Genomic DNA, 259,453 nt, shown 5'->3' with positions numbered 1-259,453 from the left:
AAGGCCTTTCCCTGCTGTCTGGTGCCTGCCCACGTTGTACCAGACACTGGACTCCTGCACCCCCTCTTCCTTACCTTTACTCCCTTTCTATCCTTTGGGTCGCTTAGCCCTGTACTGTATCCAGCACCATAGAACCTCAGTGTTTGTCCTCTGCTGGGTTTGGGGGCACAAGGAAGCCTTGGGAGTGTGCAGAAAGGCTTTTCTTACCTAGAGTTTACTCCCAGGCCAGGGGGCTGCCATCCCCTCCCTGATCCTCCCACAGACACCCCAGAGAGAGGAAGCCCCTTTGGGGTGGGGAGGTGAGGATTTCATCTCAACACAGGCTGAGGATGAGGGGAGGGGGCTTTTTTTTTCTTTCTTTCTTTCTTTTTTTTTTTTTTTGTAACATGTTAGGAGTTAATGTTGCAAAGAGTAGTTTACATCTTCACTTTCTGAAGACACTTGAATTTAGGACCGACTTATCTGTGACAGGCATGCCAGGAGCGGCCAGAGCCATCAAGGCTTGCCGCTTCCTACCCCCCACCCTCCTGTGGGGGTCCAAGATCTGAGACACAAAGCAGCAGCCTGCCCAAACCCTTCTGCTCATCCTGTACCCTTCCATGATTGGTCCACGCCAGTACGACCTTTGGGCATCGAACATCACAAGGTCTGTGTACCTTGGCCCTGCCAAGGGGCAGGTTTCTTTTGCCCTTTTCTGAACCTGGGAGCAAATGCACTACCAGTAGAGAGTGGCTGCCTGGCCCTGCCCCAGCCTGGACCCCCCAGGGCTCAGATCCAGGTGCGAAGCCCTCATGTCAAAGTTGTTACATTTTTGTTTTGTTCCACTGTAGCTCTTTTACCGCCCCCTCCCCCCTTCCCTGATGATTGATTTTACAAAAGTAAGCTGCTCAGATGGCCCAGGAAGTGGGGAGGAGGAGCAAGGAAGATGACTAGCTGGGGCAGGTGGGGGTGGGTTCGGTCTTGGGTTTTTTTTTTTGTTTGTTTGTTTTTTTGTTTTGCCAAAAAAGCCTGGGTACAGTGGTCTGGATCATCTGGTGCCCTCCTGAGTGGGACCCTGAAGTATGTCTTGTGTGGAAGGGTCCCTGGATTTGCCCCAGCCCCCACCCTCTCCTTCAGCCATGTTGATGGCAGAGGCAGAGAAGATCAGAACTTATAGCCCATTTCTCACTGGAGAGGAAAACTTGTCATCTGGCTTTGCGGAGAAGGTTCCACCTTATGCTCATAGTACATTATCTTTACCATGTGCTAGGATATCACATTTAAAAGGACAAAAAAAATGTAAAATACTTGAATGAGCTTGTATTATAACATTAATATTATTGAGAGTATCTGCTTTCCAGGCTGAAGTGATTCATTCATTATTCTAGTCCTGCTTTAGTCCTTTGTAATTTGTGGTAATTATGCTTTTCTTTTTAATACAAAAAAATGTATAAAAATAAAAACTTGAAAAGGCAAAATACTGGCTGGTCTCCCATCTGGGGTACAGCTCTTGAGGGATGGAGCCTGGTTAGGGTTCCTGCAGATTCAGGGGAACCCTGCACTCAGAATATGTACATGGAACCTTTGGAGGGCTCTGCCGTTGGGCTTTTGAGGAATCTGCCTAGGGAATGGACTCAAGGCTACTAATGAATGCATCCAGGTGAACTCAGTGGTTTTAAGAGTTTCTTCCAGGCTTGAATTCACATCCACCTTGTGTCTTAAATGAGACATGGCGGCTCTAGTCAGTGCTACAGAATGGAGAGCTGCTGGTCCAACAATTTCAGGGTTTTTGCCTACTTGCCCGGCTCCCAGGATTTCTATCCTCTGGCTGTGACCTGGCATCTTGTAAGGAGTTAGCCAGGAAGGTTGCTCTGATTCCAACAGGAAGGCCAGCACAGCCCCTCAGCAGACAGATTTCTTGCTGCTAGGGTATAAAGGAGTAACGGTTCACCACTCTGTGGCCTTAGAGGAATCCAGGTCAGCTAGCAAGCCCTGAAGATTGAAGCTAGGAAAGGATGGAAAGATGAATACACCCCACCCCACCCATGCCTGGCCCGCCCATGGGCTGTTGGTGGCTTTCCCTGACCCGGGTGAGGCCAGGTGCTGGCAGTAGTAACATTCTGAATGCCAGTCTGGCCTGGATGTAGAATTAGAAAACTAGAAGGGAGGCATGGCTTGCTTGCTCATTAATCTGACCACTGTCTCTCATGCCTGGCACTTGAGCATCCCATCAGAAATATTTTTCCAAGAGAATCCCACCATACTTGAGGTGGGCAGGACTATTGACAGGACCACCAATAGTCTCTAGGCTGAAAGAGTTTAGGAGGTTGTAGCCAGGGCTTGTGCTGAAAGATTTGGGGCCGGGAAGACAGACCCCACCTCTGCAACCTGGTAGGAATGCTCATGAGAGAGGCTACTGATGGCTTAATTGCACTACTGGGGCTCCCAGATGCCACATGATCAGGAACATCGGAACTGGTCACGTCGTGGAGAGAAAATACGGAAGAACCTACTGGAATTAAAGAGATCCGTTTATTTGCAATATCTCCTATCCCTTGGTCTTCTGGGAATTTGGAGACCTCAGCCTTTTCTTAAGCCTCACTTGTTCACCCACCTCAGGGCCACTCTGTTTGATGAAGAGATTAGGGCTGAGACCCCCTGCCAGAGCCCAACCACGTGGCTGCCAAAAGGGATGAGAGACTGACAGCCTCTTGGTCCTCTACAGTACTTCCAAGTCTAAAGACCTCACAGGAGAAGGAAGGCATCTGCTCTTCCTCTTTGTGCACACTACTCCTTCCGTACCCTTACAAGTAAACTGAAGATGGGCTGTTTTCCAAGTGTTTATTCCTAAGAGCAGGTTGTGAGTACGGGCCAGCAGCTGTGAAAACCTAAAGCGTTGGTGCACCAGAAGCTGTACTTCAAGCTCATGGCATGGGTGTCCTGGGGATAGGGCCAGGTAGGTCCATGAAGGCCAGAGGATGGTAGGTGGGGTTTGGAAGGCCAAGGAGGACACTGGTAAGTACCCAGCTCATCTATTCGCAGGTCTGGGGTCGAAGGGCCAATAGGAAGGAAGGAGTCTTAGATCTGCTTGGAGACTTGGCCCTATCCAATGTTAAGGTATTTTATAAAACTGGATGGTTTTCTTGATGTAAGTGAAGTAGCTGGTATTTGGTAGCCTTTCAAACCAAAGAGTGGTCCTCAAATTTTTCCCAGGAGCTGCAGGGTTCCTGACAATGTCTAGCTGCTGAGGGAAGGCCAGGCTGGGAACTGCTGCAACCCGAGCAGCTCTTTTGGTTTTTAGAGAATAAGGTTCCTGACAGAGTTTCATTTGAAATAAATGGTGTTGAGACAACTGGCTAATCATTTGGGGAAATGTGAGGGTTTTGCCTTTTGGTCAGCCATGTTTTTCTTGCCTTCTCATTGGAGGAAGAAGGTTCTAGCCTCCTCAGTTGGGTGTCCCCAAAGGTCAGGAAATCGGAACCTTCCCTCTGGATAAAAGGGCCTCCAGCTTAGCAGGTCAACAGGGCTTGACCTGTGGTTTCTGGGTTTCCATGTGTGGCTGAAGGTAGGTGTTGGGGTTTGGTCTGCACCTCTTTGATATCTCAGTTTTAATCCACAGAGGAACTCCCTGTGATTGGCATTTTTCTTTTCATAGAGGGATGGGGCTTGCAGTGGGGCAGAGTTGAAATGAGGTCTTTGTTAGCTGACGCGCGCGCGCGTGTGTGTGTGTGTGTGTGTGTGTGTGTTGGCAAAGAGAATGTCTTGGCTCTGGCCAGAGTAGGGTATGAGAAAAGTTTTGTGGGACAGGAAGGGGCAAAGCAATACTTTCTGGCTCCCTCACCCCTTAGCACCAGGAAGAGCTCTCCCTGGAGTTGGCAGTAACTTCCAGTCTCACTGCCACCTTCACATTCTCTGTGTCTTGCTAGGCCATAAAAAGTTCATCTGGAGTCCTCTCTCCCCTTCCACAGCAAAGGACCAGGGGGACTCTCCAGGAGCACTTTTAAAGGTGGTTTCTTCCTTCTCACTAGCTTCCATCTGGGGAGCTGCTTTTTCCCTTTCTTTAAGCCCACCCCTGGTCCTTCTGTGGAACAGCAGGGGAGCCCTGGCCCCATCCTTGGCCCTGCTTTTCTAGGAAGCTGAGCTAACCCCCTGCCTTAGTGATGCTGTCATTAGAAAGTGCATGGCTAAAGAGCAAATTCAGGGCATTAAGGATATCTTGGGCCACCTTAGTCCACTGAGGGGGACAGCCAGGGTGGCCATTGGGCCTTCTCTCACTCCATTTTCTTTGGGGGATCCGGGATGCTCTCAGACAGTGGGGTGAGGCCCAGCAGGAGGATGTGTCTCTCGTAGGCCTTAGTCTGCTTAAACAACGTGTCAGTCCCATGGAGGTGGTCTAGCACCCCCAGCACCCCATAGCACTGGTTGAACCTAGAGGAGAGAGAAAAGTACAGGAGGTTGGTGTGCTGATCTTTTCATTTGTGCCAGCCTCATTTCTAAGCCCTCCTACCCCAGACCCATCCCCAACCATGCTGACTACCTACACCAGAAGGTCTCAGGGAGTTGTACACAACTCCTAGGGGCACTCCGTACTGAAAACCTAGGGCCTTCCTTTGGAAAGCTATGTGAATCTTATGCACACAAGTCAACCTGTGGCAGAGCTTGGCTTTCTCAGGTAGGTTTAGGGATTACTTCCATCAGAATCCCCCAGAACATGTATTAAAATGCAGATTTTCAAGTCCTGCTGCCCCCCATACTTTGATTCAGCATATGTGGAGTGGGACCCAAGAACCTGCAATTTATCAAGGTATCTCAGGTGCTTATGGTGCTGGAGGTTCTTAGACCACACTTAGAAAAGCCTGGAGGTTTTCAGAGAATGCACAACTCCCCTTGAATTGCGTGCAGTATTTTTATGTGGATATGCATTGTTCTGACAGTGTCCACAGCTTATATTTGACACTTAGAGGGCTCATGACCTAAGTAAAGGTTAAAAACCCACAGTTGGAGGAAGACCTAGTGTTAAAGAAAAGAGCAAGGAAAAAGAAAAAAAAGAAAAGAAAGAAAAAGGAAAGGAAGGAAGGAAGGAAGGAAGGAAGGAAAAAAAAAAGAAAGAAAGAAAGAAAGAAAAAAAGAGAGAGAAAGAAGAAAGAAAGAAAAGAAAGAAGAAAGAAAAGAGCAAGGTGATCTGGGTCTAGCATCATTTTCCCAACCTCCAGGCCTCTCCCTCCACTAGCACCAGCACATTGAAACTGAGACCCCCAGGGTCATGTCTGCTCCTGGAAGCTCCAGGAGTGAAGGTGAAGGCTACTGCCCCAGGACTCACAGTGGGGAAGGAGGCCTTACTTGAGATGGTGGTAGTCATGGAATTCAGGTGAAGGCAGGAAAGGTAGGTGGTAGCCACAGTGGGAAATGGTGGTGATGATGACGGCCAAGGAGAACCACATGGTGATAGAGGACAAGTGGGAGCCCATTACTATGGGACCCACCATCACTGGCAGAGTGTTGGAGACCTGCAAAAGGAAGGCTGTTTGAAGATGGGCCCCAAGAGACCGGCTGGGTGTCCACTTTGCCCCAGGGTAGTATCAGGAAGACTTCCTTGACTCAGCTCTGGAGAAGCTGAAAGAGTTGCAGACCCTTGATTTGCTGGAGGCATTCAGCTTTATAACTTTGGGACAAGTTACTGTTTGCAACAACTTATATTGGGCATCTTGCACAGACTAGGTCAACAATAAATGGTAGTTGCTGAGTGGTAAGAAGAGAGAAGGGGCCGCTGTTGGCTACTTCTCTGTGGGAGGCCTTAGGGAAGGTGGTTGGGGCCCTTTGCCCATTGGCTCTGGAGAAAACAGAGCTCTACTGACCACATGCTCGATAGGGTGGGCGTAGAAAGAGATCACGCCAACGGGAGCTGTCCACTCGTGGTGTTTCTTGTGGATTTTCTTGTAGAATGTTGGGTGGTGAAGGAGCCTGGGGAAATAGTTAATAGGTTATAATCTGCCAATCTCCCCTTTCCCTTTCCCACCAGGCCATGAGAAACCCAAAGTAGGAGCTATGAGTTCCACCCATGGAGCAAAGTTGCAAACACACTCAACTGGAGATCAGACCTGCCTTCGAGTTCTAACCCCACCTCTTATGCTGCACAAATTGGGGGTGGGTTACTTTGCTTCTCTCTACCTCAGTTGTACTAGCTGTGGGGATGGTGTCCACAAAGGATTCAATAAGGAAACCAATGGGAAACTGCCCCTCTGCGCACAGGAATGCAGAAGGCTCTGGAAATTTTTCAGTTGCTTCAAGTTGTTGGTTGTGGAACAAATAGTTGTGTCAATGTTAACTAAGAGGATGCTTTTGAGGCCAAGTGATGTTGGTCTTACACCTACAAGTCTGAGGTCTCAGTTCCCTCCCTTAAAAGTGAGCCCTAGGAGAGCAAGGAGCCAGCTATGCTTGGGCAGGGACCCACTCACCGGTGTGAATAGTAGAACAGGACTTCCTCGATCAGAGTGAAGACGGTCAGCTCCAGGAGGAACCAGTGGAAGGTGGGTAGCTCTCGGCGGCAGGGGTCTCCCCACAGCTTGAGGATGGGATAGAGGAGAACCACCATGGGCAGAGAGATCATGTACTGGTTGAAGAGAACTGTGCGGATAGACTGGCGTAGTTTCTCAGCGTCCACCTGCCAAGGCAAGAAAGGAGGGAGATGAACAAGAGGGTGAGAAGGTCTTTCCCTTCTAGACATGGCTTCACTGTGACCCACTCACAGGAGGCCCTCAGTCTGGAGTGGATGCTAGGTCTGACATTTGGCCATAGCCAGCAGCCCCTGACTACTGCCCAAGCCCTGAGGTGTGACCATGTGGCAATACGGCTTTTGGAAACTCCCTTCTCAGCAGCGTTCCACCAGCCTGAGCCTGCCTTCTCCTTCCTGCAGCTGTTACCACTGTTCTCCCCGTGTCTCTGGCCAGGCCCAGACATATTCCTGACAGGTATCTCAGGGTGCCTCCAGGGTACTTAGAGAAGGCTGTCAACTCTCAGGCTGATACCCTTTTTTCAGTCTTTGAGTCCCTCCTCATCCGCAGAGGCTTGCCCATGATCAGGTGCAGAGATCAAGGTCTGCCTCCTCATGTGGCCCAGCCTCACTGGACTAGGCCGAGTGAAGAGAGGTGAGCCAGAGAGCTTCCTGTGCAGCCTCTTGACTAAACTTCCTGTGACCTGGTCTTCCTAGTTCTCATGGTGGGGCTGTCAGGATGGGGACCTGCCCGAGCATTCTCTCCAGGTTTTCTTTGGATAGCTGGCCCCAAATCGCATACCCCACTGAGCCTCAATATTATAGCCAGCATTTGCCCAAGAATTAATATCTGACCCTTCCCTCCCTCAGAGCACTGGAGCTCCCCAGGATAGCCCCTTGACCATGGGTCACTTCCTGGGCCCTGATGAACTGGTTTGGGATTGGTCAGAAGTGATTTCTCCCTGAGTTGCCTCCGGGAACTGGAGGGGTTCTAGCTGCAAGGTAAGGCTGAGTTCAGAGTGGTCCTCAGACTCCAGGCCTTGCTCTTCCTTCAGCTTTTGCAGGCGCTGCATGAACTAACGGACTTGAATCCAATCTCCAAGCTTTCAGTTCCAGCCCCATGGTGAAGCCAGGTCTGGCCAGCCTGGTTTGAGAGCACCTGTAGATGAAGCCATACCACTCTTCTAGAAACCCTGACCAAGGGGAGGGTGTCACACATGTTTAAATTTACATTTACTCACCTGATTTTTTTTGTTTTATTCATGGCAGACAGAGAGAGAGAGAGAGAGAGAGGGAGAAGCAGGCTCTGTGCAGGGAGCCCTATGCGGGACTCGATCCCGGGTCTCCAGGATCACATCCCAGGCTGAAGGTGGCACTAAACCGCTGGGTCACCAGGGCTGCCCTACTCGCCTGATATTTTGAGCACCCTCTATGTTGCAGGTGGTGTCCTATGTGCTGGGAATCGAGCAATGAGCCAAAGAAAGATTCTTTCCCTCACTGAATTTATGTTCCTGGCACCAATAATTTTAAATAGGATAATCAGGGTAAGCTTTGTGGAGATGGTGAGTTTTGAACAAAGAGATGAGGAAGGTGAGGGCAAAGATCTCTGGGCAGAGAGTCTTCAGCCCAAGGGCTGGTCATCTAGAAGAGTGGCCCTGCCGTGAACTCAGACTGGGGAGGTTGTGGGTGGCAGTCTTTGAGGGGATGATCAGAAATTCTCTTGGGGACATGTTGGATTGGAGATGTCAAAGAGGCACCTGGCAATCTGAGCCTGGAATTCAGAAAAGAGTGCTGGGCTAGAGACAAATTTGTGAGCTGTGGGCATATTGTATTTAACGTCATGGATTGTATTTAACGTTATGACCCTGGAGGAGATAAGTGAGGGAGTGAAGACAGAACTGAGGAGCAAGGCCTGAACCCCGGGACACTTAGGATGAAGAGGCAGGGGAGAGGAAGAGAGACCAGAAGGAAGACCATGAAAGAGTGGCCACTGAGATGAGAGGAAAAGCGGAGAGGCCAGGTAGAACAGGTAGCAAGAATGGTAAACAAGCAGCTGTGGAGGCACACAGGCCAGGAGTAAGGGAGATGAGCCTGAGGCCACATCCCGGGACCCTTGCCCAGGGCAGCAGAGGAGGAGCAGTGGGGGTGAAGGCCTGGCCAGAGGAGGCGCACAGGAGAGGTGAGATGATGGCTTTGTGGTTATTTAGGAGCTATTGGCTGAGAGACTTAGGGTGAGGTTTGTAATGTCTGGAACTTACTTTCAAATGGTTAAGCTAAAAATGAGAGATGCATACATATTTCTATTTTTACATATAGATAATCCTGTAAAATGTTTAAAACCAGTGAATCTAGGTGGTGTGTGAGCGATCACTATACTACGTTTCTCAACTTCTGTATCTACACTTACAAAATTTTTCATAATTACAAAATGTTGAGAGAACAGAGTGGACAGAAAGGAACTGGAAACTACAGACAACTTTCTCAAAGAGCCTGGTCGCAGGCACTGCTGGTAGGCTGATGTGGAGGAAGTCTGGGATTTCTCTCCTGCCTGCCCCTGCGGGGGGTGTGAGAAGGGAGGAGAGGGTACAGACCTGCTAACCAGGAGAGTGTGACAGCAAACAGAGCAGGCACCGGACCTAGAATTCAGAGGACAGAATTCGGAGGATGGGGCCCTGGCTCTGCTTCCCAGCAACACTCTGACCTTGAGCTAGTCTAGTCATTGCGCCTTTCTGAGCTCAGCTTCTGCAAAATGCAACCAGACCTTCCCTGTGTGGCTCTCCAACCACTGTAGACCATTACAAGGAGTGTTATGGTAGGTGATACTCTTGAGAGCTGATGTCTCAACCACCAGGATGGTGGTTGAGAGGATGAGCCCTGGGGTCAAAGAGCTTGAGTATGAATCATCTACCCATGTCACACCTGAGCCCGATTCCTCACCTGAACCATGAGGGTTATTACAGTACTTGACCTTGAAGACCAAGGCATTAGAGCCTGGTAAGGAGAATGCCGTGATCTGACAGATAAAGGGCTCTTAACAACCAAGGCCTGGCTTAGACACTTAGGCTCCAGTCCATGCCTGCCAAGCTGGACCTGGAGGAAGCCCCCCAGCTGGCTGGCAGTTAATCTCTCAAGTGTGCAGGGCCGTGAGCCTGGCTGGCAGCTCTGGTTCAAGAAGAGGATATCCTGGGATGCCTGGGTGGCTCAGTGGTTGAATGTCTGCCCTCAGCTTGGGGCATGATCCCAGAGTCCTGGGATCGAGTCCCGCATCAGGCTCCCCATAGAGAGCCTGCTTTTCCCTCTATGTGTCTGCCTCTCTGTGTGTCTGTCATGAATGAGTGTGAATGAAACCTTTAAAAAAGAAGTAGAAGAAGAAAGAAAGAAGAAAGGAAGAAAGAAGAAGGCTATTCCAAGAGCCTCGATCAAGGGCATTCTGCTTTCTGGAGGGCTGGGCTGGGGCAGAGTGCTCTGAATGCTGAGATGAGCCACCTAGGCACCTTGGCAGATAATTAAAAGATGATTGTCTTCTCTGGGAAAGGAGCCAGGATGTGGTTTGGGTGGAGCTGGGGAAAGATTCTGGGTTTAAGAATGAACTTCTTGTTGTGTAAGGAAAGGCTCTTGGAGGTTGTCAGAGCACTGAGCTGGTGGCTGGGCTCAGGGCACAGTGGGACTCACTTCCAGCGCTGTGTTAAGTTGAAGATGTGTGTACTGGCCTTCTCTCCCTTACTGGGCCAGGAGTTCCTTGTAAGCAGAGTCCAGGCCTTGTTTCTTGTGGATAAGCTATGCACCAGCAGTTGAACTGAATGATTGGGAAGGAGGACCTGTTTAAAAACCAGCCACAGCCTACACATTCAGACCCCCTTTATCTAAAGGGGACCAGCCATTATGTCAGCAGCCATGTCCCTCACGACCCCTGTCATCCGCACTTTTGGCATCCAGCCATTGCTATCCCTACCCCAGTGGCTGAGTGGGGAGCTGCCTGACATCTCCAAACTCAGCCCAGTAGCAGGCTGAGCCCATCAGCTTGGTTCCCAAAATGCTGACTGCAGTGCTGTGGGGTGGTGCAGGGAGGCACAGAGCCAGGGTGGGGAATCAGCAACATTCATCTGAGATCTGGGGCAGATTATTTCTTCTCTCTAATCTTCTCAGTTGGGGGAGCCTTGTACACAATAACTGGCTCACAGTGGCCATGCTTTCTCCTAGGCCTGGAGTGAGCATTTTGAGTGTGGCTTCGGCTCCTGCTTTCTCTGCTTTACCCAGGAGAAACCACAGCAACACTTACTGGTTCATTCTTGCCGACCTGAATTCGGTAGCGAGAGATGAAGTTAGGTTTTCCAGTTGTATCAACCACCAGTAGAAGCCCATTGAAGCTCCAGAAGAGCAGACCAGGTACTTGGATGGTACCTAAGATGGGGAAGCAGAAGGAAACAATCAGGGGACTTCAGGTTCTTGCAGCACATGTATAAACTGAACACAAGCTTGAATGTGACTAAGGCTGCTAAGGCTGTCACATAGAATTGTAGATAGTCCCTTGCCAGGGAGTCTTGGTGCTCTGGGCCAGAGGGCCTATCTTTTTGTCCTGGGGTGACCCAGCTAACTGGGGGAACTTGGCCAGGTCACTTAAGGAGGGTCTCTTTTCTTTTCTTTTTTAAAGATTGTATTTCTTTATCTGAGAGAAAGAGATAGCAAAAGAGAAAGCATGAGCAACGGGGAGAGGGAGAAGCAGGCTCCCCACTGAGCAGAGAGCCCATCCCTAGGCTGGATCTCAGGACCCTGGGATCATGACCTGAGCAGAAGGCAGATGCTTAACCAACTGAGCCACCTAGGTGCCCCTCTATTTTCTTAGTTGTAAAATGGAGGCCACAACCTTCTAGGTGGTTGAGGACCCCCCCCCAGAAAAAAGTTAAACATAAATAAAATTTATATTTATAATAAATATATAATCTACATAATACAATAGTGGATAAATAAACTACAAATAAATTTAGGTTGATATCTGGGAGTCTGTGCCCATTAAACATTTTATGAATTCCCAAGGAAGGGACAAGCAGAGGAAGTGCTTGGTAGGATACAGTCCCCAATGAGCACTGGACTAGGAGTCAGGAACCTAATCCCTATGGCCCTACTAACTGAGCAGCGGGACTTCAGGCATCTAGTGAGCAGCTCCCAAAGTGGAGCGCCTCTTTCAAGGCGCTTCTTGGTTAAACAATGTTCAGACACTGCTCTGTTGGAGAGGCATGATCCAGACTAGTGTGCTAACAGCTCTAATAATTCCTGCAGCAGAGAAACCTATTTAGCTTTGTTAAATTCACCCTTTGGGCAGCCCAGGTGGCTCAGCGGTTTAGCGCCGCCTTCAGCCCAGGGCGTGATCCTGGAGTTCCAGGATCGAGCCCCACTTTTTGGGCTCCCTGCATGGAGCCTGCTTCTCCCTCTGCCTGTGTCTCTGCTTTTCTCTCTGTGTGTGTCTCTCATGAATAAATAAATAAAATCTTTAAAAAATAAGATAAATGGCCTTTCCTGGTCTTTTTTTTTTTTTTTAACCCAGGAACTCTGTTTTCTCAGAAAACCGATCCGATGGCCACGCATCCTTGTTTGCCCCGGACAGTTTCAGTTTACATCAGGCAGTCTGGCATAATTATTAACAACAGCTCATTTACTCTCACAAAAGTCTCTTTGGATAATGAATTGTATGGTCACCCCACCCATTCACATCCCACAGCACTGATGTTCTGCAGGATACTTTAGAAAATGCTGATTGAGACTTAAAATTTAGATAAGTCTTTCTTTGCTCCGCATCCCACTTTCCTGTAAAGTCCTCCCAAGTAACTCTGATCTCTGACTGTGGACAAACAAGCACTTTGTCCACCCTGATTGGCAGTTATTCAAATGATAATACAATGTTACCTAACTCTTGCACTATTAACTTTGTCCATGTTTTGCCTCCTCCTTCTAAATATCTCAAAGGGCAAAGGCATTTGACTTAATTCTGTGTATCCTTCTGGCTCCCACCAGAAACCCTAGAGCTTGTGCCAGTTGGGACCTGAAAAATACTTGGCCAGCACTGTGGGGAAATATGACAAACACATATCTTAGCAATTTGGCAGTATCCAAGGGAAAAAAAGAGGGTGCTAGGAAGAAAAAAAAAGGAAAAAGGACACACATGTCCATACACATATACATTTATTACCTATTTTTTAAAAAATCACAATAGAACACTGATGGAGCCTGAAAGTCCATTAATAGGAAATGGAGTAAATAGATTAGAGTATCTCTATTCAATGGACTAGACAGGGCAGCTTAACATAGTCAGTTAATACTGACAATGGAAAGATGTCCACAATCTGTTCAATGAAAAAAGAATAGTTAAAAAAATAGTTGGTGTCTTAGAAGTTCAACCGTATATCCAATATAGAAGAGATTTATACTAATATATTCACTATGGTTATTTCTTAGATATATGAGAGTGGGTGGTTTTCACTTTTTTTTTTTTTAAGATTCTGTTTATTCATGAGAGACACACACAGAGAGAGAGAGAGGCAGAGACACAGGCAGAGGGAGAAGCAGACCCCATGCAGGGAGCCCGATATGGGACTCGATGCCGGGTCTCCAGGATCATGCCCTGGGCTGAAGGCGGCGCTAAACCACTGAGCCACCCGGGTTACCCAATTTTCACTTTCTTTATGCTTACTTGAATTGTCTGATGTTTATTTTTTGACAATGAACATGCATTTACTTTTATTCTCAGAAATTGCACGCTTTCTTATTTGGAAAAATAAAAATGTTAGGTTGGTGATTGCCTAGTGACCCATCCACCAAGGTGGCTGCCTACTTGTAGATCCAAAGGCTCCTTGAGGAATACAGAAAAAAGCCCCAACAAGAGAAGATCTGGAACTCCCCCCCCCCCCCCCCCCCGCTGTAACACTTAAAATTGCAAATATTGGGATCCCTGGGTGGCTCAGCGGTCCCAGGATCGAGTCCCATGTCGGGCTCCCTGCAGGGATCCTGCTTCTCCCTCTGCCTGTGTCTCTGCCTCTCCCTCTCTCTGTCTCTCATGAATAAATAAATAAAATCTTTAAAAAAATAAAATCTAAAATTGCAAATATTTTGCTTCTTCATATTTGCTTATCGTTGGGGGGAAAGTCGTTTTCCCATCATTGTAACAGAAACATATCAAATGTTTCCCCACCACTTCCCGCATATATGTTGGCAATCTGCATTGTTCTTTTCAATGATTTCAATGACAGCTTGCACTGAACCTGTCATATTTAACGTTTAGCCTGCTTTCAGAGTTCTTCCAGCTGAAAACATTTGTCAGGAACATTGTATTTGTACTTTTGCTTTGTGACAACTGGCACTGGCAATTTTTTTTTAATCTCCCCTTCTAGACTGTGACATAGTTTTTATTTTTATTTTTTTAAGATTTATTTATTTATTTTGAGAGAGAGTGCACATATGGGTTGGGGAAAGGTGAGAAGAGGGCGTGGCAGGGGGAGGAGCAGAGGGAGGAAAGGCAGAGAATCCCAACCAGACTCCCCACTGGCCACCCGAGTCTAAAGCAGGGCTCCATCCCAGGACCCTGAGATCATGACCTGAGCCAAAATCAAGAGTTGGACACTTAAACGACTAACCCACCCAGGTACCCCTGTGACATAGTTTTTTAAATGAGGTAAATATTTCATCTTAAATATCTCTATTTCCTCCATAAAAATTCGGCACAGAGTAACATTAATAATGAACCCGTGATTGAGGACGTTCACAACTGTAGATAATGCTGTTATAAATATCTGTGTTGAAATGCTTGTTTTCTTCCACATTTTCTTTGGCTTGTTGTGAGTCATTCACACTATCAGTAAATATTTATTAAGTGACCACTTGCTGTCAAGCCCAGAGAGCTAGATTACACCAGGTATGAAGACACAGTCTCACAGGAGACAGAGCAGCTCTCTGTGCTCGTGGGCCTGGCATCCAGAAGCAGGATTCTGACTCTAAACATGCATTCATTTTCACACATGCTGTTTCTTTTTTTCTTTTTCTATTTTTGGGGAGAGGGGAGTCTCCAGTTCTCTTCTTAGACATCTTTAAGGATCCATTTCAGATTGCCTATGATTAGCACTCTTTGGGATTACCACTGTCTTAAGCTTGAAGTCTTCATTCTTTGGGATGAGGAGCTGAGAATTCTCAAAAGTAGAGAAAACAATAGAAAAAGAGCCTATAATCATGTCCCCAAACCCTAAATGCTAGTGGTCTGGGACCTCACCTATAAAGTAGAGCATCCACTCCATCCCTTCGAATGTAGACAGCAGCTTCTCCCACTGGGCTTGCCAAAAGTAGCCAGAAGCACCCCAAAATCTCTGAAGATGCCTTGGAAGAAAAATCATTCAGGTTTCTGGGCGCAGACTGGTGGGTGGACAGCTCCTTACCTCATGCTCTGCCTCCAGACCAGCACACTTGCCCCCAGGTCCTGAATCAAAGCTGGTGGTGCAGACTCACCAGGTGACTGAGTTCCAGAAGGCCACCAGCAAGAGAAGGCCAGAGCCCAGGATAAAAGCTGTCCTCCTCATGGAGCCCCAGATGTGTCCCTCCTGGAGGAGGACAAGAAGGTATCAGGCCCCAAGGAAGCCTTCTGATGTCACAGGCAGCTCGTACTGAGTCCTGGCACAGATGGTGCGGGATCAGGATCTCAACCACATCAGCATCACACCTCTGCTGACCTTTTCCCAGCCTCTATGGGAGGCTCTTTCTTATCAAGAGTTCCCGGGCTGTATATGGGTGTGTTTATGAAAATAAGAGTTCAGGTTGGGGGAGGGAAGAGAACAAACCTGATTCCAGAAAAACTAGCAGTCAGTTCTGTCACCCCCAGAAGGACAGGTGAGCCTTCCACAGCAGTGGCGCTTCAGCACCAGCCCTCCCGTGGGAACAGAGACGTCCATTATCTATGCACTGGAATCACCTGGAAGCTTTTAAAACATCCCAATGCCCGAGTTCCTCCCCCACCTGATTACATAAGAGTCTCTAGGGTGGGACCTGAGCCTCTGTGTTTTTTAAAGCTCCCCTACTAATTCCAGTGGGCAGGCAAGGCTGAGTCAGCCATCGCAGAAAGATCTGCAGAATCTGTTCATGGGCCAGGACTCTTTCCCCATCCCCATCACCCACTTGCTGGCAAAGAAAACAATGAATGAATACGTGTTCTGACTTTTAATAATTCCTCTGCTTCTAGTGAGATGAGTGTGGGCTGCCAGCTGGACAGGATAATGAAAGGCAAAGAACAGACCTCTGGCAATCACCGAGAGGTCCCTTACCTAGTCTCTTCCAAAAGTCTAAAGTAGAGATCATAGCAGGCTCACTGATCAAACAAGGTACAATTAGGAGAAGGAGAATACTGGTTACCAGTTGTCACCAACTTGCATTGTACAATGTACAGAAATGACAGATGTCCCTTGCATCTTATATGTCTTTTTTTAAATAGAAATATACATCTTCTATTTCTTTTTTTATTTTTAAATATTTTATTTATTAATTCATGAGAGACACAGAAAGAGAGAGAGGCAGAGACACAGGCCGAGGGAGAAGCAGGCTCCATGCAGGAAGCCCGATGTGGGACTCGATCCAGGGACTCCAGGATCACTCCCTGAGCAGAAGGCAGGAGATAAACCACTGAGCCACCCAAGGATCCCCCTACATCTTCTATGTCTAAACCCAGATGGAGTTTGCTCACATTCTTCCACAGGAGAGAACTGGATGTGCTGGTCCCTCTAGGTGTGTGCCTGCTGTTCATCGGCTGTGAATTGGACCGTGTACACGGGGTCATGGGGGTTTGGGTGGAAGCTGATCTAATAGGATGTTGTATTGTAATCCAGACTTTGGAGCTCTCAAGGGGCAGACTGTTTTACTGACCCATTCAGAGCAACCTGAATCTGCCCTGAATTGTTTATTTTTAGCTTACTCCATCCCACTTCTGATCGAAAGAGCAAAAAGAACTAAGTAATTTTCCATGGTCAGTGACAAGTTTTTGAAGTGCGAGTGCTCCTCAGGGTCCTGAGCTCTGGAAATGAACTTTCCGCTCTCTCCTTGAGGGCTGAATGGGCAGGACCAATCAGAGGAACTTGTTCTTTTAAACAGGCCATTGAAAGGTCACCCTCAAGCTTGCCAGACATTTCCCTTGGGTTTTGCAATTATTCCTTTTTTAGTATTCAGAAGACTCTTTTCATGAGCTTTTCAGGACTTGCTAGGAATTTTTCATTTGTGTATAAGCAGATCAAGCTAAATCAAAAACCTCAATTTCACGTATAGAATCAGCTATTTTTTGGGGGGATTGTGGTGTTTTCTCTCTCTCTGGCAGCTGGAGTAAGAGGATTATAAACAGGCCACAGGTCTCTATGAAGTGCAAGAGAACAGTGCAGAAGTTAGCTGGGCTCAAGAGCTGGTGCCCAATCCCATTTCCAGCCCTGGTAGGCTGCTTCTGTCTCCGGAGCAGTTGAAAGGGTTGGTTTCACAGGCCAGAGGGTTAGAGCATTTGGGGCCAAGGGACAATGGGAGGATAGCCAGCATTCTCACTAGCTTGGTAGGTGCGGTGCTGGCACTTACCTGCTTAGGCTTCTCATTACGTTGCATACTTCCAGCTTCTCCCTTCATCTGGAATAAGAAAGCACCAGTGAGTCATGATGTCATGTTCACAGGCAGCCAAGGAAGTAGAATATGAAGAAAGTCAAGGTGAATGGCTCACTGTGATTTTTAATGCTGGCTACTCATTAAAATCATCTGGGGAGTTAGATAACCTCTGTCTGGGCTCCAGCTCTGGAGATCGAATTCATGGAGGCATAGGTAAACACGAATCAGAGAGCTGGCAATGGGGGACTCCATCTGCGTGAACTGGCTTTCTACTAGATGAACTGTGACAAATGCTTCTTTTGAATAGCTTCACTCCCTGCCTCACCACAACCCTGTCTCATTCAGAAGAAATCTTTCCTCTGCACCTCCACTGTACCCTAACTGCCGATGGCCTACAGTCCCAAGGAACCAGGACTGAAGTCAGAGTTCGGCCCTTGACTTGCATGACCAGCTTGTGTAACCTCTGTGAAGTTAGGTTACCACACACAGGAGCTGCATTTGTAATGTTAACTGAAATGGAAACATTTTGTAAACTGTTCAACACGATTCAAATGATGGGTGTGTTTATATGCAGGAATCATTGAGACAGTGAGTCTTGAAATCTGACAACTTTCTCAAGGTTATATCATAATTGTGTCTATCATTTACTAGTTTTAGGATCTTGGTCAAAATCTCCTTTCTGAGCCTCAGTTTCCTCAGCCATAAAATGAGAATAACAACAGGGTTTCCCACTTGTGTGATCTCTGCTGGGATCACGTAAGCGCCATGAGGACAGGCTCTCTGGTGTGTCTTTCCTTGGGCCTTCGCACAGTGGGGGCTTAGCATGTGTAGTGAGTGGATGCAACAAGCAGAGGGTTTGGTTTGTTGGGCTAGTGTTTCCCCAGAGAATCCCTACATCAGAGTCACTTGGGGGTTGGCCAAAACCAGGTTTCCAGGCTATACTCCAGAGTCTCTTAGGGTAGAGCCTAGGAAACTGCATTTTAGACTTTCCTGAGGTGGTCCAAAGGGACTTCATTGTCAACCCAAGCTAGGTAAGCTATGGGCTGTGGGTTGGTAAAGGTAATGGTAGCTGAGTGAGATGAAACCGGCAGTCATCTGAGCTGTATAAGAGCACAGATTGGTTCTGGGAAATGTCTTCTCATCCATTCCTGACTCCCATCCCCTCTTGGCAGAAAATAGAAGCTAGAAATCTGGATTGCTGCAGGACAGCACTTCCCTAAGTCTACCCACTGGGGGAGATATCACCAGCATGATGAAATTCAGCCCACCTTAATTCATTAACCAAGCACAATCCATTGGGACCTACTCTGTGCCAGGCCCTTTGGCCTTGGGTGGATACAGTAGGGCACACAGGGAATTCCATGGCCACTGCCTTCAAGTTGCTCATAGTCCAGTTGGAACCAAGCCTAGTAGTATAGGATGAAGTCCAGAAAGTGCAGAAAGAATGGTAGGAAAGGCTCAGGGTGAGGGCAAAGAGGAGCCAAGCTTAGAGCTGGTGCTAGGATTTTTTTTTTTTTTAAGATTTTATTTATTCATGTGAGACACACACAGAGAGAAGCAGAGATATAGGCAGAGGGAGAAGCAGGCTCCCTTAGAGGAGCCTGATGTGGGACTTAATCCTAGGACGCTGGTGCTTCTCCCTCCGGCCTATGTCTCTGCCTCTCTCTCTCTCTCTGTGTCTCTCATGAATAAAATCAAGAAAGAAAGAAAGAAAGAAAGAAAGAAAGAAAGAAAGAAAGAAAGAAAGAAAGAAAGAAAGAAAGAAAGAAAGAAAGAAAGAAAGAAAGAAAAGAGAGAAATGAAAAGGGCAGCCCGAGTGGCTCAGCAGTTTAGTGCCGCCTTCAGCTCAGGGCCTGATCTCGGAGTCCTGGTATCGAGTCCCACATCGGGCTCCCTGTGTGGAGCCTGCTTCTCCCTCTGCCTGTGTCTCTGCCTCTCTCTCTCTCTCTCTGTGTGTGTGTGTGTCTCATAAATAAAATCTTAAAAAAAAGAAAAAAAGAAAGAAATCCTAGGACCCCAGGATCATAACTTGAGCCCAAGGCAGATGCTCAACCACTGTGCCACCCAGGCATCCTTGGCGCTAGGATTTAAGAGAGCACAGACCTATTAAAGTCTTAAGAGAACTATGTTTCACCATCACCACTACTTTAACACCCAGGGGGCATTCCTCAACACAATTTGACAAGGGAAAATAAGCAAAGGTAAAGAATTGGGAAAGGAAAGGCAAAATCCTCACTATTTCTTTTTTTTTCCCCCTCACTATTTCTTTTTTTTTTTTAATTTATTTATTTATGATAGTCACAGAGAGAGAGAGAGGCAGAGACATAGGCAGAGGGAGAAGCAGGCTCCATGCACCGGGAGCCTGACATGGGATTCGATCCCTGGTCTCCAGGATCACGCCCTGGGCCAAAGGCAGGCGCCAAACTGCTGCGCCACCCAGGGATCCCCCCCTCACTATTTCTTGATGGAGTAGTCCCCTCCTAATTGTGGGTGGTACATCCTAAGACCCCCAGGGGATGCCTGAAATGGTGGGTAGCACTGAACCCTTTCTATACTTTGTTTTTTCATATATATATATATCTGTAGTAAAGTTTACTTTATAAGTTAGGCACAATAAGAGATTAATAACAACAATAATAAAATAGAACAGTTATAACACAATACTGTTAATAGAAGTTATGTGAATGTGAGTGATCTCTCTTAAAATATCTACAATATTTATCCTTCAGAGCAGAAATCATTTGTCCACATTCAACTCCTCAGTTTTGTCACCCATAGACCTGACTATACCTGCCACAGACTCACCTTTGCTCTTTGTCACTGCAGTTTGGTCTCAGGTTGCCACAGCATCAACCTTAGCCCTTATTCATGAGAAATTAATTGCTTGGCTTTTCTTTCTTTTTTTTTTAAGTTGCTTAGTTTTTCTGATAGCTTGGGTCTTTGGTATGTGTTCTTGCAACTCCTGGGTGCCCTTCTGAATGCCCTTTTTAATATTGGCCTTTTCCAGTAGCTTCTTGGCATTCCTATTAAGTGTTTTTGTGACAAATTTAAAGTGTTTCTCCATATTTGAAACAATGCTGTGGCTTCTCTGGGAAAGTGGCAGTCTGGGACAGTGGCTGGATTTGGTAGTTGGGTGGTTGGGGATGGCATGCGCCCTGAGCTGGCAGCCAGCTTGACTTTGTTGAGTACCTCACTGCTTGTTTTATTGTAAAGCTTTAATAATTACAAGTGTGGTGGTAGCACATGAATAGGCAGACATATATAACAGATTAGAAAGTCCAGAAACAGACGTATATATATAATATACTTGTCATATACTTATCATATACATACTTCATTTATCCATTCATCTGTTGATGGACATTTGGGCTGTTGCCTCTCTGTGGCTATCATGATAATGCTGCAATAAACATTTGGCACATAGATACATATAGTCTTATATGTATCATATCTCATATATATATGAATTTAGTATATGATAAAAAGAAATCAATATAAATGGACTTTGAGCTGAGCAGATAGATGCTGAACCTCCCCTATGATAAGAGAAATGTGCATGAAAACTACAATGAGAGATTATTTCTCACACATCAGCATGGCAACGATCCAAAAGTTTGATCCCATGCTCTGCTGGTAAGGCTGAAGGGACTTTAAAATTGCATTTGTTCTTGTTCTTTTTAAAATGTCTTTATTGATACATAAATCACATACCATACAATTTGCCCATTGAGAGTGTACATTCATTCAGCTTTTAGTATGTTCATACAGGAGTGCATCCATCACCTCAATTGATGTTAGGACATTTTCATTACCCCAAAGGGAAACCCTGCACTCTTTACTCATCAATTTCCAATCCCTGCCTCCATCTACCCCCACTCCAGACCTAGGCAACCAGTCATCCACTTCCTTTCTCTATGGATTTGCCTATTCTGGACATTTCAGATTCATGTGGCCCTTTGTGAGTGGCTTCTTTCACTGAGCATGTTTTCAAGGTTCATCCATGTTGTAGCCAAGTAACATTTGTTTTATTGCCAAGTAACATTCTGTTACATGGATATATATCATATTTTGTTTATCCATTCATCTGTTGATGGGTATTTCTCTGTGGCTATCATGATAACACTGTAGTAAACACTCATCCACAAGCTTTGGCACGGACATATTTTTATTGCTCCTGGATGTGTGCTAGGAGTGGAAGTGCTGGGTCCTACCGTAACAACACTGACCCTTTCTGGGAATGTGAAGTGGTTGCACCACTTTACACTTTCAATAGCAATGTATGAGAGTTCTAATCTTATACCCTCACCAACAGTGACTATTGACCCTACTGAAGAGTGTCAGAAGCTGGTTGAAGAGGAGCATTACAGATCATCTGATCCTGTCCTGTGACGAGGAGGAAGGGACTTAGATAAAGGAGGGCAAGCGACCTGACCTCCCAGGATTTGTAGATGGCATAGCCAGGATCAGGGCCTGGCTTTCAATATCTCTAAGGATATTTTATTCTTTTGTGTTTGATTGTACTTGGTTGTATTATTCTAATGCATGTTTACCAGCTATGACCTTAGGAAATACTGCTTCTCTTTGACCCACATTTCTTATAGATTCTTAGGCTGGAGAAAGGAAGAGGAAGCCACGCCCTTGAAGTTGCCTTCCAGGGTTTGAGAAGTTAGGACAGCAGAAGGAGGTGATATGCAAGCTGCTTACCGTCTCCACAGGGATGACATGATGCAGAAGGGATGCAGTCAGCTCAGAGGAAAAGCTGTCAGGGAGGAATGCTGGGACATTTGATACCCAGTCAGGGAGACAACATCTGATTTCAGGAAAGGCATCAGAGGGTTTAGGGTGGTGGTAGTGCAACCCCCATCCCCAGGCAGGAGAACAGATTTCAGCCACTCTAGAGTACCCCCCCCCCCCCCCGCAACCTCCCCACTCCAGGCCAGCTTCCTTGCCATCCCTGCTCCTTCTTTCGGTTCCCTCTGTTCTAACCAGCAGAAGGGGAACCTTTTAACAGGCCCGTAACTGTGAGTTCTCATGAAAAGCAATGGAAGAGAAGCAATGGATTGGAGCAAAGCTATGCCAATGGCTTTCACTCTGGTTCTGACCTGGGATGGCAGCCAGGATTTCTTTGCTTGCTTGAGTGCTAGTGGGTGCTCCGTAGTCATATTCCCCACCACCCAAGCCTTCCAGAAGCCAAGCTGAGCAGGTATTTCACAACAGCAAGTCTCAACCCCAACCTGTGGTGAACATCTCTGCACCTCATCTAGGACAAAATGTGTTACTTAATAATCTAGGTTTAAAGGGATTTCCAGGAGCACCTGCGTGGCTCAGTCAGTTAAGTGTCTGCCTTTGGCTCAGGTCATGATCCCAGGGTCCTGTAATCAAGCCCTGCATCAGGCTCCCTGCTCAGTGGGGAGTCTGCTTCTCCCTCTCCCTCTGCCCCTCCCCCTGGCTTGTGCTCTCTATCTATCAAATGAATAAAAGATTTTTTTTAAAAAAGGATTTCCAAAAACTCTCCCTTAAGTAACAATTTTCTCCACCTGCACTGTCTTAAGCAATTCCTGTTGACCCAATTCCAATTTTGCTCCACATCCTCAGTGTGGATAAGGGCCCATTCTGAGAAGCCACCATTCACACAGTGATAGGATTCTTGGACAAGCCAGGGTCATCTTCAGTCTGGCAGTTTGTTGCCTGGATTCTGAAAAGCACAGATCTTTCATCATCAGGAAGGTAGTGGTGTTAGTACCTTTGGGGCTAAGCCTGTCAAGTGTCTTAATAATAAGGAACCAAGTGTCAAAGGAAGCACCTTCACCTGAGAAACACTTGGGGATCTCAGTGTCTACGAACCATTGGCAGACAGGTGGAACCTTTCTATCACCTCAGACTTCCCTCCTCAATATTTGATGGGATGTGTGAAAGGCTCCGTTGACCCTGTTGAGATAACCATCCCTTTTGGAGAAGGAAACAGAAGGATTTGCGGTTCGTTTGTTAAGCTTCCAGGACTGCCATACCATGGGAACTTTACTTAGAAGGCAGAGTCTCATCCTAGCTTTTTCCCCACTTAGCATCACCATTGTCTTTACCAAGAGCTCTTGAAGCTAATGCCATATGATCTCTGATCTTTAGAAGCTTATCTGTTCCTTCTAGGAACATTTATGAAGAACTTACTTCATGCAAGGAACCCTGGAGATACAAGGATAAATGAGAAACTCTCAGTTTAAGATTTTATCTGTCTGATAGAGCACGCTCACGCAGTGAGGAGAGGTAGAGGGAGAGGGAGGAGCAGACTCCTCACTGAGCAAGGAGCCTGATGTGGGATTGGATCCCGGGATCCTAATATCATGACCTGAACTGAAGGCAAATACTTAACCAACTGAGCCAGCAATGGCACCTAGAAACTCCCAGTTTAGATACATAAATCCATCATTCCAAGGAATGATGGATTTTAGTTAGATCATACTTAAAAAAAATCAAGATAGATGTCACATAATTAAGACATATAGATCAATGGAACAGAATAGAAGACTTGGAAATGAACCCACAATTATATGGTCAGTTCATCTTCAACAAAGCAAGAAAGAATAGACAATGGGAGAAAGACTGTCTCATCAACAAACAGTGTTGGGAAAACTGGACAGCTATGTGCAAAAGAATGAAACTGGACCGCTGTCTTACACTATACACAAAAATAAACTCAAAATGGATTAAAGACCTAAGTTTGAGACCTGAAACCATAAAAGTCCTTGAAGAAAGCACAGGTAGTAATTTCTCAGAGATTGGCTGTAGCAACTTTTTTCTAGATGTCTCCTGGGGCCAGGGAAACAAGAGCAAAAAAAATACTATTGAGACTACATCAATATGAAAAGCTTCTGCACAGTGAAGGAAACAATCAACAAAACTAAAACTTACGGAATTGGAGATAATATTTGCAAATGACATATCTGATAAAGGGTTAGTATCCAAAGTGTATAAAGAACTTATGGGCAGCCAGGGTGGCTCAGCGGTTTAGCGCCGCCTTTGGCCTGGGGCATGGTCCTGGGGACCCGGGGTTGAGTCCCACGTCAGGCTCCCAGTGGGAAGCCTGCTTCTCCCTCTGCCTGTGTCTCTGCCTTTCTCCTCTCTCTCTGGGTCTCTCATGAATAAATAAAAAAAATATTTTTTAAAAAGAACTTCTAAAACGTAATGCTCCCCAAATAAATAATCCAATTAAAAATAGGCAGAAAGGGCAAGTGGATGGCTCAGTAGTTGAGCGTCTACCTTTGGCTCAGGTTGTGATCCTAGGGTCCTGGGATCGAGTCCTGCATCAGGCTCCTGTGGGGAGCCTGCTTCTCCCTCTGCCTATGTGTCTGCCCCTCTCTGTGTGTCTCTCATGGATAAATAAAATCTTTAAAAAATAAACATAAATAAAAATATGCAAAAGACCTGAAACCATAAAAGTCCTTGAAGAAAGCACAGGTAGTAATTTGCCTTCAGCTCAGGTCATGATATTAGGATCCTGGGATCCAATCCCACATCGGACTCCTTGCTCAGTGAGGAGTCTGCTCCTCCCTCTCCCTCTACCTCTCCCCACTGCATGAGCGTGCTCTATCAGACAGATAAAATCTTAAACTGAGAGTTTCTCATTTATCCTTGTATCTCCAGGGTTCCTTGCACGAAGGTATAGGCAGGAATGTGGTGAAAGGGGACCCTTCTTGCACTGTCAACGGGAACACAAACTGGTGCAGCCACTCTGGTAAACAGCATGGAGGAGGTTCCTTAAAAAGTTAAAAATAGAATTATCCTATGATCCAGCAAATGCACTACTAGGTATTTTCCCAAAGAATACAAAAGCATTAATTGAAGGGGATATATGCACCCTGATGTTTATAGCAGCATTATATATAATAGCCAAATTATGGAAGCAGTCCAAGTATCCTTTGACTGATGAATGGATAAAGAAGATGTGGGGTGTGTGTGTGTTCATGTGTGTATAAAATTATATATACATGGAATATATATACCACATTACCACATATATATAGATACATGACACACATATGTACTTATACACATATATGTATACATACATATATGTGTGTATATATACATATGTACACAATAGAATATTCAGCCAAAGAAAGGAATGAAATATTGCCATTTGCAATGACATGGATGGAGCTAGAGAGTATAATGCTAAGTGAAAGAAGTCAGAGAAAGACAACTACCATATGATTTCACTCATATGTGGAATTTAAGAAACAAAACAAACAAGTGAAGGGGAAAATAGAGAGGTGGCAAACCAAGAAATAGACCCTTAGCTATAAAGAACAAACTGATGGTTATCCAAGGGAAGGTGGGGGTGGGGAGACGGGTGAAACAGGTGATAGGGATGAAGGAGGGCACCTGTTGTGATGAGCACCGGTATACAGAAGTGCTGAATCAGTACATAGTACACCTGACCCTAATATTACGCTGTATGTTAACTAATTGGAATTTAAATAAAAACTTAAAAAAATCAATATAGATGTATGAATCTACCACATGAATATCAAAGCTGCCACTGAAGATATTCCCTACTCCATTATTTAATTCTCCAAAAGAAGCAATGTATTTTGTATTAGGGTACAGGTGCGAAATTCTTATAAAGATTAGTGTACAGTTTTCCTCTTTGGAAGAAGTGGTATGCTTTTTTTGTAAAATGCAAAAAAATTTAGGCAATCCATTTTGGTCTCTCCCCCCTGCCTTTTTGCTCAAAGCTAAGCTTAATGCTCAATAATTACACTTTGGAGGATTTTTTTCTATTATACAGCCCTATGTAAAAATATGATATATGTATAAAGATGTTCAGTGTGACACTTTTTTAATCTCTAAGGATTAGAAACAAATTAAATATCCATCAATAGCGACTGGTTAAATAAATTATGGTACATCCAGTAGTGAAACATTTTTCAGCCAGTAAAGGAATAAGGCAACTTTGTGTGTACTCTCCAGAAGTATTGCGTGAAAAAGACAATGTGTGGAACATATGTGTGCGTGTGTGCATGCTGTTTATGTATGCATAGGATAATATATAGAATATTAGACTATTGCAGGAAGAATATCTAAGAAACTGGTTACAGTGGCAGCTTCTGGTGAGGTGAACTGGGCCACTGCGGGACAAAGTAGAAGGAAAGCTATCTTTTTACTATAACGCCTTTTTCTGCCTTTTGAATTTTGTACCATGAGTAAATTTTACCTATTCAGAAAATTACAGAACTGTTCAAAATTTTTAAAATAAATTCAATGCCCATTCATAGGAAATAGTAAAGATTTGTAATTAGCTCTCTCTATAACTAGCTTTCTACTTCTCTAAATCAGATTAATTTCAACTCCTTTGAGAAGTCTTTGTTTCCCCTGAAACTGTAGGCCAATTTTTCCATGTTCATTCTTCAGGATAGAAAGATCCATAGCTTTCATTAGATTATTAAAGGTAACTCTGATTAAGAACTAGTGCCCTGTCTTTTTATTTATTTATTTATTTATTTATTTATTTATTTATTTATTTATTTTAATAACTTCCCATGTTCCCAAAGAAAAGCAATGGCGGTAAAATATCTGGTTCTTTTCTCTTTGGATTACAACTTAAAACAGAATGGAACACTGAGTGCCGGATGGTTTCTGATCAGTTTTTACTTATTTGCAGTTGTATATCTCCTTGATTGGAAGCTATTTCAAACTCTTTTGAGATAGAGACTGGCTATAGAGTATCAATAAACAGAACCAAATATTAAAATTTAAAGGAAGAAATAAGAGAGACTAAGATGCTGGCTTGAATGATTAGGGACTGATATCTAAGTTGGACCTGAGAACCCTCGGCTCCAGGTAAACCTGGCCAAAGGAAAGGTGACTGTTTACCTTCTGGTGGTACAAAGGCCCCTTTGGCTGCAGGAGCCAGGGCATTTGTCTGTTCAAACCTGATGTCAGTGGAGGCAATGAAGCATTTCCTAATATTTGTTCTTTGGCTAAGGTAATACACCCACATACTCTCTAAGAATATTTACCTAGGTGGCTGACTCCTCTAAGCTGCGCAACCCTATAGACTGCTGAATATTTTATGCCACAGCAGCTTGTTTTCTGTGCCTCTCTACCCGCTGGCAGACGTGTTTTCAGTTTTAAGTGGACAGAGTCCATCAAAAGGTTCTAGGAGAGACCCCAAACATTGCAGGCACATGTGTCTTCAACCACAGAGGTTGAAGGTGAACTACACTGATTGCTAATGGGAGTGCTTGCATTAGAAATTTTGGCAAACAAAATCAACAGCAATTAATATTTAATATGTTAAGGTGCTATAATCATTACATTTTTATTGTGTTTTCTCCTCTGACCTTTTCTTCTACCTTTGGCAGTGTCCTATCTAATGACTAGATATTATCTCAGAGCCCTTCAATTCAGATGCTACTGTTTTCCATCAGAAGACATGGAGGCATAGAAATGTTCAATGTTCAGGGGATCCCTGGGTGGCTCAGCGGTTTAGTGCCTGCCTTCGGCCCAGGGCATGATCTTGGAGTCCTGGGATCAAGTCCCACATCGGGCTCCCTGTGTGGGGCCTGCTTCTCCCTCTGCCTGTGTCTCTGCCTCTTTCTCTCTCTCTGTATTTCATGGATAAATAAATAAAATATTTTTTTTTAAAAAGAAAGAAATGTTCAATGTTCAGCTTCAAATTACCCAGCTATTTAGTGGCAGAACTTGATTTCAGTGCTTGGTATACTAACTGAGTCTGCAAAAAGTATAGAATGTGCTGGTGTTGATGAATGCAGGGTGGGCATTAGGATCGTGAAGGAACACACAAGAATGAGCTCAGCCTCTATTAGCCATGAATAATGGATTAGATAGTGTGTGTGTGCGTGCGCGCAAGTGTGCAGGTGTTTTAATACTGAAGGGAAACAGAACATGTTTTCTCTAAAATATGAATCATTTTTTTCAAGAAACGCTTATTGTATGCCAGACACAGTGGTAGCTACAAGGGATACAAAGATGAATAGGACATGCTTCTTGCCCTATTTAATAAAGTAATCCTATATAGCTTTGATTTTCCAAATGAGAAAGTATGAAGGAGGAGAATATGAAATTGCTTTTATGATGGGAATGCATTTAGGGAAGAGAAAGAAAGGCACTAGAGGTAAATAGTCTAATATTTTGTTACAATGAATTGATTCCCCTTTAAAGGGAATTTGATACATATTGTGAGATTATCCAAATTAGATACTTTTTAAGTATGGTTCTTTTGAGAGCAGGTGATTCTGACTATGTAAGCTTGTTACTGCACAATCCCCAGTCTGCGAAAATGATACATGATACGGTAAGGCTTACAGCGGATGTTCATGACCTTGGGAATCTGAATATGGAACAGAGGAATAGGGTGAAGGTGGGAGGAGTAGAGACAGTTTAATTTTAACTTTTGTCTGCAGCCTGAGTCTTTCAGATTTTCTTTCAGATTCTAGGTCCCTGAATATTCTGCATGGTTGAGGAGTGTCCCTTTTATAGGTATAAGAGACATCATCTTTATATGACTGTCTACTGTTTCTTTGTAAACATCTTATGAAATTAGTAGAATTATTTACTTTTGGAGGAGAAAAAAAGGCAAAAAAAAAAAAAAAAAAAAAAAGACCTCACTGATCATCTAGCCTACCTCTTCTATTTCAGAAGCAAAAAATATAGGCCTTAAATAACAGAAGTGACTTATTTCAAACTCTTCAGTTTCTGGAAAAATCCAGGCTTCCCGAGACTTCGCTGGGTGCTGCAGGTGTGTTTGGAAGAGCACAAATTCTCTTTCATTAGTGGGAAACAACACTGGGAGAGGGCTACTGACAGGAGGACTGGAACTCCCATTACTTCAGCCTCTGCTCTCAGGCTGTTCGTCTTCTTGGAAAAAATTGAGCAGTCTGCCTTTGGAGCTGAGGACACTGACCTGAAATGTAGTTACACAGCTTAAAGCCTCTGGTGAGGAAGATTCTGAGATGCTGCTGTGACCACGGTATGCATACAAGTAAGACTTTTATAGATGAAAAGGTTCTCATTGAAGAGGATGAAATGCCTGAAGAAAAGGTGAAACTCCAAGCCCAAAAGACCCTGGATTGTTCTAGCAATGTTCCCTTCACTGCTTTTGCTGCAGGATACGGGTACCCTTTGAGAAGTGACTGTCCTGCTTGGTTGTCTGCCTGTGAAACTGAGGCTGCCTGTTTGTTTACTGTGAGATCCACAGAACCAGGCACGAGCCTGCCATGTAGCAGATATTCAGGAAGTAGCTGTTGAATAAGTGAAGGAAGAGGAATTGAAGAAAAATCATTGTTTTTTGCCCTTAGGAGGTGTCCAACACTTGCTTTGAATGTATCAGCACCTTTCCCTGGTACTGAGGCCTCTCTGTTCTAAGCATTTAGAGCATTGGTTTTACCAAAGTGATTTCAGAATCTTGATATCTCAATCTGAAAAACGTAGTTGGAATTGCACATGGAGCTGAAGCAAACCACAGTCTGCATCCTGTCTCGCTGCCTAAAGCCCCAAAGGGCCTGTAGGTGCATCTGGAAACCGCCACCTTTGTCCCTCATGCCCATCTACCCAGTGCCTGCATCCCCTCACCCAGCAAGCTTTTTGAGGGTCCTTTCTAGGAACTACCAAACTGCTAGTAATCCTGAAAACAATGGTAGATCTTAGTATTTTGCAACAAGACAGCTTTGACATAGTTGTTCATTTCCGGCTCACACGTGGATCTCGGGACTTTACAGTTTTAAGACAGTTAAGCCGGGCTGGGTGCCTCCCAAGGTGATTCTGGAAGTTGCTTCCCGACAGACAGACCTCCCACCGCATTTTCCTCTTTCAGAACTGACTTGAGAGCGTCTCGCGTACTCACAGCGCCGTGAAGCCAAACCCCATCTGACGGGACTTACTGTCAATTGCTAGAAAAACAAGCCTGCAGAGGAGGGGGTGGCCCCAAGGCAGAGTCCGCAGCCTTCGCAGGCGGCGCGGACCAGAGGCACGAGGGGGCTCGGGGCCCAAGGGGCCGGCGCAGGACGTCGTTCAGGGCGCCCCTGCCCCGTCGTGCAAGCGGGGGGAGGAAGGCAGGGAGCAGGGCGGAGAAGCGCGGCCTGGCCTTGGCGGGGTCCCGCCCGCAGCGCCCACTCACCTCCGCAGCGCCCCGCGTCCCCGCTGCTGCGAGGTCCCCGCCGCGGCCCAGGTCCTCTCCTCCCGGGCGGCCGCCCCGACCACTGACCGGGCAGTCACTGGCCCGGGCAGGCACGTGACGGGAGAAGAGTTTGTGTTTGCGTGGACGGGAGAGGGGCGGCTCCCCAAGCCCAGAGGAAGTGCGCGCAGGAGCCACATTCCGGGCTTTTTCCTCCCCTTTTAAAAGCTTCCTTCAGGGGCGCCTGGGTGGCTCCATCCACAAGGGGTCCGGTCAGGTCACGATCTTAGGGTCCTGGAGGCTCAGGGCTCAGTGGGGAGGCGGCTTGTGCATTTGTGGATTCCCTCTTCCCCCTCTGCCTCTGCTCCCCAGCCCCCAGCCCCATTCTTGTGCTCTCTCTCCCCGCTCTCCAATAAATCAATAAATCAATAAATCTTGAAAATAAAAAATGAGGGGCAGCCCGGGTGGCACAGCGGTTTAGCGCTGCCTGCAGCCCAGGGTGTGATCCTGGAGACCCACGTCGGGCTCCCTGCATGGAGCCTGCCTCTCCCTCTGCCTGTGTCTCCGCCTCTCTCTGTGCATCTCTCTGTGTCTCTCATGAATAAATAAATAAAATATTTAAAACATAAATAAATAAAAATAAAAAATGAAAACCTCCTTCGTCTTCCCCAGCTTAAACTGTTGCTCTCCTGTATGAGGCAGGTGCATTCAAAGATGTGGCTTTCAAAAAAAAATAAATAAATTAAAAGCGGAGCCCCCGTCTGCCTCAGTGAATGGAGCCTGTGACTTTATATCAGGGTGATGAGTTCAAGCCCCACCTCGGGCAAAGATATTAATTTAAAATAAATAAATAAAAGATGTGGATATCAGATACTGTGTAAGGTGGAAGGTGGGCCATCCAAGCGGGTAGAAAGGTTGCAGGGACCAGAGGATCTCATTTTCTCATTTTTAAAATTGCTTCTGTTGCCACTGAGGACAGGCAACCGAGGAAAGATGCATCAACTATTACTGAGTCTAGGGCAGCCCGGGTGGCTCAGTTGTTTAGCAGGCTTTCAGCCCAGGGCCTGATCCTGGGGACCTGGGATCAAGTCCCACGTCAGGCTCCCTGCATGGAGCCTGCTTCTCCCTCTGACGTGTGTCTCTGCTGTGCTCTCTCTCTCTCTCTCTCTGTCTCTCATTTACTGAGTCTAGATACAAGAATCTAGATGGAGGTCAAGTGTACCTGTTGATCGAAGCAGGTAACAGGATACAGGATCCATAACATGAAATGGTGAGCATCTTTGAAAAAGAACTGAGCTTTATTTGTAAATTTCTAAAAATTACTATTAGTTTTTTAAAATTTTATTTGTTTGACAGAGAGAGAGAACACTGAGTGGGGCAGAGGGAGAAGCAGACTCCCCATTGTGCAGGAAGCCTGACATGAGGCTTGATCCCAGGACCCTGGGATCAGGACCTGAGTCAAAGGCAGACAGACACTTAACTGACTGAGCCACCCAGGCAGCCCTAAAAATTATTTTTGAAGTTAATATGTGCAACTGATATAAAATACAAAAAAATTTTAAAATGCATGGTAAAAGCCTTCTTTCGCTCTTCCCCAGTCAGCTAATTTTCCCAAGAGACACCCCTGTGACCAGTGTTTTATATGTCAATCCAGAGCTTGTCTATATAAATACAAACAAGCATGTCTCCCCCCTCTTTCTTAGAAATAGCACACTATATATGCTTATTCTGCTTCTTGTTTTTTTTCACTTAGCAGGTAAACAGGGAAATTGTTCTGTACAGTTCCTTTAAGAGATAACACATTCTTCTTAATGGCTGCACGCTGTCCCATTACCTTTATGTGTCATTATTTGGCAAAAAAAGGACCATGTATTAGTTATCCTTACCTGCCTAATTCCTGGCACAATGCAAGGAATTGTGCATTGTGCCAGGAAACATGCTTGCTCACAAACTAATTACATTTTGTAAACCTTGTTCATGTTTTCCCTCCTCTCTCCTTTTGGAAGTACCAGTACTTTTTTCTTTTTTTTTTTCAATATTCCAGATATTTATATAATATACATATTCCCCAGTAGACCAAGTCTGTCTTGTGCACTGATCAAATCTTGCTCCCTGATCCAATGTCCATCTTAATCTAGTTCCTCTCATATAATATTATTCCCCACTACTTCCTATTTTCTAATGCTCTGAGTATCACTCTCACATATAAACATGTGTCGATCACTTCTATGTGCAAAAACATTTTTTTAAAAATTTTCTGTTATCCCTACCTCTATGTCATTGCTCATAGACTTTCCCACCCAGATATTCCTTCCTAATCCTGCCCACTATTCTACTTCTGGTTCTTTTTTTTCTGAACATTTTTAGCTTATGTGGTCAGTGCTTCCCCAGAATAGCATGCAATCTTTTTCTGTAATCATTTCAAGTAGGAGCTTTATGCATTTCCATGGTGTAACTCTGGCACATAGCAGGTCCTCAGCACAGCCTGCATAAATGAGAATCTCTTTCTGGTCCTCCTGGGTTTTCTTTCCATCCTGTCTTTGAGGAATTGCTCAGCTTTCTTGTTATCTCAAGGTCATGTAAGACATCTCCCTCCTGGAGGCACCTGCGTGGCTCAGTGGTGGAGCATCTGTCTTAGGCTCAGGGCATGATCCTGTGATCCTGGGATCAAGTCACGCATCAGGCTTCCCATGGGGAACCTGCTTCTCCCTCTGCCTATGTCTCTGTCTTTCTGTGTCTCTAATGAATAAACAAATTTTAAAAAAATTTAAAAAAGAAAAAGACATCCCCCTCCTGGCTGTTCTCCTTTAAAGGAAGTGCTCTTGAAGAGAGGTCCAAACATCGTGGAAGAAGGTTCAAACTGAGGACTGCCATCCACGAACTTTATGACCTTGGCTTCTCTGAGTCTGTTTCCCTACCTGTAAAATGAGTGAATTGGCTTAGTGGATCTCTGAGGCCCCTCCCAGTTCTAATGTCTGATGATGTGGAGTTGAAACTTTGGAGTGCGTTTACCAATTTTTCTGGAATACATCCTCTATACCATCCCTCAAATAAGCACATTTAGTTAGAAACTTCAGAGATATTCAAAAGCTTTTGTGTGCCATTTCTCCTAGAACATTACAGAGTGTTACAGAAGTTCAAAAGAAGATTCTCAATTCTGGTCATATAAAAAAAGATCACTGAGATTTTTGAGATCTGGCTATAACACCAGGGATACTGGCTTTGTCGCATGAATGCACAGGGAAAGGGAGAGAGACTGAGAGAAAAGAACTTTAGAACTGACTGGAGGGTCCCATAGGATAAGTTCTACTCTTATCTGCATTAATGTGCTTAACTGCTGTCTTTCATTGGTCTGCATTTCTGTTTGCCTAGCTCTGTATAGGCAGAGATCAACCTCCTTCTTTATAAAGAACTGAATATTCAGTTAGCAGCCTTGAAGAGTTTCACAGTAACAATAATCAAAAGGATGTGGTAGCAAATAATTCTCAGAATCACCTAGCAAAATTATCTAAATTGTTAACTAATTCCACAGGTGATATATTCACCATGCCTGGAAGAAACTTTCTTTTCTTACCAAATTTAGTGTAATTCAAATAAAAAAATTAAAATGTCTCTGACTCCACCCCACTCTCCATCCACAGAAGTCAAAAGTGATCTTTATAGGGGCACCTGGATGGCTCAGTCGGATGAGAGGCTGCCTTGGGCTCAGGTCATGGTCCTAGGGTCCTGGGATTGGGTTCCCTGTTCCACGGGGAGTCTGCTTCTTCCTCTTCCTCTGCTTGCCGCTCCCCCTGCTTGTAGTCTCTGTCAAATAAATGAACAAAATCTTTTTTTAAAAAGGTGGTCTTTATATATATATATATATATATATATATATATATATATAAAACATATATATATAATATATTTAAAGATTTATTTATTTATTTGAGAGAGTGAAAGAGTGCTAGTGGGATGGGGGAGGGACAGAGAAAGAGGAGGGAAAGAAGCAGACTCCCCACTCAGTGGAGAGTCCAATCAGGGGCTCAATCCCAGAACCCTGAGATCTTGACTTGAGCTGAAATCTAGAGTCAGACACTTAACCCAGTGAGCCACCCAGGTGCCCCTCAAAGTCATCTTTAAAACCTAAATCCAGGGCAGCCTTGGTGGCTCAGTGATTTAAAATGCACCACCTTCAGCCCAGGGCGTGATCCTGGAGACCCGGGATCCAGTCCCATGTCCAGCTCCCTGCATGGAGCCTGCTTCTCCCTCTGCCTGTGTCTCTGCCTCTCTCTTTGTGTCTCTCATGAATAAATAAATAAAATCTTAAAAAAAAAAAAAAAAAAACCTAAATCCAATCGGGTTGTTCCTGTGAGTTAAAAATCCTCTGGGTTTCTAGGTGCACTTTGAATAAAGTACAATTTTAAAGTCTCTCAGGCCTGTTTCACCTGGCCTCTGCTCTCCTTTCCAGCCTCCTCTTGGGCCTCACTGCCTCTGGTCCCCCTCTTGGTGACTGCCCTGGCCTTCTTTTACTACTTCTAACATGCAAAACTCATTTCTTATCCTCTGCCTGAAATTTATTGTTCCCAACTTTTAAAGCCTGCCTCTGTTTCTCTTTCTCTGATTAGGTCCTTCTTGTCCTGGACCTACATGCTACCTTCTCAAAGAGGCATTTTTTGACCTCTTAATTTCCCTTATTTTCCCTCAATCCAATTATTCTCTGTCACTTTACCTCATTAGTTTCTTTCATGATGGCTCTCACCAGTTCTCATCATCCTTTTATTTCCTACTTGAATGCTTGTTTACTTGTTTTACCATCAGTCTCTGCCACCAAATGTTAAGCTCTGCGAGGGCAGCTTCCAGCATCAACAAAGGACACTGCACACAGCAAATAGACCATAAAGATAGCCCCCTGGATGAACACCTAATCTCATACTGGACTGGGAATCAAAAAGCTCAAGTCCTGGTCCTATCTCTGGGAACTGAGTGACCTTATTTAATTATTTTCTGTTAAATTAGGGAAATGGATTAGTTAGAACATCTTTATGGACCTCCACAGATTCGAAAACTTAAAGGTCTATGATTATTATTGGTAGATTTTACAGTTTTGTTACTTTAGTATACTTTGAGGGAGAAGGAAAATCCAGGAAAATCAAATGAAGTATGAATAAAACAGATTTGATATCTATTTCTAGATAAAAGAGACAACTCTGATCTCTGATGTCTAGTCTCATCAAAGAACAGTTGTTTTTTTTTTTTTTTAAGGTTGAAATTGAAATATCAAAGCAATATAAAATGCTTAGTCATGAAATATGACATTTGCTTTATATTTAGGGGAAGTCTGATGATCTTGATAATTTCCAAGAGTCAGGAGGGTTTTCTATTATGTAAACAAAGTAAGGACAACACACTTCAAAAGCAGGGAGTTAACCCCATCTGTACCAAGGAGAAAAGCCAGTTGGGGGCATTCTTCGTTAGAATTTAAAGGTAAATGTATAATCTCCTAAAAGACATTATACAAAGCATCAGAACTTGGCTAAGCTTGGTGCATGTTGGTGGCTTTTAACAATGGAATCAACTGACAGGCATCTAGGTATATCAGCACTCTATAACAGGTATAAAGGTTTTTGAGACTTGAGTTTAGAAGGTGCTTATAGTGGAACTAACCTGGAGACATTTACCTTCTTTTCCATTTTCAAAATATTTCAACCCAAAAACAGTTGACCTTGAAACAACATGAGTTTGAATTGTGTGGGTCCACTTATATGTGATTTTTTTTTCATATGGTACAGTACTACAAATGTATTTTCCTTATGATTTTCTTAACATTTTTTCTAGCTTACTTTATTGTAAGAATACAGTATATAAGACATATAATATATAAGATTATGTGTTAGTTGGTTGTTTATCTTATCATCAAGGCTCCTGGTTAACAGTGGACTATTAATTTTTTGTGGAATCAAAAGTTATACATGAATTTTCAACTGTGCAGGGAGTGGAGGCCCCTAACCCCTGCATTGTTCAAGGGTCAACTGTATATATTTAAAATGTTATCTTCCTACATACTTTAAGAAATGCATCCCATTAGATTTAGTATTTAGACTTAAGAACAACAAAGGCTTGGCTGGCCAAGGATTTCACTCTGTCTGCTTCTTAAGGAGACCCATTTTACAGCCAGTGTTTCAATTTATTCAACCTGTACTCTTCTAGCTGAGATTTGTTCAAGCCATACTTTCTATAGTTTGTAGTCCAAAAATAGGTTTTTTTTTTCCTCCAGATGGTAAATTATATTATTGAATATATTTTTATCCAACTACCCTCTCATTGGTTTGGGTTCTCCTCATTGAGAATTAGTGATTTAACATCATTGTTCTAATTTTGTAATAGCAAAATTACAAAAAAGTACAGCATAAACTCCATTATTTCCAGCAAACACTCCAATCAATGCCTCCCGAAGTACAAGCCATCTGCCTGTTTTTCATTTCTCTTCAATAACCTGAGAAATGAACACTCAGTTCTGGGTGAGGCCTGGGGGTTGGGGAGATGGAGTCGGTGTGTTTCCTGTTTGATTGTTTCAGGGCTCACCAAGCCCAGCGCTGCAGGAAAAAACAAAAGTCCAAGAAAGGATTGTGGAGGCTGCTCCTCATTGGGCTGTCCTCTCCCGATTGTAATTACAAATGGGCCAAAGGACACTAGAAACCCACGAGATGGTGGGGTGTGGGAATGTTGTGCCTGCTTTCTCCTTGCCAGTACTGCTCAATGGACGGATTGTTAAGCCTGCACGGGAGCTAACAAACAATGAATATCTCAGAGAGAACAACAGAGACAGGCCAGAAACAGTTGTTTATTGAATAGATCTGTTTCTTTTTCTCCCTCACTGCGGGGTGGTTTTTCCATTTATTGATACAGCAGCAGCCTTATGAGACAGTTACATCCCTGCGTGACAGACACGGACATAGACACTCATTTGGGGGGGGGGAGCGGAGTTCAGAAAGTGCATTTGATGCTCTCCCCTGGGGACTAGGGGTGGGAGTTCACCTCCCCGGGAGAAGGACTTTTGGGAATCCAGTTTGAAATTGCCGCTGAAGGCTGGTCGGCCTGGAGCCTCGGAAATGGAAGCAGATTTTGAAGAATCCTCTTAGGAGGAAACGGTTAAACGCAAGAAGGCCCAGAGACTTGGGAGTAAACCCGCCGCCTCCTTTGGCTAGAGCCCTGCTGCGGGCCGTCCGCACCTGCCTCAGGGACGACAGGTGGAGCCGCTGCGGGAGAGGCGAGCGGCTCGAGGTGACGGCGGTGCGCGGAGGCCGGCGCTTTGTCTCCCCCGAGGCGGGAGGCCGCGACGCAGCGCTGCCGAGCGGCCCCGGTGCTGCCGACGACAGGCGTCTGCGGACCGCCCTCCCCGAGCAGCATCCAGATCAGGAGGCAGGTGGAGGCTCGAGCAGCTCCCGCCGGGAGAACTGCGGGGCCGGCCTCGCGTCCGCCGTCGCCGGGCTCCTCGGGGGGCGGGGGACGCCGGGCGCTCCCCCTCCCGGAGCCCAGCCTCAGGGTAACTCGAGCGGGCCTGGCTGGCCGGTTGCTATAGCAACGCGGCTCGCCGACTCGGGGCGGGGAAGGGCGCGGCGGGCCCGGCCCGACGTCACCTGGCCTCGGTCTGGGTGCTGCCCGGGAGAGAAGCCTAGAGATGGGTCTGTGGGGGGTCCAGGCGGCAGCATCGGCCCCCGCCAGCCTCCCCTCAAAGCTCGCTCGGGCCAAGGATTTTAACCGTCTACCAAAGCAGAGCGGAGGCGGCGTCGCCGTTTGGGAGATTTGATCAGCCGAAGGCCTCCGCCCCTTCCGCGGCCTCCGGAGCCGAGGCCACGCCCCCGGGCGGGCGCCCGTCCTAGGCCACGCCCCTCCCCCGGGCGCGCGGAAGGAGAACCGAGACGCTGTGGTGCTCGCTAATCGAATTGAGCCAGCGCAACCCACGTTTCGAGGCCCGGCCCGGGTCGTGTTCCGCATGCGTCCTGCGAGGCCACCCCGCCCCGCTGTCTTCGGGGCGCCCTCTTCGTCTCGCGCCTGCGCATTGCCCCCGAGCTGGGCGGACACGCTCGGAGGCGCCGGGGCGCGCAGAAGGGGAGGGGCAGGCACGACCAGGCGCGCGCCCGCGCGCGTCTGCGGTGACGCTAAGGGAGCAGGCGAGTCGGGAGGATCCAGTGGGTAGAGCGGTCCGGCCTGGTGTTTTAGGTGGGCCGTGCGTAAGGCCGCTCTGGGCACGGAGGAGCCCCTCTCATTGGCCCGCTCGGTTCCCGGAGCAGATCCGGGGCAGGAGGAGAGCGCCGGGTCAGGGGCCGCCGCCGCCGCCGCCGCCGCTCCCGGGGGACTCTGCCCGCCAGCCCGCCAGCCCGCGCTTCGCGGGCCCAGCTGCTCAGGGTAAGCGGGCTCGCGCTTAGCAGAGAGGAGCGTGAGGTGAGGGAGGCCATCGAGGACCTGGGGGAGGAAGGGGACTGGGGGCGTGAGTGAGGGGCAGGGGGTGTGGAAAGGGAAAGGGCCCATCGGATAATGGTAACAGTACCAACCACTGCCACGCAATGATGATGCTCTAGCGATATGTGCCAGGACGTTGCAAAGCACCTCCTTTGCTTCATTCTGTTAACCTCTGCTACAGTCCTTCGAGGCGTATATTATTAAACCCATTTCACAAGATAGGAAAACTGAGGCACCAGAGAGGTTTAGTAACTTATGCAAAGCCACACAGCTAGCTGGTGGCCCGAGTTCGGACGTAGGTCTTTCTGGCCTGAAAGCCTGTAATTTTAATCCCTTTGCTTTGGGGCGGGGGTGGGGGTGGGGGGGAGGTGGGTACAAGGGAAGGGGCGGGATGAGTGTTGTTTGGGGATGGAGAGGGATCCAGACGGGGAGAGAATGCTGATGGGAGACTGTAAGGAAGAGGACCTGAGTTTGGAGCCTTGCGGGCCTCCCACTTCTTGGCTCCACAACTTTTCTTTGCCGTTCTGGGTATGAACCATAGCTCTTGCTCTGGAGGCCTGGACCGCATGGCTGGTTTTAGGAACTGGTTGAACTGCGGTTCAGTCCGGGGTAGTTGGGCTCGGACACTGTTTTGGGGGCAGGGGTGATGGAGGACGGTGAGGGCCCCCGCGGCCGTGTGGAGGAGAGAGGACCCTCTTCCAGGCAGCTGCCATTTCTTCTAACTTGCTCCCACTTCCTTTTCCATCTTATCCCTGCGCGGGCAAAGCCTTTGTTCAGTTCTCTAGAATGGGGAAGTGGTGTTTATTGTCTCCTTGCACACTTGGGCTTAAACAAAACAAAACCGGTAACACCAAACGTTCTTTTCCTCAGCAAGACCTAACCCTCTGGATTGGTGGCAGAGAAAAGTCTTCGGGTGGCTTTATTCGCCGTTGCTCTTTAGAGCTTTCCTGGGTAACTAGGAGCTTTGTTTTGGAGAAGTTTGCAGTGTAGGTCAGCAAGAATGATCTGTGCAGACTTTACTGCAGATGAGCCACAAGGCAAGGACCTCAGTAATTCCTGTGTGTGACGTTTCTTTCTGGGACAATCCAGTACTGGGAAACAACAGGTATCCGTGCTGGTATTTTGCTTTCACAGAGAGTGGAGTAGCTTAGGTGGTAGTCAGATTTCCATAGAGGGCAGTAGCTCAAGTGGGAGTCAAGTTTTAAAGTCAGCCTGTGAGGGAAACTTTGCATGTGATCATAGTTACCCCTAAAAATTTCTTAGGAAGGTGCAAAGCTGTACATGGCCATTCTGTGTCTCAGTAAATCTAGCACAGTTTTTCCTTCAGCTTTCAAACTTGTTGCTGTCTCTCTGATTGCAACCCAGACAAAGTAATTAGCTTACCTTTGGGGCCTGTGTTGCACAAATAAACATACTTGAATGGGATAGAGTCCATCCACACTGTGAGGTGTCCTGTGCCCTGCTGGCAATGAGAGGCTTAAAAGGAGGAAGACTAACCAAACAGAACAGTATGTTTGTGATTCCCATCTGGAGCATGTGCTCACTGAGTGGAAAGCTACAGGCAACACTGCTGGCATCATTTATTGTTATTTCTCTTCTCTTTGAGTAGCATATTCGGTAATTTATGCTAGGCTAACTGTGCATGATGCAGTTCTGTTTGAATTTTTGAGTGGCACTACATTTTGGGAGTTGGAAGCTATTTCCCCAGTGTTCCTAGATAAGGGTTTGGTGTGAGGACATCTTATATATTTTTGCAAGTGGTCTGCACTTGTGTTCTGCATTTATCAGATATGTGTAACAAGGGCTAGCTTTTTGAAAGTGGCTTAGCTTTTAAAAAATTTTTTTCTTTGAAATCAAATTCATGATAGTGTCTTTTACAACTAATGTCTGAGGCACCTGAGTGGCTTAGTGGTTGAGTGTGTCTGCCTTTGTATCAGGTTGTGATCCCAGGGTGCTGGGATTGATTCTCCCACTGCCTATGTCTCTGTTTCTCTCTCTGTGTCTTTTATGAATAAATAAAATCTTTAAAAAAAATAAAATTAACGTCTCTGAATTTCAGTGTTGTTATCTGTAAAATGTAGAGGAGGATACCTGTACAAAGTTGTTATTAGGTTTCTCCACTGTTAACTTTGAAGCAGAACCCCACATTTTTTTATCATGTTACCTATATCTATTTCAAATTATCTCTAAAAGATAAGGACTCTTTTTAAAAAAAACATGACAATATAACGCCTAAAAAAAGCAAAAAAAAAAAAACAAAAAAAAAAACAAAAAAAACAAAACACCAAAACAAAACAAAACAAAAAAAAAAACCCCAAACCAGCCATGTTTAGGCTTTGTCTAGTTTTAAAAAAATTTTTCTGACAGTTTGTTTAAAGATCTAATTAAGGTCTATAAATTTTGATTGGTTGATATGTCTCTTGAGAGTCTTTTACTTTTATTTATTGCAATTTATTGAAGAAGCTGGGTTGTTCTGTAGTTTCCCACAGTAGTTTGTGGATTTTGCGGATTGTTTTTCTGTGGTGTCATTTAACATGTTCCTCTGTCCTCTTTATTTCCTGTAAATTGGTGTAGAGGTTTGGCCAGATTCAAGTTAGATTTTTTTTTTTTTTAATACATTTATTTTAGAGAGAGCAAGCAGGCACTCACAGTGTGAAGGGGCGGGAGAGTGGACAGAGGGAGAGGCTGAGACTCCCAAGCCGACTCCCACTGAGCATGGATCCTGCTGCTGGGTTGGATCCCAGGATCCTGAGATCATGACCTAAACCGAAAGCAAGAGTGGGACGCTTAGCTGACTGAGCCATCCGCTTGTCCCTCAAGTTAATATATATATATATTTTTTGGCAAAGGTAATTATTCATAGTGGTAATGTATTCTGTCCGGAGGCACATAATACCTGATTGTCTCTTTTTGTGGTTATTACAGCCATTGTGATATTTTAACAACTTTATTGAAGTATAGTTTAGGTACTATAAAACATCCATTTTTAAAATAATTTATTTATTTATTTTAAAAAGGATTTTATTTATTCATGAGAGACACACAGAGAGAGGCAGGGACATAGGCAGAGGGAGAAGCAGGCTCCCTGCAGGGAGCCAGATTCTGGACTCCATCCTAGGATCCTGGGATCACGACCTGAGGCAAAGGCAGATGCTCAACCACTGAGCCACCCAGGTGCCCAAAAACTTATTTTAATATAATAAGTATTTTAATGTAAAAGCCATTTTATTTTATTTTATTTTATTTAAAAAAAAATTTTTTTTTTAAATTTTTTTATTTATTTATGATAGTCACAGAGAGATAGAGAGAGGCAGAGACACAGGCAGAGGGAGAAGCAGGCTCCATGCACTGGGAGCCCGACGTGGGATTCGATCCCGGGTCTCCAGGATCGCGCCCTGGGCCAAAGGCAGGCGCCAAACCGCTGCGCCACCCAGGGATCCCATAAAAGCCATTTTAATGTAGAGTTCAGCAGTTTTTAGTAAATTCACAGAGTTGTGTAGTCATCAGGTAGTTGAGTTTGGTAACCTTTCCATCACCTCAATAAGATACCTCTTGCTATTTATAGTTAATTCCCATGCCCATCCCACTGTTATATAGTCTGCTTTCTGCCTTTATAAATTTACCTTTTCTGGATATTCCATATAGATGCCATTATGATTATTTCCCAGATCTATGAATTCTTTAGGAGCTACAAAACAGTAATACTCTATCATTCCAGATTTGTTAGCTTTGTAACTTCTATTAAAAGTAACTTTCCCTCAACTCTTTAGTACATTTTATATAGGAAAGACAAGATACATATTTTAAAAAATAAATTAACTAGGATTCTCCATTGGTAACCAAGAAAGTTTATTTTCTTAGGTTTAAATCCATGAGTTCATAGTGAACTGTCTTAGGAAATTTGAAGACATTGTAGTGAATATTCATAATGGTGTTTATGTTATCTTTTCTTTGACCGGAGGAAGCCTCTTCAGATTGTTTCCTGAGTTCTTTTGACACGACCTTAAAAGCTTAGCTGGGGAGCCTGGTTCTAGGGTTTAGTGTAAATACCTAATTTGTCTTCTTTATAAGCCTGTTCTTTTCTGCATGGAGACCAAAGGCATGTTTTTTGCTTGGGTCCCTTTTGCTGCTGCTTTTATGGAAATGTCTTCACAGTCATAACCACTTCCCCTAAAGTAGTTTATGGTTGTGTTTGAAATGACACCAAAAAGGAAGTGCATTGTTTAAGTTAGGAAAATGAGGAAGTGAAGTGGTACTGATTTAACATTAATGGACATAGAAATGGCTTTGTGCTGTTTTTTCGGGGAAAACCTTAAACACAGTTTAGAATCTAATCAGAGTCCTAACATTTGCTTAATTATGGTCGTATTGTGGAATTCACTCCACTCATTTTGAACTTCTGCTCCTTTTGGATGTTCTTTATTTGTTCATTGAATTCATGCTCGTCATGTACAAGACTGAAACAAGAAGAAATGGTTTCTGCCTTGAAGAACTGTCCACCCATAATTTGTTAGGAAGTTACCACAGTCTACTTAAATTTTAGAGTAATTATAGTCAGTATATTATAATTTCAGAGAAATGTCTGTTGAAGTGTAGGGTACCTTGAATAAATGGAATCTTTTAGGTTTGCCGACAAACCAACAAATCAGTTTTCTGAGAAGTTTCTCAGAGAAATGACATTTGAGAGCGACAATTTTGTTTTGATCTAGATTCTTACTTTTGTATCTGCCTATCTTGAAAGTAGGAAGCGAAGATTCATTTTACTGTTTCTAGGAATTTTCCTCTAAATATATATCTATATAATGGAGCTATTCTTATACTGTGTTGATCCATGTGGTAGGGTCACCTTTTTAAATAAAGGCTATTATGATAAGCTCCTTTTGGTCTTTTTATAACTAAGCATCTCATTATTATAATAAAAACATTACTCTGCAGCTGAATCATGATGAGTTTTATCTTGAAGAATACTGTTCCCCTCCACAGTTCTTCCCAGAATATGTACTATATCTCATGCTGTCTGGTTGAATTATTTGTACTTGCCATTTTCTCTATTCCTGTTGTTGAATTGCTTAGTTTCTTTGTATTATTATGTGTTTAAAAGTAGACATTAATCCCAATTCCTATTTTCATTGTGGTGGTTAAAGGTCCAAATTAGCATCACTTCATGATGTATTTGTACAAATCTAACGAGGCACTATATTAAATTAGTTAGTTGCTTCTAGTTATATATGACTTTTGGACTATAGAGAAAAAGAATTTCCCCTTTTATAGGGGCAGAAGGAGGCGTCCCATGACTGTATTCACTCTATAGTTGTTAAAACTTAATGTGTGAAAGTTCAGATCTGCATTCTTTCAGGCTTTCAGAGATCCAGGTACATTTAAACTGGCTAAAGTGATTCCTTTAAAAATGTTTCCATGATTTAGTCTGTGGAAAGTGATGTGAGAGTCACAGATAAGGGAATATTTGTGGTTACTGGGGCATATTTTAGTCTTTAGGTAGTCTGAAAAGGGCTCAAATACTGGTTTAGGGTAGTACTTTCACTTTTGTGCTAATGGGCAGCTTGGGCATTCTTTTTCTTTCTTTTCTTTCTTTCAATATTATTTATTTGAGAGGGAGAGAGAACACAAATAGGAGGAGTGCAGAGGGAAAAGGAGACCCCTGCTGAGCAGGGAGCAATTGTGGGTTGTTCCTAGGACCCTGGGATCCTGACCTGAGCTGAAGGCAGACTTTTAACCGATTGAGCTGCACTCCATTAAAGATTTTGTTTTTAAGTACTCTCTACACCCAACATGGATCTCAAACTTACAACCCTGAGATCAAGAGTCACATGTGTACCAACTGAGCCAGCCAGGAACCCCAGTTTCTTCAGATTTCTGAAGTAAAATTTTAGTTTCTTAGGGTTAACGAATTGTGTGTGTGTGTGTATCTCTGTCTTGACAAAGGCAGGTTTCCCCACTGTATAAAATGGAGCATGAATGTAAGTGTAATAGTCTTAATGTTTTAGCTTAAACTGATGAAGTAATTTTTTTGATATCTTTGTTTTGTTGACATTATGCAAGTGTGTACATTTATGTGATTTCAAAATATGTTTCTGAATCTAGATCAGATCAAGCATTGACTTGCCCTCTAACAGAGTCAGCTGAAAGAGGCTGAAGTTTCTTCAAGATGCCTGCAGCACTTGTGGAGAATAGCCAAGTTATCTGTGAAGTCTGGGCCAGCAATCTAGAAGAAGAGATGAGGAAGATCCGAGAAATTGTGCTCAGTTACAGTTATATTGCCATGGTAAAGAGCTCAACTCTGTTTGACTCAACCTTCTGTTATGGACTTAGGGAATGTTCAATGTGAGATTTTGAAAGAAAGGATAACACTAAAGCCATGGTAAATTCAACTTGGTGGAAGGTTGTAATGCTTTTATGAAACATCAAGGTAGCCAGTGTGTCTGAGAAGGATGTAACCTCTAGTGTCTTAGATTTTTTTGTAATGTTATTTTGTGTTTAATAGTGTTTAAGGCAGGAGTTATATCAGCCCATCAGGTACATCTATTCCACAGATATGGTGAATTTGACAGTGTTTATAAATGGTTTTTAAAAATTATTTATCAGCGTGTAGAAATTAAGAGATATTTTTTTTAATTTTTAAATTTTTTAAAAATATTTTATTTATTCATGAGAGATACAGATAGAGAGAGAGAGAGGTAGAGACATAGGCAGAAGGAGAAGCAGGCTCCCCGCATGGAGCCCGATGTGGGATGTGGGACTGGATCCTGGGACTCCAGGATCATGCCCTGGGCCTGGTCCGAAGGCAGGTGCTCAACCGCTGAGCCACCCGGGTGTCCCAAGAGATCTCTTTTAAAGATCCAGATTTCTGGCATCTCTGGAAAAAAAGGGGAAGATCTGGCATTAAAGGATCCACATTCCTGCCTGACATTGAGTGGCCAGAGAGGCAGATATGTGTCATGGTGATATTAAGAGCCTCTTCTAGAGGAGGCATACACCATCTAGTTTGCTCTAGTCTCCATTATTCATAAGCATTAAGTCTTTAGCCTTGTATTTAAAACTGTCTGTGATCTCCTTCCAGGCTTTTTACCCAAGGTAAATGTAACTATTGTTTTTTTCTGAATGGCTGTTTAATTTCACTCTATTTGTATTTTAATTATGCATTGTTCTCAACCAAGACTTTTTAAATTCACTGTAGGTGCACCTAGAGCATTCTTTTTTTTTTTTTTTTTTTTTTTTTTTTAAAGATTTTCTTTATTCATGAGAGAGACACAGAGAGAGAGAGAGGCAGAGACACAGGCAGAGGGAGAAGCAGGCTCCACGCAGGGAGCCCGACTTGGGACTCGATCCTGGGTCTCCAGGATCACACCCTGGGCGAAGGCAGGCGCCAAACCACTGAGCCACTTGGGCTGCCCTAGAGCATTCTTAATTGATCTGTAGTTAGCTACTCTTACTCACATCCTGCCTGTGATCTCCAAGTTGCTATGCAAAACTTCATTATTCTAGTACTCCTTGTATAGACATCAATGAGATCAGTATTTGTTCTAAAAGATTTTATTTCTTTATCAGAGAGAAAGTGCACAAGTAGGCAGAATGGCAGGTGGAGGGAGGAGGAGAGGCAAACTCTTTGCTGAGTGGGGAGCCTGATGTGGGGTTAGGTGATCCTGGGACCCTGGGATCATGACCTGAGCTGAAGGCAGACACTTAACCAACTGAACCACCCAGGTGCCCTGAGATCAGTATTTTAATAAAGATTTTTGCGCCTAAGCTTGGGTCTTGTCACGTAACTTACATAAATTAAGAAAATTTTTATTAATGAATGATCATTTCAGCATCCCCTGTTTTGTGAAACCTTATGATGAGAGACCTTTTCCTTTTCTAGGACACAGAATTTCCAGGTGTTGTGGTACGACCAATTGGTGAATTTCGTAGTTCCATAGATTACCAGTATCAGCTTTTACGGTGCAATGTTGACCTTTTAAAAATTATCCAGCTGGGCCTTACATTCACAAACGAAAAGGGAGAATATCCTTCTGGAATCAATACTTGGCAGTTCAACTTCAAATTTAACCTTACGTAAGTATCTGAGACATTTCTCAGTATTATTCTTAGATCTGCTACCTTTGTGCAGACTGATTTCATTAATATAAAGTTTTGAAAACCAGGTAAGGGTTGGATACAGTAATAAACTAGAGAATGAAATAAGGATCTCAGAAAGTAAAGTCCCTCTTAAAGAACTCTTAGAGGTCAACAGTAAAAAAACAACCCAGTTGAAAATGGGCATCAGAGCTGAAGACATTTCTCGGAAGAAGATACAGATATGGCTAATAAACTTAGGGAAAGATGGTCACCATTATTAGTCATGAGGGAAATGCAAATCAAAAGTACAGTGAGATGCTACTTTATACCAACTAGGTGGCTATAATAAAAAAGATAGAAGAACAAATGTTGGCAAGGGTGGAGAAATTAGAACCCTCATACATTGCTATTGGAAAAGTAAAATGGTATAGCCTCTTTGGAAAACAGGCAGTTTCTCAAAAGGTTAAACGTAGAGTTACCATATGACCCAGCAATTCCACTTCTAGGCATATGCCCTAGAGAAATGAAAACATAATATCCATATAAAAACTTGTATGTGAATGTTTGTAACAGCATTATTTGTAAAGGCCCCAAAGTGGAAACAATCCAAATGTCTGTGAATTGGTGATTGGATAAAATAAATATGGTATATCCATGCAATATTATTGGAATGTTATTGGACAGTAAAAACGAAAGGAGTACTAATACATGTTGTACATTGATGTGCTTTGAAAACATGCTAAGGGAAAGAAGCCAGACACAAAAGACCATGTACTGTAGGATTCTGTTTATATGAAATGTTCAAAATAGGCAAGTTTATAGAGTCAGAATAGCTTAGTTGTTGTTCAGGGCGCTGTTGAGATTATGGGGTATAGTGGGGAGTGATTGCATTATGGATATAGGTTTTCTTTTTGAAGTGATAAAATGGTTTGTAATTGGCTGTGGTGGTGGTTGCACAACTCTGAAAATACTAAAAGTGATTGAATTGTATATTTTTAAGAATTCAAAAAATTATTTGAGAGAGTGTGTGTGTGGTGGTGGGGGGGGGAGGTAGAAGCTGGAGGGGCAGAGGAAGAGGGAGAGAGACGCAGATTCCATGTGGAGGGTAGACAGCCAGGTGCATCTCATGACCCTGAGATCATGACCTAAGTGGAAATCAAGAGTTGGTCACTTAACTGACAGCCACCAAGGTGCTCCTGAAGTGTATACTTTAAATGAGTAAATGTTTAGTGCGTGAATTATAGCTTAGAAAGGCTGTTTAAAATGAAAAAGTAAAGTTTTTGTCCACTTAGGAGATGAATTGCAGTTCTGCCCTTTTTCATCTAGGTGATTTGGAGTAGGTAATTTTACCTTCTGTAATTCAGTTTCCTTATCTAAAAAACAGTATTTCATCATAGAAGAAATAAGGAAATAAGGAGTAGATGTTAATTAAAAGTAGTTGAAACTGAAGCCTATTTGATATTGGGTGAATTTTGATGTTTAAAAAGGTGTAGAAAACATGTAAAATTTACCATCTCAACCATTTTTAAGTCTGCAGTTCAGTTGTGCATTTTTTTTTTTTTTTTTTAGAGATTTCATTTATTTATTCATGAGAGACACACAGAGAGAGGTAGAGACACAGGCAGAGGGAGAAGCAGGCTTCGTGCAGGGAGCCCGATGTGGGACTCAATCCTGGGTCTCCAGGATCACACCCTGGGCCCAAGGCAGGCGCTAAACCGCTGAGCCACCCAGGGATCCCCATGCAGTTCAGTTGTGTTAAATATGTTTTCATTATAGAGTGCCAGGGTGGCTCAGTTGGTTAAGCATCTGCCTTTGGCTGGGGTCGTGATCCTGGGGTCCTGGGATCGAGTGCCACGTCGGGCTCCCTGCTTCACGGGAAGCCTGTTCTCTCTGCCTCCCCTCCAACCCCCCGCCCCCCCCCCGTCTTTCATGAATAAATAAATAAAGTCTTAAAAAAAAAAATGTTTGCATTGTTGTAAAGCAGACCTCCAGAACTTTCTCATCTTGCAAATCTGACACTCTGTACCCATTAAACAACTCTTCTTTTGCTTCTTCCCCAGATCTTAGTGAACCACCATAATACTACTTTCTATTTCTGTGAATTTGACTGTTTTAGATACCTCTTATAAATGGAATCATACAGTATTTGTTGCTTTGTGGCTGGCGTATTTCACTTAGCATGATATCCTTAAAGTTCATCCATGTTGTAGCATGTTGCAGGATTTCCTTCCTTTTTAGGACTGAATAATATTTCATTGTATATTTAGACCACATTTTGTTTATCTCTTCATCCATTGATGGACATGTAAGTTGTTTCCATCTCTTGACTGTTGGGAGTAGTGTTGCTACTAACATGGATGTGCAAACATCTTCACAACCATGCTTTTAATTCTTCTGGATATATATCCAGAAGTGAGATTGCTGGATCATTTGGTAGTTCTGTTTTTAATTTTTTGAGGATGATGTAATTGTTTTTTTATTTAAGAGAGAGAGAGAGCATGCATGCACACATGCATGTGCACACAGGGGAGGGTTGGGGAGGGGCCCAGGGAGAGGGAAAGAGGGAATCTTAAGCAGTCTATTTGTCCAGTGCAGAGCCTGATGGGCTCAGATCATGACCTGAGCCAAAATGAAGAGTTGGATGCTTACCTGACAGCCTCCCAGGCATCCAAGAATGATGTAATTTTTTAAGGGGAAAATTTAGGGTAGACTATCATTTTGAATTTTGTATGAGGTAGTTTTAGTGTATTTCTTATTGGGCCACAATTCTCAAGTACTGCTTTAACAGCACCAGGAGCATTTGATAGCTCAGGAATAGTTTTTTGATTGTTCATGTACATTGGAAATTTCTTTGAGGTTCAAAAATAATTTGGGGAGATGATCTGGATCTTTCCTTTAACAGCATTTTTTTTTAAGTCTATTGCCAAAACCTGTTATTTATACCTTGATGGTAATTAATACACAAAAGAAAATAAAGATTGTTTTTATTGTAGAGTTATGTATGTGCTTAAAATAGTGCTTGTTTTAGGTGAAACAGAACAATGTGATTCAACACTGGTTTTAATTTAGTAAGAAAACACTTAAGATTGTGTTTGTTTTCTTTTTTTCCTACTTATCTTTCCTAAGTTTATGTGAAAAACAAATGAAGGGAAAAAAAAACAGTGAAATCTAGTGGAAAAGGAGTTACATAATTTATTTCCCTCCTTTTGTGATATATAGTATTATAAATATTTTTCTGTTTAAATTGATGGATGTATCTTTGCAGTAGAATATTATGCCAGAGTTGCAAAGGATGTGGTCTATCTATGAGCATTGGTCTGGAAAGATGGGCTGTGCTGTGCTGTGTAGATGTAGGGATGAAGGTGCGTATGTATAGGTAGAGAAAACAGTCTTCAAGGATCTAAGAACTGAGTTAAAAGTTATTTCTATGATGTAACTATATTATAAGAACATTTAAAAAATTTTTCTAGTATTTTACATATATTTTTTAAAGATTTTATATATTTATTTACTCATGAGAGACAAGCGGGGGGGGGTGGGGGGTGGGCAGACATAGGCAGAGGGAGAAGCAGGCTCCATGCAGGAAGCCTGATGTGGGACTTGATCCAGGATCACGCCCTGGGCCGAAGGCAGACAGATGCTCAACCACTGAAGACACCCAGGAGTCACTATTTTACATATTTTTGTATTGGTTGATTCTGTTTTTCTGTAAGCAGTGGGGAAATGTTCATCTTTTATGATTAAGAAACTTATTTTGTGAGGGCAAGTCTCACTTTTCCATCTGCCACAGAGATAAGATTATTTATTTTGAATGCTTGCTGAATACTGGAAAAAATGAATTGGTCTCTTCATTTCAGTAATACTTGTTCATTAATAAGGTGATGTTAATATTGCTACCCACTACTCTTAGATTATCCATCAGCTAAGAAGTGATACCTTCTTTTTTAGAGAGGACATGTACTCCCAGGATTCCATAGATCTCCTTGCTAACTCAGGACTGCAATTTCAGAAGCATGAAGAGGAAGGAATTGACACATTGCACTTTGCAGAGCTGCTTATGACGTCAGGGGTGGTTCTCTGTGACAACGTCAAATGGCTTTCATTTCATAGGTTAGTCCCAGAAAATGTGTATTTCTCTTGCTTTGGGAGCAGGGAATTACATTCTTGTTATTTCTGCAGTCCTTTTGGCTCTCTTCTTTTGGTCAATTACGAAACAGTTATGAAGTTCAGATGGTAACGTGCCCATGTTTGTTTTTCAAAAAATACTTTGGAGCTCATTCTTGTTTGTTTCACACAGTAGTAGGCTCTGTCATTTGGTTATCAGTGGGTACATTCCAAGTGGAAAGATGGAGGATGGGGTGGGGGATCAAAGCACTTGATCATCTTTTTCTTGTCCTTTAAATGTCTGGCCTGAAGTTTATGATGAATAAAACCCACATTTGTAACCCCGTGGGTACTCTTATATGCCTCTCTTTATTAGTCTGGTTTTGTTTAAGGGAAACTTCAGATTACAGTAGGATAAACTAGTTTGGAAGACTGAAAGTTACTCACATGGTGTGGCATCATTAAGTTTTGAGAAGTGAAGCAGTTGAACTCTGGGGCCTGGTAACTGCTGCTTTTTTTTTTACCATGTTGCCTCATTCTCTCCTGTAGTGGCTATGATTTTGGCTACATGGTAAAGTTACTTACGGATTCTCGTTTGCCAGAAGAAGAACATGAATTCTTTCATATTCTGAACCTTTTTTTCCCATCCATTTATGATGTGAAATACCTGATGAAGAGTTGCAAAAATCTTAAGGTACATAGTATTTTTCTTAATATTGATAACAACAACAAAAAGATCAACTTGTATTTTGCTTTATCACTATTTTTGGAAATAAAATTATTTTTTATTTGTTGCTACTTAGGCATTCTTCAATGCCTGCTAGGTGCCAACATTGTGCTGGAGAGGGTGTATATAGAACTGATTGGCACAGGGATTTGTGTGGTGAATGGCTTTAATCTGGGCCTTCTGCATTTCTTATCCTGAGGGAGGCGTTCTTCATTTTTAGGGCCCACAAAATGAGTGAAACAGTTGGCAACATGAGGCATGTATACAGTTTGTTAGGGATGGGGTCTGTAGTGTACCAACCTCGCAGAGGGGTTCTTTTTTTTTTTCTTAGAGGGGTTCTCAACCCAGATCGTTTGAGAACTTAGCACCTTAATAAGTTGTTGACATGAGATTTTCTGTGTAGAATTGCATTAGTAGTTTACTATTTCCTCAGTTTTGTTTTAAAACAGACTTTAAAACAGGGCAGAGGTCTGACACAATTAATGGTATATAAAAGAAAAGAGTGAAAAGTGATATATATCAGTGTATTGTTTGGAGGGCTAATAAGGGGATATTGCTAGGATAAGACCTTAGTAAATGACTGGTTCCCACGTGTCTTCACTGAAAGAATTAAACTAAAAAGTGGACTTAGTTTACTCTAGTAGAGGAGTGGTGGGTCTGAAATATTATCTTTGTTTTCTTTATATCTGCAGGGTGGTCTTCAGGAAGTTGCTGATCAATTGGATTTGCAGAGAATTGGAAGGCAGCACCAGGCAGGCTCAGACTCGCTGCTGACAGGAATGGCATTCTTCAGAATGAAAGAGGTAAGGAGGGAGGTGGGTTATCTATGTGGGCTGAGATATGTTGAAAATTTATAGTTCTGATGGAAGTTGGTGATCACTTTGAAAGCAGTTGTTTTGTTTGTTTTGATGTTCAGTACTTTAAATGTAGTTTGAGAGGCAAAGACACATCCTGAAATGAAGGCTCCTCAGCACACACAAGTCTAGACATGTACTTGGTGTTCTTAGCAGTTCTCATTCTTGCTTTCCTTCTGGTTTCTCTAATATGAACACATTTGTTTGAACACTCACTTATTTTATGCTTAAGATCTGTGAATTGTCAAATGTCTGGCAGCTAACATACTCAACGGTGATAAGCTGAAAAGTTTTCCTGTAAGATCAGGAACAACACAAGCATGCACACTCTTGCCACTTTTATTCAACATAGTGTTGGAAGTCCTAGCCAGAGTAATTAGGCAAGAAAAAGGAATACAAGGGATCCAAATTGGAATGGAGGAAGTAAAACTGTCACTATTTTCAGATGACATGGTAATATACATAGAAAGCTCTAAAAAGCCCACCAAAAAGCTCTTAGAACTAAGAAATGAATTCAGTAAAATTTCAGGATACAAAATCAATATATAAATACCTTGTGTTTTTGTATATTAATAATGAACTATCAGAAAGAAATTAAGAATCCCATTTACAACTGCATCAAAAAGAATAAACTGCCTAGGAATAAATTTAACCAAGGAGGTAAAAGACCTATATCCTGAAAACTATAAGGTATTGATGAAAGAATTTGAAGAAAGCACAAATAAATGGAAAGATATATGGTGCTCATGGATTAGAAGAATTCATATTCTTAAAACGCTCATGCTGTTCAAAGCAGTCTGCAGATTCATTGCAATCTCTGTCAAAACTTCAGTGGCATTTTTCAGAAATAGAACAAATAATCTTAAAATTTGTGTGGAACCACAAAAGACATCAAATAGCCAAAACAGTCTTGAGAAAGAACAAAGCTGGTGGCATCATGCTTCCCTGAGGTTACTTTGGCGATGTCTGGAGACGTTTTTTGGTTTTTTGGTTGTCACAATCTGGAGCAGCAGAGGGGAGGCCCACTACTGGCCAGGGACACCGTTAAACATTCTACAGTACTACATAGTACACTGGACAGCTCCCCTACATGCCCCCCAACAAGGAATTATCCTGCCCAGTAGGGCCAGGGTTGTGGTACTCTGCTGAAGTGTGTAATATCCAGTATCTCACTTGTAACAGCCTACTATTATAGCATCCGTATTATAGATAGGGAACTATGGCTGGAGGAGCAGTGAAGGTCACACGATGAGACCCAGGCTCTTAACCACTGCACTGCTTGTTAAAGAGAAGAGAGGAGGTGGAGGTGGCTGTTATAAACAGCTGCAGCACCACCCAGATCCTGACAGTAAAAGAACTCATGGAGAGTAGAAGTCTGTTCAGAAAGGAGAGCCTATGTATAGGAGAGATTTGGAGCCTTTATGAAGTTAACTTTCTAGTTGGGTAGATTTTCAGGGCTTGAAGACAGCTGGGAGGTGCTGATGGACTAGTGTTGAGCCTTGGCATGACTCTTGGCATAATTCTCACCATGGGTTCTCTGTCCTATCCTGCAGTTGTTTTTTGAGGACAGTATTGATGATGCCAAGTACTGTGGGCGGCTCTATGGCCTAGGCACAGGAGTGGCGCAGAAGCAGAATGAGGATGTGGACTCTGCCCAGGAGAAGATGAGCATCCTGGCTATCATCAACAACATGCAGCAGTGATGGCGGCGAGGCTCTGCCAGGCGGGCCTGATCCCAGAGTGGTGCTTATATGCTGTCTGTGTACTTATCTTCCTCCCCAGGAGAAAATGCTTCTTTTGAGCAGACTGTACCTACCATCTCCGTTACAGAAAGACTTTTGTTGTATTGAAGACAAAAGATGTCTTTATTTTAGATCCAGAAGAGGGGAGTTTACTCTGAATTTGTAAACAAAGTCTTCCCTATTCCTCATCCCCAAGCCTCTCTCCAGTTGCTTCCTGCCACCAGCATCCATGGCTCATTTGACACTTTTTTAAATATCCAGGACAAGTCAGAAACAAACTAGTAAAAAAAATATAACTCTTACCTGTTGTCATCTTCTTTTGAATCAGTTACTAATCTCTGAGGAGGAAGACTTTTTGATGTGATTCTCAGCTGAGCTGAGGGCTTCCAGGGAAAGTGGAACAAAATGGTGTTTTTGTGAAGTGAGTTATAGATGTCTTTAACTTCTTTTCTGTTTTTTTTTTTTTTTTTGGACCCTTTTCTAGAACATTTGTTTTTCTCATACTTTGTTACTTTTTCATTATGTGCTATCATGTGGAAATGAATTACTCTGCTGAAATTTTGAAGACCAGATAATGAAAACTTTTATTAAAGATAAAATTCGCCTGAATCTGTCTACCCTTTATTCGTGAGGAACTCCAGAATGGATATTAAGTTAACCACTTTACGCTTCTTTAAGTCTGTGTTCCATTGTGCCACTGAAATTTGGTAAATGTCTATCATTTGAAATCATTTTAAGTTTTAATATAATAAAATATCCTGGATTTGTTCCTGGATGAAAATAAGATCAGAATTTTGGACCATAAGTCTTATATTTTCAGTAATGTGATTTCAGATGGTCATCTGTGTTTTCCCACATCTCTTTGTTCTCCCTGCTTTTCCTTTCAGCAAACCTGAGGAGAAGTTAGGGAGACTGATTATATGAGTACCAGGAATGTGAGTCTTTAAAAAATTAATAGTGGTACATGTAAACAGGGCAGTAAGGAAATTGGTTAGTTCTCTTGGAGTAGTATCCCACATCTGGGGTAGGAAGCTCAGGACTGATTTTTTTTTTAAACTAGTCATTTAAAAAGTACATTGTATTGTTTTTGAATGACTACAATATGGACAATTTAGAAAAACCAAAAACTCCTTTGAAATGGTGGAAATGAAAACTGGTAACTCACTGAAGTGAATGATTACTCTTACATTTTAAAAGCTTATGGAAAACTCAATTTCAAATGATTCGAAAATGTCAAGTATTATAAGCTGGTATTTAAGATGCTTGTAAATATTATTTATGTTTTTAATTTTGTAAAATAAAGATTTCTTTTTAACCACTGGCATGAAGGTTTGGTCTTTCATACCTGTTAGTTGCTGGCTGTAGAAGATGGTCATTGTGGTCAGTGACTAAAAAATCTTGTCCGGTCCCAGACTCTTGTCTCTATTTCCCACAAGTTGGCTTGCATATAAAGTGTCTCACTTTGTAGGAAGTTTTTAATGACCAACTGTGTAAATGGAATTGTCTCTTCATAACCCTGATTATCCAGCCTTACTAGGAAAACTAGTTTTAATTCTGTCCTGGGGGGATGCCTGGGTGGCTCAGAGGTTGAGTGTCTGCCTTTGGCTCAGGGTGTGATCCTGGGGTTCCGGGATCGAGTCCCACATTCGGCTTCCTGCATGGAGCCTGCTTCTCCCTCTGCCTATGTCTCTGCCTCTCTGTATCTCTCATGAATAAATAAAATCTTAAGAAAAGCAATTCTGTCCTGGGACCACTCCATTACATTTGGTGGATTAGCTTTTTAATTAGTGAACTTTTAAGACAAGTTGATCTTCTGGTATTGTGGAATTGGCTCCAGACCATTTCCAACCCTTCTTGTTGGCACAAAACAAGGAGTTTTAAGAAGTCTGGTATAGGAGCAGATCTAGGCTTTTCACTGGGATGTTCACATATAGGAAGAGAGGTTATTTATCACTGATTTGTGGTAAAAGCAGCATAGGTCAAGGTCAGTGGTTCTCAACCAAGTTCTTTGGCATACCAGTGACTGTGGGGCCTGCACAGATGTTCTAAATTTATCTATTTAAGATTTTATTTATTTCACAGAGTACATGCACAGAGGTAAGCAGGAGAGGGCCCTGTTCATCCAGGACCCTGGGATCATGACCTGGCTGAAGGCACACACTTAACCAACTGAGCCACTCAGGCACCCCCAGATGTCCTAAATTTAGATTCAAATAGAGAATTTATCTGCCACAGTTGAGGATGGACTTCTGTGTCCAGGAGAAATGCTGAGATGAAGGGTTGAGGAACTCAAGTGTTGGGGGCAGGGGAGGGTCTGATCATTGCATGGAAGACAAAAAGTTTATTAAAGTGTTGCTAAAGAAAGGGCACAAGCCTAGTAGAGTTGGCAAGAACTTTGCCTTGAATATGTATATATGAGTGCATGTAGGGTGGTTTTGTTCAGTGGTTATGCTCAGAAAGGGAGGTCCCATAGAGAGTAACCAGAGAATGCTAATTATGGGTGAATTCAAGCCCCTCCACATAAACTTCCAATGTTCTTAAATTTGTGTTCTGCTAACCCGTAGGGTTGACTACCAACTACAAGCCTAATTATCAGCTAGTGCTGGTATGAGTGAACTCAGTTTAGTCTTTTAAGACTAAGCTGCTAATGAATGTTCTTTCAATTTCCTAATTTATTCAGCCCGTAAGTTTCCATTGTGCACCTACTGGATACTAGACACTGTAAATAGGTGCTAGGAATGAAATAGCACATGGAAGACATCATCTCTACCCTCATTGGAATTTACAATCTGTGTTACAAGAAAGCATAATTCACAAAAATACAATTTGTGAGCTGTAAAGTATGATACTGATGTCCTTTAGGTGGAGGTTCAGGGACAGTCTTTCAAGAAGGGACATTTCAGCTGAGATCTAAGAGATGGGTACAGATGGACCAGGCAAAAGAACAACCTGGGCAAAACCACTGAAGTGAAAAGAAAACTTGGTAGTTCCGACAGCCTAAGAGACCAGTGTGGGTGGAATCTAGAAGCACGGATGAGAGTAAAGACAGGAAGCCAAGGGGTAAAAGGTAGGATCAGGCAGGGCCTCCTGAGCCCTGCAAGATGATCTTTTTTCCACTAACAATGGGACAGTACTGAAATAATTTTTAACAGGAAATTGACAAGATTTGGTTTGTAATTTAGACTTGCATTGGTAAATGAAGAATGGAGAATCAGTAATAAGAGCAGATAGAGACAGTGGGAGGTGAGAGCAGTCATCTGGATAACAAGATGGTGGTCTGGATTGGGTAAAGGACCAACACTACTTCTTCAGTTGCTTAGTGAGAACTACTAAGCATGAGTCAACTCCTCAGTGCTTTGGCTCTCTGTGGTTCTGATAATGAGGGAGATAGAAATTATCTAGTATGGGAAAGAGAAGAGGTTGTTTGAAGTGGAATTGTGTCACCTGTTACCTTCTGGGTAGTATATTGATTAGCTGTCAAGTAGTAACGCTTGTTCTTACCAAAGCAGTAATCGAGGACTGCAGGATTCCTCCAAGCACAGATGATGGTTCTGGTAAATCACGAAGGAGTTTAGAATGTCTAGTTTAATAATACTGTTCTTTAATTAAATGATAGGGAATAAATATTTTTTTTTTGTCTCTGCAAGTGAAGTGTGTGTTCATTTCAGCAAAGACTGTAGAACTGGTATCTAGTCCTCCACATAGTCATGTCTATGTATAATTTTTTGCAACCAAGATTCTCCATCTCTGGTAACTGCATCTTCTTTCTCAAGCTCAAGTAACTAAAGAATTAGAAGGATCTAAATTCTACAGTATTTCCTTTTTTGGGTTTAGCATTTTTAAATCTTAAAGTTAGGTCTAATTAAAACAAAACTCCTGGTCAGTCAGATCTTTACATAACAGTCTCTTAAAACTTTCTCCTTCCTAGAGTTCCTGCTAGTGAATTTTATTCTTGATGTCCACAACCATCCCAACTTAGGAAATAATTGAAAAATAAACTGGACACTCAAGCAGAAAAGCTTTCACAATGAATCCCAAAAGAAAATAGTTACATTATTGGTAAAGAGTGCTCCCTCCCAACCCTACCCCAGACTATTTCTGATTTTTACATTCCAGCAACTGGGATATTACAGAAACATCTGTTCCTGACACTGTTCAACTATTTAACCAGAGAAAAGAAAAGACCTCAAGAGAATGCTCAATAATGGGAGGAGAGGGGGAACGAACAGGTTTTATAATTAAATAGTATGTAGGATCCCATTATGCTGAAGTTGGAGTCAAATGATCCAAAAGTTATATATGCAAAATTACCCATTTTTCTTCAAAGAACATCTGTGGTTTTAATTCTCAAAGGGTCCTGTGATCCAAAAAGGATTAAGAACCACTGAAACAGTAATTTCTTTCTGAGCTGTTCAATCACCATTACATTTTACAAAACTGAAGGGATAAGACACATCTGAATTTCAGTTATTTGTTCTTCTAACACTTTAGTAAATGATTTGTTCAAATAAGCAATTACATGAAACAATAAAACCAAGTTTTTGACCTAAAGTTCAGATGGATGGTAGAGTCAACATGATGGGTAAAGGTCTATTTCACATTCTAAGTGAAGTCTTTGAAAGAATAGAAGGGGGAGAACCCAAATTAACAAATATAAGAAAAATAATACCAAGTCATAAAATGGAGCAATTCTGTCTCCAACAAGAATGACATGTTTAAGTATTTTTAAAGGTAGTTTGTGTTTGAGAACATAATACTTTGGGTAATTAAAAAGTTTCTCCTCTTTGGGTGAAACCTGCATAAGGCTTTAGAGATGACCAACAATCACACTGCAGGTGTTCTGAATACCTACTGCTGGCTTTTCATGATCCTTCCTCCAGTAGGAAACCACAACTGAGTCCAAAGTCCAATTTCACTATGTCTAAGGGTAGAGTCAATTCAAACTTGACCCCCATTTGTGTTATTTGGATCACTGCAAAAACATCTAGGGATCAAAGTGAATGTCTGGCATGGTGTAGCTGCAGAGGTGAAAGGTGTCATATGTTCTGAATTTGGCACAGTTTTCTTAAAGTTCCTTGAAAATTCATGTGCAGAAGGTCTGGCAGTATCTTTTGTAAACTTTAGTGTTGCCATATTTCTGAAGGAGCTCTTGGGCCTGTTGCTGCATGTCCTGGGTCACGCTGCCAGGACACTGGGACCCAATGTGAAGCAGGATAAGACAGCACTCCAGCACATCTGGGAAGGGCCAGGTCTGAAAGATGACACAGGGATGAATAAGGAAGCATTTGCAAATGAGCCACATAGACCTGCATAGAGAGAGGCACCAGCACCTTCAAGTCTCATCTAGTGATACTTCTCAGACACAACTTAGCAATTTCTCCTTCAGGGCTCTTCATCAGTTACTCTAAGGACAGAGAATACTCAGAACGGATGGATACTGGGATATCCTCCTCAAATGAAAGAATCTTTTTCTAGAGCCCCACTCAATTCAAAACATGATTCTCCTTTTACTAGCAGTGCCACATTCAAATACACTCATCCATCTGTAACTATGAAATACATGGTACCAACTTTTTTTTTTATTGAAGTTCGATTTGCCAACATACAGTATGACACTCAGTGCTCATCCTGTCAAGTACCAATTTTAATTTTATTTTACCTCCCAATTCCAAAATTTGTTTCATTTCTCTGAAGAATGAGGTATAAAATTGTGTTATCAATAATCCAGTTCTCCCATTTTAGTTAACCAAAGACCATGGGATCCTAAATTTTTAAGCATATCCAAATGTGTAGAGATTTCAGAAACAGTACAGAGAATCAGATAACCTTAAAGAATTTGGTTTAGTAAATTGATAATATAAAAAACCATGTTTTACCAAATGAACTGCTATAAATCTTACCTTAATACTCTCAGGAAATTTAGCTATTCTCTCATTTGCCTCTGTAAGCCTTTTGGTTAATTCAGGCAGAGAAAGTGGCTGATTTTTTTCTTCTTTACTAGTAATAATAAAAAAAAAAACATAAGTCATATGCCTTGCCTCACATAACTTTTAACTGTTATCCGATAAATAAAATTCTTTTGTCATCTGGGTCTTACCTCTCATCTTTAATACCAAGGTCAAGAGGAGGGGATTTAATGTGATGTGGTAAAAAGTTTTCAAAATGAAATACCATTCCTCACTATTTTCCAAATCCCCACTTCTTAGACACATAGCTCTAATGAAAAAAAAAAATTCTCTAACCCAGCAGCTCTTAACCTTTGGATCACAGGACTTTAGGATCTTTAGGGGATTTAATTCTGCAGCCAAGTGCAAAAAGCCTGGATTTCTTTGGGGAATAGTTAGCACAGCTGTGGCTCCTAACCATAGGTTAGGATGCACATTTTTCTGTGTCTAAAGCTTTTCAAAGGAATCCTGTGATCCAAAAGTTAAGAGCTGCTGGGTTAGAGAATTTTTACTGTTTTTCTTGTTACTAGAACGAAACCTAAAGCTGCCTAGAGTGTGGCGGCTTACTGGAGAAGTGACTCAAAACTCATTCAAGATTGCAATGGGAGGGCAGCCCTGGTGGCTAAGCGGTTTAGCGCCGCCTTCACAGGGCATGATCCTGGAGACCCGGATCAAGTCCCATGTTGGGCTCCCTGCATGGAGCCTGCTTCTCCCTCTGCCTGTGTCTCTGCCTCTCTCTCTGTGTGTCTCTCATGAATAAATAAAATAAATCTTAAAAAAAAAAAGATTGCAATGGAAGTATTTTTATAGCAATAAATATATAAAGGCTTCAAAACTTAATTTTTTTTTCAGTTACTACTAATAATTAACTATTTTTAAAAAAATTTTTTAAATGTTTTTTTAAAAGACTTTATTTATTCATAGAGACACACACAGAGAGAGAGGGAGGGAGGGAGAGGCAGAGAGAGAAGCAGGTACCATGCAAAGAGCCTGACATGGGACTCGATCCCAGGTCTCCAGGATCACGCCCTGGGCTGCAGGTGGCGCTAAACCGCTGTGCCACCGGGGCTGCCCTAATTATCAGTTTATTGGCGGTACTAGGGTACCTAGGTATTGTTACTATGTTTTAGGCCCTATGCTGGGAGACAATCTAGGCAAAAAGCACTCAGCATAATAGCCAATCAGTAATTGTTAATCACTACAAGTGCCCAAAGCAGAGGGCCCTGTAATAGTGCAAATTAACTTTACAGTGATTGGTGATTGGCTCCTATCATCCACCTGGACCCTGTGGTGAACAGAAGTGATTAGCTATAGCATTCTGATCACTTGGGATTTTCTTAACTCAGCATGCAGTTTTGTACACTACCGTTTTTGTGTATTTTCTGGAAGAGCACAGAACAATTGAAAAACTGGTATTCATTAATGATGCAAAAATGCAACTACTCATTTTACAGGATTAATTTTTTTTGGGGGGGGGATCTACTTATTGCTCAAAGGTAGTATTTTACTGTTCTATTGTTATTAACATTATTTGTGATTTCATTTAATTCCCCAAACAAGGGAGGTAGGGGTAGATCCTCCCAATTATAGATAAGGTAACAAAAGCTCATAAACATTAAGAATCTTGCCTGAGGTCACTCAGCAAAGTCAGGATTAGAACCCCATGTTGGACTCCAAAGCCTGTGCATACAACATTATGGTGCTGGCAGGTGATCTGATCAAGCTTATCATGTGCTGATTTTTATCTGATGATGATGTGAGAACTCAGCAGGGTATTTCCAATTCCACTTTAAACAGACTCTTACCATTCCCTCTGAGGACTAGAAAGGGACTGTTCTGCTACTTGTTCAGATTCATTCTCATCAGGACCATTTGTTGTAGATTTACAGACTTGACTCTTCTGGTGTTGGCGGATCATTTCTGCCAAGGTCTCTTGGACTTCAGCAACGGTTCTCTGTGAGTTTTGGAGACTGGCGTGCTCTTCTGAAAAGAGCTCTTTACAAGTGATCAGGATTTGCTTGCTTGCTTCTGTGAGTCTCACATCTAATTCTGGAGGCCTGGTTGGCTCTGGTTCAGACACTTTAGGGTCAGTTTCTTCAGGGCTGGCACTGTTTATCTGCTCACTTTGCTCAATAGAGGTTGTCCTTCTCTGAGCAGCTCTTACCCAGACACTAGATTTAGGGCTAGGCCTGGATAGAGACCACCAGAATTCATACAGATGTCCATAAATAAAAAAGGCCTCCAAACTTTTGAAAGCTGGTATGGTGGGGGACTGATGTTCACCCAGTTTGTCTCTTAGGTGGCCACAGCCTAGAAGAAGAAGACAAGGATTTAGGGTTGTGTGTTCTTTATCTATTAGAAATCTAGCTCCTCCCCTGGTATTTCCTATCTCTCAAGGAGTGGATCTCAAGGATAGCAATAATCCATGGGACAACATGCCCTTCACCAAAAGCCAACCAGAACCAAACATTTCCTGACCTAGGATAGCATTCTTGTTGCTGTAGTCTATGTGTCAATCAAAGCATTACAGAAAAAAATATTCCATCTTCCTATGAAAACTCTCAGGTAAGATCCCACTATATCTCTGAAAAATCAAAGTGATTTAGTTTAGTGACTATGCAGCTCAAAGAATGTCTTTTTGCTGTGCTTCTCTATTCCTTTTTTTTTTTTTTTCTTAAAGTTCACTTATTTATTTTAAATGTTTCTCTACACCCAACATGGGGCTTGAACGCACAATCCTGAGATCAAGAGTTGCATGCTCTTCTAACTGAGCCAGCCAGGGGCCCCATGTGCTTCTCCATTCTTAACTAACTTGTGAGCACATTGCTATTTTTCTCAAACTATAAGAAAATTTATAGAAGGCAGTAAGGTAGATAAAGTTGGTAGGGCCAGGTAAAGGAAAACAGCTCAACCATTCTGGCTACCTCTTAGGAGCCTGGGTAAGAGGATTCAAACTTGGTGCTAAATGACACAACTGGCAACTATCTTTCGATATTGTATATACTCCTGCTACTACACCACTGGTGGTGGTTACATCATCCATTAGTCAGCATGCTCCAACAGAGCTGGGGGGCATTTACCCTCAGGAAGAAAGGTTGAGTGCACTTCCTGCATGATGGTGAAGTTTCCTGAGTCATAGCTCCGGATCACAGCCCGAAGTAGGGCTTCCACAGCCGTGTCCCAGGAGGCCACTTGCTGGCTCAGCACTGCCAAGGTCAGGTCATGGCAAATGTGAAGCAGAAGCTAGAGGGGGAAGCCACAGTTTCAGTTAAACATTCTCCCACAGCAAGCACTGGGATGATACAGAAATATTCCTAATTCCTACTGACTGCACTAGGAAGTAGAGACAGTATACGTTCAAGAAAGGTCCTTCTATTTCCACCACCCATTTCGGCTCCCTTATCTGAGAAACTTTCCTATCTAGCTGCACAGTAACATGCCTTGTCTGGTGTTAAAGTCTGTTCATGCAAAAAAAAAAAAAAAAAAAAAAAAAAGCCTTGACATTTGTATTTTATTAAAACAAAAAGGGAAGGCAGCCGGGGTGGGTCAGTAGCGCCACCTTTAGCCCAGGGTGTGATCCTGGAGACCTGGGATCGATTCCATGTCGGGCTCCCTGCATGGAGCCTGCTTCTCCCTCTGCCTGTGTCTCTGCCTCTCTCTCTCTCTGTGTCTCTCATGAATAAATAAATAAAATCTTAAAAAAAAAAAAGAAAGCCCAAAAAGGGAGTTTTAGAACTAAAAGCTGTAATTCAACCAACCAACCTGCAGTATAATTAAGAAAATTTATCAATTTTAAGTGAATAATTTGATGAGTTTTGATAAATATATATATCTGTATAGGTATATATGCTATGATCACCACCAAAATCAAGACATGGAACATTTTCATAATTGTAAAATATCTCCATGTGCTCCTTTGCATGCCCTCCCCTCTCTCCACCTGCTGACAACCATTGGCCTGGTTTTTGTAACTATAAATTTGGTCTTTTCTAGAATTTATATAAATAGAACCACAGAGTATACAGTCTTTTGTGTCTTCACTCTTTTATTTATCATAATGCTTTTAGGATTCACTAATATTATCTGGACATCACTAGTTTGTTCCTTTTTAATGTTGCATAGCATTCCACTGTATAGCTAAAACATAGTTTGCATATCCATTCACCGGCTGATGGACATTTGGGTTCTCATTTTTGGTTGTTGTGAACTAAAGCTGCAATGAACATTTGTGTACAGGTCTGTGTGGACATCTGATTTCATTTTTTAAATGAAATATCCAGGCAGTGGTACTGCTGGGTCACTGGGTGTATCTATGTTTAACTTTATAAGAAACTGCCAAATTGTTTCCGAAAGTGCTGTATATCATTTAAGGAAGTCTTGTTCCTCAAAAATTATGTGCCCTCATTTTCAAAAGTAGATAAATTGATATATATATATATAGGATGGGTGTAGTAGCTGTTACAATGAATCAACTTTTTCTCTTTGCATCAATATGGACAGATTTTACACAGTGGTCATAAGCAAGGTCCTTGAAATAAGCAAGGTCCAAAATAATATATATGGCCTGACCTAGGGGCTGCCTTTGATGAGCTAGGAAAGGGGAATGGAACCAAGGGAAAGGGGTACCAGGGACTTCAACCTTGTTGTATTTCTTTTACTAAAATCTAGAAGAATATACAAAACAAAACCAAAAAATTATATGAAACAAAAATGACAAAATGCGAACATTTATTATTTCTGGTTGATGGATACTCTATTTTTCTCTTTGCTTTTCTGTATTTTTAGGCTTCTCTTCTTTTAAGAGAAGACTGATCTAAGACTAATTTCAAAGCCAAAGGGCTTTAATTAGTCTGAAGGGATCTTTCCAGGTTGCCTGGGCCTGCCTATGTCTTTGCTGAAATGCAAACTGACATTCAGCTTGTTTCCTTATCATACCAGACATAGATTAAGGAAGTCTGACTACAGAGTGCAGACAGGGTACCTGTTTGGAGGGAGTGTTATTTGTAGCGGATGGATACTTGATACTTTGCAGCTGCTGTAGTGCTGCCTGATACTGCTCTGGAGTATCCAGGCTGAAGGCATTCTTCCATACAGCAGTCACCCTCTCCACAAAGGGGCCTTCGATGTCTGCAGCCCAAGCATTGTAGGAAGAGCTTTTGGCCTCTGAAAGCTGTCTTTCCTCCAGGTGCTTGGACAGTAGCTCAAGAAGGCAAAACACCAGTCTCTGCCCCTGGAACCCAACAACAAAGCATAGAAACTGTTATGCGGCGGAAGTCCCTGATTATTGAGAGCTCTCTTCAGTTTCTGAGTGTGTTCCCTAATGCATCTACAGCAACCAAACCCCTTAGTGGGCTGCCTCTGGCCAGTGTGAGTCATGAGTGAGGTGGGAAAAGACATGATCTAATAGACATTTTTCCAGATGCTTTTGCAGAGATCCTGGAGGTAGCCCGGAGCCCAAGCAGTTTCATAACAAGGAACCTCAACTGTAGTCCTGTCCACTACAGGACTACAGTTGTTGTGGCCCACTTTGAGAAAAGATGGGCGGGCTTATCCAGTTCCTTCCTCTGCCCAAATTTTAGATTAAAGGATACTAAAGTAGGGGATCCCTGGGTGGCTCAGCGGTTTGGCGCCTGCCTTTGGCCCAAGGCGTGATCCTGGAGTCCCAGGATCAATTCCCACATCGGGCTCCCTGCATGGAGCCTGCTTCTCCCTCTGCCTGTGTCTCTGCCTCTCTCTTTCTCTCTCTCTCTCTCTCTGTGTGTCTCTCATTAATGAATAAATAAAATCTTAAAAAAAGGGGGAGGGATACAAAAGTAAGTGTAATGGGCAAAAGGTAATAGAACAGATAAGCTGTGTAGATCTGAGAGCTGGGGCATGTGTCAGGCACCATGTCCCAGGAGGTGTAAGAGGGAGTCAGCTGGAAAAGAAGAGAACAGAAGCACAGAGAGAAGGCCCAGAAGAAAATCATTATTTTTGCTAGACTGAGTTGCCATGAGATTCATGTGTACCCTTAAAATAATATCAGTTAAGCTTGGGAAGGTCTCTGTTTTATGTAGCCAAAACAGCCTGAATATTATCCGAATAGCATTTAGCATAAGATTAAAAGTTTTCTTACTCTGATAAGGATGCTGTTGAAGAGAAAAAAAAAAAAAAAAAAGCTAAATAACCATTCTGAAAACTTTTTTCTTTTTTTTAATGTTTGAATTAAACTCTCTCTAGGTTTGGTCACTTTATAAATAGTATACCAAATGACACTATCTTTGAGGGTGTGCTACTTTTATCTCCGTTTTTATTTTGTAGTTCCCAGAAAGTTACAATTTTTCTTGGGCTATGAATATTTAGCTAGGAATGTTTTTAGGCCTAGTTACCCTATTAGGGAAAAAGGATTCACAAAATTCATGTTAGAAGTTAGTATCTGACTAGCAGAGTTGTCTAAAATGGACCAAATGTTTATGTGTTTTGGAAACTGAGTGTTCATGCTTTTAAAGTAATCTCAGTCTTGGTGTGTCAAATAAGGCAGTGGTAAATCACTCATTTTTAATCAGAAAGGGATAAATAGACATTTAACTAAATATTGATTTTCCCACACTTTTTTATGGCTTAAAGCTAAAGAGGGGTGCAGTGACAGAGGACCATGATTTCTGTCAGAGGCTAATCCCTCTTCCCCTCCCTCTTCAAAGAAGACCTGATGACACCAATAAAGAAACATCAAATTGTTAGCCCCGGGGGCTGAGCTGTCTATTCATATATGTTGTACACAAACTAATAAGGAAGGAGAATTATTGTGAATGACCACATTAGCTCTTACTCTGAATATGGCAATGGCAAGCCACAGTACTTCCACGGGATAGTGTGGCCAAGGCTTGCTGGACACTTCTAAGGATACCTGCTGAACACACCTTGTTCAACTGGGTTATTCATTTGGAATTCAACTAGAAAAGGACTTGGGGCCCTTCCCTCTTAAATACCAGGAGATAAAACAACAGACTGACCTTTAGACTTCCATGTAGCTTCAGGGCTTCCTGGGCTCCCACCCAGTTCCTGGCCAAAAGCAGTTCCTGGGCACACCGGAGAGCTAGGGAAGAGGACAACTCATCCTCTCCTACAATTGAAGCCAACTCTGCAGCTGTCTTAAGTGATGCTGCGTCTCCCTTCTTGGCCAAAACTTTGGCTGCATCATAAGCAGAAGCAGCCCCTAAATAGCTGTAATACAAAAGAAAACCCCAAAGTCTCATAAACAGATCTCCTATTTCCTCTTCCACTGTAGCACAGAGAATGAGTGACCACATCATACAGGGTAAGGACAGAAAGGAATCTCAACATTTGCTGAACTGAACCCAAACAGAGTTTTCATTCCCTTCCTGTTTCCTTTTCCTTATAGTGATGTTAAAGACATCACTAGAAAAAGGGGGACCTCCTGAATCTGCTAGAGGTTTCTTGAATAGTTATGGTGATTCATATAAATACCAAGGAAGTAGGTACCAATGAATCTTAGGAAGTTGGTTTAATACACATATGCCTTTTCATTTTCTAGTCACTTTACCTCCCCCTCTACACTTACAACTCTTATCCTGCTTTTCTATATTCAGATACCTACCTGTTCCCTCAGGCTTACCATTTGGCGGCTACAGCATAATGCCCATCTTTTTCCAGGATGGCTCCCCAGGTGAGGTACAAGTCCTTCAGGATTGGGTCCTCTGGGCGCAGTCGGGCCTTGGCAACTGCAATAGCTTCCCTAGACGCAAGAACAGATAATCAGCCAATTTGAAAAGGCTAGATGATAGGACAAATTGTCCCTCTTGTATTGTTTATACTGTTCCAATTTCCTATAAGAGATCATCTTCCTGCATTACGTAGGAAGTTAAAACCACACACTGAGCTCATTTCTTCATCTAGGTCGTCAGGTTTTAACGTGTGGTCTGTGGATTCCCAGGGATCCCCAAGTCCTGTCACTTCACAGAAAACAACCAGCAGTACTGTTGCCAATGATAAAATTTGAGCTTTCAAATGAAAACCAGAATTTTAAAAATCTGTGCCTGCTACTCTGTGCCTGACAGCTTCCCAAAAGTTAAAGATTCTTCTGAAAAGATTGACAGTGATATTTAAGAATGTGATCTTTTTTTGAATATTTTATAATAAAATGTGTTAACACTTGGGGGTATCTGTGTAATTCAGTGAACTAATATTTTTCAAGTAACATACAACTTCTGAGTTGTAGCCAACATAAAGTAGTAGCTGGAATAAAAGTATTTTAGATCAAGTTGATCTGTGTAGAGCAATGTTTAAGAAGATTTTGAGGGATCCCTGGGTGGCGCAGCGGTTTGGCGCCTGCCTTTGGCCCAGGGCGCGATCCTGGAGAGCCAGGATCGAATCCCACATCGGGCTCCCGGTGCATGGAGCCTGCTTCTCCCTCTGCCTATGTCTCTGCCTCTCTCTCTCTCTCTGTGACTATCATAAATAAATAAAATTAAAAAAAAAAAAAAAAAAAAAGAAGATTTTGAGACATCAGTTTCTAGCCATGACAGAGTAACAGGAACCACCTGTCACAAAACTAGATAAAACTTTTATTTTTTAAAGACATTGGACACCAGGCAGCTCAGGACTGTCATCCTGAAAAGAAGAGAACTAATGACGTGAGCCCTGTTAAGGGCCCTCCTGCAGGCATCTTCCTACAGGGAACCCTCAGCAGTCTCACTGAGTGGAGACAGAGCAATTGGAATTTGAGGGCCAGGATGATAGGAAGGAATAATCTGTCCAGAGAAGGGTCTATAGAACTCTGGGGAATCTCATGGAATCTTTGGCTAAACACAAAGGCCATATATGTGTAGGTAACTCCTCAAAGGCTGATCAAGCTGATACATAGCAACTTTAATATACACTAAAACAGAGCTTAACACTCTCTAAGGGAAGACAGACCAAAACAGAATCAAGAAGGTCTCCCCAAAGCTATCACATCAAATGGCTGAAAATCAGTGATGGAGTAAATCCTAAAAACAGAGAAAAATGACATAGTTCCTATAGACCAAAGATGAGATTAAATGCAACAGTCAAGTCAAAAACAACATAAGAGGAAACAATGTCATCTTTGATGCCCTGAAAGACAAAAACTGCCAGAGAAAGATCCTTTAAAATGAAGGCAAAATTAAAGGCTTTTATTAGACAAATAGAAGGTGATAGAATTGGTCACCAGAAGAATCACAGTACAAAAAAGTGAAGATCCTGTTCAGGTGAAGGAAGAGTTGATAGCAATTAGAACCTTGGACCTATATAAGAGAATGAAAAATGCTGGAAATACATATGTGGGCAAATATTAAAAAAAACATTTAAAAATTAATAACAAAAAAATTTAAAAAGATGACAGGTTAAAGCAAAAATTCTAATAATGTAATGTGGGGCTATAACATGTCAAATATATAACAGTAGCAGAAAGGACACACAGGAAGGAAAAAAAAATGTTCTATATAAGAAGTAATACAATAGGGCAGCCTGGGTGGCTCAGCGGTTTAGCGCCATCTTCAGCCCAGGGTGTGATCCTAGAGACCAGGGATCGAGTCCTACATCAGACTCCTTGCATGGAGCCTGCTTCTCCCTCTGCCTGTGTCTCTGCCTCTCTCCCTCTCTGTGTCTCTCATGAATAAATTAAAAAAAAAAGAAAAGAAAAAGAAGTAATACAATATTATTTAAAAATAAACTGTAATAAGTTAAAAATGCTAATCATCACAAGCCCTAAAGCAACTGTAAAATAAATGAACAGGAGTATAGCTAATAAGCCAGTTTTGGTAATAAGAAAATATTCAACTGATTCAAAAGAATGCAGAAAAAGATAAAATAAACAAATAACAGGACAAATAGCAAGATGGTAAATTTCATTCACACCAATCTTCTTAATTGTAAATGGCCTAAGCACTACAATTAAAAGAAACCATCAGACTGGATCAAAAAACAAGACCCAACTGTATGCTGTTTTACAAGAAATATTTTGTTCCTTTGTCTGTCATTACTTAGCAATGTATTAAGTGAAAGTGTATTACCTTGGCTAGGAAAGATTCATACCCATCACAGGAGAGTGGTTACTTCTAGAGAAGGGATGAGGATAGAACTGGAGAAAAGCAATTCAACTAAATCTGGAATGTTACACTTAAAAAAAAAAAAAAACAAACAAAACTAGGAGTACAGGGAGCTTTTGGCATGGTTGGCAAGATTCTGTCTCTTTTGTCTTATATATACTGTTTTCCCTATTTGTGTTACTTTGGATAAAGAAGTTCTGAAAAAGATCAGTGGCAAACACTGATAAAAATTAACATTTGTTAAGCACAAGTAGTGGGTACATTGATGTTTGTTAGGCTAGTGTCCATATATTTCTGTATGTTTGAGATATTTAATTACAACAAAGGTTTATGCTGGTTATCAGTAAGCAGAGCTGTTTAGCAGATTAATTTCATATTATGTCCAACTGTTGGTTCAATTGTAAGGTCATACAAACCTGTAAAAATGGTTTGACTTGAGCAGCTCTACAGCTTCATATACTTTGTGGATAGAAAGTAGATGAGAGGCAGCCTTGACATACTGATCTTGAAAACACAGCTGTTTGGCAAAAGCTTCCACAGCCCACAGCCACACTTGGTAGCCAGCTTTAAAAAAAAAAGGTGGTGGTTAAATAAGAAGCAAGTTTAAGAAAAAACAAAATAAGCAAATACATTCAGGTTGAAAATGCTTTGGTTTTAGTCAGTATATTAAGTACAACATTTAGATACTAATTCAGTTGCCATTACAGATCATTTGCTTCATCTACTCTCCTTATACCCACATTTTAAAACTTTAGTTTTTTCTTTGATTACACAACACATACAAAATAGTCTAAAATTAAAAATGTACAAACAGTATAGAAGTCAGGACAGTGATTACCCTTGTTGGGGTGTTGTGGAGACTTACGGAAAAGCAGCATGGGAAGCTGGTAGTGTTGGTAGTGTTATACTTCTGATATATGGGTGTGGGTTATAAGGGTGTATTGTGAAATTCACTGTCAGTCAGGACAATGATCTGTGTATACTTCTCTCTATATATAGTATTCTTAAGTACAGTTAAAAAACTGGGCATAGCATAAAAGCTTTCCTTGTTATCCTGGCATCCCTCTACCCAAAACATCCAAATTCCTTTCCCTGGAAAAAACCATTATTACTAGTTTCTTTTGAAACCTTTTTGAAATAGTCTACAAAGACACATTTAAATATAAATGAAAGAGTAGTAAACACTGTTGTACACCTACACCTTGATTCTTTTCACTTACTATACTTTGGAGCTCCATTCCATATTAGAATGCACAGAGCTGCCTCATTCTTTTATGGGAGCTTCTACTGTATAGAGGTACGAGATTTAACCAGTCTCTTATTGATGGACAGAGAGCTTCTTGTGATCCTTTGCTATTACAAATGCTGCTGTAATGACAGTCCATGTATACCTGTCATTTTGCTGAATACCGTTAAGTCCCAACACTTAGAATTGCTGAGTTAAAGTAATTAGACATGGCCAAACTGTCCTGCAAGAGTCCATCTTTTTAAATTATTTTTTATATTTTATTTATTTATTTGAAAGACAGTGCATGAGAGAGACCATGAGCCAGCGGGGGGTGGGGGTGGGGTGGGAGGAAGAGGGGGCAGAAGGGGCGGAGGGAGAGGGAAAAGCAGACAGCCCCACGCAGGGCTCCATCCCAGGCCCCCAGGATCATGACCTGAGCCAAAGGTAGATGCTTAATCAACTGAGCCACCCAGGGCCCTGAGAGTGTCCATCTGTAGTGGACTCATCCTCAAGGTGATAGCACTTCTGTTGAAAAGAACATACCAACTGGTGCCATAGCTACAAGAGTGTCTGTCAGCTCTCCTCTTTCTGCTGCAGTCTGAAGAACACCTTTGAGATCTCCTTTCCAAAGCATGAGCTGGTGAAATAACTCAGGGTGGCCATTTTCCAAGTGACCCTTTCCTGTTTGGAGGAGATAGAATGTTGGGAAGATGTTCAGAGACCTTTGCACGGACTTCTAGAGAAAGAAAGGCTGGAGGAAAGAGGAACAAACTCCCAGAATATGTTGTTGCCGGGTGATGGGAGAGTCATCTCCCAGTGTTCATAATGTGGTGCGAAGCCCACTCAGTCCCTTAGCCACCCATGCACTCTTACACTCAGAGTGAATACTGTATGTTCAGGGTCCTATGACAGATGCAAGGGGTGTATGCAAATGTACGGTTTGGGGAGCTCAAAACCCAGTTAACCAGCATGCAAAGTGAATCATTATTGATGCCACAGGATAGCAGCCATAAAAGAGGTATGTACAAAGTGTCAGGGAAGCATAAAGATAGACTGGGTTATGTTGACTGGACTTGCCTCACCTTCAACCTCAATCATTCTGTACAGGGCCGCCCGGTCTGTAAAAAGCCCCAGGTGAAATCTTTCGTCAAGTTGAGCAGACATATCCTCATTTAGTTCTGCTAATTAAAAAAGACAAAGTGAAGTTACTGTTCTCTAATCTTCCAAAAATATGTCCAGAACACCCATTTCAGACAGTGAAAAGAAGAGTCTTGTGTCCTTGTTTACCCTAACGGAGACCCCTGCTGGTTATAAGGGTAGCAAAATATGTGAGTTTGTTTAGCTCAGCCTTGGCAAAATCCAATGAGACAATTTATCTATCTATCTATCTATCTATCTATCTATCTATTTATTTAAGATTTATTTATTTATTCAGAGAGAGCGAGAGAGAGGCAGAGACACAGGCAGAGGGAGAAGCAGGCTCCATGCAGGAAGCCCGACGTGGGACTTGATCCCGGATCTCCAGGATCACACCCCGGGCTTCAGGCGACGCTAAACCGCCGGGCCACTGGGGCTGCCCCAATGAGACAATTTAGTTTGCAGTTTGCTCAAAGATTTTGGAGGGGGAAAAGGAATATATAAAGTCAACCCCAAATTCAACATGTATTTTAAATGCAGTAAAAACTAAAAAGACAAAATGAAACTAACAAGAAATGTCCTTGATGTTCACTAGAATCCTCTACAAAAGGATTCAATATTCATCTGCTTTTTAAAAAGTCAAATGAGGGCACCTGGGTGGCTCAGTTGGTTAAGCATCTGCCTTTGGCTCAGGTCATAACCCCAGGGTCCTGGGATCGAGCCCTGCATCTCCCTCTCCTGCTCCCCTTGCTTGTGTGTACATGCATGCTCTGTCAAATAAATAAAATCTTTAAAAAGTCAAATGAGTGATTTTCCAGTAAGGTTAATAAAATGTATAACTATCCAACTAGGTGTATAAGTTATAGGAAGTCATCAAAATGTCCCCCCAAAAGGGCTATGTATACAAAAGAATAAAATATTTCTGGAGGACAAGAAATTGGTAATAGTGTGGCACTGAGAGGAAATATAGGTATTAGGGTGAGAATGTAAAAAAGATTTATATTCTTTTGGACTCTTTGAATATCATTTTATCATACGTATCCGGTTTCAACATGTAAAATTCAAAAATAAAAAATATATAGTTGCTCAAATATCAAAATAATAGGCATTGAATGAGGGCCTTGCAAAAGTAAAATAAAAAAACCTTCTATAATAAAAACTTCTACCAAAATTTTGCCATATTAGGGGTATACTTCCAATAAGCGAATACTTTTTTTCTACATGAAGATACTTTTTTCTAGGGAAAAGAGAGTTGAAGGAGTTGATTCATGGTAAGATTCATTAAGCCATCATACCAATTCTGGCACATAGATGGTTGGTAACAGCTCAATTTATAACAGTAAATCAGAGCACTGCATCTCGAAGTCATTGGGGAGTGCTAACAGTGGATCAGAAAGGGGAGCTTGGCAATGGGGTCTGATGGAAGGGAAGGCTGGAAGATAATGTAGAAATACAAACAATTTTACACATTTGTTTGCTCGTTCAAATATACAAGCACCTCTTAGGTGCTAGTTCCCAGAAGACTATGTATGGACCAAGGAAGCCTATTTTTGTACCTTTGGAGTGTTTTGCAGTTGCTAATACCAAACAGTCCTGATGGAGCTCCTCTTTAGATCTGTGGTCCAGGCTGGTAGTCAATGGAAGCATGGAACGAGCTTTTCGCTTCTTGGTTAAGGATTCTGAAATGTAAAAAAAATACAGACTTTCTGAAGATCTGATCAGAATCATAAAAATGGATGGCCATTGTGTGACTGTAACCTACTGGAGAGATACTGCTGGGCAGAAGAAAAGTTCCTGTTCTTAGAGCTTTCAAGTTAAATGAGCTGGCAGCAGTGTTTACCACACAAAATGTTGCTGTGAACACTTTGAACAATTAGTGACAGCTGCAAAAATGATCCTTCATCATTAAAATATTTAAAAATGTTTAAAATTGTGTATTAAAACTGTTTAAAAACATGACCCCAAACCGAAACAATCAAAACACAAACATTTAAAACCTAGAAAACAAAGAAAAGCCCCCCCAAAAAAACCAACAATAAAAAACCAAACACTTCAGAGTTTTCGGTGGCACATAATATTTGAGGATCCTTTCACAAAATATATTACTCATTAGACACTAACCTGGCTTCTCTTTAGGTGGTTCTTTCTTCAGTAAAGTGACTTTGTTATTAATGGTGACTTTTGACTTGTCAAAGCCTGATGAAACTGGAGTGCAGGTAACTGGTTCTCTAGAAGCTGTATCATGGGGGGGTGAAGAAAAAAGTTTGGAGAAGAACAATGCAGAATCTAGTTCTTTTTTAAGTAATTAAGAACTCCATCAGGGTTAATAGTGTGATCTTATGTATTCCATAATATGAGATAAAATACTCTGGAAAGGAAATATAGGTAGTCTCTCTTTTCCCACCTCACAAACTGTCTGTATTCCAGGAATCTGTAAGTTTATTACTTAGACCTTTGATTAATTGGTCTATGGAGGCGCTGAAGTTTCTAGTCCTCATAGTGTCATATCATAGGCCCAGGAGTTCTGAAACTGCTCAGATGACCAAAGACTTCTTACATATTTAGATGACAGACTACTAATTCCATGTTTAACTGCAATACAGAATATTAAGAGTACGTGATGTGGAGTCACGATCCTGAGCATACACAACCATGAGCTTAAAAAAAAAATCCATTAAACTTTTAGCTCTTTATTTTCCTAAACTATGGCTCCAACAGCCATCTCTTGAGGTGGACAGGGCCTGGATGTGTCTGTACCATATATTTTGGCCATTTTAATTCGGTCACATCAAAATATTCCATTTTAGGACTAAACATGGGTCATTGCTTCTATTTATATTTTTTGCTCTTTAATCATTTTAACAGGTAATAGGCACCACAGCTTAAAGATAAACATTTAAAGGTAAAAAAGGATTAAAGTACTACAATTTTATCCAGTAACACTTTTTTCTCTTCAAAGTAAAAACAGCCTACCTCATTAGAAAGCAGTGACAAAACCTTGAAAAACCGTATTCTGAGAAATTGGAGAATGGCCACTATAGCTTACCAGACTAGAAGAACCAAATTCATACATTTTTATTCCAGAAACAACAACAGCACAAACACACTAGGTACAAACCCAGTTGTGAGGGTGAGAACTCACAAGTTCCCAGAGCAATGGTAGCTTCTAGGCCAGACATTTGTATGGGACAGTATTTTTTTTCAGTAACTGGCTGGATGTCACACTGTGAAAACTTTCCTGGTTAAGTTTCTATGGATCTACTTCCCTGGTTTCACTTTGCCCTGTAGTCTTGTCCTGCCCAAGTTCGTAAAAAGTGTTCTCTGAACACTTTCACTATTTCCAGCCCAGTCTTCTGTCAGATCCCCTTTCACACTTCAATGGAGTTTAGAGGCTTAAAACAACCTTTTAAGAAACTAGCAATATTTAAGGGCACCAAAGGTACCACCTAAGTTAAACAGATGGGACCATAAGTAGGTCAGAGGCAGAGAAGTTTCAAACTGAGTTAGGACCTGGCTTAGTTTACGGGTTATGCCTACAAAGTCCTAGCGTCTGGGAAACACAGGATTTGGTCACATACCCACTGAGGCAACACCACCAGGAAACTCTGGCTCCCGGGCTTCCTCCTCGCCCTCCTGGTCCGACACGCCATTCTCAACAGGTCCTGAGCTCTCCCTGATGCTCTCATCTTCATTCCCATCACATACTTCCTGCTTTATAGGAGCTCTTGAGATGGGCTTTTTCTTCTTTTTGGGCTTTGGCTTAGGTTGAGAGAGCCTTTTTTTCTCTAATTCAATGCTTTTCTTACCTAGAGGAATCATAGTTAGGAGGAGGACAGATTAAAATGTATATTCTCCCATCCAAGTACTAACCAGGCACAATGCTGCTTATTAGCTTTCCAGATCAGATGAGATGGGGTGCATTCAGGGTGGCATGGCCACAGACTAAAATATATACTTTTAGTTACAAGCACTCTAGGAGATTATCTCTAAAACTTCATCACTCTTCTTTTTGATAGCATTATCACCATTTCCCTTTCCTTCCCAATGAATTTTTAGAGTTGTATTTTCAACATGTTAACCAAACCCTTTTTAGGATTACATTAAAACATGAATATGACACACAATTATCACTGAATACTTATAGTATATATTCTATACACAGGACATTCTCCTACATTACTACAGCACAGCCATTAAAATCAGGAAGTTAACATCAATACATTAGTACTGTCTACATACTTTACTCAAGTTCTGCCAGTTGTACCCAGAATATCTTTTACAGCAAAAGGAAACAATCTAGGATTACATGATACACTTGTTATGTCTCTCTAGTTTCCTTCAGCCTGGAACAGGCTTGTTTTGTTCTTTTAACTTTCATGACTTGAAACTTTTAAAGATCACAGGACAATTATTTTGTTGATTTCCCCCACCACCTGATGTCTGTCATGATTAAATTTAGGTTTTGCATTTTGGGCAGGCATACAAAGGAGTGATGCGGTCAATACAACATTCAAAGTAGCACAACATTTCTATTTGTCCCATTATTTGGTTGTTTACTTGTCTTGTGAGTTTCTCCTTGAAAAATCATTTTTTTCTTTGTAATTACTAAGTATTTGCACCCACTAGTTTTATTATCCATTGATGTTTCTTGACCACAAACTGTTAATGTGATGATTGCTGAATGGTAATCTTCTGATTGCATCATTCATTCTACATTGGAATTCTCCTGTTCATTATTTTCAAGTTCAGGCTGTGCCAGATTTGGTTAGTGGGAGTCCCTGTGAGCTAGCTTCTTTGTTCTCTTGACAGATCTCAGCTCTTGAGCATTTCCTTCCTTTGTAGCACCAGATGATGTTCCAGGCCCGTTTTGTATTTTTCCTATACCAACCTGGAATTAGCCATTTCTCCAAGAAGCTCTGGTTGGTCTCTTTTAACAGAAAATGATATTTAGAAACCAAGATCTGAGTGCTAGGTATACTTGTTACTATTTGAATGTTGTCCTCAGGCCTCTCATGGTTGTCTTCGTTGATTAGGAAGGCAACCCATGCCAGTATATCACTGCCACTCTACATGAATGTCCCCTTTTCTTGACCTTGATCAATTCAGTTACTCTGAGAAATGGAGAAAGGGAATTAGGCTAGCATTTATAGGCTCCTGGTTCTGACTGACCTTGAGGAGGCCGGGAATGTTCTTGCATGGAAGTGAGCCATTTGTACACGCAGAAGTCATCTGCCCCTGAGTAGATGCAGTCTGGATCCAGTGGGGACCATGCCACACAAAGCAGTCGACCTCGATGTCCTCGGAAATTGCACAGAGGCTCTTCTCGGAGAGTATCCCACACCTAAAACCACAAGGCACAGGATAGCACAGATAATTTCTGGTTATTCTATTGCTTTGGGGGGAGATAAGTTAAAAAAGACTTAAAAAGAAACTGTGTACTTTTATTTCCCCTTATGACTTATTATTTCCTCTTACAAGTTCAAATTTTAGAAATGTTATTTCCTACAAGAGGCTTATGTACTCTGGGATGTAGAGACATTCTTATGGGGATGATTCTGAGTGAGCTTCTAATGGTGCTCTAAGTATTTCACTATAATGAACCAGTTATTCTATGTTTTTTGGGCTGGGGGTTTGACATCACGAAGAGAATTTTAATTTACAGCCTATATCTGCATGTGTACGGTTCTTATTTCTCACAGGTAATTCTTTTGTCCCCATCTCTGGGAAATGATCAATTTCCTTACTTTCTTGAATTACTCCTGTCTCCATTTCAGAGGGCAGCCCTTCCTGGCTCCTAGCTTAGTTACAACTCTACACTGAGATGGACATCCATCAGAAGTTAGCTCTCCAGTTCTTAATGTCTGTTCTGGTTCTGGTATCTCAAAGTCCTACCTCACAGCTCTGGCTTGGCATCTCCTCATTATTCTTTCTAACTTGAAGATTTTTGACTTACTAATTTATTATTAAAAACTGTTCATGTTTATAGCCACCGTTTCTGTATTTAAAATAGGAGCTAGTAGTTCTCACATCAGTTTAGTCCATCATATGACAGTAAGAATGAAATGTTAAAAAAATTAGAATTTAGCTAGTTTCTATCAATACTTTCCCTTTCATCTAAGTAAAACAAACAAGAAAACAAAAACAAAACCCAAAAACCCAATCTTAGCCTGCCAAGGGCCCAGATATGTGGAATGAACTAAAATGCCTTCTAGAGCTCAGAATATTCCTTTCTGTAGAAGATAACAGTGAGGGAAAGAATGTACATAACTGGGGAAAGGAGAGAAGAGTTCAAGTTAGAATACATACTGAAGAACCTACAGAATTAAGGACACAATAGTACCTGAGCTGTACCATCATAGGAAGCAGATACCAGCCTTCCATCATGATGCGGGCTCCATGCCACACTGGTAATCTTGGCTGTGTGCCCTGACAGGGTCCGGTAGGGCTCTGTAATGGTCACTGGAGATTCAGGATTGCTCTCTAAGAGACAAAGGGAAGATGTCATTTTTACTAATAGCAACAACAAAAAGACACAGCAGAGTTACATCTTGACATGGACAGTCAAGATTTTGCCATATGCTTTCTAGATGACTTTCAGCAGGCAATATTATTTATTGGTTAAGACTATGGGCACGTATGCAGTGAGGTATGCAGATAGGTTTACTGCAATAAGTTTTAGTTGTCATTCTGTCTTTCTAAAAGCCACCAAAATGAAAATAGTATCTTTTGCATGTGATATTAAGAAGGCTGTGTCATCAGTTTTATGGTAGCTGAAGACATATAATTCTGAATTTAATCAGGAGAAAATACCAGATCAACCCAGACTGAGGGGGCATCTACAAAATAATAGAGCAGTAGCCTTCAAAGATTAAAAAAAAAAAAAAAAGAAAAAAAAAGGCTTAGAGACTATTCCAGATATAAAGGACATTACTGGATCAACTGACAAAATGAATATGAATGATCGATTAAACCACTGTATTTATATTATTAAATTAACTGAAGTTCATAATGGAATTGTAGATTGACTGTAAGGGAATATCCTCATTCTTACAAAATACACGAATATTAAGGGTTTGGGTGGGCATGATGTATGCAACACAAACGGTTTGGAAAAAAATATGTATGCACAGGCACCCACACACCTACAACCAAATGAATATAACAAAAGGTTAACAGTTGTTGAATATGTGAAAGGGTGTATGAGAGTTCTCTGTATTACTCTTGCATCTTTCCTCTAAGTCTGAAATAAAGTAATATTGATTCTGGCCATTTTTTAAAAAATCTTTTTCTGTTATTTGGTAGATATGAAATAAAAACCAAACTGAGATGTTAGTATTAAAGTAACACAGATCTGCACTGCTCTGAAGAATTGTTAATGCCTTCTATTAAACTGGATGCTTAATTCGGAATCCCAAAGATAATAAGACCAGGATAAGCCTTCTAACATATCATGCTCATAAGTTACACACTGTCTGCTATTTATTGTTAGAAAAAACCTGTCTATACTTTGTTTTTCCACATTGCTTTCAACTTGAGGGAGCCACTCCTAGAATAAATTTTTTTTTGTTCTTATAGATAAGGATTCTCAAAAAACTATGGGAAATTCTAGAGAAAATAAAACCGTCAACTATTTTCACTATGGCTGATAGCACATACTTGCAATACTCTGGAAACAGCATTGTGACAGATTATAATTTCTTCGTATCAGAAAAAAAGAAATCTCACTGCTTCCATATTTTTAAAAAGTGCTCTTTTAACAACCACTTACATGGGGCTCCATCTCATGACCTTGAGATCATGACCTGAGCTGAAACCAAGAGTCGGATATATAACCGACTGAGCCACCCAGGTGCCCATGTTATTTTAAATAAGAAAAATATATTACTTTTGAAAGCAGAAAAAACAAGAACAATATCAAAAAGTAAATAAAGGTATAAAACTTGGAATGCAAAGCAGCTGAACAATTATCACCCTAGTATGTAAGAAACCAAAGTTACCTATCACACTCTTTAGGTTATGCACATAAATGACCGCATTGTTGGACCCAGAGGCCATCAGATAGCTCAGCTCCGGCTGACTGCCATGCTCATGATGCCAGCTAATGGTATTCACAAGTTTGTGATGCTGCTGGATGGTACATATCAGTTTCAGGTTGGGAACCTGAAATATTTCTATTGATCTGGAATAACAAACACATGCGACAAGAAAGATGGATGATCAAATTACAATCTAATATGCAAACACGTATCTTCCTTATCCCATTACTCAAATAAAGGTGAAATGGAATAGGATAATCCTATCTATCACTGTAAAGGTTATTCTTACAAAGAGCCAGATACAAAAGGCTGTTCTTTCAACAAATATATTCAGCTTTAAAAAAAAAAAATCCCACATAATCTCTGGAAAGTTGTGTTTATCAGGCTCTTGTGATAAATGGTGCTATGGAAAAGCTAAAAGAAATAATGAACCAATGACTAAATTAGGATTATGTTGCTATGATCAACATCAGAAAGAACACAGTGAGGTCTAAAAAGCACTGGTGCCCAGGCTTATTTTAAAAAAATGAAGGAAGATTTAGGTAGTATAGTACAATAGATGAACATTTTGTGAAATATAAAACAGCCTAAACACTGAATAGGCGAACATTCCTTTGGACTTAAAATATCCAGCTTATTTTACATTCTTGAAGATGCAGAAAGCTCCTGGGTCTCTGCAGAGAATATCAAGGGCAGATCAGAATATCATCCCAACTAACACTATAGATGGCATGAATCAGCTTTTAATCAAATGTATGTGCAATTACAAAATGTTTTTTTTTTTTTTAAAGAAACAAACACATACCCATCTTCATTGCCAAGAGCCATGATTTTACCATCTGCTTTCCAGCTGATCTCTGTGTGTACAGGCAATTTGTACTAGAAAGCAAAACAAACCAATTGACTAAAAGCACTATTCTCTCTGCATGATGACAGCATGAGAAAAAAAATCCCTAGAGCTTAAAATGTTCTAATTACATAGAGTTACTACAAGAGTTACTAAAAGCAAGCATTCTGACTGTAATTTCCTTAATTGGGACAAAAAAGAGACCAGTAAACTAAATGTTTATAATATCTAACTCTGTGAAATGAACTTCGTTAAAATGATTTTTATCCCACATCAGAGTGTGTAACACTGGCTTGATAATATGGGGGTCATGTCTCCTTAACAAAAGCTATATACACGCTTCCCCGGTTTTCTTCCTATTTTTTTCTTTCTCCCAACTGCTGGTGTTTCCCCAAGGCTGCCTGGACCCTCCTGTCTTCTTAATTGTGTCTTTAGATCACCTCATATATTCCCACAGCTTCTACAGCTACCATTCACCTGAAGGAATTCTAAATTTCTTGAGAGAGAAGAAAGTAATTTGAGTGAGCACTCAAGTGGGTAGTGTGGGGAGCAGAGGGAGAGGGAGAGAGAATCTTAAGCAGGCTCCACACCCAGCAGAGCCTGATGCAGGATCCTGAGATCATGACCTGAGCCAAAATCAAGAGTCCAATCCTTAACCGATTGAGCCACCCATGCACCCTAGGAATTCTAAATTTCTAATTCCAGCCCAAACACCTTGTATGAAGTTTTTTGTTGTTGCTTTTTAAATTTTAATTTTTTATTTTTTTATGCCATAGGGAATATTTTTTTTAAAGATTTTATTTATTTATTCATGAGAGACACACACACACACAGAGGCAGAGACACAGGCAAAGGGAGAAGCAGGCTCCATGCAGGGAGCCTGACGTGGGACTTGATCTTGGGACTCCAGGATCATGCCCTGGGCTAAAGGTGGTGCTAAACCGCTGAGCCACCGGAGCGGGGCTTGAGACCACAACTCCAAGATCAAGAGTCACATGCCTTACTGCCTTAGCCAGCCAGGTGCTCCTCCTTGTATGAAGTTCTAATCCATATATTCAACTACCACAAAACTGAAAGCTCTTTAGGAATAGGAATTCTTTTTCATTCACTGCTGAATGTTAATGTGGAGATAACATTTAATGAAAGAATATAGTTTATAAAAATAATTCCATTAATGATTATTTTTATGCTAGTCATTCAAAAATAATGAGCAGTAAAAATGTCCATTTGAAAGAATAAGAACTCTCAACATTTATGGTTTCACTTCAAAAGACAGTTCTGGCATAGACTGATAAAATGGTAAGACAAAAGTGATTAAATGTGGGCATCTAGGTCAAGAATATAAGGGAATTATATGCATTATTTTTGTGCAAATCTGTAGTTATTTCACTAAAAAATTAAAAATAAGATGGTTATTTTGTCTTCAGCAAAATACTTTGCAACCAACCTTGGCTACCACATTATAGTAATTTTTACCAAGGTTTCACTCTGGAGAAAGTGGCTGGCCTGAAAGGGATGCTTTATATTCCAAGATCTGAAAGTTTATCATAAATCACCATGGCAACTGAGACAAAACTGTGTGTGTGTGTGTGTGTGTGTGTGTGTGTGTGTGTGGTTAAGTTCCTTGCTTTATTCAGGGATAAAGACTTCTAGTTATCTGTAATAAATCACAAATTCACTGAGGCTTTTAGGAACATCTAAGAAATCTGATGAGCATAATGGATATCTCTAATAATGGCATTTATCATGTAAGATGGGAAATCAAGATGACTTTAGACCACAAGGACTCACTTTGATTGAGTTGGCGTCCCTGATGAGTTTGTTGATATCATAGGCTTCTCCACCAAGCTTCCAGGGGTTATGCTGTAAGACAATCCCTTCCCCTCCACAGCTATATAAAGTGAGGGAAGGTCTGTCTCCTTCTCCTATATGAGATAAGAAAAGAAAGCTTATCAGTTTTGCATTTCACCAGCTTAACTATTTGTTGCTATAGTACAACTATAGCATACCATGAGTTGTTTTAAAAATATTTTATTAGTACATTGGAATAAAGTCACTGTTCTTTGCATATGAACACAGCTGTTGGGAGAAGTAAAAAGATACACTAACTTTACAGTAATATTTATAAGGCAGAGTATTTGCTTTAAACATTCTCCTGCCATCCAAACAGCATGGGTGCCAAAGCTGGGATCAAAAAACATCTTCTTGGGGATCCCTAGATGGCTCAGCAGTTTAGCGCCTGCCTTCGGCCCAGGGCGTGATCCTGGAGTCCTGGGATCGAGTTCTGCATCGGGCTCCCTGTGTGGAGCCTGCTTCTCCCTCTGCCTGTGTCTCTGCCTCTCTCATCTGCCTCTCAGATGCACAGTGAAAAAATTCAGCTCAAAGAGACCAAATGATGCTTTAGAGTTTGGGGACTCTTATTATGGGTGAATGGTTTCTAACTTATTATTTGCTATGACTGCCCTCATGATCTTTGGGGGGACATAGCAGTCTGCAGAAGCAGTCATTATACTAGAGTATGTATGACTTTCCAGCTTGAATATCTTACAATTAAACTGAAAGAAAGAGAATGCTCTCATGTTTGCTAGAGAATGGCTCAGGTACTTACCGAGTGCAATGGGGGGTAGTGGCGGCCCCCAGGCTAAAGTGTACACAGTCTTCTTATGATATGTGCTAGAAATCTGTGGAGGTCTGGGGGAAAGGGATATTAAACAAAGATTTAAACAGAAGGCACAGTGGAAATCAGATCCATCTTTTTCTAAAAGGTTCCTACCTATTAGTTGCTAATATTAGAGAAAAGCAATTTAACGGTATCCTCTAAATAGCTGATTGTGGAGAAGCCAACATTTAAATAACATACCATGTAATGATATCTGCCAGCAAAATGATTAAGTCCCAAATGTACTTTATCCAGGAAAAAATGTTATCTGCTATCCCCGCCCCCGCCCTGACCCCCAACTGCCACCAATCTGGCCAGTGTGGGATTTTACCTCTCTCCCCCTGCCAGTTGCCCACTTCACGTAAATGTCATATATTCTAATGTCACTGTAGTTACAAACAGTGTAAATGCTATCATAACTAGAGAAAAATAGAACAGGATAGAAAACGTAAACCGTTCAGCCCAGAACTAAGGTTACTGCTAAGCATCTATTATCATCATACAGATGGATCCACCTCACTTTCAAAAGACAAAGAGTAAAAAAACCCCAAAAAAACCAAAAAACCAAAAAACAAAAGACAAAGAGTCATTTTAGGCTTACTCGGTTATTAACATCACATTCTTAAACTAAGACCAGATTTTAGAGAAGTTTGATTTTAAAATTTTTGACTGTGAAGAAAACTTGCTCTTGAGGGTAATTTGGTGGTTAGTGACATGTGAGGGGTCAGTAAAGGCAGGATGGCTGTTACCTTCACTGTAAACCATATTCTTTGTAGGATTTGAGAATTCCTGGAGTCCAGAACCTACGACTAAACTAGCTGTTGACTTACTTACTTTCATGTTTCTGGCACAGGCATCATTATCCTGGACAATAAACTCTAGTTTCTTTGGACTAAAAGAAATACAAGTAGTTCTAGCTGAATACTGCCTAACAGTATCTACAGCAGCACTCTTCCTCCTCCTACATACCATTCTTAGTGTTAGTTTGGATAGTCAGCTTAGAATATCCAGAAGATAGTAATGTAATAGAATTAGTCAACAATTTTGTGATGACATAGAGCTATTTAAATTGCAATACGGTTTTATTTTCTTCAGTGATTCTTTGAAATAGTGTATTATGTTTTGAGAATTAAAAGTGGAGTTAACTAAGTGCAGAACAAAATATGTAGGTAACTAATTGCAGAACAAAATATGTAGGTAACTAACTGCGTGTAGGTTTTACATATATATAAAAAATTGCATATAAAAAGATTAACTGTGGGCAGCCCCAGTGGCTCAGCAGTTTAGCACTGCCTTCAGCCCAGGGCGTGATCCTGGAGACCTGGGATCAAGTCCCGTGTCGGGCTCCCTGCGTGGAGCCTGCTTCTCCCTCTGCCTGTGTCTGTGCCTCTCTCTCTCTCTCTCTGTGTGTCTCTCATGAATAAATAAATAAAATCTTAAAAAAAAAAAAAAAAAAGCGTTAACTCTGGGATGCCTGGGTGGTTCAGGGGTTGGGCGCCTGACTTTGGCGCAGGGTGTGATCCCATGATCCTGGATTCCAGGGATGGAGGCCCAAGTCCTGGATTGGGCTCCCTGCATGGGGCCTGCTTTTCCCTCTGCCTAGGTCTCTGCCTCTCTCTCTGTGTCTCTCATGAATAAATAAAATCTTAAAAAAAAAAAAAAAGGTTAACTCTGCAGTGTAGCAAATAGTTCTTACTTAAAAATGAATGATTTAGAATAGGGGTAGGTAACCATCCTATAAAGGGCCAGACAGTAAATATTTCAGGCTTCTGAGCCATGAGTGCTCTGTCACAACTCCTCTCACTGTGTTCTGGTAGTATGAAAACAGCCTCTAATAAGGTGTAAATAAATGAGTGTGACTGGGTTCCTAATAAAGCTTTATCTATCAATGTTGAAATCTGAACTTTAATTTTCATGTCATGAAATAGTCTGATTTTTTTCCCAATAATTTCAAAAGGTGGAACCGTTAAGTCATGAGCCATGGCTCTCCAATCTTTGGTCTATAATAGTGCTATTCTAAATTCTGGGCCTTGTGCACTTGAATGTGGCTCATGAGAAACAAGGAACTAAACTTCTAACTTTATTTTAACAATAAATACCTATATGTGGCTACCAAACTGAACAGCACAGTCTGGGATCCAATCAAGCATCTGGGATAGCTGTGTTCAATAGATTCATAATGTGAACGAGCCACGAGCCATATATATGAGCCACACATGCAACTTAAAGCTTTCTTGTAGCCACATTAAAAGAAGCAAAAGAAATAAGTAAAATTCAATTTTAATAGTATATTTTATTAAACTCCATATACAAAAGTATTATCTTTTAAAATACTTTTAAAATAAAATAATTTTTGAGATATTTTACATTTTCTTTGGGGGGGCGCAGACTCTGAACTCTGGAGTGTATTTACACTTACAGCACATCCCAGTAGTCACCTGTGGCTAAAAACTACTGGAATGGACAATGAAGCTCTAGATATAACTTCCAGCTTGTTGAGAATATAGGGAATACAGAAATGAGTTAGAAATCACCACAAAGAAATAACTAGGTAAGTCCAAAATGTAGAATATTCTCACCAAAAAACTTACCTGGGTTCTTCAAACTGAAAAGGCAATGTTATAGAAAGAAATGGGGGTACTGTTCTAGAATAAGAAAGACTAAAAAAACATGATAAGATGCCATGTGTTGAACCCTCATTGAAAGGAATTTGAAAAGAAATAGCTAGGAAAAACATTGGTTTACAAATCAAAATTAATTCCATCACAGACATTTTGGTCAGTGGGCTAAACAATCTTGCTTCTTACTTGTTGGAGTAGGTGTCATACAATCCCACTTTCCCGTCATCAGTTCCAAAAGCTAAGCAGCCTTCCTTGGTTGGGTGCCAGCAGAGCTACAAAACAGAGAAGACAAGGGGCATACTGTTAAGGGAAGTGAGGTTATCTGTCAAGCATTCAAATGAACAATTTTCTTGCTCTTGGTATCTTCTAATTTAAAAAGTAATAAATTCTCATTATTTAAAAGAAACAAAGTATTAAAGTAAAAGTCACTGGTATGTTCACCATCCAAAAAACCCCATTGCCAATTTTCTATCTTTCCCGATATTTTTGTGACTAAAGTTAAATATATACAGTTGAAAAAAACAAAAATAGGTTCAAACATTTAAATAATGTGCATTGAGACACTGTTGAGTGGGGATAAAAGATTCCATAACAGTTTAGAAAGTAGAATTCTATTAATAAAACTTGGAAAGATATATTACAAATTGTCATTAGTGGTTCTCTGGATTATGGAAGTGGGAGAATAGAGTGGAGGGTAGGAAAACTTTTTGCTTTCTATACTTCCATTCAGTTTGGTTTTCTTTTTTTCTCTTTTTATTATTATTTTTTAATTTTTAAGATTTATTTATTTGAGAGAGAGAGAAACAGCACATGTGCACATGAGCATAAGGAGGGAAGAGGGAGAGGAATCTCAAACAGACTGCTGAGGGTGGATGGAGCTCCATGTGGGCATGGTTGATCTCACAACTCTGAGATCACAACTTGAGCTGAAACCAAGAGTGGGACACTTAACTGACTGTGTCAGCCGGGTGTCCCTGTTATTATTATTATTTTTCTTATTGAAATATAGTTGACATACAGTGTTATATTATTTTCAGGTATATCACATAGTGATTTGACAATCCTGTATGGTATTCCTTTTAACCACAAGCATTTATTGCTTTTAGACTAAATAGAGAAAAGAAAATATAAACCTACTGTTGTCTAATCTGCAGTCCCATGTTTTGTAATTTTCATTTTTCATCAATTGGTGAACATCTTTCCACATCAAAGAAAAAGCCATATTATAATTTTTAATAGTCTGATACCCTTCGATACATGTTTATCTTATAACTTATATGAATGCACATCCAGGTCATTCCTAATTTCTTACTATAAGAATTATTTGAAAAAAAGTTCAGAGCAAGCTCAAAGAAATCATCCTTACCGCTGTAACCTTGGACTTGACACCCTGCCAAAAATTTTTCACATCATAGTTGTTCTTGATGGAGAGTGTATTCCATATGCGGATCATGCCATCCCCAACACCTATGGCCAAACAGCCCATGTCCACAGGAGAGAAAGCCAGGCTGTAGGCAAACCCACCTAGGGAAGGGAGGGTCCAGCAGCACTCGAGGGTGGCCATGTTCCAACATTTTACCTGAAAAGATCAAGGGTGAGGGTCTAAATATTAAAAAAAAAGAGAAACTGGAAAAAGAATGAACATTTCAAATAGGATGAACTCAATGAGTAAGAATAATATAATTTAATTATTCCAGTAGGTATTGGAAGAAGTGTCTTTTAGAAAAAAAATTAATAAATTGTAGAGCTCAAAGGGAACTGAAAATACATTTATTCTCAGAGATGTCAAGTGAATTCAGGGTCACACAAGGAATAAAGCAGACCAGGGCTTCCCATTTCCTAGAGTCCAGGGGCATTTCCACTCTACTGTATTACAGCACTGGTGATCTCTTCATTTGGTAAGTCCTAAGAATGAAGATGGCCTCAGGACACTAGAAAATGAAAGGAGCTATCTCCAAAAGCGAAATATCTTATACCAGGGAAAGAGGAGTGCTACATATTTAATCTTCACTTGTTTAACAGAGGGGCTTCGGAGAAAACAGTCTATCAAGTAAACCTTAGTTTAATTGCAAAACAATAGCCACAGACTCTTAAAGCCAATACTCTCCTGGAGACTTCACCAAGAGCAGAGAGAAGGTAGAGAAACTCTCTACCTAAACTATAGACAAGGCTATTTTAAAGCCAAAGCATGATGATTTCACACATCCTTCCCTGGACATATCTATAATTCTTTTTTCTTAAATTTAATTTTATTTATTTGTCAAAGAGAGAGCACAAGCAAGGGGAGCAGCAGGCAGCGGGAGAAGTAGGCATTTTGCTGAGTAAGGAGGCCGATGCAAGGCTGGATCCCAGGATCTGGGATCATGACCTGAGCTGAAGGTAGATGTTTATTTATTTATTTTTATTATTATTATTGTTTTTTTCTTAAGGCAGATGTTTAACTGACTGAGCCACCTAGGTACCCTTACAATTCTTTATCATTTATCTCTCTTTAACAAAAAAGGTAGTTCCTCACCTTTCTCCTAACTCTCTGCTGTTGGTGTACTTACTGCTGATGAATAATTGTAACTCTGAGATTGGTCTGGGCACAAGGGAATAAGGTGAGGCATGGAAACTGGTGGATGGTTTGAAAAGCCCTCTAATTCCATTTAAGTCATAAATCATCAATCTACAATGCTGACTGCAAAATAAGCAGTTCTTACATCTCTATCCATCGACGTGGAAAGCAGCAGCTGTTTGTCATCCTCAGTTTGTAAAGGGCATAAGTTAAACACAATTCTTGAATGATTCTGCCCTTCTGATGAAGCACTAAAGAGGGTAAATTTCCGTCTCCAAGACTGAGTGAGATCCCACAGCAACAGCTCACCTCTGTGAAGGAAAACAAGTACTAGTTCTCTTTCAGAAGCAATCTGAAAACAAGTGATTTGGGGACACAGAGTATGGGCCCTCAGCTGCAAAATGATTTGCTAATTGTTCTTTTAAGGAGAGAAAACTGCATATTCTGAAATATGCATAAAATAGTTCAGAAAGAACACACACAAAAACAAGGAGTCACTGCCGGTGGGGAAGGGAACCTAGTCGCTTGAGAAGACAGGTAGGAAGAGTGCTTCTCTATGTTCTTATGTTCTTTTTGAATGACATGAATATACTGCACTACCTTTGGAACAGTTTCCTAACCGCTTTAACTGTAAAATGCCACCATAATTTGCATAGCCCCAAATCTTGAAGACCTACTGTCTTTTATTGGGATAGTGTAGGGGAGTAGGGCCATGATCAACATTTTTTTTGGGGGGGGGGGAGGATTTTTATATGCTTTAACTGTATCAATTCATTTAAAAGCAGGGCCCTTGTCTGCTAAATTCACTAATTATCTCAAGCAACTAGAAGCCTAGTGGCTTCTACACAATAAACTTTGTTCGGTGAATGGCTATAATCATCCTAAGAGAAAATTCTATAAAATCTCTCTTGACATATGAACTAACGGAAGCTCAACGTAAAGGGTCATGCTCATGAACACATAGAAGTAAGAGACTGATTCTGAAATTCAGTTCTGCCTGACTTCAGAGTCCATGCTCTTAACCACCAGGCTATACTTGTTTGATCTTTTCTCAGCACTGTTATTAGACAGCTTAAGAACACATCCCACGATTTTTCTATTACAAATGGCCCAGCATAATATAAGCCTGAAATGCTGCTTTTTCCATCTTCTGTGTCTGGAAAGAGAAGCCTCGGAATTCCTCAAGCTAGAGTGGAAAACAAAACATGTCAGAGAGAGCATGACCAAAAAAAGACCTACCCAAAACAGCTGGATACCAGCTGTGTTGGTTGATCCTTGGGCCAATGGAGTGTCAACCAAAGGCGTTCTTTAATAGTTGGGTCTATACCCCCTCCTCTTCTCTTCAGAAAGGGCAATTTCAAAATCATCACCCCTGCAGATTAAAAGAAGGTCAGTGGGTACTCAAGACAGTGAAACTACACATGTGAAGTCCCTAGCAGTTCATAACACAGTTTGCGGTTTAAGTTTGTTAGTTTGGTTACTTAGAAGTCAGAACTCATTTGCTCATGGAAATGTTATTATACATAGTTTTAATACCACTCTAACTAAAGAATAGGCTGTTCTGGCAACCTAAGCATATTAAGCATACTGTCTGAGAAAATGAGGTTTCAACTGAACTGTGAACCCATGTGGTAACACAACTTCAGATTCTCCAAAGCTGGAAGGATAGAGAGTGGGATTCCTTCTTCTAGTTGGCAAGAAATCCAACAAAAGGGACAAATTTGGCAGTCAACATATTGTGGCAGACAAGTCCCTCCACCTCTGACATGCTACTCACCAATGGTTCTTAATTCCTATTATGTACCAGAATGACTATAATGAGGGATTGGGGGAGCCTCTAAAAATAAATATATGCCAGGGCCCAACTCCTAGAGATACTGATTCAGTAGATTTAAGGTGGGGTCCAGGTACCACATTTTCCAAAAACTCTCCAGGTGATTTTGTTGCATGACTAGAATTGAAAATCATTGTACTAGACATCCATAAGCTTAGAGGTTACCCTTCTGGAGGGATTCTTGGCCTAATGTTGTTCCCACTTGGGAGGACTGGCCATGGTATGTCCAAAAGCAGTCTACAATTCTTTTAAAAAATTTGTTTTCCAGAGTTATACTGTTAGTTACCATTGACTAAGCTATAACTATGATTTGCTTTATATGCACTAATGCATTTAGATAAAGATGACCAAACTTTCACGGTTTTAAATAAAGTGGAGAAAGAAGACTGATATAAAGAAAAAGGCTAGATTTTTACTATAAAGTAAAATCCACGCCCACTCTGCCTGGAGTGCCTCTCAATTTATAAATTGAAGGTAAAAGTTCTATTCACAGAGAGAGGCTTGGGAAAGCTGAATGACTGAGGATATAGTTTGGATAAACTGAGATATAACATTTAAACATGTACTTCTACAGTGAATATATATTATTTATCTAGCATTTGTGCATTAAAACCCCTAGGTCTTTTCTAATCCTCTGATCCACACTTTCCTAAGTTCTAATATTCCTATCCTTATAACAAACATCTTGCCTTCCATGACAGTGCCCCTTTTATGAAGGCACCAGAAACTCATCTCCAAAACCAAAGTCAGACTGGGGGGAGCAACTTTCTGGATAGAAAAGTAAAGAACTGCCTTCTGGCAGATACCATAATCTTAGGATAAGAAGACACAATTAAAAAAAGTTTCTATTTCTACCAATCACTATAGGTTACATCACAAAAGAAACATCACATATCAAATCTTACCTCGGCCTCTAGAGCAGCTCCAGATTCGAATGGTCTGATCTTTGCTTCCAGTGGCTAAGTAGCAGCCGTTTGTTGCTGGAGTTTGTGCTATAACTTTACCATTGGGGATTTCAGGTTCTTCTAGGGTAGAGAAGGTCATTTTGTTTTTAATTTATTTTAAACATGAACTTGTCAAAGAAAAACTAGTCTGCAAGGTTCCTGAAATTTAGCCATTATGTTTATAGACATGATCTGTAAAACTTAATGTTTTAAATGTAATTCAAATGATATAGTTTTATCCACATTGTTCTTTAGGTCTGAGAAGTACTCAACCCTCTTAAATCATCTCTACCTGAATTTTCTTCTTGATTAATGGATAAACAGTCTTCACCAGGCAGGGGACACCAGGCTATGGAGTGGATCTCATCATCATGGCCTCGAAGCCTGTGAATAACTTCTCCTTTCTTACTGATGTCAATTATAACCACTATGCCATCCTTGTAGCTAAAGAACAAGAGTTAGGAATATTGAAAAATGAAGACTGAACAGTAAACATTTTGGATTAGGAATTATCATCGTGCACATGTAAAAGGTAAGTGTACTAGGGATGAAGGAGAAGGAAGAAAGCAAGAAATAATCTTGTTTTGTCCTTTTTTCACCACCACTGCTGTTCCAATCAAAGTCTTGGCACTAAGTAATAATGTATTATGTTGCCTGGCATAAAGTTCATAAGGTGAAGCATACTTGTGTTTGAAGGGGAAACTTATAGAAGAACAGTAATTTTTGGGCTCCAGCAATCCTTCTGACTAGAGACGGAATATGTCCTAACACACTTACACCTCTCCCACTTTTTACAAGTAATCCTTGTAAAATCCTTGTAATTTTTCTAACTGTGAACTCAACAAAAAACTGAGTACTGCAGCTTCTAGACCTGGATATTCCAAGCCTATCATTTTTTTTTAAATTCAGAGGACACCAAGAAATTCTAATAGTTTTTTTTTTTTAAAAAATAGATGAAGTATTTCATACACATAAAGAAGTATCTATCAACCAGCTTAAAGGAAAAAAAAACAAACTCAATTATCAAGATGGTTAAAGTCCTTTTATACATCCCACCCCAATTAAACTTCTCTCTCTCTCTTCCCCAGAGGTAAACTGCTATTCGTGATCATTCCTAGACTTTCTTTGTCTATGTTCCTAAAGACAACTGAAAATGATTCTGTGTATTTTAAAACTTCATATAAATGGTATCATGCAGTCTGTTTTTCTGTAACTTGTTTTTTTCCCACTTATTGTTAGCGAGTCATTGATGTGGATGCATGTAACTCTGGTTCCTAGTCAGTCACTTACACTATTGGATGGCACTCCACTGTGTGACTATAACACAAGTTTACTCATTTTTCCTTTTAGAGGGCTTCCGTTTATTACTATTACAAATAAAACAAAACAAAAATGCCATTAATAATCTTATGCACACTTAAGACAATTTCAGATTTAATGCATAGTAGTGGAACTGCCAGGATGTAAGATGTATACATCTTTGCTTTGCTAGAAGTACAAACTGCGCTCCAAAGTTGGGTGTACCTCCTTACATTTCCTACACACTAGATAGTCCTATAGGGAAAAACACCATTACACTCCTTTAATAAAAGGAGAAACTTTTATTAAAAACATTTTCCCATTACAGCCTTACTTCAAAAAAAATGAAATCATACATCAATCTTTGCAGACATGGACTTCGAAAACCCATCAAGTTTTGCAACCTAACAGTCAAGTGATCAAGCTGTTCTTCAATTTTAATCAGCCTTTTAGGAAATGATCGCCATTTGGAAGAGCCTCTAAAAACAAATCATTCTGATTCCATCCTCTGTCTGTGTGCAGTTCCCTCTACCTGAAAGATTTCTTGTGGATTCTTGCTCATCTTTCAAGGTCAGTTTGATCCTACCTTCTCTGATCCCTGCCTACCACCCATTCTGCTCTTCCTCTAGCGCTCCCACTGTAACACTGCTCACTTCACCCAGCAGACCACCGATCTACAGACTCCTCCCATTTTCACTATTACACACACATACCTGTTTTCCTATCCTTCCCCTCATGCTTCATTATCACTCCTTTAAAAACACCCTTAGCAGCTTTGTCCTGTCTCTTTCAGAAGTATTTACTCCACAAAACTTCAAATCTTGTCAAATCCAACCATACCCTTTCTCAGTTTGAATAGTTTACTTTGAATTCATGACTCTGATTCAGAGCTTGGCCTCAATACGGACCACTGGACCTACAATTTCTCTCAGTAAGCTCATTTTTTTATTCTCTGAGATGACTATTTTTACATCTTCCTGCGTGCTCCCAGCCCCACTTTGAATTTGACTCTACCTTTCCGACTTATGACTCACAGAGAAAATCAGAAGACATCAGAATGAAATACCTTCCTCGGGACACCTGGGTGGCTCAGGGCCTGATCCCAGATTCCCAAGATGGAGTCCCACATCAGGCCCCTTGCATGGAGCCTGCTTCTCTTCTCTCTGCCTGTATCTCTGCCTCTCTTTCTGTGTCTCCCACGAATAATAAATAAAATCTTTAAAGGGATCCCTGGGTGGTGCAGCGGTTTGGCGCCTGCCTTTGGCCCAGGGCGCGATCCTGGAGACCCGGGATCGAATCCCACGTCGGGCTCCCGGTGCATGGAGCCTGCTTCTCCCTCTGCCTGTGTCTCTGCCTCTCTCTCTCTCTCTTTCTCTCTGTGACTATCATAAATAAATAAAAAAAAAAATTAAAAAAAAAAAATCTTAAAAAAAAAAAAAAACCAAAAACACCTTAAAAAAAAAAAAAAACCGACAACAAACACCTTCCTTTTCCAGCCAGATCTACAAACCCACCTGCACCTATTTCCATATTCTCACTTGTCCTTTCTACTTGTGATCTGGATACAATCCCTCTTGACTTCTCATATCACTCCTGTATTTATTACCATTTCTCCATGCAACCAGCTTTTCCTCTTCCATCAGCATAAAAATATGCCCTATTATCTTCCATTTAATACTCCCTTTACTACCATGTACCTCCTCTGGCTTCATGTCTATGCACATTTGTACAAAAAACAAAAGTCTCCATGTGTATCTTGACTACTGTACCCCAGTCTCTTGAATTCACTCCAACCAGACTTCTCCTCTAGCATTCTAGTGCTTATGTCAAATATCCAAACTGGAGTGAAAAGACATCTTTGGGAGAGTAGTAGATGAAGCGGTGAGGAAAAGGGTGGTGCCCATTCAGGCAGTTTATGTGAAATAATCCTGGTGATTGAAGCGGAGGCAGCACCCAATGCCAGACTACTGTCCCAATCCAGAGGGAGAGCTGCAAACAGGGACAGAGTTAAGTCCTCTGACATTCTGAGAGTAAATGTTATCTCCAAGAGCAAATATTGAGGGAGGAAAGGGGAGAAAGAGGGTATTTCCTACATTTGGAGGCTAACTGAAGAAATCAGATGTGAAGAATGAGGAAAGTACACTATTGTAGAAATTAAAGAAATAAAAACAGAGTGAGAAGGACAGTAAGGACCTGGAAGTCACAGGAATAAATGATACCATGGGCTCAGGGAATGGTTAATACCTATACATGGCTTCCTCTGAGGAATAAGGAAGTGAAGATAAAGCAAATGCAAAATATGCTCATTAACAAAAACAAATTACCAGTACAGATGACACAGTACTTACCCAATGGCTACTAAATCTTCATGATGAGGTGAGCAAGTAAGACAGAAAATTGTCCTGGGTTCTATAAAGAGGTGCTGGCTGTCATTTCGGTTAAGCCAGTAACAGAAAACTACTCCTTTTTCATCTCCAGATACTATTAAATCCTTTACTTGAGGAGACCAATGCAGTGCTGATATTGTATGCTTTAAAACAAAACAAAAATACATTGCTTTTCATTTGTCAGTGCTGAATTTTTACTTCATTTTTAACTTGTGTAATACTAGGCACATTGATACATACTTAATAAATACCGTTAGTACCACTTGTATGCCAAGAGTACATTAACCAAATGGTAGAAGAATTTAAGCTCCTAAGGATTAAAGAACTATTTAAAAACATTTCTTCCTTTAGCTTAATTGAAAGTTCTTACTAAGATTGAGTCTTTTTCTTTTCTACATTCTCTCAAAAGGTAGGCTTAGTAAGTAATCATCTGGTTTAGAAACAAATTTTGTTCATTCATTTACAGTTTATGTCAGGAGTCTTTTCCATGTTAAAAAACCAGATAGTAGACATTTTAGACTTTGTGTGCCATACTGTCTCTGGTACAACTACTCTGCTGTTGTAGTATGCAAACAGCCAATACTTAAATGAATGACTGAGGGTGTGTTCCAATAAAACAATTTGCAAAAACAGGCAGCACAGTAGTTTGCTAACCTCTGGTTTATATGTATCTCCTTCCAAAAAAAGTTTTGAGGCATCTTACAATTTATATATAGAATATAGAGCTTCTCATCCAAATAATGGACATTATTATAAAAGTTAACTTGCACAGATGAGTTAGCGTACTTGAAACAAAAGAACCCTCAGCAAATATATAATAACGGTCTGAGAAACCGGTAAGCCACGGTACCTGATGGAGTGCATGTTCTGTCACAACTGTTTTTGTTTCCGCATCCCAGATTTTCACAGTTCCATCATCAGAGCTGGTGGCGCAGAGGTTGTATTGACCCGGATGATGAGAAAACGTGAAGCCAGAGACCCTTTCGGTGTGTCCCACCAACTCCCCTACGACTTCAAGCAAAACCGGACTTCAGGTTAGAGTGCTACCTAAGATTCCTGGGAGAATCATAATACTGATGTTAGACGAGTGGGACTTCACTTATCCCATGGCATAACAAAAATATCCAGGCACTCACAATCAGAAATCCCAAGTGCTGGTTCTGGCTCTGCCACGGGACTTCAGCCCAGTCATTTTATCTCCTTGAGCCTCACTCTTTTCAACCGTAAAATGCTGCTGATATCCCTTGATGTTCACAGTTCACAGGCTGAGGAGCGGCTCAAATGAAGAATGTAAAAGTGATTCTTATTTAAACGTGGCCCAGAGGTCATTTGGGAAAGAATAAATAACTGGCTTGCCATATCCCAAGGCAAAATCTAAACCTAGTTTGGAGCCTGAAAGCATCTGGCTCAACTCATTCATCTTCAGGAAACAGGTATCATCTATTTCCAGGACGTTGTTTAGGGCCTGGAGCTGTAGACAGCCCCGGAACGCAGGGAGGCTCCCAGGGGACAGTGTGCGCTGCGTGGGGGAGGGAGGCCACAGGTTATCAACGCCTGGCTCTATAAAGGGGTAACTCGAGGGAGCGAGCGGTTCTACGCGAGAGCGCCAGGAGGCGGGGCCGCGCAGCCACAACGTGGTGTAACTCAATCCTGGAGACGCGGACGCAACTCAGCCTGGTATCCTTCTGCCAACCTGGGCCTCAGTTTCCCCACCTGTAGGAAAGGGTGCCTAGAAACCCTCCCTCGGCGCCTACGACGAACCCAACAAGGCATGAGGGCGGGGGCTCAAAGCGGGGAGTTACCTCGAAATGGGGGCGTCCCAGGGATCGCGCCAGCGCTTGGGCCCACGCGCACAAGGAAGACGGAGGTCCGCGCTGCGAAGCCGAAGAGGCCCCCGGGCACGGCATCGCTGCAGCGGGCGCAGTACCAGTTAGGAGAGGGCGGCAGCGTGCGCGGCTCCTGTCCCATGATCACGGGCCAGCAGGGACGAACGAAGGAACCCCAGGAGCAGACCGTTCACAGCCCCACGCCGCAGCCAGGAAGGGGGCGGGGCTGGCCCGGAGCCCCGCCTCGCCGGGCCCGCCGCTACGGCGCGCGCCGAGGCCCAGGCCGCACCGCGAGCGCCGCTCCTGCTGCTGCCGCCGCCGCCGCCGCCGCCGCCGCCGGGCTGGGAGGGGCGGCCGCGCGCGCGGGGCTCTGCCTCCCGCCGCCCCGGGCCAGGAGTCCCGGCGCTGCCGAGCCCAGCCTGGGGGTCAGGCTTTCTCACCTCCCACAGCAAAGTACTAATTATAGCGTTAGACTGACTAGTGGAGTCACCTCGACCAGCCGTTTTAATTTTTTAATTTTTGAATAGTTCAGCCACTATTCCATCAAGTAGTTGTGAACGCTCTGTGCCAGGGTACTTCGCTAGCTCCGGAGATTCTGTAAAGAGACCTGCAACAAGCCAGTTAACCAAAAGATAAACGTTCGAATCAAATAAAAAAAGACGAGGAGAGTTAGTTTCTGCAACCGCGAGGAAATTCTGGCTCTAGAGTCTTAGCACTCAAAGAGGAGCAGAATCGAGTGACTTGATGGAGTGCCGGCTCTGTGAAGGGCAACGTATGTGGAGTTGCGGGCTCCGCGCCCCGGCTCTCGGCTCTCCTGCGGCGCGGCGCGGCGCTTGTTTGCACAGGGTATGTGGCGGCCCTGGATGGGACGAACGAAGCCGGAAATCTATCCTAACGGGGAGAGGCCAAGCATGTTTTTGAATGTGGGTAGGGGCACCGCTTGGGGAGGCACCCAGGCCTAGGCTGAATTAGTGGTTTTGCCGGTTGTTGTTGGAGATACCTTAACCTGCCCCAATCTGCTTTCTCGTTTGCAGGAAGGTGATAACCCATGCCTTGTCGATTGCTGTGAGGAATTCAGATTCAGCGAAACGCCTGCCCGGCATATGTGGTAGCACGTGGCCGATGATTTTGATTTATCTCTTGTAGATCAACCTGGAGATTAACACAGGGATTAGGGCGTCATACTTTATATTTGAGCCGTTTGTTCTTTAAAAGCGCTTTCCACACGACCTCTAGTGATCTTCACAACAAGCCTGTGCCGCTTTTCTGTTTTGCTGAGGAAACAGGCCCACCCACGTTAGGTGGCTTGTTCACCGTCTCTTTTCCTACTCTTCCTGGCCACTCGTGAGGGGAGGTTTCTCAATTTTTCTGGATCTCCACGAATGTCCGTACACTCACAGTCTTCGGCCTGTGTTAAAGTCACTCACTCCCAGGCAAAGTTGTCCGGCTCACACCTCAGGCGCGGGCGGCGCGTTAGCTGTCCCCGGGACAGCACCCGGGGCGGGAGTACTGCCGGGTCTTGCGCGGGGGCAGGCAACCTGAGAACTGCGCATGCGCGTGGTCCCGGCAGTGCGTGAACTCGGAGGCTTCCGTAGAGGGAGGGAGAAAGATGGCGGTGGCAACGCTGGAGCGTTTGGGTAGGGATTTCTTAGTGGTTTAGGCGCCGTAGGAGGGAATGGAGGTGGAAATCTGAACTGACTGCTTGTGTTGATGTTTCAGGTGCATCATGGATGCCGAACCTGCGGGGGAAGCTGGCCTTAGGGTAAGTCTTTTCACCCCGGAGTTGCAGAGGACTCAAGGACTCCTTACCGGTTTGTCAGTTAATTCCTGGTGGGCGCCTGTGTGCCACCCTCGGCCCTTAGGTTCTGTGGCTGTGGGAACGAACGAGACAGCCAGTCTCCGCTTGGTCACTCCATCTTTCCATCGCCGTGCTGCATGGCTCTGAGGGAATCAGGATAACCGGTTATTCAAGGGACATTGTGAATCTCTTTTCTGGACAGTCTCTGAGCATGGTTAACGCTTTTCCCAACGGTGTTGGGAGCGTCCGACTTTTCTAGTTCGCTCTCGTTACTGCTTACCATGAGCAGGGGCTGTATCGGAGACAACCGTGCTTTACAACGTGTCTAGCGTCGTGTTAAACGCCTTATATGCTTGATCTCATTCTCATAACATCTTTCATAGTGTAGGTATTGCTACACCCATTTTTCAGACAAGGAAATTGAAGCTCCTCAAAGTAAAATGACTTGCCTAAGGCTGCCCTAGTCATCGGAAATTTTAAAGCTTTATACTATATTCTCCAGAGCATTCTTAGACCTCAGAACAAAAGTTTTTTTTCGTTAGGGAAATGCAGTTAAGTCAGGACTGGCAAGGAGCCTTTTTCTGTCACCTTCTTCTTGTCTGTCTTCCCCTCTTCTGCAGTACAACTGTTGATATTTGGAGATTGATAATCTGGCGCATTTGTTGGAATTTATTTTGGCTTAGTTCATAGGCTTTCGGAAACCGATAAGTTGGGTGTGAATCCACTTTTTAAACCGTATGATTTTGGAAAGATTACTTATCTTTCCTAAATTTTAGTACTTAAATATGCGAGGAGAGTAATATTAGTACCCATGCCTTGGATTTTTTTACGAGGATTAAATGAGGTAATGTATATGAAGTGTTTAGTATAGTGCATAGCATATAACAATCCCACTCTAAATTCTAGCTGCTATTAATGTTTTTTTTTTTTTTTTTTTTATCATTATAAACTATTACTGAGTTCCCATTATATTTAGCTGTTTCCAGTTCCTGCGTCAGGGGAGTGAACAGGTGGGCTAAAGAAAATGGGAGGCACTTCTCCTTAGGATTTGTCTGCAATTTGCTTTTTTAAGATTATCTTTATCTTTTATCATCCCACCCTAATATGCTGATTTACTTACTTTTTCTGAATATGCTGTGTATTTATTTGCTTCTTGGCATTCATCCTGTGCCTTCACTTCCTGTCTATATAGGAGTTCTAATTATTTAAAACCCTGTTCAGATGTTTCTTCTTTAGGAGATTTCTCAGATCTCACTGAGAAGGAAGGAAACTAATCCCTCCTTCCTTTTAGCCTGCTTGTCTTCATAGTGGCTTCATGTTATGTGTCTGTGCTCTTTACTAGCTTTTATACTCTGGATAGGTAGGGATACTTCTTGTTTCTCTTTATAGTTCCAGGATGGAGTTTTGCAGAAAGAATATTTTTTAATGATTGTTGACCTAAATTGTCCTGCACTGACTTATACTTGGAAGCTCTGAGCAAGCAACTTCAGCAGTTTAGTTTTGGTCTTTTCATCTATGTAATACAGGAGAGTTCAATTTTGCTGGATAATCCCTAAGGCTCTTTTTAGTTTTGAAGTTATATAATTTTATGAATCTCTATTTTGGACTTTATTATTATAATTTTAAAAGATTTATTTATTTTAGAGAGGAGTGGAAGAGGGAGAGGGAGAGTGAATCCCAAGCAGATCCCGACTGAGCAGGGACTGTGAGGCCAGGTTCTATCCCAGGACCCTGACATCAAGACCTGAGCCAAAATCAAGAGTCAGACACTTAATTGAGCCACGGAGGCTCCCCAAAAATCTGGCTTGCTAACTATCCACATGTTTATGACATGGTAACAGGAACCTTTTGGAACCGAGAAGTCATGTTCCTTAGTCTGCAAAAACCTCTCCCCTCCGCCCCGGCCCCATCACTTTAGCTAATAGTGACTTTCAGCTGGGGCCAGTTTTGCCCCCACTCCCTACCTCAAATCCCCTGAGACATTTGCCAATGTCTGGAGACATTTTTGGTTGTCACAGCTCAGGCAGGGGGTGCTGCTGGCATTTAGTGGCTAGAGGTGAGGAATTCTTCTAAACATCCTATAAGATACAGGATAATCCTCACAACAAAGAATGATCTGGTTCAACATGTCAATATTGCAGAGATTGAGAAACTTCTGAGTTTATTAGGGTCAAAAGTTGCTGAAATTTTTTTTTTTTATTTGTTTGCTAAACTCTTGTTTCCTTGTTTGATTGTCCTTGACTTTCACAAAATGGAATTTTATTGAGTTATGACAATATGCACATCACTTCAGCCCTTTTAGATTCTTACTGTTCAAGGATGTTCTTTTATTTAGTCTCAAGTGTGGGATTAACTTAAACTTAGCAAAAGTAAATTGGGAACAAAGAATTTTTTACCTTGGTGTGTATAGTAGCATGATATTCTCATGGTAAGCCAGATGCCGGTATTATCTTCACTTGGGATTTGGGTATACCTTGTACTAAAATTCAAAATGAACTTTGAATAATAAATGGGAAGTATTATTTCTCAAATTGTGACTTTAGAAACTTTGAAATACTGTTTAATCTGAATTCTTAATCCTAAAATTTGGTTTGTATCTGCTACTCTTTAATGTATCTAATGGCTATGGGAAGAATTTGAAAGGTAATACTTAAACTGAATCCTTAAATGTTGGTAGATGGAAGATATAAGAGTAACAGGAGTAAGAAAATTCATATGCTAGTTTCAGTATACCACCCACTCTCTATTTGAACTCTGGCAGTCTCACCATAATGGGGTACCTGTGTATCTGCTGTGTGTACAGACACTTTGGAGAGTTGGTTCAGGCCTACCTTCCTTCATCCACTTTACAGAGATCTAGTGAAGCTAAAGGGATTTGAACTTCCCAATAAATGAGGATATAGTAAATATTAGTAAGAAAAGTTGATCCTTTGATGCCTTTTAGTTTTTTTAAAAGGTTTTAACTAGTTTTAATTCTTTAGAATGCTAGCAATGAACTAAAGTGCTAGACAGACTTAAAATGTAATGTTTGTTGGAAAAAATTTTACAGGCGGAAATGGATTCTAGCAATAATTCAGGTTAATTTCACAAATTTCCTTTTCTTGAGTTCATTTTCTCTGGTGAGTGTTCACAGTGTTTCTTACATAAAAAGGTCTTAAAAGTTGTTAGTTTCAAATTACATAGTTAAGTTTTGAATTAAAGATTTTCAGTTTACTTTATGATTGCTTCATTTTCTGCTTTAACTCTGTTGTTCCAACAGCTGACCAGGAGAGGGTGAATAAGAACTTTTGATTTAATATACTTTTGAATTAAGTGCTCTGTTTGGAATATTTTAATTTAATTTTATTAAATATAATAATTTTATTATAGTTGTTTAGTATGTGCTTGATAATTCGTTTTATGAGCCATTTGAGCCCTGAAAGTATTGTAGGTATTCAGACATCTCTGTCATTATTAATTCAAAATGTGTTTAATTTATTAAGCACCATATTTAATTTATCAAATGTGTATTGCCTTGAGTATAAGACACTGTGCTAGATATCATGGGCCTCACCCTGAAGCATTTTCAGACTGGTTGATATAACAGTGGTTTCAGTCTTTCTTTTTTATAAATTGAAGTTTGATTTGCCAACATATAGTATACTACCCAGTGCTCATCTCATCAAGTGCAGCCCTCAGTGCTCGTCATCCAGTTACCCCATCCCCCCCGCCCACCTGCCTTCCACTACCCCTTGTTCCTTTCCCAGAGTTAGGAGTCTCTCATATTTTTTTTTTTTTAAAGATTTTTTATTTTTATTTATTCATGAGAGACAGAGAAAGAGAGAGAGCATAGACACAGGCAGAGGGAGAAGCAGGCTCCATGCAGGGAGCCCGACGTGGGACTCGATCCTGGGTCTCCGTGATCACACCGTGGGTGGAAGGCGGCATTAAACTGCTGAGCCACCTGGGCTGCCTGAGTCTCTCATATTTTGTCACCCTCTCTAATTTTTCTCATTTTCCCTCCTTTCCCCTATAATCTCTTTTATTATTTCTTATATTCCCTGTATGACTGAAACCATATAATGACTGTCTTTCTCCGATTGACTTACTTCACTCAGCATAATACCCTCCAGTTCTATCCACTTTGAAACAAATGGTGAATATTCACCCTTTCTAATGGCTGAGTAATATTCCATTGTATACATATACCACATCTTCTTTATCCATTCATCTTTCAATGAACACTGAGGGTCCTTCCACAGTTTGGCTTTTGTGGACATCGTTGCTATAAACGTTGGGGTACAGGTGTCCTGGCATTTCACTGCATCTGTATCTTTGGGGTAAATCCCCAGCAGTGCAATTGCTGGGTCGTAGGGCAGATCTATTTTTAACTCTTTGAGGAACCTCCACACAGTTTTCCAGAGTGGCTGCACCAGTTCACATTCTCACCAAGAGTGCAAGAGGGTTCCCCTTTCTCCACATCCTCTCCAACATTTGTTGTTTCCTGTTTTGTTAAGTTTCAGCATTCTCACTGGTGAGGGGTGGTATCTCATTGTGTTTTTTCTTTTTTTTTTTCTCATTGTGGTTTGATTTGTATTTCCCTGATGGCAAGTGATGTGGAGCATTTTCTCATGTGCTTGTTGGCCGTGTCTATGTCTTCCTCTGAAATTTCTGTTCATGTCTTTTGCCTATTTCATGATTGGATTGTTTGTTTCTTGGATGTTGAGTTTAATAAGTTCTTTATAGATACTAGCCCTTTATCTGATAGGTCATTTGCAAGTATCTTCTCCCATTATGTAGGTTGTCTTTTAGTTTTGTTGATTGTATCCTTTGCTGTGCAGAAGCTTTTTACCTTGATGAAGTCCCAGTAGTTCATTTTTGCTTTTGTTTCCCTTGCCTTCATAGATGTATCTTGCAAGAAGTTGCTGTGGCCAAGTTCAAAAAGGGTGTTACCTGTGTTCTCTAGGATTTTGATAGATCCTTATCTCACATTTAGATCTTTCATCCATTTTGAGTTTATCTTTGTGTATGGTGTAAGAGAATGGTCTAGTTTCATTCTTCTGCACGTGGCTGTCCAATTTTCCCAGCACCATTTATTGAAGAGACTGTCCTTTTGCCAGTGGATAGTCTTTTATTTTTTAATTTTTTTTAATTTTTTTTTTTTATTTTTTATGGTAGTCACACACACACAGAGAGAGAGGCAGAGACATAGGCAGAGGGAGAAGCAGGATCCATGCACCGGGAGCCCGACGTGGGATTCGATCCCGGGTCTCCAGGATCGCGCCCTGGGCCAAAGGCAGGCGCCAAACTGCTGCGCCACCCAGGGATCCCTGGATAGTCTTTCCTGCTTTGTCAAATATTAGTTGACCATAGAGTTGAGGGCCCATTTCTGGATTCTCTATTCTGTTCCATTGATCTATGTGTCTGTTTTTGTGCAGTACCACACTGTCTTGATGATCACAGCTTTGTAGTACAGCTTGAAATCCGGCCTTGTGATGCCCCCGACTCTGGTTTTCTTTCTTTCTTTTTTTTAATAATAAATTTATTTTTTATTGGTGTTCGATTTGCCAACATACAGAATAACACCCAGTGCTCATCCCGTCAAGTGCCCCTTCAGTGCCTGTCACCCATTCACCCCCACCCCCCGCCCTCCTCCCCTTCCACCACCCCTAGTTCGTTTTCCAGAGTTAGGAGTCTTTATGTTCTGTCTCCCTTTCTGATATTTCCTACCTATTTCTTCTCCCTTCCCTTCTATTCCCTTTCACTATTATTTATATTCCCCAAATGAATGAGAACATATAATGTTTGTCCTTCTCTGACTCATTTCACTCAGCATAATACCCTCCAGTTCCATCCACGTTGAAGTAAATGGTGGGTATTTGTCATTTCTAATGGCTGAGTAATATTCCATTGTATACATAAACCACATCTTTATCCATTCATCTTTCGATGGACACCGAGGCTCCTTCCACAGTTTGGCTATTGTGGACATTGCTGCTATAAACATTGGGGTGCAGGTGTCCCGGCGTTTCATTGCATCTGAATCTTTGGGGTAAATCCCCAACAGTGCAATTGCTGGGTCGTAGGGCAGGTCTATTTTTAACTCTTTGAGGAACCTCCACACAGTTTTCCAGAGTGACTGCACCATTTCACATTCCCACCAACAGTGTAAGAGGGTTCCCTTTTCTCTGCATCCTCTCCAACATTTGTGGTTTCCTGCCTTGTTAATGTTCCCCATTCTCACTGGTGTAAGGTGGTATCTCATTGTGTTTGGATTTGTATTTCCCTGATGGCAAGTGATGCAGAGCATTTTCTCATGTGCATGTTGGCCATGCTATGTCTTCCTCTGTGAGATTTCTCTTCATGTCTTTTGCCCATTTCATGATTGGATTGTTTGTTTCATTAGTGTTGAGTTTAATAAGTTCTTTATAGAACTTGGAAACTAGCCCTTTATCTGATACATCATTTGCAAATATCTTCTCCCATTCTGTTGGTTGTCTTTTAGTTTTGTTGACTGTATCCTTTGCTGTGCAAAAGCTTCTTATCTTGATGAAGTCCCAAGAGTTCATTTTTGCTTTTGTTTCTTTTGCCTTCGTGGATGTATCTTGCAAGAAGTTACTGTGGCTGAGTTCAAGAAGGGTGTTGCCTGTGTTCTCCTCTAGGATTTTGATGGAATCTTGTCTCCCATTTAGATCTTTCATCCATTTTGAGTTTATCTTTGTGTATGGTGAAAGAGAGTGGTCTAGTTTCATTCTTCTGCATGTGGATGTCCAATTTTCCCAGCACCATTTATTGAAGAGACTGTCTTTCTTCCAATGGATAGTCTTTCCTCCTTTATCGAATATTAGATAACCATACATTTCAGGGTCCACTTCTGGCTTCTCTGTTCTGTTCCATTGATCTATGTGTCTGTTTTTGTGCCAGTACCACACTGTCTTGATGACCACAGCTTTGTAGTACAACCTGAAATCTGGCATTGTGATGCCCCCAGCTATGGTTTTCTTTTTTAAAATTCCCCTGGCTATTCGGGGTCTTTTCTGATTCCACACAAATCTTAAAATAATTTGTTCTAACTCTCTGAAGAAAGTCCATGGTATTTTGATAGGGATTGCATTAAACGTGTAAATTGCCCTGGGTAACATTGACATTTTTACAATATTAATTCTGCCAGGGCGTGATCTTGGAGTCCCGGGATCGAGTCCCACGTTGGGTTCCCGGCATGGAGCCTGCTTCTTCTTCCTCCAGTGTCTCTGCCTCTCTCTTTCTCTCTCTATATCTATCATGAATAAATAAGTGAATAAATCTTAAAAAAAAAAAAAAAAAAAAAGACTGCTTTTGCTGTATCCCAGAGATTTTGAATCCTTGCATCTTCTTTTTCATTAGTTTCCATGAATCTTTTTACGTCCTCTCTAATTTCCTGGTTGACCCATTCATCTTTTAGTAGAATGCTCTTTAACCTCCTTGTGTTTGAGTTTCTTCCATATTTCTTCTTGTGATTGAGTTCTAGTTTCAAAGCATTGTGGTCTGAAAATATGCAGGGAACAATCCCAGTCTTTTGGTATTGGTTGAGACCTGACTCGTGACCCAGTACGTGGTCTATTCTGGAAAAAATTCCATGTGCACTTGAGAAGAATGCGTATTCAGTTGCTTTTGGAAAGTTCTGTATGTATCTGCGAAATCCATCTGGTCCAGTGTATCATTTAAAGCTCTTGTTTCTTTGGAGATGTTGTGCTTAGAATATCTGTTCATTTGCAGAAAGTGCCGTGTTGAAGTCTCCTACTATTAGTGTATAATTATCTAAGTATCTCTTTACTTTGGTTATTAATTGATTGATATACTTGGCAGCTCCCACAGTAGGGGCATAAATATTCATGATTGTTAGGTTCTTGTTGGATAGATCCTTTAAATATGATACAGTGTTCTCTTCATCTTATATTACAGTCTTTGGTACAAACTTTAATTTATCTGATATGAGGATTGCTACCTCAGCTTTCTTTTGAGGACCATTTCAGTGGTAAATGGTTCTCCAACCTTTCATTTCAGGCTGGAGGTGTCCTTTGGTCTAAAATGAATCTCTTGTAGACAGCAAATAGATGGGTCTTGCTTTTTGATCCACTCCGAAATCCTGCGTCTTTTGATGGGATCATTTAGCCCACTCATGTTCAGAGTAGCTATTGAAAGATACAAATTTAGTGTCATCGTAATACCGATTCAATTCCTGTTTGTGGATTATTTCTTTGGGCTTCCTCTTTGTTTTACAGGGTCCTCCTTAATATTTCCTGCAGAGTTGGTTTGGTGGTCACATACTCTTTCAGTTTCTGCCTATCCTGGAAGCTTTTTATCTCTCCTTCTATTCTGAATGACAGCCTTGCTGGATAAAGTATTCTTGGCTGCATGTTCTTCTCTTTTAGTACCCTGAATATATCCTGCCTGCCCTTTCTGGTCTGCCAGGTCTTTGTGGAGATATCTGCTGTTAATCTGATATTTCTCCCCATATAACTTTAGAATCTCTTGTCTCGAGCTGCCTTTAGGATTTTCTCTTTATCTTTGGAATTTGCAAGTTTCACTATTAAATGTGAGGTGTTGAACAGTTTTTATTGATTTTGCAGTAAGGGGGTCCTCTCTGTCTTGATCTGAATGCCTGTTTCCCTCTCCAAATTAGGGAAGTTCTTAGCTGTGATTTGTTTACATATACTTTCTGGCCTTCTCTCCATCTCGGCATCTTCTGGAACCCCAATTATACGTAGATTCTTCCTTTTCAGACTATCATTTATTTCCCTTAACCTTTCCTCATGGTCTCTTAATTGTTTTTCTCTTTTTTCATCAGCTTCCTTCCTTACCATCAACTTGTCTTCTATGTCACTCACTCTTTCTTCCATCTCATTAACTCTAGCCATAAGCACATCCAGTTTGGATTGCATCTCATTTAATTTATTTTTAATTGGGATGCATGGCTGGCTTAGCGGTTAAGCAGCTGCCTTTGGCACAGGGCATCTCAGGAGCGAGTCCCACTTCGGGCTCCCTGCACGGAGCCTGCTTCTCCCTCTGCCTGTGTCTGCCTCTCTCTTTCTCTGTGTCTCATGAATAAATAAATAAAATAAAACAAATTTACAATTTATTTTTAATTTTGGCCTGATTAGGCCTTCAATTCTGTAGTCATGAAGTCTCTAGAGTCCTTTATGCTTTTTTCCAGCACCAGTAGCTTTATAATTGTGCTTCTGAATTGGCTTTCTGACATCGAATTGAAATCCATATTCTGTAACTCTGTGGCAGAGAGTGCTGTTTCTGATTATTTTGTTCAGTGCAGAGTGGCTGTATGAGCGGGGTGAGTCAAGAATAACAACCACAACCTAAGTAAATTCCATCCTAGATGATTCTGACGAGGTCAGAGACCAGAAAATGAAAAAGAAGGTCAGAACGAAATGAAACAAAAGGACCACTGAAGTGAAAAACAAATTTTAAAACAAAGTAGTAAAAAAAATAAAAGACCGAAAATCCCAAAGAAGGAGGAAAAAAGAAAAAAAAAAAAAAGAAAAAGAAAAAAGAGAAAAAGGGGGGACTGGGAGATGGTGGTGGTGAAGAAGTGGTAGTGGAGGGAGAATGTAGTCTACCTGAGGGGTCCTAAGGGGTGGTTCTCTTTGTTCTGAGTACATTAAGTTCTGTATGTTAGAAGATGCTCAATCCCAAATTTATATAAATCAGCAATACTTGTAGATAGCCCCAACATTGACCACCAAAATATAAACAAGATAAAAGAGGGGGGCAGAATGGGAACAAAGGGAGAATATAATCTCACAGAATGAACCGGCATGGTATTCCACTTGGTTATGGGTGTATGTTGGTCATGTTTTAGAAGGTATTAACTTCCACCATTTTAGAATAAAATGAGGCAGAGAAAACAAAACCCATATCATATATCTCCCAAAATTAAATTGAATATGTTGAAGGGAATCCAGAAATGAAAAGTATGTCTAAGACATGTAATTGTAGAAATACGGAAGTCAAAAAGGAAGAAACTTAAAAATGAAGAGCTGGTAAAATATTGTAGTTAAGGTGGGAAAAGAGAAAAAACTAAGTTTTTAGTCTGATATAAAAGCGAGTATAATGGAAAAAGGAAAAAAAATTTTAAAAGAGGGGAAACCCTCTCGTTCTATATATTATATTCCCTTGATTTTCCCTTGGTCCTGGAGCTTTCCAGCACTGCTTGGCCAAGAACGCTCTTCCCTGTTCTTCCAGCTGGTCTTCTGGGGGAGGGGTGCTGTGCTGATTCTCAGGTGTGTGTACCTGGGGGAGATGCCCCGTCCCCTGCCGGGTGCCAGGCTCAGTGGGAGTTGTTTACCCTGTGAGGCCTTTGCTCCCTGGTGGCCCCGTGTCTCCCAGGCACAAGGTGAAGCAAGAAGGAAAAACAATGGTGGCGGCTGGATTTCCAGCTCTGGAGTCAGTTCCCTGCAAGTAACTAACGCAGTCTCCCAGTCCACACTGGCCTAGATGCTCCCAGGGCCGACGCAGCTATGCTGCTCTGCACAGCTTGGGGGGGCACCCAGCAGCAGGAGAGTCCTTGCTTCTGCCTGTTCCGGGGGAACGTGGGATCACCAGCTTTGTCCTCTTGGGCGCCCTGGTATCTGGGGCCCTGTGCTGCTGGAATCGGACTACTGGGGGCTGCAACTCTATTAACAGTGGTTTCATTGAAGAATTAAATAGAAGCCAAGGGGTTTGTGTTTCCGTAATCCTATGTCAACAATGAGATTCAGGATATAATTAAAGTTCAGAAACCCCCTACAGATAATGTACTCCAATTCCTGTTTTCATAAAAAAATGGAGGCCCAAAGAGTTGATGAACTTAGTGTGCCTATGAATTACAGCAGGAGAGAGGCAAATGATCATAATTGCAAATATGAGAAGAAGGTTTGAAATTGTGTAATATAAAGTTTATAGTTCACAGTGTTCAGTTTTTTGGAGAATAGGAGAGATGAACTGTTGAGAGGGCCTGATTTAAAATTAATACTAGCCATCAGTGTTTATCATGTGCTAGACATCATAAGGGGCAGTACATTAATTATTTATCCACCATTAACAGAATGAAGTGGGTATTATTCTAAAAGCAATAACATCAATTTTATTGAGCCTTTGTAAGTGTCGGGTTAAATATTTTACTTAAAGTATCTTATTTGAGCTCTTCAAGAAGCCTATGAGGTAATTATGGTTATTATTCCATTTACCAATGAGAAAACTGAACTCTGGAAAGTTATGTGGTGTCCCCAAGGCCATTTACGTCGTATTAGAATTAAGATTAGACCCAGGTTTACTTGACTCCATAATCTCTGCCCTCATCACTTAGCTTACATTTTTTTTTTTTAATGGAAAGTCTGCCCTCCAACATCGTGTATCCTAGTCTTGTGCTTTTCAGTTAAAATAGTGGAACCTAAGCGTGGATGGCAAAGATTCTGTCAAGTATTTTGGTGGTACTGATCTTAATATCGGGATATAAAGTGGTGAACTTGAGGGACAGTAAGAGAAATGAGCCAGTAGGAAAATAGATTTTTAAAATCCCTTAGTCTAGGCCTGTGTCATCCGCCATCTTGTGCGAAGCAAGGTGGCCCCCACGTTCCCCGAGCGACTTCTCCGCTTCTGCCTCGACCGCCCCTTGATCACAGACATGTCTCGGGACCGGTTCCGGAGCCGCGGCGGCGGCGGCTTCCACCGGCCCTCCGCTCCCCGCCGCCCGGCATGGGCCTCAATCAGAACCGGGGGCCCGTGGGGCCCGGCCTGGGCCAGGGCGGCCCCACACCCCCGATCCCGCCACCACCTCCGCACCAGCAGCTGCCGCCGCCGCCGCCGCAGGACTCGTCCAAGCCTGTGGGTCCTCAGGGGCCCGGCCCGGCCCGGCGCCGGGAGTGGGCAGCGCGCCCCCGCCTCCGGCTCGGCACCGCCCGCGACTCCTCCGACCTCGGGGGCCCCTGCGGGCCCGGGCCCCACCCCCACCCCGACCCCGACCCCGACCCCGCTGCCGGCCGCCCGCAGCCACCTCGGCGCCGCCTGGGGCGCCCCCGCCCGCGCCGCCGAGCAGCAGAGGTCCCCACCACGGGCCCGCCGCCTCCGCCCGCAGGGGCCCGGGGCCGAAACAGGGCCCAGGCCCCCGAGGCCCGAAAGGTCGCAAAATGCCGGGCGGCCAAAGCCCGGCGGCGGCTCGACCTGAGTACCCCCGGCGGCCACCCCAAGCCGCCGCACTGGGGCGGGAGGGAGGGGGGGAGCCGCGCGGAGGGCGGGGGGGAGGGGGGGAGCCGCGCGGAGGGCGGGGGGGGAGGGGGGAGCCGCGCGGAGGGCGGGGTGGGGGAGGGGGGAGCCGCGCGGAGGGCGGAGGGGGAGGGGGGGAGCCGCGCGGAGGGCGGGGTGGGGGAGGGGGGAGCCGCGCGGAGGGCGGGGTGGGGGAGGGGGGGAGCCGCGCGGAGGGCGGAGGGCGGGGTGGAGGAGGGGGGGAGCCACGCGGAGGGCGGGGTGGGGGAGGGGGGGGAGCCGCGCGGAGGGCGGGGTGGGGGAGGGGGGAGCCGCGCGGAGGGCGGGGTGGGGGAGGGGGGGAGCCGCGCGGAGGGCAGAGGGGGAGGGGGGGAGCCGCGCGGAGGGCGGGGTGGGGGAGGGGGGAGCCGCGCGGAGGGCGGGGTGGGGGAGGGGGGGAGCCGCGCGGAGGGCGGGGGGGGAGGGGGGAGCCGCACGGAGGGCGGGGTGGGGGAGGGGGGGAGCCGCGCGGAGTGCGGAGGGCGGGGTGGAGGAGGGGGGGAGCCACGCGGAGGGCGGGGTGGGGGAGGGGGGAGCCGCGCGGAGGGCGGGGTGGGGGAGGGGGGAGCCGCGCGGAGGGCGGGGTGGGGGAGGGGGGAGCCGCGCGGAGGGCGGAGGGCGGGGTGGAGGAGGGGGGGAGCCACGCGGAGGGCGGGGTGGGGGAGGGGGGGAGCCGCGCGGAGGGCGGGGTGGGGGAGGGGGGAGCCGCGCGGAGGGCGGGGTGGGGGAGGGGGGGAGCCGCGCGGAGGGCGGGGTGGGGGAGGGGGGGAGCCGCGCGGAGGGCGGAGGGCGGGGTGGAGGAGGGGGGGAGCCACGCGGAGGGCGGGGTGGGGGAGGGGGGGAGCCGCGCGGAGGGCGGGGTGGGGGAGGGGGGAGCCGCGCGGAGGGCGGGGTGGGGGAGGGGGGGAGCCGCGCGGAGGGCGGGGTGGGGGAGGGGGGGAGCCGCGCGGAGGGCGGGGTGGGGGAGGGGGGAGCCGCGCGGAGGGCGGGGGTGGGGGAGGGGGGAGCCGCGCGGAGGGCGGGGTGGGGGAGGGGGGGAGCCGCGCGGAGGGCGGCAGCGCCACCCGCCCCACCACCAGCAGCACCACCAGGGGCCCCCGCCCGGCGGGCCCGGCGGCCGCAGCGAGGAGATCCCCGACTCGGAGGGGTTCAAAGCCAACTTGTGTCTGCTGTGGAGGCCCGGAGAGAAAACCTACACCCCGCGCTGCAGGTTGTTTTCGGGAATCTACCTGCTGACATCACGGAGGATGGATTCAAAAGACTCTGCTAAATACGGAGAAGTTTTTATCAACGAAGGCAAAGGATTTGGGTTTATTAAACTTGAATCTAGGGCATTGGCTGAAATTGCCAAAGCTGAACTGGATGATACACCCATGAGGGGTAGGCAGCTTCGGGTTCGCTTTGCCACACGTGCTGCTGCCCTGTCCGTGCGAAATCTTTCACCTTATGTTTCCAATGAACTGTTGGGAGAAGCCTTTAGCCAATTTGGGCTGTTGTAATCGTGGATGATCGTGGGAGATCTACAGGGAAAGGCATTGTTGAATTTGCTTCTAAACCAGCGGCAAGAAAAGCATTTGAAAGATGCAGCGAAGGTGTTTTCTTACTGACAACAACGCCTCGTCCAGTCATTGTGGAACCACTTGAACAATTAGATGATGAAGATGGCCTTCCTGAAAAACTTGCACAGAAGAATCCAATGTATCAAAAGGAGAGAGAAACACCTCCTCGTTTTGCCCAGCATGGCACATTTGAGTATGAATATTCTCAGCGATGGAAGTCCCTGGATGAAATGGAAAAACAGCAAAGGGAACAAGTTGAAAAAAACATGAAAGATGCAAAAGACAAATTGGAAAATGAAATGGAAGATGCCTATCATGAGCATCAGGCACATCTTTTGCGTCAAGATCTGATGAGACGCCAGGAAGAATTAAGATGCATGGAAGAACTTCACAATCAAGAAATGCAGAAACGTAAAGAAACGCAACTAAGGCAAGAAGAAGAACGACGTAGAAGGGAAGAAGAGATGATGATTCGGCAGCGTGAGATGGAAGAACAAATGAGACGCCAAAGAGAGGAAAGTTATAGCCAGATGGGGTACATGGATCCAAGAGAAAGAGACATGAGAATGGGTGGTGGAGGAGCAATGAACATGGGAGATCCCTATGGTTCAGGAGGCCAGAAATTTCCACCTCTAAGTGGTGACAGTGGCATAGGTTATGAAGCTAATCCTGGAGTCCCACCAGCAACCATGAGTGGTTCCATGATGGGAAGCGACATGCATACTGAGCGCTTTGGGCAGGGAGGTGTGGGACCTGTGGGTGGACAGGGTCCTAGAGGAATGGGGCCTGGAACTCCAGCAGGATATGGTAGAGGGAGAGAAGAGTATGAAGGCCCAAACAAAAAGCCCCGATTTTAGATGTGATATCTAGGTTTTCATTCCAGTTTGTTTTTGTCTTCTTGTTTAGATACCAATCTTTTAAATTCTTGCATTTTAGTAAGAAAGCTACCTTTTTATGGATGTTAGCAGTTTATTGACCTAGTATTTGTAAATGGTCTGTTTGGGCAGGTAAAATTATGTAATGAAGTGTTTCAAACAGGGGAATTTTTTTCCTTTTTATTTCCTTTTTTTTTTTTTAACTGTATAATGTCCGTCAAGTTATGGCAGTGTACCTTGTGCCACTGAATTTCCAAAGTGTACCAATTTTTTTTTACTGTGCTTCAAATAAATAGAAAAAATAGTTATAATATGGATCTTCAACTTTGCCATTCATGCACATTAGGCTAGGTATTCCACTTTGAAAGCATGAGTGTGTCTAGGCCTTTGAATGGCACATGCCATTTCTGGGAAATGTATCTGTAGGCTAAGTATTGCTTTCTAAAAATAAGTACCCTCTTGTTTTAAAAAGAAGAAATGCATATTGAAGTAGTTTCATGATTTGATTTGTTTGGCATTATAGGAAGCAAGCTGGTGCTAAGTATTTTTAAATGGTTATGTAAGCAAGCTGAACTATAAATCTTCCTTCAGGAATGTGTATTAAGATTATGGAATGGGTGAAAGACTATTGATAGGGGAGAAAGTGGGTATGACTGAATGGATCTTTATAGCCCTATGATCTATCCTTTCTTTGAAAGTTTCTGAAGAAAAGTGGAAAGATCATTCTGTTGCATTCCTCCATTCTTGTTTTTAAAAGAACAAGTCCCAAGCCCTACAAATGGCTTGTACTGAACTTTCACATTTGAGTTAAAGTTTGTTAAACATGAAAAAAATAAAATAAAATCCTTTAGTCTAAATGGTTTTAAAATTAAAAACAAAGGCCTTGCTGAATGTATTATCCAGTTGCATAAATTGTGTGAACATCTGCCAATTTACAACAACTTTGAATATTTAAGTCTAGGTTAAATATTTACTCTGTATCCATGTGCCAGATATTGTCCTTAGTGCTGGAATACAGAGGATGTTATGCTTGCCCTCAGAAGGCTCAAATCTATACACTTACTACAGGAACTCATTCTACAGCCACCTTACAGTACCATAGTCCCAACTCACTGCTCCATGGCTGGCAAGAACAGAGTACAAAGATAGTGGAGAGAGTGGTTGTCTGGGAGAAGGGATCGAGTGATGCCTTGCATTGAGGTGACATTTGAGCTAGAGCTTAAAACAGGATAAGTGTTTCATTCAGGAGACAATGATTAAGGAAGAAACAATATAATCAAAAGTATAAAGATCTGAAAATATATGGTTTGTTCAGGGAACAATGAATGTTTCCGTGGCCTGGCCATAAGGTTAGATGAGCCAAGATGGCCAGTTTCAAGTTAGATTATAAAAGGCCTTTTGTGTCTTCCTAGGAGTTTAGACTTTATATTCTGTATAGTAGGGAAACACCAAGTTTGTGTGTTATTTGGATATACCTAGATATAAAAAAAGTAGATAATATGATGAACCCTCATGAACCCAACTTCAACAATAACTCATGGCCAGTCTTGTTTTATCTGTGGCCCCTACTCTATCATATTTTGAAACAAATCCCGTATAGCATACTATTTAATCAGTAAATATTTCACTATATAGCTCATTAAGAAGTAACCAATATCGAGTTAATGTTCAAATTTCCAATGGTTAAATAACTCTTGTACTTTTAAAATTATAATAATCTACATATTGAAATTAATCGATATTTCTCTTAAGTCTTAATCAGTAGGTTCTTTATTTAGCTCTTTCTTTTTCCCGTTGTAGTTTATTGAAGAAAGTGGGCTGTTTGTCTTGTAGAATTTGTACGGCTTGAATTTTGCTGAGCACATCCATCTCCTATTGCTAAACATGTTCCCCTGTCTCTGTATTTCCTGTATTGAATCTAGAAACTTAATTAATTCAGGTTTGTTTTTTGTAGAGAGACTACTTCATGGACGGTGGGTAGTGAGTTCTTTCCTCAGGAGGCAAATAATGCCACCTTTATCCATTAATTTCTTAGGGATTACAAAATATTGTGATTTGTCTTGCCTACTTGCCAAAATTGAGGAATTCTACAGGTCAGGCCAGGGATCCATTGTGTCTTCTTTAAGTCTATTTTAGGACTAAGCTGACTTCTGTTAGAGAGTTAGTATTTTTTGGCCAGTCAGGGCAAGAGATCTTGAGTTAATTACTGTTTATTATTTGATTATGCTAGTTATCAACTTTTTACTCTTATTTTGCAGTGAACTAGCTTTTTGTGGTATTTTTATGTAAAATTGTTCTCTATTAATGAATACATCTAGACTCTTTACACTTGCAATCCTTAAATAATTTTGATCAAAATAGAGCTGATGTGGTTCAGGAGATACATAAGCTCTGGAAAAAATTCTAAGTGTTTTTTGTCTTATAGGCTTCTCTCATCCCACAATCTTTTACCCCAGTCATATATCCACATGAGTGGGTCTCTGGACATTTCTCGAAAATGGGAAAAGAAGAATAAAATTGTTTATCCTCCACAGTTGCCTGGAGAACCTCGGAGACCAGCAGTAAGTTTGTGGGTAGAAATAATCTCTTGGGGCACCTGGGTGGCTCAGTTGGTTGAGCATCTGACTTTGGTTTTTGGCTCAAGTCATGATTTTGTGGTCATGAGAATGAGCCCTGCATTGGACTCTGCACTCCGTGCAGAGTCTGCTTCATATTCTTTCTCCCTCTGCTCCTCCCCACTCATGCACGAGCGCTCTCTCTCAAATTTTTTTTTTTTTTAAAGAAAGAATCTCCTAATTTTGATAAAGAGCTTTTACTCTTACATGACTAGCATTGATTTACTGTTCCATGTGAAGGAAGGGAAAAAAAAGTATACCTCAATTTGTGTGATCATTTGATTGATACAGAAGTTGTTCTACATTTATCTTCTTGGTAGTTTTATTTTTATTTATTTATTTTTGTTGTGGATAGGGTTTTTTTTGTTTGATTTTTGTTTTACATTTTTAAAATTTAAGTTCAGTTTGCCAACATACAGTATAACATCCAGTGCTCATCCCGTCAGGTGCCCTCCTCATTGCCTGTCACGCTTCTTGGTAGTTTTAAAAGATTGTCTGTTTTACTTATTTGTTTGCCTTGACCTAGCCTTCTGTTGGGAGCTTTAACTCTAAAACTAAGCTAATAACTTGAGCTATCCTGACAGATTTTTGACTCTTAAGAGGCTTGCTAATACATTCTTGGTAGTGAAGCACGAGGGGTTGGCAGGAATGACTTAAACTGTTAACCATATTTAAATCATATGTGTGGTTTGCCAACATTTTAAATTTGAACGTAGACACACTTAGTTGTGATTTTTTTGTTTGTAATTCACAAAGCTTTGAACTAAGGTTTGAATTTCATCATTGGATTGCTTTCAGAGATACTGAATTTTATCTCATCTTAAGCTGCTCGGAATTCTTTTTTCCTACAAACTGCTTGTGAGAGTTCTAGCCTGAGATACAAGACTAATTTCCAGCTTAATGGGAATTTGCTGTGGAATACATAGGTATCTGTCACAAAGCTTAGACAAGTAATGACGGCATAAACAAGATGGCAACATTTAAATCCTTAAGAAAATAAACTGTGGTGAGTGCTTAGAAATAGAATTAATTATTAATTAATAAATATTGTTAATAGAATCAGTAATGTTAATTATAAGTCATCCAGTTTAGAAAACATCTTTTAAAGGCCTTTGGGATTTAAGGCTACTGTATAATCAGTTTCATCTAAGTAATGTTATTTGCTTAGTTTTTATAGGAATTTGACAGCTTGCCTTTCATTAGGATTCAGTTGCCAAGTTTTGGTCTGAGTTAGTACAGTTTTATGTTTTCTTTCTTTTTTCTTAGAGGAGTTAATTTGTTGATTTAGAGAGCTCCTACTTCTTTGGGGAATAAAAGAGAAAAAGATGCTAATAGTTCAAGTGCATAACTTTCTGACTTCCATATTTTATCTTACCATCAGAACTTAAAAGTTAGATTTGTGGCAGAATCTGTGCTAATTTTATAATTAACAATGTTTAGGAGGAGTGACATATTTTTATGAATATCATAAATAAAAAATTTCCTATTAATGAGCTTTCTTAACTTGAGCTCTTTGAATTTAGATTTTTTTTTTTAAGCTTTTATTTATTCATGAGAGACAGAGAGAGAGGCAGAGACACAGGCAGAGGGAAAAGCAGGATCCATGCAGGGAGCCCGATGTGGGACTTGATCCCAGGTCTCCAGGATCACACCCTGGGCTGAAGGCAACACTAAACTGCTGAGCCACTTGGGCTGCCCCGAACCTAGATGTTAATTGAGAAAGACATCATGACATTTGTCAGGTCCAGAATCTAAAAGAAAAAATTTGTATTTCATGGTACTAGTCTTTTTGGCATTAAACTAAATGCACTTTAAGATATATTCCAAATGGCAAAATTCAAGTAGTTAACAAGTAGATCACAGAATTTGTTTGAGTAATCCTCTTGGGAACAAATTATGACTTTTAGAAAATAACATTTCCCAACTCTAAATAGTATTTAGTAAATTGACAGTGGTGCGTTTGTACCTGTTATGAGTGAAATATTAATGTCCTTCATTAAATACCTAGCTTAATAATGGAGTAGTTTGCATACCTAGCCACATAGTTCTTATACTGTCATTATATGCAGCAGTGTGACCTTGTACTTGCCAATGTGCTAACTGCAAACATTTTAAAAACTAGTTTTATCCCTAATTTAAAAGGAGGTCAGATAGGGACACCTGGGTAGCTCAGTCAGTTAGGCGTCCAACTCTTGGTTTTGGCTCAGGTCATGATCTCAGGGACGTGAGATCAAGCCTTGTGTCAGAGTCAGCCTAACAGTCTCTCTTCCTCTGTCCCTCCTACCTCCCCAGCCTCATACTTGCTCTCTCTCTTGTGCACTCTGTCTCTCTCTCTCAAATAAACGGATAAATAAAATATTAGAAAAAAATAAAAGGGAATCAAATAATATTTACTGTTCTAACTCATTCTGATATTCAGCATTGAAATATGAAGTTTTTTTTTTAAGATTTTATTTATTTATTCATGAAAGACACAGAGAAAGGCAGAGACGTAGGCAGAAGGAGAAGCAGGCTCCATGCAGGGAGCCCTATGTGGGACTCGATCCTGAGACCACGGATCATGCCCTGAGCCAGGGGCAGGTGCTCAACCGCTGAGCCAACCAGGCGTCCCTGAAATATGAAGTTAAATAATAGTGGATCAGTAGTGAATAAATCCTATAGCAGTAAATTAAAATGCATGTCACCAATTTAGGCACATTTAGGCCATTCCTATTATTTTTAAGACTTTTTCTAATTTAGCTAACATCAATTTCCAAATAGCATAGACTCCTATAGACTTTATCTTACTTGTGGCTGCATCAGGGTAAAGAAAATGAGCCAGAAAAAAATTAAATGGTTTTCTTCATAATAGGCCTTGTTAATTTGGGCTTGAGTTTACTTTTGCACTATCTGTGAAGAAAGCTATATTAAATAAACTAAAAATATAGTGACACTATATTAAAACTATTTGAACAACCATTTCTATAGGAGGCATGTTTTTAATTTATGGATTAATTGACATATTGATAAGTCATACTTATAAATCATAAATCTCAATAAATTATAAATCTCAATAGAGCATCCTGGAAAGCTCTAGTTTGGACTTTTATTAGGCAACACTTTTTTTGCTCTAGTTTGGACTTTAATTAGGCAACACTTTTTTTTACTTTTTTTTTTAGCTCTAGTTTGGACTTTTATTAGCTCTAGTTTGGACTTTTATTAGGCAACACTTTTTTTTTTTTTTTTGAGTGAGAGTGTGTGTGGATGGGGAGGAAAATTAGGGGAGAGGGGCAGAGAGAAAAGGAGAGAGAGAATCTCAAGCAGGCTCTATGCCCAGCACAGAGCCCAATGCAGGACTCAATTTCAATGACCCTGAGATAATGACTTGAGACAAAATCAAGAGTTGGATGCTTAATTGACAGAGCCACCCATGTGCCCCATTTGGTCATAATTTTTTTTTTTTTAACGATTTTATTTATTTATTCATGAAAGACACAGAGAGTGGCAGGGACACAGGCAGAGGGAGAAGCAGGCTCAAGGCAGGGAGCCTGATGCTGGAATCGATCCTGGGACCCCAGGATCACGCCCTGGGCCAAAGGCAAGTGCTAAACCACTGAGCCATCCACGGATCCCAGACAATCTTTTTATCGTTTAGTTATATGCAAAATAAATTAGTTTCTTTGGAAGTTAGTGGTTTAGACATTTTGCAACTTAGGCTTACTTTCATTTTATTTGAATAACTATCTTGCACATTGTATCCTAAATTTATCTAATTTACTGTATAGGTTGGTTAATAGTGACATTTAACTGAGCCCTCTGATCTCTCTTTGCCACTTTATCTATTTGCAATGATAGGTTTGTCTGGCTTGTGTTTAGAAAATGCCTTTAGACATTGCACCTGCCTCAAGGAAATGTTGAGCTTTTTGTTTTAAAAGAAAATGATTGAATAACTTTTCTTTTTTGTTAAATACTTGTTTCCTTTTTTCCCCATGCTCTTGCCAGGAGTACAATATCTTTCTTACAAAATTTGAAGATAATCATATACAATTCAGGTTTGGAGATAGCCCACCATGAGAAACCAAGAATTGAAGGGTTTCTTACACAAAAGATTTTATTGAGTGTATTAATTTTCACAGATGAATATTATCAGTCATGACAGTTCTTCTTTCCTCTCCAGTGCTCCCCTGGACACTTTATTGCTGAAAATGTAATTAGGCTATTGCTACAGTTTTCAGTCTGTCAGCTTCTATTGGAACTGAAATGAAATCTGCTACATATTAAAAGATGGCCCCTTGGGAAAACTCTGTTGTTTCTCAGGCATTTGAAAATTTCCAGCAGAAGTCAGAATGTTAGCAAGTTCTGAAGTCTCCCTTACTATTGTTTGCCTTGACAAATGTTTTCTAATTATTTTAAAGGAGCAATATGGTGTAGTAGTGGAAAGAAGTTGGGTTTTACAGTCATAGGGGAACTTTAAAGATACACTTACCAGACATTGTGTTAGGCACTTCATATACTTCCCTGTATGGCACTTTGACTTCCAACTTTGTCTCTCACAAGGTTTGCAATCTTGGCTAAGTCACTTGATTTGTCTGATTTTTTTTTTTTTCCTGGTTTTTACCAGGGAAAGGATTATTCTTTTTAAAAAGATTTATTTATTTGAGAGAAAGAGAGTGAGTCGGAGGGGAGAGCAGGGAGAGAGAGAGAATCTCAAGCAGACTCCACACTGAGCAGGGAGCTCAATTCAGGGCTCAATCCCATGATCCTGAGATCATGATCAGAGCCAAAACCAAGAGTATGATGCTTTACCACCTGAGCCATCCAGGCACCCCTGTAAAAGGATTGTAAAGTGTTTTTTCTCCCAACTCATAGAGTTAGGTCAAATGAAATAATGGGTTTAGAAAGTACTTTGTGAACTGTAAATTATGTAATGGATGATTGGTTAAACATTTATTTATTTATTTATTTTTTTAAATTATGGTTTTTTTTTCTTTTTTTTCTTCAAAATTTTTTTTTTAATTTTATTTATTTATAATAGTCACAGAGAGAGAGAGAGAGGCAGAGACACAGGCAGAGGGAGAAGCAGGCTCCATGCACTGGGAGCCCGACATGGGATTCGATCTGGGTCTCCAGGATCGCGCCCTGGGCCAAAGGCAGGCGCCAAACCGCTGCGTCACCCAGGGATCCCTCTATTACTGTCTTAATGACCTTTTTAACATAGTGAGACTGGAAAAATACAACTTAGTGTATGTAGGGAAAAAAAATCTCCAAATTCTTAATAATGTCATTGTTTCTTGTGGCAACATTTTCATTAGGCATAAAAAGTTAAAGCTTTATTAACAGTAAGGCATTAACAGTATGTTATTATTTTGATCAATTTGCTAACTTGTTTTTCCTTTTCCCTATTTGTAAGGAAATCTACCATTGTCGAAGGCAAATAAAATACAGCAAAGACAAGATGTGGTATTTGGCAAAATTGGTAAGCTAAAATGACATTACCATATAATACTTAGGAAAAGAAGTATTTGAAATTTCCCCCACAATTTGAATTTTCCTCTGTAATTTGAAAAATTGAAAAAAATCACCCTGATTTTTCCAGAAAGTGAAGAATATAATTACAGTTTCAGACAGTTGTTAGGTAATCCATGAATGATTTGCTCAGAAATGAGTGATTCTGCTTAATTTTTACCTTTTTTCTGAGGAACTAAATCACATTGGATACATGGATATTAAGAACAAAGGCATCAGGAAACTGTACTCTGAGAGAATGTAGGAAACAAGCTTATTTATCTTAAAAGTTGATTCAAAAAAATAAAGTTGATTCAAATTTCAAAACCATTGCTTTTTAAGATTTTCCCCAGGAGAATGAAATTTATCTATGAGAGAAGACAAAGCCCCAGATATAAACATATAATACACTTATCCTGCAAAAAAGATAGTCTTTCATACCTAGTGTGATGCTCGCCACCCTGTGTTCTCTCATGTCTGCTCTCAATATTATTAAAACATTTATAATCTCGGTTCTCAGTTCTATGGTTAAAACATTTAAGTTTGATTTTGACTTAAAGGGGGTGGCATCTGTTCTCAAACTTGTTTTCTTCTCTGCCTACGTTAGCTATTTTTATTTTTTTAAGTCAGAGCCCTCCCCCAGTTTTATTGAGATGTAATTGACATATAACTAGTTAGCTATTTTTAGAAGTTATTTGTATTATGTAAGGCTCTTGCTTTTCACTGAAAAGGGAACATTGACTTTGTAAACTAATTTATCTTCTCTTGTCTGTTACCCTTTAATTCTAGATACGAGGAATGTCCATTGACCAGGCTTTGGCTCAGTTGGAATTCAGTGACAAAAAGGGGGCCCAAATAATTAAAGAGGTAAACTAAGATTTGTAGGGAAGGAGTGCATAGCTGTTTTGCTGGTGTTAGTAAGCTCAGCCTAAATCCTGAGTTCCCTGCTGTAAGTACATAGTTCATATAGTACAGATTTAAGGCATTCAGTTTTATTAATGTCCTCCGTATACCTTAGGAATGTTATAGTCTTAAGTATATTTTTTCTCTGGAGATGCTTTTATTGGCACCAGACATTTATTCATTTTTTTTACTATTTGTCTATGAAGTGATAAATCTTTGTTTTAATGATTTGGGACTTGATATGATTTTTTTAGAAGATTGATTTGTTTTTTTTGTTTGTTTTTGGTGGCTGCTGTTTTTTTGGTCAATTCCACTATTGAGAGCTTATGATTTTATAACTAATCGAGTGGAAAGAGCACTTACCTGGGATTCAGGAGACTTAGAATCTAATCTTTTCTGTGACAGTTTCTATTGTGATGATGGGTAAAACACTTAACCTGTCTGGTACCATTTTTCTTATTTGTAAACTGGATGGAATTGGATTAAATGATTTCTAAAGACCCTTCTAGCTCTGAATGTAGCTAAGTCACTACATACAAATGTGCTAATTGGTACTCATGCTGACTTAATTCTAGGCACATGATATATTTTTGGTTTTTTCTTTTTCTTTTTTTTTTTAGGTATATCAATTTTATTAATTTTTTCAGAGAGCCAGCTCCTGGTTTCTTTGATAGGTTCCATTGTTTTTAAAGCTTGTATATCATTTATTTCTGCTCTAATCTTATTTACTTCCTTCCTTCTGTTGGCTCTAGGCTTTGTTCTTTTTCTAGCTCCTTTAGGTTTAAGGTTAAATTGTTTATTGAGTTTTTTCTTCCTTGAGGTAGGCCTATATTGCTATATACTTCCCTCTTAAGACTGCTTTTGCTGCATCCCAAAGGTTTTGGACTGTTGTGTTTTCATTTCTTTCCCTGTTTTTAAAAATTTCTTCTTTGATTTCCTGGTTGACCCATTCACTGTTTAGGAGCCATGTTGTTTAGCCTCCCTGTATTTGTGGTGTTTCCAAATTTTTTTCTTGTGGTTATAGTCTTTAGAAAAGGTGCATGGTGGGATTTCAGTTTTAGTGTATTTGTTGAGAATGTTTTGTGACATAATATATGATCTGTTCTGGAGAATGTTCCATGTGTATTTGAAAACAATATATATTCTGTGCTTTAAGATGTAGCGTTCTGAATATGTCTGTTAAATCCATCTGATCTAGTGTGTTGTTCAAGGCCATTGTTCCTTTGTTGATTTTCAGTTTAAATGATCTGTCCATTGTTAAGAGGGATTTAAAGTCCCCTATTGGGAATCCCTGGGTGGTGCAGCGGTTTAGCGCCTGCCTTTGACCCAGGATGTGATCCTGGAGACCCAGGATCAAATCCCACGTCGGGCTCCCGGTGCATGGAGCCTGCTTCTCCCTCTGCCTATGTCTCTGCCTCTCTCTTTCTCTCTGTGTGACTATCATAAATAAATAAAAATTAAAAAAAAAAGTCCCCTATTGTTACTGTAATATTATCCTTTAGTTCCTTTATGTTAGTTATTAATTGTTTTGTATATATGGGTACTCCCATGTTGGGTGCATAAATAATTACAATTGTTATAGCTTCTTGTTGTTATAGCTTCTTATCCCTTTAATGATTATATAATACCCTTGTCTTTTTTTTTTACAGTCTTTGTTTTAAAGTCCAGTTTGCCTGATATAAGTATTGTTACTATGGCTTTCTTTTGAGATTCATTTGTGTGATGAATGTTTTTCCACCACTCACTTTCAACTGCAGATATCTTTAGGACTAAAATGGGTCTCATATAGGCAGCATGTAGATGGGTGTTGTTTTTTTTGTTGTTCATTCTGACACCCTCTGTCTGTGATTGGAGTGTTTAGTCCATTCACGTTCAAAGTAATTATTTTTTTAAAGTAATTATTGATAGATATTTATTGTAATTTTACTACTTGTTTTGTTGTTTCTGGAGATTTTCTCTGATCCTTTCTTGTCTTTGTCACTTCTGATCTCTCCTTTGTGCTCAAAGAGTTACCTTTAATATTTCCTGCAGGGCTGGTTTAGTGGTCATGAATTTCTTTAGTTTTTGTTTGCGAAACTCTACCTCTCCTATTTTGAATTATAGCCTTGCTGGATAGGTTTTCTTGGCTACAGATTTTTCTTATGCAGCACAATAAACATGCCATGTCATTCTCTTCTGCCTTGCCAAGTTTCTGTTGAGAAATCTCAGCTAGCCTTATGGGTTTTTCCTTGTAAGTAAAGGACTTTTTTGTCTTGCTGCTTTTGAAATTTTTTCTTTTTCACTGTATTTTCCAAATTTAATGTGTTGGTGTTGACCTGCTTTTGTTGATTTTGATGGGAGTTCTCAGTGCTTCCTGGGTCTAGATGTCTGTTTCCTTCCCCAGATTAGGGAAGTTTTCTGCTATTGTTTCTGGAAATAAATTTTCTTCCCTCTCTTCTCTCTCTTCTTGGACTCCTATAACACCAGTGTTGTTATGTTTGACGGAGTCACTGAGTTCCCTAACTCAATTCTTGTGTTCCATAATTACTCTTTCTCTCTTTTGTTCAGGTTCATTATTTTTCATTATTTTGTCTTCTAGGTCACTAATTTGTTCCTTTTCTTCTTCCAGCATGCTGTTGATTGGATCAGGCCTATTTCCAGTCTCTTTTATTGTATTCTTCATCTCTGATTTTTTTTTTTTTAATTCTTCTATCTCTGTGCTAAGGCTGTCACTGATGTGTTCCATTCTTTTCTGAGGTGCAGTGAGTGTCCTTATGATCATTGCTTTAAATTCTTCATCAGGCATGTTACTTACATCTGTTTTGTTTAGATCTCTGTCCATGGCCTTATCTTGGTCTTTTATTTGGAATAAATTCCTCCATCTTGGCATTCTATGTAAGTCTCTGCGTTCTTCTGTGTTAGAAAAGCCAGTTATGTCTCCTGTTCCTGAAAGTATTGACCTTATAAAGAAGAGACCATGTAGTGCCCAGGGCCAGTACTTCAGGAAGTGTCTGTGTGCTTTGTGTACTCTGCTGTTGCGTTCTGGCTGTTCTGTCCTTTGAGTCACGTGCAGAGCCTCTCCTTTTCTTTTGTGGGCCATATTTCATCCCTTGCTTGAATGTGGCAAGTTCTAATTAGATATGCTCTGGTCTGCTTGTGAAATGAGACCTGTCACCACCTCTACTGGAACTAAGGCCCGGCAAAACTATCTGGTCAGGAGACCTGGTATGGGCAGGGGTTTGTGCTGGTCTTCTGGGGGAAGGGCCTGCCAGGCTGGGTCTGAGGCAAGCTTGACTGAGAGGGGCAGTCCCACCAGAGCACAGCGGATTGGGGCTTGATGGAAGCAAATTAGGCAGCCAGTGCTTGTGCTGAGCTGTTTCAAACCCTCAGGTGTCTCTGAGTTCATGCTGAGGGGTAGGGAAGGAAATGGTGCCAGCCATCTCCTTTGTTTCCAGAGGTCTCTATGAACACTGCTTCTCAAAGTGCTCGGAGAAGAGCGAATGATCTTCCCACTGGAGGTCCTAGGTGCTCTTCCAATCACTATTTCCATGATGCCTGCCCCTGGGATGTTTGCCTGCCTTCTCTCCAAGAGTAGTGCAGTCCCCCCGTGGGGTCTATCCCTGTCATGCCATGCCTGCTGACCATTAAAACTCCAGGCTTTAAGCCCCCCACGGCTTGTAAGAAGTCACGAAATTCAGCCCCTACTTGTTTTCTAAGCCAGTGGTTATGGGGAAACATTCTTGTTCATTCCTCCATGTGCTCCTCCCTCACTCTTATTTACAACCATGGTTCCCTTTCCTGTGCAGCACCTGAAATCCATTTCTCCCCTAATCCATGTCCCTACACTTCCTATCTTCCTTCATGTGGAGACATGATGTCCTTTTCAAAAAGCTGGGTTGAGGACATCTGGGGATATCAGTAGTATTTTCTACAATGATGTCCTTTTCAAAAAGCTGGGTTGAGGACATCTGGATCCTGGGTTGAGGACATCTGGGGATATCAGTAGTATTTTCTACATTTCAGTTAATTCTCCCTTAAAGCCAGATCTTTTTAGTTTAGTAATTCACTAGTTGAGATTGATGGGTTCAGGCTTGAAGAGGTTCCATTGTAATGCCTATATTTAATTTAGTTCAGAATGCAGTTACTAAGTATCTTTTGTGTACTCAACTTTGTATTGTATTCTTTATCTTTAAATGAATGAAAGATCTGTTTTTTTTTTTTTTCTTAAAAGATTTTATTTATTTGAGAAAGAGTGTGTGCATGGGCAAGCAAGGGAAGGGGCAGAGATAGAAAGAGGGAGAGAGAATCCCAAGCAGACTCTGCTGAGCACGGAGCCTGATGTGGGGCTTGATCTCATGACCCTGGGATCAATACCTGAGCTGAAATTGAGAGTTTATGCCTACCCAGCTGAGGCACCCAGGCTCTCCATGGTTTCTGTTATTTTGACAATTGTGCTGTTTTTAAAAATGTGTTCTGGAGCAGGTTACCTTAATTCAAAATATCTACAGAGAATAGATTTAATAATTATTCAAATTTTCGAGTATGATTTTCTCTACTTGTTTGATGTTTAATGGTTATTTTGGATCCAAAGTTTAAGAATTTTTCAGTAAGATTTATCTCTTAAGCCTCTTGAACTTTTTAATGAGTCTCTGACATAATGTTCATCATCAAGGGTACTGTTACTATTAGTGTTGTTTTCTCTCTTTTTTTTTTTTTTTTTTTAGATTTTATTTGTTTATTCATGAGCATACACAGAGAGGAGAGAGAGAGAGGCAGAGACGCAGGCAGAAGGAGAAGCAGGCTCCATGCAGGGAACCCGATGTGGGACTCGATCCCGGGTCTCCAGGATCACGCCCTGGGCTGAAGGTGGCGCTAAACTGCTGAGCCACCCAGGCTGCCCTGTTGTTTCCTCTTTTACAGCTCATATATGCCATTGTACAGTTAGCAGGATGAGCCATGTTGCCTGCATTTGCAGTTCTTGTCTGAGGGAAGAAAGCTCAGTGCATCCCTTCCCCTCAGTACTGTTATCATTTAATGTTCTCTTTTAAAAATTAACTATAAAACAGAGGCATGTGATTAGCTGTCGTAGTGATAACAAGAAATGAGATATTTAATTCTGTTTTAGTTCAGGGTCAGCCATATCAATGCCTGTCTTTTCTTTGTTTAAGATTCTCTTAGAAGCACAAGATATGGCAGTGAGAGACCACAATGTGGAATTCAGATCCAATTTATATATAGGTAAGATATTTAATATTCTTAGCATTGGAAAATGTCTTCCAATAGTGATGCCACGTTCATTATCTAACAATAGTCTTTAATACCTAACTACTTAAGACTGGGTTTGCCAGTGAAAATTGCTGATAATAGCTTATTCTTCTGCCTTCAGCATGCTAATGTTAGTCTGTTATAAATGGTAATAACCTCACTGCTTTATTGTTACCTGTTCTGTAATGCAAGTAAGATCATGGAACCTATTGCTAATAATTATTTAATAATGGATACCAAAATGATGGTACTTGGTCCTTTAATCACAATAAAACTAAGAGGGAACAGAACTGATTTTTTTAAAATGAAGGAGGTAAATGAAGAATCACATGTGGACTTTAAAAAAAATCTATTTATAATGTGCCAAGCCAGGTGCCTAATCCATAAAGGTGTCCCGAATTTAACCTTCCAATTACCAGAACGGAAAATCTGTTGAGTGGTAAAAGCCAAGATGAAGAGGACCCAGATGTGTTTGTTTCCCTTTGTTATTACATTCTGAAGCATTATCTCAGGTTTTCTATGCTGGTTCCATATCAAATTAAATTAATGTAATTGAAAATGCTTTGGGAAGCATGATGCTCCATATAAATGTAAAGGATTTTTTTTTTCTAGAAAGAGATCAATGCTTATTACAAACCTCCCTTACCCCCTCCCAACACCACAGTCAAGTGGAACGGTAGGTGGAGTTACTGTTTTCCTTTCACTTCAGCAGCAATTACTCCTAACCTCAGCAGTTTTGTAATCAAACAAAGATGTTGATGTCGAAGCAAAATTTTCTCAATCTGCCAAACCTATGTATGAGAAGAACTGAAGATCTTTTAAATTCACGATACAGGGGACTGCTGCTTTCCAAATAGAGAAGAGGCCAAATCATTATGGGAGAAATCAGTTGTGCATTATGATTTTTCAACAATTAGAGTAAAAACAAATCATCCAAATTCTACTTTATCATGTCACTTCAGTCCTAACTGGAGATACTTATTCTGGTTAAGTTAAAATCCTACCTCAGCTCACTGGGAATTGATGCTGGCAGCCACACCTACTCCTGAAATTCAAATGAGTTATGATTTTCAATGGAAATATCTTATTTTAAAGCTGAATCTTGTATAACTGATTATATTCTGATACATGCATAGATGCAGAGAGAAATCAAAATGGTATCTCAGAAGATGGAGGACCATAGTAGTTACTCATAAGCTTTTTCTTCTGAGAGAAGTATGAATAAATAATGTTGGGAGGGCCCAGAATCATTGGAAGAGATGAAGTGGATGAAGAGCAAGACCATTTGCTTAAAACCTCTTGGTGACCTTTCCTTTTTTAAGACTGAATATCAAATCCAATTTAATTAATTTTATTCATTTTCATAAGAATAGGATCTTCTTAGCTGACAGACAAAACTTTGTAATGGAATTCAGATACAAATGAAATAGAATTTGTCTTTAAATCCTTTTCAGTAATTTTAGTAAAGTGAGAACGGGTGAGGAGCTTAATCCTGTCTTCCCAAATGAAGGAGCAAAGTCCAATGTTGCCATTAAGCAAAAATAAAATTAACCAATCCTTATGCACATTTCTGCTGAAAAATCTCTACTGCACCTGCACCCCTTTTTCATCCAGTTCTGTGTAAAAATCTCTTTTCTTGAGTAGGGCTAATAAGTTTGGATTTGTCTTAACGATTATAAAAGCTCATTTGCTGAATATTTTGCTGCCAAATTCTTTTATGAAGAGTAAAAAAAAGATGAGTACCCTCAGGAAGATGAGGGTCATCACATGTCAGACATTTATCCCTGTATTTGCCAAAGTTCCCTGATACGGGGTGCCTGGATGGTTCAGTGGTTGAGCGTTTGTTTTCTGCCCAGGGCCTGATCCTGGGGTCCCGGGATTGAGTCCCACATCAGACTCCCTGCATGGAGCCTGCTTCTCTCTCTGCCTGTGTGTCTGCCTGTCTGTGTTTCTCATGAATAAATAAATAAAATCTTAAAAAAAAAAAAACAAAAAACCAAAACCAAAGTTTCCTGAAATCATTTGAGATTATTAAAAATACAGATTCCCAGGACCCACCACAGACCCACTGGATCTGAAACCTCAAGGGAGAGGCCTGGGGAGCTGTTTAATAAATATCCCAGTGATTCTTACCTATAAAATATGAGAAACTTCTTTTCCTCCTTGTATTCATGGAAAAGACCTAGACTAGACATTTCATTCCATAGATAAATGTCTTTTAGAGTTCTGAAAGACTAGTCATGTGTTGGCTACGATTTTGGCCCAGCAGTGGCTCCTCAGTCTCTTACATAAGTATGGGCATTTCAAGGGATGTAATTTTTGGGAGCATATGTTCTCATTATATGGTAATTCCTTCAAATGCCTGTCATCAGTCTAAAGCTAATACCTGGTGTTGCATGACCACAGATTTTGAAAATTCATTTCCTTTTCAAACTTATAATAATGACTAATGGCACTGTGAATAGACCTTAACAAGTGGACATGGACTAATAAAATGTCACTGCTTAGTGATTCATGGCATCTAAAGTGATTTACTTTAGAGAATGTGATTGACTGACTTTGTAAATCAGTCTTCTGGGCTAAGAGTGATGAAGAGGGAAGAGGGTTTCCAATTTTAAAATATCAGGATTCACATTTCCCTAAATACCAGTAATAGGAAATATTGACAATATTTTTAATATTCTGCATACCTGTTGGGTATCATCTTTAGATGAGCACCATCTTGGGCATACTTTACACTGTTCTCATTTTTGAGATATCTTAATGTTTTTTCTTTGATTCAGAAAGTATTTGAGTACCTTCCATGTGCATACTGCCCACGTAGTTAGGGATGGTATATCTTATTAAAGCAATGTAAAACATTTAGCACATATAGTTTTGTTCTTTGACAGCAGTAGTCCTTTAGAAATATACGTAAATTGTTTTTTCTGAGTTGGAACAAACCATATTCATTATTAATACTGTATGTACGTGGAAAACTTTGAAACTTATTTTAGAATTTGAGCAAATTTACCAGGTAGCTATATTGGAAGAAAATGATATTAATTAGTAGAGGTTGTATTTCAAAATCATTTCTGTTCCTTGTTGAACGTAAACTTTGGGGGCAATACAAAAGACCCAATTGGTTGAGGAAATGACTTTTACAGATTAAACGTGAACACTTATACAAGATAGTATATGGTTTGGGACCAAAAAGAGTAATATGTGTAAATAGGAGTAGAGAAGAGGATGTTAGTATTGGTTAGAAAAGTCATGTAATTTTTCTAGAAAAATTTGGCTTTTGAAGATAGGTGTCTGGGTATCCAAGAGTGTCCAGGAAGAAAGGTTTTCAGAGTGGAGTAACCACATGAGCTAAGCTAAGGCACATAGGTTGCAATGAGCAGTGATTGTGTGGTCCAGTGAGTGAAATAGTTGAAGGAAGCAGAGATTTGACCTTGAGCAGATAAAACTGAAAGGGTGGATTGGGCCTAGATCCAGAGGGCTGAACAGGACGGGCTGTGGAATTTGGTTTTCATATTGAAGAGGAACCACAGGAAGTTTTGGGGTAAGATATTTATGTTATTAAGGCAGTGTTTTAAGACTATTAACTATAAAGCAATGGTTTTGAGATTGTGCTGTGGGGTCTCCAAGGGTGAGGCATAGGGCAAACAGAAGAGCTCCTTGATATCTGGGTCACTGCTGTAGCCTTGGAGCCCAGGATGGAGCCTGGCACCTCACAGAAACTCAGATATAGTTTGTGAGTGAATGAATGGGACAGTTTTGGATCTCTCCCTACTCGTATTTCAATTAGAACAGATGATTCTATACAAAAGCAGTTAAAATCCCTAACATACAGAATTAGTGTGAGAGACTGAGGAGGAGAGACCAGGAACCAGTTTGGAATCTATAATCCTCTAGGTCCTGATTTCATTCACACCTCATAGTGGCTATGTTGCATATTCCCATTACAGTGTATTAAAGAATTCTGGTGTTTCAGAAGAATTAATGTTTTTGTTTTGACATAAAAAATGTGGTATTATGTGCCTGCCACAAGATAGACAGATGGTATTTTATGGCTTTAGGATGAAATCATGACTAGCATTTGGCAGATATTGACATTTGCTCTTACATGTTTGGGGGAGATGGAAAATGGTAGTTAACATTGACCCTGAGAGGCAGATCATTGTGCTTGGATAGGTTATGTAGTATTGCACAGTTAGCTAATTCAAATACTGTTTTCACTGGAGTAGTGTTCCTTTTCCTCAAAGTATTTGGAAATGGGTGCTCAAGTGGAATAGAGTTGCAGTTTTGGATAGAAGCAGCCACTGTGTTTGTAAAATGCCTTTTAGAAGATTTCTCCACTTTTCCTAGTGTCATTGTGTTTATTTGTAGGTTTCCTCCTGACAGATGGATCTAGAGGAATTAGTGGTACTTCATTCTAAAGTGATTTGTGTAATTTGGCTTTCTCTTTGGAAATCTTAAACACATTTCTTTAGTGCCCAGTGATGAAGTTGGTATAAGGACAGTAGTTCTTTCCTTATCTCCCGGAGGCCCTAGGCAGTTTTCTTAATCACTTTCATCCTTCACTTTCTCTCTGGCCAAGCTAGGATGTTTATGCTGAAAACTCATTTCATGAGAGGACTGTAGTTAGAGGGTTGTCAGCAGTATACTTTGATGCAGTCCTTATATTTATAAAGTTATGTCACAGTAAGAATGCAGTAAGAAGGGTGAGTATTGAAGTGGATTAATTTGATATGTCTTCTGTAGGTTTTGGCTTTTTTAAAAAAATTGTATTTTTTTACATTTTTTAAGATTTAAATTCAATTTGCCAACATATAGTATAACAAACACCCAGTGCTCATCCCATCAATTGCCCTCCTCATTTCCCATCAACCAGTTACCCCATCCCCCACCCACAGGTTTTGGCTTTTTATTTATTTATTTAAATTAAATTTAATTTTTTAAAAGATTTTATTTATTCATGAAAGAGAGAGGCAGAGACATAGGCAGAGAGAGAAGCAGGCTCTGTGTAGGGAGCCCGATGTGGGACTCAATCCCAGGACTCCAGGATCACATGCTGGGCTGAATGGAGGCACTCAACCACTGAGCTACCCAGGTGTCCCAAGGTTTTGGCTTTTTAAAGGGCTTATTAAATTAACTCAAGGAGTAACTGACTAAAATTCAGAAAATAGTAGAAAGTGGTTACTCCTTTGATTTACTGTGGGTAAAAACTGGTGAACAGATTTCTTCTTAACTAGTATTTGAAAAATTTCTTTAAATTTACAAAGTCAGACATTGACATGCAAAAAATTAGGGAGGGGAGATTAGGGAGCTCTTGTGATACGGGAGTTCCTAAAATTGACCACAAAACAGAATTACTGGGGGAGGGGGATTGCTGTTGGTTCAGAATGTAATTTCCAAGACCCACCCCAAATATAGTAAATTAGAATCTCCAGAGATGGAGTCTTGGCATCTGCATTTAAAATATGTTCCGTGGGTTAGTCTGATGTAGCCAGAGGACCAGCATTTAGGAATCTTTGGTTCCAGCGGCTTCTCACCACAGTTAGAATGAAATGAAAATTCTTTACTTTGGCCTTCAGGGCTCTCAGTAATGGTGCCTTTACCACTGGTCTTCTTCCCTGTTTGTACTACTTTTTGCCTTGTTTACTGTGCTTCAACAGGCTGATCTTTTTTCTGTTTCTAAAACAAGCCAGCACACTGATCAGAACGGCTAAAATTAACAAGTCAGGAAACAACAGATGGTGAGGATGCAGAGAAAGGGGAACCCTCTTACACTCTTCATGGGAATGTAAGGTGGTGCAGCCACTCTGGAAAGCAGTATGGAGGTTGAAAAGTTGAAGATAGAACTGCCCTATGACCTAAGAATTGCACTACTAGGTGTTTACCCCAAAGTTACGAATGTAATGGTCTGAAGGGGCACATGTACCCCATTGTTTATAGCAGCAATGTCCACATAGCCAAAATATAGAAAAAGCCCAGATGTCCATTGATAGATAAATGGATAAAGAAGATGTGGTGTACACACACATACACACATTACACATATTAATCAGCCATCAAAAAATTGAAATCTTACTATTTGCAATGACATAATGGAACTAGAATATATCATGCTAAACAAAATAAATCAGAGAAAGACTAATCCCATATGATTTCACTCATGTGTAATTTAAGAAACAAAACAGATGAACATAGGGGAAGAGAAGGAAAAATAAGATGAAAACAGGGAGGGTAACAGTCCATAAGAGACTCTTAACTCTAGAGAGCAAGCTGAGGGTCATTGGAGGGGAGGTTAGTAGGAGATGGGGTAACTAGGGGATGGGCATTAAGGAGGGCATGTGATGTAATGAGCACTGGGTGTTATATGCAACTGATGAATCACTAAATTCTACTTCTGAAACCAGTGATAACAGTTTATGTTAAGTTGAATTTAAATAAAAAATAAAACAAGCCAAGCACATTCCCACCATTGGGTCTTTGGACTTGCTTTTACCTCTGCTTGGAGTACCGTGCCCCTAGATATTTGCATAGATGATTCATTCTGGTCTTGGATCAAATATCTCTTCCTCAATTATGCCTCTTGACACCGTCCAGTCTGAAGTTGCCCCCAGCACCCCATCAGTCTCTGTCACATCACTGTTTTTAATCATTGTACTTGTCACTAACTGGAGTGATCATGTTTACTTTCTTCTCTAGAATGCTGCATGAAGGCAGGGCCCTTGCTAGTCTTGTTCACTCTTATCCAACACCTAGGATAGAGGTCCTTAGTAAGTACTCGAGAGATACCTATTTTGAGACAAATCTCCTCACACCACCAGATGAACTCATGTGGCCTTAGAATCCAGTTAAGGAAAGGACAAAAATTGCCCAGGTGATTGAGCTATAGTCTTGTGGATGTAATCATTTCCTATAACTCTCTTTGTCTTCCCTGTCTAGCTGAATCGACTTCAGGGCGAGGCCAGTACCTGAAACGCATCCGATACCATGGCAGAGGACGCTTTGGGATCATGGAGAAGGTTTATTGCCATTACTTTGTGAAGTTGGTGGAAGGCCCCCCGCCTCCACCTGAGGCACGGAAGACAGCAGTCACCCATGCCAAAGAGTATATTCAGGAGCTCCGCAACCGGACCATTATTCATACTCTGTGATGGGGGATTCAGACTCTACAGTGTATATATTTTGCCATTTATTTCTTAAAAACAAACAGATTAAAGATAAATGCTTTTTATGACTTGTCATTGAGTTATTGCAATATGAAGTATAATTGCTTGTTTTATATGAATATGTATAAGGCTTTGCCCATCTTTTTTGAGCCTCTGGGTATATTTGTGCATTTGCAACTTGGAAGGGGAAATCAGCTTTAAACAGTAACACTACAATTCAGAAGGCTTTTTTGAATACCTTTGGAAGGGAATGTTAACTTTCCAAAAGTAGGTGGCAGTTTTGATACTGGACTTGAGTAGAATGTTACAGAATAAGAAATACAGAATAAGTTATACAGAATAACACGTATTCTTATCAGAATAAGTTCTTGTTTTACTTGATCTTCTCGGGACTGGGGAGGAGGTGGTGGAGGAGAGCATAGATACATGTATTTTAGGGCATTCTGTAGTTCTGTTTCTACTTTCACTGTTGGCATAGGCCGGTGGGCAAGACATTATATTTTCCTTTACTGCTTTAGCAGTGACTTGAAATTACAGAAGTTTATTAGATACATTAATCTAGAACTCCAAGAACCCTCTGAGAAAGTTTTCTTCTAGTTAAATAAAGACTGTTCTCATGTCTCCTTCCAACAATGCTTTCTATTCCTTGGTTATCTTGTTGAGGATTGATTCATTTTTCAGAGTAAATTCAATTACCTAGAGAAGAATTGAACCAGTCTGAGGATTGCATTCTAAAATAAGGCAGTAGGTGGCACTCATTTACCTCTTATTAACAGAAAATTGTTAGTATTGAGTATTCAGCACTACCTGGCTCTCATTGATACAACTGTTTTCACTGACAAGAAGCCCTTAGTCCACACCCCTAGTCCGATGCTACTCAAACTTTGGTATACAGAGGAGGACCGTGGGGTACTTGCTTATTATTCCAGTCTTCTGGGTCTCTCCCACATGACTGATTCATGAGGTCTTGTGAGGGGTGAGTTTCAGAAGTCTATATTTAAAGAAAAAAAAAAAACAAGGACTTCTGGATGATTTTGTTTGTATGGAACTGCACTTGAGAATACTCTTCTAGTCTGAAGAATGTGATTATAGTGCCGTGTTTTAAGATGGCATTAATGATTGCTACTATTTACTGGAACCTCATTATTTGCTGAGCTCTGTGCTAGTATTTTTCATAACTCTTCATAGTATCCTGCAAACTAAAGGTATTATCACTTTATAAAGGAAGAAACTAAAGCACACAGAATTCAAATAACTTTCAGTGTTACACAGAGTATAAAAATATTGGAGTGATGATTTTTTTTAAAAGATTTTATTTATTCATGAGAATACACAGGAGAGAGAGAGAGAGGCAGAGACACAAGCAGGCTCCATGCAGGGGCCCGCCATGGGACTCAATCCTGAGTCTCCAGGATCACACCCTGGGCTGAAGGCAGCAGTAAACTGCTGAGCCACCTGGGCTGCCCTGGAGCAATGATTTAAAGTAGGTTTCTAAAGTACCTGGTTCTGTCTACCTAATGAATATACAGGTGGGTTTTTGTGCTTCTCCAGTTAACCTGTGGCGTGGTTGAGAAGACAAAGGGCTCAGTGGAATAAACCACTAAGGCTTAGGACAGATTCATTCTGGGTCCTAAGTTACTGTGGCATGGATTCATGGAAATAGTATTATTTGGAGTGGTAAAATCTTCATTTTAGTCCTTGAATACTCACTAACCAGTGAGAAGACTTTGAGCAGGTCCCTTCCTTCCCTGGCCTCTATTTTGTTCATCTATAAAACAAGAGGTTCATTGTTTCTTTTAGACCACCTTCCGAATCACTTGAAGAGTTGGTTAAAAAATGCAAATTCCTGGGTGGTACTCTCACACTAAGTGAATCTGAATCTGAGGTGAACACTTGAACAAATGCACCAGTGATGTGCATACTGGAGAATCACTGGACTAGAGGGTCTTTGTGCTCTCTCAGTGCAGATGTTCCTTGATTCTTAGCCAAGGAGTTCTGAATTCCTCAGGCATGACTCAAGCCAAGTGGTGATGTGGACTCCATAACTATTTTCAAAGAGTTAAGGGTTAAACAGACCTTGGATTCTAATGAAGGAAATTTGCTGTGATCCAAGGTGAAGCTTTCATCTGGAAATGCTTCTGATGTGTTAAAATGTGTAATAGTGAATGTACAGCTCTGTGTATCTAGCACTGTCTTAAGCACTCTATGTACATCATCTCAATGAATCTTCCCTATTGTGCTGGTGCAGTATATACATCTGATTAGTTTCCATAGTTGAGTGCATTTTCTGACATAAATGAACATTTTGATTCTTAAAGTTTCACTTTACATGTTCAGAAACAATTATCTGTTAATAATTATTATTATTTTTGAAGTAGGCTCTGTGCCCAAGGTGTGGCTTGAACTCATGACTCCGAGATCCAAGAGTTGCATGCTCTACAACTGAGACAGCCAGGCACCCCTGTTAATTATTTTTAATGGCAATTTCTGAATGCTTGTCATTTCCTTCATCAGATAATGATAGACTTAAACTTTTTTTTTTCTGAAGTGTAGCATATTCAGAAAGTGCACTAATTACTAGTGTATAGCCCAATAAATGATCCGCTGGTGAACATGCTCAAGTAACCCAGTGGATAGCACATGATGGCAGTCCTGAAGTCCCCTTCCTGCCCCATCCCAGTCACTACCCTCCTTCCGTCCCCCAAGGTAACCATCATCCTGACTTACAGCATGATAGATTTTTAAAAAGTGATTAGCTTTTGGATTTTTTTTTTTTAATACTTAATTTGTTGAGTAGCCATTATCTGCCTGGTGCTGAGGAATTAAGCAGTGGAAGAGGAAACAGCCCTGCCCTATGGAGCTCACACTCTGATGGGAAAAGACTGACTGTAAGTCAGTGATTGCAAGGGTTTACCATGCTGACTGTTAGGGAGGTGGCGGGATGAGGCTATGCAGGCAGACATCAAGGTGCCCTGAAAAACGGGAAGTTTATGTCCTTAAAGAGATACAGTGAGGGGAAAGGGTAAAAACAACAAACATTATACAGAAAGAATTGTGTTGGAATGCCAACTTGGGTTCTATTTTTAACAGTATGAACATGAGGACCATTTCATCCTTCCACAAGTTAAGATGGATGTGGGATGTGGAGGAGAATATGCTGTCTTTGGAGCTGACTCAAATCTACCAAACCTTATAAGGCTCCAGCTAAGCTCAAGGGGAAAGGCATGTGAATTGTACTGCAAACATTATAAAGCAAAATGGGTGAGTTTTTCCTGTAAACAATTAAAAATCATAAACTTTATTCTTTTAATTTTAATACAGAGGTTGTAATAATGATTTTAGTTGATTAAGACTAGCCCAGTAACATATATAGGTTTAAAATAGGAAATTTTTTTTTGGAGTAGATGAGCTTCCAGACACATTCCAAAGCAGGAGAAAGTTGCATAGGTGACATTATTAACACTTCTGGATTGGGCTTCTTTTTGTATGTCTCTGTCTCTGATATAACTGTCTGGAGTTAGGTCTCTATAAGAGGTTTCTTATTTTTAAGTCAAACCAGCCTATTGTGAATTCTGTTATATATGTAACATCAGAAATATCTGTTAATGGAATCGCAAATACATTGGATGGAAGAGAAGAAATATCTGTAGGTGAATCACTTGTGCACATCAAGTAAAATTTGTTTTTTTTAGATTTTATTTAAATTCAAGTTAGTTAACGTATAGTATATTATTAGCTTCAGTGGGAATATTTAATGATTCATCATTGGAATGTAACAGTGTTCATTACATCACATGCCCTCTTTTATGCCAATCACCTAGTTACTCTATTCACCCCATTCTCTCCCCTCCGGCAACCCTCAGTTTGTTCCCTATAGTTCAGAGTCTCTTACAGGTTATCTCTGTCTCTGTTTTTGTCTTATTTTATTTTTCCTTCCCTTCCCCTATGTTCATCTATTTTGTTTCTTAAATTTCACATATGAGTGAAATCATATGATACTTGTCTTTCTTTGACTGCTTTTACTTAGCATAATACACTCTAGTTCCATCCACGTGTTTGCAAATGGCAAGATATCATTTCTTTTGATTGTTGAGTAATATTTGTTGTATGTATATATCTCATCTTCTTTATCCATTCATCTGTCGGTGGACATCTGGGTTCTTTCCATAGTTTGGCTATTGTGGACATTACTCCTATAAACATTGGGGTGCATGTACCCCTTGGAATCACTATTTTTCTGTCTTTTAAAAAATTTTTTAAAAAAAATTTATTCATGATCATCACAGAGAGAGAGAGAGAGAGAGGCAGAGACACAGGCAGAGGGAGAAGCAGGCCCCATGCAGGGAGCCCGATGTGGGACTCAATCCCGGGTCTCCAGGATCGCGCCCCGGGCCAAAGGCAGGCGCCAAACCGCTGCGCCACCCAGGGATCCCTATTTTTCTGTCTTTTGGGTAAATATGTAGTAGTGTAATTGCTGGGTCATAGGGTAGTTCTATTTTTAAATTTTTGAGGAACCTCCACACTGTTTTCCAGAGTGACTGTACCAGTTTCTTTGCATTCCTACAAACTGTGCAAGGTTCCCCTTTTCTTTGCATCTATGCCAACATCTGTTATTTTCTGAGTTAATTTTAGCCATTTTGACCAATGTGGTATCTCATTGTGGTTTTGATTTGTATTTACCTGATGCTGAGTAATGTGGAGCATTTTTCCATGCGACTTTTGGCCATTTGTATATCTTCTTTGGAGAAATGTCTGTTCATGTCTTTTGCCCATTTCTTGACTGGATTATTTGTTTTTTGGGTGTTGAGTTTGATAAGTTCTTTATAGGTTTTGGACTAGCTCCTTATCTGATAAGTCATCAAATATCTTATCCCATTCTGTAGGTTGCCTTTTAGTTTTGTGGACTGTTTCCTTTGCCACGGAGAAGCTTTTTATCTTGATGAAGTCCCAATAGTTCATTTTTGCTTTTGTTTCCCTTGCCTCTGGAGATGCGTCTAGTAAGTTGCAGAGGCCAGGGTCAAAGAGGTTGCTGCCTGTGTTCTCTAGGATTTTGATAGATCTTTTACTTCTTTGGTTAGATTTATTCCTAGAGATATTATGGATTTGGAGGCAATTATAAATGGGATCAATTCCTTGATTTATCTTTCTGCTTCTTTATTATTGGTGTATAGAAATGCAACAGACTTCTGTGCATTGATTTTATATCCTGCAACTTTGCTGAATTCATGTATCAGTTCTGGCAATTTTTTGGTGGAGTCTTTTGGGTTTTCTACATAGAATATCATGCCATCTAGGAAGAGTATAAATTTGACTTCTTTCTTGCTGGTCTGGATTCCTTTTATTTCTTCTTCTTGTCTGATTGGTGAGGCTAGGACTTTTAGCATTATGCTGAACAGCAGTGGTAAGTGTGTACCTCCCTGTCATATTCCTGACCTTGGGGGAAAAGCTGTCAGTTTTTCCCTATTGAGGATGATATTAGCTATGGGTCTTTTGTATAGGCCTTTATGATGTTGAGGTATGTTTCTTCTATCCCTACTTTTTTGAGGGTTTTTTTCAATCAAGAAAGGATGCTATATTTTATCAAATGCTTTTTCTGCAACTTTCAAGAGGATCATGTGGTTCTTATCCTTTCTTTTTTAATGTGGTGTATCACACTGATTGATATGTGGATATTGAACCACCCCTGCAGCCCAGGAATAAATCCCACTGGATCATGGTGAGTAATCCTTTTAATGTACTGTTGGATGCCATTAGCTAGTATGTTGCTGAGAATTTTTACATCCATGTTCATTGGGCATATTCATCTGTAATTCTCCTTTTTGATGGGGTCTTTTTTTTCATGATACTTAAAAGAAATTTTATTTTATTTTACTTTTTTAAATAATAAATTTATTTTTTATTGGTGTTCAATTTGCCAACATACAGAATAACACCCAGTGCTCATCCCATCAAGTGCCCCCCTCATTGCCCATCACCCATTCACCCCCACCGCCCGCTCTCCTCCCCTTCCACCACCCCTAGTTCATTTCCCTGAGTTAGGAGTCTTTATGTTCTGTCTCCCTTTCTGATATTTCCTACCCATTTCTTCTCCCTTCCCTTCTATTCCCTTTCACTATTATTTATATTCCCCAGATGAATGAGAGCATATAATGTTTGTCCTTCTCCAATTGACTTATTTCACTCAGCATAATACCTTCCAGTTCCATCCACGTTGAAGCAAATGGTGGGTATTTGTCATTTCTAATGGCTGAGTAATATTCCATTGTATTTGATGGGGTCTTTGTCTGATTTTGGGATCAGGGTATTGCTGGCCTCATAGAATGAGTTTGGAAGTTTTCCATCCATTTCTATTTTTTGGAACAGTTTCAGAAGAATAGGTATAACTTCTTCTTTAAGTATTTGATAGAATTCCCTTGGGAAGCTATCTGGCCCTGGACTCTTGTTTGTTGGGAGATTTTTGATTAATTATTCAATTTCTTTGCTGGTTATGGATCTCTTCAGATTTTCTACTTTTTCCTGTTTCAGTTTAAGTGTATATGTTTCTAGAAATTTATCTATATCTTCCAGATTGCTTAATTTATTGGCATACAATTGCTCATACTGTTCTCTTATAATTGTTTGTATTTCTGCAGTCTTGGTTGTGATCGCTCTTCTTTCATCTATAATTTTGTTTATCTGCGTCCTTTCTCTTTTCTTTTTGATAAGTCTGGCTAGGGGTTTATCAGTCTTATTAATTCTTTGAAAGAACCAGTTCCTAGTTTTGTTGATCTGTTCTATTTTTTAAAAATTTCTATATCATTGATTTTTCCTCTAATCTTTACTATTTCCGTTCTACTGGATTGAGGTTTTATTTGCTGTTATTTTTCCAGCTCCTTTAGGTATAAGTTTAGGTTGTATATTTGAGACTTTTCTTTTTTCTTGATGAAGGCCTGTATTACTATATACTTCCCTCTTAGGACCACTTTTGTGGCATCCCAAAGGTTTTGGACTGTTGCATTTTCATTTTCATTTGCTTCCATGTAAATTTGGAAGGACCACAAATACCTAGAGGTTAAAAAACATCCTACCAAAGAATGAGTGTGGTCCTTCCAAATTTTTTCTTGTGGTTGACTTCAGGTTTCATAGCATTGTGGTCTAAAAATATGCATGGTATGATCTCAGCCTTTTTGCACTGGTTGAGGCCTGATTTATGACCCAGTATGTGATCTATTCTAGAGAATGTTGATGATGTGAACTTGAAAAGAATATGTATTCTGCTGCTTTAGGATGAAATGCTCTAAGTATATCTGCTAAGTCCATCTGTCCAGTGAGCCATTTAAAGCCCTTGTTTCCTTATTGATCTTCTGCTTAGATGATCTCTCCATTGCTATGAGTGGGTTGTTAAAGTCCCTTGCTTTTATTGTATTTTTATCAGTTAGTTTCTTTAAGTTTGTTTTTAATGGATTTATATATTTGGCTGCTTCTAAGTCAGGGGCATAAATATTTACACTTTTTAGATCTTTTCAGTTAGACCCTTTATTTTTTTTAAAAAAGATTTTATTTATTATTCATGAGAGATACAGAGAAAGAAAGAGAGGCAGAGACACAGGCAGAGGGAGAAGCAGGCTCCATGCAGGAAAGCCGGATGTGGGACTTGATCCCGGGTCTTCAGGATCAGGCCCTGGGCTGAAGGTGGCGCTAAACCACTGAGCCACCCGAGCTGCCCCTAGACCCTTTTTTATGATATAATATCCTTCTTTGTCTCTTATTATAGTCTTTTGTTTAAAATCTAGTTTGTCTGACATAAGGATGGCTACTCCAGCTTTCTTTAGATGTCCATTAGCATGATAAATTGTTCTCCACCCCCTCATTTTCAGTCTGGGGGTGTCTTTGTGTCTAAGATGAGTCTCTTGTAAGCAGCCTATCATTGAGTCTTGTTTTTTAATCCATTCTGATACCTATGTTTTTTGATTGGAGCATTTAGTCCATTTACATTCAGAGTAATTGTTGATAGATATGAATTTAGTGCCATTATATTACCTGTAAAGTCACTGTTCCTGTAGATTGTCTCTGTTCTTTTCTAGTCTTTGTTGCTTTTCTTTTTTCCTGCTCAAAGGGTCCCCTATAGTATTTCTTGCAGAGCTGATTTAGTGTTCACAAAGTCCTTTAGTTTTTGCTTGTCTTAGAAACTCTTTATCTTGCCTTCTATTCTGAGTGACAGCCTTGCCGAATAGAATGTCCTTGGCTGCATATTTTTACCATTTAGCACATTGAATATATCATGCCCCTTCTTTCTGGCCTGCTAGGTCTCTGTGGAGAGGTCTGCTGCCAGCATTGTGTATCTACCCTTGTAGGTTAAGGACTTTCTTTCTCTAGTTGCTTTCAGAATTCTTTCTTTACCTTTGTATTTTGCAAGTTTCACTATAATATGTTTTGGTATTGACCTATTTTGATGATTTTAAGGGAAGTTCTCTGTGCCTTTTGGACTTGAATGCTTATTTCCTTCCTCAGATTAGGGATGTTCTCAGTTATAATTTGTTCAAATAACCCTTGTGCTCTTTTTCCTGTTCCTCTTCTTCTGGGGCTCCTATGATATGGATATATTTTGTTTTATGGATTTGCTGAGTTCCCTACATCTCTATTCATAATCTAATAGTTTTCTTTCCCTCTTCTCTTCAGCTTCATTATTTTCCATAGTTTAATCTTGTATATTGTGTATTTGATCATCTGATTCTTCTATACTCATTATGATTACATCCAGTTGGTTTTGCTTCTCAGTTATACTGTTCTTAAATTTCAGCCTGACTAGTTTTTAGGTCTTTTATTTCTGTAGCCAGGATTTATCTGCTGTCTTCTATGCTTTATCAAATCCAGCTAGTAGTCTTATGACTGCTGATCTAAATTCTTGTTCAGATATATTGCTTATATCTATTTTCAGGGAGTTCCTGGCTGTGATATCTTCCTGACCTTTCCTTTAGGGAGAATTCCTCCATCTTGTCATTTTGGCTAAGTTTCTATCTTTTGCATGTTATGAAAGCTTGTTATGTTTCCTGCACCTCAGAGTAATGCTATATTAAGAAGAGGTCATACACTGTCCAGGGTATTACACTTCAGGAAGTGTTTCTGGCGTATGTTATGTGGTCTCTGCTGTTGTGTTTTGGCTGCTCTTTCCCATTGGTCTGTCCTCTGCAGAATTCCTCCTTGCCTTTGGTAAGGAGTGCCTGGGCCTTCATCTAGGAGTGGTTTGATTTGTTTGTTGAAGAAGGCTGGGGGAAAAAAAAAGCTTGGAAAAAAGGAAAAAAAGAAAGAGAAAAAAGACAGAAAGGGAAGAAAAAGCCTCTAGAAACAAAAAGAAATGAGAGAGAATGAAAAAAACTAAACAATCAAAAACAAAACAAAACAAAACTATAAGCCTGATTCCAAAGAAAAAGAAAGGAAAAAAAATAAAAGAAAAAAGCCTGATTTAAAGAGAAAGAAAAAAGGAAATGAAGAAACAAACTAATAAATACACACAAAATTATAACCTTGATTCCAAGGGAAGAAAAAAAAAATTACAGCCTGGTCCTATTTCTCCCGGAACTGAAGGGGCTACTGTGGGGGCCACTGTATGATCAGCAGACTTGGTGCATGCAGGGTGCTGCCTTTGCTGCTTTCCTGGGAGAGAGGCTGCTGGCTGAGCAGACTCAGAGTTAGTCCTGCCCCAGTAAAAATGCACTTGCCACGCACAGTGGGGCAGGGTTTGAGGGGCTCCTACCTCTATTAGGGGCCTCTGTGTTGTACTCTGATATCCCACCCTATTGGTAGCAGGGTTAAATGGTGCCATCCCACACTCTCCTCTCTGGACAGGGTATCTCATACTCCTCACTGTTATGAGTCTCCTCACGGAAAAGCAAGGGCTGTTAGGGTGACTGGTGCCCAGCTCTCCTGTGTTTATCTCCAGCAAGGCTGGGATGTAAACCTTTAAATCTTAAAAGAGCTGGCACTACTTGGATCTGCTCCCTCTTCTGGGTTAAAGGCTTGTTGCACTCTGACTAGTGCCCTTTGTCCCAGAAAAAACAGTCCCTCACCTGCAGAATGTGTGGATTCTATGCTGCAGCACCAGGAAAAGCTGCTACCAGGTTATGCCACTTCTGTGTGAGCTTTTGTTCCCTGCCAATGAAAGGCCCTATGCTGGCTCCTGCACTTGCAGTCTTTCCTCCTACCCTTTTCCAAATGTACTCCAAGGAGAATGATCTCTAGCAGTGCGACCCCGGTGATCCCTACACCACTTTGTGGCAGCTCCCAGGCCAGAGAGCCCTCCTTCCAAGTGAAATAAATAAATAAAATTTAAAGATTTTATTTATTTATTTGACACAGAGAGAGAGAGCGAGAGAGAGAGAGCAAGAGAGCAGAAGCAGGGAAAGCAGCAGAGGGAGAGGGAGAAGTGGGCTCCCTGCTCAGCAGGACTTGATCTCAGAACCACAGGATCATGACCTGAGTGGAAGGTAGAGGCTTAACTGACTGAGTCACCCAAGTGCCCCCAAGTAAAAAAAAAAAAAAAAAAAAATTACTGTTTTTCCAGTAGGGACTTGAATGAATCATTATTTTCACTTATGTCCCATGGAGACTCATAAAAATTTCACTCTGGAAAATAAGGGATGGCAATTTTTTTTTGTATATTTTTTATTGGAGTTCAGTTTGCCAACATATAGTATAACACCCAGTGCTCATCCCATTAAGTGCCCCCCTCAGTGCCCATCACCCAGTCACCCCAACCCCCCGCCCACCTCCCTTTCCACTACCCCTTGTTTGTTTCCTAGAGTTAGGAGTCTCTCATGTTCTGTCCCCTTCTCTGATATTTCCCACTCATTTTTTCTCTTTGCCCCTTTATTCCCTTTCACTATTTTTTATATTCCCTGAATGAGTGAAACCATGTGATGATTGTCCTTCTCCGATTGACCTACTTCACTCAGCAAAATACCCTCCAGTTAGGGATGGCAAAATTTATGTCAAAGAAGAATGTAAGGAAAAGGCATTAAATAAAAGGGTTGTTGAATACACATATAGATGAACATATTCTGAAGTCAATTTGACCATTAGAAATGACAAATACCCACAATTTGAGAAAATTTCTAAACCTCCTGAAGGTCATCTATAAATTTCAACTATTTATAGTAGACCCCCAGGATAAGAAATTCTGATTTAAACAATTTAAGTTCATTTATCTATCTGGCCACAATTTGCTCTCCGCCCCCTTTTTTATTAAATGTTAGCTTATGTATTAATGGATTAGAATTTTGTCACATCTACTTCTTCAAATACATATTGTGTTATCTTAAAATATTTTCTAAGCAGTTGGGGTTTTAGACACACAGGCATAAAAGAGAGCAAAGACTTCCATTTTTGTCTATAATGGAGTAACAGGGACTAGATTTATCCTCCTGTCTTAAATAAAAAAAACCCCCACAGACAATATATGAAATAATGGTTTTTAGACTTTGGACAACAGTCACATAGGAAAAGGACTTCTAAAAGAAGGGAAACAAAGCGATCTCTGAATTAAGGACCAGAGTTCAGAGTTTTGGAAGTCCACGTTGGCCAGGCTCTGTGGGGCAGAGTGCTGCAGAGGAGAGAGCTGCATCAACAGACTGCTTCTGAGCCTTCACCTCCTCTTTACCAGACTGATCAGCGAAGGTGTGTGAGGAAACAAGCAGGCAGAGGAACAGGCCGATCCCTGGGGCTCACACAGCTCAAGGAAGTAGTTCCTGCTCTCACTAGCCTGAAGCGAAAGATCTCCTTTGCCCCTCCGAAGGGGTGTCACCTCAGTAGTAGGGCCAAATTAGCCTTAGACTAAAGGACTAAAGGATGTTCTGGATTGGCTTGGAACTTGAAAGCAAGTCAAAGAATCAAGCTACTTCTATGCAACTTAACTGTATCTTAGAACAAAGCTCAAAATTATTTAAGTACAATTTTCTTTTTAAATCCAACAACCAACAGTTCGCAATGTCTGGCAGCCAAACAAACCTTACCAGGCATGCAAAGAGGCAGGAAAATACGACCCCTAATGAAAAGAAAAATAATTGAAACGGACTCAGAAATGACAGAGTTGATAGAATCAAGTGGACAAGAACCAGCCTACCACAGGGCTACTACAAATAAAGCTGCCCTGGGATCCCTGGGTGGCACAGCGGTTTAGCGCCTGCCTTTGGCCCAGGGCGCGATCCTGGAGACCCGGGATCGAATCCCACGTCAGGCTCCCGGTGCATGGAGCCTGCCTCTCCCTCTGCCTATGTCTCTGCCTCTCTCTCTCTGTGACTATCATAAATAAATTAAAAAAAAATAAATAAAGCTGCCCTGAATGTTCATGTTTGAACAAAATGAACTCTTTTTTTTAAGAATGAACAAAAAAACCTCTTTTATTAGAATATTTTATTATTTATTTATTCATGAGAGACACACACACAGAGAGAGAGAGAGAGAGAGAGAGGCAGAGACACAGACAGAGGGGGAAGCAGGTTCCATGCAGGGAACCTGAGGTGGGACTCCATCCCAGCTCTCCAGGATCAGGCCCTGGGCTGAAGGCGGCACTAAACCGCTGAGCTACCCGGGCTGCCCCCCTGCCCCCCCCCAAAAAAATCTTAAACAAACAAACAAACAAATTACCACAACTGACCTATGGACTCATGAAGAGTAATAAGCTCTTATTGTATAAGCCAATGAGATTTGAGGTGGTTTGTTTTATAATAATAGTTGTGATAAATATTTCAAACTTTGTACCCTACAGAGAATACCTATTATCAGATGCTTTTGATTTAAAAATCAATTTATAAAATTAGAATATCACTTATCACAAAGAAGGCCTCACTAGATTCTCCCAAATAACAGTTATATAGACGACTTTTAAAAATCCTACTGCCTTAAAACTGGAAATTTGTTCTTTTTAAAAAAATTCAAACATAGTCTACTTGATAATGGAACACTCCTAACTCTTTTTTCTTTGAAGATAAAAAAAATTCCTGAAGTGGACAGATGCTGTGAGTCCAATCAAGAATTACAAATGAAAAAATAGGTATGAGAAAAAGACATAAAGCACGCAGAGAAAATGAAGAATCCTCTGTAGGAATGTGCTAGATCATCCTATTGCCCATTTGTTTGACCTGAAACTATATTTCCCAGAATCTGCCTTTCTGTATGCTTCTGGGTTAGAATTGGCCAAAAAATGAACTTGAGTAATATTTGAGAATGGAAATGATGCCCTTATAATCATTTTGGCATCCTGACAGCTGTAACAATAAGACACTACACTAAGGCAGCAAACTTCCAATTCCAACATCTTATAAGACTAATTTAAGCAAAAGGGAATTATTAGGGAATATTAGATAGTTCAAGGGATTTCTTTTTTTAAACCAAGTTTTTTTTATTTCTTATTTTAAAATATTTTATTTATTTATTCATGGGAGACACATACACACAGAGGCAGAGACAGGCAGAGGGAGAAGCAGGCTCCCTGTTCATCAGGGAGCCCAATGCAGGACTTGATCCCAGACTCCAGGATCACGACCTGAGCTTAAGGCAGAAGCTCAACCACTGAGCCACCCAGGCATTCCTCAAAGGATTTCTAAGAAGACCCAAGAACTAAGATTTTAAAGCTACATGCAACCAGATGATATAGCCACAAAAAAAAATCCCTCTACTGCAACAGGATTGTTCTAGTGGGGATGCCTGGGTGGCTCAGTGGTTGAGCATCTGCCTTCGGCCCAGGGTGTGATCCTGGAGTCCCAGGATTGAGTCCCACGTCAGGCCCCCTGCATGGAGCCTGCTTCTCCCTCTGCTTGTGTCTCTGCCTGTGTCTCTGTCTCTCATGAATAAATAAATAAAATCTTAAAAAAAAAAAGGACTGTTCTAGTGGAAAGACTACTTATGATGCTATAGGCTTGATACCAGGATCCATTGTAGCTACTCAAAAAGGGCCAGATGTCTATGCACTGTGCTTTCTAGAATATGTACTCTCTCTGTCTTTGACCCCCTCCTCACATTGTTCTCTTTCTTATCTGAATCTCTGAAAGGTTTAAATGACTGGCAGGAATATCATATGACTTGAACCTTAGCTATAAGTGTGTCTAGAAATACACTTTTTAATTCTCTGTACTCTTAAAGTATGTCTGTGTCCTCCAGCCAGAGACTGCCGTGAACATAGCCATAACCTTACTTGTTGCAGTGAGCAAGAACACACATCATAGGAAACCATGGGGAACCCTCAACAAGAGGATTTTAGATAGAACATATTACAGGATTTGGCCTTTGGTCGTGTGATTTGTGGAGGGCCTAAGGAAGAAAGGATTCACTCTATGTAGGGTGCCATCTGCAAGTGTGTGTGTGATTTTATGATTGAATATCTCAATAAATTTTATATATAGGCAAATAGAGTGAGAAAACAGGTGTAATTGGTAAAGAATTAACAGTCACTTATTTTAGCCAAGAGAGGAAAATGTTTGGTATTTTGGGGGTGGCACAGTGACCTTAATTTTGTCTGTGTTTAGACAAAATTATGGTGTGGACTTGCTTTATCTCATTTAATCATGGTATCAGAGTGACCTTGTCTGGGCTGGTATTCTGTGAGATGGTTTATGACCAATAGGAAAACAACATAGTTTAGTGTTGAATGCTTGGCCAGCTTCCGAATGTCAAAGGCTGCTCTTTTCTTTCTCAAGTGCAATCTAGAAAGAGATTGGAGTGGCTGTTGAGTAAGCACATTCATTGTTTTTGCTCCGGGTATCATCATACTTAATGGTGAAACTCTGGTGTTCCCCACCAAAGTCAAGTACAAGTCTCATTTACCCACTATCCATAGTCATTTAGTATTTCCCAGAAGTTTAGTGAAAGCAGTAAGACAAAATGAAATAAGAGAAAAATCATCAGAAAGGAGGAGATAGATTATTACTTGCATATAATTGCCTACCTGGGAATCCAAGAAAATCAACCAAAAAATAATTAGAAGTAAGGAGTTTAATAAGGCAGTTCTGGTTACAAAATCAGTATACACAATCAATGCTTATCTTTTAAATCAACAATCATCAGTTAGAAAATACAATTTAAAAAAGGCATTAAGATAGAGGCTAACATAAAATATCTAGGAATAAGCTTGGCATAAGAAAAGTATGCAGAACCCATATAAATAAAACTAAAACTTCACTGGGAGACATGAAGACTTAAATAAATGGTAGGGCATACCACATTCTTGGATAGCATAACTCAATAATGCTGCCATTTCAATTCTAATAAAAATGTCAAAAGTATTTTTTTAACTAGACAATATAATTCTAAGGTCACCTGGGAAGATTAATAAAAGGCTGAAGAATTTTTGGAAGACTGAAGGGTGACTTACAGTGCTAGAAAGAAAGAAAGATTTATTATCAAAGTAGCATAATTCTTTTGTAAGAATAAAAATAGCCCCCCAAACAGGCTCAAGTATATACGTTTGATATAGGATAAAGGTGGGATTTAAATGTTCTTTTGCTTCTGCTTAAGGTATAGAAAGCTGTGAAGCACATCACTCCTGCCCTAATAATGAGGAAATGACAGATAAACTGCAAAATCATGACTTTTGTTAAGCCCAGGAGAAAAATGAGGATGTGAGGCCACTGAATCATCTGATTCAGAAGAGACACAAGTCCCTCTGAGGTGAGGTGGGCCTCACAGCTTCCGTGGTGGTCCAGGTGGGTAAGAAACCAGTGAAACTGTAACACTCTCAAAATCCACCTGTGTGTTAGTGTGTCAATCTGGAATAACTGTACCCAAGGAATTCACACTCAGCTGTCAACTCTTTCCCACAGACTTCCACCAGATGCTCACAAGAAATACAGGGGGCCGGAGACTGCCTCTCCCCAGCCTGGCCTCAGAGGTGCAGGCAGGAGAGAGGCAAGTAATGGCTGTTGGGGATACAAAATGCCATGTACTTCTCTGGATTCCTCTTTTAGGAATCAGAAGCCTTAAGCTCCCAGGGGTAGGGCAGCAAACTCACTTGTTCACAGGGCTCAAAAGGGAGATGGGGCCCGAGGCTCCGCCCACTTCACTGGGCAATTTTCCCTGGAATTCAGACTGAAGCTTCAAGTCTCTAGGGTGGTCAAGTCTGTTATTCCCAGGGCAGACAGAGATGCATAGCTCAGTAGATGCATGAAAGGCATTTGATAAAATTGAACATCCATTTGTGATTAAAAATTCTCTGCAAACTAGAACTTCCTCAGCCTGATAAAGGATATCTGCAAAAGCCCTATAGCTCCAATCATCCTTCATGGGGAAAGATTGGTCATATAAATCATGATATGTCCATATAGTGGAATACTACTCATCAATTAAAAGGATGAATTACTGATGCAAGCAACAACGTGGATAAATCTCAAAAGCATCATGCTAAGTGAAGAAGCCAGACTCAAAAGGCTATATACTGTATGCTCATATTAGGTTGATAAGCAGGAAAAGGCAAAAGTATAGGGGCAGCAAACAGATGTGTGGATGCCAGGGGCTGGGGTGTAGGAATGTGGGGCTGACTACAAAAGGGCTCAAATGAGCTTGGTGGGATGATGGAAATACTCCATCTCTGTGTCTTGCTTGTGGTGGTGGCTACACAACTGTCTATGTTGGTCAAAATTCACAGAACTATACTCTTACAAAGTACGGATTACATCCCAAGAAACCGGACTTTTAAAATCACAGTTCAGGAAGAAAGCATTGTGCTATATGCAGTGCCTAAATAATTGTTAAACCACCTGAAGAAAAATAACTTTTGATTTCTCACACCATGAAATAAGATAAATTCTAAATGGATTATAGATATGAATGGAAAAAAATCAAACCATTAAAAACTTAGAAATATGTGGAAATTATAGGTGATGAATGCATAGGGGATAAAAGCGTTAAGCACAGTAAGGAAGTGAAGACCTTAACATAGTGATTATACATAGGATGATGATTACCAAGAGCTAAGCGGAGTGTGTCCTTGAGAAAGGACTTGCTACAGGAATCTCTCTTCTCTCTCCCTCCCCCTCCTTCCTCCCCTCCCCCACCATCTCTATTTCCATCTCAATAATATAGATAACAGTTATATGGATGGTTGTCTTATGATTACTTATCACTCTGCAGCCTTCTGTATATGTGCCATATTTTACAATAGAAAAAAAAAGGTAAAATTGGGGCCCAAATGCAAATTTCTACGTTTTACACACAGAGGATTTAGGCACAGAGAGGCAAAGTCTATTGAAGATTAATTTCTCCCATTTCTTGGTCCAGCTCTCCACTCCCAATCCAATGCTCTGTTAGCCAAAGCAGCCACATGGTTTAACACAGGTTAACAGATTCTGAATCTTATAAACCAAGGCCAACTTAAAAGGACCTAGGTTACTGATAGGAGATGTTTAATCAAAAATGAACAAATGGTGAAATCTGAGTCGGGCTGGAGAAAGCCTTTTAAACATCAAAGTAAAGGCAGAAGCCATAAATTAAAACATCAATTGATTTGACTGCTCTCACATTAAAGATAACATACAAATTTTAAAGTATCAAAGCAAAATCAAAAGGCAATATTCAATTGGGGAAACATTTTTTAAATATATGGCAGGTAATGGGTTAACATTCTTGAACTACAAAGAGCCCTGAAAATCAACAAGACCAGGGCTCAGTGGTTGAGCATGGGCGTTTGGCTTAGGTAGTGATCTGGGATGGAGATCTTAGGTAGCTCTGGGATGGAGTCCTACATCAGGCTCTCCACAGGGAGCCTGCTTCTCCCTCTGGCTACGTCTCTGCCCCTCATTCTGTGTCTCTCACAAATAAATAAATAAAATCTTTTAAAAAAATCAATAAGACTAATATCCCAATAGAATAGGCAGGAAATATAGGTAGGCAATGATTAAGGGAAGAAATACATATTTTAAATAAGCATTTAAAAATATTCATTCTCTCTAATAATCAAATATTGCACTTTAGAACTGTGCACTTGTCACACAATTGTCTAGGATTAGAGAGACTGGAAACACCTAGCATTGAGAAGCTGTAGAGAAAAGAGCACTCTGAAGCATTTGATAGGAGAGCAGTTCAGCAACAAGAGCCTCAAAAAATTGCAATTCCTTAACTAGTTATGCTTAAAGATATTTATAATAGTAATAATCGAAAATGACCTGAGACATTCCAGTAATGGGGAGCTGAATAGGTTATGTTACTTTTTGGCATTTTCTAGCCAAAGTAGCACCTTTTTGGGACTTAGAAAAGGCTCCTCTTGCTCCAGAGAGACCTTACCCCATCCGGTCCCATGGCTTGTGCAGGCAGCTGCTAGTTCATTGGATACCATGGCTCTGATAACGCATCATGTGATGCTATGCTACATAGCCATTAAAACACGTGTTTGAATAATTTGGAATGCCATAAGGATATGTTCACAATATGCTATTAATCACACAAAATGGATGAAGTGCCAAGAATAGTTTCTGGAATGTAATAAAAGCTATTATTTAATTTAATGAATTAATTTATTTTTTAAAATAGAAAACCTATATTTATTTGTTTAAGCTATTATAAAGACAAAACAATTATTGTCTGAAATACTTTATCTCAATTTCACTCGTTATGGAAACCGACCCAAGAGGTTAGAAATTAAAGAGGATAACCTGAGAGTTTATAAACGACAGACTGGTGAGACATGGTGGAGGGAGTCAAAGCTAGTCAGAAGCACTTGTGCTAGTGATAGAGTATGTGGCTGGGATGTTTCCCAAGACGCTTCCTAAAGATCCCTGAATAAATTTATCTGGGTCCCAAATCATTAAAAAGACCCTTATCCCCGTGGAGAATGAGCAGATGCTGAAATCTCTTTGTCTTTCTTTTTAAGGGGTATGGGGATCCTTAGGCTCTGCCCCAGTAAGAGCTATTATATTAACACAAAAAAAGATTTTATTTATTTATTTATTTATTTATTTATTTATTTATTTATTTATTTATTTATGAGAGAGAGAGAGAGAGAGATCATGAGTGGGAAGGGGGGTGGCAGGGGCAGAGGGAGAAGCAGACTCCTCACTGAGCAGGGAGCCCACTGTAGGGCTTAGGCTCTGAAAGGGCATATTTTAGACTCCATCTCCCTTCTTTCCATGCAGTCTACCTACACCTCCAAGCCCCTGCACATTCTCACCACGTGGGCCTACCAGGTTACAAAGATGCATATAGTGAAGGCTGGAACTGGAGGCCTATTCACAGTGCACTTTTACACAGAAGGTTTTGGGATAGATGATAAACTACAAATATCCTCGTGGTTAAGTTAATTCCCTTTTGTTAAAAAAGATCATAGTTCCTTCTGCTCTTGACAGCTTTTTGTCTCAATATAGTCTGTCTCAAGAAAGAACTGGTTCAGGTAAGCTTAGGAGAAGGAAAAAGACTTTCTTCAACATCCGCTCCACAGTAGAAGAGGCACCAAGTTCTTCCCTACATTTATGAGTAGAATCCCACCAGCCTAAATCATTCTCAGTGATCAACATCTGCATCCTCAAACTGGCCAGTAATTGCTGCTCTAGTATCCACCTCCATCCCATCTTCATAATCTCTTCCTGAATCTTGTGTCCAGGCTCCAGCCACTGTTAAACTGGCTGCTTGCAGGCTGAGAAGGCATACCTTCTCATCCCTCCAGTGTGATTTGGCCTTCTGCTGTTAAATGGGATAATCCTTCATAGGTGTAAAATGTACGATGTCTCCCTGCTCTTGCCCATGTGCTTCTACATCACAGTAATCATCTGAATCTTCATTCTCAGGAGCTGGATGCAAAGCCTGAACATTGCCTCCAATGCCGATTAATCACGAGGCACAAATTTAAATTCAGCAATACCTTCAACTTATCATCACTGTCTGCTTCTTCTTCAGCAACAGATTCTTTTGATTCTTTCCCAAATTCGGCATTCACCATAACATACACATGTTATGGATTTTAGGTTCCTGGACACTGCCTGCAAACTAATGGTCGGGTGTTCCAGAGAGAATCCTAATCCAGAGCCATCTAACCAAGACAGGCAGCTCTCAGCGATGCCAGGGGCATTGCTATTCAGCAGAGTCTGGCTTTCTGGCTGCTGCACTGGAGCCCCTCAGCCAAGCTGGCTGCAGGGAAACTTTTGAGGAAGCTTGTTGCTGTGGGGAAAGAGGAAACACAAGTAGAGAGGGAGACAGAGCACAGCAAGGCCAGCTGCTCCCCTCATCCTGTCCCAGTAAGAGCTATTATTTTAACACAAAATAAATTTTATTTATTTATTTATTTGAGAGAGAGAGAGAGCGAGCATGAGTGGGAAGGGGGGGGAGGGGCAGAGGGAGAAGCAGACTCCTCACTGAGCAGGGAGCCCAGTGTAGGGCTTGATCCCAGGATCCTGGGATCAGTAGTGTTAAGAGATGCTTAACTGACTGAGCCACCCAGGTGCCCAAAAGCTATTATTTTAAAGTAAGTTTTTAAGTGTGTACACAAGCTCAATTTAACAAAGAATAAGTAATATATGCATAGAAAGAAAACTAGAAAAAATTACAATGATATATACCAAGATTTTAAGTGTATTACATTGGGCTGATAAGACTATAGGCAACTGTTATTTTTAATTTTTTTTAAAGATTTATTTATTTATTCATTCAGAGAGAGAGAGTCAGAGAGAGAAGCGGGCTCCATGCAGGGAGCCCGACGTGGGACTCGATCCTGGGTCTCCAGGATCACGCCCTGGGCTGCAGGCGGCACTAAACCGCTGTGCCCCCGGGACTGCCCGTTATTTTTACTTTTTGTGTTTTTCTATACATTTGATATTTTCTAGGTGGAATATATATTATCTAGGTGATTAGAAAAAGAAAAACCCAGTTAAATCCAAAATAAATCTCATTTAAAGGGCCAAACAGAACTAGGTCAACAATACAGCTTACTCAGGAGAAATGTGTGCTTTTGGCTACTTTAATTATTTTGAGTTTTCACATAAAAATTTAAGCCTCATGGATGGAGAGAAGAATCAGTGGAGAGCAACTGTTTAGAATGACATTCAGGGCAGCCTGGGTGGCTCAGTGGTTTAGCACTGCCTTCAGCCCAGGGCCTGATCCTGGAGACCCGGGATCGAGTCCCAAGTCGGGCTCCCTCCATGGAACCTGCTTCTCCCTCTGCCTGTGTCTCTGCCTCTGTCTCTCTGTCTCTCATGAATAAATAAATAAAGTTTAAAAAAATGACATTCAGTGATGGTGGTGGAAATGAGCACATTAGAATGTCATGTCTAAATGGGAGGAGTTTACATGAAATAGGCCATTGATGTGCAGGTTGTAACCTGAGCAAAACTGTCTTCTGACCCAGCTCTGCTCCTCACAGATGTTAGGGGTCTAAAGAAAGCTTGGCACGGGACAGAGAACAGATGGAGCACATGGTGGGAAACCTCTGTGCCCTCCACTCAGTGAGTAAGGGGGGAGATAAGGAGAGAGCCATCTTTTTGCAGTTCGTGCTTAAGCCTAAGTTAACTTTATAACATGGCTAGTTCCTTCTTTATATCTGAGTTCTTTGTTCTGATCAGGTGTGGGGTGCCAAGTAAGAGTGTTAAATGTGGCATTTCCCTTAATGGTTTGTTTTTCCTTAAGCCATTGGTGTTAATTACTGGTGTTAATGGAGAAGAGAAAGGCCACAGACTGAGTGAAATAATCAGATGTCCATGTCCTTAAAATGGGGTTTCATATTTACCCCATTCGCTCCCTCCCTCCTTCTCTAATATTTCCCTGACCTGTTTACAACCCTCCAGGAACCCCTCACAGGCCTAAAAACAAAGCTTAAACTCTTTATCTTGGCACAAAAGACCTGCTTTTCATTCTAGCATCTTCCCGTGTCACCACATCCTCCAACCATACCAAACCAGCATTAGTTCTCTTAAACACGTATGCCATGTTATTTCATGTCTCTGGGCACTTACTGATATTATCAAATGCCCACTGCATGCCAGGCACTATGCTAACTGTATTAGCCTATGCCTCATGCCAATCCTATCTTGTCTCCATTTTATAAGTGAGAAATCAGGGGTTCGAAGACACTCAATAATCTGTCTCGAATCACACAGTAAGTGGCAGTGTCAGAATTTGAACCCAGGTTGTTTTTTTTTTTTTCACTGCTTTATTGAGCTATGATTGACATACAAAAAGCTGTAGATGTTTAATATATACAACCTGATGTGTTTGGAGATATACATATGCCTGTGAAACTGTTATTAGTATCAATGCCATAAACTTAGCCATCGACTTCAAAAATTTCCTCCTTCCCCTGGAATCCAGGTTTGAATCCAAAGCTTGAATTTTTTTTTTAAAATTGTGGTAAAATAGGTACAACATCAAACTTACCATTTTGACCATTTTTAAGTGTATGCTTCTGCAGCATTAGGTCCATTTACATTGTTGCTCAGCCGTCATCACCATCCATTTCCAGAGCTTTTCATCTTCCCCACCTGGAACTCTGTACCCATTAACACAAATTCCCCAGTTCTTCCTCCTCCCAGCCCCTGGAAACCACCCTTCTACTTTCTGTCTCTGAATTGGACCACTCTAGGTGCCTCATGTAAGTGGAATCGTACAATATTTGACTTTTTTTGTGATTGGCTTCTTTAGTCTAGCATAGTGTCTTCAAAGTTCATCCATGCTACAGCATATGTTAGAATCTTTTTCCTTTTTAAGGCTGAGTAATATTCCATTGTGTGTATAGATCACGTTTTGTTTATCTTTCCACCCATCAATGGACACTTGGGTTACTTCTGCTGCTTCTTGTGAATATTGCTGCTGTGAACACAGGTATATAAGTATCAGTTTGAGTTCTGCTTTCACTTCTTTTGAGTATTTACAAGGTAGTGGCATTGCTGGATCATCTGGTATGATGTTTCGTGACATGCACAGGGTAGGAGGTTACAAGCCAGTCATTTTGTAGACTCCCGCTCAATTGGTTAGACTCATGCTATGATTTTGGCTGGAATGTTGTAGATCACATCTCACGGGATGGCACAGGATACGTATTTGGTTATTGGTATTTTTAACTTTGATCACTTACGATGCTGGGGCTAGCCAGGTGTCTCTGCTATAAAGTCTTTTTGTGATTAATAAGTATCTTGTGATGAGATACTTTGAAACCATGTAAATATCTTTCCTATCAGCCTCTCACCCACTAGAGTTTGGCATCCATTGATTGATGTTTCTTGATGAATAGATTATAACTACGATGGTTATAAAATGGCGATTTTTTAATACCACCATCATTTCTCCTGCATTTATTAGTTATCTTTCTGCTATATAGAAGAGCTTTCTCTTCTCATTTATTTATGCATCAATTCTATCAGTATGGATTTATGGGTACTACCCTATCCAGTGGGTTCTTATCTGTTACAATCATATATTTTAATGCTCACAACTTCTCAGACTCACTCAGTGGAAGCTACTTCAAATTGGTTCTTGTGTCCTCTTGACATTTCTTCATCACTGGGCACTTCCATACTTTGAACAAAAAGATGGTTCTAAGCTCATCATGTTTCCCCCCTGGATCAGTGATCTGAAGACAGTATGTTTATCTATGGAAATAAGGCTACTTCTAAATGTTTGAAATGCAAAAACAGTACTACCCAGGCTGCTTCATGTGTACCCACTGTCAAGCTACGCGGGTTTTGGGTGTCACCACGGGCTTGTTACCAGATTCGTTAGGTGTCAACTCCAACAGAAGATGTGTGCATTTTACAGCCAATGAATGTTAGCTGTAAACCTGGCCCCTGAGGGAGCCCCTATGAAGGCTCTGATAGCACTGATAGGGGCAGCAGAATCATTGGGTTTCCTTCTCTCAGATACTCCAGGGCCTGCCAGCATGGGAGCTCTGTTTGGAGAGAAAACAGTTTTTACATATTTCTCCTTAATGGTAATAGAAGTGAAACTATTGTTGTAAAGAGACACCAGGTTTAGACTGTGCCATATGGCACCAAGCAGCGTTCATCACTACAGCTTCCAACGGCTGAACTCAAAATAGCCCATATTTCTGCCTTGATGGAGAATTAGCCCTTGACTGCCAGGAAACACTCATTGTAGCAGCTCTTCAGCCATGTAATCTAAAATAATTACTAATTAAATGAGAATAAAATAGAGTCCATAATAACAATAATAATCACTGTAGCATTGGTCATTATCCAAGTTACTGTTTGGTGGAGCATGACCTAGGGGAAGATGGCTTGCCAAAAGGGGGAAGACCAGTGAGGGAGCTGAGGCTTTCTCACGACTGCTGAGGTAAGGGCTTGGGCCTGTGCTGGGGGCTTGATGACTGCACACCCAATTTCACATTCCATCTATATGGCCGATCTCATGTTGTTTCAAGGCATTTGTTCACTAATATAGCAGGCAGCACGCCGTGGAAAACCAAGGAAAAGGAACAGCTGTGCGGCTCTTGTCAATGAATTTATATCATCGTAGGAAACAATTCAGGCAATTACCTTGTTTTTGAAGCTCCACAAGCGTCACTCTTATCACCTTCTTGGGATAAGGAAGGCCCTCTCATAAGAAGGGTGTGTCAGTCCAACACCAGGAGGTTGGAAGTGAGTAGGTGGGTTAACTTCAGGTGGAGTGGGTTTCAGATCACATGCATAGGCTGGCCAGCTCTCTAGGAAAGTATAACGTGGAGGCTGTCTGGGTTAGAGGCAGGGTTTCTGCTTCCCTTTGTTTGCATGACCAAAAAGAAAATGTATTCCTTTACTTACTCGTTCATCCCACAAATGAGTACCTACTGTGTGCCAGACATGTGCTGAGTGACTGGGGGCATGCAAAGAAGAAAGTGCACAAGAGGAGAGCAGGGGGCTCTTTGCAACATGACATCTATGAAGGACCCTTAAAGAAATGTTGAGGCCTGAAGTCAAAGCAGTGTTTGGTTAGGCAAACAATGAGGGGAGAATGTTCCCAGCAAAGGGATGCCATGTGCAGAGGGCCTGCATGACCATGGAACCTCATGAGTTTAAGGAGGTGATGGGGGTGTGTTGTATACAGAGAGGTATAGAAGTACTGAGTGGGGGAGACTGCAACAGAGGAGACCTTGGTGTGTGTGTGTGTGGTGGGGGGGTCCCCCTGGTTTCGGGGGGGGAGGCTAAGGAGGAGCCCGGATTTTGTTCTCAGTGCCAGCAGAAGCTTTGAGGTGAGTGGTGACAGAATCTGGTTTCTGTCCATAAAAGTTCAGTCTAGTTGCTGGTGGAGAACAGCCTGGAGGGAGTGGGGCCTGGACTGATCCCAGAGACCAGGTAGGAGGTCACTAGAGAATTCAGGTAAGAGAGGACAGTACAGTCAAGGAGATGGCAGGGCATGGCAGCAAGTAGCCTGATGGGGCATTCATTTAGGTAGTAGACTTGGCTGGGGGTGGCCAGGACTTGCGGAGGTATCAGAGTTGGTTCTCAGCTCTCTGGCTTGAGCAACTGGATGAATGGATGTGTATGCTAAGGTGGGAGCTATCAAAGAACAACTTTATCTGAGTGTTAAAATATTGTTTATTGTGGCAAAATATACGTAACAAAACTTACCATTCCAGCCATTTTATTTTATTTTAAAGATTTTATTTATTTATTCATGACAGACACAGACAGTAGAGAGAGAAAGATAGAGACAGGCAGAGGGAGAAGCAGGCTCCATGCAGGGAGCCTGACATAGGACTTGATCCCAGGTCTCCAAGATCAGACCCTGGGCTGAAGGTGGCGCTAAACCACTGAGCCACCTGGGCTGCCCCATTCCAGCCATTTAAAAATGTACTCTTCTGTGGCATTCTTCACATTGTGGCACCATCACCACCATCCACCTCCAGAACTTTTCCATCTTCTCCACCTGAAACTGTACGATTACACATGAATTCCATGTTCACGCTTCCCATGACTCCTGACTTCCACCATTCTACTCTGTCTCTATGAATTTGACTGCTTTATGAACCTCATATAACTACACAATATTTGTCCTTTTGGGGCTGGCTTATTTCACTCTGCACATTGTCTTCAAGGTTCATCCATGCTGTAGCATGTGTCAGAATTTTCTCCTTAAGGCTGAATAATTCTATTTTATGCATGTGCCATCATTCATTCATTCATTTATTCATTCATTGATGGGCATTTGAATTGCTTCTACCTTTTGGCTATTGTGAACATTGCTGCTACGAACATGAGTGTACAAATACCTGTTCGAGTTCCTACTTTCACTTCTTTGGGGGATATACCCAGAAGTGGAATTGGTGGATCATGTGGTAACTTTATATTTATTATTTTGAGAAACCACCAAACTGTTTTCTACAGCGGCTGCACCATTTTACATTCTCACCCATAGTGCACAAGTGTTCAGTTTCTCTATATCCTCGCCAACACTTGTTTTTTATTTATTTATTTTTTGGATAATTGCTATCCTAATGAGCGTGAAGTGGTATCTCATTGTGGCAAAACACTCAGATTTTTAGATGAGAGAGGTTCACGTGGCACTGTCAAGTGAATGGTTGGCTACATCCAGTAGGATTTACAAAGAGCAGTCTTCTGACCTACGGTTCACTTCGGATTCTGTTGACCATGCTGTGCAGTGGGCTCTTGTGAATGCCTCATCATTGTGGAGTTTCCATATGTGTTGTTAAGGTATTTTCTCTCTGCCAGAATGCCTACTATTTGAGGATGGGAACATTTGGGCATTTGGATTCACTTCTGGTGAACAAATGGCATTTTGTACTGGTTCTCCCTTTTCTAATCCATATTGCAGCTCCAGAGGATATTAAACAAGAATAACTATGTGCTGCACATGAAAGTGGTGGAAAGCTTCAGAAAGGGTATTTATCACCGTGGTCCTGGGAGGTATATCTAGCTGAAATCAAATAGGTTTGATGATCTTTTGGAGTGAATAGACGGCATTTTTGTTTGTTTTTCTTTTGTTTTGTAACAAAGAAAATGCAGCCTTAAAGCGTTTTTCAATTTCTCTCTCAGCTTCCTTTCATTCTCTGATTTCTTTACTCTTAATGGGATAACATAAACCAGTTTTCTGTCGTCTATTATTCATCAAAGCTGTCGATTTAACCTGAACAGAACGAAGGCAAGGATGTTATTAAAATAAAACAACTTCCAATTGAGCTGCTAATAAATGCTGAAATGCATCCACATTTCTTCTATTGATTATATCCTGCCGACAAAGGCAAACACAAGCATGTACCGCACGCTGCCCGTGGAAATGAAAGATTTAATTAGATGAAAACCGAATGAGCTGGAAGATCTACTGCACTCAGCTATCAAACAATTGTTATTCATAATTGGCTGTTTGAAATGTCCCTGCTTCTTGAGCCTTTTTCACTTAAAAAAATTCCCTACCATGCAGTAAGATGAACACGGTCGTTAGTAAATTTTCCCCTGTGCATTTTACAAGCTCAAGGTTGTAGGCTAGAATGAGCCCTGTCAGGCCGTAAATCAGGTGTAATAGAACATCCTGAAATTGAGAATTAGCAGGCTAGAGCAGAGAGACAGCATGTCTTCTCCATTTCAGGCCCATCTACAAATGCTTCAGGTGGGAAAAGAGGTGCTGTTGGGGAGCATGTAAGAAGTGGTCCATAAACTCAGAGAGTGGGATTCTTTAGAACTCACTAGCTCTGCAAGTGTGTGCATGTAAAGTTTAACGTCTGGCAAATGCACTCCAGTTTAGTGGTGGGAGTGTATTAAAAAGTTGGTATTCACTTTACCCAGGAATGTTTCAAGCACCTATCAAGTGGCCTGCTTTTTAAGATAGTGGGGGAAAAGAAAAATGCACAGAAATCACTGCCTGTGGCAGCCACGTAGCAGTTAGCCTTTTCAGGTTTTCCTTCTTGGAAGGCCGAAGCTTAATTTTCTCATTTGCACAATGGGGATATTAATTGTACCTATCTCATTGATTTGTTATGGGGATTAGGTGAGACAATGTAGGCAAAGCTTTTAGCACTGTGACTGGGCACATGGTCTGCACTAAATGAATGTCAGCTATCAGCAATAAGAATTCACTTTCCACATGCATGAAGCCAGGAAGGGAAGACATCATTTCTTCTATTTCCCATAGGATCCTTTTTAAAATTTTAGATCAATTTAATTAACATATAGTGTTCTATTAGTTTTAGAGGTAGAGGTCAGTGATTCACCAGTTGCATACGACACCCAGTGCTTACTACTACATCACGTTCTCTCCTTAATGCCCATCACCCAGTTACCCTGTCCCCCTGCCACAGTCCCTCCAGAGGCCCTCAGTTTGTTTCCTATAGTTTAGCATCTCTTCTGGTTTGTCTCCCTCTTTGATTTTGTCTTATTTTTTCCTTCCTTCCCTTGCCCTATGTTCATCTATTTCGTTTCCTAAATTCCACATATGAGTGAGATCATATGGTATTTGTTTTTCTCTGACTTATTTTGTTTAGCATAATACCCTCTACTTCTATCCACATCATTGCAAATGGCAAGATTTCAGGTTTTTTGGTGGCTGAGTAATATTCCATTGTATATATGTACCATATCTTCTTTATCTACTCATCTGTTGATGGACATCTGGGCTCTTTCCATAGTTTGGCTATTGAGGACATTACTGCTATAAACATTGGGGTACATGTGCCCTTTGGATCACTATGTTTGTATCTTTTAGATAAATACCTAGTAGTGTAATTGCTGGGTAATAGGGTAGTTCTTGGGAAAACTTTTCATCTGAAATGAAAGAAGTGTCAATATCTCAGTCTTGAGGTTCTTACAGATTCAGTAAGATGGGAGTTGATGATCATTCAACAAATATATATTTAGCATCTTAAATAATTTTAAAAATAGTACTTTGTTTTTCTGATTACAAAAGAAGTAACAGCTGCTCCTTGACAGTGGAGCTGTGAGGGTCATGGTTAAGAGGCAGGTAGTAGAGCCAGATTGTCTGGGTGCACATTCCTGCCCACTCCCCAAATGTATGAAGATTGGATGAGTTAAGACACATAAAATACTTGCAACTGGGGTTAGCACATAATGAGAGCTCAGTAAGTTCTAGTTAGAACTTAGTGTTTAATGAAATACAGTAATAATCAACTAAGAGATCCCTCATCCTCATGACCCTGAGATAACTGCTAATAAATATTTACTAAAAGTGTGCTATGTGATTAACACAGCACTACGCATTGTGTGGCTAAATATCAGTTCATTGCTGAACTCTTATTGCCAGCAGGCACTGCACTTGGTGCTTTGCATGTTTTATCTCATTTAAATTTTTTCTTTGTATTTATTTATGATAGTACACAGAGAGAGAGAGAGAGGCAGAGACACAGGCAGAGGGAGAAGCAGGCTCCATGCACCGGGAGCCCGACATGGGATTCAATTCCGGGTCTCCAGGATCGCGCCTTGGGCCAAAGCCAGGTGCCAAAACGCTGTGCCACCCAGGGATCCCTGTTTTATCTCATTTAATTCACACATTTAATTCACGGTGGGCAATATTATTTTCCTCTTTTTTGAGATGAGAAAACAAGCTCCGTGATGTTAGGTCACTACCCAAGGTCATATGAGTGGTAAATGATGGAACTAAGACTCCATTGCAGGTCTCTGGCTGCAAAGTGGAATTTTATGCTGCTCTACCTTGATGAGGCCTCATATTGAGTGGACCCATGACAGCCCATCTGAAAGAGAGAAGCATCACCCACGTGAAGTGGGAGAACTGGCGGAGGACACGAAACACGCAGTTCATAATTTGCTCCGTGCTGTAACTGTAATTCTTCTAACCAGGACTCTGACACTTTTTCAATGTAGTGATTTGGGCATTAGAGCAAAGCTGGCACATGAGTTCTGCATCCCCAGCACAATGCTGCATATTAAACAGGGACTCCAGGAATCCAGGTGGGGTTTGCAAGGAGCCTTTATTGGACTCCTACCTGTTTGGGCCTGATTCTGGTGTCAGAGGGCTCTGAGTTTATGCTACACCAGAGTCTTAGGCTAGATATTTTTTCTTTACTATCCGGCCCCCTGCAGCCACCACTTCTGTATAAAAACACTGCGGTGTGTTAGTTCTTGTTTCTCAAGTGTAATTTGGAGTCAAGTGGAACAGATAAACAATGTCAATGAGAATATCTCTTGCAGACACTGACAGGACTTATCCGTCTAGAAACGAGGAGATAAAGGATGCATAAATGTTTAATTTTTCTTTGCATGTTAATGTAACCACTGAGCTCTCTTGGTCCCCGAGCAAATTAATCATCACAGAATGAGAGTAAATGACACACGATCTGTATTGAGCTGTTGTCTGTTGGATCAGCCACCCCTTGGCATGGTATCATGGAAGAGGCAGGGCTCTGCAGCAGGGTGGAGTGAGCAGCTGTGATGGCTCTCAGCATATTAGAAGTCTCCTTGGAAAGCTTAGGACACTGATCTTCTAGCTTGAGGTTGGTTCTCGGCATGTTTGTGGAGTGAAGGTTCATCTCCCTTGTGGAGGAGGTCCAGAGCTGGACTCCAAAGTCCCGCTGTTAAGGTTAGCTTCTCCAATCCCTAGCTGTGTGACTTTTATAAGTCCCAACCTCTCTGAGCTTTATTTGGCTCATGTGCAAAATAAAGTGGTTGCTAATAACTAAATATATAACACACAGTATGTATCAGTGTTTATGTATGTAAATCCACATATACACATAACGTAAAATTTACCATCTTGCCCATTTTTAAAGGCACAGTTCAGGAGGCTAATAAACTATACTTAAATATAATTGTAACACTATGAATATTGTCACCACTTGCCCAAGAGGCTGTTGTCAGAGCAGATTACAAACAAGGATGAGAAGATGCTTGCTGAAGCATGCAGTGCTTTGTAGGCCTCAGTTGCTATGGCCTGCATGACCCCACCCCCTCTCTGGGGCTTGACCTTCAGATTGCTTTAGCACTAACATTCTGCACAAACACTACTTCTACCTGGCAGAGGTCCCCAAGTCAACAGGGAGGCAAGCCTTGCACGAAAAGGCTGCGTTTTCTCTAGTGGGGCATCAGTGCATGTGGAGGTTTTGTCACTTTTCTGGTCACCCTTTGGAAGGAAGCCATTGGTACAATCTGTCTGACTTGCCAGTGACCCTGTTGTATCTGTTTCTGTCTGTATCCATATCTGCAACCGTATCTGTAGCCATATCTATCTTCTGTTTGTTTATTTATTCAAAAATGTTTATCTAGCAAGTCCTTGTTGCTGGGTGCTATTTGAGGTGCTGGGGATACCACAGTGAACAACAGACAGATCCCCTGCCTTCACGGAGCCTCCGGTAAGGTAGACAATAAACCAGGGGATAGATAAGAACAAGGTAGAAGTGAGGGATGCCGTAGAGGAAAATCATGCCAGGCCAGGAGCTGGAGGGTGACAGGGGCTTCTCTTTTAGATGGATCAATCAGGGAAAGCCTCCTCAGAGGTGTCACTGGAGCAGAGCTGAATGAGTGAGTGGACTGGCCACAGGGAAGTGCGGGGAAGTATGCTCCAGGCAGTGGAGGGAAGAACTTTCCAGAGGCCACGGAGGCTCCTCTCCTCCCTGGGTCTGTTCCACCATGCGCGCCCGGGGCCAGCTCCTTCCACTCTCTGGCTCTGCTGCATCCTAGAGTGCGGTCCTGGGCCACAGGGTCACAGGTGACCCACATGCCCTGCATGATGGTATGGAGGCCTGCAGGTAGGGGGACGTAAGTGAGGACATGTCCTTAGTTTTTAGGCGGTGACCTTGGAGTTGTAGATGTGACTTTGTCTTATGTTTCACTGGGCACAGCATAACCAGATTTAGCAAACAAAAATACAGGACACGCAGTCAAATTTGAATTTCAGATGAATAATTGTCAGAAGTTCAGAAGGAAAAAAACAGAAATAAAAATGAATGAACCACTAAAGAAGTAATTAGCAAAAAATTATTGTGCACATACCAAAAAGGCAGTATGTAAACCAACTCAAACCAAAATATAGAATGAAGCTCAGATGTCTAGTGTCAAAAAGCAGCTTGTAGAAAGCATTCGCTTGTAGGGCAATGACTATTGTTCACAGGGAACAATTTAAGCTTTGCTTATGATTTTCAGAGGCATGAGCAAGAAATGACCCAGGTCAAGTTAGCCGTGCTTGTCTTGCAAAATAAGCTAAATAAAGCTTTGCTCATTTGACTGGTTTTGGTCAGGAAAGTTTGAAGTCAGGTCTCTCTCTGTGTTTGATTTTAACACAACTGATATATTTTTTTTGAATAGGGCATAGTTATACTAAAACAATGATTGGGCTATTAAAACATTGTGATTTAACTTTTATTTTAATTCCAGTATAGTTAGCATAGTTATATTAGTTTCAGGTGTGCAGTATGGTGATTCAATTGCATATATTACTCAGTGCTCATCATGACAAGTGTACTCTTAATCCCCTTCACTTGCTTCCTCCATCCCCCATCACCCTACCCTGCACCTCCACCTCTGGTAACCATCTTTGTTCTCTGCAGTTAAGAGTCTGTTTCTGGATTTGACTCTTTTTTTACTTTGTTTATTTGTTTTGTTTCTTAAATTCCACATGTGTGAAATCATATGATATTTTCCTTTCTCTGACTGACTTATTTCACTTAACATTTACTCTCTAACTCCATCCATGTCTTTGCAAATGGAGAGATTTCATTCTTTTTCTTGGCTGAGGAATATTCCAGTATGTGTGGGTGCATGTGTAGACACATCTTTTTCTTTTTCTTAAGATTTTATTTGAGAGAGAGAGTGCATGAGCAGGGGAGGGGCTTAGGGAGAAGCAGACTCCTTACTGAGCAGGGAGCCCAAAGCCGGACTTGATCTCAGGACCCTGGGATCATGACCTAAGCCGAAGGCAGACACTCAGCTGACTGATCCACCCAGGTGCCCCAATGACACATCTTTATCCATTCATCTGTTGATGGATGCTTGGGCAGCTTGCATATTTTGGTTATTGCAGTAATGCTGCACAGTTATTTAACTTTTAATTTGGGAAATACATATACCAAAAAATTATTGGTTATTTATCTGACATTCAAATCTAACTGAGAATCCTATATTTTTTATGGCAACCTTAATTGTCCAGAACCTAGTCGTATAGACTCATCTAGCTTCAAGAGAGTCTGAAAACCTAGTCTTTAGGTGGGCAGTATTGCGTCCAACTACAACCTGGGGTTTTAATTACTGAAAGGAAGAAGGGAAATATGGATACCAGGGACAACTAGCAGTCTTTGTCAAAACTTACAGTCTCATTCATTCACTTATTCATTCTACCAATATTTATTAAGCACCTACTGTATGACAAGCATTGGATAAACAAGATAGATAAGGCTCCTACTGTCAGAGAGTTTATATTTTAGTGGAAAAGACAGACAATAACAACTTAAACACGTGTCGAATTTCGAGTAGTAATAGATGTTATGGAGAAAAATGAGGCAAGTCAAGTCCTAGAATGTGATGGGAAAGCTGCTTTTCAAATGAGAAGGGTAAGGGAAGCTTTTTAGAGAAAGGATGTTTGAGTAGAGACCTGAATGAAGTGAGGAAGTGTGTGGAGCTCTGGGAAGAGCATGTTGGCCAGAGGGACCAACTAGCACAAAGACACTATTGACCTTGGCATGTTTCAGGAACTAGAAGGCCCATAGGGAGCCATGGAGGGATCAAGGGGCAGAGTATAGGGGAAGCAGGCAGGAGAGTGCCCTGAAGGCCATGCATGACAAATGCTTTTTTAAATTGTAGGAATGATGAGATGCCACTAGAGGGATTTGAGCAAGACAGTTATGTGATTTAATTTATATTTTCACTAGATCACTGTGCCTACTGGCCAAAGTGGCTCTAGGGAACAAAAGTGGGAGAAGGGAGAGGAGTTAGGTGCCTGTGGCAGGGTACTGAGCTTGATAGGGCGGGCCATAGGATAAAGGGACGGAGAAGTGGTGGGATTCAGGATATAGAGGTACTAACATCATCATCATCTGACAGAGGAGGGAGGCTCTGAGAGTCAGGGCTGGAATCTAGGTCTGTGTGACTTGGGTGCTCTGCTGGGAGGAGGTGTGGGGTGCTGCTCACAGGAGGAAGGTCTTGTAGCTTTGGGAGATGGCCAGAACCCTTGGTTCCAACAGTGCAACAGGAGCAAGAGGGAGGAGGACTGGAGACGACGAGGGCCATGTTCACCCTTTCCTCCTACGTTCTTCCCAAGCATTGATTCTGCCCAAGACTCCAGATCTAAGACAGTCTTACTGTTTTTGGCATCATTAGGATTAAAGCTTATCTCCTCCTCCGTGAAAAAAATAAAAAGTACCTGCTCTTGGAAGTTGGCAGCTCTCAGCAGTAACACCAACAGCACATAAACTTTTCAAAGAGGGAGGTGACTGTTTTATTTTCTGGGTTTCTCGGGTCCCTGGGTTGGAGAGGAAAACAGCTTTGGAAGCAGCCACACCTGGTTCTGAATCTCATTTACCAGCTGAGCCTTGGTTTTTTGCATCTGCAAAGTGGGATCATAACACAGCTGCTCCACATAATAGCCGAGGGCTTTAGAAGAGAAAATGTGCCCGAAACTAGTAGCAGCCAATAAATGTGATTCATTTTATGATTTTGTGATCATTTTGGCTCTAGCTTGCTCTAAGCACTGTTCTTTATCTTTCCACCAGTTCCCTTACTGACCCTAGTCTATTCATTATTGCTCACCCCCTTCCCTTGCTTGCTTCTGTTTTGATATCTAGAGCCCCACATAATGTGGTCTTGTTGGAAAACAGAATGAAAAGTAGCGGAAACATGTCAGGGCAGGGTGTATGGAATATGGAAGGCCCTTCCATTAACCTGTTCTCTAGAATTGGAATATGAAATATTCATTTAAGTCCAGTGAAAAGACATTGCGAACTTGATGTTCTTGCTCAGTCCAGAAGCACACTGCTGATAAGCAACAAATTAGAAATGTGAGCTTTCTCCAAGTGCCATCAAGATGTGTGTTGCTGGTGGAGCTGGTCTTTCCCTGCAGGTCACTTAGGCTCTTCCTGAAGCATAAATTTGGATGGAAATGATCACTACATCTGATGAGGCCTGAGAGCTTGGTGTCAGATTTGGGAAAGGTATTTGAAGTCCTGTGTATTTGAATCGTGTGTAAACACATCGTGCAGTGTGTCTGGTTGTTTTTGGTGGGGGGCAGGAAGTGGATCTTGAGGCAGTGGATTTCAAATATAGATCAGCTGGTCAGCTGGATGAAACAACTAATAGGCTGTGGACTCACAGCGGGAAGAGCTCTTAGAAACCTACAGGAACAGTTCTTTTTTCAAATAAAGATACAAAAGCCCAAAGAGGGGTGCCTATTTGCTCAAAGTCACATGGCTTTGCCTGAAAGTAAAGCATGGTAGGACTGTGATAGGCTTTGAGATCAGAAAAGTTGGATTCAAATCCTGGATCTGTCATTATGTTCCTTGGGTAAGTTACTTAACTTTCTTTTTTAATATTTTATTTATTTGGGAGAGAGAGAGAGAAAGAGAGAGAGAGAGAGAACGCAGGAGCACAAGCAGGGGGCGTAGCAGAGGGAGAAGCAGGCTTCCCATGGAGCAGGGAGCCCGATGTGGGGATCCATCCCAGGACTCCGGAATCATGACCTGAGCCGAAGGCAGATACTTAACTGATTGAGCCACCCAGGCACCTCGTTACTTAACTTTCTAAAGCTTCAATTTCCTCACTTGTGAGATGGGGCTGCTAGATGTTCCTACCTCACAGAATGAGTATGAGGGTTAATAAAAACATCTATGTAAAATAGGACAATGCTTGGCACCTAGTTAAGTACTCAGTAAATATTGGTGTTTTGTCATGTTGATGCTAACACATTTTTGAGGCTCCTGGAACTGACAATAGGAAAATCTGTTTACTGCTAACATGCCACAGGACTTTGGTTTGGTCCTTATGAGAGAGTGTGGCGAGTTGAGTTGTGTTACACCAAAAGATCCATGCATGTAACTCCCGTTTCCTGTGAATGTGACCTTATTTGGAAATAGGGTTTTTGCAGATGTCATCAAGTTAAGATGCAGTCATACTGGATTAATGTGAGCCCTAATTCAATGCCTGGTGTCCTTATAAGAAGAGGGAAATTTGTACACAGACACATGGAGGTAGTAACACCATGTAAAGACAGAGGCAGAAATTGCAGTGAAGCAGGTGATCATCAGGAACTGAGGGGTGGGGGAACAGGAAGCGAGTGCTTAAGATGATTTCCTTTTGGGGTGATAAGAATGTTCTCGGGCTAAATAAGAGTAGTGGTTGCACACCATTTTGAATGTACTAAATGCCACCGAATTGTATAATTTAAAGTGGTGAGTTATATGTGATGCAAATTTTTTTTTATGTGATGCGAATTTTATCTAAGAACACAGAAGCCAAAAATAATCCCTCTCCACCCCAGTCCTCTTCAAGGGCTGTTGAGGTGGCCTCTGGAAAGATAAAACTCTGGCTGGGCTCTGAGTCTGGTGGAATTACCCAGACTGAATGCCATGGGAATGTGGGAGTCCTCACTCCCTCTGTCTGCCCTTCCTACCTCTCCCCAGAGGATCTCTCAGGGCTGTCTGCACCAGTGCAGAGAGGTTAAGAACACAAGCTTTCAGAGATTTTAATCTAATTGTGAATCCTGACCTGGCAGATGCTATAAATCCTCTCTGGGTCAGTTTCCTTGCTTATAAAGTAGGAGTGAAAATATCTACCTCACAGGGTTTGCTAGCATGAACTAGGTAAAGCATTTAACACAGCACATGGTATATTATTACTGCTCAATAAATGGTTGTGACTATTATAAATAGTAATTCTATTATCTTTTGTATCCACCTGAACATAGTGTTGGTTGCCAAGATCTAGAGGTGGCAAGAAATTGTGCCTTAAGCCAAGTTCTCTAAACAGAATCCCAAACCCCAACAGCCTTCTTGTGGGGTGAGGAGAAGAGATTCAGCAACAGTGGAGGATATTATCATCTTAGTTGCAGTGTTGGTTTTGAAGGTGTCTGATAAATAGTATCCTTCCCTGCCTGAGTCCTATACCAATGGGAAAATAAGATAGAACCCAAGAAGAGAGGTGACCAAGGGATGCCTGGATGGCTCAGTGGTTGAGCATCTGCCTTTGGCTCAGGGCATGATCCCGGTATCCAGGGATCAAGTTCCGCATCAGGCTTCCTGCAGGAACCTTCTTCTCCCTCTGCCTATGTCTCTGCCTCTCTCTCTGTATCTCTCATGAATGAATAAAATCTTAAAAAAAAAAAAAGAAGATAGATGAACAAAATATCACTATTATACCAATGAAACTGATTTTGGAGAATAAAGGGAGTTCATATGGCTGATCCCCGGAATGAGACTTCACACTCTGTTATAGACAGCTGGATAGCTGCAGAGCTGCCCAGACCGAGGCCTCCCCTGCTAAACTCATGGTGTGAAGGAACAGAGGGGTGTGCTGGGCCTCAGTGAGGGCTCCTTCCCAAGCCCACCAATCAGGGCAGGTATTCACCCTCCCGGTGGAGATCTGCCAGGAACACTGCTAGTAGAGCTCTGTCCTGACAGCAGTCATGAGAAGGATGGAGGTGGCTTAACACTGGATGGGCACAAGTCCCATGAGTTGTGCCCATGGCAAGGCAGATATAATTTAAAGCTTCCCCCACATCTAGATGGTGCTCCCGCATCCTCTCCACGTGGTCTGACATGGTGATGGCCATGGCTGGTGCTTCCTTCCTTCATGTCCCCCAAGGAGTTCTTTGTTACAAAAGGAGATAAAATAGCAAAATAACCAAGGAAACAACCAAAAATAAAACCCGAGAACAGCCTCATTTTGTCCAACATTTGGGGAATGGTAAAATAAATTATAGAATATCCGTTCAACAGAATGTTAAGAAGCCACTTAAAAAAGGCTGTTTACAAAGGGTTTGTAATGATGTAGGAATTATATGATGATGTCAAATGAAAAAAGCATGATACAGAATTGCACATATAGCTTGAACTCAGCTATATTAAACCTCCCTAAGATTATGCATAGGAAAACAAAAAAAACTGGGAGGAAATTTGCAGAATATTAACAGTGGTTGTCTATTTTCTCTGCTGTAGTTTACAAATTTTCTGTAATAAGCATGTATTTCTTTTGTATTGGAAAAAATCAACTTTATTAAAAAAAACTACTTTTATAATGGTGAGGGTTATACATTATCACATTATCAGTCAAGCCAGCAATTTAGAACTTCATGGATTCACAAGATTATAGAATGCTAATAGGATTCATAGTGTTGAAGTTTCCTAGTTGCTTGTACTGATTTTACTAGTTTAAGGATCAAAAAAGTTTTTGAAGCTCTCCTGGAAACTATGGCTTCTTTCTTCAGAACATGTCATATGCAATGTACTATCATTTAAGTTGCTTTTAGTTTACAGTTACAGAAAGCCCTATTCAAAGCAGCTTAAATAGTGGAGGTTTGTGTAACTAAAACTTTAGGGATATCAGGTAAAGAGTGATCCTGCAATTCAACAATTTTACCAAGACTCTCATTTCTTCTGTTTCTCTGCTCAGTCTTCTATAATGTCATCTTCATCCCAGGGCTGGCTACCCTGTGGGTTCCAAGATGGCTAGTGGGAGTTCCTGGAATTTTATTCTTACTTGTTCTCGTCTAGCAGGAAAGAGCATCTGTATTTCAGTATTCACAGCAGAAGTTGTAAGATTTGATGTGATTGTAAGGTTTAGGCACATGTTTCATCTCTGGGTCAATATCCCGGCCAAGAAATAGAGAACACTGATCTCCTTAACTAGGTAACTTGTCCTGCCATGGAGCTAATATGAAATTAGTGTTCCTGGGACCACATTATTTTTTAAATTGTAATTGGTTTTGTGTGCATACAACTTACTGCATATAATTTAAGCTTATTCTTAAATTCCTCAGACCTTGCCCATCTACCCAGGTTAAGAATTCTTGGTTTAAACCCATTTCCTTATTTTAGAGATGGAGTTTCAAGACCCAGAGGTCATAAATGCCCAAAGCCATACAGTTACCTCACTGACAGTTTATTGCTTGCCTCCTCACCAAACTCCCTCCAACTTCACATGCAATCTGCAATCATGAGTCAGAGATGAGTATCTAGTAAGTAAAACCCTTGACAAATCCCTCTCTAGGACCCAGGACAGATGCGTTTTGATGAAGAGATGGAGAGGACCTTATGCTAAGGGGATAAAAGGGTCCAGAGTGGGAGAAATGGTTGTGTTAAGCCTCACATCTAAGACAGCATGGAAAGAAAATGATAAAAACAAGGAGAGAGGACGAATGAGATTATATTATTCATGCCTGTATCTTGAAGATAATCATTGTAATTTCCCTTCTAAAAACCCTGCTTGCTTAGAGGAAACGACCGTATTCTAATAAGCACTTGTTTATGAAACTCACAGTAATTGGATTGGAATGTGAATTATTAAACTATATGCGGGGTGGCACTTCTTGCTAGGTGTTTAATGATTATGTACTAATGTGTGGGGCTGGCCTGTCGGCTGCAAAGATAATTCTCCCGGGAAGAAAATTGTTTATCTCTGGGTCAAGGCTAGGGTGTCTTTCATAGACTTCTGAAAGACCTGGGCTGAAGAGACTCTTACGAATCACATAGGTCAGTTGCCTCATTTTGAAGATGGGGAAACCAAGGCTCAGTGTGGAAGGCTTTTGTGGAAGACTATACAGTGAGCACACCAGCAATGAATTTTTCCTTTACTTGGTTCTCTTATAGGTGCTTTATGGTGGGATCCGTGACTTGACTTCCTCAACGGCCATTTCATTTTCCTTCTGTCTGGAGAAATTGGAAAGCTGACCCACTTTCCTTGTAGCGAGGATTCCAGAAGTAAGGTAAGTTCCACCAATACGTTGCCCTTATATAGGTGGTAGAGATGTGTTAAGGGGCAGTCGTGGTGACCGGATTTAATGTCCCAATGGCTGGCCACCAGCCTCCAGGACTTTAAGGGGCGGTGGTGGCAGCAGGTTTCTGATGCTGGGATGATAACTCTGGTAGCATGTCCTTGAGCTCTCTGGGCCCTGGGAGACCCCCTGACTTTGCCCCTTCTAGCCTTCCAATGTCTTTTTTTTGTTTTTGTTTTGAGGAGATAATTCCCTATATCGAATCTCTTTCTGCTTGACATGCCTAGAGTGATCTGTTTCCTGCCCTGAACGCTGACACATCCCTCTTGTGTTAGCACAAATCATCTTTTTGACAGGTGATAGTGTTTCATTCTTGGCTCCTGATCTTATGTTTTCTATGTCCTAGAGAATAGAGCCCTGTTCATGTCATCTTTGAATCTGAAGCTCATGAAATCCAAAATTAGCTTCATTATTTCCCCTCCAAAACCTACTTTCCCTATAGACTTTCTTTAGTCTATCCTCATCTCTGTTTCCTTCCCACAACTCAGGTTTGGAAGTAGTTTTGGCTTTCTTAGTGCTGTCATACATTTGCCAAATCTTATCATTTCTATTTTCTTTGTTAGTTAGGACTGTTGGTTTTAAACAAGTCAATTATACTAGATCAATGAACAGAGAGAATGTAATAGATAATATGTATATAATAGATTATTTTCATAATTATAAATACTGATATCAGGTGTGGTTGGAACCAGGGGCTCAGAGAATGCCAAGAGGACTTGGTCCATCCTCCTTCCTTAGGTCTCGCTTTTTGCCGATCCCTCTCCAACAATGATGGGCCCTTGTACCTCTAGGTTTGCACAATTTTTACATCAAACTTTGTGAGGATAAGGGTTTTCTTTCTTATTATTCCCAGAAAAAGTTCTGGAAAAGAGTCTTTTTGGTTAAAATTGAGCCAGCCACTTCTTATGGGTTGAATTATGTTCTCCTAAAAGACACACTGAAGGCCCCCGGCAGCTCAAAATTTGATGGCTTTTTGGACATAGTTTTGTTGTAGATGTAATTAGTCCAGTTATGATGAGGTCCTATGGGAGCAGAGCACATTATTGACCTAAAGTGATGCTGTCCTAGTAAGGAGAGGAGAATGAGACAGAGAACAGAAAGCCACACGAAGATGCAGAGACACAGCAAGAAGAGGGCCATGAGGCAGAGATTGCCACTATTGCACCATGAGCCAGGGAATGTCTGCCAGCTACTAGAACTCTTTAGCTGCAGTTGTCACTGGCCTCTCAGTTTTGTCTTCATCTCCATTAAGGTATTTGTAATGGTCAGTTTGTGCTGCCATAACGAAATACCACAATTCTGCTGAGGCCTTTCTCCTCAGCGTGCAGTTGACCCCCTTCTTGCAGCATCCCCAGATGGCTCTTTCTCTGGGCCTAAGCATCCTTAGTGTCTCTTCCTCTTCTAAGGACACCAGTCCTACAGGATTAGGACCCACCCTCATAGTCTCATGTGATTAAATTAACATGAGGCCCTATCTCCCATTAAGGTTACATTCTGAAGGGCTGGGGGTTCAGGCTTCCACATGAATTTTGGGTGGGGGGACACAGGTTCAGTCCATAATAGTACTCAAGACTTTCTACTTCATTTGTTTGATGTTTGTGCGCTTATTTTAGCTCCCTTAGAAGGTGGTAAGTTCCTTGAAGTTAGAGAGGATATCTTGGTTTATATCCTTTTATCTCTCATCATGTTTATTTTTTTAAATTTATTTTTTATTGGTGTTCAATTTACCAACATACAGAATAACCCCCAGTGCCCGTCACCCATTCATTCCCACCCCCCGCCCTCCTCCCCTTCTACCACCCCTAGTTCGTTTCCCAGAGTTAAGAGTCTTTATGTTCTGTCTCCCTTTCTGATATTTCCTACACATTTCTTCTCCCTTCCCTTCTATTCCCTTTCACTATTATTTATATTCCCCAAATGAATGAGAACATATAATGTTTGTCCTTCTCCGATTGACTCATTTCACTCAGCATAATACCCTCCAGTTCCATCCACGTCGAAGCAAATGGTGGGTATTTGTCATTTCTAATGGCTGAGTAATTTTCCATTGTATACATAAACCACATTTCTTTATCCATTCATCTTTCGATGGACACCGAGGCTCCTTCCAGAGTTTGGCTATTGTGGCCATTGCTGCTAGAAACATCGGGGTGCAGGTGTCCCGACGTTTCATTGCATCTGAATCTTTGGGGTAAATCCCCAACAGTGCAATTGCTGGGTCGTAGGGCAGGTCTATTTTTAACTCTTTGAGGAACCTCCACACAGTTTTCCAGAGTGGCTGCACCAGTTCACATTCCCACCAACAGTGTAAGAGGGTTCCCTTTTCTCCGCATCCTCTCCAACATTTGTGGTTTCCTGCCTTGTTAATGTTCCCCATTCTCACTGGTGTGAGGTGGTATCTCATTGTGGTTTTGATTTGTATTTCCCTGATGGCGAGTGATGCAGAGCATTTTCTCATGTACATGTTGGCCATGTCTAGGTCTTCCTCTGTGAGATTTCTCTTCATGTCTTTTGCCCATTTCATGATTGGATTGTTTGTTTCTTTGGTGTTGAGTTTAATAAGTTCTTTATAGATATTGGAAACTAGCCCTTTATCTGATATGTCATTTGCAAATATCGTCTCCCATTATCATTATGTTTAATACGCTTCTTGGACTTAGTAAATATTCAATATTTCTTGTTGAGTGAATGAATGATGTATAAAGTAGTTCTCGATTAATAAGAATTTCTCATTCCCCAAGCTTTTGGTGCAAAAAGAGTTATATAGCACAAGCAGCGTTGGACTAAACGTCAGAGACCCAGGTTCCTTTCCCAGCTCTGTCACTTTCTAGCTGAGTGATCTTAGACAAGTCACTTAACTACTCTGGGCCTCAGTTTCCTCATTTGTAAAATGGAAATAATAATGCTTTTCTGTTTTACAAGGTTGTTTATGAATATTAGTGAAATCATTTAGTCATTCAGAAAATACTTTGGGGCACCTACTGTATACAAGGCACTGTTCTAGGCACATGGGTACAATGGTGAACAAGGTTCCTGTCCTCATGATTCTTGTGGGGGACAGGTGATTAATCAGGTTATCAGTATAAGAAGTAACTTTGGAAAGTTCTAAGTTCTGTGTAGACAATAAAGTAAGGGATGTGATAATGAAGGCTTGCTTCCCAGAAAGGGTAGTTGGGGAAGACCTCTCTGAGGAGATGACATGTAATCCACGAAGTGAATCATGAGAAAGAATTAGCTATTCACAGGGAAAGAGCATTCCAGGCAGAGGGAGCAGCAAAGACCCTGAGCGCGGGGGTGGGAGAGGTAGGGGTGGAGGTAGTGAGTGAGTGTCATTACAGCAAAGTAAGGACATTTGAAACTGAGGCTCAGTAATGGGGTACGTTTCATGGGCATTTCAGAAAGATCCCTGGAGTTGAGACTTTATCCCTGATTCAACCACCATGTATATTTGGGACATCACTTGCTATGTGTGCATCTTGGGACACATCACTGCCTTTTCCAGGTTCCTCTTCCCTGCTCTGTCAGCCTGCCAGCATGGGGGGACCCTGTGGATAAGGCACTTTGGGAATATAAAGTGCTGTACAATTTCCAGGTGGTATCGTTATTTGAAAACATGTTACCCACGATTAAGGGATTTAACTTTGAATTCAGCAAGTAGGTTACTGATCAAATTTTCTGAGGAGAGCTGCAGTCACCCCCGTTTAGGGCTCAAAAGTGCCTATGTCAGGCTTTTCAAAACAAATTGATAAGAATTAAGTAGATGCTGGAGTAGGGAACAGCAAGCTGTCTTTCTTCCCTACTTTCTTCCCCACGGAGACTTTATACACAAAATTTGGTATGGGCAATCACCTTGTTGGGGCTTTTGGGTGCCTATGAAACTACCTTGAGGGCAAGGTCACTGGATGTGAGCGTGTGTGTGTGTGTGTGTGTGTGTGTGTCGTATTTTGCATTGCAATAGAATGTTCCAGAAAAATATCTTAAGCATTCCACTGCCGCCAGAACTGACGTGATTGAACATGGTACACATATTTCTTGAGTAGTGAAATTGCACCCAAGACACATATAAATGACACAGTAGCAGGGCATTCTTTTACGAAGAGCTGATGACTTCAAAGTTCTTGGTAGTAAAGTGTATTGCTTTTGAACTTGTTCCTAGTTTTCTCCCCCACACTCAAGGACTACCTTCCTTTTCCCCAATCTCATCTGCTCTACATGTAGACTTTCATAACTTAAGCATCTTGAGGCATGCAGTGTTTCCCCCTGTATTGCTCATTCTGAAGGTTGCCAGATGCCGAGGCTTTAAGATAATGAATATACAATCTGGAAAGGTCACTTTCAGGAAAAGGGAGCCCTGTTTCCTCTTTCCATCCAGAGGAGGTGCTAAGGGAATTTTACTGGAGCCGGAGTCTAGAAAACAACCAGGACCATGCTAAAAACCTCCCTGGGTGATCCTTTGGCTATTGGCAGGTTGAAGAATTCATCCTCTCTCTCTGTCTCTACCTCCCCTCTCTGCGTCTGTTAGCTGGACTCTGTGGTCTCTGTCTCCACATCTCTGTCTCTCTTTCTTTCTCTTGTTCTTCCCCACCCCACCTCTCTCATCCCTTATTGATTTGCTTCATTGGAATAAAGTTCCGTTCAACTAGTGGGGCTTCCATAATTGGAGCTCTGGGGCATATCAAATGAAACAGCTAATGGTGACTTTTTTTTTCTGAGGCAGGTTATCAATTATGAATGCCTAGGCAATCAGAGATCACAAGAGTCCTGTTTCCCCAAATGAAGTAGTGGATTTTAGAATGAGATGAAATGAAATGGAGCTAATAGGTTTTTTTTTTTTTTTTTTTTTTTAAAGAGAAGGCTGAGGCATTTGGAACTGTAGGTATGAAGCTCAGGACTGTGGACACCTCCTTGCTTTGGTTTCAGAGTTTTGGACAACTTGTGCACAAAGCCCAAGAGCTAGCAGTGTGCACTGGAATGAACAGGGAGAATAAACACAGATGGCGGGGGGAGGGGGGGAGGAACGGGGTTTTCAGGCTAGCTGCTCTGTAAACAGGCCACTGCAGTCCAAGGGGCTGATGTGAACCTTACATGGGCTGCCAGGGCTGCATCCTTCCTCTACCTCACTCCAGTTAGCCATCTCTACCAGTGGCCTGGGACTGGTGATTTCTGAGAAGAATGATACCAGAAGACTCCTCGTACCTACCTAACATTCTTCTCAGGCCGTTATCTTTGCTGCTTTCCTGGGTTTATTCATCTAGGGAAATGCGACAGTTTCCTGTCTCTGTCTCTCAGTGATTCTCACACACTCTCTCTCTCTCTCTCTCTCTCTCTCTCAAGTACACACAGACACACACACAGTCTCTGCACAGTAGCTTCACTTCCCAGTGTAACTAGAAGCCCACACAGTCTCAGCTGCAGAAACAGAAATCCTGTGAAAGTGCACTGGACTAATTGTTAGGGGCAGTGATGGATGACTACAATTTTTAGGACTTTCTGAATTCACTAGAAGTGAAATTATTAAGGGTGTACTAATGCATGTTCAACGTAGAAAAATTCAAAAATCTAGATCAATAACAAAAGGAAATTCACTCTGTGTCTAAGGAATGTGTATAAAGAATATTAAATACTAGTTTCTTAAATTGAAAAAGTAATCTGTGAACAGTAAAACGTATTCAAACACTTCAGAAGAGCATGAACTAGAGTAAGATATCCTCTCCTTGGACACCCAGAAAGAATCCTAGACTGAAAATCCAGAAACTGACTACGACTGTAGAATGTATGTATCTCTGGGTAAATGAACTTAAACCCACCTCACCACCACCCCCATGAGAACATAATGTACTTAATGTTCTGCACTGTGCTTTTTAACTTAATATATTTTGGCCATCTTTTCATGACAGTACATACAGATAAATCATTTAATATGACAAATATTGCATAGTCACATGCGCTTAAATACCATGAATACCATGCTAATTTGTGAATATTCTGGAATAATATACTAGAACACAGAGAGAACCAAAAAAAAAATGAACACTCAGCACTACTGGGAAATGATACTTCATTATTCAAGAATCCATCACATTTATCTATCTTTGTGGAAGAATTTGACAAATTAATTAATTTGTCTTTTTCAAACCTGAGCCCTCCCTCCATGCAAATCCCCCTTGCGCTCCAAATTCCTGTCTCTCTTTGATGTTAGTAGAGCCACAACCCACAAACACTCAGTCAGACTTATTCATCTTTTGTTCAAGAACTTAAGGCAAGATTGAAGAAAAAGAACTTAGGGGAAGAAATAACCAGAACTGCTTTCCTGAGTCTGAATGGTGTTGGTCTTGAGAGCAGGTGTTTAGGTAATGGGCCATGCTTGCTAGTGTTAAATACTGATGTACAAAGTGTCCATGTGTTCTTATTGAGTATGTCTTTTGTGACATGTGAGACTTTCTAAGATGTGGGGACCCGAACATGGACTCCTCTTACCCAGGTCTCTGGGTGGTATGGTACCCTGGTATGACCATAGTGATTGTTAAAATATTAAGTTATATCAATTCAGTTAGTAATAAATGCTGCTCTGAGACCCAATTGATCCCTTCCAAGATTCCTGTTGTCCTGATCCTCCTCATGATCCAACAACTAAAAAACTGATGGCAAGCACAGCGAAGGCCTCTAGAACACTCCTCTAGAGCTGCTGTCTGTACCTCTTCTGATTGGATGGTGGGTGAGCCAATCTGGTTATTAGATATTTTGACTATTACCCCTGTCTATGAGTAAAGAATCAATGAAAACTCTGCCCTTGCCTCTGTAGAGACAATTCAGTGAGATGGAGACCAGTGATGATAGGAGCAAGGTGGGTACTATGACAAAACCAAGCCCAGGTGACAGGCTGGGGGCTATTGGTCACATCCATTTGATCAGATGGCACATTGAGGCCCACGTTAATTACTTTGGTTCCTCTAGAACAAGCATCTTTGGCAGGAACCCAGCAGCAAGGCAAATTAGAGGCACGAGGGGTAAGTAACTGCAACCACTGCTGGCCATATGGAGCTTGAGGGTGATGCTTATGATCTTGAAAACATCCTACCCAGGACCAAGAGTAGCGCATTTGCAAAACATGGGGTTGATGCCAATTCCTTTTTATTTGTCTACAAAGCCAATAAATAAAAGTTCTTTTTTCTTTTAAGGAAATCTGACATTTAGTGTATTGAATTTAATTGAGTGGATTAGATAGAAGTAGAGAAGGTTGATTTTCTTTGTCCTTACTTCTGCTAGGTAACTGGAGACCAACTGGAACAAAACCATAATCTGGCTAACACGGATGGTATCTTGTTAGCATAGTTTCTCTTTCCAGTCTTTTTATCTATGTTTATATATGCATATAGTATGTATCCATATTTTTACAAAATTGTGATTATGTTTTATGTAGTTTTGATTATGATATTTAAATTTAGCATTAAATTAAAAACAATGGCCAAATCATTAAATACTCTTCTAGGACAGGATATTTAATATCTATATAATATTTTATCTTAGGGCTACATTAAAATTTTTTTAACATCTCTCCTATTTTATACATTTAGGTGATTTCTACTTTGTTTTTTTGTTTGCTTTTATTTATTTTTTTCTTCTTTTTTAAATTTAAATTCAATTTAGATAACATAGTGTACTACTATTGGTTTGAGGGTAGAATTTTGTGATTCATCAGTTGCCTATAATACCCAGTGCTCATTACTTCAAGTGTCCCTCTAAATGCCCATCACCCAATTATCCCGTCCATTCTCCCACCTTCCCTCCAGCAACCCTCAGTTTGTTCCCTGTAGTTAAGAGTCCCTTATGGTTAGCCTCCCTTGTTGTTTTTATCTTATTTTATTTTTTCTTCCCTTGCCCTGTGTTCATCTGTTTTGTTTCTAAATTCCTCATATGAGTAAAATCATATGGTATTTGTCTTTCTCTGACTGGCTTTTTCGCTTAGCATAATACCCTCTAGTTCCATCCATGTCATTGCAAATGGTAAGATTTCATTCTTTTTGATGGTTGAGTAATATTCTATTGTGTGTGTGTGTGTGTGTATTATATATATATATTATATATATAATATACACCAATTTATATATCACATCTTCTTTATCCATTCATATGTTGATGGACATCTGGGCTCTTTCCATAGTTTGGCTATTGTGGGCATTGCTGCTATAAACATTGGGGTACATGTGCCCCTTCGAATCACTATGTTTGTATCCTTTGGATAAATACCTGGTAGTGCAATTGCTGGGTCATAGGGTAGTTCTATTTTTAACTTTTTGAGGAAACTCCATACTGTTTTCCAGAGTGACTGCACCAGTTTGCTGTCCTACCAACAGCATATGAGGGTTTCCTTTTCTTTGTGTCATTGCCAACATCTGTTGTTTCCTGTCTTGTTAATTTTAGCCATTCTGACCAGTGAGGTGCTATCTTATTGTGGTTTTGGTTTGTATTTCCCTGATACCCAGTGATGTGGGGCATTTTTTCACATGACTGTTGGCCATTTGTATGTCTTTGGGGAAATGTTTGTTCATATCTTCTGCCCATTTCTTGACTGGATTATTTGTTTTTGGGGTGTTGGGTTTGATAAATTCTTTATAAATTTTGGATGCTAACCCTTTATCTGATGTGTCATTTGCAAATATCTTCTTCCATTCTGGGTTGCCTTTTAGTTTTGTTGACTGTTTCCTTTGCTGTGCCAAAGCTTTTTATCTTGGTGCATCCTGGGTTGGCGCAGGCATGGTGACTCGTGTCCTTTTGGCTTGTGTCCGCCGACTGCCTGCGGCCTTGGCGCCGCTGCCCCTGGTTCCCATGCTGGCCGCGGCCCAGCCGCCCGGCACCCCCCTGTGCCCCGCGGGAACCCGGACGAGGCCTGGGGCTCTGCAGCCAGCCCCGGTGCTCCCGCAGGTTCCAGGCACACAGCTGTGCTGTCAGGATAGCGATGCACCCCCTCTGACGTTAGAGGGGATCAAGGACCGGGTTCTTTATGTCTTGAAACTCTATGACAAGATTGATCCAGAAAAGCTCTCGGTAAGTTCCCACTTTATGAAAGAACGGGGCTTAGACAGTTTGGACCAAGTGGAGATTATCATGGCCATGGAGGATGAATTTGGGTTTGAAATTCCTGACACAGATGCGGAGAAGTTAATGTGTCCACAAGAAATTGTAGATTACCTTGCAGATAAGAAGGATGTACATGAGTAAGAGATCAGACCCCCTTTTTTCACCGAGAGAGGAGTCAGAAGATGCTGGTGAGTGTCTGGAAGTGAGAACGCGTTTTGGCATTATTGCTGCCTTTGACAGAGTAATTCTGTTTAGACTTGTATTTAAATTGTCTGTTTTTCCCTTTGAAAATAAATCTATAAAACCAAAAAAAAAAAAAAAAAACCAACAACAAAAAAACCAAAACACCAAACAAAACAAAACAAAACAAAACCAACAAACAAACAACAACAACAACAACAACAACAAAAACCCACAAAGCTTTTTAATCTTGATGAAGTCCCAATAGTTCATTTTTGCTTTTGTTTCTCTTACAGGTAATTTCTACTTTTTGCCAGCACTATAAATAACTGTATGATGGACATCCATATCTACTACGCATCCTTTCCTTAGAGTAAGGAATCTCAGCTTCAGAGATAGTATTATGTTTCTAGTTCACGTGTTTGTACTTAGTTGTCACCAATAGAATTATCTTTTTTATGTTTTCTGGAACAAATACTTCCTTGAATATCCCTGAACTCCCAGAAGCTCTGTAGAAAGAATCTGGAGGCTGATTAGCAACCCTAGTCTTTGGGCACCTCTGACTTATGGATTTTTCTTTTCCATGGGATAGCTGATGACCATTGTCAATAGCACCTAAAGTATAAGCATCTATTGGCAGATAAGATCTTTCTTTTTTTCTTCTCCTCTTCCTTCTCTCCCCCCCCCAGCCCCCCACCCAGGTATGACAGATTGGTGAAACTTGAGTTAGATGCCCACCTCTATATCCATGACCTGTAGGCCAGGTGGTGTAAGTTACTTTGAAGGACTATAGCAGCTTCTTCTATAGCCCTGCACATAATTCGATGAAGCAGAAATTCCTAGAAAATAAACACTGGGCGAACAAAACAGCAGGATTCATAACAATTGGATTTGATAAGACAGTGTTGTAATCCAGGCTCTGCCACTTGCTGTTTGAACTTGAACCAGTCTTTCCTCTTCTCTGGAAATCAATGTGCTCATCTTTGAAATGAGACAGTAGGCCAAGATTCTTTCTAGGGTATTTTAGCTTGTTTAGTGGTATAGCTGAGACTCCAAACCAGGCCTTCTGTTCTAGGACTTTTCTACCCTTGCTTGCAGTCATCCTCAATCTGTGCTGTTTTTTACAATGAGTTCCTAGATTCCACCTTTGTTCCATAGGGCCAGAATAAAGACATTGACTTTTGCAGTTAACTTCCAAGAAAGATGTGTGTGAGTGTTTCTTAATATATGCTACAGGTGAAACTTGAATCAATGGAATTTAGGAGACTCATTTCTCCCCATTAACTTTGTGATGGCATTATGATTCCAGACATGTTTTTTTTTCTTCAGAGAATATGAGCTATTGGAAGCCCTTAGAAGTCATTTAGTCCAGGAATTCTTCTGGATGATGTGACCTTCTGGGTCTGGAAATGTGCTAAAATTGGGGGAAGAATGTTGTGTTTATGTGCATGCATGGGTCTAGTGAGAGGATCTATTTTTAAAGCCAGATTATTTGGAATTAAGTGTACATTAGAAAATGAGCATATTAAATATTCAATTTGATGGGTCACCACAAATATATAACTTGAGCACCCGCCACCCAAAACAGGATATAGAACCTTTCTATCAATCCAGATGCTTAACTGACCAAGCCACCCAGGTGCCCAGTCTATCACTCCAGAGGTGTATCCCTTATGTCCTTTATTAGTTAGTCTTCCCCTGTCTCCCCTTTGGCAACCACTTTCTGACTTCTATCCCTGTAGATTATATTTTCCTGCTCTAAAATTTCATGTTTATGGAATTGTGCAGTTTTTACTTTTTTGGTGTAGTGTTTTTTGCTCTGTTTTTGAGATTCATCCATGCTATTGTGTATATTAATAGTTGGTTCCTTTATATGGTTAAGTAGTAGTCAATTGTATGAATATATAACAGTTTAATTATTATTGTCCTATTGTTGGGCATTTGAAATTATTTCCATTTTACACTATAATGAATATAACTGCTATGAATATATTTATATGAGTCTTTGTGGACGTATGTTTTCATTTCTCATGACTAAATATCTAGGGATGGAATTGCTGGGCATTGGATAGATGTATGTTTAATTTTAAAAGAAATTGGCAATCAGTCCTCTAAAGTACATGTACCATTATACACTCCCTGCAGCCATGTATGAGAGTTCCAGTTGTTCCATATCTTAGCTAACATTTTTTGTTGTCTGCTGTTATAATTGTAATCATTCTAGTAGATGTAAAAATGATACCTCATTGTGATTTTAATTTGCATTTCTCTTATGACTAATGATATTAAGCATATTTTCACGTACTTATTGGCCATTTGTAAATCCTTTGTAAAGTGTCTGTTCAAATTGTTTGTCCTTAAAGCCAGTTTGAGTGTTCTGTTATTTGCAAATGGAAGAATTTTGATTAAAACAAAATCCATATGTGAATATGCAGATACTCTAGAGTTAGTTGACATTGTTGTTGTGTATTGATAAAAGGATAACTGTTTATCATTTGGACAAAGTTTAGAAGGTGATGCCAAACAGATGGAAGAGTGTGAATCAAGCTATAGGAAGTAAGGAACAATATATTCCATTCAATGAATGAACCATAAATAGTAGAGCATGGCTATAAATGGAGTGCTGGAGGCAAGGAGTGCAGTTTTAAAGCATAGCAAGACACAGGGCTGGAGAGACAGGCATTGCTAACCTTACAAGTAATGCTGAGGAATTTGGACTTTTTGCCCAAGTCAGTACAGAATGACTTAAGGTTTACTCAGTGGAGTGGCATAATCAGGTATGTAAAAAAGTTTCCTACTTTATGTATACGAGTGGATTGTACTGTAGAAGGGCCCTGGCAAGGGAATCTTTACGGAATCTGAGATATCTGTCACTGGAATGTGAAAATTTTTCTTCCAGAACAGATGAGTTTAAAAGACTATGACTACTCTTGTCAAGCAAGCTATACCACGCTTTTAGTGCCTCTCATAAAAGATAGGCTACACTTTTTTACAACAGGGGTTAGATGATGTATTTTCTGAAAAGTTATTGTTTAAAGCTCTATTATCTAGAAATCATGGTTATTTGCATTTATGTCTTTATAACATATTATGAAGAACATGTCTTTCAGGTTTGATGGGGGATGCCACCATGGGTTCTAAATTGCTTTCAAAAGGCAAACAATGAAAGGGGTCAGAACAGTCCTGTCACCTGCATCCATGGTTATGTGAGATAAGCCAGCTCAGGTGCTCAGGACAGTCTAGGTGGATAAAGAATCCCACCTTCAGGCAAAGACTGGGACAATGACAGAAATATTGTGTCCTTGTCAGAATTTTTAGTTGCAAGCACTAAATCCATGTTTGCTGGTTTACTCAAGAAAGCAATTCCTGAAAGGATGTAGGAGGCTCACAGAGTCTCAGGGAAGGCTAGAGATGAATCTTGAAGCTGGCTATTCATTCAGAAACAAAGCCCAGATCACACTGTGGAGGCACTGCTAGGAAGACGGCACTACAGCTTAGCATAAATACTGGTGCTTTCTCTGATGTTTGGGACTGGCCCACAGAAGCTGTGCTACTCTTGCTCCCTAATCTAGATACTTTTATTGCTTGACTCTGTTAATACATAGGTTTGGAGTAGAGCTTACTTCCTCATGTGGTTTGTTTCCAAATTGAAGGCTTGCTTGTGTCTGTTCAGCAGAGCTAGGTCACATGCTTTCTTAAGAAAGGGAGGCTGGAAAAGTGAGTTCTGTGGGTACCTGGCAGAGGAAATAGTGGGATTCTGGGAATAATTTCTGGTCATTAATCGTTTTGGGATAATTTATCTCTTGGTGGGAATGAAATTTTAGTAGATTGCAAAAATTGCAATAATCTTTCATTCTTCCCTCTATTCATGGCCTTGTGATGTGTCTTTGTACCTCTTCCTATCATAAAGTAGAATTGATTTACCTTCTTGATTCTGAGCTGTTCTTGTCACTAGCCTCGTCTAGTAGAGTGTAGTACAAGGGGTGGTGCCAGTGCTAAGCCTAGGCCTCAGGAAACGTGGGGTGGTTCCACTTGTTCTCTTGGAACCTTATTGTTGCCGGGTAAAAAACTTCAGCTGGCCTCTTGCATGATCAAAGATATGTGGCCCAGTCACTTCCTTTGCCTACCTGGCAGTCAGTTTATTACCTGACATGTGAGTAAAGTCATCCTAGACCAACTGGATACCAGTTGACCGGCCAAGTAATTGTAGGCACATGAGCTAGCCAGGTGAAGTTCACTGAGTCTGGTCTAGGTCTACAGTTGACCAACCATCCCATGGATCCTGGCAATATTAAGGGTTTTTTTAAGCTACTAAATTTTGCAGAGGTTCATTATGCTGGGATAGATAACTGATGCAGATTGGTAATCTGGATTTTGGTAAACTAGATGTTTGGCAAGTGGGGAGAACAAGTGGGCAGAACTTATTCATAAAATAAAGGGAATTCTTGGGTCCCATGTTAATAGCTGTGTCAACTTGGGCAAGTCAATTGAACTTGTCAGGTGTGTATTAGTTTCCTCATCTAATAGCTGGAGTTAATAAAACCAGTGTCTCTGAATGGGCTGTAAGTGTGGGACGGCACATTATAAAACATCAAGAAAGCATCACTTCTCCATGCCCTGCCTTTTGTTTCTTCATCACAACATTAATAATGTGAGGGATTGATAGTATAAGTGTGGAGGCTGAGAAAAATTAAGGCCATTCCACCTCAAGTTTAGCATTAGCACAAGTACAGCCATCTTAGGCCCCTGTGAATAAGAGTTGAACTTTACAGGAAAAACTGCAGAATGTCCTCAGCAGGGAATCCCATATCAGAAAGAAAACAGAGCTCAGAATTGTCCTCAGCAGAGAATCCCATATCAGATCTTAAGAAACTCCTCCACCCTTTCCCCCATATTGGAAAAAAAAAAAATTCCTCCACCCCTTCTGAAAATCCCCTAGACCAGCCCATAAAAAACCCAGCTGTAACCCACTTCGGGGTCCAAGTCCCTGCTCTGCTGTGTGGAGTATACTTGGACCCAAGCTCGAGCTTGTAAATAAACCCTCGTGTACTTGTATCGGTGTGGGCTCCTTGGTGGTTTCTCGGATTCGCAATCTTGGGCACAACTTTAGTCCATTTGATAGAGTTGAAAGCAGCTTGCTCCTTACCATGGCCATGGAGGCCCTGTGGCATCTGGCCTGTCCAATCTCTTCTCTGTCCTATCCTACTTCTCAAGGCCTCTAGTACCTCACAAGGGTCAGGTGACTACCCACAGGAGAATTCTTATGCATGTGGTTCCCTCCCCTGGGATGATCTTCCCATCTTCCTCTCTCCTTCTCTTTCTTTATTTGAACCAGGCTTCAGGAACAGTTTGTTATAATCCAGATAGGAACAGATTAAGTAGCATCTGGTTTGAGTGAAAGTAACCCATAAGATAGTTAAAAAGAAATTCTGTTCTTTCCTATCAAGGTGCTTTAATTCAGGGATCAGAGACTTTACCTACCAGAAGTATTGTGAGAGCCTGGTGCCGGCTGGTTAGAGGGCCTTCGGAAAAAATTGTTTCCTGGGCTCTATTCTTTCAGTCTCTGTCAATCTCTCTCTCATTCTCTCATCTATCTATTTACCTATCTATCTATTGCTTTATTGAGATAATTTCACCCATCTTAAATATACTAGTCATTTAAATGTACTTACAGAGCCCTGTAATCCCAATACAATCTAATTTTAGAACATTTCCCATCATTCCAGAAAGAAACCTCATGCTCATTTACACTCACTCCTCATTCATGCCCCTAGCCCTAGGCAACCATCCATGCCCTTTCTGCAACTATAGATTTGCCTTTCTGGATATTTTATATACATGGAATTACATGATGTTGCACTTCTGTCAAGGGCTTTGTTTTCTTGTTCTTTGGGGCTCAGCTAAAATGTTCCTTCTTCTTTCCTCAGACTACTGTTATTCTCCATGTCAGCTCCTCCTTTTTCCCTTGCCCAAACTTACTGCAATTGGTATTTATTTTGTTTCTTCATCCACTTGCTTTTGTCTGTCTTTGCCACTTGAATGTGATTTCCCCAAGGAAGGAACCTGCATTTCTGTGTTGTTGGCTGTTGTGTACATGCAGGAACTAGCTCACTGACCCACAGAGTGACCGTCTAGTAAATATTTGCTGAATGAATGAAGTGTATTTTAAAGAGCAGCTCCAAACTTTTCCCTTGTAGAGATCATAAACTACAATAAACAGCACTCGCGAATTGTCAAAACTGTTTGGAAGTGGCTTTCCTATCAGAAGGTCCAATGTAGCACATGTCCCTGTGCTAAATGATTTGGAAAACTGAACAAAGACTGGGGATTGATTTGTAGGCAGCATTTTCCAACCTTCTGTCATCCAGTCTGTGGTGCTCTTAGTTTGGGTCTTTGTTTATTTTTCAGCATGTGGGAGAGTTATGGTGCCTCCTATTGTTCTCCTAGTTCTATTAATACTGTTAGGCTATTTACTCGCTGGCCCTGCTGACAGTCAGGCTGCTCTCCCACGTCAGCTCCTGGCTTGTTCCTTCAGAGGTTTTACTGTGAGCTAAAACCATTTCCTTTGTTCATATGCAAACTAAAGATTAGCAGCATCTAGGGCTTTTCACCCGGGAGCCACCAGCAGGCAAAGAGTGTAAAAGAGAATGAAGCTGCAGGAGCCCTGGGGGGTTGAGAGCAGATTTTGATTTGAACAGAGGTGGCGAAAGAAGCCCTTCAGAGACTTTGAATGGGATTGCGAGGGCCTCCCCTCCAGGTGGGAACCAGTCTGTGAGCAGCCAAGCCAGTGTTAGAGCCCCTGGTTTGATGTATCTGCTCTTTGAAGAAGCTTTGCTTCCCTGAAGCCTTTGCCATTTCTGAGGGTAGAGAAAGGGGCCTGGGCCTGGAAGGGCTACATGGGAAGCTGGTGTTGTGCTGACCTCTATGGCAATCTCTCAATCCGCCCTACCTCTGTGAGGTGGGAACCATTAGCCTCTTTTTGTAAAACGAAGAAATGTATGAGGAAACCCACCCCAAATTCCTCAGCCAGAAAGTGGCAGGGTGGGATTTGAACCTTCTGGTTCCAAAGCTCTTTTCTTTAAAAAATGATTTTATTTATTAATAGTTATTTTATCATTAATAAGTAATCCTTAATTATTATAAGATATTTAGTAATATTATATTACATTTTATTGTTATAATACATTATTATAATACATTTAATATTATTAACAATAAATTTATTTTTATTAATAAAATATTTTTATTTATTAGTAAACTATTAACATGAAATCTGCTTATAACAAAATTTTAGAAGTATAATACAGTATTGTCGACTATAGGTACAATGTTGTACAGCAGATTTTTAGAATTTATTTATCTTGCTTGACTGAAATTTTATGCCTGTTCATTAGCAGTAACTCCCCATTTCTCCCTTTCCCCAGCCCCTAGCAACGAGCATTCATTCCACTTTTAGATTCTATGAGTTTGACTCTTAGATATCTCGTGTAAGTGGAGTTGTGTAGTATTTGTCTTTTGGTGACTGGCTTATTTGAATTAGCATAACATCTTCAAGTTTCATCCATGTTGGAGCATGTGTTAGAACTTTTTTTTTTAAGGTGAGATATACCACTATATGTATATACCACATTTTCTTTATCTTTTCATTTGTGAATGGACATTTAGGTTATTTCCATATCTTGACTATTATGAATAGTGCTGCAAGTGAACATAGGAGCGCTAATATCTCTTCAAGATCCTGATATCAATTCCTTTGGATAAATACCCAGAAGTGGGATTGCTAGATCTTATGGTAGTTCTAATTTTAATATTTTGAGGGATCTCTATACTATTTTCCATAGCAGCTGCACCATTTTGCATTCCCTCAAAATGCACAAAGGTTCCAATTTCTTCACATCTTCACCAACCTTGTTATCTGTTTCAAAAAAAGATTTTATTTATTTGAGAGAGAGAGAGAGAAAGAGAGAGAGAGAGAGAGAGAGAGAGAGAGCGAGCATGAGTGGGGAGAAGTAGACTCCCCACTGAGAAGGGAGCCTGACACATGACTCCATCCCAGGACCACAGGATCATGACTTGAGCTGAAGGCAGACATTTAACCAACTAAGCCACCCAGGTGCCCTCTTTGTTTGTTTGTTTGTTTAATAATAACTGTCCTGATGGCTGTAAGCTGATGATATCTCATAGTGGCTTTGATTTGCATTTCCCCAATGATTAGTGACATTGAGCATTTTTTCCATATATCTGTTGGCCATTTGTATGTCTTCTTTGGAAAAATGTCTATTCATCCTTACCCCATTTTTAAACTGCTTTAGTTTTTTTTACTATTGAGTTTTAGAAATTTGTTATAGATTTTGTTTGGTTGTTTTTACTATTTTTATTTATTTATTTTTTGGTAGGCTTCATAACCAACACAGGAGCTTGAACTTATGACCCTGAGATGAAGAGTTGCATGTTCTACCAACTGAACCAACCAGGACCCCCTTCCTTTTATATTTTGAAGATTAATTCCCTACCACATATATGGCTTGTAAATATTTTCTCCCATTCCATAGGTTGCCTTTTCTACTCTGTTGATTGTTTCCTTTGCTGTGCAAAAGCTTTCTGGTCTTGTCTATTTTTGTTGCTTATACTTTTGGTGTCATTTCTATGAAATCATTGGCAATACCACTGTCAATGAAGTTTTTCTCCTATATTTCCTCCCAGGAGTTTTACTATTTCTGGCCTTAGTTTAAGTCTTTAATACATTTTAAATTGACTTTTGTTTATGCTGTAAAGTAAAGGTACAATTTTCATGTAGATATTCAGCTTTGCTCCTTTTTTTAAAAGATTTTATTTATTTGTTTGAGAGAGGTAGAGAGTGCATGAGCAGGGTTGGGGGGAGAGACAGAAGGAGAAGGAGAAGCAGGCTCCCCTCTGAGCAAGGAGTCCAACATGGGTTGGACTAGAACCTAGTCCTAGAACCCTGAGATCATGAACCTAGAACCCTGAGATCATGACCTGAGCTAAAGGCAGATGCCTAACTGACTGAGTTACTCAGGTGCTCTGATATTCAGTTTTCTTAACACCATTTCTCCATTGTGTGTTCCTGGCATCATTGTTGAAGGTCATTTGATATGTACATGGATTTATTCTGGGTTCTCCATTTTGTTCCATTGGCCTACGTATCTGTCTTTATGCTAGTACCATATTGTTTTGATTATAGTAGCTTTGTAATACACTTCAAAATCTGGAGTTGTAATGCCTCCAGCTTTGTTCCTGTTTCTTGAGATTGATTTGACAATTCTGATCTTTTGTGGTTTTTTTTTTTAAAGTTTTTTTTTTTATTTTTTTATTTTATTTATGATAGTCATACAGAGAGAAAGAGAGAGAGGCAGAGACACAGGCAGAGGGAGAAGCAGGCTCCATGCACCGGGAGCCTGATGTGGGATTCGATCCCGGGTCTCCAGGATCGCGCCCTGGGCCAAAGGCAGGCGCCAAACCGCTGCGCCACCCAGGGATCCCTCTTTTGTGGTTTCATATGAATTTTAGAATTGGTTTTCTGTTACTGTAAAGAATACCATTGGAATTTTGGCAGAAATTGTATTGAATCTATAGATTGCTTTGGATAGTATGGAAATATTAACAATATTAAGTCTTCCTATGCATGAACACTGGATGTATTTCAATTTGTTTGTGTCTTCTTTAATTTCTTTCTTTTGTAGTCCTCAGTCGTATAAGTCATTTATTTTCTTAGTTAATTTTCTTCCTATATATTTTATTCTTTTTGGTGCTATTGTAAATGAGATTGTTTCCTTAATTTCCCTTTCAGATAATTTATTGTTAGTGTATAAAAAGACAACTTTTTTTGTTTGTATCCTGTGACTTTATTTAATCTGTGTAATGGTTCTGATAGTTCTTTGGTATCTTTTATAGGGTTACATTATCTGCAAAAAGGGACAGATTTAACTTCTTCCTTTCCTATTTAGATGACTCTTATTTGTTTTTCTTGCCCAAATGCTGTGGCTAGGACTTTTGGAATTACATTAAAGAGGAGAGAATGGATATCCTTACTTTGTTCCTGATCTTTGAGGAAAAGCTGTCACTTTTTAGCCATTGAGTATGAGTTTAGCTTTGGGCTTTTCATACATGTCCCTAATTAATATACAATGTTATATTAGTTTCAGATATACAATATAGTAATTCAAGAGGTCCACACATCACCCTGTGCTCATTATGACAAGTGTACTCCTTAATCCCTATCACATATTTAACTGATCCCTCCAACCCCCTCCCCTCTGGTAACCATCAGATTGTTTTCTATAATTAACAGTCTGTTTCCTACTTTCTTTCTCTTATTTTTTTTACCTTTGCTTGTTTGTTTTGTTTCTTAATTTCTAGACACAAGTAAAATCATATGGTATTTTTCTTTGTTTCTTGTGTTTTTGATTTTAGCCATTCTCATCAGGGTGAGGTAATATCTAATTGTAGTTTTGATTTGCATTTCTCTGATGGTGAGGGATGTTGGGCATCTTTTCATGTGTCTGTTGGCCATCTGTATGTCTTCTCTGGAGAGAGTCTGTTCATGTCTTCTGCCCATTGTTAAATTGGATTGTTTTTTTTCTGTCTGTATTGAGTTATATATCAGTTCTTTATATATTTTGGATACTAACCCTTTATTGGATATGTGCAAATATCTTCTCCTATTTAGTAGGTTGCCTTTTAGTTTTGTTGACTGTTTGCTTTGCTATGTAGGTTTTTATTTTGATGTTGTCCTAATTTTTACTTTTATTTCTCTTACATCAGAATCTAGAAAAATGTTCTACAGCTGATAAAATTGCTGCCTGTGCTCTCTTCTAGGATTTTTATGGTTTCAGGTCTCACATTTAGGTCTTTGATCCATTTTGAGTTTATTTTTGTATATGGTACAAGAAAGTGGTCCAGTTTCTTTCTTTTGTATGTAGCTGTCCAGTTCTCCCAACACCATTTGTTAAAGAGATCGCTTTTCACTGGATAGTCTTTCTTGCCTTGTCAAAGGCTAATTGACCATATAGTTGTGAGTTCACTACTGGATTTTCTATTCTGTTCTATAGATTTGTGTCTACTTTTTTGTGCCAGTATCATACTGTTTTGATTACTATAGCTTTGTAGTATAACTTGAAGCCTGGATTTGTGATACCTCCAGTTTTGTTTTTCTTTTTCAAGATTGCTCTGGCTATTTGAGGTCTTGGATGTTTGGTGACCCAGCTTTGCCACTGGCCTTAAATGTTGCTTGGATAAGTCATTTCTCTCCACTAGAATGTGAACACTGTGAGGGCAGGGATTCTCTTTAGTGTTCTTTTGTTCATGAGGTACCCCAAGAACCTGCACAGAGCCTAGCAATTAATGATAAATGTACAACAGCTGATAGTTGACTGATTGACTGGTTTTTTAAGGTCTCACTTTTTTCTTCTGAACACAGGGATTGGAACTGGAAGGATATCAAACTGGTTGATCTCTAAGTGCTCTTCTGAATCTGTTGTTGAATCACTAAAAATAATAAAAGTTAAATGAAAGAACATAGCCATGTGATTATAAAAACAGTCTCATTAACACTTAAGTGCCTGGTTAGAGCAACTGTCTAATTTAAAAATCTTTAGTTTTTGGCTATAGCTTTTCAATAGAGCATACCTCTCTCACAGATGTCATTTTTCTCATTTGTTCTTTGCGGCATCTCTTGATAAGCTGCCTGAATTTGTTAGAAATCATTTTGGAATAATAATAGGAAAGGCAGGGAAACAATACATTTATTACCATTATTGCCTTTGGAATGAACAACCTAAAAGATGCGATATTTAAAAATAGTAGTTTCCAAGAAAAGTAAAGGCAAACATATTTGAAGAGATTTTTTTCCACAGTTGGTGGCTGCAAACTTTACATTAACTTGGACGATAATGGAGTAATTGTTCTTTTTAAAGAAAGATTTTATTTATTTATTTATTTGAGAGAGAAAGAAATAGAATACATGAGCAGAGGAGAGGGGCAGAGAGAGAGGGAGAAGCAGACTCCCCAGTGTTCAGGGAGCCTGAGATGGGTCTCCATCCCAGGACCCTTGGATCATGATCTGAGCCAAAGATAGACACTTAACTGACTGAGCCACCCAGGTGCCCGTGGAGTAATTATTTTCAATAAACTTACATATTGTTCAAAATAACATGATATGATTTTTAAAAGTGCTTGCTGAGAATCTGTAATATTGCAGCTAATGTATTATGTGTGCTCCCATTCATCCTTGGTAATTGAGGCTTAAGTAATTTGTCACAGATGGAACAGTAGAGTTTTGAGTTTGTGACATATAGGTAATATCCAATGACTTTTAACTATTATTATTATTATTATTATCAATAAAGTAATATATCTACTGATTGACAAAGCTTCAGTCTGCAAGCTGGACTGCAATCTTCAGTCTGATATCTGAATCCACTATTAGTGGTGTAAAACAGTGCTGTACCCTAACAGTCTGTAGTGAAATAAATATACATCTGTTTAGTTTATATGTTTACATATATGTATTATTTTCTGTTTTATAGGATTTTATTTCTGCTAATGGAGATTTTTAAAAAAATCTCTTTTCCCTTCCCTCACCTCACTGATATAGAAAGATCTATTTTATTTCATGGAATTATGCCTTGTCAGAGAAAAATGTGAGTTTTTAAAGCTCATGTGGTTTAAGTTCTTTTATGTGATGGATGGGGAAGCTGAGGTCCAGCATGAATGACTTGTTCTAGGTAACCTGGTGAGTAGTGCCAGAGCTGGGGATGAGAGCCCAGTTTTCCATGATGCCACAGAGCCCCTCTGAGAGGTGGAAAGAGAGCCTTGGTGGCTGCAGCATTCCACACTGCCATCCAGCTGGGAGTGAGCAAGAACTGCTGGAGGAGGATCAGTGACCCTTGGCAGGGCTGAAGTAACTGAGCTCTGTGTTGTCAAGTGTGGAAAACCAGAGTGAAATGTCAGAGAACACTGTCTGGAAAATAGTTATAGTAGGCAAATTTTGTGCATTTATATAAATGCAATCATTGCTCAGTGACATAAAATTATTAATGCAATAGTCTTCTCTCAAAGTGCTCATTTGTTAGTCCTACAAAGTCCTATAGGACAAAGTATTAGTGTTAATTTAATCTAACTAATTGAATGAAGATTTCCTTCAATTTTTGGAACCAATGAGTTGCCCTATCTTTAATGAGGGCTCTGTGTTTGTGTTGGGGCACATGTTTAATGTTGAGCCAGGCAGTTCTGCAGCTTTCCTTAGCCTTAACTTCCTGCTTGAAAGGAGCCTCAAAAAAAAAAAAAAAAAAAAAAAAAAGAAAGGAGCCTCAGTTTAGCCAGAGATGAGAACGTAGGACCTTTTCAAGTCTTTTTCAGCTTGCACACGCAGCTATGAATGCATGTGGTCTGCTAGATTTACAGCAATATTTTAGAGCCCTTCAAAACCAATTATGGAGATCTCATTTCTTATTTTTCCCTTTTAAGCTGTTTGATTAACTTACTGTTTGCTTCAAACATTATCTGTACTCTTTTTCCCTCCCCACCCCCAACCCCCTAACAGCTGTTGGTATTAAACACTTGTGTTCCACAGATGCTCCTGGGGAAAAGTCTGTTCAAACTAGTCAGGCTCCAAGTCAAATCAAAGAAAGACATACTCATACTTTCTTTTTTTTTTTCATACTCATACTTTCAAGAGGGGTCTTCCAAGGAACCAGAAGATAGGTCAAATAATGATAATTTTCTGAACATGGGACTTTGAAGGAGCTCCAACTCCATTCTGGCCTCTTCTGTGGCTGCTAGATTGTTGCTTTTCACCACTGGTTTTTAGGCACTGCTGAGCTGGGGAGAAGAGATGAGACAAGAGCAAGTTAAAATACCACAAAACTCATTGTTCTTATTGAGATTCAATCATTTATCCTGAATAAATCCTCTCTAGATTGCTGTAAGCCTTTGGCTAATATGCAGTTAATTTTGACAATTTGCCACTGTTCTCACTGATTCTATGGAGAAAATTTTTGGAAGCCCTCATTCTCCTCATTGATATCAGTTTCTGAAATTTCTTTTCATCTCTAGGTTCCTCCATCATCCCATTTTTTCTTTGAAATATTTTTGTTGATGAAATCAGATTATTTTCTATCCACTTTAGATTTTGCTGATTGCATCCTTGTCATTTAACATGTTCTTCTGTCCCTGTATTTCCTGTGAATCAAGAGTAAGGTGCATGATTACATTTACATTTGACTTGTTTTTGCAAGACTGTTTCATAGGTGCTGTGTTCTTCCATTGGGAGGGCATGTAAGTATGGGTGGTCTTTCTTTTCTATGATTTTAGTAGCCATTGAAAAATCATTGCATAGATCCATAATTCATTAGAGAGAGCAAAAATGGTGCTATTCCAATTCCAAATTTCTTCACAGTTTGATAACTGAAATTCTTATATAGTGAAAATGTTTCTTCATTAACTAGTTCAATATACTGAGATATAGCTTATAAAGGAAAGACATACAAAGCTGTTATTTTTACAAAATGAAAATATGGATTTTTAAATATGAGTTAATCATGTAAGCACTGGGCACAGTATCTAGAATAAATCTCATATAGAGTGGTAAAGTTATTATGATTGTGTAGAGTGGTGAAATATATTAGCTGGCACCATTTTTCCTCATCATACTTTTAGGGAAATACAATGAAAAAGCCACCTGATGAGAGACATGAGATTCAAAGGTTATGGGTCACCAAAGAAGATAGGTAAACTGCTTTACATTTAAATTTAAATTTGATAGGAATGGGTGGAGGTGAGATTCCAGAGGCTTTTAGCAGTTTGGATTAGGATTAGCAAAAGTAATAGAAAATAAAAATAACAGCCATTTAAATAAGGTAGAGAGATATTTTTTCTCATGTGTAAGTGGTTCAGTTAGGTAGTATTGTAAGAGATCTATGCTCCTTCCATCTTGTGTCAAAGTCACCTCCTGTTCCAAGTGACTCCTGGAGTTCTAGTCATGATACCCACACTCTAGCCAGCAGGAAGTAGGAAGGGCAGAGGAGAGCACATACCTCCCAACATGGACATTTCTCAAAGACCATGAACACAAACTATTTCCTCTTATATCTAATTGGCCAGAATGAAGATGGCTGCACCTAATTTCAAGGGAAGCTGGAAAATGTATCTGTACTTAGATCATGTGCCCAGGTAAAAACCAGGGATTCTGTAGGTGAGGAAGGAGGGAGAACATATATTGAGAATAACTGGTCATCTCTGTCACAGAGGGGGAAGAGGAAAGGAAGCCAAGGGACGGCACGAAGCTAGGGTAAGTGAGTTAGAATTTTCTAGAAGTGAAGTGCACGAGGACTTTTAAGAACAAACATGCTGTCTTAATTTGTACTGTCCCAGAAATAGGACTTGAAACAAGAATTTGAAGGCATATACTTTATTTAGGAAGCGCTAGTAGGGGAGTAAGGAAGTAAGGCAGTAAAGGGAGGGCATATATAAGCTGCACTTTTCTAGGTTAAAACTTTAATTAAAAAATTTAAATTTCATCTTTACCGAGGTAGAATTAACACATAAAGTTGTAAGATATTTAAGGTGTACATTGTGATGAGTTGATATACAGGTACAGGTATGTTAGCTTGTCTTGTGAAACATTTCCCACATCTTGTTCAGTAACACATCCATTACCTCACATATTTACAGAATTGTTCAAGAGCAAAAATACTAGGAGGTGAGAAGCACTGGGACCATTTGATAAGATTGCCTACCTTGGAGGATGTGTGTGTGTGTGTTCAGGCAATCTTATTTATTTATTCAAAAATATTTATTGAAGACCTAAATGTAAAGCACAATAATAACATACTACTCTAGGCACTGAGGATATAGCAGTGGAGGAAAAGAAAGGGCAAAATGCCTGCACTCAACAAGCTTTCATTTTACCTTCTCTGGATGATGAGCACAGAGAGACTCCAGCTGATGTCTGCGTCACAGTTAGCTCTAGGATTTGATTGTTCTCTTCTGTGACTGGAAGTGTGTCATACCTGGTATCAGATAAAAGCATGTCTTTCTAGGGAGGCATGAAGAGAGCGAATTGGATGAAGGTTGTCCAAATGTACAAATTTTCAGTTAGAAGATAAATAAGTACTAGGAATGTAATGTACAGCATGATGACTACAGTTACACTCTGTATGGTATATTGGAAGTTGTTAGAGTGAATCTTGAGTTCTTATCACAGGGGAGAAAACTTTTTCTCTTTTTCTGTCTCTCTTTTTTTTTTTTTGGTATCTATATAGGGTAATGGGTGTGAACTAAACTTATTGCAGTAATAGCTTCATGATGGGTTAAGTCAAGTCAGTATGCTCTATACCTTAAATGTATACTGTGCTGTATGTGGATTATATTTCAATAAAAGCTGGAAAGGAAATAAAGAAGATATTTAGCCCCCCCCCCCAAAAAAAGCATAGCTTTTTCTGTTTCTGAGACATGTTCAATGAGGATTTATTTTTCCAAAGAGGACTGGATAGTATTTGGCTGTTTTTGTTTTTGTTCTCTTTTGTTGAGAACCTTGAGAATCCAGGGCAGACAAGTGGAGAGGAGGCTCACTCTGCAGCCACGAGCGAGCCAAACTAGAAACACTAGATGGGAAGTGTGAGTGAGAGGATAGGAGACAAAGGATTTCAAAGAGGGTTCCCCAAATTTATCATAAAGCTCCAATAAAGCCTAAACTCTGATACCTAAACTCTGATACCACTTCCCAATTCCCTCAGCACATCTCACATCTTTTAAGAATCTCTAGACACAATGATGGGGTATGGATTTGTCAGCACGTTTGTTCCAGAGCTCTGTGGACTTGCTGGGCTGGGTGGCAGCTGAGGGGTTCTGGGGTTGAGCCTCCTGCCTTAGGATTCAGGAAATGGTCCCAAGAAGTCTGCTGCTGGGTGAGGAGATGATTCAGGCATGGGCGGGGGAGGTAAGGAAGAGGGGTTCCAGCTCCATGAGGCTGAATTCTGGCACAGAAGGAGATGTGCCAGTGGCATGACCTTTTCCTCTTTCCCCAGACAGCCAGCTTTCTTTGCTTAAACACAAGTCGAGGGAGGCCAGCTAGTGGCTAAGAGGGTAGAATCTGGAAAGGGACAGTTCTGCCTTTGCTCATAATGGGAACCAGGACTACCTATGTGAACCAACTCTTTCTTTCTTTCTTTCTTTCTTTCTTTCTTTCTTTCTTTCTTTCTCTTTCTTTCTTGCTTTCTTGCTTTCTTGCTTTCTTTTTTTCTTTCTTTTCTTTCTTCTTTCCTTTCTTTTTTAAACAGCTGTGTCTTTTGGAGCTTCAATTTTGTCCCTTATAAAGTGGGAGAGACATCGCTATAGACTAGGGTTTTTAAAGATAATATGCAAATGTTTAGCACAGTGCCTGTGCTTAGTGAATGATATCCATTTCTAGGCTTGGCAGATTTGAGGATCCCAGCTCTACAGATGAGGAAGATGAGAGGCACACAGTGAGTCTCTGTGCTCTGCTTCCCATGTTCTCTCTCCTCTTAGAATCCCCTGTCCTTTCCAGGCACAGCAGGCCCCAGAATCTTGGCCAGGCTTGAGTGCTTTGCTTACCACCCTGAGGAGGCAGGGGCTGTGGGCAGAGAGATCCATTCTTCTGCCCACCTGGGTCAGCACTGCTCCCTACTCTTCTGGGTCTGCCAGGAGCAGACAGGGTCGGGGTCAGAAGTGAAAGGGAAGGGGAATGGGGCTCCCAGGGAGGCATCCAGTAGCTAAGTGCTGACCTGCTGGTGGAAAGCATTCAAAATGATTCTCTGGCATTTCTCTAAGAGCATTCATACGCAATCCAGGGAGGGCACAATCCCTGAAAGGCAGGTGGAAATGTATCCCTGCTGTTCTCAGGAGGGCACATTTGGAAGGCTCTTGTCCAATTAAAGTATTACAGAGCCCAACTACTGCTCAAGGTTATTTCTGAAGAGGGAGGGGTTGGTTTTTGTCTCCTCATAGGGTGGAGATGAAGAAGAGAAGCCAGCATCTGATAAAGAACAAGAGGATGCTCGAGTCTGTGCTGATGTGGCTGGCCTTAAGTCTGCGTGTGGGTGTGTATGTGAGTGTGGGTGTGTGTTTGTATGTGTGTGCTTTTGTTCTGGACCTTTCTCTCTCTCTTGTCTCTTAGTGGCTCTGAAGATTTGGACCATGTTAGTTGTGAATCCTGGGTATCCTTGAGCAAGTGAAGATGATAATAGTACCTGCCTCACTGAGAGAAGGTGCATGTGAAGCACTTAGCAGGGTGCCTGGCACATGGTAGATGCTCAATAAACTGTGTATGTTTTTGTATAACTTTTCCTTCTGTGTATGCATATCTCTTATTGGGGCCAGGACCCTATACTAAGGGTCCTGGGTTGCAGATAACGAACATGTTTGCAGGTTAGCTCCATGGGATCAGCACCAAGAACAGCACCTGGCTCAGCTTGGGGCCTTGACAGCTAGCTGGTGATTGAATAGATGAGTGGCCAGACTGGAGCTAACATAAGTATAGAGGGGGAAATAATGTAGAAAACATCAATTGTCACATGAACCCACGGGTGGGGATGAGGAAGGCCTCAGGAAGAGATATAAGCTGGGGTCTTGAATGCCACAGGGACAGGCTTGTCAATTCTCTGTCTACCTGTGCACAGTTACTTTGTTCTTTTATCTCCTGTAGATTAGTTTCTTCTGCTCCTCAGGCTATTTGGTAAATTCTGGCTACCTCATAATTATCAGTCCAGCTAGTTTCAGATACTGAATAGATGTCTGAGTCTTGATTTCATATTCCCAGGAGTGATCTGATTGGCTTGGGCCAGATCTATTACTTCTTAGTCTAATCAGAAATGATAGAGAGTAGGGCTCCCTGGCTCTCATCCCCTTGCATAGATCGGGGGAAATTTCTAGATGAGCTGGCTCTTGTGAGCTAGTAAAGGACTGGTTCAGTGGTTGCCTTGCCTTACTGAATTTGGAAGAAGGGACCCATCCACAGAAGGGATGAGAGTGGGCTGGGAGCATAGTCTTTAACTTCAGAGTCTGGGTGGGAAGAAATGAAGAAATGTGTATGGAGAATTAAAGAATGAATGGATTCCCTGTTTCTGTCTGGATGGTTTATATGGAGTGGTATTTGGGAGCATATGAAAGAAATTCTTCCCATTGAGGCCTGAAATTTCCTGTGTACCAGCCTTGTAACATTTTCTGTTCTAATAGGAATGATGAGTGTTAATGAATGTTAGACCTTAGTTCTTGAGCAAGGTGTGCTAAAGATCATTGCACTATTTCCTGTAAGTTATCTATAATATTACCCCAGGGAGAATGAGTTACATAGGCAAATCCATGTCAATTTTAATATTCTAAAATAAGTTTGGCTCTTCTATTGAGCTGTGTTTTTCATTAATCCAGTTATTCTCAGGGATGATCTCCTCCTGACCACATTAAAATTACCTGGGAACTTGTTAGAAATGCAGATTCATGGCCCCTACCCTGGGCTTACAGAAGCTTTCCCCGTGAGCCCCATGCATGCAGGATTTGGGAAAACCATTGCCTTCATCTCTTTAGGGAGAGGTTTGTCTCTTGGCTCAAGACTTCATAGGATATATCTCTGTGAAGCCTTTTCTGAGCAAAGTCTTTGAGATTAAGCCCTCAGGAGGCCTTAGGTAGGTATTGCCATTAAGTTCCAATGATAGCTTCTCTCAACCTTGGGAAAAGTTATAATTGCTGAAGAGATAGATATTGGCCTGGAAACTCCTTTTAGAGGCTCAGCTATAGAAGGTGGTACTACTCTGTCTTTTATCTTTCAGAAGAATAAGTGATGTCAGCATGAGGTTCACTCTGAGATAGTGGACACTTTCCACCTTCAGGCAGAGGTGGTGTGTAAAGCACTCTTAATTGAATTGCGATGGACCAATGTCAAATTTCAGCCTTTATTCGTAGGTGGAATGGGAAGAAAAAGAAAAGATGGATTCAGTATCTGCATCCCTTTACCTCACTGAATTCCTGCAATGGCCCACAAAGGTAGATAATATCGTTGATAGATACTGCCATCCTTGAAGAAAAGTGAAATAGTTTGACCACTATTTGACCAACAAATGCTAAAGTGGGGATTCAAACCTAGACAACTATATGCCAAAAACCAAATTGTTAATTAAGTCTACAACATTTGCACATGGCACTTAGCCTCTTCTTTTTCCCCCTTCTGTTTTTCCTTTTCCCCATCCCTGCATTGTGCCTACACTGAGCTTCCTGCCCTCAGGGGAGGGTGAGGCAGAGCTTCTAGGCTTTTTGTCTTCCCATCCACTGAGTTCAAGTAGTGTTGAAAGAGAGATTTACTACTCTCCACAGCCCTATCTGGACTGGAAAAAATATCCCGTGGTGTGGAGAGGTGATATAAACAGTGGACGCTGTGGGTCTGGGATCCTGCATCCTGCCCCCTGCGCTCATAGGAGAACATTGTGGTGCAGCCAATCTTATTGGAGAGGCAGGGCAGGCCAAGCACAGAGTGCCCCACTCAGAAGCAAGGGCAGGTTGCTGGGCCTGAAGAAGCCAAGTGTGAAGCCACAGGGGCATCTTGTATAGACCTGACCTCACTCCCAGGCTACTGGCCCCCAGAGACCTCACCCATGAACTTTGACATGATCCTGGTGTTATCTGTGGGTAAACGTATGTACTGGGAACCAGAGGTACTATGTGGATTGAAAATGAGTTTGTCATCTTGACAGAATAAGAACTCACATTCAAGTTGAGCTGAGTCATAAGAGTGAAAGAAATTGTGTTTTTGCACAAATGAATGTGTGAACTGGGAATCAATAGTAGCCTCTACACATACTTGGCTCATTTGTTGCGCTCATTGACCTGTGAGGTAGGTGGGGCTCTCTAAGGGCCCCTTTTGTTGCTTGTCATTGCACAGCATTTAGCTTTGAAGTCCGCCCCATTTGCCCTCCTTTTGCAAACAGGATTTCCCTACCGATTTGGGCGCCTGGCTGGCACCTGTCTGCCACTAGGTGGGGTTGCAAATCACAGGATGTGTGGGGGCTTGCTGGGGCTTGTCGGAGATAGTGGGACAAGCCGTTTGAAATGACAAGTGAGGGCGACTTCCTCCTCCTTGGTGGTCAGAAGTTCTTGGTGGTCACAAGTTCTCTTCTTCCCCTGCCAGAGCGTCTAGTGCTCTTTATTTTGCTAACCTGGGTTTTTAAAATTACAAAAGTAACGTTACTTTGCAAATAATTGAGAAATTTGTCCCTTTAACCCATCCCTGTTTCTTCTCCTCAGAGAGATCCACCAGTAACAGTTTGGTCTGTATTCCTCCTGTTTTTGTTTTCCTTTGAGTTTAACATGTACAACACGAACTCCTAGGTACATACGTGCCTGTGTAGGTGTATCCACATATCCTCATACACAGCTAAGTATACATCGTTTTCCAACTTGCTTGTTTTCACTCAGCTTATTTTATAAGCATTTCTCAAATCAATACAGGTAGATGCCTCATATTTATTGCCTGCCTCGCAATCTATGGTATAAATGTACTACAATTTTTAGAACCACCCTCCACCTTCTCTTCTCCTCTTTCCTTCCCTCTTTTTGTTTTGACTATTACTAACAATGCTGAAATGAATCTTTTCATACCCATAACGTCCTGCCCTTTCATTAGTATCTGCTATTTTAGTGTAGTTTGCTTTGTTTTACTTTTGCATCAACTGGGTCCTAACTTATTCACATTGAAAATTTCTGTAGCTACTGCCAGAATTGCTCTTCATAAAGCTTGTCCTATTTTATTTTATTTTATTTTATTTTATTTTATTTTATTTTATTTTATTTTATTTATTTTTGGGGGGTTTGTCCTATTTTAAACTCCCATCAACAGGTACAAAGAGCAGTGTTTCTAAAACCTGCATTATACTTACCTGTTTAATAACAATGCAAGGACCAGGCTGACAAATCCCCGTGTCCTCCTCGCAGGGATCTGCCAACCTGGTCCTCAGCACTTAGCACAGTGCCTCTCCACCACAGGTGTTCAGTTGGTATTTGTATGAGTGAGAGAGAACATGTAGAGTAAATACTTGCCAAGAACTCATTCTGAAAATTATACTTGGGGAAATTTTAAGACAAGACATTTAACTGACAAGAAAAATATTCCAGCTTGGAGGATGTTAATTCTCTAAATTCACTTGAGATGATGAAAGTAAGAAAAAATAAAAACAACACTTATTTTACTTCAAAACTTTAACCTGTCACTTTGGCTCAATAGATACATGAAGAAGGGAAAAAAACCAACTTTGGCTTCTCTAGGTGGGTTCAATTTGGATAATATATTTGCACAGAAGTGTAGACAGGAGCCTCCTCTGGGAGGCTGGCCATTTTCACTGTGGATTCCCAGGTAATCCCTCCAGAGCAGGATCTGGATCAGTTGTCCTACTAAGTATAAGGCACATTGCCAAGGCATGGCCTGGTCCCTTTGGCTGAGAGGCAGTGAGTGGGGCCAGTTCATGGCAGAAAGGGTCTGGCATATGTCCTGCCTTTTTTTGCTCTGTGGCCTTGGGCAGGTCTCTTTGCCTCTGTAGGCCTCACTGCCCTCACTTCTAGAGTAGGAGTGATCATTTTGCCTCTTGGCTGGTTGCAAGGCCCAGAAGCAGGTTGAGAATGGTAGCGTGCTATGCGAATGTGAAGTGTCAGTTGCAGACTATCTTGCTGGCCTCTTGAGAAGACTTGACATAAACAGGTGAGAAGTGCAGTGGGAAAAGTGAGAGCCCTCTGATGCTGAAGGAGAACAGTGCTCCAGGGGTCCCTAGGGAGAATAGTTAAGCAGCAGGATGGAGAGATTGAGAGGAGGTTGGAGGGCTGGGTGAGGCCTGAGGACTGAAGCCTCCGGGGGGCCAGAGGAAGGCAGCTGAGACTTTCAGGGACACAAAGGACTTTCTCCATTTCTCCACCACACAGGGACCTGTCTCCTTGGGGCTGCTTTGCTTGATTTGGTGTGCTGTTAACCTTTGCTCAGCCCCAGGCTGTGTTTAACTTGGGGCCATGGGCAGGGGGAGAAGGTCACAACAAATTTAGTGGGAGGCATTTTAAGTACCTAAAGCAATAAATCCTCATGTACCTCGAGCCTGCCCAGACTTCCCCAAACCTGGGAATTCAATTTTGTGCAGCGCACACAGTTTGCCAAGCACGCTAAGTCATCAGGAGAACAACTTGATGTATTGCTGTGGGGAAAAAAATTGCCGTGTCCCTTTCTTCATTCAAATTAACACCTTTTCATACTGGCCTGACAGGTGACTGATCACCTGAGAATACATCCTGGCTTCAAGTGATTTGATAACTCTTCCTTCTCTGTTTCCCTGTCTTTATTTTCATGCCTTAAAAAGTCAGGAGAAAACATTATTATTATTATTGCTAGAGAATCACTACCTGATTCATAAGCCCTAAGCCCTGGGGCCTGGCATATGGTAGGCATGAATAAATGATGAACGAATAAATGACTAGATTTGGTTGATGTCTGCAGATTGCCCTTTTTCCTTCCCAGAGGATCAGAGGAAGCTTTTGCTTTGTTTTGTTTTTTTGACATTTTTTTTCCTTTGCATGGTGGACACTGTGCGAGGTCAATGTGTGCACTGCTCAGATGCCCCTCTGAGGACGTAGAGGACTTGGCCCAGCTGCTGGGAGTGCTGGTGGCCCCTGGAGTGACTGAGTTGTAGAGAGTCGTCTTGCCCAAGGTGAGGCCTTCCTGGGGTGACCCAAATTCAGCAATTGATCCACATGGGGTTATAAAGGCCCAACCTTCTCAGCCCAACGGGGACAATTCCAAAGGGTCGTTTTAGCTCAACATCTCTCCCCATGGGGTGGGCTGCTGTTGGGTTGCATCGCAGTTTCACGTTCCCTTCATGCCATTCCCTCCCTTCCCTTCCACAGATGTTGACCCCAGGAGCACCCCTCAAACAACATCCAGCACTCTAGATTCCATTTTGGAGTCTGCTTCCCATGGAGATGGACCTGCCACATTTTGTTCTGTTTTTGCATAGATTCCACTCTGACCTTGCTCCTCACTGGTGATACTATCAGCTGACATGTTATCGAGTGCTTGTATGAGGCAGGCACTCTACCTGCTTGCTTGCTTGCTTGCTTTCTTTCTTTCTTTCTTTTTTTTTTTTTTACCAGCCTCCTTTCATTCAGTCTTCTCGAGAGCCCTGGGTGAGAGGCTCTATTAGAATCTGTGTGCTAGAGGTAGGGACATGAGGCTGGGCATTCAGTGACTCATCCAAGGTCACGGGTGGTAAATGCTGGAGTCAAAACTTGAACTCAGTGGCATTCTAGAGCCTGGACTCTTCACTATTCTGCTTCCTTCTAGTGCCTCTGCTGGTAACTTCAGATAAATCTGGGGAAAGGAGTTTGATGACCTCAGGCTAGCATTTCCCAAAAGGTTTTGTAGGACTCAGATGCTTTTTGTAAAGGAGTTCTAGAGTCGAATAGGTGGGAAATATTTCATATTGAGGGTCCTATTACATTAATCATCTACATTCATGTAGTAGCAGCTCTGAGGAGTCCTACGTAGGGAAACCTGTTGTGTTTTCCAAACTTATTTGGCCATAAAAAATCCATGGTGTTCTGTGAGAAAAAACCATAGGAAACACTGGCCTACACCTTCAATGCCTATTTTACTTTACTGAGGGAGAGGGGGTTGGTTAATGTGTGCTGGGTTACCTTTTCTGATCCTAATCATTATGGTACTAAATGAGTTGTTTCAAAGCTGTAAAATAGAAATAACTCTTTATCTCGTGAAACTCATGTTGTGATCAAATGAGGAATGAGCTACAAAAAGTTTGACAATCCTTAGTTACTGTACAGATGTTAGGAGTTTTAAAAGTATTAATATTTTTGGATTCAAGGGGCTGACCTATCAAAAGCCTCATATAAAATTTGGTTTTATCAAAATTTCTGAGGGGAATCTGGTCTCCACATATATGTATGTTAAGGATTGTTTGAAAGAATTATAATTAGAACACAGAAGATTAATGTATTAAAGCTAAGTCATACTTAAAATGGGAAATACTTATTCATCAAATAATTTTGGGGCATGCATTATGTACCTATGCAAATGTCCCTGGGAATTTAAGAAAGTGTACATTATGGACTTGATCTTTAAAGAATTTACTATATACAGCACAGAGGGCAAACACAGGGCATACCTTTTCTGTTTTCAGCTGGCCCTGCCCATTGCAGACTTTGCCAATCAATCATTCCACTCTAAACCACTGAGCCCAGATGCAGCTTCAGAGTTCTCCCTCCAGCACTTGAGGCAGCCACTACTAACATGGTCAGTGGCATGGGAAATGAAACCTATGTCTACAGAATGATGATCTGTAGAGTGTCAACCTGCATACATAAAGAGTATGCACCAAGTGAGAGGGTGACAGGTGCCAAGATAATTGTAAAGTCAGAGTATACAGTATGTGTCTGGATAAGGGGAGTCAGCTCTTCCTAGAAGAGGCAGGAGTTAAACTAGGTTTGAAGGATGACAGGGACTTGGATGGTAATCAGGATCAGGGAGGGTATCCCAGGACACCCCAAATACCCAAAAGACAGCCTGAATCTAAAATCTTTGCTGATGATTTCACCACTGCAGATAGGCATTGCTGTTTCCTTACCCTAGATTCTAGAAGACTGGTACATCTCAGAGTCACTTTGACCTTCTGATTGGCTGCCAGCATCCAGATTGTGATTTCAGTCTGTTGCCGAGTCAGAGACAGAGAACCCAAATTCCAGGTGCCCATAAATTACTTCTAGTTATTGCAATGACAAAAGGCCTCTTCGAAGGTGACTTGCTCACTCCCTGTTTTATAGCCTCATACATCAAAGAGGAAGATGGAGCGGAGTCAGTTACTGTGAGGAAATCCAGACTGCAGGAGAAACGGGTGGCAACTGTCTGCGAAATTGAGCACTTTCTGTCAAAACTTAATTAAATTAGCCTCGATTCTATAAATAATAGAGCAAGTTTCCCTCCCCCATCCCTCTAGACCCCCTTGATGTCTCCCTCTATCTCCTGAGAGATAGATAGATCTCTTCTGAGTGTGGTGCACTAGGAGGCAGTTTGTAAAAATTAGGCAATGATAATTCAGACTTTGCATTAATTTACAGAAGCAGAATATGCTTTGGGTTAGAAGGGGCAGCAACCTGCAAGATGTGTGACATGCTCAGTGAAGTCTAAAGGAGAAGACAACCAGAGGAGATGTGGGGGGCTGGGAAACTTGCCTCCATGCTTCTAAGTAGCCAGCTCTATGATATTGGTTGGATCTCTTTCCTTTTGGCTCCTCAGTTTCTCTATCCAGGTCACACTGAAGGCTTTGTATCAGCCAGATTTATTTCTCATCCATGCCACATGTTCACTGTAGGTCAGCAAGGGCTTGTTTCCATGTCTCCTTGCTCTGGGACTCAGGGAGATGGAGCAGCTAGTTTCTGTTGCTGCAGATTGCTGTGATGGAAGTGACAGAGGGGAGCACTGGGGGGAGGAGGGGCTGTCTCTCACTGGAAGTCCTGTGGCCGAGAAGTGACAGGTGTCATGTGCTCTCACAATTCATTGCATGGAACACATCCTTTGGCCCTACACAAACATAGGGGACCAGATAGTGCAGTCAGTGGTATTGTGCACCTGGCATTTGGTGAACAGCATTGATGAATGTCCTGGCCTCTTCCAACACTAAAGTTTTAGAATTCTTTAGCTTTCATCAAACTATGATTTTTTAAATTTCTACATTTCAACTTTAAGATTCTTGTCTACTCACCTTCATCCACCAAGTGCTGATTGATCATGCCCTAATTTCCTCAGGAATAGGTCTACTATCCCTAACTAATCTTAGTGTCCATCAATAGATGAATGAATAAAGATGTAGGACACACACACACACACACACACACACACACAGGAATATTACTCAGCCATAAAAAATGAAACTTGTCATTTGCAACAATACAAATGAATCTAAAAGATATAATGCTAAGTGAAATAAGTCAGAGAAACACTAATACTGTATGATTTAACTCATTTGTGTAATTTAAGATACACCTGCTCCCAAACACCAGGCTCTTATCTATAGAGAAAAAACTAATGGTTATCAGAAGGGAGGAGGAAGATGGGTTAAATGTATTATGGGAATTAAGAGTACACTTAACATGATGAGCACTGACTAATGTAAAGAATTGTTGGATCACTGTTGTATACCAGAAATTAATATAATGCTGTATGTTAACTGTACTGGAATTTTTAAAAAATAAATAAATATTTAAAAGAAATGAAAGATGGTAGATAAATAAGTGGATGATGATGATGACAGGGGAGACAATGAGTTTACTTCCAGAAATGTGGACTGCCGTGGGATATCTAGATGGATGAATCCAGTAGACGTGGAAAAAGGCCAGGAGCCTCCATGTATTTGTGTTCTTTCCAGATGTTTTCTTGTGGTTGATTTCTAGTTTTATAGGTTGTGGTTGGAAAAGATGCATGATGTAATTTCGTTGTTTTTGAATTTTTTGAGACTGTTCTAGGGCCTAATGTGTGATATAGTTTAGAGAATGTTCCATGTGCATGTGGAAAGAACATATCTTTTGCTGATTTTGGATGGAATGTTCTGAGTACATCTGTTAGATCTATCTAGTCCAATGTGTCATTCAAAGCCACTGTTTCCTTGTTGATTTTCTGTCTGGATTATCTACCTAGTGATAGAAGTGGGGTGTTAAGTCACCTACTGTTATTGTATCACTGTTGATCTCTTCCTTTATGTTTGTGAGTAGTTGCTTTATATATTTGGGTACTCCCATGTTGGGTGTGTAAATATTTACAATTGTTATATCTTTTTGTTTAATTGTTCTCTTTATGATTATGTGGTGTCTTTGTCTCTTGTTAGTCTTTGTTTTTGTTGTCGTTGCTAGTCTTTGTTTTAAAGCCTGTTTTGTTTAAGTATTATTGCTACTCTGGATTTCTTTTCATTTCCACTTACATGATAAATGCTTTTCCGTCCCTTTACTTCCATCCACATGTATCTTTAGGTCTGAAATGAGTTTTTCATATAGATGAGTCTTGCTGTTTTATCCATCCTGTCACCCTCTGCCTTTTAACTGGAGCATTTAGTCCATTTACATTCAAAGTAATGATTGATAAGTATGTATTTATTATCATTTTGTCACTTGTTTTCTGAATGCTTTTGTAGCTCCTTTCTGTTCCTTTCTTCTCTTGCTCTTTGATGACTTTAGTGATATACTTGAAATTTTTTTTACTTTATTTTTTGTATATCAAAGTTTTTGATTCATGATTACCATAAATTTTATTTATATTATTTTATTCGTATAGCAGTCTATATTAAGTTGATTATCATCCACTCTTTTTCACTCATTGTTAGCATGATGGCCCAGTGATGAAATTGGAAGTTACATGGGCTTAAGTTGGAATAATTGCCATATAGTTGCTCTGCAGCCTTGGGCAGGTGACCTAACTCTTCTGAACCCTAACCTCGGAAATGGGGACAAAAATAGTACCTAACTCATTGGCTTAGTTTGAAGTTGAATGGGATCATTATGTAAATTGCTAAGATAGCATATGGCTCTGCCTTAGTTTAGGCATTTATTTTTCCTGTCCAGATGATTGTAATAGCCTCCTAACTTATTGGTCTCCTTGTTTCCTCTGGTCTTGCTCACCTCCACTGACTCTTATTTATACCAAAATTTTCCTTCCAAGATACAGCTCTGATTACCTCATTTTACTACTCAGGACCCTCAAATATTTCTTCCTTGCCTAATGGATAAAAGCCAAACTTATTAGCTTCAGGTGCCTCAACAATGCTAAACTATAGGGGTACTCAACAGATACCTGTAGAGTACAGATTTGCTTATTTACCTGTAATCCACTATGATACAGGCTGGCTAATTCTTGTTGGAAGACCTGTGACCATCTAGTAAGGTTTTGAGCAAGATTGAGCACTGCACAACTCCAGGGGGTGCTTTTCACATTATACGCTAGGTGAATGGCACCACTAAAATACAGTGATGTTCCCTGGAGTCGAGCAGTGCAGGGGATGGAAGAGTTTTGGATTCTGGTGTGGTCTCTGTTCTTGAGCAAGTCCCTTAATGGCTTTGGGTCTTAATTATCAAATGCAGGCAGCAAGGCCTATATTCTCTCCCTTTATACCTGTGGGGGAGATTGCGAAAATGAAAGGGATTATAAACTGGGAAGTGCTGTCTCTCCCAAATTCTCTTGCTATTATTGTCGCTGGGAGTAACTGTATCAGTGAAGACTAGAAGAACCTAATCGCCTGTAGTTTCTAAGATAAAAGCCCCATTTGGAGCAGTGGGTGTGTGATAAGCCCAAGCATATTATTTATTTATAATTTAGACTACCTTGTTTTTCTTATTTCAACAGCATTACTCATAATAGCAGAAAACAATAGTCTAGCAAAAAAGAAAATAAAAATATCCATAATCCCACCCACATAGGAGCAAACATTACTTTTTTTTTTAGAATCTTTCCCAGGCATAGGTGGTATATGTACCATTTTATAGCTTGCTTCCCTCCCCCACTTCATGTGCCACAAATCTCTTTTCATATTAATAAATATACCGTCATAGTGTGATTATTGATGGATTCATATTACTCTGATGTGAGGATACACTTTATTTAACCAATGCATTGTAGCTGGCACTTAGGTCAATTTTTACATTTTCCTGTTAAAAATGGGCTGCAAGAAACATCCTTATAGCAAAATCTGTGTGCACATCCATGCTTATTTCCTCAGGTTAAATCACAGAAGTGGAATCACAGGGTCAAAGAGTAGGCATATTTTTTTTTAAAGGCTTTTGCAAAGAACTGTCAATTGCCTCTAGTGAGATTGTATGCTCAATTGGATTTTGAAGGTCATTTCTGTCTAATAGTGGAGCGTGCAAAATAAATAAACTTTGAACTTTCAAATGGAATTAGTCTCTGCTGGGTTGTATTATGGGTTTAGTCAGAAATGTGGGAATGGTGTTCAGTGATATAGTAGGGAAGCCCTATTAATAGGTCTAGGCTATTTTCTTTTCTTGAGATCTTCTTAATATTTAAAAATTGGGGTATCATTTTTATAAAATACAGTTTTATTTTAATTGATTTGGATAGAGATGGCTAGAAGTCACACATATCTGATTCTCTTCTCCTTCCAAGCATATAGAAGATATTTTCCAATTCTTTGCAGTACGTGGAGCTGGTGACTACATCTAGCCAGTGGGTTGTGAGCAGAATGATATGGGTCACTTCTGGAGTGAAGGACTTAATCGCCAGTAACAGACACCTTCCCTCACTAAGCTCATGACCAGATCTTTATCTTCTCCATGTTCCCTGAGGAGTCCCTCTGTTACTAAGGGTGCACTACAGGACTGTGGGGCCTCTATCAGCTTGGGTCTCTGAGCATCTTCTTAGGACAGTTGCCCTGGAAAATCACCTATGTTACAGTGGACTTTGTGTGAATGAGAAACCAACTATGCTAAATCACTAAGATTTTGGGGGTTATTTTTTTTTAACTGAAGCATAATCTAATTTGTTCCAAATTATACAGTATGTAATTTGTTTTTTTATTAAAGATTTTTTTTAAAAAAGATTTTATTTATTTATTCATGAGAGACACAGAGAGAGAGAGAGGCAGAGACACAGGCAGAGGGAGAAGCAGGCTCCATGCAGGGAGCCTGATGTGGGACTTGATCCCGGGTCTCGAGGATCGCCCCCTGGGCTGAAGGTGGTGCTAAACCGCTGAGCCACCTGGGCTCTCCTACAGTATGTAATTTGATTCCAGAGCTAAGTTATTAGTCATCTCACAAATACTTCGCAGAGAGCCTGTTCTGTCCTGGGCACTGTGGAGGAGAGAAGAAAGATAAACTTAATCTCTGTTTGTAAAATCTATACAATTCATGGTTCATCTCTATTGTTGGTTGAATAACATGTATATATATTGAATATTATAGATAGGTGTAGCATATACTCTTTAAAGGGATTTTGTTCATGACAAGCTACTTCATATATTAATAACAGGTGTAAAGAACATCTGTTCTAGTTCTAACCAGCGTAGTGCAGCTTTCTTCCTTTGAAAAACTTCTCTCATGCTCCATGTGGTTCAGATGGGGTAGATAATTATAGCCTCCACTCCCCTAGCCACTGGAAAAGCCATATTAACTTCCCTGGAATTTTTCGAGTTGAAGATGGGTGTGGTAGCCCTCACCTGCCCCCTGTGTCATAAACTGTAAGGAATTGATCCCTGAGGAGCCTGAGACAATGAGGACAACTCAGAGAGACCAAAGTTGACATGAAATCAGGAATATTGAACAGAGAGTGATTCTGATGCTGTTTGAGCTTCTGGATCCTGACTAGCCTGGGTCCAGCACCATCTGTGTGTGTCCACATGCGTCAGCCTATACATTCTTTTTTTTTTTGTTTAAACTAATTTCAGTTGGTTTCTGTCTCTTCCAGTAGAATTTTCATTAATATAACAAATATCGTATTTGTCGACAGAAATAATCTCATTGCTGATAACCACCAGCATTTATTGAAACCTTTACATACATAATCTCATTTGACCCTGATAACAATCCCATGACATCGGTATACTTATTAGTGTCATCCCCACTTTACAGAGGAAGAGAGTAAAGCCAGCCAAGATAGGTCACTGGCTCAAGGGCACACAGTTTGTAAGTGGTGGGAGGAGAATAAGACTCAGCTCAATTCCCAAGCTCACAGTCTTAGCATTTCTCCATGAGCATGAGTATTTTTTGTTTTTATTTTAAAGATTTATTTATTTATTGGAGATATATAGATAGAGCATGAGCAGGTCAGGGGAAGGGCAGGGGGAGGGGGGGGAGAGAGAGAGAGAGAGAGAGAGAATCTCAAGCAGACTCCATGCTGAGCTCAGAGCTTGATGTGGGACTTGATCTCATGACCCTGAGATCATGACCTGAGCCAAAATCAAGAGTCGGACACTTAATCAACTGAGCCACCCAGGTGCCCCCAGGCATGAGTTTGGTAACAAGGTTTATAGAAAGTGTTTTCTATTTTTTTCTTTCTCTGACCTTCTCTTCAAAGCATGACAAAATCATTTGTGGCTGTTTTGTAGAAGTATGTATAATTCTGTTTTGCAGAAGTGAAATACAAATCCTTATAATTTTTTTTTTTATTTTAAAAGAATCCAGAAGAAACATTCGATAATTTGGTGTAATTCTAGAATCTTTGCCTAGGAGTACTGAGATCGAGAAGGTGAGAAATTGTGAGAATAAGAATCTTCAGTGAATGAATTAATGTTTTCAACTGCGTAAAACCCCTGATTTTTTTCTGCTGTATTACCCCATGTCACCCATGGTTTTTATTTTATTGCTTTCACTCCTTTTGAATGTCAGGCCAGCTTGGAGAAACCCATGGGTCTTTCTGGTGAACTGGCCATAGGGCAAGGGCGGCTGTTGCTGAGTGGTTTTTAAGCTTTCTGCAGTAGATGAACACAGCTGTCTGTGCTCTCCAGTGGAGCGTGAAGCAAAGGGGAGGCTGTGGGAGGCAGCTGGTCTCACAGGCACAGCAGCATGGGGGCTGAGGCTGCATGCATGGTTGTCATTATGCTAATGGCATCTGTAGAGCCAGAGCCAGTGACCCTTTGAGGGAAGCAAGAACTCTTGAAGGTCCACTGGCAGTCTTTGTGCTATCAGTTTCAAGGCTTGTGACACCTGTAGTTGGCACCTCCTAATTGATTTTGTTCTTTGCTTGTATAGTGAGCATTGCTCCATTAAAGTCCAAAGACCTTGCAGACCTAACAGAAGTTTAAGCAGACCCAGGTATTGGAGGTGGCCATTGAGTATAGTGGTTTGGACTGTGCACTTTGGAGATACCATGCCTGGATTTGAGTCTCAACCTTTGGCCTCATGGTCATGTGAGTTCAGGCAGGAAACTTTACCTCTGTGCTTCCCTTCCCTCATCTCCAAAGTAAGGATGATAGTAGTACCTGCATCCCCCTAACACCATTGAGTATTGTTCAAAGTATACAATGAATACGTGTATTCATGTAAAACACTTAGTTCACACTGGACACTCCAGAAATGGCAGAGAGTAAGCCTCAGAGACGACTGGCATTTGCATGGAAAATAGCAGTTCTGAGTGAGTCTTGATTAAGCCTTTGGCAGCCAGGTGACCTTGGACAAGTCATATTTCCTTTCTGCCCTTGAAGTCCATGTGGTGATGTGAGAAAGCATCCAAAGGGATGTCTGGTATGTCAGATGTACTTAGTAAAAGTACTTTCCTTTCTTTCCTTCTAGGCCTCAGTTCTTCCATCTGTAAAATGAAGGTGGCTGAAGTCTTTTATATATCTTTAATTGTTTAAGAATTTGAATCTGCTGTCAGAGGTCCTGATGAAAAAGGGTCCCCTTTCTGGGATGGGCTAGATGAACCAAAACATTAGAGTAGAGTAGGACTCCCTCAGGATTAAGGATCACCATCCGACAGAGTTGCCACCCACTGCCACTCATGCCAGAGGGTAGGGGTCTGAAGAATGGGCTAGGGAAGAGGCAGCATCTAGAGGTGGCAGTGATAGGAGTCAGCAGCAGAATCAGGTCTTAAATCCAGGTTTGGCTGACTCCTAGTCCAGTGCTGTTTTTCCAGAAGACTAGGTGGTTGGATACTGATATCAGTTCTGCCCCAAATGGAGTCTTACCAAGCTGGGGACAACATGCTGGCCACCTCAGTTTTCTCCTCTGTGAAATGGGGGTTTTCATGAGATTGCCTCTAAAGTTCTTTCTGACTCTGAAGTCCTAGAAACCTCTATCTGCCCATCAGACTACCTTTGTTGCCTTCCAAAGAACAATGTTGAACTTGACGAAGACTCTCCATCAGGCCCTGTGTACTTACCACTTTCTTGATGACAAAGTGTGAAAATTGCTTTTATTGCTGGATAGGGAAGTTGGTAATAAAAGCCAACTCCTTGGGTGCCCTAATTCCACTTTAGGAAGAATGAACATATTGTTTTAATTAATCATACGAAAGCAAAATTAGCATGATTGTGTGAAAGGTGTTGTAAATCATCCTGATCCACATCATTGAGCAAAGACCATTTAGTTATTCCAGAGTTGTTAAAGATTTTATCTACCCAAGTGAAAATTCAATTAGTACTAGCTCCAGCTTATATAAAACTAAGGATTTTCAACTGTGGGAAAATCCTCTTTGTGTGTGTGAATACCACCTTATGCCACTTTGATAAATTACTGTAATTAACTGTATCCTACGCAAGCTAAACAAAATTTACTGAACTGTTGTTGTATAAAAGGGATATCTTCTCTTCCCTTGTTTGGGAGATTACTCTAATCTATACATGATATTGCCTCGAATATCATGCCTTTTATGCTGAGGTTTGAAAATATCTACAGAATTCTAGCTGGCACCAGTAAGACTCAGCTGGTTTTCATCACAATCCACCTTTTCCCCTCCGGGTGTAGAGACATCAGCTATGGGCTTCACTATGATTCAATTAAATGTGCTATGTTTAATTAGCTAGCTGGAGAAACACTGCAAGCAGAACCGACTTGGAACATCCTGATAGCTTAGCCAAAGGGCTGAGTTATTTTGGGAAGGGAAGAGGATGGTGGAACAGGCAAAGAATGGAAGGCAAGGAAACTTCTGCTCACAGCTCCCTGGCACACACTCTCTGCTTCAGCCACAGGTTCCCCCCCCACTTTTCCTGCACACCTGGCTCTGCCTTGCCTTTCCCACCCAAGTCTTACCTTCATTTCAAGGCCAATGCCTTACTCCTTTCAGAAGCTTTCCAAAAGTGTCTGTTTTGCTTGCAGATTTTGCCGGGCATACCACATTCTCTCCCCTGCTTTATCAATGTATCTCTTTATGGGTTCTTTGAACTTTTCTCCTTCTTCACCCTCTATAGGGTCTAATTCTCAATAAGGGAACGCCACAGAAGTTGGCAGGATTTTTACTGGAATGGCCCAGTTTCATCCTGAGCTTCATCATATCAACTGTCTAAGTCTCAACTCCTGGCAAAACTCTAGGAACAAGGTCATTTGGAACCAGAGTTTTTCTAGTGGTTGTGGTCATTTTGGAAAGATTTTTCAGCCAGCATGATGGCTGCTATAATTAGCTAAAACTTACTGCATGCATGCTATATACCAAGCCTATTGCAAAGAGCTTTATATGAGTTATCATCTTTATCTGTATCGGGACCGTAGGAGATGGAATTATTGTTCCCAGTTTACAAAAACTGAGGCTCAGAGAGGTTAATAAGCTTGTTCAAGTTCACATAGCTAGAAAGAGAACAGAAAACAGGGAAAGACCTATGTTTACTGTTCATTAAAAGGGCATGATCAAGGATACAGATGAAGATTTTCATAGGGCGAGATGTGGGAAGGTCTTGAGTGCAATAGCTTCTGTCCCGGTAGAGTTGGGGTATATCACCTTGTTGGTGTGAATGTGTTTGCCACTATGGAAACTCTCTGAACCTCACACTTTTGGAATTTCCTCATGTAGGCATGATTGATTTCCAGCCCCTCTCCTCTAGAGAATGGATGGGGGTGGGGTGGGGATGAAGAGCCCAAGCTTTTAATCATGGCTTGCTCTTTCTGGGGACCAGTCCCCATCCAAGGGCTCACCCAAAGTAGCCTCATTAGGACAAAAGATGCTCCTAGTACTCTTATCACTTAGGAAATGACATGGTATTCTGGACTTCTGCATCAGGAACTGGAAAGAGACCAATGTATATATTTTCTATTATCTCACAATGCACTTAATAAAATGCTTGAGAGCTATTCAAAATCATCATCATATCATAATAAAAAATTCCACATTAGAATAATGCATATAAACCCTCACCGTGTGTGGATATCCCTATATCATTATGCTACAAACCCATTAGTTATTCTCTTCATTTTATAGATGAGGAGACTGAAGCCCAGACAAATTAAATGACATCTCTGAAGTTTTACCACAAATCAGCATGGGGACAAGGCATGAAGACCAAAGTCTACACTATGCCTTTGCTTTCTTTGATGAATTTGCCATGTGTTTCTCCAAATGAAACTTCTGATGTGTTATTGGTCTCTGTCCAGAGGTTTATGCCATATTATGTGATGCGCTTCCGCAGCCAACTGGCTGTGTAATGGAGATTGTAAGGGGTTGAGGGAAACAAGAGAGCCCATAAACCCAGGTTCATTAAAACTACAGGAATGATTACGTGGTTGTTCTTTCAAAGGGCCAACAGGCAGTATCAAGCTGGAAACCCAGTAGGCTTTCTGATTTGTCAACAGAACACAGCACAGCCTCGAGGAGTAGCCCTGAGGAAGAGGATTTTAAACAGAAAGAAAGAACTAGGCAGAACTGAAGGACAAGAGGAGGTTGCGCTGCCTGTTTTCCTGCAGAACAAAATGAGTTTAGGGCTTTAGTTCAGGAATGTCAGGGAATTGTAGCTTGTAGTGTGGGAAAGGATTTTAAGTTTGCTTTGTACACCCATGTCCTGTGTGGCTGAATCACCACCTGATGACCACCTAACTACTGTCCTAGTGGCTCCAGGGTCAGGTACCCACTGCCTCTGGAGGCAGCTTATTCCAATAGCCATTCACTTAATCAACAAATACTAAGAACCAAAGCAATTGTGCACTTGTCAGGCACTGCACAAGACGCTGGGAGCAGTGGGATGATTGATGTTGCCTTGGTCCCTGCTCTGGTGGTACCAGCAGTCTAGTGGGAATTAGGGGTGCTCAACAATTCAGTGCTTGGGTTATAAGCTTATAATATTATAATAACAATGCACAATTATAATTATAATATAATTATATTATAAGCTTCAGTTATAAGTATAACTTACAATGTCTGCTGTGAGTTGATTGTTTTCCCCCAAATTTATGTATTGAAGTTCTAGTCCTCACCCCAAGACCACAGAATGAGGCCTGATTTGGAGATAGGGTCTTTACAGAGGTCATCAAGTTACTGTGAGCTCATTGAGATGGGCCCTCCTCCAATAATACTGACGTCCTTATAATAGGGGGAATTGCGGACACAGAGACCAGCACAGGGGATGAAGTTGTGAAGAGTCAAAGCCAAGATGGCCATCTACAAGCCAAGGAGAGAGACTAGAATCCGTCTTTCGCTCACGACCCCCACAGGGAACTAACCCTGCTGATACCTTGATCTCAGACGTCCAGCCTCCAGAAGTGTGAGATGATATGTTTCTGTTGTCAAAACCCTTCTTGTTTGTGGTACTTTGTTGTGGCAGCCCTGGCAAGTGAGTATAATGTCATGAAAGATAAATGTGCTGTGAGAGAAAATAATGGGATTGAGGGAGGGAAATGTAGTGCAGATTTGGGGATTCACAAAGGCCTCCCTGCGGAGGTGACATTTAATATAAAGTCTCAGTTGCCCCTGGTACCTCTCTCATCCCCTCTCTGACTACGACACCCCTTGCTCACTGCTCTTGCTGTTCGGCCTTCTTGCTGTTCTTGGAAGATAGTGGAGATACTTCTACCTCAAGGCCTTCACTCTGCCCGGAATGCTTTTCCCCCAAGTAGTCTTTGACTCATTTTCTCACCTCCTTCAACTATAGGCTCACTATCAACTTCTCAATGAGGCCTACTATCACCATGCCCACCCTACTTATAGTGGCAACTTGCCTATTACCCACCCCTGTCTCCTGTCCCAGAGCTCCCACTCTTCCTTTCTTTGTTATAATTTAGCTTTCTTTTTATTCCATAGTACTTAAGTCATTATTTATGTTTATTCTTTACAGTGTTTATCTCTGGCTAGAATTGAAGTTCCATGAGAACAGTGATTTTTTTTTTTTTTTTTGGTCTGTTTTGCTCACTGATTTGTATCACAAGCACCCTGAACAGTGCATGGCATGGAGCAGGTGTGGAACAATGCACAGCTGTTGCACAAATATGTGAATAAAGCCAGCAAAGAATCAGGGAGAGTGTTTGAGACAGCGGGATCTAATGCCTTTTGGCTCAGAGGAAAGAAAGTGCCCATGATGCTTATGGATCAGAAGGAAGAGTGGGTAGCCAAGCGGAGAATGCTGGGTACAGAGGTCAGAGGATGGGTAGGAGCCAGATCTTTGGACACATCTGATTCTTAGGAGTTTTTTCCTTATACTGGGTTACAATCAGTCTCCTTATAAATGTAAGCCCTGGTCTTAGTTCCTTCCCTTTGAATAATATCAAGAAAACTTTTAACTTACTGTGGCCCATCAGATATTTGAGGTTGGATATGATGATGACTCTCTACCTATGAGTTTTCTTGAGGCTAATGGTTCCAGTTGCTTTGGCAAGAATATATTTTAAAAAACCCACCACAACACTTTTCTAAATACAAGTTTATTTCTTGCTCACATAAAGTTTAATTCAGTGTTTTTAATGAGTAAGGGGCTTGTCCCCAAGCAGTAATTCAAAGACCCAGCTTCTTCTGTCCTGTGGCTCTGCCTTCTTCAACAAATGACCTCTGTGGTCCCTGTGGAAGGAGAAAGAGCATGAAGGACTGCATATGGGAGATTTTTAGGGATCAAACCTGGCCATACAAGGGTAGCTTTTGAATTTCTTCACAGTCTAGTCATTCCCTTGTGGTTATGCATTGATTTGTCAGTATTTCGTGGAAAACGTCATTTTCAGAACTGAGCATGGAGCCCAGAAATGGTCTGAGCTGGGTAGAACTGAGGTGAGTCTGTTGGAACTTAGACACTGTGCTCTTAGCCCTCAAGACCCTGGGGAGAAGGGTTGTTGGTGGTCCATCTCTTCTCCCTTCCTCTGCCTGCTCAGAGGTTCTTGGAACCTGCCTCAGGAGGGGACATCTTCCTTTCCAGCCATGCCTCTGCCCCTCCCACAAATTTACAGGTGATGTATCACAGTAGTTACAGCATGGGCTTTGGAATCTGGCAAGCCCCTTCTCTTACTAGTTGTGTGACCTTGAGCAAATGTCTTCAGCTTTTTAAACCACTGTCTCCTCCCATGTAAAAGGGAGATGATGATGATGATGATACAGGATTTCTTGAAAAGTCAATGAGATAATTGACTTAAAGTGCTTAGCATAGAGCCTGGCATATGGTAAGTGCTCAGGAAGCAGTGGCTAATAATGATGACAATAAGGAACAACTTTTTCCTCCAGACAAATGGACTGACTCAGTGTTTTTCAAATAGCTCTTGTTTCCTTCCTCTATATGTTTGTTGCCAGTTTCCCATTACCCACACTGTCTTCCATCTCTTCTCTGTCAGGCTAAATCCCCACCTCCCCCAGGTTCCCAACTGGACTTACTCTCACCTTAACTCAAAATTACACATCTGCCGGACCTTGTCCCTTTTGAGAGATGAGCAAGAATAGACACTGAAGAATTAGGGGGAAGTACATGGCACAGGCTTTTCCTGAACCCCATTGTCCTCCCATCTAGAAGCTGCTGGTATTTTATTCATGAGGCTGGTCCCAGGCTTCCCAGCTCTTCTCTGTTGCAAACCCAAGACTTCCTCTGTTTTCTGAAAGAACAGCCAGCACAGACAATTTTACGGTCTGACAGGCTGTTGCGGAGTATATTTGGCGAGTCATTTTCTGTTTTCCAAAACTAATTAGAGATGGATAAATTTAAATGGTTGTGGAAGCCAACAACAAAACATTATGTCCTCATTAGCTGAAATAATGCTGTGGCTTCCCCTCTCATATGAAGGATCTTGACTCAGAAAAATGAGGCTCTGGCCGAGTGGCATGCTAGAGCTGGTATCTGCCTATGCCTGCTCATGTGAGCCATCTCTTCCAGTGCCATCACCTTGGTGGTGTGGAATTGGCCCTGGTAGGGGGATTTGCTCCATGGAAATGGCAAGTGCTACAAATCAGGGCTCCACCCCAAGCTGCTCGTTAAACATTTACCAACACATCACTGCTCTGGCTGTTGTAGAGGGACCCACTCCAGCTACTCTTGAGGCTTACACAAAAACCCCACCAAGTACCAGGCATTATTTTGATGAATAAAGTGTCTTTGGAAATAGTTTTTTCCCTCTTGGACCCAAGGCTACCATGAGTATGACAGAGGACTTTGCTTTGGGGACAGAGATGGAAAGTGGGGACAGAGGTCAAGACTGGTAGTTTTCATAGTAACATGGGTTGGGAGTGGGGCTGGGGAGTCATTTGTAAAGCAGCGCTTCTCAAATTGTAAGGTGCATGTGAATCATCTGGGCATCCTGTGAAAATGCAGATTTTGACTCAGTAAGCCTGGAGGGGTGCCTGAGATTCTTCACTTCTAGCGGGTGCCAGCACTGCCATGCAGCATGTCGCCAGGAACAAAGTTCATCGTAGACAGAGAAGTCTAAAACTTTGAGAAGACTCCTCAAATAATGAATCCACCAAATCCCAAGGACTGGTGCCTCTCTTGCCCCAGCCTCAGCCTTGCCAGTTTTGTGGGAGAAAGGGTGCTTTAACTAGAGAAGCACCTTTGCAGGATTAAGCAGAGCTGGATTCAAATCTCATCTCCCCCAAATAGTATGATTTCAGCAAATTGCTAAACTTCCCTCAGCCTCAGTTTTCCAAGCTATAAAATGGGACCATCGCTTCATGGGACGGTTGTGCAGATTAAAGGAGAGAAAGTAGGAGAAGTGCCTACTGCAGCCCCTGGTATGAGGTGGACATCCCACAAACGTAACCCGCCCTCTCCCACACTTCCTGATCTGTCTCAAGCAGAAAGTCAAAAATTTTCTTTAGCAAGCAAATCACCTTTTAACTGCAAAACACCATTTTTTAAGTTATGAAAATTAAAAATTGCTTTTGCATCATTGCAAATTTTTTTTAAATTATAGAAAAGGAAATAAAGATACCCATCTTCCCCCTACCTAGTGATTACACAGTTAACATTTTAATGTATCTCTTGACATACTTTTTATATTTGTTATATTTTGCAACAAAAAGGGATTATATTCAACATATTGTTTTGTACTCTGCTTTTTAATTTAAAAATAAAGGTTTCCTCCACTATCCAAAAGTTCACTTTCCACCAATTCGCTTTTACAAAAGAACTACATTAGTACCTATTTATGCTAACTGAAAGAAATCCAAAGAGGATTTTTCCTTCTGTGAAATGATGATTGCTTCTTCTCCATACACCATTTTACTTTAGGAAAAGTTTCAATGGAATGCTCTACCTTCAGATATTGGGGGAACCTGTATACCTGTAGGTTTCTGTGTATATAGACAGAGATGTTATTATTCTTTTAATGGCCTTACATTTTAAGTGGCCTTCTAAAGACATGACTGGAGACAAAATCCACCTGCTAGATTCAGTTCAACTTTCAGGAAGGAGTGTGCCAGGCTGAGAGGAACAGTGTTCTGGAGACTTCCTCTTGGTTTCTATAAGCTGGGGTCTCCAGACACCTCTGTGGGGTCAGAATGAAGGAGGCCAAAAGTCAACAATGTCTTGGGCTTAAGGAAGCCCCACCCAGCCAAATCTGGAGGGAAAGCAGGAGCTCCCTCTGTGGAGACACCAAAATAAGGTTCTCATCCAAGGACAATCTGAGACCAGGGAACATCTAAGGGATCTGCAGTCATGGATCTGCAGATTGAGTCATGGAATGAGAAATACTGAGTAAGGGAGAAAGCACAGGAGGTAGGAGATAATGAATTCAACTCTCTGCAACCTATTTTCCTAGAAGGATCCCCAAATGCTTTACCATGTCTCCCTGAGAATGGTTCTTCATGAACTTTTCATGCTGGAAGCTTCTTTGGGGAGGAAAGGCATTCATTTACCCATTTACTCTTTTCATCCAAGAGTCTTTATGGAGCTCTTACTGTGTGCCAGACACTTCTCTCAGTCCCAGAATGTTATGGTGAACAGGATATCCAGGACCCTTCCTCTCACAGTGAAGTCAGGGAGACAGCAGCCACTTCAGTGAAAACCAGGCTAATGCTGGCTGGCAATAAGTACAAGGAAGGGAATGAAATAGGGTGACATGGGGGAGAGTGACCAGGCTATTCAGACAGGGTAAGCAGGGAGGGCTTCTGCCTGGAGGAGGAGGAGGCATTTCAGCTGATGCATGAAGGTTGTGAGGATTTCTTTTGAATCAAAGTCTGCCCTTCCTTCTGGAGCTGCATTGTTGGAAATGTCTCCCCGTGGCAGGATCAAGACCTTCACATGTCCTACCCTCCACATTGGGTGTGCCTTTTATACCATCGGTCTTCTGTCTTTTTCAGACAAACGTCCTCAGTTAGTTCAGCTGTTGTCATGTGACCCAATTTAGCTTTGCCCAAATACTTTTTAATCATAATTGATTATTGATTAAGATATATGTTTATATATCTTAAATTTGGCACCCAGAATAAAACATTGTGTATGACTAGTGTAAAAGGACTCTATTATGCTGTTTGTACCAGACTTAGTATTTTTATTCATTCAGCCAGAGTAGTAAGAATTTTTTTGTTGTTGTTGAGTGTATCACATTGTTTTCTTAATTATGCTTACAGTCAAATAAGTCACCCAAGTCCTTTAATATCTTGTAACTGGTGCCATGGAATTTTGGAAAGTAAATGCAGAAGCTTATATTTATTTGTATTAAATTTAGTCCTGTTATTTTTGGCCTACTTCTTCAAGCAGGTCTGGGTATTTTTGTCTCCTGGTTCTGTCAGTCAATATTTTTTATCCTTTCAGCAATTTACCAGCAAGGCAAAGTGAGTAGCAACTCAGGTAAGAAATGATGGCAGTTTGGGCCTAAGGTGGTGGGAATGGCAGCAGAAAAATGAGGATATATTCAGGATATATTTGGTAGTTGAGCTGATGGGTTGGGGGTAGAAAGGAAAAGAGAGGAGTCTGGCATAATTCCTGGGTTTCTGGGTTAAGCAATGGGACCAATACAGTATCACTAACTGGAATAGGTTAGAATGTTATAGACTGAGTTTGTGTCCCTTCCAATTTCTTGTGTTGAAACTCTATCCCCCAAAGTGATCCTATTGGGAAATGAGGCCTTAGGGAAGTGATTCAGATTAGTTGAAAGCGTGAGGGTGGGGCCCTCTCATAGGGAGATTAGTGCCCTGGTGTGAGTTATGGAGAGCTTGCTTCCTTTCCTCTCTCTCCTCTCTTTCAGGTGAGGTTACAACAGGAAGTTGGCAGTCTACAGCCTGGAAGAAGGCCCTCACTAGAACCTGATCATGCTGGCCCCCTGATCTTCCAGAACCATGAGAAAATAAGTGCTTATTTATAAGCCTCCCAGCATATGACATTTTGTTATAGCAGCCTGAATGAAGGGGATATGTTTGTGAAGAAAAATTATGTAAGTAGGGACATTATAGTACTTTTTATTTTCTTCTTTCTATTCTATTTCCGAGTTTTAAAACAATGTTATTTGTGGGTAAGAAAGAGAAGCCTGTGACTGTTAGTTCTGAATGAGACGTGGAGGATGAGGCAGGAACAGCGCCATATGTTCAGAATGGGACTGATATTTTCTTTTAAACCAGACTATAGAAACTAGATCTATATTCCTTGCAAAAGCAGAGACACAAAGGTGACCCTCTTGAGCTACACAACTTTCTGATGGGAATAGAAATGAAAGATATTCCCAGTATCATTCAGCTTTTATCAAGTATGAGAATGAGAGGGCATGATCCAAGTTAAGGAAGGATTGAGCCCTGAGGAGTTGTGGATGAGTGTGTTAACCAGGGAGCAGTTAATTCTTGGAATATACTTATAGAGGGTAGCAATAAAATACCATAAATGCTTTTAAAATAGATTTTATATTTAGAAAACAGAGAGCTGGGACAGAGGCATCATTTTTATTGCTAGGTTCTAGTTTTCGGTTTACTGTAGGACCTTTGCCAAGAGATTATCCCTATAGTCACAGAATCCTAGTATATTAACTGGAAGAGACTTCAGAGATCCATCTTGAGCAGCAGATTTAGCAGGAGTGCCTATCTGAATCATCTGGCAAGTTTTTTTCCCCCAACACTTATTGATGCCAGAGTTTTACTGCCTTAGATTCTGCTCTTGGGTTGGGCATATTATTTTGAAAAAGTTTCCCAGGTCATTTGATGCATACTGCCCATCAAGGATCTCTAATCTGGTGGAATCTTCTCATTATACAGACAAAGAAACCAAGGCTAGGAGAGATTAAGAGTTTGTTCAGCGGCTCACAGAGAAGGACAGCAATTACCCTGGGAGTCATTTTCCTCACTGGAAAAATTATAATAAAATGAGACCAGTTAGTCTACTTATGTCACAGTTGAGAGACTAAACGTTCAACAATGAACAGTTAGCTAAAGATAATAATATGTGCAGAGCTGAAAAACATAAAATTGAGTGGAAAAGTAAGAAACAGAATGAGATTTATATATATCAAATGCATTCATATAAATTAAAATAACACAGTTATATTTTTACAGATGAAGAAAACCCAAGAGAGGCATATCTTGACTGATGACAAGAGTGTGTTGTGAATTGAAGTTTGAGATTTCTCAATTCTCTGCACTCAAAGAATTAAACAACAACAATAACAACAAATCTACAATCAACGGATGAGCAAATAAACCAAATATGGAATATACATAGAATGGAATATCTTTCAGCCAAAAAAATGAAATTCATACATGCTATAACATGGATGAATCTTGAAGACATTATACTAGGTATAATGAGTGAGCCAGACACATAAGGACAAATGCTGTATGATTCCACTTGAAAATGGCAAATATTATGATATATATATTTTTCCACAATTAAAAAGTTAATAATATAAAATACCATAAACCACTGAATTTTATACTTTAAATGAGTAAATTATATGATATGTGAATTATATTTCAATAAAGCTGTTAAAAAACTTATGAATATAATTTTCCTTCTCCTTTAAGTCCTTCTTTGGAAAGATGGAAGAAGGGAAATAATGTTTCCTCAGCCAGCCACTGTGGTAGCTGCAGCAATTGCATTCTTTTCTCTAAAGTATCATGAATGTTTAGAGTAAGGTTCCGTTGGACATTTTGGGCATCCTGACATTTTCCTGGCAATGGAAAGATTAGAGAAGGCTTGAGAACTGGGAGTTTGTTACATAAATAGTACCTATTATTAAATACTTTAATTTGGTGTCTACTTGGCACAGGACATTGTTGTCCATGCTATTTGAACAAAAGTGTGAACAGGTCTGCCTTCCTTCCATTTTAGCTTTTGGCAGGCAGTGATTTTGGCATGAGGACAGTGTGTGGTGTATATAAGATTTAAGTTTGATGCAACAAAGGCATTTGAAAAATGCAGCAGGGAAGGAACAGATACTTGAAGAATTATCCACTAATTATGCTGAAAATTTCAGAAGTTTCCCAAGTTTCTTATATTCTTGCCATTTTCTGCTTTCTGTCCTGGAACATAAGTTGAGAAGAGAACTGTTAATCTCTCAGACTTCTGGTCTCTGGAGAAAGCAAGTAAAATTGATAACTTTTATTTTTTAATTGAAAGACAAGTTTAAGTGAGCTCTTTCAGCTTTGAAAATAAGTTTTGATTCGTGTAGGTTAAGATCAGTTCCTACTTCATTTAAACTCTTTTCATCCGATCTTAATTATATCCATGTGTCTCGCAGAGGCCCATCTTCTGGTCTTGTGGAATTATCATTCCAGCCAAAAGTGTGGGTGAGGACTGCTATTCCCAGTGACTGCCTCACCCAGTGATAAGATAGGGGCCCAGCCACTATGGGTCATTTGCATGCATAGTGGACCATTTCATTAAGAATTTCATTAAGATGGTAATGTTTAATGTTTCCTGGGAAAAATGAGTTTTTGGCTTGTTCAATTATATAATTAAAGTCAGAGAATTAGGGGAGATTGCAAACTGCTTGCATAATGTGGGCAAGCATAATGATAAAACTTGTAAATAAGTTCAAAAGAGTCAACCTCTGCATGAATCCTTATACTGAATCAGATTAGGAGGGTAAGCATGTGGAAAATGTGGGCTGAAAGTTCACTGGAGTTTAACTCTGGTGTCTACTAGCTGAGATCCTTGCTCTCTGTGCCCTCTCAGGGAGACAGATTGTAGAACTGAATCAGATCTAGGAGCTGGCTGTTCAGGTTCCAGAAAGTTCTGGGAACACACTTAATTTTTTCTATATGCAATAACTTCCCATATAGGAATGAAAACCAATGGCATAGGTTTATAAGATTTCTTAACTGATGGCCAGGGTCCTCCAATAGTATTTTCCTTTCTAGCTTCTGAGGTGACACCATCTTCCTCCTACATTTCTTCTAGTCTATGACACAGGAAGTTTCACCATTTTGAAAGAATTAAGGAAGTTTTTTCTGACCTTTTTTTCAATCTTTTCAGTTACTTTTTTTCTAGGGAAGAAAAAGTGATTTAGTGGTTTAGGGAGGTCAAGCTAACTTTCCTAAAGAGTTGAAGAGGTGGGAACATTTAAAATTGTCTTAGTATATGTGACTTATATGTGAATATAGACATATTTCTGTTCCTTAGGAGTATTCTCTGAGCCAAGTATGTTCACAGAGGTTCCAGCTCCTCACTTTCTCTTCCTTTCCACTATTCCTCCAACAAATTCCTTTTACTTTATTATGCACAACAGTTAGATCCTCTCTAGCTCCTGCTCCAAAGTTGGTTCTGAGTATTTGCCTAATCAAAGACCCAGGAGCTATGCTTTTTCTCCTATGGCTGTACTCATTAAGACCTGTGTCAGGAAGATGGGTTAGTGTAACCTGTGTGAGTTTGGCCTATATGTATGTACACTTAAGGACTATTTCTGTGGCTAGGACCCAGGAAATCTAAGAGACATGGGGAAAAGACAGTGGAAATGTGAAGTATACTTGCCTCTGATCCTGGTAACTTTTAAAACCCAAATAAAAGTAGATTATTCTTTTTTTTTTTTTCCAAAATATGTGTTGGTATCAGTTCCAGGACCCTATTTTATTGTTTGATTTTTGAAGATTTTATTTATTTGAGAGAGAGGGAGCAGATGTGTGAGTTGGGGGAGGGGCAAGGGGAGAGAATCTTCCAACAGATTCCCCTCTGAGTGCGCAGTCCAGTGCAGGGCTTGATCTCACCACTCATTAGATCATGACCTGAGCTGAAACCAAGAGTCAGATGCTTAACCGAGTCACCCAGGTGCCCCTCCAGGATTCCATTTTAAATAAGGAATTTTAGGGTTCTAGAGTAACATAAAAAGGCCATACATGGATCTGACTTTCTACATCTTAGGCTTTATTGACCTTTGATATCTGGGACTAACTAAACAAAATTAGAAAAGCAACACATGAACAAATAAAATTCAACAAAAAATAGAAACCATAAAAAAATCCAAACAAATCCTAGAGCTGAAGAATACCACTGAACTGAAAAATTCAATAGAGAACTTCAACAATAGACTTGATCAGAAGAAAGAATCAAATCAAAGGCAAATAATTTGAAATTATCTGGTCAGAGAAGAAAAAAAAAGTGAAGAAAACCTATAGGATTTATGGTAAATTGTGCATTATGTGAGTCTCAGTAGGAGAAGAGAGAGAAAGGGGAAGAAAGTCTATTTAGAAAAATAATGGTTGAGGGATCCCTGGGTGGCGCAGCGGTTTGGCGCCTGCCTTTGGCCCAGGGCGCGATCCTGAAGACCCGGGATTGAATCCCACATCAGGCTCCCGGTGCATGGAGCCTGCTTCTTCCTCAGCCTGTGTCTCTGCCTCTCTCTCTCTCTCTGTGACTGACTATCATAAATTAAAAAAAAAAAAAAAAATAATGGTTGAAACTCCTTAAATTTGGGGAGAGATATGGACATGTAGGTACATGAGACTCAAAGGACCCCAAACATACTGAACCCAAAAAGGATCTGATTAAGACACACTATAATTCAAATGTAAAATATCAAAGAAAGAGATTTTTAAAAGCAGTAAGAGAAAAGAGCCTTGTCACAGAGGAAACCCTATCTTATCACAAAGACTTCTCATAAGGGAAACCCTAAAAGGCTATCAGAGAATTTCTTAGGAGAAAACCTGTAGGCTAGGAGAGACTGTGATGATATATTCTAAGTATTGAAAGAAAAAACTGCCAATCCAAAATACATACTTGGCTAAGCTCTCCTTCATAAATAAAGGAGAGAAAAGGTTTTTCCAAACATAAGATGAGGGGATTTGTCAACACTTGATCTGCCCTACAAGAAATCTTAAAGGGAGTTCTTTAAGCTGAAATGAAAGGATGCCAATAACATTAAAGCATAGGAATGTATAGGGATGTCTGGGTGGCTCAGTGGTTGGGCATCTGCCTTCAGCTCAGGGCATGATCCCAGGGTCTGGGATCGAGTCCTACATTGGACTCCTTGCAGGGAGCCTGCTTCTCCCTCTGCCTATGTCTCTGCCTTTCTCTCTGTGTCTTTCATGAATGAATAAATAAAATCTTAAAAAAAAAAAACAGGAATGTATAAAACTCACTAGTAAAGGTAAATATATAGTCAAATTCAGAATTCTCTAATATTGTAATGATGGTACATAAATTGCTTTTAGCTGTGGTATAAAAGTTAAAAGAAAACATCTTAAAAAAATCATAACTAAAATAATTTGGTAATGGATCCATAGTATAAAAAGAGGTAAATTATGACACCAAAAACATAGCGCATGGGGGGATAAAATGATGGAGTTTTTGTATGTGATCAAACTTAAATTATCAGTTTAAAATAGACTACTATAATCTTTTTTTAAAGATTTGTTTTATTTATTTTTCTTTTAGAGAGAGAGAGAGTGAGAGGAGGGGCAAAGGGAGAGGATCTCAAGCAGACTCTGCACTAAGTGTAGAACACTAAGTGGGCCTCAATCTTACAACTCTGAGATCATGACCCTGAGATCACGAACTGAACCAAAATTAAGAGTCAGATGCTTATCCAACTGAGCCACCCAGGCACCCCATAAGATGTTTAATGTCAGAAAAAATAGATTTAAGTCAAAAATTGCCACAAGGGACAAGGAAGGTCATTACATAATGATTATTGGGCCAATTCTCCAAGAGGACATAATAATTATAAATATTTATACACCCAACATCAGAGCACCTTTATATAGAGAGAACAAATATTAATAGAACTGAAAGGAGAAATAAAAAACACACAATAAGAGTAGGGGGGCTTTAACACTCTAATGCCAACAGTGGGTAGATCACTGAGACAGAAAACCAACAGAGAAACAGTGATTTTGAACAGCACTGTAGAACAAATGGACCTATCAGACATGTACAGAACATTCCATCTGATGGCAGCAAAATATGCATTCTTCTCAAATGCACACAGAATATTCTTTAGGATAGATCACATATTAGGCCACAAAAAAGTCTTAACAAATTCAAGAAGACTGAAATTATATCAAGTATCTTTTCTGACCACACTGGTCTTAAACTAGAAATCAATAGCAGGAAGAAAACAGCAAAATTCACAAGTAGGTGAAAATTAAGTAATACACTCCTGAGCAAGCAATGGATCAAAAAGGAAATAAGAAAGTATCTTGAGATAAATGAAAATGGAAACTCAATATACTCAAATTTATGGGATATAGCAGAAGAAGTTCTATGAGGAGTGATGAATGCCTGTATTAAGAAATAATGATCTCAAACAACCTAACTTTACACCTCAATAAACTAGAAAAAGAAGAATAAGCTAAGCCCAAAGTTAGCAGAAGGAAGGAAATTAGAAAGGTTAGAATAGAAATTATGGAATAGAGACTAGAAAAGCAATAGAAAATATCAATGGAACTAAGAGTTGTTTTTTAAAAGATTTTATTTATTTATTATTTATTTACTTACTTATGAGAGAGAGAGAGAGAGAGAGAGAGAGAGCAAGCATGAGCCTGTAGGCAAGCTGGGGGAGGGGTGAAGGGGGAGGGAGAGAGAGGAGGAAAAATTCTCAAGCAGACTCCCTGCTGAGGCAAGCCTGATGTGGGGTTAGATCTCAGACCCATGAGATCATGACCTCAACAAAACCAAGAGTCTGATGCTTGACGGACTGAGCACCCAGGTGCTCCAGGAGTTGTTTTTTTTAAAAGATAAATGCAATTGACAAATTTGTAGCTAGGCTCACCAAGAAAAACAGGGAGAGGATTTGAGCAAATAAAATTATAAATGAAAGAAGAGACATTGCAACTGATACTACAGAAATACAAAGGATCATGAAAATATCATGAATGATTACCAACAAATTGGATAACTTAGAAGAAATGGGGCAGCCCCAGTGGCTCAGCAGTTTAGCGCCGCCTCCGGCCTGGGGTGTAATCCTGGAGACCCAGGATCGAATCCCATGTCGGACTCCCTGCATCCACGTCAGGCTCCCTTCTCCCTCTGCCTGTGTCTCTGCCTCTCTCTCTCTCTCTGTGTCTGTCATGAATAAATAAATAAAATCTTAAAAAAAAAAAAAGAAGAAGAAGAAATGGATAAATTCCTACAAATTTACAACCTACCATGACTGAATCATGAAGATATAGAAAATCTGGATAGACCAATAACAAGTAAGGAGATTGAATTAGTAATCAAAAGCCTCCCAACAAAAAAAAGCCCAGGACTAGATGGAGAGGAAAAAGGACAAGCACAAGCAATACCACAGAGGTTGTAAACCAGTTCATTAAAGAAGCTAATTCAGTTCTGTTACTACTCCTGGAGACTCATGAGTAGGATTAGTCTACAGAATAAAAATAACTTCAATTCCATGAGAAGATTTCAATATGGGCCAAATCTGGATTTTTTATAGTTTTTCTCTTTAATGTCCTATCTTTTACTTCAAAGGTTAAGAATGGTATTTAACAGATACTTTGGTGATACAATCAGAAGTTGATATTCAAAGAGATAAACTTTACTTCCTTTTCTTCTAATACTCAAGCTGCAATTAATAACTGAATCTAGATGATTACTGGGTCAGTACTTAAGTAGTTTAGAGTGAACCCGCTGATGGCTATTAACAAATTGGATGGAATAGTTAGTGATTCAGTCAATTGAGGGAACGATTAATATTTTAGGGTGAACAGGAAAAAAGTGCTCATGAAAAATACTAAAATCCAGCACCTGATTTTTACTGAGGCTAAAAATATGTCTTTGAAACTGTGCCCTGAATATACTGACACTAACTTGGCAGTCTTCTGTAATGCAGTGTGCTCATGTCCTCTCTGCAACATCATGATCTTTGGCTGTTTTAGAATGATCTTTGCAGAACCTAAGCTGTAGTATAGGAAACCAAATTATTTGTAAACTTGTGGCATTCCTAGGCCCTTGTGAAACAACAGGTATGGTAATAAAATTTGCTTAAAGCCTTATAAATTTTCATCCTACTCATGTATTCTATCAGATTGTCATCCTACATGAAAATTATAAATATGAAAGGATATGAAAAAATAGGGTAGCACTTCATTGCTTCTGGTTTTTGAAATAAATGAGAACATTTAAGAAAAATTCCTATGACCCCAGCTCTGATTCTTTCAAAAGACGAGTCTTGGATTTCAGATGTGTGAACTTCTACTTTGTGCCTAGGATTGGGCTGAATGCTGCTCAAGCAATAATTCAAGTATGAGATGAAGTGGCAACAAGCAGTGGGGCTCAATCATGGCAGAGAAAAGGAGAAGCAATGACTTGAGAGAGTGAGGGGAAAAAATAACAGAATTGGATGTTCTTTTTTTTATCAGTGTAATTTACTAGAGTTCTATAATTTTACTTTTTAAAAAATTTATTTATTTATTTGAGAGAGAGAGAGAAAGAGAGCTTAAGAGTGTGTGCACAAGCAGGGGTTGAGGGGCAGAGGGAGAAGGAGAAACAGACTCCCTGCTAACCAGGGAGCCTGATGCAGGGCTTGATCCCAGGACCCTGGGATCATGACTGGAGCTGAAGGCAGATGCCTAACCATTTGAGCCACCTAGATGCCCTTGTGATTTTACTTTTTAGTAGTTGATATAGGTGTTATCAATAGCATACAGTTTAAAATGGGATTAACTGAAGTTGTTAGCTTGCAACAGTGGGCTGAAAAATCAATTATGTAGAATTGGAAGCACAAGGAATATTTTTCTAAAGAACTGACACTGATATAGAAGCTTACCTAACAGCATAGGAAAATTCAGGGCAATATACTGTTTTTTTGCTGCTTGATGCTACTAGGACATAGTGGACAAAGTAGAGAAAGAGTTCTCAGTACCCAGAGTCAGAGGCATACGATGTTAGTATCTGAAGGTCCTATGAGGCCACCTTCTAGACCAAAGGATGACAAACTTTTGCTGTAAAAGAACAGATAGTAAATATTTTATGGTGTTGGGACCATATTGTTTTAGTTGCAACTATGCAGGCCTGCCCTGGTAGTGAGAAAGCAGTCATACACAATTTATAAATGAATGGGCATGGCTGTGTTCCAATAAAGCCTCATTTACAAAAGTAGTATTGGGATTTAGCTCATGGGCTGTAGTTGTCTGATCTCTGCTCTACATAAATTTCTTCATTTTGCATGTGGGAAAATTAAGTCAAATGAGTACATTTGAAATACTTAGCATGGCAACTCTCCCACAGTATCTATTCCACAAATGGCAGCTATAAAAGTATAACCAAAAATGATAATAATAGTAGCATGACTTTTTTTATATTAAATCCATTGTGCTCTACAAATTTTTCTTTTAATTTGGAGGAACTTTTCTCTGCTAGGCAGGATTTGGAAACTTTTGCCTTTAAAGAAATACAAAGTATTATATGCTAAGCATAATACTACTATTCAAAATGTAGTTACATCCTTCAGTTCACTAACCATTCCATGTATAAATCCATAGGCTGTATCCTTGGAGTCCTAGGTAGGCTTCTGAGATCTCTGTTGTTTTAGAATATGACATTTCCTCCTCCTTCCCCCATCTCGTACCTTCCTACCTTAAACCAGGTTAAAACATAGGCTCTGGAGTGTAGTATATCATTTTGAGAGACAATGAATGCTACCAAAGTGACTACAAAATTATAGGGCCATTTCTGACTCTCTCTCTTTGCAGTTAACGTAGTGAAATTGTATAGTTAATGTTCCTAAAGAGTGATGGAGATGAAAAGCAATATCTGAGTGCTAAGTATTATTACTAAGAAAAGAAGAAGGAGAATAACTCTTTTTATATGTGTCCTTAGCCACCCCATCCTAAACCTAATATGAGCGTAGAATTTCATAACTTTAACAGTTCTTTTAATAATGTTCAATCAAATATGAAATTAGGAAAACGAGGCTCGCTGACTGCTCCCACTCTGCCTGAGCTGTCGTTTTAGGCAGAGTGTGGATAATATTTCCTCATTCCCATGAAGCTGACTGAGCCAGCGGTGTGAGAATTTCTTTAGTTCTGTCTGAGCTGTGTGGATGAGTGGGGCACCACTGAGGAAAACTGATAGGCAGTAAGTAAAATAGGCATGAATGAGATAAAGCTTGGGTGGGAATCCATTGTTTGTTGCAGGCATGTTTTAGATTGTAAGCATGGGAACTTCCCAGAGGAAAAGCAAGATCTTCATTTTGAACCCCCGTTGGTTTTTAAGGAAGTCTGACTGACAATGTACATTCTGAGTAGACTGTAATCTTTGACTCTTTGAGTGGTTTATGACTGTAGTAATTCTAACACCTTCAACTTGTCAAGGCTAAAGGCAACACAGGTAGGGTGGTAGTCTTCTTTATGAAGGTCTGGGACTGGTAAAGTTATTTCAAGGTGAAGTTTGCACCTAGGTACAACAGGCTGCTCATGTCTCATTTTTATGCCCATTAAAGAAAGAGATGTTTTTTCCAGCTGCTATGTACAGAGCAGTCCTACAGTCATTTAAATTATGCACAACACAGAGGTCTGCTTTGCTCAGCATAATTGCAACTCCTGCTTGGTTCTTTTATGATTTAAATGTATCCTTTTGAGTCTCCCTCTGAAGGCTGATTTACTGTGTCGGCTCCTGCCACTGCTGTGTAGCTTCAGGGAATGTGGTTGGAGTCATTGGAGACATGGCTTGAAGAGTTCAAGGATTTGCAGTGGGAAAGGCAGAGTAAATTGAGAAGAGATACTCCAGTTTAGATATCAAGTTTACTGATATTTGTGACTCAGGACTTATGATTCTCTTTTTTGGTAGCCATCAGAAAATAGTAGCTATATACTGATGATGTTGAAGATGCCATGGATTTGTTGGTCAACTATTTATTGAGTGCCTGCTATGTACAAGGCTCCATTTTATGGTATAACAAATATGGTGGCTAGAGTAGGCTTTGGAAACCGAAATATATAAAATGGACTACATAAATATATAAAATGGATTATCAAGGTGTTAATGAGGGGGAAAGTGTCAATGTTTACACTGTCATAGGATTCTTGTTTGCTTTACAAAAGAATCTCAGTCCTATCCGTGGCTTGCAGAGCACCCTGGACAGTGACTTGTTGCAAGAAGTCCACAAATCTGCATGTTCACCAAGAATAAGTAATAAACATAAATGTATTTACACATATGTATTTACCATAAATAAATGGCTGTTTTCAAACATACGTGGATAATATTATGATAAAATTTTAAAACTTCCATTGAAAACTATTACTGAATTCAGTTGCTTTTTAGCATGTTTTTGCAATTAATTTGTCATTAAAGTATTTATACATATGTACTTTAATATATATACTTCAGTATATATTTGCATAATATTTTATAGTGAAATGCATCCTCATACTTTTTATTATTTAAATATTTTAAAGTGATTTGTAAATAAGAACAAGTTATTATGTATTTACCCACATATTCATCATTTCCAATGCTTTCCATTCCTTTGTGTAGTCCATGATATCCATTTGGTACGTTTTCCTTCTGCCCGACAGACTTCATTTTACATTTTTTTTTCATTTTACATTTTTTATAGTGTGTGACTGCTGGCAATGGATTCTTTCAGCTTTTTATTTTTCTACATCCAATAAAGTCTTGATTTTGTCTTTGTTTCTAAAGATACCTTCACTGAGTAGAGAAGTCAAGATTGACTTTTCTTCTTTCAGTGCCTGAAAGATGGTGCTCCACCTGTATTCTAGTTTTCTGTTATTTGTTTACAATCCTCAGGAGCTTTCTGGCTATAATCTGAAGCTGGCCCCATACACAGAGGCCTAGAGAGGAAAGAAAGAGGCAGGCTACTCCAGCTTAGTAGATGGAAGTTTTAATATGCAAAGGGATTTATGTTTAATGCTTGTCTTGGACAGCAGCAGGACAAATAGATCCCCAAGCCCACTTGCCAAGTCTTAAAAGTTTACATAGAGGCCTTAACTGAGTTCAATCACATACACCATCTAGATGATCTCAGTACCACATCATTATCTCAAGGCTATGTCCTTGGAGCAAACTCTGGGAGTAGGGAAAGCAAGTAGAATCCACATTCCAAGGATAGGGGAAGAGGTGAGGAGCCTCCAACTATTGGGATCTGGCTCAAAGGTCAACCAGTGGTCATGTCTTTTTAATGACTTCCCTCAATATCTGTCAAGTGCCATTTTTATTTTTCTTCCTTTGTGCTTCATGTTCTCTGGGTGCTTTTAAGGTTTTCTCCTTATCATTGATTTTAGACAGTTTGATTATGATGTGCCTCAGTGTTCTTTTTTGGGGTTCATTGAACTTGTTGGATCTGTGGGTTTATTGTTTTCATCAAATTTGGGAAATTTCTGGTCATTTTTCTTTAAGTACCTTTTTCTTCTCTCCTTCCTTCTGGAACTCTAATGACACATATATTAGGCTGCTTAAAGTTGTCACAGGGTTCACTGATGCTCTGTTCATTTATTTCTCCCTGTTCATTTATTTCTCCCTCTGTTCATTTATTTCTATGATGTCTGTACTTCATTTGGAATAATTTCCATTGCTAAGTCTTTAAGTTCATGAATATTTTCTTCTGCAGTGTCTAATCTACTGGCAAAATGATATATAGTAATCCTTCTTCTGACTCAGTGTAACTATCTTCCAATTCCCCTGTGCTAAGGCAACAGCTGTTACTGGCTTATTGAGTATTTTTCAGTGATGATGTATACATTTAAAAAGATAGAGGTAAATATTTCTCCCCTCCTCCCATAGTAGCATAGTATATATACTAATGTGCACCTTGCTCTCATCTTTGTAGGATAATTAAAGATGTTTCCACATTGAGATGCTGCATTCTTTTTAAGTGATTCTATAATATTTCTTTTGTGGACAATTCATAATTTATTTACATTCCAGGTTTTAGGTTACTCCCTGGTTGTTTGTTTTGTTTTTGTTTGTTTTCTAAGAGCGAGAATTATTTTAAAATCCACATGTGAGGTGAACTCATAGTCTCATTAGTAGCAGAAACCTCAGTTTCAATAGTTTTTAGCTCCTTTTCTACCATGAGTTCCAAGGAGGCTACCATATGTCTGCTCTCATCAGATTATTTCATGGTTCATTTTTCTCTTGGTATCATAAAGTGGAGTGTGTCTTAGGCTGGAACAAAAGGTGGGCAGGCATATGGTAGGCAACTCTGGAAGCTGGGAAACGTTGATTACTCCTTTCACATAGCACTGAGAGTCTTACTGCTCTCCCTAAGCAGGTGTGTGGAACTGTGCCAGTTCTAGCTTCATTCCTCTCAACATTCCCATAACTCACTGGAAGACTGATGTATTTCAGTGTGAGAGAGGTAAGATAATGCTCAGTGTGGTGGCTCTGGAGAGAATGAAGGCAAAACTCAGAATCAGAGTTGTGTGAAAGGGAGAAGTGAGGTGTATTTGAGTGTCATTGAGCCCCCAATTCTAGTTACTGACATTCTTGGATTTGCTGTCATGTTGCTCTTTAATTCTTGAGCTTTTCAGCATTTGCTGAAGTAGTTTAATATTTTTTTTCTCATTTTATTTCTAAAGATGTTTTTAGCAGCAAGGAACTCATCTATTATGGTCTGAATTGTGTCCCTCCAAATATGTATGCTGAAGGTCTAACCCTCAGTATCTTGGAACATGACCCTATTTGGAGACAATCTTTGAAGAGGTAAGTTAAACTGAGGATGTTAGGATGTGCCCTAATCCAATTTGATTGGTATCCTTGTAAGAAGAGGAAATTGGACACACAGAAAGACACCAGGGATGAGTGTGCCTAGAGGAAAGGCCATGTGAGGACATAGCAAGAAGATAGTCATCTGTAAGCAAATGAGAGAGATCTCAGAAGAAACTAACCCTGCCAACATCTTGATCTTGGACTTCGAGTCTTCAGAACTATGAGAAAATGAATTTCTGTTATTTGAGACACCTGGTCTGTGGTATTTTGTTATGGCTTCCCCAGAAGACTAATACATCATTTCAAAGGGCCTAAACACTATATAAACTAATTAGCTTATGTAATCAGCAGCCCAGAGATGAGACACTCCAGGATTGGTTAATTTAGTCACTAGGTGTTGCCATTTAAGGAGACAGGTTTTTTCCAATTTTTTACTTTGCCATTTGATCCAGTTACTTTTGCTACCTAAACAACTTACTTCAAAACGTAGTAGTGTATAAATCCGTTTTATCATACTCATGGGTTCTGTGGGTTGGGACTTGGGACAAGGCATAGCAGGTATGGCTTGTTTCTGCTTCACGATGCTGGGTCCTTAGCTGGGTACCTTGAAAGGCTGGAGGTGACTTAAACAATGGAAGGTGACTTTCATGGCTGGGAACTGGAACAGCAGGGGCTGAAAACTCTATTTATGAGATGGCTTTTTCACTCACATGTCTTGAACCTTGGGATGCTGGAGGACACCTTCTCTGAGACTGTCAGTCAGAAAATATACACTTGGCTTCTTTAGCATGATGGCCTCAGAGTAGTCAGACATCTTATATGGTGAATGACTTTCCTCAGAATATGCACGCCAAGAGGGTGTTGCAAGATAAAAAGGCAGAAGTTGCATGGCCTTTTATGACCTAGTGTCACTTTTGTCATGTTCTATTGACCAAAGTATTCAAAAGCCCTCCCAGATTCCAGAAGAGAGGACATAGATATTATCTTTTCTGAGAGAAGTGTCAAAGAATTTTCAGCTATTTAAAAAAATTTTCTACTTTACACTCAGCATGTGAACTAGTTCCCCAGGTGGCTGTTAGGAGGGCAGTAGCAGCAGGTCTATGCATCATGATCTCATGCGTCAATCTCTAGACGTAGAAAAATAAAGCATTTCCCAGCGGCTTCATCACCAGGCTTCTCCTCATGTCTCATGGACAGAATTGGGTCAAATGTTCCTTCCCAGGTCAGTCATTGCCAGAAAGAATGTAATTAACTGTAATCAGCTCAGCCAAATCAAGACATACCACTCTTGGGCTAAAGATGAGATGACTTTTCTTGAGCATCACGCCTCATAGATGTAGCAAATATTCCTCAACCTGATGCTCTGCCACCATAAAAGGGCCTCAAGAGAGAATGGATTTGGATGGGTGACTGATAGTGTCTGCATAAACTTCCAGTAAGGAGAGTAGCACAATTAGGAAGTGCAGGAGAAAGAAAATAAAGGTGGCTTTCCTTATTTCCATAGCCTAAGACCCCAAAAAAGACTGAACTTTGAATTCTTTATTACTCTTATCTACTCTACCATTTTCTCACTCTTGTATTTGCTCCTTCTCTCACCTTACCACTCTACAGAGATCCATTACAATTTTTAGTACCAAGAGCAAATGACTCTGTTCTTGGGAAATCAGATGATGGCACAAATAGCATGTTCTTAAAGCAAATGTGACCATTGCAGTAGGGATTCGGCCCCCAGATGGGGTCATGAGAACCCAGTGTGACAGCCACAATGCATCCCTGATTCCCCATAATAAGCGTAACAGCCTCTGAGAATATCTCAACACAGACTAGGTTATAAATGATTGATTAATAAGTGGATGAGTGCTGTACAGATCTCCACATGCCACTGCTGAGTTCTGCAAGGAGCCATAATATCCCATCTAATATGCTCTTATCACTGAGCTCACAGAGGGAGGCCTGTTCTTTATGGAACAAGGTCAGGGGCTGTGATATTCCCCATGACTCACATTGGTAAAATCCCACAAGAAAACAGGATTTTCCACCCTGGGCCTATGAAATGAAAGTTGTTAGTGTGTTGTGTGTGTGTGTGTGTGTGTGTGTGTGTGTGTCTGCCTCTGAATCTGCGTTTGTCTCTGTCTGTATATGGGTTGCTGTGTACCTATATGTCCTTGTATGTATCTCATTGTGTGTCTGTGTATATGCATCTATGTGTGTGCATCTATTTGTGTCTCTGTGTGTCCTCCTGAGTCTTTGCCTCTGTATCTCTGTCTCTTTCTCTCTCTTAGCGTTTGTGTGTATATCTCTATGTGGTTATCTCTTTCTATATATAGGTTTCTGTGTGTAGGTACATCCTGGTCTGCATGAGTATATGTATGCACATGTACATGTGTGAGGGTATCTCTTTCTGTGTGTATGTGGGTATCCTGGTCTGCATGAGTATGTGTGTATATGCAGGCATGCACATGTGCAGCTGTATGTGTGTGTGAGCTCTGGGGAGCTAAGGGAGCTTACTTGAAGCTAAGGCTCTGTCACCTGGGAGATGTAGAAGAATCCGAGGCAGTGTGGTATTGTAGGAGGGGTGTGGAATGGCAACTAGGCAGCCTGGATGTTCAACCTAGTTTTTCCTCTCACCCACTAGGTGATTTTCTGATTCATTTCAACTCTCTGGGCCTTAGTTCTTTTGGAGATAATACTACTTGCTTAACCTAGCTCACAGGGATTTTCTGAAAATGAAATAGTAATGTAATTTAGAATGCTTTCAAAAAAGTTAAAAGCACAATAAAAAGAAAGACATTAAATGGATTATCATTTGACTTGATTCAGAGAAGGCTTCTATGTTCAAGATGTACACGGAAAGGGTACTTTTGATTCATATCTAAATCTTTGATAGATCACAGGACTTGAGCTAAATGTGCAGCTACATGGGAAGTGGGGAGAAAATATGCTTAATTTAAGAAGAGCATTGTGTTCTAGATGAGCAGAGGCAAAGACAGCTCATTTTGGATGCAGGTCCTGATCAGTTAATGGTGGCTGCCTGGAACATGATGTACAAGAACTTTCAGAAGTCACATCCTGGTAAGAGTGACCAGAGCACTGGTGGTGCCTGAGGAAGAGGGACATGCAGCATGCTGGCCAGGGGCTTATCACCCCTCCCAGAGCTGGGAGGAGTCCATATCAGACTTGCAGACTGACACAGGCTGGTGTATTGGATCTTCTGAAAGTATAATCTCTGTAAGTCTTGAAGTTAGTTAGCTTCCCTTCTCTCATGCCACCTTGGTGCTGCTTCATAGTTGGATTTGACAAAAATTTGTTTCTGTTATATGAAAGTGTCAGTGACTTTATGTTAATTCCTGTATAGATTTATGCAAAATGATTTAAAGTTAGGGCCTTACTGGAATTGGGGAAATAGAGATGGTTTAAGTTGTCACCATGAGTGTGAGGCATCTTTCATACTCTGCCACTTTAATGTCACCTCTGGCTAGGTTTTCTCACAAGTTAAAAAAATTTTTGATTTTTAAAATCAGTTTTTCATTTCTGCAAACAAACAAACAAACAAACAAACAAGAAACAACCCAATATTGTATTTGGAATTTTGATAAGGATTGCATTGAATTTTAGATCATTTTGGGAAGTATTGCTATCCTAACAGTATCAAGTTTTTCTAATCTATGAACATGGGATGTCATTCCATTTATTCGTGCTTTCTTTCATTTGAACAACTTTTTATAGTTTTCAGTGTATAGCTCTTTTTCCTATTTGGTTAAGTTCCTTAGTATTTTATTCTTTTTGATGCTATTATAAATGGAATTGTTTTCTTAATTTCCCTTTCGGATTGTTCGTTGTTGGTGCATAAAAATGAAACTGATCTTTAGATGTTGAAAAAAAATTATCTGATTTTTTACTTGTTCCCTAGAGTCCAACTGAATTCAAGAAAGTTAGAGACAAATGGCACTGGAGAAACCCCTAACACTTCTGTTTTTGTGCCTTGTCTGTTAAATATTTCCTTGCCTTCCCATCCCTTACTCTGTGAAGCTTCATTGGTCTTCCCCGTGATAGCTTCATGACTCAGCGCATGTTGCAGGGACTTAATTTTCTTTTCTAATGCTCCTTCACCTAGCCCTTTTGACTTGAGTGTATAAATTCCTTCTCCCTTTTTCTGAGTGAATAATTGCTGTTATTTTGTGTAGGTGAGCATGTATGAGTGTGTGTTGGTCTCAGCTATCAGTCACCTCTACTATTGATTCCACACAAAAGTCGATAAGGAGAGAAATGCTGTTTAAATAGGTTTCATGCATCTTTTTTGAAATTTTGGGGAATTAGAGGCAGAAATGAGGCTGACAACAGAATGATTAGGGAACTGGACATTGTTTTTTAAGACGGTGTTTGATTTTATTCAGTACTTTATGCTATTCTCTAGGCACTAGGGATATGATGAGAACATGGACAAAACTGATCCCTTTTTTTGTTTTATTGGAGAGAGATACAACTTAATACACAACTGCAAATGGATACTGCACTGGGCTATGAGCATGTGCAGCAGGGGCGTATAAAAATCTAAGGCTGGGGGAATGGGTGATGGGTGAGGATGGCTTCTAGTGAAGAGTCTTGTTTTAGCTAAGGCCAAAGCAATGAGGCAGACATTGCTAATACAAAAGGAGAAACAGCACATGTAAAGCACTGGAGCATGGAGAGAGTTGGCACATGCAAGGAATAGGGACATGTTCAGAGAGGCTTGAGTGTGAGGTGTGATAGAGTGGAAATCTGGCTGTAGGGGTAACCAGGTCATATGAACTTGATGGATTCCTTAAAGACTTTATATCCAGGTGCTTGTTAATAACTTAGAGATCTTGTTAAAATGCAGATTTAGATTCAGAAGGTCTGGGGTGAAACCTGAGATTCTGCATTTCTAACAGGCTCCCAGGTGATAACGATGCTGCTGGCCCATGGTCCACTTTGAGTAGCAAGCTTTCTGATGTATCGTAAGGGCAATGGGAAAATCATGGAAAAGTTTTAGGTAAGGAGAATGAAATGGCCTCTTTGCGTGGTACGAATATGCCATTTCCAGCAGTGTGATGAAAGGAAAATGGAAATCAGTGAAGTGGTGGTGATGGTAGGGAGGCATGTGAGCAGTCATGTGAGACTTGTCAAGTGAGGTAGTGCCAGTGGACTTGTGGGCATTGCCTGCGACCCATTCCTTAACCCTGTCCTGCTCAGCTTCCTACAGTAATAGTGCTGTCCATCTCTGCCTTCTTCATTGGACAGTGGCTCCTTTGTGGTGGGGATTAGGCCGCATAGGGCACGGCAGCACCACATAGCCTTAACAGCACAAGCCTTGGAGTCACTTGAGTATGGATTCAAGTCCTAACTCCATTACTTCCTAGTTGCTTACCCTTTCAGAGACTCCCATGCCACATCCACCGCAGATGGAGAATAATACCTGCCACATTGTTAAGAGAATAAATGAGATAATGTAGATAAAGAGCTTAGCCCTATGCCTGACATTCACTAATTCATAAAAATACATGATGAGTACTTACTTCAACCTGTTAGGCTTTGGGGATTCATAATAAACAAAGTAAATTTGGTCTCTGCCCTCTTGGAATGCTTGATAAATTGTAGTAGTAACTGTTTATTATTCTTAGCAATAACTCTCTGCTGCTAGCCCATTTGTTTTATGTGTGGAGACTGAGCATGAAGCTCCAGCAGTGACTTGTTTGTACAGTAAGCCCCCAACACCTTCTAGAACAAGCTGTGGAGATGGACACTCTACACCATACATTCAATTTAATTGATCCTTCAAGCCCTGGCAGCACTTTCAGCTTAATCACCCACAACGCTGAAGCAAGGATACTTGAGGTCTAACATCATTTTCCAGCTCAGTAATCTCTATGTGGCTAATCCTACAACATTACATTTAACAGCTTTCAAAGGCTTGGAAGGGTGTGTGCATGGCTTATCCTTAACCAGTGGCTAGATATGATCCAAAAACCCCATGTGAAATAATTTCTTGGGTTTGGAGGCCATAGATTTTCAAATGAGGAACTGAACTGCTGAACCCTTGAGGGGGAAGACAAAATATAAGAGGAATATGAAGGTGGCAGGGGAAAGAAAAATGATTGATAGTTTTTGGCATGGAGGATGTGACCTCAACATTGGTGGGCTTTATATAGCCTGTCACAACAGGTCTAGCTACAAAGGATCCTGGCTGTAAATATTTTGGTTACATAAGCAAATGGGAATTTAATGGAAGCTATGGGAAGTGGATCCCATAGTGAGAAACTATGGGAGGTTCACAGGTTATAAGACAGGCTGTTGTAACAGCTTTGGGAAAGGGCAGGAACCAAACAGGACTCAAGAAAGACTGGGCAATAGGAGCAACAGCACTGCTTTGTGGTGATGAGGCTGACTTATCTACTGGCTGATAACTGTCAACTCTTCTCTGCAGTGAGGGAAGGACTTAAAAGTCCAGATATTGTTCTAGACTCAGAGTCCTTTAGAAAAAGATCCAACTGGTTGAGGATAGGACGTAGGTCTACTCCTTGGCAGTTTTGACAGTGGAGAGGCGAAGGTTCTGGTGCTTTAGCTTTTATATTAGGCGGTGGGCACCTGGAATCACCCTCCCTCCATTATATACAATGGTGTGGGGGTAAATCTCCAAAAGGAAACTGGAGTGTTATTAAGATGGGGCAATTGGATATAGGCATTTGTAGCGTGTGAAATGATAGGGTTGATTACTTATTAGTGAAGAGTGAACTTTATACTGTTTTTTCCTTTGAAGTTTGTTTAAATATATTTGGCCTTTCTGGGACCTTCCAGGCAGCTCCTCCATCATCCATGTTCCTGTCATGCTTTATTTCTCTTCATTAGCTCTTTCACACTGCATTGTGGGTATCTGTTCATGAGGCCATTTCTGAAATAGCCTGAGAGTTCTCAGGGACAAGGACTGTGCATTCTTATGCCTGGCAAAGTGCTTAATATATAGAAAACATTTGATGAATTATAGTTCATTGAAATACGTATATGTGGGTATCTTACTGGGAATATGATCAGAGGCAGCTAAGAATTATAAGGGGTACATTTTTGTGGAAAATATTTAAACATCATTTTGTAGCATGTGCGTGTTTAAAACCCACTCCACAAGGGCGTGTAGCTTTGAAAGCACAGGGTCATAGAGAGTAAAGCACTGGGATTTATGTGCCTTGTATATTTTGGCTTTTTATTTTTTAAAGATTTTATTTATCCATTCATAGAGACACAGAGAGAGAGAGGGGCAGAGGCACAGGCAGAGGGAGAAGCAGGCTCCACACAGGGAGCCTGAGGTGGGACTCGATCCAGGGTCCCCAGGATCAAACCCCGGGCTGCAGGCAGCACCAAACCGCTGCGCCACTGGGGCTGCCCTATTTTGGCTTTTATTCACTTGATGACTTGAGGAATATTTTCTTTCACAAAAACCTTCTTTTCATAGGAAAGTTCTCTGCCTTGTTTAGATTAGTTTCCTTGCCTTGTTTAGTCTCTTTAATCTGGAGACACATTATCCTGCTCCCCAGGATATTTTGTACTTTTGCAAACCCTGTGGTCATTCCTGGGGTCCAGCTCCATGCTTCTAAAATGAAACTTGAATTGTTTGGGGCATCTGCAGACCTGGTAAATTTAGCTGCAATGGCTAAGTACAAATGAGTTCTTTCAGAATAGACTTTTACTCCTAGATAGATAATCCCATGTATACATAGGTGCAGAATTTTCAGATTCTGGATTTTATAATAAAATTAGATTCTTCTATCCCTTCCCCTCCCCTTTAGTGATATGATTGGTAAAGATTGTGGAGAATGAAGACCTTGGTGATCATCAACTTCTACCTCCTTGTTCTAGGCAAAGCAGGCAATGAAAACTGACTGACTGTTATAAGGAGAGAAGAAGTGTGTTGAAAGAGCACAGGGCAACCCTAACAATAGCCTGAAAGCCTGCAGAGCTGGGGAGGACCAAGCTAGAATTTCAGACAGACTCCAGTCACAGAACTAGATTGGTAAGGTTCCTGTGCCTGCTGCCCCTGACCTGGACACCACAGACCGTTGGGTTGTGGTCACATACTGACATCACTCATGGTATTTTTTGCTACCACTTAGCTTCAGGAATAAATTTTTCATAGTCTCTGCTTCTCTGCATCTGTAGTTGCTATTTCAAAGTCTTGGGTGGGACTGTCTGAGCAGATGGGCCTCGGCCCTTTCCCATATCATACTTTCAAGGAAAACTGGGAAGGCAAGCAGCCGTATATTTTCAGGCTCTGCCTCCTAATAAGCTACTTATGGTGGAGGGAATTCTCCAAACAAGGAAAAAGAATTTCATCATCTGGGTCACCAAAATACAAATGCTTATGACATTTCATTTTAAGCTATTTTTGGTAATAAAAAAATCATCTATTTAATATTTTAGTTCTACTATTAAAATGTTTTGTTGGTTCAACACAACCACATGGATGGATGGAGGACCATGACAGAATTCATTCTCTCTATCATGTCCTTGAATATCTGATGTAATGTCCTTGGCTACAAGACAACGTTATATAGAATTTACGCAAAAGGTTTTAATCCAGGCTTTGCCACTTACTAGACTTGGAAGACAGTATGTAATCTCTCTCAGCCTCAGTGTCCTCATTTATAAAATGGACATTACCTTATCATATACCTCATATTTTGAGTTCTTAGAAGATGACATCCATAAATCTCTTGGGATAGTGCTAAGCATATAATAGTCCTTAGTAAGTGATAGTTATCATGGCTAACTTAGAGAAACTTGAGTTTGAGTACTGGTCGGAAGAGTCAGAATGCAAGGCCTGCTGATGTCCAGAATGTGCCAGACACATACCTTCAAGGCTAATCTGGGGGAAGAGGTCATAATGAAAGCTAAAATAGGTGACCTCTATCAAGGAGATGGGGAAATTCCCAAATGCACCTGGCCAAAGGTGCTTGAGAATACAATCTGCTTTCAAATACAATTAGATAGGAAAAGACCCAGTGATCTTCAGCTGTAGACCTACCTTGAGGCCCCATGTGCTTAGTTTAGGAAAAGATTAGAGATTAGGCATTGCAGGGGAAAATGTTTATTTTCAGCTCACAGACTTTTTGCAGGGGAACTTCTTTGCAGAACTCAAAAAGCGGATGTTCTCAGATACAGATGATCTCAACAACCTTTATTTAGGTTGGAAAGTCATCAATCTTTGGATCCATGCATATTTCTATTTTTGTTCCAGTTATCCAGCAAATAATAAATAGAGTTTTATTTCTGCTAAGTGCTAATTTAAGAAGCATCTCTTTGAAAAGCTACTTATTGGGTAAAAATACGAAAGATACAGTCAGTGCATAGGAAATGATCTGGTGGTGTTGGATGATTCACCTCTTCAGGTATGCTATCAGTTTTATTATTATTTAGCAGTTTTTGCTAAATTAGGAATGAGAATGAATCACCCAAAAAAGAAAGAAAGATTCTAAGAGATGCACCTACATTGTTTCCTCATAACTAAGGATCATTTGAGTTTATGTAAGATGTTATTTCAGAGTTAACACATCACCTCTAAATGTGCCTTGCTTAAAGCTGGGTTGATTGTAAAAAGCACCATTTAGATGTTTCCATGGAGCGATTAAAGGCAGAATATGTACATACTGGTCACCCAGGGAGAGGTTGATATGGTCATTTACCTTTTTAATGGAAGTAGGGAATGTAATTAACAACCATTTGCATGTAACAATTGATTATTTCATGGTGGTGACAATGATTCATCCCTCCTTCCTATAGCAACTAGATGAAAATTAAACCCAGGTCTTATGACTCTCAGGCAACTATAGAATATGCAATTCACAATTCATCCCATCTATGTCCCACTAGCTCACCTTCCTGTGTTTTTTTAATACTCATCTTCCTGTTTCAAGCAGCAGTTTTCACTCTGCATTGCTTTTCACGAGGGGCTCCCTAATTACAGAGGGAACTTGGTTAGCTCACTGAAGGCAAATAGGTTTCAACTTGACATTGATTGGTAGTGGCTTCTAAATCAAGTTTCCTCTAGGCATGGCTGAGGGGGGGTGGGGGGCGGAAGGAAGGCAGAGCTTGATTAGTAATGCCTGACGTGTGTTAGAGGGACAGAGTGTCATTCGTTTTGCCATCCTCAACTGGGGCGAAGATTGCAAGATTAGGAATTGGGTCTGGTATTGGCTTAGCCATAATGCACTATGAGACTTTGGACAAACCTCAGCCTTACGGTTTTCTTACATGCCACTTTGGAGGAAGGGAGATAAATAGTCTATTATACAAAGTTCACAAGTCTGTCATAAGATCAAAGAAGATTTAAAAGGATAGAAATCTCTATAATATATTGTTACATTCCCATTCTGAAGGATATACAGATCTACGTATATTAGATTCGGAGCTCTACTGTAAATATATTTATTTATTTTATAAGTGTGGAAGGAATAAGGAAAGGAAAGTTTGGAGTCCTTGAGTGGAAATGGGAGAGCTATAAGGCCTTTCTGCATGAAGGGCCTTAGATATTACCTAGAAAAGTAGTTTCAATTTTTTAAAAAATCTAAGGGACTCCCTTTCCCACAATCCTTTATGGTACCCAATACCACAAATACAATAAACCAGTAAGTGGTGATATTCTATTTGAAGCTCCTTATTTCTCATGAGGCTTCCCAGATTCTTGGTGTGGTGTAAGCACTATCAGATATGTTTGAATTCTCATAGGTGCCCCATATATCTTCAGAAAGTGGTAATGAAAAATTTCCCAGCCTTACCAATGGTGCGTTGGGCTTTGGGCTCCAGTGTGTATATGACCAAATTCCCCTCATTGAGGCAAGAAACAAAGGTACTTGTTTGACTGAAATCTGAATGACATAATGCCTGGTGTGGGGAAAAGAAAAGATTTATATGTGAGAGAAAGCCCGCTTGTAATTGTATTATAAACATCAGGGCATAAAAATCAGCTGTTCCACTTGTAAAAGCCTTGAGGGTATTGAGTTGTTCATAGTGCATCTTAGCACTTAATACTATCCATTCATCCATCCAACAAGTATTTACTGAGCATCTACTGTCCATCAGACATTCTACACTGGGGATATAATTCCAGGTAAAACAAATGAGGTCCTTGTTTTCACAGAACATATGTTTTGTTGGGACAGACTGAATAAACAAAGATAAAAGCATAAATTTAGATGGTGATCTGTGTGATGGGAACAGCATTTTCATACAAAGGAAGTGAGGGTAGGCCTTATAGACAGCAAGTTCTACATACTTGTTATATGAATCAATAAAGGCTTTTTATTGGTCATCAATGGCCCCAGACCACAGGTTGACAGTAGATACTCTTAAGAATATAAAGAATAGAACCAGATCAGTTGTAATTTTAGCATTCCCGTGAGGCATAAGAGAAACTTCATTTACCTGATTGAATGGGAGTTTGGCTTAGAGGATTGTGGCGAGAGCTCTTTATTTCCTTATGTTTTGGAGCTCCTTGGCAATGTTTCTGTACCTACAGCAATGTCGTAAAAGCTCCTCAGTCTTCCGGGTAACGGAGCACAGAGGAGTTGCCTCAGGAATTTATGGCTGCCGGAGAAGGGGCACTGCAATAGCCAACTCATAACAAAGTAACTTTAATAAATTTTGTTGACTGAGGAAAGGCAAAGTATTTTACAGATCTAGAAAACAAATCCGAATGGGTAGGACTCAGAGCTGGAGAAAGTGGTTACAGGAGAGAACTCAAATTTGAGAGGATGGGAAGGGCAAGAAGCAATCAGACAAATGGAGAAGCTCAAGGAACCAAACAGAGGATGCAAACCTGGATTCATTTGGACCATGTTGCCCACCCCTTATGTGGGAATGAAAGTGGGAATAAACTATCCCGGGTGAAACCTGTTTCAATAAAGGAGAGTTCACAAAAAGAACCATCAATCTGACCCCAAAATAGAGACGCCTTAGATTTGAGGCATTTCTCATTTATGCTCCTTGAAAAATCAACTGGTAGTGTCCACAGAGACAATGTTACAGAGTTGTGACATATCTTTCCTGTGCAGAGAGCCTGCGCCATCCTCTTCTTCACAGCCTGGGGGGGGGGGGGTGTCTCTGTAGGTCCAGGCCTTCAGCTGAGAGGGGAGAGAGGAGATAAGTGCCTTTTTCCTCTTCCTGTCAGCCCGGCCAGCTGGAGGGGCCCCTCAACTCTGGCACATCCTGCTGTTGTACAGGCAGGGAGGCTGGCAGGGATATAATTCCAGGTAAAACCAGGTCTTGGGACTTGAGTGTTCAGCCTTGTCTGGCCTGCCAGTAGAGGCAAACCTGAGGGCCAGTGGGGGGCGCCTGACAGGAGGGAAAAGCAGTTATTCTGGCTTCCCCTTACCTTTCAAATGTGGTGAAATCTCATTATATCTCACCCTAATACTGTGAAACTCCAGAACATTCTGAAGCCCCCAGAGCCTGTGGGGTATTAAGGCATTTGGACTCACCAAACTATTTCCCATCTCCTTATTTAGCAGTCTCCTGTATCCTGCTGTGTTCTCTTGTGAGTCCTTGTTGGCATTTCTCATCACTTTGCCTGCCCTATATTCTTGGATTTCCCTGTGAGGCCTGCCCTCCTAGGATTAGAGTCTCTGCTTGGCCACCTCCTATTCATTCCTGGGGACCCTCAACCAGGTTTCCTGCTTCTCCCGCTCTGCTTCCCCAATCTGAGCACTTACCTGACCACACACGTGTTTAATTTTCTGTGTTCTCTCTCTTTAAGGGTTGAAGCAGAGTATCTGTCTTGCTTCCCATCACCTCTGCAGAGCCTGGCCCAGTGCTGGGTATTCACTCACTTGCCCAGTGAATGCATCATTGGCTTGTCCATTCCATGGCCGGCCGTTCTCTGCTTAATTTCCACATCTGTAAAATCAAACACCTTTTTAAATTCATATCACAGAATTTCCTTGAGGGCCAAATAAAGTGATAAACATTCTTTTAAAGGGTACAAAAGGTTGTGTAGAGCTGTAAGGTTGTGTTAAATGTTCTGTGTGACATTGAGTGGAAAGATGATGTCCAAGGCACCCCTTTTGTTTGTTGTCTGTTCCTGCTGTTCAGACACAACTGCGTGTCAGCATCTAATCAGTGCTGTCTTTTCAGAGGGAAGATTGACAGACACGAGCTCTCCTCTCTGCTCCTGTCAGGATAATGGGCATCTACTGAGGCACTCATCTTAATTTATCTAATAGAGGGCATTTGCCTCCTGCAAACTTATTGTTTTGATTTATTCAGCAGGCTTGCCATGATGAAGGTGTCCTCTTTTTTAGTTAGATAAAGACTGGCCTTTTTTTCTTGAGGTGAATGACTGATAAAATATATATATATATATATATATATATATATACACACAATTTTTTTCTTTTTTTACCACTCAGGCAGGTTAGTTGGATGGCCTCTATCCAGAGACCAACATGGTCTGATTTAATATCCAAATCTCTTTGTAAAAGGCTTGATGCTACTGAGATTAAATCTAGGACTCACCAATGGACACAAGGGATGAGGGGATAGATGATTCACATCGACTCATTATAAAGTGGAGTTGTTTCATAGAGGGGCCTGGAGGCAGGATGGGGTGTCTCTGGAGGTGAGGGGAGTGTTTCACACCAGAGATGGTCACACACAGGTTGGATGGTTACTGAGCTAGGTACTGGGAAGAGACTTCCCCAACACCTGGAGATGTGGGTTCTAGTCCTGTTTTAACAAAAACAACAGCAGCAACACAAAAGTGGTAGTTAATTCTTACCAATTGCTTACTTTGTGCCAGCAGGGAGCATGCCATTTTGTTTGCACTGCCTTACTTTTCACAAAGGCACAGTTAGGTGTTCATTACCCCCTTTGCTGCTCTCTTGCTGTGTGACTTTGGATCAATCACTTTACCTCTCTAAGCATCAGTTGCCCCATTTTAAAAAGTTGAACTAGATAGCCCCTCTAACTTGGTCACATGATTCTCCCTGCACTCCCCTTTATCTCTATATAAAAACCAAATAGAGGCCTAAGGATCAAGTTTCAATTTTCAAAGAAATAGGCCCATTGACACCAAACAAGGGGCAGTGAAAGAGGAGAGTGGAGCTCTGTCTGATAATTGGGCCCTTATTCTGGTCTGGGCCTGTTTACATACTTGCTGGCCCAGAATAACTATCTCTTATTCTCAGAATGTATTCTTCTCTTTTGGTTTGAAACCAAAAAGCCTAAGGATAGATAGATTCAGGCAAAGATCTAAGAGTATCTCTGATCCCTGGATGAATCCAGGTGTTTGGCTTCTGACCCATCCAGATAGAATGTGAGGCCAGGCAAGGACTCAGCCAAGATGTGGTGCATAATCCTTGAGTGATGCAGGTGGGTGATGGGGGTGAGGAGGAGTATTTTATCACTGACAGTGCTTAGAATCGCTGGTGTATGGTGATAATAAAATCAGACTGACTTTGTTGGTTTTAAATTCTCTAAAGATAATGCTCCCCTTTAATTCCTGCATGGGGCCCAGTTGCTCCTACTGCCTGTGTCCTGGTGCTTGGGGAATAGGGGCAAGAAGGAGTGGTTTATGGGATCCAGGGACTGAGCAAGCTGCCCTTAGAGACTCCAAGATCTGCCTGGATTTTCTTAACTAGGAGTCTGAACAAGGGAATGCATCATTCTTTTAGCATTCAACAATATTTATTGAAGCACCTATGTCATAATAGATCCTGCACATTATATATGTAGCATCATTTAATTTAATCATCATATTTAATCCTTTAAAACAGGGAACATTCCTATAGATGGGGAATTCAAGCTCAGAGGTATGGAGTACTTTGCACAGTTGAGCTTGGATCTCAAGCTCAAGTATTTCTCCCAAATCTGTGTATATCTGGTCTGTAAGGCTGCCCCTCATCGAAGCTCTGTGCCTGTTTAGGTCTTCACTGGCTTTGTTGCATATAGTATAGTTGGAGCTCAATGTTTCCCTCAGACTGAGTTAAGACCAGAACAGAGTAGTCAGGATGGTGGGGCTGCCTGTGTTGTCATGGATACCTTGCCACCAGGGACATTAGTGGAAAGAAAGCTAAGGCCAAATATTGTAGCATTGGAAATGAGAACTAAGGCCTTGAACTTGGCTTTTCAACATGTGGTCTGAGGAGAAGTTCTTTTTTTTGTTTGTTTTTTGGTGAGAATTTTTAATTTTTAAAAATTTTTTAATTTATTTTTTTATTGGAGTTCAATTTGCCAACATATAGCATAACACCCAGTGCTCATCCCGCCAAGTACCCCCCTCAGTGCCCATCACCCAGTCACCCCAACACCCGCCCACCTCCCCTACCACTACCCCTTGTTCATTTCCCAGGGTTAGGTGTCTCTCATGTTTTGTCACCCTCACTGATATTTTCACTCATTTTCTCTCCTTTCCCTTTATTCCCTTTCACTAATTTTTATATTAGACAAATGAATGAGACCATATAATGTTTGCCCTTTTCCGATTGACTTATTTCACTCAGCATAATACCCTCCAGTTCCATCCACGTCAAAGCAAAAGGTGGGTATTTGTCGTTTCTAATGGCTGAGGAATATTCCATTGTATACATAGACCACATATTTTTTAAATTTTTTATTATTATTTTTATTTATTTTTTAATAATAAATTTATTTTTTATTGGTGTTCTATTTGCCAACATACAGAATAACACCCAGTGCTCATCCTGTCAAGTGCCCCCCTCAGTGCCCGTCACCCAGTCACCACCACCCCTGCCCACCTCCCCTTCCACCATCCCTAGTTCGTTTCCTAGAGTTAGGAGTCTTTATGTTCTGTCTCCCTTTCTGATATTTCCTACCCATTTCTTCTCCCTTCCCTTCTATTCCCTTTCACTATTATTTATATTCCCCAAATGAATGAGACCATATAATGTTTGTCCTTCTCCGATTGACTTATTTCACTCAGCATAATACCCTCCAGTTCCATCCACGTCAAAGCAAATGGTGGATATTTGTCGTTTCTAATGGCTGAGTAATATTCCATTGTATACATAGACCACATCTTCTTTATCCATTCATCTTTCAATGAACACCGAGGCTCCTTTCACAGTTTGGCTATTGTGGACAATCCTGCTATAAACATCGGGGTGCAGGTATCCTGGAATTTCACTGCACCTGTATCTTTGGGGTAAATCCCCAGCAGTGCAATTGCTGGGTCGTAGGGCAGGTCTATTTCTAACTCTTGGAGGAACCTCCACACAGTTTTCCAGAGTGGCTGCACCAGTTCACATTCTGACCAACAGTGCAAGAGGGTTCCCCTTTCTCCACATCCTCTCCAACATTTGTGGTTTCCTGTCTTGTTAATTTTCACTATTCTCATGGGTGTGAGGTGGTATCTCATTGTGGTTTTGATTTGTATTTCCCTGATGGCAAGGGATGTGGAGCATTTTCTCATGTGCTTGGTGGTCATGTCTACGTCTTCCTCTGTGAGATTTCTGTTCATGTCTTTTACCCATTTCATGATTGGATTGTTTGTTTCTTTGCTGTTGAGTTTAATAAGTTCTTTATAGATCTTGGAAACTAGCCCTTTATCTGATATGTCATTTGCAAATATCTTCTCCCATTCTGTAGGTTGTCTTTCAGTTTTGTTGACTGTTTCTTTTGCTGTGCAGAAGCTTTTTACCTTGATGAAGTCCCAATAATTCAATTTTGCTTTTGTTTCTTTTGCCTTCATGGATGTATCTTGCAGGAAGTTGCTGTGGCCAAGTTCAAAAAGGGTGTTGCCTGTGTTCTCCTCTAGGATTTTGATGGAATCTTGTCTCCCATTTAGATCTTTCATCCATTTTGAGTTTATCTTTGTGTATGGTGAGAGAGAGTGGTCTAGTTTCATTCTTCTGCATGTGGATGTCCAATTTTCCCAGCACCATTTATTGAAGCGACTGTCCTTTTTCCAGTGGATAGTCTTTCCTGCTTTGTCGAATAGTAGTTGACCATAAAGTTGAGGGTCCACTTCTGGATTCTATTCTGTTCCATTGATCTATGTGTCTGCTTTTGTGCCAATACCACACTGTCTTGATGACCACAGCTTTGTAGTACAACCTGAAATCTGGCATTGTAATACCCCAGCTATGGTTTTCTTTTTTAATATTCCCTTGGGTATTCGGGGTCTTTTCTGATTCCACACAAATCTTAAGATGATTTGTTCCAACTCTCTGAAGAAAGTCCATGGTATTTTGATAGGAATTGCATTAAATGTGTAAATTGCCCTGGGTAACACTGACATTTTCACAATATTAATTCTTCCAATTCATGAGCATGGAATATTTTTCCATCTCTTTGTGTCTTCCTCAATTTCTTTCAGAAGTGTTCTGTAGTTTTTAGGGTATAGGTCCTTTACCTCTTTGGTTAGGTTTATTTCTAGGTATCTTATGCTTTTGGGTACAATTGTTAAAGGGATTGACTCCTTAATTTCTCTTTCTTCAGTCTCATTGTTAGTGTATAGAAATGCCACTGATTTCTGGGCATTGATTTTGTATCCTGCTACACTGCTGAATTGCTGTATGAGTTCTAGCAATCTTAAGGTGGAGTCTTTTGGGTTTTCTACGTACAGTATCATGTCATCTGCGAAGAGGGTGAGTTTGACTTCTTCTTTGCAATTTGAATGCCTTTATTTCTTTTTGTGCCTGATTGCTGAGGCTGGACTTCTAGTACTATGTTGAATAGCAGTGGTGAGAGTGGACATCCCTATCTTGTTCCTGATCTTAGGGGAAAGGTTCCCAGTGTTTCCCCATTTAAAATGATATTTGCTGTGGGCTTTTTGTAGATGGCTTTTAAGATTATGAGGAATGTTCCCTCTATTCCTACACTCTGAAGAGTTTTGATCAGGAATGGCTGCTGTATTTTGTCAAGTGCTTTCTATACATCTATTGAGAGGATCATATGGTTCTTGTTTTTTCTCTTGCTGATATGATCAATCACATTGATTGCTGTACTAGTGTTGAACCAGCCTTGCATCCCGGGGATAAATCCCACTTGGTCATGGTGAAT

At 41.0% G+C, this 259,453-nt stretch overlaps 5 protein-coding genes, 1 long non-coding RNA gene and 3 pseudogenes across 20 annotated transcripts; 5 read left to right on the top strand and 4 right to left on the bottom strand.

Moving 5' to 3' along the window:
- Positions 1–2,492: 2,492 nt before the first annotated feature.
- FAXDC2 (fatty acid hydroxylase domain containing 2) lies at positions 2,493–30,560 on the bottom strand. Of its 2 annotated transcripts, XM_026008110.2 has the most exons (9): positions 30,210–30,560; positions 17,051–17,098; positions 14,957–15,048; positions 14,724–14,827; positions 10,749–10,870; positions 6,435–6,640; positions 5,835–5,940; positions 5,320–5,486; positions 2,493–4,407 (listed from the first exon to the last, which is right to left on the bottom strand). In XM_026008110.2, the coding sequence occupies exons 2-9, from the start codon at positions 17,096–17,098 to the stop codon at positions 4,251–4,253; spliced, it is 1,002 nt and encodes a 333-aa protein (XP_025863895.1). In that variant the 5' UTR covers positions 30,210–30,560; the 3' UTR covers positions 2,493–4,250. The 2 variants fall into 2 exon arrangements, with proteins under 2 accessions (XP_025863895.1, XP_025863899.1); XM_026008114.2 differs by lacking the exons at positions 17,051–17,098; positions 30,210–30,560 and adding an exon at positions 15,286–15,585.
- Positions 30,561–32,996: 2,436 nt separating this feature from the next.
- Positions 32,997–38,717, bottom strand: LOC140598757 (uncharacterized). The gene is made up of 3 exons (XM_072757290.1): positions 37,418–38,717; positions 33,876–34,010; positions 32,997–33,124 (listed from the first exon to the last, which is right to left on the bottom strand). Exons 1-2 carry the CDS (start codon positions 38,715–38,717, stop codon positions 33,925–33,927), a joined length of 1,386 nt encoding a protein of 461 aa, XP_072613391.1. The 3' UTR covers positions 32,997–33,124; positions 33,876–33,924.
- Positions 38,348–55,475, top strand: CNOT8 (CCR4-NOT transcription complex subunit 8). Of its 3 annotated transcripts, none has more exons than XM_026008100.2 (7): positions 38,348–38,594; positions 44,751–44,931; positions 46,528–46,721; positions 50,673–50,834; positions 51,378–51,522; positions 52,248–52,358; positions 53,963–55,475. In XM_026008100.2, the coding sequence occupies exons 2-7, from the start codon at positions 44,815–44,817 to the stop codon at positions 54,110–54,112; spliced, it is 879 nt and encodes a 292-aa protein (XP_025863885.1). In that variant the 5' UTR covers positions 38,348–38,594; positions 44,751–44,814; the 3' UTR covers positions 54,113–55,475. The 3 variants fall into 3 exon arrangements, with proteins under 3 accessions (XP_025863885.1, XP_025863890.1, XP_072612867.1); XM_026008105.2 differs by having other exon boundaries at positions 38,432–38,630; XM_072756766.1 differs by lacking the exon at positions 38,348–38,594 and adding an exon at positions 39,046–39,176.
- Positions 55,476–58,465: 2,990 nt separating this feature from the next.
- On the bottom strand, positions 58,466–97,845 carry GEMIN5 (gem nuclear organelle associated protein 5). Of its 4 annotated transcripts, none has more exons than XM_072756765.1 (29): positions 97,515–97,793; positions 96,849–96,977; positions 96,563–96,723; positions 95,674–95,855; positions 92,319–92,470; positions 91,988–92,107; positions 90,488–90,620; positions 89,394–89,559; positions 88,058–88,270; positions 86,878–86,963; positions 84,020–84,102; positions 83,203–83,336; positions 81,370–81,443; positions 80,526–80,707; positions 78,869–79,008; positions 77,698–77,869; positions 76,107–76,334; positions 74,650–74,763; positions 74,085–74,207; positions 72,474–72,569; positions 71,935–72,072; positions 70,580–70,727; positions 67,712–67,831; positions 67,089–67,299; positions 65,078–65,326; positions 63,177–63,339; positions 61,902–62,406; positions 60,052–60,148; positions 58,466–59,402 (listed from the first exon to the last, which is right to left on the bottom strand). In XM_072756765.1, exons 7-29 carry the CDS (start codon positions 90,613–90,615, stop codon positions 59,235–59,237), a joined length of 3,738 nt encoding a protein of 1,245 aa, XP_072612866.1. In that variant the 5' UTR covers positions 90,616–90,620; positions 91,988–92,107; positions 92,319–92,470; positions 95,674–95,855; positions 96,563–96,723; positions 96,849–96,977; positions 97,515–97,793; the 3' UTR covers positions 58,466–59,234. The 4 variants fall into 4 exon arrangements, with proteins under 4 accessions (XP_072612866.1, XP_072612865.1, XP_025863840.2 ...); XM_072756764.1 differs by having other exon boundaries at positions 72,474–72,572; positions 97,515–97,771; XM_026008055.2 differs by lacking the exon at positions 96,849–96,977 and having other exon boundaries at positions 72,474–72,572; positions 97,515–97,845.
- Positions 97,846–97,873: 28 nt separating this feature from the next.
- MRPL22 (mitochondrial ribosomal protein L22) lies at positions 97,874–135,499 on the top strand. Of its 9 annotated transcripts, none has more exons than XM_026008051.2 (8): positions 98,056–98,384; positions 98,573–98,646; positions 99,258–99,300; positions 116,448–116,583; positions 122,027–122,092; positions 122,911–122,988; positions 128,172–128,241; positions 135,205–135,499. In XM_026008051.2, the coding sequence occupies exons 3-8, from the start codon at positions 99,269–99,271 to the stop codon at positions 135,414–135,416; spliced, it is 594 nt and encodes a 197-aa protein (XP_025863836.1). In that variant the 5' UTR covers positions 98,056–98,384; positions 98,573–98,646; positions 99,258–99,268; the 3' UTR covers positions 135,417–135,499. The 9 variants fall into 9 exon arrangements, with proteins under 9 accessions (XP_072612868.1, XP_072612874.1, XP_072612873.1 ...); XM_072756770.1 differs by having other exon boundaries at positions 98,330–98,384; positions 98,573–98,643; XM_072756767.1 differs by lacking the exon at positions 116,448–116,583 and having other exon boundaries at positions 97,874–98,384.
- LOC112927648 (splicing factor, proline- and glutamine-rich-like) lies at positions 110,633–114,339 on the top strand (annotated as a pseudogene).
- Positions 135,500–138,521: 3,022 nt separating the features above from the next.
- On the top strand, positions 138,522–229,323 carry LOC112926877 (uncharacterized). Its single transcript, XR_012001202.1, has 6 exons — positions 138,522–138,692; positions 141,121–141,147; positions 175,078–175,193; positions 221,537–227,194; positions 227,592–227,777; positions 228,883–229,323. It is a non-coding gene; the product is annotated as an uncharacterized lncRNA (long non-coding RNA).
- LOC112928191 (methylosome subunit pICln pseudogene) lies at positions 154,890–169,510 on the bottom strand (annotated as a pseudogene).
- LOC112926869 (acyl carrier protein, mitochondrial pseudogene) lies at positions 184,017–184,679 on the top strand (annotated as a pseudogene).
- Positions 229,324–259,453: the final 30,130 nt, after the last annotated feature.

The sequence above is a fragment of the Vulpes vulpes genome, chromosome 4 (assembly GCF_048418805.1).
Source record: "Vulpes vulpes isolate BD-2025 chromosome 4, VulVul3, whole genome shotgun sequence".
NCBI lineage: Eukaryota > Metazoa > Chordata > Mammalia > Carnivora > Canidae > Vulpes > Vulpes vulpes.
The sequence above is the reverse complement of the archived record's forward strand: the minus strand, read 5'-3'. Positions and strand labels throughout refer to the sequence as shown.

Bases quoted from the DNA above. Each gene is read 5' to 3' on its own strand.
- MRPL22 (XM_072756767.1), top strand. From the start codon at position 98,283: ATGGAGTGCCGGCTCTGTGAAGGGCAACGTATGTGGAGTTGCGGGCTC. The intron at 122,093-122,910 runs GTAAGCTAAAAT...CTTTAATTCTAG, and splicing joins TGTGGTATTTGGCAAAATTG to ATACGAGGAATGTCCATTGA. The intron at 122,989-128,171 runs GTAAACTAAGAT...TCTTTGTTTAAG, and splicing joins GGGCCCAAATAATTAAAGAG to ATTCTCTTAGAAGCACAAGA.
- LOC140598757 (XM_072757290.1), bottom strand. From the start codon at position 38,717: ATGGGCCCTTTCCCTTTCCACACCCCCTGCCCCTCACTCACGCCCCCA. The intron at 34,011-37,417 runs GTGCGGACGGCC...TTTATTTGACAG, and splicing joins ACCTGTCGTCCCTGAGGCAG to AGACTACAAGCAGGGGGAGC.
- FAXDC2 (XM_026008110.2), bottom strand. From the start codon at position 17,098: ATGAAGGGAGAAGCTGGAAGTATGCAACGTAATGAGAAGCCTAAGCAG. The intron at 15,049-17,050 runs GTAAGTGCCAGC...GTCCTCCTCCAG, and splicing joins GTAATGAGAAGCCTAAGCAG to GAGGGACACATCTGGGGCTC. The intron at 6,641-10,748 runs GTAAGTGTTGCT...TTGCCTTGGCAG, and splicing joins AGGTCGGCAAGAATGAACCA to GTGGACGCTGAGAAACTACG.
- CNOT8 (XM_026008100.2), top strand. From the start codon at position 44,815: ATGCCTGCAGCACTTGTGGAGAATAGCCAAGTTATCTGTGAAGTCTGG. The intron at 51,523-52,247 runs GTACATAGTATT...TTATATCTGCAG, and splicing joins AGAGTTGCAAAAATCTTAAG to GGTGGTCTTCAGGAAGTTGC. The intron at 52,359-53,962 runs GTAAGGAGGGAG...CCTATCCTGCAG, and splicing joins CATTCTTCAGAATGAAAGAG to TTGTTTTTTGAGGACAGTAT.
- GEMIN5 (XM_026008055.2), bottom strand. From the start codon at position 97,680: ATGGGACAGGAGCCGCGCACGCTGCCGCCCTCTCCTAACTGGTACTGC. The intron at 80,708-81,369 runs GTATGTGTTTGT...TTGTTATTCCAG, and splicing joins GCTCTTGGCAATGAAGATGG to ATCAATAGAAATATTTCAGG. The intron at 79,009-80,525 runs GTAACTTTGGTT...TTTGTCTCTTAG, and splicing joins TAACCTAAAGAGTGTGATAG to AGAGCAATCCTGAATCTCCA.